Raw genomic sequence first — 288,358 nt, 5'->3', positions numbered from 1 at the left:
GCGTGATCTCCAGTCCCGCATACAAATGCCAAACGAAGGCGTTGCAATGTATGTCGAGGACATGACGCGTCTTTTCCGACGAGCCGACCCCAACATGGCAGAAGAGAAAAAGGTGCGGTACTCATGCGCGGGGTGAAAGAGCAGCTGTTCGGTGGGCTTGTGCGCAGTCCGCCCAAGACTGTGTCAGAATTTCTTTCTGAAGCCGTGACCATCGAGAGCACTCTTCGGCACCGGGCCCCATCATACGAACGACAAGTCAACGCTGCCTCAACTACGGACTGCTTGGGAGCTTTCGGTGGCCACATGGATTTCTTCCGAGAGCTCATACGCTCAGTTATACGCGAAGAACTTCAGAAGCTGTCAGTACCCTCACCGCCCACTATCTCTTCTTTGTCCAGCGTTGTCCGAGATGAAGTCCAGCATGCCCTAAGAGAACCGTCTTTTATGAGAGAACCTCAGCCACCGAGTGACTTCCCCCGGATGTCGTATGCTCAAGCTTTGAGGCAACCGGTCACACCTGCAATGCCGCTTCACACCGCGGCCCCGGTCACACCTGCAATGCCGCTCCACACCGCGGCCCCAGCAATGCTGCAGACAGTCCAAGCGGTCCCGTATTACAACGACCATCGACTGACCCCGCGGAAATCAGACGTATGGCGTGCACCAGATCGACGTCCTCTCTGCTTCCACTGTGGCGAAGCTGGGCATGTATACCGACAGTGCACCTACCGGGAGCTTTGCCTACGCGGATTTTCGGCGAACTCACCGCGACTAGGTTCGGCCAGCGGCCCCCTGAAATCGAAGACTACGTTGCGCAGCAGCGTGGATCCTCGTCATCCCTGCATCAACCTCGCTCCCCATCACCTCGACGGTTTTCCCCTAGTCGCCGTAGCTATTCGAGCGTGGTGCAGGGTCGGTCACCCAGCCCACGCCGGGAAAACTAACCACAGCGACCTTCGGGGGCAAGGCCGCTCAGACTGGATATGCTCAAGGCCCCCCATCGACGCTTACGCGAACCGACGATCCACCGACGACATCACCGACTGATTCCAGAAAGGTTTCCTTGGACATTCCAGTACTGCTCGACGGTCGCCAAGTCAGTGCTTTGGTGGATGCGGGTGCGGACTATTCTATCATTAGCGAAAAACTGGCCGCCCTCCTGAAGAAAGTGACGACGCCTTGGAACCGAAAGCCAATTCGTACTGCTGGCGGTCATATCGTCACACCGCTCGGCGTTTGCACGGCACGAATACAGATTCGCGGTTGTACCTTTGTTAGCTTGAGCATTCTCCGTCAGTGTTCTCGAGACCTAATAATTGGAATGGACTTTCTCAGAGAGCACGGTGCTATCATCGACACTCGACAACGCCTCGTCACATTCTCGACAAAGAGTGCCACAGCAGCGAACGACACTAGCCACCATCGAGTATGTCTGCGTGTAATAGACGACGCTGTCACGATACCACCGCGTGCAAGTGTCGTGGTTAAAGTGGCGTGCGACGGATTAGCACACGGCGAAGTGGTGGCGGAAAGCAATCTTCCCTACTCCTTCCCAAGGTGTCTGCGTAGCACGAAGCCTGGTGACCTCCGTGAAGGCCAACGCGAGGTTTTGTCACAAACTTCAGCTACGCCCACGGCACCTTTTCCCGTTACTGCATCGCCTACGCCGACCCAGTAGCCGATGTCACTGATGTTGCTTCCGAGGCGATCGACACTGCTGAAGCACCTCTCCGCGGAGTCGACATAAGTCCCACTCTTCCTGGCGAAGACAACAAAGACTACGCGACCTGTTGCTGGAGTTCCACACTTGCTTTGCACGTTCGTCGAAGATACGTCAGACATCGATTACGAAACACCGTATCATCACCTACGACGACGCGCACCCTATACGGCAGCAGCCTTACCGAGTTTCACCAACCGAACGACGCGCAATTCAAACGCAGGTGAAGGAAATGCTTCAAGACGGCGTAATACAGCCCTCAAGCAGCCCGTGGTCATCGCCTGTCGTCCTGGTGAAAAAGAAGGATGGCTCCCTTCGGTTTTTGGTCGATTATAGGAAGCTGAATAACGTCACAAAGAAAGACGTGTACCCGTTGCCTCGGGTCGACGATTCTCTAGACAGGCTCAGGCGCGCAAAGTACTTCTCCTCAATCGACCTGAAAAGTGGCTATTGGCAAATAGAGGTCGATGAGCGGGACCGCGAAAAAACTGCTTTGTAACTCCGGACGGCCTTTACGAATTTCGAGTGCTCCCTTTCGGCCTCTGTTCCGCTCCGGCCACATTCCAACGAATGATGGATACCGTTCTCGCTGACCTCAAATGGAAAAGTTGCCTTGTCTACCTGGATGATGTCGTTGTCTTTTCGGAAACGTTTGACGAGCACCTACGTCGCCTTCGGAGTGTTCTCGAAGCCATTCGATCGGCTGACCTCACCCTCAAGCCTGAGAAATGCCATTTCGGCTACGAAGAGCTAAAGTTCCTCGGCCACGTTGTGAGCGCTGCTGGTGTTCGGCCCGATCCCGAGAAGACTGCTGCCGTGGCTGCTTTTCCAGCCCCTACGGACAAGAAAAGTCTTCGACGATTTCTGGGTCTGTGTGCGTATTATCGCCGCTTTATTGAAAATTTCTCTAAGATTGCGGAGCCACTAATCAGACTTACGCGTGACGACGCACCATTTCTATGGGCTGACGAACAATCGACTGCCTTTGCGGAACTGCAACATAGATTGTCTTCTCCTCCTGTACTTGGCCATTTCGATGAGGACGCTGACACAGAGGTACGCACTGACGCCAGCAACATTGGTCTCGGAGCTATCCTGGTGCAAACTCAAGATGGGACCGAAAGAGTTATCGCCTACGCGAGCCGCACTTTGTCACGAGCCGAGATCAACTATTCAACGTCAGAGAAGGAGTGCCTCGCGGTAATATGGGCTATTACGAAGTTTAGACCTTATCTCTACGGGCGCCCATTTAAAGTTGTGACTGATCATCACTCTTTATGCTGGTTGGCTAACCTCCGAGACCCTTCTGGCCGATTAGCAAGATGGAGTCTGCGACTTCAGGAATTCGACGTCACCATCGTATACAAGTCAGGTAGAAAGCATGAAGATGCCGACACCTATCACGAGCCCCTCTCGAATCTGAAAGTGCAGCCGCAGAAGACGACAGCGCCTTCCTGGGGACTCTCAGCGGGGCGGATCTGATCGCTAAACAACGAAGGGACGCTGAGTTAAGGCTCATCATTGATCATTTAGAAGGTGGCACCGCGTCAATCCCTCGTCCTATTTCGCGAACGTTGCCGTCATTTTGCTTACGAGAGGGCATATTATACAAACTGAACACCGGTGTCGGCAGCAGATCTCATCTTCTAGTCGTGCCTCAAGGCCTTCGCGATGACATCCTGTTAGCTTGCCACGACGAGCCGACATCTGGCCATCTGGGCTACTCGAGGACTCTTGATCGGGTGCGACAACAATATTACTGGCCTAAACTGGCTGCTTGCGTCAAGCGCTACGTGAAAGGATGCCGTGAATGTCAGCGTCGCAAGTCGCCACCTTTAAAACCTGCAGGCCTCCTACAACCCATCGATCCACCACGTACGCCGTTTGACCAGGTTGGAATGGACCTCCTTGGGCCGTTTCCTTTGTCCTACTCCGGAAACAAGTGGATCATTGTCGCCACTGATTACTTGACCCGTTACGCTGAGACGAAGGCACTACCCCGCGGGACAGCATCCGAAGTCGCCCAGTTTTTCATGCATCACATTGTGCTTCGTCACGGCGCCCCGTCATTCATCATCACTGACCGAGGGACAGCGTTTACGGCAAAGCTCTTGGACGACATCTTCAAGCTCAGTTACACGAACCACCGGAAGACCACTGCGTACCACCCTCAGACTAATGGTTTGACAGAAAGGCTCAACAAAACGCTGGCGGACATGATCTCTATGTACGTGGATGCGCAGCATAAAACGTGGGACGAAATCCTACCGTACGTAACGTTTGCGTACAACACCGCAACACAGGAAACGACTCGATTCACGCCATTCCGCCTCGTTTATGGTCGAGATGTTCAATCCATGCTAGACGCCATGATTCCTTATGACGACACCTCCCAGCACGAGCAGTTAGCTCCTGACGTCGAAGATTACATTCAGCGCGCAGAGGAAGCGCGTCAACTGGCCCGCTGCACATAAGACGCAGCAGTGTGCAGATGCACGAAGGTACAACATCCACCATCGACAAGTTACCTATGAACCTGGTGACCAAGTTTGGGTTTGGACTCCCATTCGACGACGAGGTCTCAGCGAGAAACTCCTGAGCAAGTACTTCGGACCGTACAAAGTACTAAGGCGTGTGAGCGAAGTTAACTATGAAGTTATCCCAGACGGAGGCTCAGCATCGTCCCAACGCCGTGTACCGCGCACAGAGGTTGTACATGTTGTACGCCTAAAACCATATTTTACGCGGTGATTATTTTGGTGACTATTTTCGTCGTGCAGCAAACTTTCTTTTCCCTTTGCCGTTGTCGGTTAGCTCTCCAAAGAACTGTGAACTGCGTTTTTTGCTTTTATTGCGGACCCCAGACCTCATTTTCTTTCGCGTGCATCTACGCTATGTGTTATAACGTACTTCTTTCACTTTTTTTTCTCTTGTTCATTTTTTTTCGTTATCGGCCTCTTCAGTGTATCTCCTGTGTATCAGCATCGAGTCGATGCTCCGTTGGGAGGGGGAATAATGCCACCTGGTGTTTTGAGCCAGCATGCCGTGGCAAGCCGAAAAGGCGAAGAAGACGAAGGCGAGGAGCGCTAGCCGTTGGACCGTGTCTGTCATTCGCGTCTTGCTGCTCCGGTGTTCTTGCCCTACAACGCCTATAAGTGCGTGACAATATATAATAATAAAGACGTGTATTAGCGGGCACTCGGCGATGATACACGACTGCGACAGTCAAGGCGGGGTGCCGACTCTGAGCGCGAGGAGCGTGCTGTCCGAGAAGAGCGGAATAGGACGACCCACTAGTAAGCGCTCGAGAGGGCGACCCATTACAGGCTTCCAACGCTTCGCTACAATTAGCCCGGGTACAAAAAGGAAGCCGCCTGGCCACCTAACTGCTTGTCACTATGAGCGAGTCATGGTAGGGTTTCAGGCACTCAACGTTGACGATGTCGCGCCCTCGACGGCGCATGTCCGAAGATGGTTCAAGGGGTCCGATCACGTAGTTGAACGGGGACATGCGTTCGACGAAACGGTAGGGGCCGCCGTATTTCGGCAGTAATTTTGAAGAGAGTACAGGTGCAGTGGTAGGGACCGAGAGCCATACGAGTGCTCCAGGGAGGAACGTGGGCGCAGAAGTGGTGGTGTCACCGCGAATGCTCTTCTGCCGCTCTTGGTCATGCGTAGTAAATGTCTTGGCGATCTCCCGACACTCCTCACCAAGTCTTGCTGTGGCAGAAATAGGCGCACACTCAGACGGATCCGGCTTGTATGGAAGGATTGTGTCGATTGTGTGCGACGGGTGCCTGCCGTACAATAAGAAAAAGGGCGAGAAACCAGTAGTGCTCTGAGGGGCGGTATTATAGGCGCAGGTGACGAAAGGCAGAATGGCATCCCAATTTGTGTGATCGGCGGCGACGTACATCGAGAGCATGTCGCCGAGCGTGCGGTTAAAGCGTTCGGTGAGGCCATTCGTCTGCGGGTGGTAAGCAGTCGTTTTCGGGTGAACAACGTTGCACTCTTTGAGAATGGCTTCGACTACTTCGGACAAGAAGACACGACCTCGATCGCTGAGCAGCTCCTGGGGTGGACCGTGGCGCAGCATGAATCGGTGCAGCAGGAAGGAGGCAACATCGCGCGCTGTAGCCGCTGGGAGGGCGGCAGTTTCGGCGTATCGCGTAAGGTGGTCAACAGCCACGATGGCCCAGCGGTTACCAGCCGACGTTAGAGGAAGTGGTCCATACAAATCGATGCCAACGCGCCCAAACGGCCGGTCAGGGCAAGGTAGAGGTTGCAGACCTGCCGGCGACAGGTGCATTGAAGTTTTGCGGCGCTGACAATCGATGCAGGAGCGAACGAACTTCTGCACGTGGCGGTACATCCCTCGCCAAAAGTACCATTGGCGAATGCGGTGGTAGGTTTTTGATACCCCAGAGTGTGCACACTGCGGATCAGAGTGGAACGACTCGCATATGTCAGAACGCAGACTGCGGGGTATTACGAGTAGCCACTGGCGGCCGTCGCCGTAATTGCGTCGGTGGAGGAGGTCGTCGCGAAAGGCGAAATGGTGCGCTTGACGACGCAACGCGCGAGTGGATGGTGTCGCCGATGGATCAGAAAGCAAGGCTATCAGTGAGGCAATGCAGTGATCCTTACGCTGTTCAGTAGCGATGGTGTGAATGTCGATAGAGGAAACGGCATTGTGAAACACTGAGTTGGGAGTATTGTCGTCAGGCAAGGGGGAGCACGAGAGTGCGTCGGCGTCAGCATGCTGGCGTCCGTTGCGGTACATCACGCGGATATCGTAGTCCTGTAGGCGAAGTGATCAGCGGGCGAGGCGGCCTGAGGGATCCTTCAATGACGACAACCAGCATAGTGCATGATGGTCGGTGATGACATCAAATGGGCGACCATACAAATAAGGTCGGAATTTCGTAAGGGCCCAGATGATCGCCAGGCATTCCTTTTCGTTGACGGTGTACGACTTGCATATGCTACGACATATTCAGGAAACCCTGGTTTGCGCTGCGCAAGGACAGCGCCAAGGCCAACGCCGCTAGCGTCTTTGTGCACCTCTGTAGGGGCCGTAGGGTCGTAGTGGCGTAGAATGGGAGTTGCACACCGGCGTCGCACAAACGCGTCAAAACATGCCGTAGGCATTGAAGATGCGTGGAGAAGTCCGGAGCAAACACGACGACGTCGTCGAGGTAGCACAAGCACGTCATTTTAGGTTGCGCAGAACGGTATCCATCATGCGCTCAAAGGTGGCGGGCGCATTACACGGCCCAAACGGCATGACGTTGAATTTGTACAGGCCGTCGGGCGTGACAAAGGCGGTCTTCTGTCGAATGTCATCAGCCATAGGTACTTGCCAGTACCCTGAGTGCAAATTGAGAGATGAAAAGAATTCGGCGCCTTCCAGGCTGTCAATCGCGTCGTCTTTTCGCGGCAGTGGATACACGTTCTTACGAGTGATCTTGTTGAGTCGTCTGTAGTCCACACAGAACCACACAGAACTGTCCTTCTTCGCAACAAGAACGACAGGAAACGCCCAGGGGCTGTTAGAGGGTCAAATGACATCGCGTCGAAGCATGTCGTCGACTTGCTCGATGATTACACTGCGTTCTGCGGGAGATACGCGATATGGACGTTGCCGCAGTGCCAGGTGGTCGCCAGTGTCGATGCCATGCGTAACGGCCGACGTGCGGCCGAGAGAAGTTTGAGATCGAAAGAAGGGGGAAATTCATCCAACAGGTCCAGAGGATGGGAACGCTGGACCTGCATAAGGCTGTCAGCTATGGAGTAACCAAATACGTCAGCGGGTAATGAACCAGACGTCGAAACAGCACTGAGCGTACTGGAACTTCGGCCGTGCGAGTCATCGGGCTCGTCCATAACTTGTGCGTCTTCGAGGGGTTCCACGCTGCCGAGACATTCCCCTCGCACCAACATAGCACTGTACGGGGAGGGGTTGATTACAAAAATAGAGGTGCTGCCCTGAGTGACTTGAACGGTCCCGAAAGGCACCAGCAAGCCTTTCCTTGTGCAAACACGGTCATATAGTGAGAGGGAGTGCAACGGTGTCGGATAGACTGGCGCAGTACACCGCCGTTGACGAGTTTGCAGGCACTTTGATGTCGTCTTTGACGAGTACCTTGCTCGCAGCCGATGGACTGTCTGCCGGCGTCAAATTAGAGAATGGTGAGAGCTCTATTTCGGAGGCTGCGCAATGAATTACGGCGTCGTGGCGGGAGAGAAAATCCCATCCGAGGATGACGTCGTGAGAGCATGCAGGAATTATGATCAATTCGACGGCGTACATAGCGTCCTTAATCATGACGCGGGCTGTGCACACCGCTGTAGGGTGAATACTTTGGGCGCTGGCTGTACGGAGGGAGAGCCCGTAAAGTGGCGTCGTCACTTTTCGCAGTATTCGGCTAAGCTTTGCGTCCATAACGGATACGGCGGTTCCAGTGTCGATAAGGGCAGATGCACGAACACCGTCCACAAACACGTCTATCACGTTCGATAGGCTTCGCGAGGGCTTTCGCAGTTCGATAGCATCGCAGCCCTTGCCTCCTGGACTGCGACGACTAGTTTTCCTGGTCGCGTGGGAGCAGACGTGGCTGCATTGGTGACAGCGAGCGGCGTCGTGGTGACTGTGAACGGCGGGTAGATGGAGCGGGGCGAGACGTCGGCGACAGAGGCGTAGGTGGGTCGTAATATGGGCGGTTCGACAGGCTGGTGGCAGGGCGACGCGACTCTAGGCGGCTGCACACGATTGCAATAGCGCGCCACGTGGCCGGCGTAACCGCATGCGAAGCATATAGGGCGGTTGTCAGGTGTGCGCCATCGGTTCGCTGGGGCAGGGCCCGCGCATGGTGCAGGACGGGATTGACGGGGCGGCAACTGATAGGACTGGATGGTGGGCTGCAGTCGTGGCCTGTGCGTGACATCGGCGCAGGTTACCGGTACATCCGCTTCGAAAGAGTGAGGCCGAGTGGAGGCTTCGGCGTAAATGTGTGGGGCAGCCGTAGGGATTGCTGGGGGCGTTCTTGCGACCACTTGGGCGTAACTGAAGGGTGCAGGAGCCGTATGGTGCTGGTGGTACCCGGGCATGACCTCTGCGATTTCTTGCTCAATTGCTCGACGCAACGGAGGCAGAAGTGTGGTCGAAGGGTGTTGAACGTACTGCGGGCGAGCAAAGTCCAGCAGAGAGAACTGGCGCACGATTTCCTCGCGCACGAATGTCTTCATCTCTGCGAGCAACGCGAAGTGGTCGGATATGGTCGACAAGTCAGCGAGCTCGGCGTCGCGTGATGGAGACCGACGGGTCATCGATCGCTGCCGGCGCAGCTCCTCATAGCATTGGCAGAGCGTTATGACCTCTGCCACTCTGCTGGAGTTCTTGGCTTACGAACGTTCTTGGCTTACGAGCTTACGAACGGCAGGGCGGCCAAACACATTGATAATGGCAGTCTTGAAGTCGGACCACGTCGTAAAATCTGATGCGTGGTTGTTGTACCACAAGCCCGCCACACCCGCGACGTAGAAAACCAGGTTAGTCAGTTTTCCTGCCTCGTCCCATTTATTGAGGACACTCACGCGCTCGTAAATCGCGAGCCACTCCTCTACGTCGGTGCCATCTGCGCCAATGAAGACCGGAGGGTCGCGGATACGATGGACACCTGGACATGAGGCCGGTGTAGGCGGGGGCGTTTGCTGGGAGGCGTCTTGAGGCATCGTAGGCGGCAGGGTACGGGATCGAAGAGCCAGGGGCATCGAATGAGGGCCGAAGTTGTTGTGGAAGCCCAGCACCCTCCACCAAATTATAAAGACGTTTATTAGCGGGCACTCGGCGATGATACACTACTGCGACAGTCAAGGCGGGGTGCCGACTCTGAGCGCGAGGAGCGTGCTATCCGAGAAGAGCGGAATACGACGACCCCCTAGTAAGCGCTCGAGAGGGCGACCCATTACAGGCTTCCAACGCTTCGCTACAATTATATATATATATATATATATATATATATATATGAATAACGAGAACTTATTCTGGCTACCGTAATAAAAATTGTGAAAGACTTCGTACTACAATATAGGAAACAAATATTTATTTTACCCTGACAGTTTCGGCTGGAAGACCAGCCTTCTTCAAAGGATGTAAGTGAAATGAAACGGCCATTGCCGAACCCGCTGCACAAGGGCCGCCCACCCGGTTTGGGGGCCAGACAATACTTTCAAAAAAAAACAGAGAAAAAATAGAAAAAGGAAGCGAGAACTCACGAAGGAAGCAACAGTGACAAAACGAAGGAGGGAAAGAACAGCGGCAGGAGAGGCGGCGGGCTATGCCCGTCTTATCTTCGTACGGTAGATAAGAAGCGGCGTGAGCAAGGGGAAAAGACAAATGTCGCTTCTACACATCACACACGCGGCGTACAAGTTCAGATGGCTCGGCGGTTAGCTCGCGGCGCCGGGCCGCGTACATACATACGACCCGCTCCAGCTTTGGGAAGACTCTGGCCACGATACAAGGCTAAATATATATATTGCCACGGGCGTTTCCTATGATCACTTTTGCTTTATTCGGTTTTCGCCCACAAAGACTGTCAGCAATGCTCAGCGCGAACCGCGCCTCATTGTTCGAGAAGCTTCCCGATCATTGTAGATCGTTTTGTTAAGATTGCGCGCAAGACGCGCACACTCGAGCTCATTCTAGAATTTGCGCGACAGCCAGCGATAACGCTGGAATATTCGACGGCACATGTTTAAATGCCGACGCGCTTGACCGCTTGTCAGTTGATCGACGGACGACGCCCTGTTCGCCGCTATCATTGTACAGCGTGTATTGCCGTAGTTCCAATTCTCAGTTTCTCGGCCACAAGTTCGGCCAAATAAACAGTTTCATCTCGGACGTGCTGACTGTTGTCTTCGTCGACGTCACGACCACGTGACATCTGGTGGAGGTGCTGCTTCTTCCATGATCCGGACGCCCCCGCGAAGCGCTGACCCAAGCCCAAGCCGCGAGGAGCACGACGGCAAAGAAAACCCGGATCGTCGAGCAAGCCGCAGGCAACAAGGTCTACCGCCAGAGCACGGGCTTCTACCTGAAAAGACCCGGCAAACAAAGATCCTGACCTCGACCACAGCGACGATGACAGATGCTGTGCCGCCCGCACCGATCCTTCTCCGGACGCCCAAGGAGCCGCCAACCTTCCGCGGATCGTCGTTCGAAGACCCGGAAAGCTGGCTCGAAGCCTACGACCGAGTCGCCGTTTTTAACGCCTGGACCAGCGAAGACAAGCTACGGCATGTCTATTTCGCTTTGGCAGACGCCGCTCGGACCTGGTTCGAGAACCAAGAGCGAAGCCTGACAACGTGGGATATCTTTCGCACCAGGTTCCTTGCGACATTCACAAGCGTCGTCAGGAAAGAGCGTGCCGAGGCTCTGCTCGAGACCCGCGTGCAGATGCCGAACGAAAACGTGGCGCTCTTCACGGAAGAGATGACAAGGCTGTTCCGTCATGCAGACCCTGTCATGCCCGAGGACAAGAAGGTCCGCTTTCTTATGCGAGGAGTCAAACAGGAGCTCTTCGCCGGGCTGATGCGGAAACCCCCTTTGACAGTGCAAGAATTCGTTTCGGAAGCAACGACCATCGAGAAGACGCTCGAGATGCGCACCCGGCAGTACAATCGCCGCGCATTTCAAGACAGCGCAGCTGTTCATGGCCTCAGCTCCGACGACTTCCGCGAAACGATCCGAGCCATCGTGCGAGAGGAGCTGCGAAAGCTTGCGCCGTTTGCACAGCCGGAAGTTACGGCGATTGCTGACGTTGTACGCGAGGAAATCACAGTCACTGGGTGTTCCTCAGCCGACACCGCCGCAGTTGCAAGCCATGAGCTATGCTGCTGCAGCCCGACGCAACGTCCCCCCTCCTCGTCCACGTCAAGACGCCGCGCCACCCCAGCAGTTCCGCCGCCAGGCACCACCGCCGCCACCACCGACATCATACCGCCCGCCAGCCGGCCAGCGATACACGCCGAGGAAGACCGACGTCTGGCGCGCCCCTGACAACCGCCCGCTCTGCTACCACTGCGGGGAGGCTGGCCACACGTACCGCCGCTGTCAGTACCGACAGATGGGGCTACGAGGATTCGCCGTCAACGCGCCGCGCCCGCAGCCAGGCGAACGGCCTCGCGACATCGATGACTACCTCACCGGAACACAGTGGCAAGAACAACGACCTTCCCGCTCGCCGTCGCCGGGCCGCTACATGTCACAGCACCGCCGGCAGAACACTGGCCCAAGCCGGGGCCGGTCGCCTAGCCCGTATCCGGGAAACTAAGGGCAGCAACCGATGGAGGTGCGGTTGCTGTACGACGAAATGCCGAAGATCCTCCGCGGCCGCCGCCGACGACAACGCGACGAGACCTTCAGAAGACGACGCGAACCAGACAGACCCCTGACGACGAACCTTCGCGGACCGAAGTAGACTTAACGACGCAATGCGGAAGCAGCGGAACAAACCGACGTAGCCGTGACCCGACGCCGCGACGTAACCGCAACGCAAGACGGCGGACTAGCGACCTCGACGTTCAGATCGACGGCCACAACGTCACCGCTCTCGTCGATACTGGAGCCGACTATTCCGTCATCAGTGGGCCGTTCGCAGCAAAGTTGAAGAAAGTTAGGACTGCTTGGGAAGGCCCCGAGATCCGGACCGCTGGAGGCCATCTCATAACGCCGATTGGTGTCTGCACGGCGAGAGTCACCATCAACAACCGGACTTATCCTGCGAGCTTAGTAATCCTACAAAACTGCTCCAGGGATGTGATACTTGGAATCGACTTCCTAAGTGACCACGGCGCCGTCATCGACTTAAGAACCAAGTCGATAACCCTATCGTCGGAGAAAGCGACACCGCCGGATACGAACCCATGCCAATATGCCCTGAATGTGCTCGAGGATCAAGTCACCATTCCACCTAGATCCAGCATCATAATTCCCGTCGGCACCGAAACGGCTGAATGCATCGAAGGTGTCATCGAGAGCGATCAGCGTTTGCTGCTAGACCGTGACATTTGCGTTGCAAGAGGCATTGCTCGGCTGTATGAAGGGAAAGGAAGCGTGATGCTAACGAATTTCAGCCAAGAATACAGACACCTGAGCAGGGGCACCACGATTGCGTACATCGAAGAAATCTTGGCTGTCAGCGATGCGTTTGCCTTTTCAGATTCTGACGAAGCTACACGACAACCGCAATGCCTGAGCCATCCTTCGACGTAAACCCAAGCCTTCCGCCGCCAACAACAACAGCTCCGATGCCTTCTGAAGAAATACAAGGACTGTTTCTCGTCGTCATCACGGGTCCGGCAAACGCCCCTTGCTAAACACCGTATCATAACGGAAGAAAATGCTCGACCATTCCGTCAGAGTCCCTACCGGGTTTCGACGCGAGAAAGGGACGCCGTTAAGAAGCAAGTCGACGAAATGCTACGCGACGACATCATCCAGCCGTCCAAGAGTCCGTGGGCGTCTCCCGTAGTATTAGTGAGGAAGGATGGAACCCTACGTTTCTGTGTCGATTATCGTCGCCTGAACAAAATCACGAAGAAGGACGTGTACCCTCTTCCACGGATAGACGACGCCCTGGATCGACTCCACAACGCGAAGTACTTTTCGTCGATGGACCTCAAGACCGGCTACTGGCAAATCGAAGTCGACGAGAGAGACCGAGAAAAGACGGCCTTTATACACCAGACGGCCTCTTCGAGTTCAAGGTCATGCCCTTCGGTCTTTGTTCGGCACCTGCGACATTCCAACGAGTTATGGACACAGTGCTGGCTGGCTTGAAGTGGCAGACGTGCCTCGTATACTTGGACGACGTCGTTGTGTTTGCCTCAAGCTTCGACGAACACCTCCGGCGCCTTGAAGCCGTACTTGAAGCAATCAAGACCTCCAGCCTCACCTTGAAGCCTGAAAAGTGCCGCTTCGCGTACGAGGAGCTCTTGTTCTTGGGTCACGTTATCAGCATGGATGGTGTTCGCCCAGACCCGCGGAAAACAGCTGCCATCGCTGCCTTCCCGCCCCCGACACCAAAGCCGTGCGCCGTTTTCTAGGCTTGTGCGCTACTACAGGCGCTTCGTCAAGGAATTTTCACGAATCGCCGAGCCGCTAACTCACCTTACGAAGACCGACGTGCAATTCAAGTGGGAAACGGCGCAAGTCGAAGCATTTGAAGAACTGAAACGACGCTTTCAGATGCCTCCGATACTAGCGCATTTCGATGAATACGCCGATACAGAAATCCACACCGACGCAAGCAGCGTAGGACTCGGCGCCGTCCTTGTGCAGAAGACTGCCTGGCAGGAAAGGGTCATCGGTTATGCTAGCCGGTCGCTATCAAAGGCAGAAACGAACTATTCCACAACTGAAAAGGAGTGCCTAGCGATCATCTGGGCTACATCCAAGTTTCGCCCCTACCTCTACGGCAGGCCCTTCAAAGTTGTGAGCGACCACCACGCATTGTGTTGTCTAGCTAACTTGAAGGACCCTTCAGGTCGGCTCGCACGGTGGAGCCTACGACTTCAAGAATTCGACATTACCGTCGTTTACAAGTCCGGAAGAAAACATTCCGACGCTGCTGCCTGTCTCGCGCCCCGTCGACCCACCGCCGCAGGACGACAAGGAGGACGACTGCTTCTTAGGAACCATAAGTGCCGACGACTTCGCCGAACGACAGCGAGTGGACCCAGAACTCAGGGGCCTTGTGGAATACCTCGAGGGCAGGACCACCGTTGTTCCGAAGGTATTCACGCGCGGACTGACGTCGTTTTTCTTGCGCAATGGTGTTCTCCTAATGAAGAACTTCTCACCGCTTCGAGCCGATTGCCTTCTCGTGGTACCCTCGACATTGCGGCCAGAGGTCCTCCAGGCTCTGCACGACGACCCGACGTCTGGACACCTGGGTGTTTCTGGCACGCTAGCAAGAATACAGAGAAGTACTACTGGCCGCGCCTTTCCGCCGACGTCACCCGTTACGTAAAGACCTGCCGGGACTGTCAGCGACGCAAGACACCGCCCACTAGGCCAGCCGGACTTCTGCAGCCTATTGAGCCACCACGGCGGCCGTTCCAGCAAATCGGGATGGACTTACTGGGGCCGTTTCCGACGTCCAATACCGGAAACAAGTGGATCGTCGTGGCAACTGACTACCTCACCCGCTACGCCGAGACAAAGGCCTTGCCCAAAGGCAGTGCCGCCGAGGTAGCCAAGTTCTTCGTGGAGCACATCGTCTTACGTCATGGCGCCCCAGAGGTTCTCATCACCGACAGAGGTACGGCGTTTACGGCTGTCCTAACTCAAGCGATCTTGAAATACAGCACACAAGCCACCGCCGGACCACCGCGTACCACCCACAGACCAACGGCCTGACCGAGCGTCTCAATAAGACCATCGCCGACATGCTGGCTATGTACGTCGACGTCGAACACAACGTGGGACGCCATCCTTCCATATGTGACCTTCGCGTACAACACGGCCGTCCAAGAAACGACGCAGATGACTCCATACAAGTTGGTCTACGGACGGAGCCCGGCAACAACGCTCGACGCCATGTTACCAAACGTGACCGACGAGGAAAATATGGACGTGACCACCTACCTACAGCGCGCCGAAGAAGCACGACAGCTGGCCCGCCTGCGCATCAAAACCCAGCAGCACACCGACAGCCGTCGCTACAATCTCGACGACGCTTCATCGAGTACCAGCCCGGCGACCGTGTCTGGGTCTGGACGCCAATACGACGACGCGGACTGAGCGAGAAGCTTCTTCGCCGATACTTCGGACCGTACAGGGTACTTCGGCGCCTGGGCGCACTCGACTACGATGTTGTCCCTGACGGCATTTCGAACTCTCAGCGGCGCCGTGCACGACCTGAAGTCGTCCATGTCGTGCGCCTCAAACCATATTACGCCCGTTAGCGAATCTGAGGACTGTCATTTTGCTTTAATATTGTACTTTTTGCTTATTCTTTTTATTTATTGTTGCATACATTGGCCTGTTCTGTTTTAAGCATCGGGACGATGCTTTTCAGAGGGGGGCATTGCCACGGGCGTTTCCTATTATCGCTTTTGCTTTATTCGGTTTTCGCCCACAAAGACTGTCAGCAACGCTCAGCGCGAACCGCGCCTCATTTCGAGAAGCTTCCGATCATTGTGGATCGTTTTGTTAAGATTGCGCGCAAGACGCGCACACTCGAGCTCATTCTAGAATTTGCGCGACAGCCAGCGATAACGCTGGAATATTCGACGGCACATGTTTAAATGCCGACGCGCTTCACCGCTTGTCAGTTGATCGACGGACGACGCGTTCGCCGCTATCATTGTACAGCGTGTATTGCTGTAGTTCCAGTTCTCAGTTTCTCGGACACAAGTTCGCCAAATAAACAGTTTCATCTCGGACGTGCTGACTGTTGTCTTCGTCGACGTCACGACCACGTGACAATATATATATATATATATATATATATATAATATATATATATATATATATTATTGTAGCGAAGCGTTGGAAGCCTCTAATGGTCGCCCTCTCGAGCGCTTACTAGTGGGTCGTCCTCTTCCGCTCTTCTGGGACAGCACGCTCCTCGCGCTCAGAGTCGGCACCCCGCCTTGACTGTCGCAGTCGTTTATCGTCGCCGAGTGCCGCTAATAAACGTCTTATAATTTGGTGGACGGTGCTGGGCTTTCACAACTTCGGCCCTCATGATGCCCCTGGCTCTTCGATCCCGTACCCTGCCGCCTACGATGCCTCAAGACGCCTCCCAGCAAACGGCCCCGCCGCTACACCTCCTCCTGCCCAGGTGCCTCGTATCCGCGACCCTCCGGTCTTCACTGGCGCAGATGGCACGACGTGGAGGACTGGCTCGCGATTTACGAGCGCGTGAGTGTCCCCAATATGGGACGAGGCAGGAAAGCTGACTAACCTCGTTTTCTACGTCGCGGGTGTGGCGGGCTTGTGGTACAACAACCACGCATCAGATTTTACAACGTGGTCCTTCAAGACCGCCATTATCAATGTGTTTGGCCGCCCTGCCGTTCGTAAGCTGCAGGCCGAACAGCGCTTACGTCGCGCTCAGCAGGCGGTGAATCATTCACCAGTTACATTGAAGACGTCCTCGATTTCTGTAAGAAAGCCGACGCCACCATGTCCGAATCAGACAAGATCCGGCACATCATCCGCCAAGAACCCCAGCAGTGGCTGAGGTCATAACGCTCTGCCAAAGCTATGAGGAGCTGCGCCGGCAGCGATCGATGACCCGTCGCTCTCCATCACGCGACGCCGAGCTCGCTGGCTTGCCGACCTATCCGACACTCCGCGTTGCTCGCAAGATGAAGACATTCGTGCGCGAGGAAATCCGCGCCAATTCTCTCTGCTGGACTTTGCTCGCCCGCAGTACTCCAACAGCCGTCGACCACCCTTCTGCTCCGCTCCGTCGAGCAATTGAGCAAGAAATCGCAGAGGTCATGCCCGAGTACCACCAGCACCATACGGCTCCTGCACCCTTGAGCTACGCCCAAGTGGTCGCAAGAACGCCCCAGCAATCCCTACGGCTGCCCCACATTTACGCCGAAGCCTCCGCTCGACCTCATTCTTTCGAAGCGGATGTGCCGGTAACCTGCGCCGACGTCACGCACAGGCCACGACTGCAGCCCACCGTCCAGTCCTATCAGTTGCCGCCCCGTCAATCCCGTCCTGCACCATGGGCGGGCCCTGCCCCAGCGAACCGATGGCGCACACCTGACAACCGCCCCATATGCTTCGCATGCGGTTACGCCGGCCACGTGGCGCGGTATTGCAATCGCGTGCAGCCGCCTAGAGTCGCGTCGCCTGCCACCACCCGGCGAACCGCCCATATTACGACCCACCTACGCCACTGTCGCCGACGTCTCGCCCGCTCCTCTACCCGCCGTTCCCCGTCACCACGACGCCGCTCGCTGTCACCGATGCGGCCACGTCTGGTCCCACGAGACCAGGAAACTAGTCGTCGCAGTCCACGAGGCAAGGGCTGCGATGCTGTCGAACTGCGAAAGCCCTCAGCGAAGCCCATCGAACGTGATAGACGTGTTTGGACGGTGTTCGTGCATCTGCCTTATCGACACTGGAGCCGCCGTATCCGTTATGGACGCAAAGCTCAGCCGAATACTGCGAAAAGTGACGACGCCACTTTCCGGGCTCTCCCTCCGTACAGCCAGCGCCCAAAGCATTCAGCCTACAGCGGTATGCCCGCCCCGTCATGATTAAGGACGCTATGTACGCCGTCGAATTGATCATAATTCCTGCATGCTCTCACGACGTCATCCTCGGATGGGTTTTCTCTCCCCCGACGCCGTAATTCATTGCGCACCCCCGAAATAGAGTCTCACCATTCTCTAATTTGACGCCGGCAGACAGTCCATCGGCTGCGAGCAAGATACTCGTCAAAGACGACATAAAAGTGCCTGCAAACTCGTCGTAATATATATATTATATAATATATATATATTATATATATAATTATATATATATATATCGTAGAAGAACTTCTTGTTGGGCGAGTTGGTGCATGACTTATTGCATCGTTTTTTCCTGTGTTCGTCCGAGCTTTGCGCACATACCCTACAATATAGATATCGACTAGATGTTTCGGAGCCAGCTGTGGTCACTCATGCGTCGGTGTTATAGTTTTTATCTAAAGAAATCGCTGAACGTCACTGTGAAACGTTCGCGCGAGATGCGTGCATTGCTTCAAGCCTTCACCATACAAAATCAAAACACTTTAAAACAACTCATTCTCAACTTCAGATATGTTCACGGTTCTCGGCGGTTAGGGTTCGCCCGGTTCAGAGACTTTACAAAAAGATGTGGACGAGTAGTTACATAAAATGCAACTCTTTCCGCGGCAATTGAGTGCGTGTGAACAGAGCACCCGACCGCAATTTCCCGCTTTTTCCTGATGACCCCAATATAGCGTCCACCACAATTTCGTGCTGAAGCTCCGGAGTACTTAAAAGGCGTGTCTGTCATCTTGAATAATATGAGATGACCAGACGGGTAAGCAAGCCTCTTTTGTCCCGCAGACGCGTGTAATCAGCTGCTCTGAACTGAGAATCACGTTTGTTTTCGGGCGATCGCTCGTAATATGAAATGAGGCATATATAATGTTGCACTGTTATCGTTTCATTTAGTTTGGTTTGTCTTGTTTTTTTTACGGCTGAAGCCTTAGATGCCTCATCAAGCACGAAAATTGACCGTCGGCGTCCCGCGTCGTCAACACGAGTGATGCACAAAATCATCACGCGATGACGTCACCATGACGTCACAGATCGACGAAACTTGCGACGTCACTATGACGTCTTTAACGTGACGTCATATGATGGCACCATCAGATGACATGGTCGCTTTACATTGCCTCCATGATCAGGAGCCGATCACGGAGGCAATGTAAAAACATGTGAGGTGCAGAAAGCTTGCAATGCCTTCGATCCTGTGGGCAGTCCGAAACTTATGTGCAGAAAGCTTTCGGAGAGGGGCGAAGGAGGATCAATGCATCGACTGACGAAAAAGATGGCTTTCGTTTTCGAGTCGTCTCAGGCGAATGCATATAAGGGACGGTGCTTTTTTTATGTAATTTTTTGCATACATTTTACCTATGCGGTCAGTTCTTCAAAATGTATGGGTAAGTCTTACATGTTAGCATCGATATTAGAGACCACCACGTTTTTTATCTCCTGACGGAAAGATAACGTCAGACCCCACATCGTCAGAATTATTTCTGGCTAAAGAAAGCGGGTTTGCGTGCCACACACCATATTATTATTGCTAGTCGTTACGCAAATTGCAGGCATGTCAAGTTAGTGATGAGATGACCGATAGGTCGTGTTAGGCATACGTACGTTCGTGACCCTCCGTGCCAATTTTCATGTATACCAAGTGAACGAGACGCAAGTTACGCGAGTAATTTTTTACTTTTGGTACCGCGGCCGCGCCGACTGACACATTCGGCTTCGCATGATGGCTTGAAGGAGCAGAGCGCGGGAGGCAGCCTTGTAAAACAAATCGAATGCACGAAATAAAAGATAGGATATGAACGGTGCAAACGCGTTAGCATGAGCTAGTTACTACGTGCATATCTGCTACGTCCTCCTGGTTATCTCCAGTTTATTCTCTCCTGCAGCAAGTGTACACTCGTCATTCCACACGAAAGCAAATTAAGCGCCTTCTCTCACGATGAAGTGCACGCAGAATGCGGTCCTCAAGCAGCCGCGTAAGTGTAGACCATCGCGGTGACAAACCAGTTGAAAGGAAATATACAAAATTCCCTTTCACAACGCCCAAACGCGTTCTCTGTGCGATGAGTATCTGCAGTATTATGTTGCAGTGACGCACTCTTAAGTATTGCCCAAATTCCCACAATTTTGGCTAATAGCGGCCAATAGGCCAATAGATCAGGCGCGAAGCAAACGCTCGCCACTTTGACGCGGCTTCCGCCGCAGAGAAAGCCCACGGGTCCGGCACGGCAGCGCCGCGGCGCGAAAGTTCACCGCAACAGGCCCTCGCTCGCTCCTCCCATGTATTCGCGCAGCGCTTTGGACACTCCCCCTATTCTAGGTAACTCTATCTGCGCTTTCCAGAGGAGTGACGTCGTAGCCTTGGCAGCGTATTGACGCCGGCGCGCGCGCGGCTATTCGCCTTCGCTGTGCATTCGCCGTCTGACACTGCGCTGGAGCCGCTTGATAGCGCCTCTGACTGGCGTTTGCAGGTGGGTAACGCCATGGAGAAGGAGAGCGCAAATGCTGCTCAACGGCGCAGAAGAGCCAAGAAGCTTATCTCATCGGATCCCGTAGTTGCCTGGCAATTAGCGGTTCAGCGTACCAAGAATGAACAGAAGAAGGCGAATAATCCTAGACAATCTGGAAAGCTAAGAAGAATCAGCTGAACCTTTGCTAACGCTGCGTATATCCTGGCATAGCCGAGCTAAGCCACTGCAAATTTTTTTCACTGAGTCCACGTCGGCGTATCAGCGTCCAGACCCAGACGTGGTCGTCGAGCTGGTGTTACACGTGGCGTCGTCGAAGGTTGTAACGATGGCTGTCGATCTTTTGCTGGCTCTGGATGCGCAGACGGGCGAGTTGTCAGGCTTCTTCGGTACGCTGAAGGTAGATGGTGACGTCGAGGTTTTCTTTGTCGGTGATGTAGGGTGCGAAAACTAGAAGCAGCACGAGAAAAAAAACAGCGACAAAAAAGGAACACACACAAAAGGACTAGCGCTGTGTGTCTATTCTTTTTTTTTTCTCGAAGTTTTTCTCGCGCTGCTTCTAGTTTTCGCATCATTAACCGACTCGCCCAAACCAACAAGTTGTTGCTAACACTGACGTTGGGTAGCATGTCGTCGAGCGTCGTTGCCGGGCTGCTTCCGTAGACCAATTTGTACGGCGTCATCTGCGTCGTTTCTTGCACCGCCGTGTTGTATGTGAAGGTCACGTACGGAGTGATGGCAACCCACGTCTCGTGTTCGACGTCGACGTACATGGCCAGCATGTCGGCGACGGTCTTATTTACACGCTCGCTAAGGCCGTAGCGCACTAGCGCGGGCTACTAGAATCCGGCCAGGAAACGACGACGACGACGATGAAACAAACCTCACGAGACGGTCGCGCGTGTTCTCGTTCGCGTTTGTGTAAATGGTTCCGGACGAAATATATGTGTTGCGGTCTCACAGCATCGACATCTGTCTGCCTGTTTCCTACAAATTGGTGACCCGGACTTCGCCTGATCGCTCTCGCTTCATGATTTGCGCTCGCCTCAGCCGCTTCGCTTGGCCTGCAGCTGCCAGAAACTCGAGCACCGCAGCCCTTCCGAAGCCGACAGTCATGACCTCTGAGCAGATACCGTTATCATAGCCGCAGCCCCGCGAGCCCGAGGTTTCCGCTCTCAAGCTCCCTGAGTTCTGGTCGTCGGACTCGAAACTTTGTAACTGTTGAGGCTTGGGCTAGTTGGTTAATAATCATACTGGCAGGTTTTTGCAGCGCGCGAACATGGGAAAATTGACAGAGTAGACAGAATTAGCGCTCACTTCCAACTGATTTTATTTCGCAAAGTGGCAAAACATATATGAGCGGAAAAGGAACATAAAACGCAAACATACTAGCCTAATCAAAATATCTGTAATCGTGTGGAAATTCTTATGGCGGCTAGACCGCCAGGTGCGTAAAAGACTGCCTGCGAGAGCACCGAAATATATGTGCATAATGCGGTACAAGGGCACCTTGGCATCCATTGGCAGTACTGCGGTTGCACTCCCCTCTTCGATCGATGCGCGATAAAGGCAAGGCACAGGGATCAGTTAACCCGCGAGATCATCGGAGCAGAAAAAATTCCCTCACTAGGTGAAAACTGCGTAAGCTCCCCCATCAGTTGCATTATCACAGTTAGAATGTGAATACTTGGCCGGGCGTTAAGGCAATAGTGGATCCGTCACACGTGCTTTGATTACAGATACTTTTGATTAGGCTAGTATGTTTGCGTTTTATCTTCCTTTTACGGTCATATATCTTTTGCCTCTTTGCGAAATAAAGTCAGTTGGAAGTCAGCGCTCTTTCTGTCTACTCTGTCCAATTTTACTATGTTTACGAGCTGCAAAAACCTGTCGAAACTTTGGTTCATCACCGTGGACTCATTGTTGCGTCCTCATCGGCTCACCTCGCAGTTGACGTAGCGCTTCAGCCTCATACTGCTGCGGTCTTTCGCGGCGTTCTACTCTCTCCTCCAGCCGATCATTCTTACAATCATCTTAAGGGGACCCTCATCAGGCGTACTATCGACAGCGAACAACATCGACTGCAGCAACTCCTTGCATTAGAGGAGCTCGGCGATCGTAAACCTACTGACCTACTGCATCGCATGCAAACCTTGGTGCCCGATCTCCTTGCGTCTCCGAACACCGCCCTTCTTCGGGAAATTTTTCTACAGCGCCTTCCAACACAGATCCCCGTGATTTTGAGCGTCTTCAGCATCCACACTGGAATCTCTAGCTCAGTTGGCTGACAAGATTATGGATGTTGGTTTTCCCTCCGTGGCCACGCTTGGTCACCCTCAAGACCCTTCGCCCAACAGCACAGCTAGTGGCGACAGTTATGCGCCTCTCCTCACGGCTAATGAGGAGCTCACCCGAACAGTAGAACGACTAACAGCTCAAGTCGCCGCCTTCTGCACAAACCAGCCGCGTCCTTCATAACGAACTCACCGCCCAGACCTAATCACTCCGGCCGCCGTTCTACTAGCCCCGATGGCCTTTGCTTGTAGCACCGTCGCTGCGGGACGCGTGCAAACAACTGTCGCCAGCCTTGTTCGTACGTGGGAAGCGACCGGGCCGAACAGTGACGGCGACATGTGTTCCCGGCCCTAGGCACAGTCGCCTCTTCCACGTTACCGACCGTCGCACCAAGGTCCGCTACCTCGTCGATACTGGCGCTGAAATCTGCGTCTTTCCTCCTACATTGACTGAAAGACGCCATCCTCCCGACTCCCCTCCTCTAAACGCGGTCAACGGATCGACTATCAGGGCTTACGGCCAAAAGTCAGTGACTCTTGACATTGGCCTCAGACGTACGTTTCGCTGGCTCTTTGTCATCGCGGACGTGCGCCAACCAATAATCGGAGCCGACTTCCTATGGCATTACAAGCTCATCGTGGACATGCAGCATAGCCGCATCCTGGACTCTGAGACAAGCTTAGCCATCGAAGGCGCTTCCTGTCGCGTTTCACCACTTCGGCTTCTTCAGGCACACACAACCGTTCCCGACCCTTGGTCAAGTGTCATTGCCGAGTTTCCGGATGTCTTCCGACCACCCTCCTTTCAGTCCTCGGCCGCCCACAGCGTGACACATCACATCGTCACGAAGGGCCCTCTTGTGTTTGCCCGGGCTCGTCGGCTCGCACCTGATCGTCTCGCTGTTGCCAATACTGCCATATCTCCCACTGAAGGTAACCATGTGCGGATGCGAAGCAGCCCTGGGTGTTCACTTGTGTTTCCATTGTTTCATTTGTATGCTTCCGTGTATGTTTCATTTGTGTGTGGAGTTATGTATATGTTGTGTACCGCCTGTTACCCCCCCCCCGCTCGATGTTTCCGTTGCGCTTCAGCTTCGCGTTGCCTCGCAGCTTCGAGATTCGCTTGCCGGCATTGCCGTTTACGTTTAGCTTCGCGAGCGTCCATAGCGCCGTTGCGAAGGAGAGTGCAGCGGGAACGAGCACGCGCCGCATTATATGCGAGCGCACAGCTGTGGCGGAGAGAGAGAAACGGGAGAAGAAAAATGAAGCGGAGGCAGCGCTAACGCCACCTCCTACCACCTCCTCGCGCTCACTCGAGGAGAGGGGGGAGAGTTGGCGCATGCGCAGTGGGGAGCGGACGCGCAAGGGCAGGACAGACACAGCACCGAGCAAAAGCTGCTTCGCATCTAAAATGAGTTTGAGCACATGCTTGATCTTGGATTCAGTCGTCCCACCTCCTGTCCTTGGGCCTTACCACTCCACATTTTCCCTAAAAAAACCGGTGATTGGCGCCCATGCGGTGATTACCGTGCTCTTAACAAGGCCACTGTTCCGGATCGGGGCCCGATTCCCCATATTCAGGATTTCACTTCAGCACTGCATTACTGCACCATTTTAGCAAGATCGACCTGGTCAAAGCCTATCACCAAATCCCAGCAGAACCCGCAGACATTCCGAAGACAGCCGCTATAACACCCTATGGCCTGTTCGAATATTTATATACGCATGCCATATGGTCTTCGCAACGCGGAAAAAACCTTTCAACGTTTCGTCGACCAGGTGTTACGTGGCTTGACCTGCTGCTTCGCATATCTCGACGATATACTCGTCTTCAGTACATCTACTGAAGCTCACAAGCGCCGTCTACGTCAAGTGCTTGAGAGACTGAGGAAGTTCGGCCTCGTTGTTAACGGCCCTAAGAGTGAGTGCGGGGTCACGCAGCTGGACTTCCTCGGCCATCGCGCCAATGCACACGACATTCGTCCACTACTGACTCGTGTAACTTGTCAAAATGTACTTTTGGGCTAGTTGGTTCATAATCGTAGTAGAACAGCGCCGTGTTACGTGTCCTTCTCCTCGTCTGGTCTGTTGTTTTCGCCGGCGCTGTTCTACTACGATGACTCGTGTAACTGCCATTCCTGAGTTTCCTCAGCCATCTACCACCAGGCAGCTGTGGGAATTTCTTGGCCTCTCCAACTTTTATCGTCGTTAGGAAAGAATTCAGCCCAAAATGACACAAGGACGAGAAAGGGCGACACAACACGTGCGCTAACTTTCAACAAAATGGTTTATTTGAAACGAAGCACGAATATATACAGTGGTGATGCTCAATCGCTACAGCCAGATGTCATGCGCAGAGAAGTAATTTTTGTCATTCTGATTTTAACAGGAGACGTACAGAGAAGTGATATTTTTTATCATAACCTTTTATACAAGATATGCGCACCAACCACAAAACTAATGCATGTTCAAAAAATACAATTTTTTTCTGACAGGGACCGAAACGGAGTGCTTACACAATCGCTACCCAACTTTGCGATTTTGGCGGCTTATACTGTTAGTCTTGTTATTTCATCACGGTTAGTCAATAACACCTTGGCGTTCTCAAAAACCGGGGAGAACCCACAGGCTCTGCAATGCATCGCGAGCGAGCCATCGTTACCCTTCTTTACAAGGTTGCAGTGCTCTCGTAACCTGTCATTCAGACAGCGCCCCGTCTGTCCTACGTACTGCTTTCCGCAAGAGAGGGGAACCTGATACACCACCGCCTCTCTGCAGTCCACGAACTGCGTCCTATGTCTCATCTTGCAAGGAGAGGCGTTTTGCGGTGCTGGACTACTCAGTCTGCAAAAAGAATTAAGCTTGAGCCGGCAGCTGACCAATCAATATTCCCTCGCATACTCTCTGAAGGCATCAGGTCTGCCAGAACGAGACCCTCGCTATGAATGAAGGAAAATAGACTACTTTTAAGGGCTCGTTTATCTTTGTCAGGCACAATATTAATGAGTGAAGTATGAAGGTCGCAGGTTCGGTCCCTGCCTGCGGCAAGTTATTTTTTCGTCCACTTTCTTCACATTTATATCCTAATTTCTATGATTGTGTAAGTACACCCTCTGTCGCTCTCACTGATAGGGAAAACATCTATTAAGTTTGTCCACGTGATGAATTGTAACGTCATTGTGTTCCGCGCATGGCTGGTGTAACAGTGTGTAACTGTATGAAAGCGAAGGCATTCAAAAGAAATAAACTGTTGGAAGTTCAGCGCTATGTGTCCTCTGCTGTCCCCTCCTGTCGTCTGCGCTGTTTCGCGCTCATAATCATGTTTTACCAACACGCCCAATCCTACAGTCTTCTAAATGACCACCTACACTTTCCATTGCAAAATTGTCTGTTAGTTCTCATTACTATTGTGTCTAACAAAGAAAAACGAGCCGTTAAAAGTCATCTTCTTTCCTTCATTCATAACGAGGGTCTCATTCTGGCAGACTTGATGCCTTCAGGTAGTATGCGAGGAATTATTGGTCAGCTGCCGGCTCGTAAAGAAATCACGTGCTACGTGACGCCATTAGGCAGAAAAAAAGTGTTCCATACTCGCCGCCATGGCTGCGATCAGCGCTGACTAACAGTCCTACGTTTAAAATGCACATATTATACCCTATAAAGTGGGCGAGAGGATGACCGCCGCCGTAGAAGAGTGGTAGAGCATCGGACGCGTTATTCGAAGGTCGCAGGTTCGGTCGCTGCCGGCGGGAAGTTATCGTTTCGTCCACTTTACTTTCTTCACATTTACATCCTAATTGACACATATAACACCCCCTATAGTTTCCTTGGCATTATTGTCTGTTAGTTCTCATTAATTTTGTCCCTATCGTTTGTGATACGTCGACAGGACGTCCTCGTCCCTACGTACCTCTCCCGTTCCGTCGAGCAGTCTTTGATGCCTTGCACTCCTTGGCTCACCCTGTCATCCGTGCCACACAGCGACGTATCACTTCACGTTATGTGTGGCCGAGTAATAACGTGGACGCCCATCGTTGGTCCCGTGCTTGCCTCAGGTGCCAATAGTCTAAAGTGCATCGTCACACTGTCACTCCTCTTGGTACGCTCCCTTCCCTGGACGCTCGCTTCAGCCCCTACGCGTCGACATTGTTGGTCCACTTCCTCGATGCGGGAACCATCGCTACCTGCTAACTTGCATCGACAGATTCACAAGATGGCCTGAAGCGATGCATCTTTAAAACTGCGGAGTCGACAGCCCGAACGCTCGTCGCTCTGTGCATTAGCCGCTACGGTGTCCCTTCCACCATTACGACTGACCATGGTCGACAGTTCGACTCAACATTGTTCGCCAATCTATCTGCTCATCGGTGTCAACCACATCAAGACTACCTCGTACCATGCCATCTCCAATGGAAACATCGAACGTTTTCATCGCCAACTGAAGGCGTCACTCATAGCTTCCACGTTTCCTTCATCATGGATCGAACGCCTTCCTTTCGTTATGCTCGGCGTCCGCACGTCTCTTCGTAGCGGCTCCTCCACAAGCTCCGCCGAGCTGACATTTCGCACCACTCTTCGAGTTCCTGGTGAATTCTTCGGTGACCCGCCCACGGTATCTGCAGACGTTTCCGACCATGCATACCATCTACGCAGCGCTATGCGTACCGTGGGTCCGCTTGCACAACGACGAACATATCGTAGTTTGTATGACGGTCCCGACCTCCAACACTGCACGCAAGTTTTTGTGCGACACGATGCCGTGCGACCTCCTTTGCAGCCCCCGTATGACGGCGCCTTTAAGGTCGTCAACCGCACACCTGAACACTTCCGTGGCTTGCTCCTCAACGGCCGGGAAGATTCTGGTCGACGTCTCAGCCGGACAATTGCAATGGTCGCATCGTTACAACCACGCGTGCGTTTTGCGGCTCAACGGTCCGCCCCTGGCCACCTGCGAAAAACCCGCTACTTCCTCGCCAGAATGGGGGCCCTGTAGCGCACTAGCGCGGGCTACAAGAATCCGACCAGGCAGAGATGACGACGATAAAGCAACCAGCACGAGACGGTCGCACGTGTTCTTGTTCCCATCCGTGTAAATGGTTCCAGACGAAACATCTATTATGTGGTCTCACAGCATCGACATCTGTCTGCCAGTTTGAAAAAGGCTATTGATCTGTGGGTGGTAGGCTGTGGTCCGGCGGTGGCTTGTCTGGCAGTATTTCAAACCCGCATAATATCGATTGCGTTGGGTCTGTCGTGAATGCACTACCCCTGTCGGTGGTAAGGACTTCTGGGGTGTCATGGCGCAGTACGATATTCTTGAGGATCAACTTCGCTGCCTCAGCGGCACTTCCATTAGGCAGAGCCCTGGTTTCGGCGTAGCGCGTGAGGTAGTGCGGAGCTACGACGATCCACTTGTTGGCGGACGTCGACGTCGGATATGGCCCCAGCAAGTCCATCCCGGCCTGCTGGAAGGGTCTGCCACGTGGATCGACTGTCTGAAGAAATCCCGCTGGTCCTGTCGGCGGTGTCTTGCGTCGCTTACAGTCCTGGCATGTCCTGACGTAGCGAGCGTCGTCGGTGGTAAGGCATGCCCAATAGTACTTTTCTTGTATCCTCGAGAGAGTGCGGGAAAAGCCGAGGTGGCCACCTGTCGGGTCGTCGTGCAGGCCTTGCAGAACCTCTGGTCACAGTGCCGATGGTACAATGGCAAAGCAGTTGGCTCGGGCCGGCGAGAAGTTCTTGTTTACGAGGACGTCGTTCCGCAAGAAAAATGACGCTAATCCTCGCCTGAACACATTGGGTGCAATGGCGGTCTTGCCCTCCAAGTACCCTATCAGCTTTCTGAGTTCCGAATCGCTTCGCTGCTGTTCGGCGAAGTCATCGGCACTTATGGGACCCAAGCAGCTGTCCGCCGTGACCGTCAAACGGCGGCGGATCAACAGGTGCATTGGACAAGCAGTCGGCGTAAGAGTGCTTGCGTCCGCACTTTTAAACGATGGTAATGTCGAATTCTTGAAGTCTCAGACTCCACCGTGCGAGTTCCCCGGAAAGGTCCTTGAAGGCTGCCAGCCAACACAAGGCGTGGTGGTCAAGCACGACCTTCAAAGGCCTGCCTTATAGGTAGGGGCAAAACTTTGATGCCGCCCAAATTATGGCAAGTGTAGTGATAGATACGGCGAAGAAGATGGTTGAAAGAAACGACGAAGACGGTTGTTGTAGTTGAAGGTCGTGCTCGCGCTGGCTCCGTTTTCGAAACTGACTGCTGTCTCTTCTATAAAACGGTCACCGTACATAGACCATTAAACGTATACTATGAATGGGTGGAGGTGCGGGGTAGTGTCCGAGATCGAAGTTACAGGGTGAAGATGATGATATGTGGTGTTTAATGGCGCAAGGGCCAATTGATCGCCAAAGAGCGCCAGTTCATGAGACTAAGGATATGAACAATGGTGCGGTAAGTAGCTGTATAGGGGCCTTAAAATTCCTCGCGCTAAAGGCGGGTAAAACATAATATATATATATTAAATCATGAGAGTGATGTGAAATATGTGTAGTGGAATGAATGACAAGTGGTCGCAAGAATAAAACTATGAAGATATGACATCAGCACGAATGCCTCGTCAATGCCCTTGAGTCCAAGGGCCGCGAGGCAAGTGCTGTCTTTAACGTATTCACCGCAGCAGCGACCTCTGTTTAGAGGCCGTGCTACGGATTACCTTGATATGACATGAAAAGGGTACATCGTTTAAAAAAGCAGACAGTGACTGATATGTAAAAAGCGGGTCCCTACCGATGAATATTGAAGGGTGAAGTGGAAATTGCTGTCGGTAGGGTAATGAAAAGTGCTTTTTTCTGATAGCATCGAGTTCCTTGCACTGGATGAGGACGTGAAGGACCGTGAGTGGCTGACCACATCCATCACACAAAGGTGGCTCGCCACCGGACAGAAGGTGTGTGTGTACTGTATGTGTGACCGATCCTAAGTCTGCAGAGTGTAACTTCTGTGTGGCGTGATTTTGATACTGGCGGCCAATTGCCCAGATGCGGTTTGACAACGTGTAGCTTATTTCGTGTATGCATATCCCATGTGGTTTGCCAAAAGACTCTCAGCCTTCTTTTCAGGACGTGTTTTAGGTCTAGTGGGGGAATAGCTAAGGATGTATTGTGACTGTTTTCGTGGGCGGATGCTGCTAGCTGGTCCGCCAACACGTTGCCTTGAATCTCGCGGTGCCCTGGCACCCAGCACACTACGACATGTTGTTCGAGTGCGTAGATCGTGCTTAAAAGAGAATACAGCGAGACAAAGACGGGGTTTTTGTGTCTTTTCAGACTTTTTAAAGCTTTTACCACGCTTAGAGAATCTGTGTAAATAACTGCCTTTTGTAGTTTTACTTTTTGAATGTGTTTAACGGCCGCAAGTATCGCGTAAGCTTCTGCCGTGAAGATATGATTCAGGGTGTAGAGTACCGGAATCTGTAAAGGATGGCCCCACGGCTGCGTAAGACACAGAAGTATTGGACTTTGAGGCGTCCGTAAAGAATTCTGCACAAGTGTATTTGTGTTGTAGTTCAAGGAAGTATGTACGGATATGTGCAATAGGCGCGTGTTTCGTTACTTCCATGAAAGAAAGGTCGCAGTCTATAAGCTGCCACCGCCACGGCGGTAGTTGTGCAGCGGGAGCCAATAGACAGTGTTCGAAAAGTGGCACACCCGTTTCCTCAGCCAAGCCCTCACACGAAGTGAGTAGGGCTGTCGCACCGAAGGACGGTGGTCGAAAAGGGCAGAACTAGATAAATCATTTATTGTGGGGTGTGAGGGGTGTTCTTTGTCTGCGTTCACTTTGAGATAGTATAGAAACGACACGTAGGATCGCTGCAGGTGGAGCGACCACTCGTTCGATTCGACGTAGAGGCTTTGCACGGGGCTGGTGCGAAAAGCACCGTAGAAAGACGAATGCCCGAGTGGTGGACAGGGTCAAGCATCTTCAACGCGCTTGGTGTCGCAGACTGATATATTATCGCCCCATAATCCAGGCGCGTGCGTATGAGGCTTTTATAAAGATTCATCAGACACTACTTGTCACTACCCCACGTAGTGCGTGACAACACCTTTAGAATATTCATGGTTTTTAAGCGTTTGTTCTTTATATTGCTACGTACCAGTGGCATCGTGGTCCACAAGACGAAGAAAAGGACGACAATAGGATAGACTGGCGCGAGCTGTTCCTATCGGCAGCGCTGCTCGGTGAACTACTTGAAAATACATCTGTTGCTAGTCCTTCGAGTCTCTGTTTATATTCCCCGTAACAATATACTTTATGTGTGATATGAAGCTTAGTTTCGTGTCTAGAATTACGCCGAGGAATTTATGCTCCGTTTTCACAGGCAGCCGCTGACCATGCAGATTAATGTCCGGATCGGGATGGAGGCCTCTCTTCTTGAGAATAATACGCAAGTACTTTTTTGCGGGTTAAGGCTGAACCCGTTCTCGTCTGCCCATTTGGTTACCTTGTTTAAACCAAGTTGCACCTGCCGCTCGCACATTGAAAGGTTGCAGGATTTATAACCGATCTGCACGTCGTCGACATATGTGCAATAAAACATATTCCGTGGAATACACAGACGTAGGGAATTCATTTTTATATAAAAAGTGTGCAACTCAGGACACCACCTTGCGGCACTCCAGTTTCCTGGACAAATATTCGGGACAAGGCATTGCCCACTCGAACACGAAATGTTCGATTGGACAAGTAACTCTCTATTATATTTAACATTCTCCCGCGTACACCTAAGTGGGACAGGTCTCTTAATATTCCAAAGCGCCATGTGGTGTCGTAGGCCTTTTCCATATCGAGGAACACCGAAAGGAAGAATTGCTTGTGGACAAAAGCGTCGCGAATTTGTGCCTCGATACGGATAAGGTCGTCAGTGGTAGATCTACCCTCTCGAAAACCGCACTGGTATGGGTCAAGTGATTTGTTTGTTTCGAGGAAATGTATAAGTCGGCGGTTTATCATCTTTTCAAAAAGTTTACACAGGCAGCTCGTTAGTGCAATGGGCCTGTAGCTCGCAACGGAGGATGAGGTCCTTGCCCTGTTTTAGAATAGGAATAATAATGGCTTCTTTCCAGGCCGAGGGGATCTCGCCTGAAAACCAAACAGCATTATACAGGGAAAGGAGGGTTTTTTGTGTTTCAGATGGCAGGTGTTTCAACATTTCATATACAATACGGTCGGAGCCTGGGGCAGAATTATTGCAGCAATTAAGCGATGCTTGTAGCTCAGCTATGCCGAAAGGTTCATTGTATGCTTCGTGTTTTGTGGATTTACGCTCTAGTTTCTCTTTTTCGATTCTTGTTTTGTATCGTTGGAAAGCTTCAGAACAGTGCGACGAGCTCGAGACCTGTTCGAAGTGTGCGCCTGGGAAGTTCGCCTGGTCTTCCAAGCTGTCGCCTTGTGTGTTTACTAGAGGAAGTGAGTGTGCTTGTCGGCCTGCTACCCTACTAACCATGTTCCAGACTTTAGCCTCCTGTGTATATGAGTTAATTCCGGATAAAAATTTCTGCCAACTTTGTCTTCTTGCCTGTCGGCGTGTTCTCCTGCCTTGTGACTTTATGTTTTTAAAACTGTCCAGATTCTCGGCTGTCGGCGAGTCCCGAAGCAGCCTCCATGCTTTATTTTGTTTTTTGCGCGCGTTTCGACACTCAGTGTTCCACCATGGCACTCGTCGTTTGCCGGGCAGTCCAGCTGTTTGTGGGATACACTTCATTGCAGCATCAATCAAAAAAGCTGTAAAGTAGTCTACAGCTTCATCTATGCTTAAAGCACGCATGTTAGTCCAACTTAAGAGAGCCGTTTTACGAAACTGTTCCCAATCGGCTTTGTCAATTTGCCATTTGGCAACCTGTGGAGGACATTCATTAGCTATTGGGGTGCTCAGAACTATAGGAAAATGGTCACTTCCATAGGGATTATTAATGACTTTCCATGTTAGTAGGGGCAGAAGTGATGGAGATGTGATGCTGAGGTCTATGGACGAGTAGGTATTGTTCGCGAGGCTATAGTATGTTGGCTCTTTTTTATTCAAGAGACATGCGCCGGAAGAGAAAAGGAACTGTTCAATGAGACGTCTTCGCGCGTCGCAGCGAGGGTCACCCCTAGACCACTATGTGCATTGAAGTCCCCAAGTACCAGATAAGGATCTGGAAGTTGATCTATTAATGACTGGAATTCATGTTTTTGGAGGTGGTAGTGTGGAGGTATGTAGAGAGAGCAAATGGTGACGAGTTTGTTCGAAAGCACTGCTCGAACAGCCACTGCCTCGAGGGACGTTCGAAGTGGTAGATGTGTGCATGCTACTCCTTGATTAACTACAACAGCTACACCACCGGATGACGCCACAGCGTCATCTCGGTCCTTCCGGAAAATAATGTAGCTGCGTAGAAAGTTGGGTGTTTGGATTTTAAGTGTGTTTCCTGTACACACAGCACCTTTGGTGTATGTTTGTGTAAAAGTTCTTGGACATCGTCGAGATTTCTAAGGAGTCCTCTGACGTTCCATTGTATAATTTGTGCTTCCATATTGGAAGTTAGGTAGTGCTGTGTGTACAAAAAGGAAGTGAGTGTTGTTTAGGTCGAAAGTTAAAGCTCAAGTAGCAGGGCCGTCGTCGGGCCCCATTAGAGGCTTTTTGGTTTTCTTGGCGCGCTCCAGGGAGCTACGCCGCTCTTTCGGTGCCAAGGGCACCGGAGTTGTGTCCATTGCCTCGTGTGAGGCACTGGACGCCCGCGTACGCGAGCTGCTGGCTTGTTTTTCCGGCCTCACCTGGCGAGGCGTGGTCGTGAGACCAGACGACTCTGGAGTCGCCGGGATCTCTGGCTTGGCAGGTGGATACTTCGTCTGGTGTGACGAAGTCTTGGACGCCACCGCGCCGGAGAGCGATGTGCTCTCCTTTGTCTCACTGGTACCGGAGCTTGTAGTGGCCACCGGTGTGGTCAGATTCAAAGTAGGTGGGGCAGCCTTCGCTTCTCCCACCATAGGGGCGGGTGGCGTTTGCCTCGGCACGCTGCGCGTGGTCCGGGCAACCACGATAGGCCGTTGTGGTGCTGCCCCCCGTCGCACCACTTCGGCAAAAGATGTTCTTGGTGGAAATGATGTTGAAACTCGCTGTCGTGCTTCGCGGAACGTTATGTTTTCTTTTACTTTTACGGTGAGTACTTCTTTCTCTTTCTTCCAGGCCGGGCAGGCCCTGGAGTACGCAGGGTGATCACCTTCACAGTACGCGCAGCGAGTCTCATCGCCAGCGCAGTCATCAACAGAATGACCCGTCGTTCCGCATTTTCCACAGGTAAGCTGTCCTCGGCAGCTCTGAGACGCGTGACCAAACCTTTGGCATTTAAAGCATCGCCGCGGGTTTGGAATGAAAGGCCTTACAGGGAGTTTGACGTAGCCGGTTTCAATGTTCTCGGGTAGTGTGTTGCAGGCAAAAGTAAGGATCAAATGCTTGGTCAGTATTTCTGTGTTGTCGCGCCTTATCTTGATTCGTTGGACATGAGTGACACTTGAGTCTTTCCATCCATCTAGTAATTCTTCATCGCTGAGGCCAATCAGGTCCTCATCGGACACTACACCTTTGACAGTGTTCATACTCCGGTGTGCGCTCACAGAGATCGGGAAATTTCCGAAAGCAACAAGGTGTGCCAGTTTGTCGTACTGCTGCTTATCTCGTACTTCTAGGAGTAAATCGCCAGCTGCCATTCTTGTGACTTTGTAACCAGTTCCAATGGTTTCTTTTAGACATTTCGCAACCAGGAATGGCGACAGCCCTCGTGCTGACTTAGTTTCATGTTGACTGTGTATGACATGGTATTTGGGAAATGATTGTTTCTGTTGCTGAGGTAAGGTTAGCGTTTCATCGGTGCGCCACCGTTTGAGGGAGCGATCAGTTGGTGAAGGGACAATATGTGCCATATATGACTTGCAAATTTCGGCAGCGATGGTGGCCACCACCACCGAGCCCAACAAGGGGACGCTACAAGGTTGGATAACGCTTGGAGACGCCAGCCATGCATCGCTGCTATAACCTAATATATCTAACCAAGGTTGGTTATTTACACCAGGTTAACCCTTGCCGCCCAGAAAGATGGAAGTCAAAAGAAGTAAGGAGAAGACAGGACAGATCAAAAGTGAGAGAGAAAGACGAAGATGGGAGGAGGGAGAGAGACAGGAAAAGGCGACTGCCGATTTCCCCTGGGTGGGTCAGCCCAGGGGTGCCGTCTACGTGAAGCTGGGGCCAAAGAGGTGTGTTGCGTCTGCCGGGGGGCCTTAAAGGTCCAATCACCCGGCGTCGGCTCAACCCCCAGGATCCCCTTTTCCCCGGACACGGCAAGGCCACGCACGGCTAGGCGTGGGAGGGGGTCGAAACCTCCCCGTTAGCTCGGGTCCGTGGTGTCGCTACACACCAAACGCCTGCTTCCACAGACGCCCCTGCGGGGTTACAGGGTGAAGAAACCAGCACGCTACACAAATTGATAGTATACGCTTAACGGTCTAGGTCAGTGTTGCGGAATTAGTTCCATTCCAATTTCATTTCGGGGAATTAGAACTTACTACAATTCCATTCCTTTCAATTCGTCGGAATGAAAAAAAGTTAGCCCATTCCCACTCCGGGAATGGCCGGGCAGTTCAATTCCATTCCTATAATTCCTCAACGTAGAAAAGGCATTTTGATTGCTTTATCGAGTTAAGAATGAACACCCCATAAAACTGATGTCATCAGATGCAGTATGAACTGGAAAGTACGCAAAACACGTTACCAAGGTCGACGGATAGTAGCTTGGCAACATATCTCGTGCAGTCCGACACCCCTCCTAATTCCCATAGGGGTAGTTCTCCCGCTACCTATAGTATTTGCAAGGGCAGCATGTTTGAACGAATGGTGATGTTTTAATATTAGATGCGAAGTATCTCTTGCTCGGGGGTATGTAAGGCGGCGTGGTAATCCGCACGCAGCGTTATGTCCGCACTCACACTACGCATGCGCGACTCTCGACCTTCCCTCTCTCCAACAGCTGCGCGTTACTCTCTCCAATTCTCTACCAGCACCTGCTTGCGCTTCCCCTGCGTTCTCGCGTCTGCTCTCACGGCGCATACGCTACTCTCCTCCTCTAGTCTCCTCTCCTTCAAATAGTAGAGCGCTGCGCGCGTTCAGTCCAGCGCTTCCCTCGGTCGGCTCCTCCGAAATGTGGGCTCGACATGCCGAAAGTCTCTCCTGCGCAGCGCCGCGATGAGGTTCAGCGCATGCGCGCCCCCTCCCCCTATCTCTCTCTTCTCCTACGCTGCCTCTCTCTCGCGCGCCTGTCGACGTTCCCCGCACGCCCTGTGAGAATTAACGGCCAGGCTAGAGGGAAGACACGACGCGCGTAGTGTTCCTCTTCGCGTTCCACGACGCGAGGTCAGTAGCATGCCCAGCGAACGCCAACGGAACGCAATCGTGCAAGTGCTCCGGCTTCGCATCGCCTCATGGTCCCCTTTAGCGGGAGATGGTGTATTCTTTTTGTTTAATCTTAAATGTGTTAATGCTAAAATGAGGACATAGCGTACGTTTATGCTGACAAAAGTAGTGTTCAAGAAGACTAATTAGGACTAAGCAGTTTTGCTACGCGCCTGGAGCGGTCGTGAATATGCAGAAAACTAACATTTGGTTAATGGACAGAATTGTAGTAGGCGCGTTGCTTATAAATTCAATTCCATTCCCATTCTATTTCGGGGTTGCAAAAATGTAGAGTGATTCCGTAGTCATTCCAATTCCGGAGTGGCAACTCCGTAACACTGGTCTAGGTACGGTGAGCGTTTTATAGACGGGACAGCAACGGGACAGCAGTCAGTTGCTGTCCTTCTCTCATTCACAGTTTTCACCATCACGAACGCGCCATCTACATCACGAACCCGTTTCCTTCCCCAGCGGCCTCATTTTGCGGCGAACCTTGAGGAAATGGATTCTGTTTACTCCAGTCACCTGCCTGATGGCTCGACAACTCCTCACGTCAACAGCATTACGCGTGCTACCGCTACTATTTTATCTCTCGAGGCATATGCCTTCCATCGATTGATTATGAACTCCCCTTTGCTCTGCGTATCCAACTCCGGGCACTACTCGATCGCTTCAGGACGTCATTCGACCATCACCAATGTTCTTTGGGCCGCACGTCTGCACCCATGCACCTTTGACCGGCACCCATGCACCTTTGCGCCAGCGTCCATATCAAGTCTCTCACAGTGAACGCCGGGTCACCGAGGAGCAGGTGAACGATACGCTTCAACGTGGCGTAACACAACCTTCACACAGCCCTTGGGCCTCCCCGGTTGTACGGGTGCGCAATTTGAGCGCAATTTCGCGACAATAATCGCCCCATTAACACAGCTACTCGCCGACAACCAAGACATCTCGGCGTGGTCTTCCGCTTGCGACAAAGTGTTCGCCTTTTCACGCCATCTTCTGACATCCCCACCTATCCTACGCCACTATGATCCGGACGCTCCAACCAAAATCCACACGGACGCTAGTGGAGTAGGTCTCGGCGCTGTTCTTGCCCAGCGGAAGCCTGGCATCGACGACTATGTCGTTCCTTACGCCAGTCGCACTTTCACTAAAACGGAAAAGAACTACTCAGTCACAGAAAAAGAATGTCTGGCCATCGTTTGGGCAATCACGAAATTTCGACCGTACGTATATGGCCGCCCATTCGACGTCGTGACTGATCACGACGCTTTGTGTTAGTTGTCGTCATTAAAATACACATCTGGTTCCCTAGCTCGTTGGGCGCTATGTCTTCAAGATTATGACATCCGCGCAGTCTATCGGTCAGGCCATAAGCATTCGGATGCGACTCTCTTTCTAGTTCACCGCTCTCCACGAGTATGGTGCTGTGTCTATTTCCAGCTGCGATCGTTCATCTCTTGAACATGCCGGCGTGTCATCTGAGCAACACCAGGGTCCATGGGTAGCCTCTCTCCTAGACTACCTCTCAGGTGTCTCCACGTACAATCAACCGCTCGCTTCGACGTACTGCACACAACTTTAAAATCCGTGACGGCCCTCTGTACCGCTGAAACTATGTATCTGATGGCCGCAAATGGTTGCAGCTAATTCCTCGTCATCTACGTTCGGACATCTGTGCCTCCTTTCACGCCGATCCGCAATGCACCCATGCTGGTGTGGTGAATGTTGGGGGTGTAATGGATGGTCACCAGAGGGTGCCACGTACCCGGAAGTTCGCCGCTGCCGTTTTTCTTTTTTTTATCTCTCTGGGACGTAATAAAGAAATTGCGCTTGCCAGCGTTGTGTCGCGTCCGTGATCTTGTGTGGAAAAATTTATTCAATCAAGACGCAATCAGATGTCTTTTATGCGCCCGATTTGAATGGGAACCTACTGTCAGTTGGAAGAAGAGAAGAGCGGGGTTCCACGTGACGTTTGCTGAGGGCAAAGCCGAAGTCGCAAAGGACACTGGTGAGCATATCCTTACCGCAACTCGAGAAGGACGACTGTATTCTGTCAAAAAATTGGCCACGTACCTGCGTGCTTCGCTGCAAATGTCATCTAAAGACGATAGAAGAGGCGCTGCGTGAGGTATGAACGCCATCTGGTAATACGTCGGGAAACGTGAATGCTGTGTTGCGGGCTCGTAGTCCCGGCGCAGCAGCAGGCGAAGACCGGCGGTGACCAACGCGACCGGCGGGGACGCCAGCCAGCCCGAACACGCAGTTTGGCGCGAAGCGCCGAAGCAGAAGAAACGTCCGCACTCAACGAGTACTCTCCACACACTCATATTCACGTCGCCTGGGTAAAACAGGAATGCCAGAGCGGCGCCCCATGGCATTCGTACAGTGCAATACTGAACCGAAACCGGAACACTACAATGAGCTCGTGCAGAGGGCACGGAGGAAGCCAAGTTTCAGTCGCATTTTCAGCGCAGCTTAAGAAACTAGGGTCTCTTGAATTACGTATTCATGTATTTTCTATTAAAGGAACACACCACCTAATACTTACCTAGTGATGGTGCGCCCAGACATGCGTAATGTTTGCTTTTTGATCAACAATGTACACAAGTATGAACCTAGTCAGCCGTTCACGATGGCTGGCCCTTGGGCAAGTGGTTCAACTTTGGCCGAGTGGTTACCAAAATTTGTGCGTTTAAGTTCACTAAGAAAGACTATCGTCTTTAAAAGCAACAAAGTCGACAATGATGGCACAGACCAAAAACACAGCCTTGTTGCACAGACGACTAGGACACCTTCACTATGATGCTGTTCGTCGCCTCTGTGGAGCCAGTGACAATTCTTTGAAGGACAAGTGTGTCACATGTTGTCTGGGAAAGTTAAGACGAAACATTTTCCCGAAGGGTGAGGCAACACTGGCCAAGGTTCCACTGGAGATTGTCCATTCAGATGTGGTTGGAAAAATCACACCAGCATCCAGAGGGGGCTCCTGTTACTTTGTGATCTTCATAGATGACTGCTCAAGATACACTGTGGTGTATCCCATGAAGGCTAAAAATGAAGTGCTTCAGGACTTTGACAAGTACAGACACATGGTAGAAAATATCTACAAAGCGAAGGTGAAGACGTTGCGCAGTGACAATGGAGGCGAGTACACAAGCAAATTTTTCACCTTGGCATAAACACCAGCTGACCATTCCTGGTACACCTTAGCAAAATGAAGTTGCTGAAAGAATGAACCAAACACTGCTTGACATGACGAGGCGCCTCCTCATCGAATCTGGTGTCAACAAGGAACTTTGGGCTGATGCCATTGTCACTGCAAGCTACAATAGAAACAAGTGCCCGTCAAAGTCAGTAGGAGGAGAGTCGCCAGAAGCTCTGTGGACAGGGGGAGAAGTGAAACTGGACCACTTAAGAGTGTTCGGGTGCAAAGCATGGAGCGTTGGAGCGTGCAAAACAAAATGTGCAAGGGAGACAAGCTTAATAGTATACGTTGCTGGGCTAGTTGATTCATAATCTTCAAAATTGGCCAGCGCGAAATCGACAAGGACTAGGAAGGAACACAGTGCCTGTCCTGTATATCTGTGTTCCTTCGTACTCCTTGTCGATTTGGCGCTAGCCAATTATGAAGGGAGACAAGCTAGACGCGAAAGCGGAGGAGTGCATACTGGTCGGCCACCCAGAGGGAGTGAAGGGTAACAAGTTGTGGAACCAAAAAGAAGATCGTTTTTTTGCAAGTCGGACTGTCGTTCTTGAAGAAGACTGCTTTCCATGCAAACTTGCAAAACCTGCAAGTGGCAACATTGAAGCAGATAACATTAGTAACACAATCTTGTTTCAAGTTGGAGACAGCTTGAGCGGGCAGCATGATGTTTGCGATTCAAATCATGATACCGAGAACAACAATCCTGAAGAAACTGGCTCATCAGCTGATGAAGATGAGAGAGCGACACAGGATGAAAGAGCTGTACAACAGCTGTCCAGCGCTCCAGATCAAGGCGCACAAGCATAAGGCGGTCAGAAAGACGGCCAAATGAGAGACGACCTCAAGTTGACTGTCTAAGCTGCTGTATAGCTAAGCAAACCAACCAGACTGATCCAGAGACGCTGCATGAAGCCTGCACCAGACAAGGTGGAATGGAAGGCAGCTACACAGAGTGAACTGGATAGCCTCGAAGCGTCTAACACGTGGGAATTGGTGCAACGACCGAAAGACAGGAAGGTCAATAAATCCAAGTGGGTGTTTCGCAAGAAGTACGAAAAAATGGTCACCTACAGCGTTACAAGGCTCGGCTGGTTGCATGCGGGTACTCTCAAGTGGAAGGTACCGACTACAAAGAAACCTTCTCTCCTGTGGTGAAATTGAAATCTATCAGAACACTGTTAGCCATAGCGGTTGAGAGAAATTGGAAGATTCACCAGATCGACATCACGGCAGCGTACTTAAACGGTACGCTGAAAGAAACTATTGTCACGTGGTCGTGACGTCGATGAAAGGGTCTGCATGACGGAACAGCCTTGTCATCTCTTCCGTGAAGAGCACCACGTTTTCGTTGGGCATCTGCATGCTGGTCTTGAGCAGAGCCTCAGCCCGCTCTTTCCCGACGGCGCTCGTGAATGTCGCGACGAACCTGGTGCGAAATATGTCCCACGTTGTCAGGGTTCGCTCTTGGTTCTCTAGCAGGTACGAGCGGCGTCTTCCAAGGCAAAGTAGGCATGTCGTAGCTTGTCTTCGCTGGTCCAGCCATTGAAAAGGGCGACTCGGTCGTAGGCTTCGAGCCAACTTTCCGGGTCTTCGAATGAAGACCCGCGGAAGGTGGGCGGCTCCTTGGGCTGCCGGAGAAGGATCGGCGCAGACTGTACGGGATCGGTCATCGTCGCTGCGGTCTTCGTCGCTGTGGCTGTTGGCTTGTCCGGTAGGAGTCCAAATTGAGGGGGAAGTTCTTTTAGTGCGGCTGGCTCTACTGTCGCTGATGGTGTCAGTGTCTTCTTCGCGACATGGGCTGGGTTCACAACTTGACGGCGGCGTCCGGTACATGAAAGAAGCAGCACCTCCACGAGATGTCACGTGGTCGTGACGTCGATGAACACAGCATCCGGCGTGTTCAAGATGGAACTGTTTATTTGGCCGAACTTGTGGCCCGGGAAATGAAAAGTCAAACTTCAGCAATATACGCTGATAGCGGCGAACAGGGCGTCGGCTGTCGATAAACTGCTCATTGCTGGGATGCGCCGTTTTTTATACATCATGCATCAAACTTTTCAGTCTTATCACTGGTTGTCGCGCAAGCACTGGAATAATCTAGACTATTGGCGTCCTGTGCGTAATCTTAACAAAACGATCTACTACAACGGTGAAGCTTCTCAAACACTGCGACGCGGTCAGCTTCGAGCGTTGATAACCGTTCTTGCTTGTTAACCCGAAGACATCAAAATAAAAGAAGAAACGGGCGTGGCACTATATACATGAAACAACCGCAACCTTTTGGTGACTATGACAAGGATGAAGTTTGCCTTCTGAAGAGGAGCCTCTATGGGCTACGGCAGTCTGGAAGAGAGTAGAACTTCACTTTGGACAAATTACTGAAGTCGGAGGGGACGACAAGCGCAAAATCAGACCCCTGCGTTTATATCAGTAAGAAGAAGCTCACTGTAGGCGTCTACGTGGATGACTTGCTGATCATCGCAGAAGATGAAAAGGAGATTGCCAATTTGAAGAACCGCTTGGGGGAAAGGTTTGATGCAAAGAACTTAGGTGAGGCCAGGCACATCCTTTCAATACGACTGAAAAAGGAAAGAGCCGGAAGGCTGACGCTTGACCAGGCGGCCTATCTTGAGGATACACTGAAGACGTTTGGCATAGCAGACGCAAAAACAGCGTCATCTCCTTTGGATCCTGGACGCAAGTACCAGAGAGACAACGATGATAACCCAACAAGAGAGGACCTCCCAAGGAAGTACAGAAAGGCAATCGGTGCATTGCTTTGCCTCGTCGGAGGTACAAGTGCCGACTTGGCCTTTGCCACCACCTATATGAGCCAGTTCAATGAGCGTTCCACAGAAGAACATTGGTGTGGCGTGAAGCACAGTCTCCGCTATATAAAGCAGACGAAGAGTTTCGCACTCACAAAAGAACCGGGAAGCCCGTGGAGGCATACTGCGACGCAGACTGGGCCAGTGACAAAAATGACAGAAAGTCATTCAGCGGGTACGTATTCACACTGGCTGGTGCGGCGATCTCTTGGAGCAGCAAGAAGCAGCAAAGTACCGCGTTGTCGACAAGCAGAGTATATAGCCATGTGACACGCTGCTAAAGAAGCGTTGTGGCTCCAAAATTTCATGAAAGAGTTGCACGCGCAGGAATTTATGCACGAGCCACAGGACTTGTTGGTGGACAACCAGGGTGCCATTGCGCTAGCGAAAAATCAGATGACATCTGATAGAAGCAAGCACATTGATCTCCAATATCATTTCCTTCGAGAAGAAGTTGAGTCGTCAAGCAACTCCGCCGACCTCTTCAGCAAGCCCTTGAGTAGAAAAATGACTTTTAAGCACTGCGAGAGCTTGGCCGTCAAAAAAGTCGACAAAATGACAGTTCATTAAGGGGGGGGTGTTGGGGGTGTAATGGATTATCACCAGATGGTCCCACGTACCCGGAAGTTCGCCGCAGCCGTTTTTCTTTTTTATCTCTCTCTGACGTAATAGAGAAATGGCGCTTGTCAGCGTTGTGTCGCGCCCGTGATCTTGAGTGAAAAAAACTACTCAATCAGCGTTTTTATGAGTTCGGTCGCGCTGCGTTTGCAACAAAAAACGCCAGGCCTGCGCTGAAACCGCAGCACAGTAACAGCGAAAGCTGGAAGAGCGGCGTTTCTAGAGCCCGTTAAGCTCTCTTGGGGTTACAATACAAGCACACTAGAAAGGTACCCACTACGCCATAAATCACAATTTTTGTGAAGTTGGGAAGCACCTACTAAGCCATTATTCGTCGTTCTGCGGAGAAGCGAGGCACCAGCTACAAGTCTGTAAGGAATTATGTGCACTTTGTTGACGCGACGACTGTTGACGATGAAGAATTATGGCTCAGCTCTTTGTAATGGGTTGGAATCTTTAAACGGCCCACCAGTTATGTAATTTGCATTGTGTGACGCCTGGTCGCTATTTCCCTCTCCCGTCATGCTGTATAACACACGATGACGTGGGAGAGAGACGGGGGGGGGGCGAAGAACTTACTGAGACCCCGAGGAAATGGATCATGCGCTTATGGTCTTCCTTGGCAACCATACAAGTGCACTTGCGAGGAAGTTCTCATTTATTATTGCCACTACGCTATAAATCATTGTAATTTTTGAAAAGTAGGGCAGCAGGCACTGTGCCATTTTTCGTCATTCTACGGAGAGCCTTGGTACCTGCTATACGCATGTAAGGCATTATGCGCACTTTGTTGATGCTGTGCCTGATGACGATGAAGAATTATGGCAGATCCTTTGTAATGGGTTAGGAGCATTCAACAACCTACTCGTTGCGCAATTCGCATTGTGTGACGCCTGGTTACAGAATTCGCGTTGTGCGACGCTTGGTGCTTATTTTACTCTTCTACGACGCTATATTGCATATGCTAATGTGGTTCCTTCCCGACATGAAGCCTGTATAGGACCTTTTTGCAAAGCAGTTTCAAGCACCGGCATGGCTCAGAGGTTGAATACTGGGCTCCCACGCAGAGGGCCCAGGTTCGAACCTCGTTCCATCCTGGAATTTTTTTCTTATTTCGAGCGATACTGGTTACGGACACCGGCGGCGGCGGCGGCGGCGGCGGACAACTACGGCGCCAAAAACGGCCGAGAAATGATCCCATAACAGCTTTCGCTGTAAAACCAACAGTGAAGACATATCAACGCCTCCGGGTTCGATACTACTGGCGCGGAATGTACCGCTTTGTTCGGCAGTACGTCCGTTCATGCTCCAAGTACCACGCCTGAAGAGCTCTCTGAACACGTACGTAGGGCCACTCCAGCCACTGATTTGTCCCTCTCGGCCGTTCGACCGCATCGGGATCGATTTGTACGGTCCCCTACCGTAAGCATCAGATGGCAACCGCTGGGTGATCGTCGCTGTGGACCACCTCACGCGCTAGGCTGAAACTTCGGCGCTTCCAGTGGCCACAGCGCGTGAAGTCGGCTTTTCATCTTTCGAAAGCTCGTTTTTCGGCATGGTGCGGCTCGCGAGCTACTCAGTGACCGCGGACGTTCCTTCTTATCGGAAACCGTAGTAGCCCTCCTGCGCGAACGCAACATTGTCCGTCGAAATACTACCGCATATCACCCGCAAACCAACGGGATGACCGAGCGCTTCAATCGCACGCTCGGCGACATGATCTCCATGTATGTTTCCGATGACCACACTAATTGGGGCCTCCTACTGCCATTTGTTACGTATGCTTACAACAACACCATTCAGTCTACTACGGGATTCTCTCTGTTCTTCCTGCTTTATGGTCTCGTTCTTGGACACTATTTTTCTATGTCAGCCGGACCCTTCAGAATCTACGACTCTAGCCGAAGCCGCCACTTAGGCCGAAGAATGTCAGCAGCTCGCACGCTCGCTTAGCACGTACGACCAGGCCCGCCATAAACGCTCTCATGACCGAAGCTTATCTCCTTCGTCATATTGGCACACACGCTCCTTTCTTTCTATGTGTTCTGCTACCGGCCCATTGCACGTGCAGCTGCTGCCTTGCGCAAAGCGCGCCAGAGTGTCTGGGAAGATTCCAGATTGTTGTAGATCATTTTGATAAGATTGCGCACATGACGCGAATAGTCAAGATTATTCCAGAGCTTGCGCGACCACCAGTGATAAGGCTAGGAACCCTCTGGCCTTTGCTGCCCCTTTGGCCCTGGCGACGAGACGTCGTTGTTGGTCCAGGTCCTCTGAGGCGAGCTTGACCTCCCACGTTTCGAGAAGGTCCTCGTTTTCTTGAGCGGCGTTACAGGCATTCGGCGAAGGCGTTGTGGCTGTCTGTATACTGCACGGGCACGCGAGGATCATGTGGGCCAAGGTGTCAGGTACGCCACAAATTGGGCAGAGGTAGTCGTGCAACGTTGGGTACACTCTGTGCATCAGTATACCGTGGGTGTTAGTGCTGCCCTGCAGTCTTCTGAGTATGGTGCTGTACTCTTTGTTGAGCTTTGAATGTGGTGGGGGGTACTCTCTGCGTTTGAGCCTTTGATGTATAAACGTATATTTTTATCCCCGTTGATATAGCTGTCTCTCTATAGATGTCATACGTTCCATTGAGCACTGATATGTTTTATTTATTCACAGAGGGTACATCCAAACAGTGCATCAGAATACGAGCAGTACCCCAAGAGGCCCCGGAAGTGCAGTTCTGGACGCGAGAAAGCAAATGAACGCGAGCGCACCAACCAGCTAGAATCTACATCAAGGCTGGACAATTATTTTGGTTTAGCCAAAAACCGTCCAGGTCAAAAAAAGTTCGATGAGCTTCTGCAGAACTTGATTGTCAAGTCCATGTTCCCTCTGCAGTTTGTGGAGGAAGAGGCTTTTCAGCAGTTCGTCAAAGGTAGGGAAGCAGCATTCTGGCTGGAACAGTTTTTACTCTATTGGTGTGTTAGACGAACAACGCTGAAGCTGAAGCATTCGAAGAGAAACTTTGTAGCATCAGGAGTGAGCTACAAGCGACGACACATGTGTGTACCACTGCGGACGTGCGGTCTACTTCAACAAAAAGCTTCATGGGTGTAGGAGCACCCTGGGTAACTAGGCAATATTAATTATATTGTAGTTGATTAGGGTTATTACGTCTTGTATTTGAAATTGTACGCGGGTGTTTTTGCACTGCACGCGACATCGCACACGAAAGAGAAAGCATAACTTTGCAAAGAGGTTGACTGACGCGTTGACTGATCAGGGTCAATTTCTAGCTCTGAGTGATTTTGCTTGAAAGCCTTGAATTGCACTGATAAAGACAATTACCCCTAACGGCCGTGCTCGGATTGGCAACAAATTCGATGTATTATTTGCCTCAAAGATTACTCGGTGCTTTTCATACCTCAAATTACTCAGTCAGTGGATTCTGTAAATAACCCTGTGCGATTAATTTTGCCCTGCCTTTTCAGATTGGTTTCGACACGCTTGAGCGCAAATCGACAGCTCTAGCATGCAAACGCTTTCTTGGAACGCACTCGTACGACCTTGTAGCAGAGTTGCTTTTGGATGTATACGCAGACTTCAGCCTGGAAACGAAGAAAGTCCGAGGCACAGTGACCGACAACGGAAGTAACTTTGTAAAGGCTTTCAAACAATTTGGAATTGATGACACCACTGACGGTACGCTTGCATGTCTTCATTACAATATTTTTCTCTAAGCTATTTCGTTCTATCCGAGGTGGCAGAATTCGTGTTTGTTTTGGTGACAGAGGGAACGGGAATGTACTTATCCCCGCTTGTTTCTTTGCAGATCGGGAAATGGACTTACGTTTCCCCTTGAACTGGCGGGGTCATCACTTCATCATCATCTGCGGTGCGCATACCATACCAGAGAATATCTACCACTTTAGAGAACGGAAACTGTACCTTGACTGTAGTACGGAAATAAGGGTAGCGGCGGCGTACTGAACTGTAATAGAGCGAGGCGGATGGCGCTGCAAGTACTATCATCATCATTAGACAAACGCGTTTTTGCGGTTGGTTCGCCCTGGTCGCTCTACTGCGCGTTTTGCTCCCTATGGTATTTTGTTCTTTGTCGTTGCTAAATCGCTGCTCGCGTGTGAATATTTATCGCCAGGTGACCAAACTGGCCTCGACTGGCAAAAACAACGTCAATCAAGTAAGGTTTGCATCGTTTATTGTGAGTGCCCAAGCTGGTACAAGCAATGTATACAGGTCAGTCCAAGCAAAACAAGTCACTCATACACGTCGAAAGCTTTCAACCCGTATGTGTGTAATCAGGCTGAAAGCTGACAAATATGTGCATATAACTGAACACCGAGATCGCTAAAAGAACGTTGCTCTCGTTGTGTAGCAGCGTCCGAGTTTTAACAGCATAGCTTTAGGACAAGGGTCTTATCCTTCCTTTAGTTACGGCGCTTGCAGGTGTGTTGATCTTTGGAGTGCATGGGGAGCGGAAACGAACGTGCGCTACGCCGACAGATAGTTGGCGCAGTGAGAGCAATGTAGTTTTGATTAATCTTTTACGTAAACAATCGCGGATGCGTACAGTTCTGCATCTTTCTCGCTCTGCGATGTCACCTTGAATGCGTTACAAATAAGGAATATCGCGTTGTGTCTACAGGGCAGGCACGAATTTCTCGGCCGTGAAGCCATACCATAGGTAGTACGTATTCAGGTAATAGGTGGAAGAAAATATTTCAGGCTCGTTTTGTTCCTCGATATAGTTCAGTTACACAGTTTCTACAGCTAGAATTTCTTGGCGCTAGTAGTAATCGGACTGCTGAGTATGCAGCGTAGATGAATGCTAAAGAAACAGAGATATAAGGCGAGTGCTTACAGATTCTAGAAGCACAATTCTAAGAAAATAAGCTTTAGGCATGCAGTGTACATCTTCGTTGGTGTTCGCACAGAACACTAAACAACTGCTCAGCCGTAAGCACAATCTCTGTATCACATAGACATGTCGATAGAACTTGAGCACTCTGTTGCAAGCAAACACTCACGAAATCAAACTGTGGGGCACGATGTGAACCTGTGCCAATGCTGGATAAATAAAGGTCATATATATATTGCATACTTGTTATTGTGTTATTTACTTTTTCAATATATTTGGGCTTGGGAGCACAAGTATGTATTCCTGCTACTTTTAGAAGCTCCAGCTTGAAATATTGTCACATGCGCTCCTTTCTTTCTATGTTTTATGTTATTGGCCAATTGCACGTGTAGTTGCATTGCACAAACCGTGCCAGAATGTCTGGGAACATTCCAGATTATTTTAGGATCTTCTGTTAGGCTGGAGCGTGCAATTGCAAACAGCTCAGTTTATTGTCGAACTAACGCAGCCACCAGTGATAATGCTCGAATGTTCGATGCCGCAGGTATAAATGCCGACGCGCCTTGCCACAGATCAGTTTATCGACGGCTGACGCCTGTTCGCCGCTATCAGTGTGCAGTGTGTATTGCTGTAGTTTGACTTTTCGTTTCCCGCCACAAGTTCGGCCGAATAAAAAGTTTCATCTTGGACACACCGACTGCTGCTTTCGTCGACGTCACGACCCCTTGACAATACGTAAAATCTTGTAGTGTGGCTGTGGATAAGTCCAAGTTCATGTATGTTTTAAATTACCTCTTCGATTTCCTAGGTTTTTTTTCGTGACAGTAGTTTACAGACTTTCACTTCATAGTGGTAGGTGCTACAACTGCGACATGTTAATTTAATCAAACAGCAGAAGTAGGTGTGTTCAAACAAATTTGGCACGTTTCTCTGCTATGCAAAAAAGAAAACACTACCATACTCACTGAACACAATCTCACTCATCACGACAACGTAAACGTGCTTGGTGAAGCTGTGCTGGAAGAAGTGCTCGTCACACTTATAATTTGTTTATTAGCTGTAAATAATTTGAAGGAGCCCATTGAACATATGTGCAAAGGCTAATGTAATTGAGCACAGCCTTGTAAAGCTTTGTCGTATCTTTTTGTAAACTTCTATGATCTAAACACAGTTAATTAAGGCAAAACAGTTTTGAGCATAGTGTGTAAACTGTCTCATAAGGCACAACTAAACGTTGCATTTACGTTGCGCGGCAGCTGTATTTTCGATGGAGGCGAAAATGTTTGAGGCCCGTGTACTTAGGTTTAGGTGCACGTCAAAGAACCCCAGGTGGTCGAAATTTGCGGAGCCCTCCACTACGGCGTATCGTGATTTTGGGACGTTAAACCCTAGATATTATTAGATGTTGGAAAGACTGTTAATTCCCTCACTGCCGTGATGTTCGTTTTGTAATGTGATTTATAATTTAAAAAAACTGACCCTACGTTTCGAGACCCGTTTGGTCTCTTAGTTTTTTTTAAATTGAAGACTAATGATTAAATGTGGCTGGAGAGCGTTTTTATTCTTATAATCTTGCCCAGCCAGACAGACTTCTATATATTTACCCTTAAATTTATAATTTCTGATGATTCACATGCAAAGCATGATATGATTATGAGTCATACAGTAGTGGGCAACTCTAGATTGATTCTAACTGACTGGAGTTAAACAAACGCAGTTGTAGCCTTGAAGAAGACAAGACTGCTTGTCGAAACATTTGCTCCAGCGACACCTCTTGTTAACAAATGCTTCGTCTCTTCAAGCTTCCGTCTTTCCCTGAACTTCAGACGCACATCTAAGCACACGAGTGTCTTTGCATTTCGCCCCCAATGAAATGTGACCACCGTGGCTGGGTATAAAACCTGCGTCGTTGAGCTCAGCAGTGCCAGGTAACGTAACTAATGCACGGAGCTAGTGCTCAATTTCAACGCTATTGCGGTGTAGATTGCATGACACAGTAGACAGCTAATACTTGTGGACGATTGTAGGCACACCTCCATGAGATGCCTGGTAAACCATTCACAAATACAGCATTGCAAGCGTGAGGTTCAAGATGACCTGTTGTAGCAGACGTTCACATGTTTCGCCGCACTTGCAGAGTGGACATTCGGGGGTAGTCATCCTGTCGTTGCCCGGCAATCCTGGAAAAACAATGACATCACCAGATATTGATAAGCATTATCAGTACATATTAAACTTTGCAAAAATAAACATATAAACATAGTGAACAAAAACAGCGGTTTGTTATACATATATGTAAACGTACCTTATAATGCATGTTGTTTCACTCGGGCTAGCTTCTTTACAGGCGTGTCATGTAACAGGTGCCTTGCTCATTGCACACAGCTGTTTCTTTGTCAGACCAGGAGGCTATGGCAGAAAAAAAAATTCTTATTATAGTGACGGTTTCTTTATCACAATAAAGTGAATGTGCACTCACAATTATGTGAAGGTTTCGTTGCACTAAATGTGTAGTAAAATAACCTAAACTGACAACAGGAGAAATGAGACCTCTAAACCTGGCTTCTCAAATGCGACTGCGGCAAAATATAACTCGTATCTTTTTTGCACTGATATGCGGGCTAGTTACGAAGATACATGCGAGACGTTGGTGATGCAGTTGCCTTTCTTTATTGCAGCGGCCTGGTTAATGTGAACCGAACGATAAACTCAGCAACTTGCTCCCACTTGAAGCCACGCCGCAAGGATCGCACGTTTTCTCATCGACAGAGTTTGACACGTTGAAATATTAATATTGCAGTGCGTCGCCTCCGTGTGACACCCACGGTCATTGGTAAAAAGCTGAAGCAGTGGGTTTTTATACTCACCGGTTCGTATATTCTCGGGCTTGAAACGAGTGTTCATCCGGTGAACGCTTCAACGGTCCCTTCGTTCTCCCGAAGTCTGCTGAATGCGTTTCGCGAAAGCATTTCAACGAGTCAAAACAAACAGAACGAAAGCGAGTGTCTCGGCCGGCAGTGGCTGGAAACTTTTACAGCGAAACGAAAGAGCGCGAGACCCATCCGAATGCACCGTGAACCGTTACCTGCCGTTACGTTGCCTCTGCCGCCGTATATTTTGAAATGAAGATAATGATGCCGATAGGCTGCTGACAACTACGAGTCTGTTGGAGCAAAAACTATTACAAAAGATTGATGACGTGGTAACTGGCAAGGCAAGGCCACTTCGTATAAACAGCAATTTGTTTATTGAAGTGTAACAGTAAGCAAACAACTAAACTTCCTTATTTCAAGAATATTTTAATTTGAAGTTTGGGCCCGACGAGGGCGCCCCTACATAAAAAGTCAAATAGCGCGAATGGCGGCAACCAGAGCCGTATATTCCTTCGGAGAGTTCGGCGGAGGGGCGGAGCCAACAACCATCCAAATTTAGCGGCGGCGCGGCGCTGTCCGCCATTTTGTGCCGCGGCACTGTAAGCTCGCGTTGGCGTGCGCCCGCAACGCTCCGTCTCTGGCGAACCCTTTCTTCAGCGACCGCGCTGCAAGCCCCCATTGCGACGTCCGTGCAGGTCCACGATGTTCCACGCAGCCGACACGTGCACGATCAGCAGCAAAGACACACCAGGTCGGTCACAGAGGAAGCATAAATGCCGACAGCGACGTCACGGGTACAGCATCACGAGAAACCTCGGCACAAAATGGCGTCGGCGGCGTGGAAGCGCGCTGTTGCCAGACTGGCGGCGAGATCAAAAGAGCGCCCGAACTCTCCCAAAGGGAATATACGGCTCTGGCGGCAACCACAACGTCGCCATGTTATCCTAACGCAGAGGTTAGTAGATCCACTCCCTGTGTTTGAAGCTGGAACTCGCCGCGGTCGATTTTTTCGCCCTCTGCGGCGATCGCTGGAACTTGCGACTTTCCGGGGCCTGACCATACTTTAAGCCTCGTAGGCACGGCCGGCGCCTCCTCTATTTTTCTCTGCCTGGGCGAAGGAGCGGAGCGCAATGGGAACCGACCGTCGGCGTTAGTGCGGCGTTTAGCCGCCGGGCGCCGCCACCGTAGTAGACAAGCTGTCGCATCGTCGCTCGCGGAAACGAATGCCGTGGCTGCATTCGAAGCTGCTGTATGGTTCAGTTTTCGGCTGTATTCGCGTTGTTTAAAGTATAATGAAAACTTGTAAACTGGAATCAAGAAAGCACTTGTCGTTCTGGGCAACCAGCCAATTTCGAAGGCATGTGTCTTTCGCGGTTATTTGATCGAGACGCTCGCGCGTCGTCTGCTAGCCAGAAAGCTCATGCCAGTGATGCGCGGAAAATTATTTTTAGATGCGAAGTATCTTAAGGCGGAGCTCAATCCGGTGGTGGTGGTGGTGTGCGGCGTGACCACCCTTACTGCGCATGCGCACACCCTCTCCACACACCTCTCCACTCACCCTCTCCACTTTCCCTCTCCCCTCCACTCTCCCATACCCCTCTCCCGTCCCCCTTTCCACTCTTCCTCTGAAACGCGGGCTAGACCAAAGCTAGGTGGCTTTGGCTAGACATGCCGAAATTCTCTCCTGCGCAACGCCGCGATGTGATCGAGCGTATGCGCGTCCCCTCCTCTTCTCTCTCCTCTCCTACGCTGCCCCCCTCTCGCCCGCCTGCCCTGTGAGAATTAACGGCCAGGCTAGATGGAAGATACGACGCGCGTAGCGTCCCTCTTCGCGTTCCACGACGCGAGGTCGGTAGCATGCCCAACGAACGCCAACGGAACACGATCGTGCAAGTGCTCTGGCTTCGCATCGCCTCATGATCCCCTTTAGCGGGAGATGGTGTAATTTTTCACCGTTACGTTCGCTTGACTGAGAGGCGGTTTTTGACTGTCTGAAAGTCGATTTTCGAAAGCAGCATTTGCCAAGAATACTGAAATCTTGTGCGCTTAAAGTTCTCCGATGCGTGCTACCGTCTACTGGTGTAGCACACTGCACGCAAGCTTGGAGTTCATGCGCTAAATAACATGAAATGTCACTAGACTGCTTCCAGAGATATACGTGATTGCCCGTTCCCTTCGTAAAGCTTTTGAGAATTACGTTTGTTGCCACGACAGGAGAAAGCAACAGCTGGTGCCAGAAAAAGAAGAACTATGTCAACTGATTCCACCAATTCAGAGCTTAAACCAGTTAAATCGAGGTGGTGCGAAAAACAAACAAAAACCGCTACATAAGCCGCGCGCTTCCTGCAACACTGACCGACGTGTGTGAACAGACGCTGTCGTTCAAGTACAAAGTCGTAGTGCCGACTCTCAACTTGAGCCAATATGAAAGGCGTGAAAAATGGGGCGGCCTGTTGTCAGTTGCTTGAGCTCGTCTTGGCATTTGTCGACGGATTGTTGTAGCCACAGTATCTGGCTCCTCAGCTCTCTTTATTTTCTCTTCCATTTGACCTTTTCGGTAGTGAGCAAAGTAGAGGCCCAATGGCTGTCGACCTGGACGCTTTTGTCGCGTGGAGCAGCATGCTCAGCCTCGTGCACTCATTTATTGTGACACTGTACATAATGATTGTCGGTTGTTTCGCCGGTAGCGCATGTGGTGTCCATGGGCTCCGATTCTTCAGCTTCGAACCTAATGTCAGCGCTGCATGCACATGGCGGCGATCGCGAGGCAGTGTTGCTACTGGTCTACATGCATTCGTTGACTGTTTGAACGCAACACTGTCACGTTTAGGGATACTTGCCATGCTTGGTTCAGTTGTTACCCTGGGCTACAAACGTGAATGGTAGACTGCAAAGAGTGACACTACTGCATCCTTCTTAAGCCGCCGCTTCTTATATTCTATGAAATCTTCGAGTCGTAAACGACGGCTGCATATTCTAGTGTAGTTTGAATGTGTATTAGGAGACCAATTATCCCACCTAATTACTTGAAGCCACATCTCCTGAACACCAGCGACAGCTGGAATTTCATGGAACGACAGCCGCATAGTGTATTAGGGCGAAAGCCTTATAGATGCCTCATCAAACGTGAAAATTGGCCGTCGCCGGCGTGAACGCGAGTGATGCAAAAAATAATTACGTGATGACATCATGTGACGTCACAGATAATAAAATTTTGTGATATCATCGTGACGTCACACAACGTGACGTCGTCACATTACATCTTCTCTTGGTCAAAATGGGCCGATCACGGAGGCAGCGCATGCCTCCGCTGATGTGCAGAAATCTTGCGCTGCCTCCTATCCTTGAGGCAGTAAGGAAACCGTGTTAGGCGCAGAAATATCTCGGAGGGAGGCAGGGAATGTTCAATACATTGACTGGAAGAAAAAGAAGATGGCTTTCGCCTTTCAGTCGTCTTAGATGAATGCATAAGGGACCCTGTGAGATTTTTATCAATAAAGGGAAATAAAAAAAGGCAATCGTAATTTCTTTCAGTTCCATTTGCAGAGTAGAACACAACAATATGACATACTAAGACATTGGGGCGGTTGCAATAGCCTGAAATAGAAAATAAAACGCGAATGCTATCAAACTCGAGTGCAAGTATTGAACCGGCAGCATGGCCTGACAGACTGCCTGCGGAATATGTACAGTGGGGATGGAAAGACACGCGAACGTGCGGCATCTGCATTCTTTGCTGTTTCACATCCATTTTCAAGTGGTTATAGCGTGGCTGATTGATGAAAAGTAGACGTCATCCATGAAACAATAAAAGGCCATCTAGCATCTTTTTATTGCCACGACGGTTAGAGCGTGATGAAAACAGCGCGCCGCTATGTTCGCGTTTCTTTCCGTCCCCCTGCACCTGTGAAAGCCTGCAAGAAGCACAAATGCAATTAAATTCGGATGCAAACACGAATTCGTGCGGCCGTTCAGCGCCAGCTTCGCATAGTCTACTTGCACAGCGCCACCACGCGGCAGCGGCGAGCGGACGCGGAGCGGGCTCGCGACGGGCCGAGGAGAGCGTTCGCCCAGGCACTGAAAAATAGAGGAGGCACTGGCACGGCTGACGTCAAGAAAGCGCTCAACAGAAGTCTCACGTGCAGCCGTTTCCACGACAGTGCAATGGCGAAATGCGCTCTGTATTGGGGCTCATCAAATCGGCCAAAGTCTGCAGAGATGGTGACATCAGTTTTCGGAAGACAGTTGCGAACGCCCTGCATCACGCGGTGGAGCTCTCTCTACCACGCACTGGACGTACTTCTCATGAACAAGGAGAAACTCAAGACACTCTCAGAGAAGCTCGACCTACCATATATAAGAGACGCGGAGAGTGACTTTCTGGAGGAATATCGCGGGATTCTCTACCCAATTGCTGCAGGTCAGGTACTTTTTTATATACGTTTTCAAGAGTCGTCTACGTATATTATTTAAAAGTTACATTATATCGCCATCAGTGGAAGAAATCGGGCAGCGTACTTTATAAAACCTTTTTTTTATTTTTTTCAGCAATCGATATCTTGCAGAAAAGCAGCTGCGGCTACTACGGAGAGCTTCTGCCAACGCTTCTCACGTTAGAAAGGAAGCTAATTTCGATGAAGCAAAAAATTCGTCATGGATCTATCATCTTAGAAAGCTGTCGATCCGACCTCCAAAGGCAGTTTTCTGCGCTTTTTAGGATAGAACATGATGAGGTAATACTTGCATCCTGCTCACACCCATACTTAAATATGCGGTGGACCTCAAGCGAAGTGGCTAAATCATCCGACTTTGAGAGCTTGCTCGTGCGAGCTGCTGAGGCGCATGCACCAATCCAAGCAGACACGTGCGACGAGCCGTCATCATCGGTGGTGATTAATCACGGTTTTTATGACTTTGCAGACGGGGAAACTTAGGCATCTGAACGGTGAGAACAGACCCACGTGCGGGCGGAAGTGTTCCGGTATTCAGACGACCCGAGAAGGGATATCGCCATGCTGCAGGACTATCCTGCCATGAAGGCCGTATTTATCCGCTATAACACGTATTTGTGCTCCTCTGCAGCGGTAGAGAGACTTTTCTGGTTCGCGAGTCTTGTGTTGAGGCCGAACCGACGATGTCTAGATGATGGCCTATTTGAGAAGCTCCTGTTGTTTAAGTGTAATTAACACGCCAACCGTTTCAGCAAAAACAGATCTTATGTGAAATGTATACATACATTTTCTCAATTCACTGGTCTTCATTAGTGATTCCAGCGATTTGCTTGAACTATGCTATTTCTAGCATAGCTGATATTGTTGTCACCAAGTATCTTGATTTCGGTGTACAAATCGTGTTACTCTTGCTGTGAAATAGCATTTTTATTGCAACTGATATCTGTAAATATGTGGTTATTAACAATTATGTACAGTGTAACCCTCCTTTGTACTGGCTTAATGGCGCTCAGAGCACTGTGATAAATAAAGAAATTGCAAGTTTCAATGCGCTGCAACATTTACAATATTATGCTGCACTTGATAAAAGTGTTTGCGGAGTATGAACATCCCAGAAATAAAAAAAAATTCAGTATCTGTATTGCTGAATCTATATTTCGGGATACTTTTTTCGTCATATTGCCAAAGTATCGCCGAAATATCCCGCTACGTCAAAGACAAATGAATCTCAATATCTGTATTTCAGGCTTCCAACCCAGGTATTTCGATATCTGTATTCCGGAATATTTTTTTGAGTATCTCTGCCCAGCCCTGATATAGGCACTGGTTCTTGACCTGCAGTGTAGTGCCACTGAGAGATTTCCCTTGTGCGTAGTTGATGATGAAATAAACTTTTATTTTCCGAAACAGTGTTCCCGAGAGCTCGGGGTCACCCTAGGTGGAAGGGTCGCTCAGTCCAGGAATTCTCTGTCCGCGATCGCCTCCCGGGCGCTGGCGACGAGTCCTCGTTGGTCGTGTAGGTCCCGTGCGGAGAGCTTGGCCTTCCACGTCTCGTCGAGGAGGTTGATGCGTGCAGTCGTTGCGGGTTTGTTATCGGCATCGTAGTTGAACAATAAAGATTCGCTGCGTGTACGTTAACTAAAAGCGGACTGCGGGTCTCTGTGTGAGCAAAGTGAGGTCTGTGTGTCTAATCTTCTGTGTCTCGTTGCCGATTAGCAGTGATTTTGCTGTGGGAAACATCGGCGCCCACTGCATGCTTCGCCCCTCCACAGGTTTCACGTTAGTGGAGCTGAAACACCCTGCCCTACATGCTTCGCCCCTCCCCAAATTTTTCCGAAGCAGTTTCAAGCAATAGCGTAGCTCTGTGGTAAAACATCTGCTTGCAACGTAGACGGCCTGGGTTCGATTCTCTGTCGAACCGAAGTTGTTTATTTTTTATTTTATTTGCATGTTTCTCGATTTTTCGGTCACGGACAAGGTGATTTTTCGCTCACAACCAACGACGCCGACGCCGGAAGTTATGCGAAACGAGCTCCATAACGGTATCGCGTTAAAAACAGATTCATACCTTATTGCATGTATAAATATTTCTAAGGGGGCCCTTGAATCCATCCGATATGATACATACACAACGAAAACCAATGAAAGTTTTGCCCTCCTTCTTAGAATTTCTAACCTACCATTGTTACGTGTTGCCTACTCTGATAACCACAATTCAGCGAAACGTCTACACCCCCCCCCCGCCCCTGTTCTTTTTTCAGCGACAGAGGGGCAGTGGCCTCTGTCGATGAACATTTAAAGAAGTCCGTCTTGTAATGCCCGAGCATGGTTGCAGAAAGCAATGGGAAAAAAGTGTCGTAGATATTCCTTACGTTCAGTGCGTATCTCACAGGATAAAGAAAGTGGAAGGTAAATAAGGCGGTAATGTTGTTTGTACGGATGCCGATGGGCTAGGTAAGATATGTGACGTCGTACAGGGATAGAATGAGCGGGTAATACACAAGAAGCAGACGGACATTTCTTTCGTAAAACACGGCAACTAATTCTCTGATTGCCATACGGGTGTTGTGTATAAGGTTCCTTTTAGGTGCGGGCGCTTCTGCGTAAGACAGGCGGGTGATTAATGACCCAGTATGAAGACCCTGAAGATTCCAAGAGATGGTAAACGCGTGAGGGGGAGACAGAAAATTAGATGGGTAGATGAGATTAAGAAGTTTGTAGGTATAACGTGGCAGCAGAAAGCACAGGACCGGGTTGATTGGCGGAACATGGGAGAGGCCTTTGCCCTGCAGTGGGCGTAGACAGGCTGATGATGATGAAGACCCTGAACCCAGTCAACCTAATTTCGCAAAAATAATGGGATTCAAGTAGTCGAACGTTTTGCTGAAATCAACCAAAATACCAAGAGTTAAAATCTGTCTCAAAATTCTTTTATATATATTCTTTTCGAACGAATAGCGCATGCTCCGTAGACCTGTTTTCTGTAAACTCATACTGACACTCAGTTATTATGAAATCTTTGAAGAAAAAGCTGTCGAGAGAAACTCGGATTAGTTGCTGTAAGCCCTTAGAAAAATACGGAAGAATAGACACTGGCCTGTAGTTTCCCAAAATGTTTGCGACTTCTTTTTAAAAAATCATGGTCACACTGTCTATAGCGCGTATCAGCAGTGAATTGAACTGTTGTGAGTGCGGTGTATGCTAGAAATGGCGTAATTATGTAGAGAACATAATTCACTGGCCGACTTTGAACTTCATCAAGACAGCAAGTATGGTTTAACTTTCTGCATATTGCAAAAACTTCCGTTTGATCCATTGGTACAAAAAATAGGGTTGGTATTAGTTTGTCGCCTATAAAACTACAGATGCCAGCATCGAAGTCCCCGTGACTTACCACAGAGATAAAATGATTGAATGAATTAGCAAGACGCCAGCCGGATGTTTCGTTGCCATCAATTAATAAACTTATATTCCTGTCATGCGTGTTTCTATTTAAAGGCATGTTTAGCGCCTCCATTTTTTCTTCGGGTTTCTTGAAATATTTTCATGGAATAAGTTACTGTAATAAACAGTAACTTATTCAGTAAACAGTAACAGCTACCCTAATTTATGTATTCAAGCGGCTACGTAGTGATTTGTGCTTGATAAGCACGTCTGTCTCTCGCCTGTGTGTGCGTGCGTGCGTGCGTGCGTGTTAAATGTGCCGGCGACATCAACTGTTCTCGTAAAACTTGGTCTTGCGACCTGTCCGTGTAGAAAGGCCGATTCGCCGTTTGGAAGCGTCGAGTGGGGTATTCCCGAGCTATTGGCCTGGTGTGCGACCGATGGCGGCGCTGCGAACGGCGCCTGTATGATGTCAGAGCGGGGATTCGCGCGATTTCGTCTGCTACGTAGGCCCAGCGCCGTGTTGAAACCACCGTTGTGGTAAATCTTAACAAAAAAGCAGTTCAATTGGTTATCTTACGTATGGTGGCTACTGACGCTGTTCGAACAACCGTGGGACTGCTTTTAACGTTCATTTAGAACAACAGCTCTTTGTTTCTTAGAACTGCGGCCGCTTGTCTCCGCGGCGAGTGCTGCGCAATGGTGCAGTACTGCTCTGTGCCTCAGTATACTTCGTCCGCTCCTGAAAAAGGCGTTAGCTTTCACAACTACCCAAAGGTCCCGAAGCTGAGGAAAGAGTGGATCGTCAAGCTCAGAATGGGAATGTGCCCCACGCTTTCATCGACCGTGTGCAGCAAGCACTTCGCGGAGAGTGACTTCTGCTACCCACCGTACGCGCCACTCTTAGGTAAGCTTTCGACCGTGTTTGAGCGCCGCGCCAATACTTAAGCCGTTAATTGCACGCAGGCTGAAAGCATAGGCGACTTAACCAGGTGCGGTGCCGTCCCACAACCTGCCGCGAAGGCCCCTAGACAAGGAGCCGACGACGCGGCCTCCGAATTGCCTCGCACGTAAGTGCGCCTCGTGGGCTCAGCTGAGCGGCGCAGGATATCTGAGACTGCGGCTGCATTTGGATGGTGTACATACGTATTTAACTTAGGAAGGCAAGCGCGCGCCTAGCGGACTGCTTTTCACCTGAGGCAGTACAGACATTTTTTTAAAAGCGGAGCTCTAAGCTTTTCGTTAGGCTGCGTGGCGTGAAACTGGACCCAGCTTGCCTTTGCCACGTTAACCTCTTTCAAGGAAAGAATACTGATGCGCACACACATAAAAACACGGACTCAGGAGACTCCGACGAGCGCAAACTTTCAACTAACTTTATTTTTCGTCGTCAACAATATATGCCATCAGTCACATGGTCACACCGCTAATCGCTTTTCACTGTCAGATCACAACAAGCCACGCAAGAATCTCTTTTCACCATGCAATAAGGAAACGGTAGACTGGCTAACACACGAGTTTCCTCTAGTTGAGATAAAATAGGATTCCAAAAGTTCCCTTGCAGTGCTATCTTGGCTTCGGCCCAAAACTCTGATCGCTCGGAAATTCGGTGCGCACATGCAATGTCGGACATGCGCTGGTAAATGCGCGTTCTCTTTATTAATTATGGTCAATTCATGTTCCCTTGCACGAACGTTGATGCACCTTCCGGTCTGCCCGACATAAGACTTTCCACATGAAAGCGGAATCTCATAGACGACACCAACCGCGCAGGCTACATAAGGCATTTTGTGCTTCATGCCACACACTCCAGGACTCTTCTTAGCCAAAGAAATTTTGGGGCAGAGCTTTGCCAGCTTGCACGGGGCTGAAAAAACCATCGGCACATCGTGCCTACCCGCAACCTTCTTCAGATTGTGAGAAGTGCGGTGAATGTAGGGCAACACTACAGGGCGGCTTCTGGATTGCGGCCCTGGTGTCTAACCGGAACGGGGTGCTTTTGACTCTCGCAGGAGAGCCTCTGCGACTGCCGTAACGAGCGTGCAAGGGTATCCGGCTTCCAAGACTCGCCGTACTTGATTTCTAAAGCTGCATAGAATGTGGGCATGACTTTCCAAGCGCAGACCCCAGACAAAGCTTCACTATCGCCCGCTTAACTAGTTTCGACTGCGCTGAATCATATGGCAGCAGACCCTTCTGCGCTCGTGGGCTGTAAGACCTGCACACGTGAGTGCTTAAAATCTAAAAACTGCAACGAGTTATTGCAAGGGATTTCATGGGTAAAGGTCAAACCCTTCACGCACTGCTGAAAACGCGTCAAGGATAGAATCAACAGACTTGTCAATATTAAAATCAATGGGTTTCTTTAAAAGTATTAAAAATCGTCTACATATCTAAAAACTTTGATAACATTCGTTGTCTCTAGGATGTTAGACAAAGAACAATCCACGTCCGCTAAAAATATGTTACACAAAGCAGGTGCCACACAGGACCCGATGCAAATCCCTTGTCGCTGCAGATAAAACCGGTTCTCGTGGGCTAAAAATGTAGAGCGAAGATAAAATTCAAGTAACGACATGAAGTCATTCCCCGACATACCAGCGTTGTTTTGAAAGTCAATGGCCCCACCGGCTTCGATGCACTCACGTACCGCTACAAATAACTGGCCATGTGGAACAGAATAAAATAAGTCTTCAACATCAACAGAGAACATGTAGTCAATACGATGTTCCTCCTGCAAAAAACGCACAACATCGTCTGAGCTCTTGGTAGCAAAAGGGTCGTCGACCGTTAACACATTTAAAATTCTTAGCAGGAATTGGCTTACTAGGTGCTGCCAAGATCTCTTTTCACTTATTATTGTACGAAACGGAACTTCCGGCTTGTGCGTTTCGCAGTGAAAAAAACACTGAGGTGTTGCCTTTGCATGCAATAACGCCTCTGGCCAATTTCTCAAGCTGAAGCTCCTTACACAAATTGGCTGCCCTTGTCTTCACACGAATAGCGCTACTTTTAACCTCCTTAAAATTCTTAGTAATGGCGTTCCTAGCCTTCTCATTGAAACTTACAGCATCTAAAACCACAAACCCACCCTCTTTATCGGCTTGAAGCAGTCGGAGGTCATTGTCCCTAAAATGCTTCACGACGAGATCTGTCGGAGCCCGGCACTGACGGAAGTCCTTCTTGGCTTTGACAGTCCTTGTCAAAGCGTCGACACCCTCAAGGAGGCACCGGTCATGTTGATCCTGAGGCGCCCTACTCGCCACACGCCTATTAAACCCCAACAACTCATGAGGCGGGACGGCTGGTTCAAGACTGAACTTCGGCCCCTTCTTGAGCAGGAAGTTCTTTATCAGGAAGTTCCACGTTCTCTCCTAGCACCAGAACCTGTGACACACCTATTTCCTTGTCCTCTTTCTTGTTCAGCTGGCCAAGAACGTTAGCCAGGTAGGAACCCCACCAAAATTCGACCATGTGGGCAGTAAGGGTCCTTAATGAACGGAGATTCATTTCTGCTTTCCAGGGAGGGTCACTAATGTAGCACAGAACTCGCAAGTAATCCTGCAGAAGCCTAATCTGCCGCCAGAGCTCAGCGCGTAGTATCCGACACACCCGTCTTGCATGTCCCGGAGACGGCCACGCGAAACCGAGCAGCCCAAGAACTTCCGCAGGTACCAGTCCTTTCCGTAAACAAAATCCGAGATACCTTGCACGGCAGGTTGCCATAACAGTGTGGCTCACCAAAAGGTTGATAGTTGACGACGACGGGGAAGGAGAAACATTGAAGAAAGGGCCTGCTGTAGTTGAAATATGGTTCAATAAAAGTTGCTGCTGGGCGAGTTGGTTCATACTTGCAAGGAAAGAATACTGATGCGCACACACATAAAAACTTTTGGAAGCCTATTTTATCTCAACTAGAGGAAACGCGTGTGTTATCCAGTCTACTGTTTCCTTATTGCATGGTGAAAAGAGATTCTTGCGTGGCTTGTTGTGATCTGACAGTGAAAAGCGATTAGCGTTGTGACCACGTGACTGATGGCATATATTGTTGACGACGAAAAATAAAGTTAGTTGAAAGTTTGCGCTCGTCCGAGTCTCCTGAGTCCGTGTTTTTATGTGTGTGCGCATCAGTATTCTTTCCTTGCAAGTATGAACCAACTGGCCCAGCAGCAACTTTTGTTAATATCTTTGGCCCTGTGCGTGGTATAATCATCGTTTAACTATTTGTTATATTCTAATACCCATGCGACGGCCCTGTGCGGTATTAATATGAACTGCCACGTAATATCGTTCTCATTGAGCCAACATTACGGGACAAACTGCGATCATGGTCATCGGCAGGAGGATGTGCAACAAGGCGGCACTTGCGCACTTGTTTGCAGGACGAGAGCTGCGACGGTGATGCGATCTCTGTTGACGGCCTCGACCGCGCATTCAACAACGTGGCCTACGTCGTACACCGCGTCGCCCTCGATGAGGCACTGCGACCTTTCACAAGCTTTATTTGCATACTTGTAGATGCTGGGGAACAGCAAGCTTACTTAAATATCAAAAGAAACACTCAAACTAATTAGTATCGTACGGCGGAAACAAGATAACGAGCGAGAACACTCACACATAGTTTCACTTTCTTAGCAGCAATGCGGTCGGTGGTATCGCCGCACTCGTCGGCCATCCGGGGGATTTCTGGGCCCTGTCGATTGTGCGGCAACTAAAACAAGTTCAAGATTACACTCGAAACGTTCGTTGTAGACGTTAGTTGACCGTCGCAGGCTGTTCGTTCGATAAAGTTCCCGCCTAAAGCAGACGATCCGCATACAGGAGCAGCGGCTGCTGCAGCGCGGTTGAAAGCGGAGTCCCCGCTCTGACGTCACACGCCAGAAGGCGCCACTCCAAGATCTCGAGGCCAATACGACGTCAGTGTCGTGTGCGCACCGACGTTACTGGGGCAACAGCTGTTGGGGAAGCTTCATAGAACATATTCGGTGCATTTCTAAACAAGCTCACGAATGGGAAAGATGCGGATGGCACTCCATTCAGGAACGAGCAGAAGGCGCTCGCGCCGGTGGATGGATCTCTCAATCTGAGTTTGAAGTGCAGCTCTCATTTCTTCTGAACATGACTGTACCCATGCAAGTAGATTGATGAGCACAGCCTTACCGACACGAGGAGCGTCAGGTTGACCTTGAAGAAACCGCAGGCGCTCAAGCACATTTGATCCGAGTCCAGGCAGTCGTGGAGGAAGCGCACCTGGACGGTGATGGACACTTTGTTAATTTCGAATTTGCTGTAGGTGCATAGGCTTCGCGGCATATTATGCATTTTGCTGAGACAATCAGCAGGACTAAAAACAGTAAGAGTAAAAAACAAAAAAGAACGAAAGGCAAAAGGACACTGCAGAACTTCACTGAACTTACCTAATATGCGTTATTGTGCTGCTAGCTCATTGCTATCTTCGATGCTGCTGCTGCTCTGATCTGTTCTTGGCGTCTTCGTTCTTGCTTATTAAAGCGATGTCACGTGCGTGCGCAAATGAGCAAGTGAAATGACGCTTACGAACACTTCTCTGTGAATCTAGCTCCCGTCACCGCCGTCGTCAGCTGCCGTTCAGCGTTCCAGCGTGTGGGAACCACGCCCACCGGCTATCGCGAGATAGCGCCACGTGCTGCGCAGACGCGGTGCGCGTGGCCCATCTGCGCGGCTTAAAAGGGGCAGCCTGCGCGCCGCCCAGGGGAGACGTGCCTGGGACGCCAGGAAGGACGGATGCTGCCACCCGCGCTGGCCGATTGCTGCTGCCGCCGATCATGGTCGTCGCCTCGTCGTCTCGTGTGCCTGGACCGACCCCGCCGTATGCAGCGTAGAGTTAAATAAATTGTTGTTGTTGTTTGTTGCGAGTTGAAGCCTCCGTCTCCCTTGCTTTAACTACGGACGGGACGCAGCAAGCCCAGTACCCACAAGCGTCGCCGCTTTTCAGCGGTCATTCACTGTGGCCGTGAGCGGCTCTCCTCTAGGCGGAACCCCGGATTTGCGGGTACACGCCCCGTTCTTCCACCGCATCACTGCGCACACTGAGCTTTCCTGGCGATCACGTGACCAGGCGCGCTGATCACGTGGGCACCGGCGTCGCTGGTGAAAATGTTTCATACATATTTACTTTTTCTATGTGCGCGTATTTAGCCACACACGTAACACGCGGCCTCGGAGCCGCGTGTTACGTATGGTCGTAGGTTCGAAACTCGCCAACGTCTTCGGTTATTTCTCTTTGTTTGTTTATGGACAGCACTAACGCCGCGCGTAGCGGACACAGAGACAGAAGAACTCTGGCCCAGTCGCATGAGAGCGCCTACGCAATAAAAACAAACAAACAAAAAGCCAGCTTGTCAGGTTCCTGTAAGACAGAATCGTAATAAGTGTGCATGTCTCAGGGTCGTGATTCGGTCGGGAGCTTTGAAACTTATTAGCTTACTGCAATCACCTGAACCTGGGTGACGTGGGTCTTTGGGACTGACACAATTTTCGGATGCTCCAAGGCGGATCTAGTAAGTGCGTTGTTTTAATGAAGTGGTACGCTACCGCTTTTCCCCAAGAATGAAAAGCTTAAGCGCCCTTGAATTTTTCGGGGAGAGGATGGGCCTAATTAGCGATTATTGATGCGAAAATTGTAGCGTCAAGAACGATTTCTTTCCTGAGAATTATATCATGAAAGAAAAAAAAGCAGCATTAGACTTCGAACAACGTATATTTTGAGCTAGCGGAAATGCGGGAAGCGCAGCAAACGCTTTGATCGTTACGTACTAAAAACCACGAAGTTATTTGAAAATGAAGCTAGGGCAGCTAGACGTACCTGCTTCGAAAAGCTGTCAGGCAGCCCGAGGAAGTTCATTGACTGAAGGGTCCATTTCATCTTCGATGTCTGAAAACAGCAAAAAAGTACTTTATTTGGCCACGCGTACTCAGAAATGCGAAAAGCGACAGGACCTTAAAGCGAGCTCTTCGCAGGAAGGACGTCAACTCTCTCATTTGATTTGACCGTCTGTCTCGACTAATTAAAATGGTAATTATATTAATTTATTTATTAACTGTCGTAACTGACGTCACTAGGCGTCTTAATATACACGCCGGTAGAACAAAATTCCCCGACGATTACGATACTGCCTAATGCGAATTCCGAGCCCAGCTTCGTGTTGGGCCATCGCCAACTGCGTTTGAAGTTTTCGCCTTCCGCAGTCGTAGCAATGTAACATTCGTCACGCGTTGCCACAGAAACTGCCAGCGATCGAGTGCTACGCTGTTCACTCTCTTAAGTCCTTGTTCTACCCCACGACGGTGGTCTAGTGGTTATGGAGCTCGACTGCTGACCCGAAGGTCGCGGGATCGAATCCCGGCCGCGGCGGCTGCATTTTTGATGGAGGCCAAAATGTTTGAGGCCCGTGTACTTAGATTTAGGTGCACGTTAAAGAACCCCAGGTGGTCGAAATTTCCGGAGCCCTCCACTACGGCGCCTCTCATAATCATATCGTGCTTTGGGGCGTTACACCTTATATATATATATATTAGTCGTCGTTCGCTCTGTCGGTTACGCCAACGGCGACGCCACTGAATGCAGGAACGGGCACCTAAGAGCTGCGCTCTAAAACGCCAGACCTGCGCGGAACGCGCAGTACAGTCCCATCGAAAGCTGGAACAACAGCCTTTCTAGAGCCCCTTCTAGACTCTCTTGGGGCAGTTAATACGAGTACACATGCAAAGTATCCACTACGCCATAAATCATATTTTGTTGTGAAGTAGGACACCACCTAACACTCCATTATTCGTCTTTCTGCGGGTAAGCGAGGTACCCGCTACACATCTGTAGGGTATTATGTGCTCTTTGTTTATGCTGCATGGGGCTGATGGTTGGTTAGTTGGTTGGTCAAGCTTTATAATACTGTCCTCAGAATGACGATGAAGAATTATGGCTGAGCAGTTTGCAGTGGATGGGAAGCATTAAACCACACATTAGCTGCACACTGTGCATTGTGTGATGACTGGTTGTTACTATACTCTTCTGCCACGCTATACTACATAGGTTATTGCGATTCCTTGCCCGACATGAAGTCTGTATAGGGTCATTTTGCAGTTTCAAACACCAGCGTGACCCTGTGGTAGAATACTCGGCTGCCACGCAGGGGGCCGGGGGTTCAAATCCCATTCGATCCTGGGCATTTTTTTCTCATTTTATTTTTTCATGTCTATCGCGGTTACTTTTTCATGTCTATCGGTTACGCCACCGATGGCAACGGCAGCACCGCTCAACGCAGGAACGGGCGCCTAAGAGCGGCGCTCTAAAAAAAAGAAAGAAAGAAAGAGGTAATTATGAATGCAGCAAGCCTATATTCCATTCCCCTTAGTTTTGAGTTTGTTCCGACACATTTTTTGAAACACCCTGTACATGCGACCTTACATTGGCGACTTGATATAAACCACAAATTAAAGCGAAATAATTCCCAATTAATATAATAATAATCTTCCGCTCCAGGTTACTGTGAAACGATGAGGAATTAGTAGAGCTCTCGCTCTAAAACGACGAGGAGCTATTTCTTTTTTCGTCGTTCTTCAGTGCTTCAGTAACTGTCTTTCTAGCACAATGCAACATGAACTTGCGCCAACAAGCTTCATTCGCTGCTTGGATAAAACCACGCATTGGACGAAATCATCAATGTTTAGCTGCATGTGCGCTGTTCGGTGGAACCTTGCTTAATTCTTATGCCTCAATTTCAGTGTATAGTTATGAAATATGCCGAATGCTCTAGTCCTTGATGGAAACGACCTTGTTGTATCTAATAAAAGCACAAAGCGCGGTGACGTCACTACTGACGCACCGCAACTTGTGTGAATATAGTGCCAAGCAAGATGCTAGGTTATCAGATTAAACTGTTCGCCACGAGACGTGTCACATCTGTCTTCTTGTTCCCGAGCCACAACAGCAAGGTTTCCCATCGTCACTTACTGCTTAAACTTTCATGCCTAAACTTAGACCCCTCCGTGCTCTACTGGATTCGCGAATTCCTAACCCATCGCAGGCAGTTTGTTGTTGCTAACTCCTGCAAATCTCCCCTCTCTCGTGTTCACTCTGGCGTTCCACAAGGTACGGTACCAGGCTCCCTCCTCTTTTCAATTTACATTAACGACTTGCCATGTAACATCAACTCTAACATTAGATTATTCGCTGATGATTGCGTGCCGTATCACCCTGTAACTAATACCTTACATTCTTCCGTTTTACAGACAGATCTTAACACTATACAGAAATGGCGTAAAGACTGATTAATGTCCCTAAATATTAACAAAACTTTTGTAATGACTTTTCATCGACGTAAAGACTACATCGCTAACACATACACTCTACACAATTACCCCGTAGCCGCTGCTAACACTACCAAATACTTAGGTGTTCATATCTCATCTGATTTAACATGGTCACAACACATCATAGGCATTACTAACTCTGCTAATCGAGTTCTCGGATACCTTCAAGCAACCTTGCCTCGGTACCTTCTTCTACTAAACTAATAGCTTATAAAACACTCGTAAGGCCTAAACTTGAGTATGCTGATGCCATTTTTGATCTTCATCAAGCTAACCTTACTACTATGCTCGAATCCATCCAGAACCGTGCTTCCAGATTCATTATCGCGAATTACTCGACTAACATAAGTGTGTCAGCAGTCAAATCTCAACTTAGCCTTTCTCATCTTGCCACTCGCCGTAAAGTTTCACGTTTGTGCCTGTATCATAAGTTATTCCATTCCTGGCCACCAGGCATGCATTCATCAGACCTGCACATCGGACATCGCGCCATTATCTAAAACAAAAACCTTCCAGAAGTCATTTTTCCTGCAGACTGCGCAAGACTGGAACGACCTTCCCGCCTACATCGCCATGTCATCTCAGTTTGCACAATATAAAACTGCAGTAAAAAGCCATATTTTATCCTTGTAAATGTGACCTACTGCTGTTTTTCTATTTTTTGTTGTTATTGTTGCTGCTGTTTTTGCTTTCTTTTTATCCATCGTGTTTTCTTGCCCACCCCTCATGTAATGTCCCTCGGGACCCTTGAGGAACTAATAAACGAATAAACGAAAACGAACTGGCGACGAAGATGCTTAAACGAATCTACGATGGGAAGGGGCGGATCCCGTGAAGGACGGAGGCAGGCCAGAGCACGGCATGGTCAAGATGTGGGAATTCGACACATTCCTGCAGGACGGCGATGAAGACTGCTTCGTACGTGGAAAGATTCGAGCACTACTGCGAAGTAGCCACCGTACAGGAGGAGAAGCTTAAGAAGTCGGCCTTCATAACGGCCATTGGCAAGAACGCGTACAAGACGGTCAGGAATTTGCTTCTACCGGCGACACCTGCGGAGAAAAGTCTCGAAGACCTGGTCAAGGTACTGAGTTACCATTACGAGCCTGCAAGCCGAATCATCGCAGAGCGATTCAGATTCAACAGGCGGTGCCAAGCGGAAGGTGAGACAGTAGCGACGTTTGCAGTTGCACTGAAGCATATGGCCGCTAAATGCAAGTATGGCACATTCCTTGACGACGCACTGCGCGACCGGTTCGTCGCTGGACTGCAAAACCCTGCCATTCAGACGGGTCTACTAAAAAAGTAGGAGCTGTCGTTTGAATCTGCTTGTGACTTTGCCAAAAGCGTTGAAATGGCGGAACAGGAGTCCAGGGGGTTTCGACATGGCAGTGGAACGGAAGCCGACGTCCATGCGATAAGGAATGCTGGTCAAGCCATGCAAGCAATACGAGGCAACCAAGACAAAGTGTCACCGTTGTGGGCAAGAGTGCGACCTTAATTCGTGTCATTATCGGAAAGCAAGGTGCTACAGCTGCAAACGCACGGGTCACTTGTCTCGAGTATGCGGACAACACCCGCCGGGTGCGGGAAAAATTCACGCCGTTGCGAACCAGCAAGAACATAATGAGATGATGCTCTACGCCGTACATCACGCCGGCCTTGCGAAGCAGCCGTATCAGGTAGAACTTGCGCTCGGAAGGAAGCGCGTGCAGATGCAGGTAGACAAAGGAGCCGCTGTTTCTCTGATATCGGAAGACCTATGGAAGCAGCTAGTGAATCCTCCGCCGCTCACACTGTCTACGGTTAAGCTGAAGACTTACGGAGAAGCAACGCTGGAAGTGAAGGGGCAAGCCGAGGTTCCGGTCGAGTACAACGGACAGCGCAATATTGTACCAGTAGTTGTGGTGCCAGGAAACAAGCCAGCGCTACTTGGACGCGATTCCATTGAGAACCTGGACGTCGACTTGAATGGCATTCGCACGGTGCAAGCGGAGCTCACGGTGGACAACATTGTGAAAAGGTTGTCGCATATCTGTACACGTGTGCTTGTGCGATACTCTGTCACGCGGCCCATATCGCAACACCCTCGCCCACGATGTGAATAAAAGCGCTTGGCGCGCGGTGGGGCGGGGGCACTTTTCCTTCGGCACTCTTGGTTATCGCTATGTTGCTGGCATGCGAATAAAGCATGTTTGAATACTGTCGGCGTCTTCATACCCGGAAGCCCTGGAACACGACATAGTTCTTGGCGACGAAGTTCTTGGGACCCTGGTGGACTGCCACAAGAAGACAAGTCAGCGAAACGATGTCGGCGCACTTGGGGCAAGTAGAACCCTTCGATGAATCTTCAGCAGATTGGGCTAGTTATGAAGAACGCCTCCAAGCATTTTTGCGTGCTAACAAAGTCTCGGAGGACCAGAAGGCTGATACCTTGATAAGCCTAGTAGGACCGAAGACATACGCATTGTTGAAGTCGTTAACGTCTCCTGAGACTCCCGCTAAGAAGTCTTTTGAAGAACTTCTAAGCTTACTGCGAAACCACTTTGTTCCTAAACTGTCCATTATCGGCGAAAGAGCCACATTTCATCGCCGCTCACAACTGCCGCAAGAGACTATTACTCAGTATGCCGCAGAGCTGCGTAGACTCGCGCAAACTTGTGAGTTCGGTACTTTTCTTGATCAAGCGTTAAGGGACAGATTTGTTTTGGTTTGCTTCGGGCTGACATACAACGAAGTTTATTTGCAGAAGACATCAGTTAAAGTTTCAGACAGCAGTTGATCGTGCGATAGCCATTGAAGCTGCGATTCAAAGCGCATCTGCTACGCGCTCAACAGCACAGCAGGAATTTCAAGTGCACAAAGTTAAAAGCACTGGGGAAGCTTCTACCTCTTGTTATCGCTGCGGATCGGTGAAACACACCGCCAGCTCTTGTCCGTATGCGAATGCCAAATGTTTTCATTGCAACAAAAAGGGCCACATCAAGAGTGCTTGCCGGAGCAAAGAGCTAAAAGAATCGAAAAGTAAAAATAAACGGCATGTTAGTACCTTGTCACTGCCACGCACCAATTTGAAGAGTGTAAAACCTGCTGCAGACGCAAGACAAAAACCAATCATGGTCGAGGTCGCTATTGACGGCGTACCAGTGAATATGGAACTCGATACAGGGGCTGCTGTATCCGTTATGTCTGTCTCACAGTTCCGTTCTTTTTCCCAGAGCTCATTTGCGCAGGACAAGTCTCACCTTGAGAACCTATACAAATGAACCCGTGAAGCCCTGCGGAGTAGCATTTGTTGCAGTCCAGTACAACGCGCAGCGCCAACAGTTGCCTTTGTACGTGCTCCGCCAGGACGGCCAGCCGCTGCTGGGGCGCAGTTGGCTACAACACCTCAAGCTGGACTGGACGCAAATACAAGGTCTTCACCACATGCAGGTGGGAAACACAAATGGCTCTGAGAGATCGCCTAAACTAGTCCTTGCTAAACCGCTATCAGGACCTGTTCAAGGACGAACTCGGCACAGTAAAGGGAGAAAAGGCTACTCTTTTCTTAAGGGGTGACGCGAAGCCAAGATTTTTCAAAGCAAGAAGCGTGCCTTTCGCTCTAAAAACTGCTGTCGAGCAGGAATTGTCGAAGCTGCAAGAGCTAGGGATTATTACACCCGTGACCACAAGCCCGTACGCAACGCCGGTCGTGCCAGTTGTTAAACGCGATGGTTCAGTCAGACTGTGCGGTGATTACAAAGTCACGCTAAACCCGATACTGGACATCGAAAGGTATCCGCTACCGAAAGCGGACGAGCTATTTGCCGCGCTGGCAGGCGGACAACATTTTTCAAAGATTGACCTAAGTAGAGCGTATCAGCAGGTCGAAATGGACGACGAATCCAAAGAATACCTTACGCTGAATACGCACAAGGGTCTGTTTCTGGTCAACCGCCTACCGTTTGGCATTTCATCGGCTCCCGCAATATTTCAGCGTATTATGGATAATGCGCTGAAAGGACTAAACGGCGTAACTTGTTATCTCGATGACATACTGATCACGGGCCACACAGAAGCAGAACACTTGCTCAACCTGGAAGCTGTGCTGAAGCGGCTATCAGAACGCGGATTTCGCGTCAAACCTTCGAAATGCGATTTTTTTCGCAATGAACTGCAGTACTTGGGTCACGTCATCACAAAAGACGGTGTTCGCCCGACGGATGAAAAGTTGGTCGCAATTGCAAATGCACCAGCTCCAACAGACAAACAGCAGCTGCAGTCAGTGTTAGGACTCATAAATTACTATGGAAAGTTTGTTCCGAATCTCTCATCCATACTCTTTCCTTTGAACAAGCTCTTGAGTAAGGACGAACCTTGGCAATGGAACGCCGCTTGTCAAAGTGCGTTTGCGCAAGTAAAAAACTGCTGTCGTCAAAGCCTATTCTGATTCACTATGATCCCAGTTTGCCATTGCAGTTGTCATGCGATGCTTCTTCCTACGGAATAGGCGCAGTTTTGTCACACGTTTTTCAAGGCCAAGTTCATCCAATAGCCTATGCTTCACGAACGTTAACAAAAGCTGAACAAGGTTACAGTCAATTGGAGAAAGCATTAGCGCTTGTTTTTGGAGTCAAGAAGTTCCATTACTACGTTTACGGACGGAAGTTTGTGTTGCTCACGGATCACAAGCCACTTGAGACGATCTTTGGCCCCAAAACAGGCATTCCTGCCATCGCAGCTGCCAGACTGCAACGCTGGGCAGTCACGCTTTCTGCATATTCTTTTTCTTTGCAGTATCGCCCTTCAGCGCAGAACGTGGGCTGATTGCTTATCGCGCCTTCCAATCCAGCAACCGGGAACAGACGGGCAACAGAAAATTTTCTGGTTTTGCGTTTAGACAGCATGCCCGTCTGCAGTAAACAGATCGCAGAGGAAACTGCACGGGATCCAGTGTTCCGTCAAGTAGTGCAGTACATCTTGTCAGGCTGGCCTGCTAACGTATCTGCGAACCTGAAACCTTTTTTCTGCAGGAAACTAGAGCTTTCTTTATATCAAGGTTGTGTCATGCTGGGAATGCGTGTGGTGGTACCAGAAAAATTCCGTAAATTTGTCCTAGATGAATTACATGAGGGGCATCCGGGAGTGGTGCGCACCAAAGAGCTTGCAAGAAGCTATGTGTGGTGGCCAAATATCGATCAGGACATAGAGAGATGTGTCGGCTCTTGTCACGCATGCGCAGAGACACGCAGTTTGCCAGTGAAAGCGCCGCTCCATCCATGGTCCTGGCCGACGCGTCCTTGGCAACGCCTACACATGGACTTTGCAGGTCCAGTAAAAGGTATATCCTACTTAGTAGTAGTCGACGCCCATTCCAAGTGGCCAGAAGTATGTCCCATGACAACCACTACATCAGAGGCAACCATTGCTTGCATTCATGAACTTTTCTGCAGATTTGGATTTCCAGAAACACTCGTGTCCGACAACGGAAGCCAGTTCATTTCTGCAGAGTTCCAAGCCTACCTCAAGCACAGGGGCATTCGGCACGTAAGAACCGCACCGTATCACCCAAGTAGCAACGGACTGGCTGAACGTTTTGTTCAGACTTTGAAGTCAGCGCTCCGCAAGACCAGTCCGAGGAGCGCCAGTGAGGAGTTAGCCGACTTCCTTCTGACGTATCGTAATACGCCTCATGCTACGACAGGGGAGGCCCCTTCCACTTTGCTCCTGCGAGACGCCTGCGGACCAGACTAGACCTCATACGACCAGCGGTCGAGAACAGAGTGCGCCAGCGCCAGTTCGACCAGACAAGGCGTCACCCGTGTCGTGACAACGTCATCGCTGTTGGTGATGCCGTTCGTGTGCGCAATTTCCGATCGGGACCAAAGTGGCTGTGTGCAACAGTTCTTGCCCGTACGGGACCAGTGTCATATCGGTTAAGTGTAGTGACTCCGCGTGGTGTGTTCCAGTGGGTGCGTCACCAAAATCACATCCGCAACGATAACACCGGCATCGCCACGGAGTTCGAACTACCCTTCAGTGAAAGGCAGCAAGAAGTTCCCGCACAGGTCCCGGCCTGCGACTCATCACATGACGTCGACAGCTCGCCCACCGCACAAAGTGAACCGGCGGACACTTCAAACGCTCCTAGCGAACGTCGCTACCCGCAGAGACAGCGTCGCCCACCTGATCGCTTTGTGCCGTGAACTTTTTGGACAATGCTTGGGGATCCAAATAAGTGTGGGGGGATGTCGCATATCTGTACACGTGTGCTTGTGCGATACTCTGTCACGCGGCCCATATCGCAACACCCTCGCCCACGATGTGAATAAAAGCGCTTGGCGCGCGGTGGGGCGGGGGCACTTTTCCTTCGGCACTCTTGGTTATCGCTATGTTGCTGGCATGCGAATAAAGCATGTTTGAATACTGTCGGCGTCTTCATACCCGGAAGCCCTGGAACACGACAAAGGTATGCCAGCGTTTTCACTCCTGGGTTAGGACTGATAAAGGGCTTTCAAGCGAAACATTCCTTAAAAGAAGGTAGCTTGCCAGTGTTCTGCAAGGCACGTCCAGTACCATATGCCATAAGGGAGCGAGTTAAAGAACAGCTAGATAAGTACTGCAGAATGGGCAAGTTGGTGCATTATGACAACGTATTGGTATAGCGCAGCTCAGTTTGAGCATAAAGAAAAGAGGCTTCAGCGAAGAAGGAAACACAGGCAACAGGATGAGCGCTAAACTTCCAACTTTTTGTTTATTGCATGACCCTACAGCACATTATATGGCTCACCCCACAGCACACGTGACGCCGCTACCTGACCAAAAACCAAACATGTGGCGCAGCACACATGACCAGAAAACGCAGTTTACACAAATATCACATTAAATACACCTCATTGCACACGCTCAAGAAAATCGATCTCTTTTTCAGATAAGGCTATAGATGGCGTACTCACACACAGCTTCACACATTTCGCAATAGAATTGGCCTCGATGATCTCACGTGTCAACTGATTACGACTGCGGCCCAAAACGACACAACGGTCAAACAATGGAGTGCATGCACACGTCTTACAATGCATAGCCAGGAAACTGCCTGAGGAAACCTTGTTTTTTACATTGCAACAATGTTCGCGTAGGCGGTCATTGATACACCTACCCGTCTGTCCTATGTAAACCGCATCGCACGACAGAGGGAACATATACACGACAGCTAGGGAACATTCCACAAACCTAGTCACATGCCTCTTTCCACAGGCGGGTTGCGACTCCTTCATAGGATTCGTCAGCTTGCATAGTCGATTTAGTTTCACTGGGGCAGAGAACACTACGCGGACGTTTTCTCTCAGGGCTATCTTCTTCAAATGGTGTGAAAATTTATGCACATAGGGTATGACACTGGTTTTTCCAGCATCTGGCACACCATTGTTCTGCAGACGTCCCCGCTTACGTGAACCTTGCAACAAGCCCTCAGCCACTGACACCTGCACCAACACTGGATAGCCCGCCAGGGATAATCGCTTGCTTTGTCCTGCAAAACTAGCGGCCATAGTGTGATGACATGACTTCATCAAGGCATTCCTAAAGCATGCTCTGGCAACCCCTCGTTTTATTAGTTTTGAATGCGCTGAATTGTACTGCAGGAGAGGCTTTTCTGAGCGCGGTTCATAGCACCAGCAAGTATGTTCTACTGCACAAAACAGACGAAGGTCTAGAAACCGGATAGTACCTTCTTGCGGTATTTCATACGTTACGTCAAGGGGAACCAGACAATCCTTAATGGTTGGCAGAATTTCTGCAACCTGACGTTCAACGTCACTTGAGGCACACTCAATAAAAAACAAGAAATCTTCAACATAACGAAAAACTTTTCGCACTTTCGTCTTAGTGAGCTTATCGGACAGAATGAAATCGCGTCGGGATAAAAAAAGGTCGCTGAGTATGGGTGCAATGCACGATCCTATACACATCCCCTTCTTCTGTAGATAAACGACATCATCCCATTTAATAAATGTTGACACGAGATAAAAGTTTAAAAGCTCTAAAAAATGGCTACCAGATATCAAGGCTTCATTTTGGAACTTGATGGCCTCATATTCGTCAATAGATTGTTCCACAACTTCTAGCAGGTCTTTGTGAGGACTGGAGTAAAAAAGATCCTTGATGTCAATGGAAAAAGCTTGGTAACCTTTGTCAGCATTAGTTTCTAAAAATTTGATTATTTCACCCGAGTTTCTTATCAAGAAGGGGTCGTTAACTGACAAACACTTAAGCTTGGCTTCTGCCAGGAGTCATATTCTGACACAATCACCCTTAGGGGAACGTCCACCCTATGGGTTTTTGCGCTGAATTGAACCAACAGGTGGTCCCTCTTGCTCCTTGCTAAGGACTTCTGTAATTTCTCAAGGTTGAACTTCTTGCAAAGCTTAACAGCTGAGGACTTTACCTTGCTCAGCGACACATCGTCCCGCCGGTTGAAGACCTTGGCAATGGCATTGCTGGCTTTTTCACAAAACACCCCTGATGAAAACACACAGAAGCCACCTTCCTTCGCAAGGGTGAGCAAGATCCTACGCGAACATTGTTGCAATGTAAAAAACAAGGTTTCCTCAGGCAGTTTCCTGGCTATGCATTGTAAGACGTGTGCATGCACTCCATTGTTTGACCGTTGTGTCGTTTTGGGCCGCAGTCGTAATCAGCTGACACGTGAGATCATCGAGGCGAATTCTATTGCGAAATGTGTGAAGCTGTGTGTGAGTACGCCATCTATAGCCTTATCTGAAAAAGAGATCGATTTTCTTGAGCGTGTGCAGTGAGGTGTAGTTAATGTGATATTTGTGTAAACTGCGTTTTCTGGTCACGTGTGCTGCGCCACATGTTTGGTTTTTGGTCAGGTAGCGGCGTCACGTGTGCTGTGGGGTGAGCCATATAATGTGCTGTAGGGTCATGCAATAAACAAAAAGTTGGAAGTTTAGCGCTCATCCTGTTGCCTGTGTTTCCTTCTTCGCTGAAGCCTCTTTTCTTTATGCTCAAACTGAGCTGCGCTATACCGATACGTTGTCATAAGAGCTAGATAGCCTACAAGCTGATGGGGTACTGGTGGGTGTAACAAAATGCGACTGGGCCACACCGCTGGTGGTAGTCGAAAAACCAGGGAACAAAGTGCGCCTTTGGGGAGACTATAAAGTGACAGTAAATCCCTGCGTTAAAACTGATCACTACCCGCTGCCAACGGTTTGTTTATTTGTTTATTTTGCCCTCAGGGTCAACAGACATTAAAGAGGGGAGTGGTAAAAATAATAACGAACAAGTTTGTAAGTACAAAGAGGCAATACAATGTTCCTGATTATGCAACAGAATATGATAGGCAAAAAAATACAAAAATAGCAAATATCAAAATGGCAAATAGAAAAATAGAAAATAGAAGGATACATTCTGGTGAAAATTATGAGGAATGTTTCTCAATATACAATAATCGCTGTTATAATTCAATACAACAGGTAACAGTGCAATGTTCTTATTTATAGATGTACAAATATGGCATATCAGAGGAAAGCTACTACAAGGTATTAAAAGAATTGGCTAATACAGTCACAAATGTGTCATGATCTGAAATTGTTACAAGCGATGCGGCAAGGCAATTCCAATCATTTGATGTGCGCGGTAAGTACGATTGTCGAAATGATTCAGTTTTAGACCATGGGATGGCAACATTATGAACATGATTCAAACGGTGAGAAACATAATGCGGCGAAAGTATTAGCAAATCACGTAAGTATGAATGGTGGTAAAGTTTGTGAAAAAGGGTTAAGCGGAGCGTTGTACGACGAGAAGCAAGTGAAGGTAATTTAAGGTTAGATTTCTTTAGTGTGATGCTCGCGTTTCGATTGTAATTAGAAGTTATAAAGCGAACAGAGTTATTCTGTACCATTGCTAATGAACGCACGAAGTTATTGTGATATGGATCCCAAACCGATGCGGCATATTCATGTTAGTGCGAATGAGTGTTTTATGCAGTATTAGTTTGACAGAAGAACGTGATTTTGTGAAGTTACGACGAAGATATCCGAGCATGCGATTAGCGTTACAAACAACATAGTTAATATGAGTATGCCATGTTAGGTTGTTACTGATATGAACTCCGAGGTACTTGTATGAGGTGACACTATCTAATCGTGTGTTATCTAAGTTGTTAACAGGTAAACTAGTGATTTTCCTTGACACACGCATGAATTTACATTTTTTTACAGTTTAATTCCATGAGCCATGTGTTACACCAGTTAAGGACAGCAGTAAGGTCAGATTGAAGAAGGGCGACGTCGTTAGGTCCCGTTATTTCACGAAAAATTACACAATCATCGGCAAACAGATGAACATATGAGGAGACGCAAGATGGCAAATCGTTAATATAGATTAGAAAAAGAAGCGAACCAAGGACGGAGCCCTGTGGTAAACCAGAATGTACCGCACATTCTTCGGAATAAGTTCCATTAGCTGAGACAAATTGGGAGCGGTTAGCAAGGAAGCTTCCAATCCAGGTTACAAGGCAGGAATCAAGTTTAAGTAGTCGTAATTTTTAAATGAGCAGTTTGTGACAAACCTTGTCAAAAGCTTTAGAAAAATCGAGGAAAATACAGTCGGCTAAGGAGCTGTTGTCAAGAATGGTGTTTAGTTTATGTACGAAAAGTGTTAATTGAGTTTCGCAAGAGTATGATTTGCGAAATCCACGCTGCGAATGATTGAAAAATGAGTGCGACTCTAAAAAGTTTGCGAGGTGAGAAGCCAAAATGTGTTCTAATATTTTGCGTGGTATACTAGTGAGAGGAACGGGTCTGCAGCTTAAAGGAGAGTGCTTATTACCTGATTTATGGATTGGAACTACCTTCCCGACTTTCCACTAAGACAGGAGAACACCGTCGTTGAGAGACTGTTGAAAAATTTTGGTTTGTATTGACACATTCCATCCCGCTGTGGAACATACACGTTTGGGTGAGAAGAAGAAGAGAACGTTTTGCTACTCTGGTTCCGGGGCAGACGTCGACTCCTGGTTGTCTGTCTTGTTTCGCCCGCGACATTACTGGTGGAGGCGTTGGGTACATGTACCTTGGCTCCTAAGTGTCGGCCGTCACTTCTAGCACCTTGGAGACAGCTACATCTCGCAGAGCAAGAAGCAGCCGCCGCCTGCAAGGATTACCCCCCGAATTGGGTCTCATTTTATCTAGACTCGAAAAGATGACAACTCCGACAACAAGCCAGGCGAATCAAACTAATGATGCCCATTGTTCTCCCCTCGCGCATGTTTTTCGTGCGTTATAGACACCAAGACCATTCCATGGAGACATTTTTGAAGATGTTGATGACTGGCTCGACCACTTTGATCGGGTTGCCAGCATCAACGAATGGGACGACGTTCGCAAGCTGCGGAGAGTCTACTTCGCATTGGAAGATTCTGCGAAAACGTGGTACGAGAACCACGAGGGCTCCTTTGCAACATGGCAAGAGTTTAGTCGACAGCTCCGCGACGCGTACCGCAACGCCGAAAGGAAGGAGAGAGCTGAACAAGCCATCTCGTGCAGGAATCAGCGGCCGAACGAGCGAGTTTCAATGTTTGTCAAGGACATGCTTCGACTCTTCCGGCGCGCAGACCCTGCCATGTCAGCGGAAAAGAAGGTGCGACACTTGATGCGTGGGGTGAAAGAACAGCTTTTCGCTGGACTTGTGCGCAATCCACCGACAACTGTGGCCGAGTTCATCAGTGAGGCAACCACGATGGAGCGTACTCTCCAGCAGCGGTCGTCCCAGTACGAACGCAACGACATCACGGCCACTGCATGCTCCATCGGATCTGACAGCGAAAGGCAGGCCCTCGCAGACTTCATACGAAGTCTGCGGGACGAACTGCGACAACTCCATGCAGTAGGAGCCCAAGCACTTCTGACTGCACTCGCGGACGTAATCAGACAAGAAATAAGGCAGGCAGTCGCACCTCTTGCGCCGCTCGCACCACCCATACCTGAGGCCCCCGTTCTGACATATGCGGCGGCACTGCGATCTTCTGCGCCACCAGCAACAGTTCTCTCTATGCGGACAATGGACCAGGCTACGCACCCATTCCAGGACACCGCTTCAAGTCTGCCTCCCGGTTCAAGGTTTCCGAGCGCACAAACATATCTGCCGTCTGCATCGAGACAAAGCGCTAGCAAGGCAAGTGTGTGGCGCACGTCGGACAATCGTCCGCTCTGCTACCACTGCGGCGAAACGGGTCACGTGTATCGCAACTGTCAGTACCATCAACTAGGTCTCCGCGGCTTCCACCCTGATGCTCGATGCCCACGCTACGGTGAGCGCCCCCGCGAAATCAAGGCGTATCCACGGGCCAGCGAATTCCTGCGACTGTTGAGAGGCGCCAATCGAGATCGCCATCGACTCGCCGGTCTACATCACCTACCTTGCCCTCGTCGTCTTACGCTCCTTTCAGGAGGCGGTCACCGAGTCCTCGCAGGGGAAACTAGGAACCGCGACTTCTGGGGGTGAAGTCGCTGACCGACGAACTTTCAAAGAACCTCCCTCGACGCAGCGACGCGACGACGACCGTTCCGGTTTTTCAATGTTTTCCGACAGTAAAAAAGATCGTTTCTGCCGACATCGCCGTCTTCGTGGACAACCACGCTGTCACCGCCCTTGTTGACACCGGCGCCGACTATTCTGTTATGAGCGCCACACTGGCATCTGAACTGAGGAAAGTTACCACACCGTGGCAAGGACCCCAGTTGCGCACGGCAGGTGGCCATCTGGTGAGGCCGACTGGAATGTGCACGTCACGTATTCGAATACGTGCGCCGACATTTACAGGGTATTTCCTCGTGTTGTCTGTGTGCTCTCGGCCAGTCATCCTGGGAATGGACTTTCTTCGTGCATACGGCTCAGTCGTTGACCTCCGTGGATTACTTGTGCCATTCGAGGAACCTTTTCGTGCCGCCACTGACAGCACCGAATTGCCGAAGACAGCGTTACGTATTGCCGATGATTCTGTGACTCTGCCGTCTCGAAGCAGTCTCTTTGTCACTGTAGAATTGGGACAGGACGTGTCCAACGCTGTAATTGCGGAGGCCAATTTGTCTTTCCTTCTTTCACGACAAATCTGTGTTGCCCGAGGAATAATTCAGCCTAGCAACAGACGAGCTCACCTGCTGGTCACGAACTTCAGCGACGAATATCGTCATCTTGCCCGACGCACCGCCATTGCCTACTTTGAGGAAATTGCAGACGCCCAGAGTTCGTCAACATTGGCTTCACTTTCGTCTGGCGACCATTCTACCGAGGACTTCACGAGCACTCTCGACGCACAACGAGAAAGCCTTATGCGTATACTCGGCTCATTTCAAGACTGCTTCGCTACAACGTCGAAGGTTAAACAGACACCGCTTGCTCAGCATCGTATCATCACCGAACCCAGGAACAAGACGCTGTACGTGACCAAGTTCAGCAGATGCTAAAAGACGACGTCATCCAGCCATCGACCAGTCCCTGGGCTTCACCAATTCTGTTAGTGAAGAAGAAGGATGGTACGTTGCGCTTTTGCGCCGATTATCGGAAATTTAACAATGTCACCAAAAAAGACGTTTATCCTCTACCCCGAATAGATGACTCCTTGGACCGTATACGCAAGGCAGATATTTTTCTTCCATGAATCTTCGCAGTGGCTACTGGCAAATCGCAGTTGACGAGCGTGACCGCGAAAAAACTGCTTTTATTACTCCTGACAGCCTCTACGAGTTTAAGGTCCTGCCTTTCGGTCTATGCTCAGCGCCAGCTACTTTTCAAAGGATGATGGATTCGCTTCTGACATGGCTCAAATGGAAATCATGTCTTCTTTACCTTGACGACGTGGTGGTCTTCGCAGACACGTTTGAAGAACACGTCCAGTGGCTGCAGACAGCCCTTCAGGCAATAAGAAGAGCTGGGCTTTCTCTCAATCCTGAGAAGTGCCATTTTGGATACGAAGAACTGAAATTCCTAGGCCACGTTGTCAGCTATACCGGCATCCGCCCTGACCCCGAGAAAACCAGCGCCGTTACCGCATTTCCCGTGCCCACAAATAAGCGCGACCTACGCCGATTTTTGGGGCTCTGTGCGTACTACAGGCGCTTCGTCAAAATTTTTTCGAAGATTGCTGAACCCCTCAATCAACTTACAAAAGACGGCGTCCCGTTTGTTTGGGGTCAGGATCAGCGCCATGCTTTCGACACCCTCCGAAACCATCTCCAGGCTCCGTCTGTACTGGGTCATTTTCACGAAAACGCTGACACATAGTTACACACAGACGCCAGCAACGCCGGCCTCGGCGCCGTATTAGTTTAGTGGCACAATGGCGTAGATCGCGTGATTGCTTATGCGAGCAGAACCTTATCACCTGCTGAGAAAACCTATTCTGCTACAGAAAAACAATGCCTAGCTGTTGTCTGGGCCATAACAAAGTTTCGGCGATACTTGTACGGCCGCCCATTCAGGGTAGTTAGCAACCTCAACCTGTTGGCAACCTGTTGGCTCGCGAATCTCAAGGATCCCTCAGGACGTCTTGCACGATGGAGCCTTCGGCTACAAGAATTCGACGTCACCATCGTACACACCGATGCTGACTGTCTTTCACGTGCGCCAGTCGGAAATGCCAACACTGACCTTGAAGACGACGACACTTTTCTTTCTGCCGTGACAGCAACCAGCTTGGCTGAGCAACAGCGTGACGTGTCGCAGCTCAGCCCGCTCATTGACTACCTGGAAGGGCGCACACCTCACCCTCCTCGAAGTTTCGCACGCTTGCTAGACTCCTTTTGTTTCAGGGATGGATTTCTTTATAAGAACTTTGAACATACGCAAGCCACATACCTGCTAGTTGTGCCAACCACGCTTCGTGACGACATTTTACGTTCTTGTCACGACGAACCATAGTCCGGACACCTTGGCTATACACGCACGTTCCAACGGATTCGCCGCTCCTACTACTGGCCACGTCTCGCGAAGACTGTGAAGCACTACGTTCGCACGTGTCGCGACTGCCAAAGGCGTAAGACTCCACCTACACGACCAGCGGGACTGCTACAACCAATAGCCACACCGAAGGCGCCTTTTCATCAGATTGGCATGGACTTGCTGGGATCATTGCCCACGTCTTCGTCTGGAAATCGGTGGATTATGGTCGCTACCGATTACTTAACACGGTACTGCGAAACTACCGCAAAAGCTACCGCAGCAGACGTTGCCCATTTTTTTGTTAACAGCGTCGTCCTCCGTCACGGAGCGCCAGCTGTCGTCGTCACTGACCGTGGGACAGCTTTCACTGCAGAGATGCTGCAAGAAGTCTTGATGTTAAGTGGCACAGAACATCGCAAAACAACGGCCTATCACCCGCAAACAAACGGGCTGACTGAACGACTCAACAAGACGATTGCAGACATGCTGTCAATGTATGTAGCCATTGACCACAAGAACTGGGACGATATCCTGCCTTACGTCACTTTTGCGTATAATACTGCAAAAAAAGAATGTACAGGTTTCACCCCTTTTCGCTTAGTCCACGGTCGAGAGGTTACCAGAATGCTCGACGCCACGATCCTCCCCGACAACCTAGGAATGTTTTCCACGGATGCTGCGATGTTCGCTCAACGCGCCGAGGAGGCCCGTCAACTCGCGCGACGCCGTATTCAATGTCGCCAAACTGCAGACGCACGCCGCTACAATCTTCGTCACCGAGAAGTTACTTTCAATCCTGGTGATGAAGTCTGGGTGTGGACCCCCATCAGACAGCGTGGCCGTTCAGAAAAGCTGCTACGCCGCTACTTTGGCCCTTACAAGATTGTACGACGTCTCAGCGACGTTACTTATGAGGTTCTCCCAGAAGGCACCTCGAGACGTTCCCGTCGCCTTCCACAAACTGAATTCATCCATGTTTCTAGGCTGAAACTGTACTTTTCTCGCTGTGACTCGACTGTGGAGTGACATTGACTTCATTGACGACTGAGCGTGTGTCCTCTTGTTTTCTCTTTTTCGTTTTGTTCTTTCGTGTTATTTGAATCATTGTTTGATAGCAGCAGCCTACGTTATTTTGTGTCGCGACACATTTATTTCGCCAGTATGGTATCCTTCTTCATTTTCTCTTTTGCCCTCATATACAGCATCGAAACGATGCTTCTTTGGGAGAGGGGGTAATGACGCATACCATCCCGCTGTGGCACATACACGTTTGGGTGAAAAGAAGAGAACGTTTTGCTTCTCTGGTTCCGGGGCAGACATCGACTCCTGGTTGTCTGTCTTGTTTCGCCCGCGATAGTATTATGGATGAATAACAGACAGTAATTTGGAGGAACTTGACGTTTATTTGATCGCTACCCGGTGCCGAGGACGGTTTTAGTCACTTAATAATGCTTGCGACACCATCGTAACTGAAAATGACAGAAACATATCGTCGTGGTAATAAGGTTGCACATGAGGAGCAGTGGCGGTGGTGGGTAAAGAAAATTTTCTTGAGAAAACATCATTAAGTATGTTGGAGCATTGGTCGGTCGGTACAGCGTCACCGTTAGGATCGTTAAGTACTATTACATCGTTGTCTTGGGGACTGATCACACGCCAAAATCTTTTAGGGTTAGTCTTCAACATCCTAGGTAAGGTATTGCCTAGAAAACTTTCTTTGAAAACTTTTAAGGCCTGCACGTATTCATCACCGTTCTGTTTCTAAGCTGACCGGCGAGCCTTGCTATTACTAAGTTTAGCCGATTTGAAGAGACGCTTCTTTTTGTTAGACAAGCGTTTTAGCTGATGATTATACCACGGATTTTTTAGGTTGGAGGAGATCGCGTAAGCAGGGATGTACTTATCTGTTAATTCCACAACCTTAGCAAGAAAGATACTCCAGTTCGACTGAACGTTGCGATAGTCGAAATCATCAAGAAATACAGCAAGTTCATTGTTGTTGGCAAGGCATTTCAGAAAAGCAAGAAAATGCTCATTCAGGGTTCAAGACATGTTCGCGGTCCTAGCAGGAGGCAAAGTGCTTACCGTTTTGGACTTGTCGTCAGCGTACCAGCAAACGGAGCTGCACCCTGACTCAAGGCCCTTGTTGACTATAAATACACACATGGGCTTATTTCAATATGTTCGAATGCCCTACGGCATTTCCAGTGCACCAGCATTATTCCAAGCAATCATGGACGAGTTGCTGAAGGGACTAAGTGGAGTAGTTTGTTACCTTGACGATGTGCCTATCACAGGTGCCGACTACAACGAATGCCTGGCACGTGTAGAAGCAGTCCTGCAGCGCTTCGCAAAGCATGGCGTCAAAGTAAGTCACGAAAAGTTGAAATTTTTTGTGAAGTGCGTAAGATATCTGGACCACGTCATTGATGAGACAGGCGTGCACCCTTGCCTTGGAAAGGTGGAAACAATTAGAAAGGCTCCAAAGCCTAAAAATTGCACGGAACTAAAGGGCTATCTTGCCACGTTGGCATTTTATTCCCGTTTCATGCGGAACATGTCATCGGAACTAAGGCCAGTATACCAACTTCTTCAAAAAGAGGAACCATGGGCATGGTCGGAGGAGACTGAAAAGGCATTTCAGAAAAGCAAGAAAATGCTCACTCAGGATTCAGTACTAACCTTCTACGACCCTAAAAAACCGCTAGGTCTGGTTTGCGACGCATCCCCTTGTGGGGTTCGAGCAGTTTTATTTCATGTTATTTGCGGCCAAGAGAAGCCGATAGCATACGCGTCGCGCGCGCTAAGCAGCGCCGAGAAAGCCTACGCGCATATCGAGAAGGAGGCGTTGGCCGTGGTGTTTGAGGTAAAGTGCTTTCATAAATGCATTTATGGGCGTGAGTTCACGATTTATTCCGATCACCTTCCTCTAGCTAGCCTATTTGGACAGACAAAGCCAATTCCACAGATGGCTGCCGCGCGCATGCGACGTTCGATGCTGTTACTGGCGCCTTATCAGTAAAAGTGGACCTATAGAAAGACTATCAGATGTTGACATTGCACCCTATTTTGTCCGGCGAAACGAACTGTCTCTACACTCTGGTTGCATCGACATACTACTACGAGAGTAGTTATTCCCGAATCTTTGCAGCCAGAAGTGCTACAGCTTTTGCACGAGCGGCCCCCTGGTACCACTCGCATGAAAATGCTATCAAGAAGTCACGTGTGGTGGCCGAAGTTAAATGAGCTGATCGAAGAAACCAGTTCCCCTTCACATACCGCTGGACCAGTTCCCCTTCACATACCGCAACACGCCATGCTCCACGACTGGTAAGACTCCTGCACAGAGTTTCCTGTCTTGGGCACCGCGCACGCGTCTCAGCATTTTGCACCCTGAATTAGCCAAGCGGTCAGAGCCTACCCCATCTAGAGATCAAGACCAGGGACATAAAAAGAATAGGAGGAAACTTGATGGAAGTGAACGGGTGCGGGTGAGAGGTATCCGACCAGGCGACCCGCACTGGTTAAAAGGAGCGATTGTTCGCCGTGTCAGCGTGACAACTTGCATAGTCAAAGTGGAAGGCCAGAAGCGATTCATGCATGCTGATGACATTGTTAATACAAGTACTCATCTTATTCTACCCAGAACAGTGCGCATCACTGGCACACCTCTAGCGCAGCCTGGTCCAGCGACCCCTGAAGAAACAGAGGAAACTCCTACCGAGGTCCAGGAACCAACGTCGGAAGCTACAGATCCCACTGCCGCTGAATAACAACCTCCTGAACCTCTGCCACGCCGAAGCACAAGGGTTCGGCGACAGCCTGAAAGATATGGATATTAAAGAAAATAAGGGAGAAGGAATGTTGTATCTAATAAAAGGACAAAGCGCGGTGACGTTGCTACTGACGCACCGCAACTTGTGTGTATTTAATGCCAAGCAAGATGCTGGGTTATCAAATTAAACTCTTCGCCACGAAACGTGTCACAGCTCTCTTCTTGTTCCAGAGCCACAACAGACATCACCTGAGTTTACCTAATTGTAGCAGTTTTTATCGGTTCTGTGGCGAAGCAATTGGTACTGTTTAACGGTTGCGCTCTCCAGCGGCTCCTAGTAAGCGTACGACTTGCGTATGCTACGACATATTCGGGGAACCCTGGTTTGCGCTGCGCAAGAACAGCGCCGAGGCCTACACCGCTCGCGTCCGTGTGTACCTCCGTTGGGGCCGTAGGGTCGTAGTGACGTAGTATGGGAGGAGACGTCAACAAACGACGGAGCTTGGCGAATGCGTCGTCGCATTCGGACGACCACGAATGTAGGGGCCCGTTACTCCCAAGGAGCTTCGTCAGCGGCGACATGATGGTGGCGAAGTTGCGTATGAAACGTCGAAAATATGAGCACAGTCCGACGAAACTGCGCAGTTCTTTGACGGACGTGGGTTTGGGAAATTCGGCCACGGCCCGAAGCTTGGCCGGATCGAGAAGGATTCCGTCCTTAGACACGACGTAGCCTAGGATTGTCAGCTGCCGTGCTGCAAATCGGCACTTCTTCAGATTCAGTTGGAGGCCGGCGTTGCTCAAACGCGTCAGAACATGCCGCAGACGCTGAAGATGCGTGGAGAAGTCCGGAGCGAAAACGACGACGTCGTCCAGGTAACATAAGCAGGTGTGCCATTTCAAGTTGCGCAGAACGGTGTCCATCATGCGCTCGAAGGTCGCGGGCGCATTGCACAGACCAAACGGCATGACGTTGAACTCGTACAAGCCGTCGGGCGTGACAAAGGCAGTCTTCGGTCGAGCATCATCAGCCATGGGTACTTGCCAGTACCCCGAGCGCAAATCGAGAGATGAAAAGTATTCTGCTCCTTGGAGGCTGTCAATCGCGTCGTCGATGCGCGGCAGCGGATAAACATCCTTCCGAGTGATCTTGTTGAGCCTTCGGTAGTCCACACAGAACCGCACAGAACCGTCCTTCTTGGACAGAGAACAACAGGAGACGCCCATGGGCTGTCCCAGGGTCGAATAACGTCGCGTCGAAGCATATCGTCGACTTGCTCATTAATTACCCGTCGTTCTGTGGGAGACACGCGATATGGACGTTGCCGCAGTGGTGGTTGGGCGCCACTGTCGATGCGATGCGTAACAGCGGACGTGCGGCCGAGAGAAGTTTGCCCGACATCGAAAGAAGAACGAAATTCTTCCAACAGGCACAGAAGCTGGGAACGCTGGACCGACGTAAGGTTGTCAGCAATCGCGGGACCAAATACATTCGCGGGTGATGAATCAGACGTGGAAACGGCACTGATGGTACGGGAACTGGTGCAGTGCGAGTCATCGGGTGCGTCCAGAACTTGTGCGTCTTCGAGGGGCTCCACTCTGCCGAGACATTCCCCTCGCACCAACGTAACAATGTGCGGGGATGGGTTGGTAACAAAAATAGCGGTGCTACCCTGAGTGACTTGCACGGTCGCGAAAGGTACCAGCAACCCTTTCCTAGTGCAAACGCGGTCAGATGGCGAAAGGAGTTCAACTGTGTCGCAGAGACCAGCGCAGTAAACTGGCACGGCCGCCGACGAGTTTGGGGGAACTTTGGTATCGTCTTTGACGAGGATCTTGGCGCATGCCGATGGACTGTCTGCCGGCGTCAAATGTGAGAACGGTGAGAGTTCGAGGGCGGCTGGTGCGCAGTGAATTATGGCGTCGTGGCGGGAAAGAAAATCCCATCCCAGGATGACGTCGTGGGAGCATGCAGCAATTATGATGAACTCGACGTCGTACAGAGCGTCCTGGATGAAGACGCGAGAAGTGCATACTGCTGTAGGCCTAATACTCTGGGAGCTGGCGGTACGGAGGGACATCCCAGAAAGTGGCGTCGTCACTTTTCGGAGAAAGCGGCTAAGTTTTGCGTCCATAACGGATACGGCGGCTCCAGTGTCGATAAGGGCAGATGCGCGAACACCGTCCACAAACACGTCTATGACATTCGATGGACTTCGCTGAGGGCTTTACAGTTCGATAGCGTCGCAGCCCTTGCCTCGTGGACTGCGACGACTAGTTTTCCTGCTCTCGTGCGACAGAACGTGGTCGCATTGGTGACAGTGAGCGACGTCGTGGAGACGGAGAGCGGCGACTGGATGGAGCTGGGCGTGACGTCGGTGACATAGGCGGGTCGTAGAATGCACGGCTGGACTGGCTGGTGGTGGGTGACGCGACTCGAGGCGGCTGCACGCGACGGCAGTAACGTGCCACGTGACCGGCATAACCGCATGCAAAGCAGATGGGCCGATTGTCGGGTGTGCGCCATCGGTTCGCCGGGGCAGGTCCCGCCCATGTCGCAGGATGCGATTGACGGGGCGGCTGCTGAAACGACTGCATGGTGGGTTGCAGTCGGGGCCTAGGGATGACGGCAGCATACGGAGCCGGCACGCCCGCTTCGAAGGACGGAGGTCTAGCGGCGGCTTCGGCGTAACTCAATGGAGCAGCCGCAGGGATTGCCTGGTGCGTCCTGGCGACTACTTGAGCGTAACTCTGTGGCGCAGGAGTCGGAGGTTGCTGGTGGTACTCAGGCATCACCTCGGCAATTTCCTGCTCAATTGCTCGTCGGAGGGGAGGAAGAAGGGTCGTCGACGACTGCTGAACGTGCGGCGGGTGGGCGAAGGCCAGGAGAGAGAACTGGCGTGCGATTTCCTCGCGCACGAATGCCTTCACTTCTGCCAGCAGCGTGGCCTGGTGAGGTATGGCCGCCAAGCCAGCAAGCTCGTCGTCGCGTGATGGAGAGCGACGGGTCATCGAACGTTGCCGGCGGAGCTCCTCGTAGCTCTGGCACAGTGTTATGACCTCGGCCACGGTGGAAGGGTTTTTGGCGAGCAACATGGTGAAGGCATCGTCGTCAATGCCCTTCATAATGTTCCGGATCTTGTCAGACTCGGACATGGTGCCGTTGGCTTTCTTACACAAGTCCAGGACGTCTTCAATATAACTGGTGAAAGATTCACCGGCCTGCTGAGCTCGTTCGCGTAAGCGCTGTTCTGCTTGCAGCTTACGAACTGCAGGGCGGCCAAAAACGTTGATGACGGCGGTCTTGAAATCCGACCAAGTCGCAAAATCGGACGCGTGGTTGTTGTACCACAAGCTCGCTACTCCCGCGAGGTAGAAGACCAAGTTGCTCAACTTGCCTGCTTCGTCCCATTTGCTGGGTACGCTCACGCGCTCGTAAATTGCGAGCCAGTCCTCCACGTCGGTGCCATCGGCGCCAGTGAAGATAGGTGGATCGCGGATGCGTGGGACACCGGGACATGTGGTCGGTGTGGGAGGCGGAGTTTGCTGAGCGGCGTCTTGAGGCATGGTAGACGGCAGAGTACGGGAACGAAGCTCCAGGGGCATCGAATGGGAGCACAGCACTCTCCACCAAATTGTTAAGCTGTTTATTGGACAGCACTCGGCGACAATGAGCTATGGCGACAGTCAAGGCAAAGGCACGGGCTCCGAGCGCGAGCGGCGTTTAGAAGAGGACGACCCACTAGGAGCCGCTGGAGAGCGCAACCGTTAAACAGTACCAATTGCTTCGCCACAGTTCAAAAGCTTCCTTTGTTAAAGTTTAGGGAATACTTGTTGCAAATAAAGTTTTATGAAATTCTTGAGCTGCTTGGTTGCCTTACTATTTGAAAATATTCTAATAGTATTCGATTCGTACTCGATTCGGTGTCATGCCGATTCGATTCGTATTCGATTTCGTTCTGAAATTAACTATTCGCGTGCTCCTAATGCCAGGGGGTTGTGAAAGCACATCAGGCAAACAGGTGGACTATGCATTTGGCGAACTTGTGCCCAGACGCACTCGGCAATAACAGCGAAATGAGAGCGGCGAGCGAGGTTGTTTATCGCCGGGAACCTAATGCATCGCCGTTTTTTACACGACATATTACATCGCAATTGCAGGTAGTCGTACCAGAATATGCTCCACTTGTCGCATCGTGTGTGCAATCTCGTAAAAACAATTTTAAAAATTCGAGAATGTGTCTATACAATAAGGCGGGTATAGTATAGCGCATGCATGTGAGCGCTTTAGTTGGCGAAAACCCATAGCATGAAAAAACAAAAGCATGCCAACTTGCCAGCCACAATGAGAACATACTTTGACTTAAAGGCCTAGAATGATTGCTCGTAGGAACACAGCCTCGGACAAAAATGTTTTTAGAACAATGAATAATAATAATATCTAGCGTTTTACGGGGTAGAACCACGATATGGTTATAAGACACGACGCAGTGGAGGGCCCCGGAAATTTGACCATCTGGTGTTCTTTAACGTGTAGTCACATCGCACGGGCCCCTAGCATTGCACTTCCGTTGAAATTTTGACGCCTTTATGCAAAAAGTCTTAAAATTTGCCGAATTGACGAGTATGAAAGAGTAAGCTTCTAAATACGCCAGCATATAACATAAGGAGTAGTTTCGCCCCTGAATCAAACGTCTGCTTCCGACCATGTATAGCTACCATACCCATAGCTCAATGCAGAAGCAGTCACTCAAATGGGTTGAGCCGATGCCGAATGGACTAACTTATACGCCCGACATGTGCCTGAACAGAGGAGATACCCTGTAGGGTTTCTTCCTGCCCTTTTTTTTACATTCTTACCTGCAGCTTGAGTGACTCGACGAGGAATCCGACGTCAACCATGTCGAGAGTGATGAGAAACCCGTAGCAGAAGCAGAAGATGCGCAGCGACCATGTTGACGTGGGATCAACGAGGCAGTAGGCGATGCCACACAGCATGACCAGATTTCCGCCGTAGGCCACCATGATGGCGATTCTCAGGATGCGGTTCGTGTATCGGATCATCCCCTGCAGCACAACCCCATTTTCTCTTAACTGCTACAGGCCACAAAAATGCGCGATGGGTTTTGCTTGAGAGGAAGCTCTAATTAGGCCTGCAATGCCGCAGGGCACTGGGTATTGTGCGACATAATGTCAACTTTCAGCGTTCTTGGGATGTGGCGTCAGTTCAAACTAATCAGAGGGTGTCAACGCTGTGCACTTGCACATCATGCTTAGCAGTAAAAGCACGGTTATCAATTTTACCTGTAAAAAAAGAGAAAAAGAAGGCACAAGTTGGTACAACTGCCTAGAATCTTTCTACGGCTACCTGCTAATAGGTCACTGTTAACCCTTTCCCTACCGAAGACGAGACATAGTTTGTACAGCTCCTACCGAAGACGAGCTCGGCTCGTCCACCATGAAACAAGCATTTGGGGGCGCCGCGGTTAAGCTACCCTATTTATTTCGCTGCGTTCTCTTTGGCTTCAACAGATTGTGCTGTAAAAAAGTCAAGAACGCGCTCAGAGCATGAATTTTAGTCGAAAAAGGACTTGATTCATGTAAACAGAATTAGAAAATGATGACATCCGCTGTGTGCGAGCGGTGTGCGCGTGCTGGGGCATCTCCGTTCAGGAAAATAAAAAAAAGCCCCGGTTTTCCGAAGTTTCATGAAATGAAGAATTTCCGTTCTGTCGTGTTTTAGGAATGGTCGATTAAATTTTTTAATCGATTTGCAGTTAATCGTTCGTCGATGAATCTTTTTGATCGATTAATTGCTATCGGTGTGTTGCTTTAATCGATTAATTGGCAGCCGGAATAATAATAATAATAATAATAATAATAGTAATAATAATAATAATAATAATAATAATAATAGTTGGCGTTTAACGTCCAAAACCACGATATGATTATGAGGGACGCTGTAATGAAGGGCTCCGAAAATTTTCGCCTCGATCGAAAAAGCGGCCACCGCTATTCGAGCCCGTGGCCTCCGGGTCAGCAGTCGAGCACCGTAGACAATAGACCACCGTGGAGCCCGAAATGTGAGCGCTGTCTAATGTGTCAGACATGGGAACTTATAGTATTTCGTGATTGTCTTCCCTTCGTGTCACAGCAGAAGACGGGGGCCTCTAGACTGGCTGACATGAGAGTTCAACCATTAGCTGAATGAAAGCTGCATTTCCTCCGAAATAGTCGGCCATACAGTGTTACCAAACGCTACAAGGACATTTCTGGATATTAATGGACGTTATGCTAGACGTTTGGTAAACCGATGCGTAAAGATGCGGATTAAGACAAGGGTCTGGTTGACCCTCCTCATAATCCGCGAGTGCGCTTTCTTGTGTGTGCATATTCGCCCCACTAATGGCGGCACCAGTCGTGTTTCAAGTGGAGACGAGGTCTAGTTGAACGTGCTGGGGTTTTTCTAATATGCGTGTTTATGCTCAGTGAGCTGATTTTCCCCAGTGCAGAGTAGTAGGCCGGAGGCTCAGTACACCCTCTCTGCCTTCTAATATGTTTTCTCTGTTTTTAGTAAACAATACGCTTTTATTTGCTAAGGAGTAACATACTGTCACGTGGTCGTGACGTCGACGGAGACTGCAGTCAGTCACGGTGTGTCATGGACATGAGCTAGCGCGGTGCTCTCCGAAGATGAAGACGACGAGTGAGCGAGAAGCGCTTGCGCGTGGGGTTTCTCAGCCATCTTGTTTGGCTGCCACTTCACTGTTGTAGAGATCCATGAAACCGTCATCTCGCCTCCGTCACATTTGGTGGAGGTGCTGGGTACGACACGCCTCGCAACGGAACTCCGCAGCGGCCGTCGTTTGAAAGGTCACAACAATGGCGGTAGATACGGCGTCTGCATCTGAGCCCGGTCTCTCTGCGGATGAAGAAGATGCGGTGACTGCAGCTGCACCTGCAATAACAACGGTCGTGCTCGAAGACCCACGGGATCCTGGCACTTTAGAGGTTCCGGCGATCCGAATGAAGTGGACGTTGAGGATTCGCTGGCAGAGTACGAACGCGTGAGTGCTCGCCACCGTTGGGGCCCGCCTCTTATGCTGGCCTATTTGATATTTTACCTTAAGGGAACTGCCAAAGTTTGGTATGAGAACCACGAAACTGAACTCGGGAGTCGGGCGACATGCAAAGAGAAAATGTTGGACTTGTTTGGGAAGCCCGTCGGAAGAAAGATGGCCGCGAACAAAATGCTCGCGTCTCGGGCGCAGACTTCCACGGAATCGTACGTCTCGTACATAGAAGATGTGCTAGCACTGTGTCGCAAAGCCAATGCGGAGATGCCGGAGGCCGACAAAGTTGGACACATACTTAAGGGGATCGCGGATGACGCCATCAACCTCCTAATCTGCAACAATTATTCGACAGTGGACGCCATTATAAAGGAGTGCCGGCGCTTTGAGCAAGCTAAGAGCCGGCGCATAGACAGCGTGTTTGCCCGGCTTCCGAATAGGGCTGCAACGTCGTCTTGCGAAGACCGCACAAGAACACAACCACCAGCTCCAGTTTCAGCAGACCAGGTGACTCGCATTTTCCGCCGCGAACATGAAGCCATGGCCCCTGCTCCGGCTCACACTACTGCAAATGACATCACCCCAATCACTGCTCCCATGGTTCAAGTCGTCGTGCGTGAGGAACTCGCCAGCATAGGCATTCACTATGTGTGCACTGTGACCAACCCGCAGCAAACTTCGTGGCGTCCGCCCTCGTCCTATCACGAGCAGCGGTTTCCGGCCCGATCTCGCGACCCTGCAGCTTGGAGAACCACCGACAACCGACCAATTTGTTTTCACTGCCATCATATCGGCCATGTAGCCTGTTACTGCGATACCCGCTGGTCCTCGCTACCTTGGCCATAGTCTGCCCCTTACCACCGACAGGACAGCACCCGCTTCGCACCTCCCACCCAGTCTGCTTCGCCTAACTTCTACAGAAGGTTCAACAGCCGCTCTCCGTCACCGCACGGCCACCAGTAGCGTTCGTCTCCAGGACGTCGCCAGCCGTCTCCCTCGCCGCACACTCGCCGACCGTCCTCCCCATTCAACCCTGCTTCTGCCTATCCGGAAAACTAAACAGTGCAGCGCCCGGAGGTGACGCTGCATTGTCGACTTACTCCATAAATCCTCTCTCGACGCTTTCGACGAGACGAAGCTTACTAGATGTTGACGTTGATGGTGTGACTATTTCCGCGCTTATCGATACCGGAGCGCACATTTCTGTAATGAGCGCAGACCTTCGCCGCCGACTTCACAAAGTACTCACACCTGCCGCTTTCCGTAAACTCCGAGTCGCTGATGGAGGAACTCCTGCCGTTCAAGGGATGTGCACAGCACGTGTGTCTATTGCCGGTCATCCTACATCAGTTCAATTTGCCGTCATTGAGAAGTGCCCTCACGACCTAATCCTTGGCTTGGAGTTTCTGTCACGTCATTCTGCGCTCATTGATTATGCGACTGGTGCTCTTCAGCTCGAGTTGCCGCAGCTTGCTGATTTTTCAGCCGACCTACCTCCACGTTTATGCTCTCGCCATTACGTTCGCTTGCCTCCCCAAGCTGCTACATACGTCACTTTGTCGTCTTCACGCGGTGTGCCCGATGGTGACTACCTCGTGACTCCTATTGTGGACGTACTGATGGTTCGAGACGTCGCCCTTGCTCACACTGTTGTTTCCGGGACTGATAATACAGTGACCATTCCCCTTCTCAACGTCAGTACGTTGACTCTAGTTATTCCGCAAGACATGTCTTTGGCCACCATAGAGTTTCTTCCTATAATACCTAGAGGGAAATCTGGCGCTAGTGTCTGCGCCGGCTCCTTGAGCGGCGCTTCAACCACCATGGGAATGATGGGAAGTACAGGCTTCGGATCTGCTTCGGATGGCTTTTGTTCTTGATTTCGTGACGCTTGTTTGCCGAGTGGAAAACAAAGTCATATAAAATTATTTCCAATTAAATCTTGCTTGATTATTTTGTACGTAGAACTTATTACAAAAAGTTCGCTTGACCGCGAGATGGAAGTGGAACCTTGACAAATTGAACCACCAGGGTATGCATTGCTCTGCAATTGTGTTCCAGATTTGGCATCGCTAAATAATGAATTATTTTTTTACAACACTTGAAAACAAACACATTTGTTTTTACCTCCAAAGTACGGATTATCTATTTATGAAAATAACAGTACTGTATTGAGTGAGAACGTAGCGTCTGCTGCGATGCCAGGTGCGTCTGTCCAAGTGTTCTGCCTTTAACGCATCTCTCAGTTTATTGTGAAGTCAAGTCAGAGGAGCGTGATGGTGCGTCTACTTAGCTTTGCCATCGTTTTGCTGTCGATTTGAAAGAGTTTTGACAAGTAGCGTCCATCGAAAAACGTGAACTCTATGCAGTTTCCTGCACTGGCGTGGGACGCTACATCTATGCGCTGCGGTGAGTGCACGACGCTTTACTAAACTGCCATATACACCCTGTGAAGCTGTAACGAAACAGCAAACCAAGAGATCTAGCGGTTTTCAGCCTCTTTGAAGAACAAAGGCGCTGCTTGAGTACTTTGAAACGCACCCCACTACCCGCGCCTCGCGAAGAACGGAGCTGAAACTGTAGAAAAAGATCCGTAGACGGTTCGCTAGCTAGCGCTGTCCAATCCGAAGCCTGCACTTCCCATCATTCCCATGGTGGTTGAACGATCGCAGCGCCAGTTTACTCTCTAGGTTATTGTATGAAACTCTACGTTGGCCACCATCTCTCCGCTTGACAATTGCACGGTTGCTGGTCTGGGCGCCGATATTACGTCTCCATGTCATGATGCTGATCTCACTTTGCCTCTCGATGACATTAACAAGATGATCGCTCCCGATCTCACCACAGCGCAAGCTACCGGCCTCCTGCGTCTGCTAGCATCCTATCGTGACATTTTCGACTTTGACGACCGCCCTCTGGGCCAAACATCTGTCGCGACTCACCGGAACAACACTGGTGACGCCAGTCCTATACGCCGGCGTCCATATAGTGTATCTCAACAGGAACTTCAAGTCATTCAGAGTGAAGTCGACAAAATGCTTACCAAAGACGTCATAGAACCATCTTCCAGCCCTTGGGCCTCCCCGGTCGTGCTCGTCAAAAAGAAGGATGACAGCTGGCGCTTTTGTGTCGACTGTCGCGATTTACACAAAGTAACTCATAAAGATGTCTACCCTTTGCCTCGAATCGATGACGCCCTCGATTGCCTCCATGGTGCCCAATACGTTTCATCTATGGACCGTCGGTACGGCTAATGGCAAATTTCCGTCGACCCCATGAACCGCTAAAAACCGCTTTTGTTACGTCCGATGGTCTTTGCCAGTTCAAGGCCATGTCGTTCGCACTATGCAATGCCCCGGCAACCTTCGAACGCATGATGGACTCCCTTCTCCGAGGATATAAGTAGTCTGTCTGCTTATGTTACTTAGACGATATCATCGTGTATTCACCTATGTTTGACAGCCATCTCACACGTCTGTCAGCCGTTCTGGACGTCTTTCGAAAAGCCGCTCTCCAGCTGAGTTCTGCAAAATGCCCTTTCGGAAGGCGCCAAATCACTATACTCGGTCACCTTGTGAGTGCTGCCGGTGTTCAACCGGATCCAGACAAGGTGCGAGCAGTACAAGAATTTCCTGTCTTGTGCTCAACCAAGGACGTCCGAAGTTTTGTAGGATTATGTTCCTATTTTCGTCGATTCGGCCGCAACTTCGCCGACATAGCCAGACCGCTTACTGATCTCTTAAAAGAGCACGTTCCCTTAACGTGGGGCGTCGAACAAGCATACTCCTTTCCTACCCTTATCCATCTGCTAACTACGCCACCAATACTGGCCCATTTCGACCCAGCATCGTATACAGAGCTCCGGACCGATGCCAGGGGCCATGTAATTGGGGCGGTCCTCTACCAACTACAGCACGGCAAGGATGGAGTAATTGCTTACGCCTGTCGTCTTCTTTCACCCGCCGAACGGAAGTTCTCCATCACTGAGCGTGAATGCCTAGCTTTATTGCGGGCAGTGACTGAGTTCAGGCTTTACCTGTATGGCCGAACGTTTTCCGTAGTCACAGACCATCACGCTCTCTGCTGGCTCTCATCGTTAAAGGACCCATCCGGTAGTCTCGGTCGCTGGGCCCTACGTCTGCAGGAACACTCGTTCGTGGTCCACTACAAGTCGGGACGACTGCACACACACGCAGACTGTCATGTCATCCGGTTGAAGCGCCCGACGTCAGTGACCTTGAATCAGACCCGTGCGTGCTCTCCATCCGCCCTTTGGTTGATATATCCACCGAACAACGACGGGACCCATCGTTACTTTCCATCATCGACCGTCTAACCTCTGCTTCACGAAACCCTTCCCTGTGCCTGTTCGAGTTGCATGACAGCATTCTGTACCGTTGCAGCTTCAACGCCGATGGCCCGGAACTATTTGTTGTGCTACCCCACCATCTACCTACCAGTGTGCTCGAACAACTCCACGACGTACCAACAGCCGGTGACCTTGGTGTCTCTCGTACCTATGATCACGTGCGACGTCGCTTTTTCTGGCCCGGCCTGTACCATTCTGTGGTCCGCTACGTCGCTGCTTGCGACCGCTGCCAACGCCGCAAGAGCCCCTCTGCGCTACCTTGCGGCCTTCTACAACCCATCGGCATATCTGCGGAACCATTCTTCTGTGTTGGCCTTGACCTGCTGGGCCCTTTTCCTACGTCCAGCTCGGGGAATAAATGGGGTGCAGTTGCCACAGATTACGCCACACGCTTTGCCATTACTCGAGCACTGCCAACGAGTCGCTCCACTGACGTCGCTGAGTTTCTCTTGTATGAAGTCATTGTTCGTCATGGTGCCCCTGGCAGCTGCTCACTGATCGAGGGGGGTACTTCATGTCACGTGTTGTGGATGACGTCCTGCGTTCCTGCTCCACTGAGCACAAGCTTACCACTGCTTATCGTCCACAGGCGAATGGATTGACCAAGCGTCTGAACCGAACGCTGACTCAGATGCTGTCAATGTACGTCTCCCCATATCACCGTGACTGGGATAGAGCACTTCCATTTGACACCTTTGCGTACAACTCTTCACGACATGACACCTCTGGTTATTCACCGTTTTATTTGCTATTTGGCCGACATCCAGCCTCAGGGTCTGTGCATGTCGGCATGCATCGCGCATCGTCGTCTGCTGTCGCGTGTGCCACTTGCTTGAGTGCAAGAGAGGGCGACACCGCCTCAGCGCTCGCCGTGTGGCGAGGGAGAGAGCGAAAGGTGCGCGTTGACTATGGAAACGCTCTTTCTGCGTTGAACGCTGAACTAGCAGCTCGCAAGGAACGAGAACGCGCCCTCGTCCATGAGAGACAACGCCAACGCAGGTAGAGTCTGCTAGCGAGTTTCTTGATTAAAACACTGACTGCTCGCGCAGCACAGCCGTTCACCGGCCACCGCGTATATATAACCACTGGATCTTGAACTTCAGTGTAGTGCGGGTTGGAGATTTCTCTTGTGCGTAGTTGAACAATAAAGATTCGCATCGTGCACGTTAACTAAAAGCGGACTGCGGATCTCAGTGTCTAAGCTTTCTTCTGTCTCTCACTGCCAAAATATGTACAAACGGGTCCACTGTTAAAGGAACACTTGCATGCAGGGCATGTTTCTATTTCGCTCTCTTGCAAAAACATAGTCGCTTAGATTTGCATAAAACTACTGATAGTTACCAGTTCTGCCTCTTTTTTGACAGACTCGTGCAGTGCATGAAGAATGTTTCCCTGTCCACTTGATGTTAGAGGGCCAGCAAAATGAAAGGTGCTTATTCGAGTGTCCCCTTTAACAATGGACCGCACTGTACATAGTAGACCTGTGCGTCGGACCCAAAATCACCGGCGACGGCGCGTGAACGGCGTCGGGTTCATCAGATCGGCGGCGGCGTCGCGCGAGGGAGCGGGGGAGGGGGGTGGATTCGAAAGTTGGTGGGGAGAGATATTCGTCCATCGAATTTCCAAAAAAAGATCTGTTTCAGCGAAAAAGCGAACCTGTGAATGCGATGGCAACATGTCGTAATGTTATACGAACTATGGCTAGCAGCTAACTTTTTTATCCGATCTCGCATAACCCTGCAAAACGCTGGTGTATTGGAATACGTCCGCTTCTGGGAAAGAAGCGGTTTTCGTGCAGTTTGTCGTATCAGTGGTCACAGCACGAAGCGGTGAGATCAGAGCGCGTAGAGTGGTATAGGAGAAGGTTGCTGATGACTGCCGAGATAGCTCGCGCGCCAGCGCTCCCGACCACGCATTTTTAGTGAACGTTCACAATTACTACTCGAACAACACAGCCCCTCTCTTCCCCTGACGTCCCTTAATGCTCCTTCGCCCAGCGAAAGACGGGGCGTTTCCTTTCTGGTTGAGGAGCAAGCGACCGAAGGCCTCGCCAGCTTTTACTCGCGGGTAGAAAAATACGATGCGCGGAGCCATGTTTTCGATTTGGACTTTATACAGAACATGACGGTGACGTTGAAGACCCGTCCAGAGTGTTAATATCATTACTATCGCAATAAAAAATGTAGAAAAGCCGTAGGTGCGGGCTCGCCTTTTTTCTGGAGAGCTGCATTGTCTCTGCTGTAAAGTGTTCGTCCGTTGGAAGAATAAAATAATCCGGCTCCTCTTCCATTGGTTTCGTTCTCACCTTCACTACCCTTCATACAGGCGATATCTCCTCGCCACTTATTTCTTTGAGAAGCACGCGTACAATGTCAGCACTAAGCGGTGAACCTATCAGGATTTCGCGCTTGCCGGCTACACCGTTATCTCCGCTTGCGCAGTCGGAAACGCAATTAGTTGATCGCGCACGATGGTCGTGCGGGACAAGGACGAACGGGTGGGCGACTGCATGGCAAAGCAGGGTGGGCGACAATTAACAAGTGATATTTCTCGCATATGGACCAATCGAGAGTATGTACCCCAATGATGTCATGTCAATCATCGTTCTGGCGTCACTAAGTGCGCCAAAAAGACGAGAGACGCAAAGAGAGAATAGCGCGCTCGTTCTTTAAGAGCGAAACTGTTCTAGCTCGGCGTAAAGTGTCTGAATCTGCCCGAAAACTATCATCATCATCATGAACCACATAATTGGCACAGAATTTGGCAGATGCCTCTGCGGCGTGGCCTGTAATAATCCTGATGGGGAGAACGACTACAGAGAGAGAGAGAGAAACAAACAGGGAGACGGAAAGACAGATATAAAGAGAAAAATTCTTCACGAGGCTGGATTCGAACCCACGTACCCTCGATGGGATGGCCATCATCCTACCACTCGGCTATTCAGGCACGCTACCAGAGCATAGCTTGTATAGTATAATGTAGCAAGGGTGGTGGGAAAAGGAAGTGAGCATGAGAAGCAGAGGTGTGATGGTGAGGAGGAAGGAAACAAGAATAAAGTGTAGCACGGAAATAATGAGAGAGAAAAATAGAGCGAAAGAAATGCAAAACGAAAAAGAAACAGAGAAAGAGAGAACATCAACGAAAGAGAAAAAAAAGCAGAGAGATAAAAAGATAGAAAGAGGAAGGAAGCATAGCGTCGTCTAGCGACGAGATACCGCACCACCTGGCCAAGCCACGCACGCGCAGTAGCTAAGCCACGCCCACCGACAGAAACACCGCGAGCAACCTCTGCTCTATATACAGTGCAAAGCCGGGCTGCGCCTTATCGTGTCCAGAGAGTCACGGGGCGTCCTAAGAAAGCGCGTACTCTCGTGGAGAAAGCCGCGCATCTCTCAAGCTAGACGGGTCGGTGAACGGGGAATACGAGCGGTGACGGACCCGTGCTTCGCTGTTCCTAGCTTTGCGCGACTTAGTGCAAGGTGCCCGCATTTTTTGCATTATCAGAGGCTGTTTTGGGGCCCTTTAAAAAGACAGGACGTGCGAATAAGACGCCATAAGCGCCGCTGATAACTGAAAAATTGTACGGTGGCGGAAAAAGTAGACACATATACTTACCTGCGCATTCCCAGGCAAGAAGCGATACCTCTCAATCAGGTCCGCGTGGCGGTCCACTTGAGAAATAACTGTTCACTCTCTCTCTTGACTTCTATCTTGTGTATGTGTTTGCACATCCTGTCTTTTCTTGCAATAACAATTATATGGACTAAGGGCCGGTTGGTACATGTTTCACGATACGAGGAACAGCGCGGAACACGGGACAGTGAAAGAGACGGACCAAGCGCTGACTTACAACCAAGGTTTTATTCCGTACATGGGGGTATATATTGTTACGGAAAAAGACACCATCTCAGAGGGACACGTATCCCTATATTGTTTACAGCTTAGGCGAGCAGCACAACCGACGCGAACAGCACGCGCCAGTCTGTCTGTTGCGTCTTTCTCTTCGTCTCCTTGGCCGCGATGCCGCTGGTACGTAGCATTACCCCCGGTGGCCGAAGCACCGTCCCGGAGCTTTAGAGGTCGTTTTCGGAAGCGGTGTTGTAGAGCTTGAGCCGTGAAACGTGAACAATATCGCTGGACCGAACAGATGGCGATGGACAGATGGGACCAATCTCATAGGTAACAGGTGTTACTTGACGCAATACACGGTAAGGTCCCGTGTAACGAGACAAAAGTTTTTCGGATAGGCCCACCCGACGATGACGGGACCAGAGTAACACAAGGGCACCGGGAACGAAACGTGCGTCTCGATGAGAAGCATCGTACCGGCGTCGGTGTTTGGTTTGCGACGCCTTCAGCCGAGCGCGGGCGAGCTGTCGGGCTCCGTCGGCTCGCGCGATTGCGTCTCGGGCATACTCGCTGGTGGACAGGTGGAGGTAGGAATGATTGTGTCCAGCGGTAAAGTCGGCTCTCTTCCGTACAGGAGATCAAAAGGGGAAAAGCCTGCCGTGTCGTGACGCGATGAATTGTACGCAAAAGTTGCGTAGGGTAGGGCAACATCCCAGTCTCGGTGGTCCGGCGACACATACATAGCGAGCATGTCCGTAAGCGTGCGATTAAAGCGTTCCGTTAGCCCATTGCATTGAGGGTGGTATGCAGTGGTCAGTTTGTGATGCGTAGGACAGGAACGTAAGATGTCGGCGATAACTAGAGACAGGAATTGACGGCCACGGTATGGGATCAGTTGTCTTGGGGCACCGTGAACCAAGATAACGTCCTGTAGCAGAAAGTCAGCAACGTCGGTTGCACAACTTGTCGGTAGAGCTCGCGTGATCGCATAGCGTGTAGCGTAATCTGTAGCCACTGCGATCCATTTGTTTCCTATGGTTTAGACGGGAAAAGGTCCAAGATCTAATCCAACGCGGTGAAAGGGTTCCGTGGGTATGTCCAGTGGTTGAAGATGGCCAGCTGGTGGCAGCAACGGTGTTTTGCGGCGTTGAAATAACTCGCACGTGGCCACATAGCGGCGTACTGAGCGAGCAAGGCCTGGCCAAACGAAACGGCTGCGTACGCGCTCGTATATGCGAGAGACGCCGAGGTGTCCAGCTGTCGGCGCATCGTGAAGTTCAGCGAGGACACTGCGTCGTAAATGCTTAGGCACGACAATTTGAAGGTCAGGTCCGTCAGGTCGGAAATTTAGATGGTAGAGGACGCCCTCTTTAAGCACAAAGTGGCGAACAGAGGCGTCGTTTGGGGAAGATTCCGTACGGGTGATGAGGTCAGGGAGCAGGGGATCCCGTTTCTGTTCTTCCCCAATGTGAACCAAGTTGGACACTGAGAATATGGAGCACATCGTGTTGGCGTCAGTGTCATCAGGATCGTCGACAGGGTACCGGGAGAGGCAGTCGGCATCCTGGTGCATGCGGCCAGATTTGTACACGACCGAGTAGGAGAACTCTTGGAGGCACAAAGCCCAGCTACCTAGCCGCCCTGAGGGGTCTTTAAAGAGTTCAGCCAGCAGAGCGCGTGGTGGTCGGTAACGACCGAAAACGGGCGCCCGTATAGGTATGGCCTGAACTTGGCGACCGCCCAAACGAGAGCCAAACACTCACGCTCTGTGACTGAATAATTGCGTTGGGGGGCGCATAAGAGGTGGCTGGCGTATGCAATAACGCAGTCGTGGCCACGTTGGCGTTGACCAAGCACGGCGCCGATGCCATGACCACTTGCATCCGTGCGGATCTCAGTAGGGGCAGCAGGGTCAAAGTGGACCAAAATTGGAGGAGTAGTGAGGAGCGCGATGAGATTGGAGAACGCAGAATCCTCTTCTGAGCCCCATGTAAACGGGACGTCTTGCTTGAGGAGCTGCGTAAGAGGTCTTGCTATATCCGCAAAATTTTTCACGAAGCGTCAAAAATACGAACATAGTCCGAGAAATCTGCGGACATCCTTCACAGATCGTGGAACGGGAAAGTTCTTGACTGCGCTGATTTTCGCCGGGTGTGGCTGTACTCCGTTAGCCTCCACTAAATGGCCAAGTACTTGTAATTTGGTCGCGGCCAAAATGACATTTTGATGAGTTCAGCTGCAGACCAGCACGACGGAAGATGGCTAAGACGGCTGAGAGGCGTTCTATATGTGTTTCAAATGTTGGGGAAAAAACAACGACATCGTCCAAGTAGCACAAACAGGTGCACCATTTAAATCCTCGGAGCAAAGAGTCCATCATTCGTTCAAAGGTGGCTGGGGCGTTACAAAGGCCGAAGGGCATGACCTTGAATTGATATAGGCCACCGGGGGTGATAAATGCCGTCTTTTCGCGATCCATATCGTCCACCTCAATCTGCCAGTACCCGGAACGGAGGTCGATGGAAGAAAATCGGCACATCCCACGCATTGTGGGAATCGATGTAATGCGAAGCAGCCAGCAAAGAGCTGCATACATCGCCTTGTTTGTCTTTGAGCCAAATGAAATCATTCATACCATGGCATGTAGTCCACCATATATCGCATGTTTTGCATGCACGCATGCATGCACAATCTAGTGTACACCATGCCAATGAAACGCATATTCGGTATATAAATGCATGACCTGTCGCTTATGTTCATCACGCACACGTGTCATGCCATACCAATTTTGGTATATCACGTTAACAAAACGGCCGGAAGCGCACCATGACAGTGGCATGTAAATCATACCGTACATGACATGCATAACATGATTCGCATGTTAAGACCTCTCATTTATGTTCGTCATACAGTCACCCACATCGCGCAATACAATTTTTTGGTGTATATCAAAGGAGCGAAATGGCCACGAGTGCACAATGAGTAGAGCATGTAAATCATGCCATACATGACATGCATATGATGGTTTTTATGCTACCACCTGTCACTAATGTTCATCATACAGTCACATCGCGCAATACCAGTTTTGGTGTATATCAAGCTATCGAAACGGCCGCCAATGCACCATAAGCGTGGCATGTAAGTCATGACATACATGGCATGCATGTCATAGTTTTCATGTTACCACCTGTTATTCATGTTCTTCATACAGTCACATCGCGCAATACCAATTTTGGTGCATATAAATTTAGCGAAACGGCCAGGAATTCACCATGAGCGCGGCATGTAAATCATGACATACATAACCTGCATGTCATGATTTCCATGTTACCGCCTCTCATTTACGTTCGTCATGCAGTCGCGTCGCGCAATACCAATTTTGGTGTATGTCAAGCAAGCGAAACGGCACGAGTGTGTCAAGAGCATGACATGTAAATCATGTCGTGCATGTCATGCATGTCATGATTTTCATGTTACCACGTCTCATTTACCTTCGTCATACAGTCGCTTAGCGCAATACCAATTTTGGTTACATCAAGCTAGCGAAGCGGCCGCGAATGCATCATGAGCGTGGCAATTAATCATGACATACATGACATGCATGTCATGGTTTTCATCTTACAAAACTGTTATTCATGTTCCATACAGTAACATCGCGCAATACCAATTTTGGTGTATATCGATCTAGTGAAACGGTCGCTAGCGCATCATGAGCGTGGCACGTAAATCAGGTCGTACATGACTTGGATGTCATGATCCGTCGGCGACCGGCTGCGCCACGTTGCTTGTCTTGGCACAAAAACAAATGAAAAAAAAACAACGTCATACCCTCTTGGAAACACGCGTCATTTCCGACAAAAAGAAAATGTAACGAGATACCCGTGTCCTGCATTGTATCGCGATACAAGCGATACATCGTAAAAGTATTTTCACTACTGAGATACAAATACATTTTTCAAATGTATCTCGATACCGAAATACAGATACTGAAAAGTATCTCTTAAATAATATCGCGATACTCTTGTATTGCGATACTGCCCAGCCCTGTTCTTGTTTTTAGCAAATTATCCGCCATGGAATCCACCTTCCGTGATATTTTAGTTGACTAGCTTTAAGTGTGTGAGGTGAAAAAGACATTGTATTTACACACACATCCGCTCCTATAACTACAGGAAATTGACACGTACAGGCTGTTTCACACTTAGGGGAAAATGCGAAGCAGATTGCAATGCGCTCCGGCTTTTCCCCTAAGTGTGAAGCAGCCTGTACATACATCGCGGGGCTTTCCCCTGTCTCCTTGCCCAACCCTTTCAACTTCATGTGCATGTCCTGTAGATGAGGTGGCACCAGCTAACCATGAAAAAAGTTCCATCACATGTTGCATATCAAATTGAATCTGTGCAGGGAAACTGCTACTCTCTAGCGAGCGTGGCCATGTCCACATCAATGAAATTGGTGTACCATTTAAGGTCGTGCAAACCACGGACAAAGGCTGCCTTTTTGGGAGGGACATAAAAGGTGTCCGAGGCTTAAAGATCAGCGAGGTAAGAAAATAAATTCATGAATTATGACAATGGACATGCATATCCTCAGACAATTATGTTTCATTTTAGGTGCAGTTGTCATAGGCATTCTCAATAACCTTCTTTCAACACAAGATTAAAGCATGTTGCAGGCTAAATATGTTGATTGTTCACATATCGGATATGCTTGTTTTTCATTGGCGAAAGAAATATGTGTACTGTATACCTGCTGGAAACCAAAATTGCTTTCTTCCTTATTAAATGCGAAGCATTTCTTAGCGAACCTCTGGCACTTTGAGCGTTTCTATCTACGTATCTATCTATCTATCTATCTATCGAGCCGCCTACGTCTGGGTGCTCTCATGATCGCCTCCTTAACTTGGTGTAGACCAAAACTTGCATGGGAGGGTAAGAGGATTTGACGAATATGATGCCGGGTCATGACATGAATAACGTTAAAATCCTGTTGCGTACGTCATCAAACCCTTTCCACTAGACACGTGTGGCACATACCCGTTTACCACGGGCTGCGGCGTACGGGTATGCGCCACAGGTGATTGACAGTTTATATCTACCCAGGAACGGCAAGAACAGACATTGGTAACCTAAATGCTACAGCGTTAAAGAAAACCAACATCAGCAGCGTTGACTCAACGAATGGAAAGAATGCAAATTAGCATCCCAGCAGGAATCGAACCCAAGCATTCTGCGTGGCAGTCATTCTACCACTGAGCCACGCCAGGTCTATAAACTGGTTTGGAAAAAACGCCTACGCAGGCGTAATCGGTGCAACGTCAATTGTGGTTGTGGTGCTGGCTATCTAATTTTACAAGAAAGCAGTAAACACAACATGATATTCCTACGATGTGCCCTCCTACGATACAGGCGCCATATCAGATTAACGTCTGTAATTCCAGTGTTGGCTCCGCTTTCATAGCAGTCTAATAAATATTACGTTGTATTCCTATGATTCAGCAAGCTATGTTGAAGCATTGCTTGACCCCGGAGGAATACATTAACGAAAGTACATATGTTAGTACTTATGACGAAGTTACAAATTACTTCGTCCACCAGAACGACGCAGTGTCCTCTTCATTTCTTACTCGGCTGGGCGATGGCCTCATGCTGACCGAGGATGATGCCAGATTGATTGACAGCCGCGTTGTAGACTAGGCTACGTAGGCCACATACTTCCAGGTAGTCTACCAATACGACAAACACCATCCACTGATGTTGGTCTACGTAGCACTATCCAGGCCTACCAGCCTCGACGGCCTATACCTCCCCAACGCGAAGGGTGGCTTCAGGTTCCGGCACGTCGCCAGCTCTGTCGACAGACAATTTGTCGACGAAATGACCGAGGCATCCACGAATTCCAACAGCTCTACTATACCACATACTTCACTACACATGGACCCCTCGTCACCAAGATCACGACCGGCCTATAACAAGTCATGACCACACCTGGTGCTCACTGATCACGGTGATGATGCCTTGTCCAAGAACTGCCAAGAACTTCTTGCACACATGCACACGGGTTCGTGAAACGTGCGTGCGTTCTCGGGACACGTATAAGCACTACATATCGGCTTACCGCTTCTGGTGTTGGTAATACCCACGTTGCCATTGGCAGCGTTACCCAATTTATACAAATTTATACAAATCTTTAGCGTCATTTTGTAACGTGTCGCTCAGTAAAAAAAAGTTACGCCACAGTCACCTACCCGCCGCATGCTTCGCATAACATCGACTCCCACGGTACGTGGGATCTGCCGAATTTTTTGATAATATAAATGAAAATTTGCATCGAGCAAGACAATGCACCAAAACAGCTCTAAACCTAAGAAGAATAACAATTATGTGTACAAATACATCCTGGACAATGCCACGAAAGAAATACGCAACCTGTTGAAAGTACTGTGGAGATGCAACATATTAAAGTTAAAAAGTGTTCACTTTGATACAGAGGAAAAGGCAAACATCTGAGCGCATGCTGTAAAACTGCTGTGGAGATTGCAATGTAATCCAAGAAACTTCCTTTCAAGTCAGATTTAATACATGCATTTGTATGATACTCACATTTAACTACAACCTGTGTGTATGACTAAAATACGTGAAAGCAGGTAAGTAAGCCATATTAGACGTAAACGACTAAAGAAGAATCGCTCAGTGTGCTTGAGACGCACAGACACAATCAGGGGTTCACATATGTCGTTAGTGTTTGATGAAATATAATGCCTACAGTGACACTAAGAGGAACAATATACATATACATAGTTTATTGCATTTTCATTGTGCATGTTCTGTAAGCCTGCTTTTTTTTTCTGTGAACCCCTAGCTTAGAACGGGTGAGCTAGTAGGTGAGTATTCATCACGAAAGAGTGGACATGCAGACACAGACACAGCGGAAGAGAACGAGACACCCGCCGTTTTCTCTGTGTCTGTGTGTTTGCATGACCACCCTTTTTTGTAGTGAATCCCTACAATTTGCTATGAAGGTACTCAAAAGAAGTTTCAAATGCGCCCCATGTGTGAAGACTCACTGTGTAAAAGAGGTTAACCGACCTGATGGCCTCTGGTGTTCTCGCAAAGCTTGTATGCACTACTGTTCAGCTGCTCTTTATTTGTGTTAGCTATGTAGTCATCTCGCTTATTATCATTGCTTGCAGTGTGAAACAGACAGCAAGAGCTATTACAAAAATGTTTAAGACCTGCTGTGTCGTTACAGGAGAAAGAAACAGAGTGGTCGGCTGCCACCTTCAAGCAAAAGAAGGTTAAGCTTCAAGGAACCAAGAAAAAGGGGTGCACTGCAATGGTGCACATCAAAGAGATTGAAATTTAACCAGAATTCCAGGTAAGCACAATTGCTTCTCTGGGATGCCGTGTCGATGGAAGGACGCATCCCAACATAAAACATAACGACTGTTTATTAGCGTAGTAGCAGCAGCGGTGCGAGCATAGCGACGCTGCGCTCAGTCGGGTAGCGAAGGAAAATGATGATTTCCGAGCTTGGCAGCTTGGTTTTAAACCCACCGTCGATGACGTAAGCCTCCGGTGACGCTGCGGTGGCGCTGTCCCTTATCGGAGACGTGGTGTAGCATGCAGCCGTGTCACGCTGGGCTAGCGAGTGACGAGGCGGAGGCTGCGCCGGTTTGTGCGCAGTGTGTCTCCACATCACCCCCCCCCCCGCGGAGTGCAGAGCCCTCAGGGTTTGTAGAAATCTGGGAGGCGTTCCAGACGTCCAGAGCGTGTAGTGACTGGAGCGGGCTGCGGCGTCGGCGGCGGCTGTGGATAGATGCTTGTGGAAGGAGATGTACTGCCCGGTTCGTGCGAGGCGATGTATGCGGGATTCAGCCGGTCAATCGAGACGCAGACGTCGTTCCCGTTCAGGCGCAGAGTGAAGTTTTTGTTGTCGCGATGGACGTCCAGGTAGGGTCCGCTGTAAGGTGGCTGGAAAGGCCTGCGGACGGTGTCATCACGGAGGAAAGCGTGCGTACACGATGCTAGCTCCTTGAACACGAAAGGTGTAGGCTTGCAATGGTGGGCTGCAGGTGACGGGCGTAAGGCAGCCATGGTGCGTCGGAGTCGGGCGACGAAGTCGGTGGGATCTGACGTCGCAGCGCTGGATGGCAGTGCAGCGAGGAATTCACCTGGGAGACGGAGTGGTTCCCCGTAGCCGAGCTCTGCTGGTGTAGCGTGGATGTCCGGCTTGAAGGTGGCGCGAAGACCGAGGATGACGGCTGGGATGGCCTCGAGCCAGGTTGAGTCCGGGTGGCACATAATGGCTGCTTTGAACTGTCGGTGGAAACGCTCGATCATTCCGTTGGCGCAGGGGTGGTAACTGGTGGTCCTCAAGCGTTCGAAACCGATGGTCAGCCCGAGTAGCCTGAAAAGGTGCGACTCGAACTGTCGTCCTTGGTCGGTGGTTACGCGGCGGGGGGCGCCGAAACGAGCGATCCAGCCGGTGAAGAAGGCCGAGGCGACGTCTTCCGCAGTGATTCCCTCGAGGGGCAAGGGCCGAGTTCCCTCAGATGAAACTTTGTGGCCGAGGAAGCGGACGACGGAAGCGCCTAGCGTACTTTTTTGGGTATTGACAAGTAGACCGTGGTCGTCGAGGCGTTGAAACAGCAGACGAAGGTGCCTGTGGTGCTCCTCGGCGTCCCGGGAAAATACCAATATGTCGTCAAGGTAAACGAAGCAGAAGTCGAGGCCGCGGACGACTTCGTCGATGAAGCGCTGAAAGGTTTGTCCAGCCTTCCTCAGGCCGAAGCTCATGAACGCAAACTCGAACAAGCCAAAGGGAGTGATGATTGCCGTTTTTGGGACGTCATCCTGATGGACGGGTATCTGTGTGTACGCCTTGACCAAGTCAAGCACGGAGAATACGTGGCAGCCATGAATGCGATGGGCGAAGTCCTGTATGTGGTGGACGGGGTACCTGTCCGGGATGGTGCAGTGCGTTGAGGGCACGGTAGTCCCCACAGGGCCGCCTGCCTTCGGTCTTCTTCGGAACGAGGTGAAGTGGCGAGGCCCATGGACTGTGAGAGCGGCGGGCGATTCCTTCGCGGAGCATGGCCTCGAACTCTGCTTTGGCTGTGCGCATGCGGTGCGGGGCAAGGTGACGGGCGCGGCAGAAAACGGTGGGGCCTGAAGTAGTCCGGATGTAGTGCACGGTGGTGTGCTGCGGATTGCGTGGCAGTCCACTGGGGCGCGTCAGTCCGGGAAATTCGGCGAGGATGGCATGGTACGGCGAATGATTGTCGACACTGAGTACCTTGATGCTTGGCTGTTGGGCGGTTGTTCGCTGGCGAGGTGTGGAATGTCCCGTTGTCGCGTCGATGAGGAGGTCGTTGCGGCAGTCGGGAAGGAGGTTGTAGTGGGCCAGAAAGTCTAAGCCGATGATTGGCTCGGCGACGTCGGCGATGACAAAGTTCCAGTGAAAGTCACGGCGTAAGTTAGCTGGATGTGCAGGCGGAGCGAGCCGTACGTCTTGATTGTTGAGCGGTTTGCCGCACTGAGCTCGAAAGACGTAGGCGGACGAGGACCTTGGAGATGGGATCGCGGGTAGCAGCACATGTCGGAACCGCTGTCTAGAAGGAACCGCTGCTTCGTGATTTGGTCGGTGACGAAGATGCGACGGCCTCCGGGTTGGCAGTTTGCGGCCGTCTCTACGAGCTGCCGTTGGCGTTTTCCGCATGCCCAGCGGAACAGGGTGGTCGACATTGGCGGGCTCTGTCCCCGAAGCGTCGGTGGTAGTAACAAGGGCCGTTGTTATCGGGCTGCCGCGACGAAGTGGTGTTACAGTCGCGGCTTTGCGAGTGGTGGCGCTGATGCATCGGAAGACGTTCACCCAAGCGTTGTTGAATGCAGGTGATCTGTCGATCGATGTCGTCGATACGGCGTGCAAGCTCTCCGGTGTTCAGCGGTGCAGCGACGGCCTTGGTGGTGGGCGACAACTGTGGCAAGGAGACCTCGATGACGCCATCGGCAATCTCCGCAAGTTCGTCGAGAGGTACCCCAACCTGAGCCTGCAGAATTGCCTGTACGTGCGGCGGTACCGTCGGCCAAAGCGCTCGCAAAGAAGGAATCCTGGTCTTGTATGTTGCCCGCGGCGCACGCTGTGGCGCAGAGCTGCGAAGGTTTGCGCTCGGCAAGCTCGGCGGACTGAAGTTGGCGTACCTTCTGTCTTCGGAGAGCGACAGGCGGCGGATAAGGGTATCTTCAGGTGTTTTCGTAGAGGTTGACCGTTGGTGGGTGGCAAGAAAATCCCGGACCTCGTGGCATGAACGTGCGTCCAGGTGGGCGACGGCGTAATTGTAGCGGTCCCGGTCTTGCGTGATGTGCGCCAGGAGAACGAGCCTCGACCTGGGCGAACCAGACCTCGGGCGAGTCCGCCCAAAACGGCGGAAGCCTGACAGCGATACGCCAGGTGTCGCATGAGGCAGCGTGAGGGAGCTCTGTGGGAGCTCTGACGTCTCAGCGGAGCCGGCAGGCCACGGCCTCGGTTGTGGAGGCGTTGCGAGAGTGCGGGGTCGCTGGTCTGCAGTTCCTGTGGAGCTGTTGCACCCGCTGCGCTGATCGGTGAGGCCTCTGGGTCGGCCATGGCGGTGCGGTCTGTTCGGTTTCTGGGTCACCAGATGTGGGTGCCGTGTCGATGGAAGGACGCATCCCAACGTAAAACATAACGACTGTTTATTAGCGTAGTAGCAGCAGCGGTGCGAGCATAGCGACGCTGTTCTCAGTCGGGTAGCGAAGGAAAATGATGACTTCCGAACTTGGCAACTTGGTTTTAAGCCCGCCGTCGATGACGTAAGCCTCCGGTGACGCTGCGGTGGCGCTGTCCCTTATCGGAGACGTGGTGTAGCATGCAGCCGTGTCACGCTGGGCTAGCGAGTGACGAGGCGGAGGCTGCGCCGGTTTGTGCGCAGTGTGTCGCCACACTTCCATAACGGTCAAACAGATTTTTAGCACTCTTGATTATTTCGGCCTTATATGCATTTCGCAAGTTCATGCTTAGATGCCAACATTGTTTAGATGAGGGCTGTAACTGGTTCGCATTCTCCATGTACTACTTATCTTTCGAATGTAGAGAGCCTGAACGAGAACTATTAAAATGTACTGTGCCTGAGTAAAGAAGCAAAATATTTCATTGGACCCATACTTCACTATCTATAGCAAGACATTATTAACTGTCATTTTTGTGGATGCAATGCATCCAGGCGAAAGAAAATCATTTTGAAGTTACAGTAACTGAAACTCAGAGGAACAGTTTATTGTACTAGAGCGTTAATTATTATTTCAAAATTTAACGACAGAATTGACATAACTATATTACGATTGGTCCTGAGTGTCACTCTAATGCGATATCCTTAATACAAATGGAGTAATTGGTGAAATTTCCTTATTTTCACAAATACAGATTAATATTCTTTAAGGGTAGCTTAGATTTCGACCACTTGGCACAGACTGATCTTGTTTCTTCTCCTTATTTGTTAATTTGCATCATGTGGCCACCATATGTAAGGCCGATGGACAGAATGAACTATACATTAGCAACATGTGCTAGTGGTAAATTCCAAAGGCAGCACAGTTGTGTACGCACGGATGAACACAAAGCAGTAATATGAGTGAACAGTGAGAAACATGCATTTGTGTGATCTTTTTGATCTAGAAGAGTTGGATTCATCTTAAAAACACAGCGCTTATTGAAACATGGACAGAAGAAACATCAAACGAGGACGGGCGCTGACTGCCAACAAGGCTTTTATTGTGCGTGCACAAATATACAGCTTATGAAAGAAAGGAAGGGGAGGGGGGGGAGAGATAGAGAGAGGGAGATGGATGCTGATGCACGAGGTACTAAAAACAGGCGTGTAGATAGTTAAGATTGCTGTAGGAAACTGTATTCCTTGTCAGACAGGCTGAGTGACGGGGCGATAACGCACACTGAGCCTTGGCGCATCGTCGTGAAAGTCTCGAAAATTTCTCGAGCGCGATTGTCATTGTACTTGCGTAGTACCTTGGTGTCTTGAAGCAGAGGTGCGCATCCGCATTTGGCACAGTGGATCGCAAGATTACTGCCGTGCTTATTCCTCACGTTGTTCGCATGTTCCCGCAGGCGGTCGTTTAGGCATCGTCCGGTCTGGCCGACATACGTCCCGCCGCAAGTGGTGGGAATTTCATACACTACACCACTTTGGCATTCCACTAGGGGCGACACGTGGTTCTTCCTGCAGGAATCGTGGTCACAGTGGGTTCCGTTCACACGTTTGCACAAAAAAGTTTTTTTTTGTCACTCTTGCATTTGTGCTTTGTACTTCTGTCTTCCCATATCAAGGATATCTACCATCTGACTGATACTTCTGTCACCCCAGAAGCCAGCACCGTACTCTAACATTTTTGGTCTTCATTTCTTTGCTTAGACGAACCTCTCGAACCAATGTTCAAAGTGGGAGCATCAGATTGCAAGAGAAGAGGTAATCTCCAGATTTGAAATGGCACTTCAAGAGGAGACAGAAGTAAAACCTGTTTTACGGATGAGGCGGTTTTATGAAGCATGAGTGATAAAGACAGCCACTGCAACCATGATGTCGATGCATGTTGTGCAGGCTATGCACAGTCTGTCAGTGCAGACTTATCAAAGAAGGTAATCGAGTTAGTGCAGCAAGGAGTCACATCAGTGAAAAGTATGGAAAGTTGCCTAAATTTTTATGTTAAAGAAGTCTTATTTGCAAATAAAGAGAGCCCACCAATCACATGCAGACAATTTTACCCTGCCAAAAGAGACTTGGAAAATCACATTGAAAGTGCAGTTCGTAAGGATCGGGTCAGTACTCTGGACGAAGAAAATTTTGCTCATTACGTGGAACAGTTAAAGAAGAAAATGCAAACAACGAGTATTTTCTTTCGTGCCCATCAGGAAGAGTGTCCAAATTTATCAAAATATAATGAGCAAGAAGACACAGATCTTGACAGTGACATTTTGGAGACAGTGGCAAACGAGTGCAAAACAACGTTGCTTCTCTGCATCCAAACAGATTTTATGAAGAACATCATGCACAAATATGGTGAGACTGTGGTATGCTTAGATGCAACGTACAAAACAACTGACTATGCCCTGCCTCTTTTTTATCGGTAGTCAAAACTCCAAGTGGTTACGTTATAGTTGGTGCTTTTGCTGTTCAATTTGAGACTGCTGACTCGATACAAGAAGCACTATAGGTATTTTCAACGCATGGAATCCAAACCTTAAACCAAAATTTTGGATGGTGGATTATAGCTAAGCAGAAATCAATGCACTGTATGCAGCATTTCTTTCCGGCCGCACTGTATTGTGTGATTTCCACCGCGAGCAAGCTTGGCACAGGTGGCTGTCAAAAAAATAAAACAGTGTCAGTGACAACAGTGCTATCAAGAAAATGTTACGGCAAGTAGCCTACAGCAAGAATGAGGCTGAATTGAAGCTGGTTAGACGAAAATTGGAGCAATCTTCTCATTGGACACAAAACCAGAAGCTGCAAACATATATATCTCAAAAGTGGCTTGCAGTGAAGGAAATGTGGGTTAAAATGTATAGAAATGACCTTCCGTTTCACACTAACAATGGAACGGAGTGAAAAATAAAGAAGTAAAAGCTTGCCTGGCAGGAAATAGTGGTCGTCGCAGTCTCCATGGACTCATTAGAATACTCACTGAGATGTTTTTTCGCGAGAATGAGACACACTTCTTGCGAACAAACATGAGCTTTTTCCCAAGCTACCGGCTCTATCATGACACTGTACCTGATTTTCTCCATGGTAGACCTGCTGTCATAAAGCACATTGTAGAACGACTGGCAAGAGCTGCTGACTACAGTGTGCTTGATGTGAAAGCTGGCACTGTAGAAGGCACATTCTTAGTCCGTTCTCCTAATCATGAAAACGGCTTCCTTGAAGTGAAGTTTAATGCTCCAAGCTGCACCTGTTTAGATTTTTTAAAGTGACAGCTACCATCCAAGCACTTTGCAGCAGTTTTTTTTGCTCATAGATGGCTCGAACTTTTCATGCCTGCCAAATGTATATAAGAATGGTCCACATATGAGAGCTCACACCACCACAAACTGCACGCAACCAGGAACAAGCAGCTGCTCATCACAGTTTGAAGTTTGTGCTGAGGCCACAGAGATTGATGAAAAAGAGGCACCACACCAACGCGGGCGACACATGCTGTCAGAAATAAGATCCCGAGGAGAGCAGATATTTTCTTCACTTTACTATGTGCAGGATGATGCAGTGTTGGAACATGTGTTAAACATATTCAATGAGAGCAAAGCTTTAGTGGACAAAAATATGGCAACATGTAGCGGAATAGCCATCAGAGGTTCACCAACAAAGGGATGCTCGGGAATTAAAAGGTAAGGTCCAAAAAAAGAGCACCGGCAAAAAGAAAACAGGTTGCAAGTGGTCTCGCGAAGCAAGACACTGCAAAAGAGCACTGGGTGTGTCGTGGCCGAGTCGGCCAGAAAGCTGAGACCCTTCGCCAGGCTTATAAGGCACCTGTTTATACGTATAAGGCAGACTTATAAGGCACGTGTTAGACGTATAAGGCACCTTATAAGGCACATGGTCCCAGCATTGCCTCAAAATTAAGAAAGAAAGCATGAATTTGGAGCCTTTGAATAATTATTTAAGCTTTCCAAATACTGGTTTGAAGTAACATTGTTTTAGAAGATGTTTTTATATGTATAATATTTTAATTCACTGCAGCAGCTTGTGTGGAATATTGTGCAAGGTTGACAATGTTTATTTTTTTGTTAAGCATGAACAAAGGACTACAAGACACAAGGTGTTACAAAGGCAGGCTTCCCCGACTTTATTATTTTGAGGTTTGATACTGATATGTCATGTTTGCTGAATGTTGCTATTAGGCTATTATGCATGCTAGGTGTTGCTTTCATGTGTGTTATATTTTATTTCAGCGTGATAGCTTCAGTAATACGTTCTGGCAGGATAGTTGGTTCATTGCAATAAACTTTCTTAAACTGCGCGAGAAACGAGGACACAAGTAAAGAAACATTTAGAATACCACAAGTGACCATTGGGCAAGTAATCACAGTGCCACGTACGTAATCGAACATGATTTTTCTTTTTTAGTTTAAGCAGGAAACACATAAAAATAAATAGGTATACATCAATATAAGTAAAAAACAAAAGAAAAAAGGTGCTTCACAGTAGACCGGGAACCGAACCCATGTAATCACGCCTTGAACCTTCTTCATCAGCCCGCTACGCCAGCCTACTACGCAACCAGCACACTGGTCATGCCTATTCCCTAATTTAAATTCGGATGGAAATTCACGCCTACATGTGCAACCCTGTCCTCGACCTTGATGTAGTGCGTAAGCAACATAACAACAAATACTACGTTGCGGAACGCACTTATTTATCAGCTATTTGGGAGGCAAAGGAATCGTACTGTCACGATGACCTATCAAAAATGGTTGCCAAGCTAGACCAAGCAGCTAGGCCCTGCTGTACTTTTCCCTCGCCCATCGAACCGAAAGAAGGTATATGTTCGATTCCGGCTCGGACCCATGATTTTTATTATTCACATCCATGACGATTTTTGCTCGCCATCAACGACACCAACGCCGACAGCGCAATTGCTTCGACACCTGCTCATTTACGCTATCGCGTTCAAATGGTTGGTGTGTGCGATGAGGTCAGACTCGAAGGCACGGGGACCTAACCGAAGAGCGCAGCTGTAGAGAAATTTCGTGAGTTTGACTCGTTTGAGGCCTTTTTGTGCGAAAAACTCGGCGAAGGGATTACAAGTCAGTGCAATCGTGTGGCAGCAAGACAGTGTTCTTCCGGTTTTAAGAATAACTTCATAAGTGAATGGGACATTTACGTCCCACTCTTAGATGTAAAGGAATCGCTATCTTTTTTATGCAAATTATTTCATACTATCGGTAATGCGTTATTTGGATATTCTGCAAGCATATTTTCTTTTGTGCAAAAAGGGCTACTGTATTGAGAACATCGTTTTGATGAGTGCATACTGGGTTGCACTACGAAAAGAGAAAGTTGTGTGTATCCTGCACGATGCTTGTTGTCTCGTTTCCTCACCCCCAATCTAGCAAAACAATGACTTTTACCTTAAATATGCGTTGGTTATGTTACTTATGTAGTACTACAGTACCATTTTCAAGGAATATAAGTTACGTGCCATAACAGACAGCTGAGCTAGTTGGTATGCATTTATGCTGAAAGGACTGGGCGTGCAAACACGGACACAAGATAGAGGTCGAGGCACCATAAAGGCCGACTATCAACTCAAAAAGGCGCGCAACGGTGAAAAAAAATGTAGACACAAACACTTACCTGCGCATGACGAGCCAAGATGCGATACCTATCAATCTGGCACGCGTGGTGGTCTGTGTAAGAGACGTTTTCAGGCATTTGATATCTTCTTTATGCAAGTTAATTGACGGTTAGCATGCGCTATTGTCGATATGCCAGGCCTTAACCATTAGATACGTTTCTTAATTCCTGTGGCTTTACAAAACTGCGCATTCATCAAATTTCGGCGTGCATTTAGACTCTCGGCAATTGCATAAAGAAGATATCAAATGATTTGAACAATTATTTCTTGCATAGACCACGACGCATGCCGGATTGATAGGTATCGCCTCTAGCTTGGGCATGCGCAGATAAGTTTTTGTGTCTACTTTCTTGTCCTCCGCTGTACGCTGCATTTTTTCAGTTATTGGTCGGCGTTTATGGTGTCTTGACCTCTTTCTTTTGTCCGTGCTTGCACGCCCAGTCTTTTTAAGAGGTTCCTTCTTATCATTCCTGAACAGAAACGGTAGGTAAAAAGTATTATTGAGCGATGTTCACTTAGGTTAAGCAGACGAGAACGGAAATCTGGGCGAGTTTGTAAGAATTCATCATAGAGCAGGTAGCGCAAAAATTACGGCGACACAAGAAAGCAACATAAACACGGAGACGTTATGTTTTGCTTGTATCATTTTTGTTGTAAGAGCCGATCAAGATGTTGTAATACTATTCATTGTGGATTACGATGTACCTTTTGGGTAACGATCTCTGCTGGTTTATAAATAGGCGTGGATTCTGAGAATAAATTTCAGTTTGAAGTAGCGCTCGTCCCCGTGTTTATGTTGCTTTCTTGTGTCCCTGTAATTTTTGCGCTACCTGCTCTATGATGAATTCTTACAAACTCGCCCAGATTTGCGTTCTCGTAAGCCTAATTTCTAGTACACAGGGTTCTTTTTAGGGGCGAAGCTCCTTAAGCCTTGGGTCGTGCGTCCCCGATGGATGTAGTAGCCCCCTCTCATTTATTTCGTGGATTGTCCGCTAGATGGCGGTACTTGTATATGATGAAAACACGGCTCAAGGCCGGCTAGATAACTGAGGACGACGAAGTGGGAACCTCGTGCAGCTACCACGCTTTCTCTGAGGAATACGACGCTCGGGTCTTCGGTTCTTCGGACTTCAACGCCTGATGCTCACCACCTCTTCACGAAGCGGTTCTGCCAGTCCGATCCCGTAACCCGTTCCTGCAGTGGATACTCCTGTCCACCGCTACAGTCGCCGACTGCGAGGCCTTAGTCCCGAGGCCATCCCTCTGGAACTTCTCCAGCCAAGCCCTACATCAGGAGAAATGGCCACCGCCGGCGCTTCACAGGTGACTGTTGAGCAGCCGATGCGAGATGCGAGATGTTATAAAACTATACTTGTAGTATGATGAAATATGATGAAAAGATGTGATGTTATGAAAATATGAATGATGTCATATATCGTCGTACAAGAAAGGTCTCGTCAAGAAACGTAACGTCCACGAGTGGCTCAAACACCTTGAACATTCTCCGTTGTACAAGTACCTCAAAATCATAATTGATTGGAGCCGCCTCACGAACTTGCAAGACTATGGCGACGGCGTGTTTACTTTAGTGGGGTCAATTACTCGTACTCACGGTTTACCGATGATGCCCTCCGGAGCTTCGCCCCACTCATCATCATTCACCCCGTGGATATGCTGTAATTTTTATGTTCTAACTTAGTTATCTTGAATCCCGCCAATCTTTCATCATTGATCGCAATCTACATTTGCCGCGCAAGAACGACATTTTGGTATGCGAAGGCATCGCTATGTCTGCCGGAAGTTCAAGTTTTGTGTGGTATTTTGCGTCCGTCGGCGGGTCACTCAAAAAGATTCTGCCGTCTTTTAAAAGCAGAGTTGTGGCACCAAGTTCGTTTCTTCAAGGAACGCTTGGTTGTTGCCTGCAAACTAGACGACCAGGATAGGAGCTCGCAGAAGAATTATGAAAGTTGGCTCAAGGCGGCACATCAAACTGCTGAGTGGTTGTGGTGCCATGTGCGGCGTGGTCTGCCTTCGAAGAGGAAGCCTGGTGGGACATTGGGTTCCTATCTGAACCTGAGTAACCAACCTCTTCCATCGGATAAGGAAAAGTTGCTGCGTTCCGGCCCCAAGTTCTGCTTGCCATCGCGCCTGCCTCCAGTGAACTTGTTGTCTTTGTCACGGAAGGTCGCGGCTTATGTGCCTGAGGAATCCAAGGGGACATGTGTTGGTGAATGCGTGAGTGTGGTTTCAAGGTTCGGTCTTCAGTCATCGCGCACTGGGAACACAGGTGTCTTAGTGGATTTCCTGGCTGCTTCTGGCCTCACTGCCGTCGTTTCAGACAAAGAGGGTTTCATCGTCATCATGGAAAAGGGTACCTTCTTCGAAAAAGGAGCTTCGGCCGTGGACAAAAACTTCCACAGGGTGCGTGACGAGCAAACCAAGGTGAGAGCTCGTGCTGTGGAACTGCTCAAAAAAAGTCACAGTTTCGCCGCAAGGGCGAAGCAGTGAAAGCGATAGCAAGAAACTAATACTATACGAAGTGAGGCTCGCTAATGAATACTCTCAGTTTGAACAGCGTTCCTGTTGGAAAGGCGGCCGAAGCAGCGAAGGAAACTAGCGTGCTTCAAGTGTCGAGCTCTGACACTTGATAGTTCGCGCTCATCTTCTGTTTGTTCGTTTAGCGGCGTCCCTTGAGCTCGAGTGACTTTCGTACGCTCCGTAAAATGAGCGCGGACATCACGGAAAAAGCTCGAAACATCCCTTTTCCCCTCACCACGAGAAAGCCGCGCGAGCAGACAGCGGAAGGGCAAGGTTCTCCCTGCGCAAATATACGAAGAAGCGAGCGAGCTCGCCGACGACTTTTAAATCCGCCCGTCGCGCTCGTCGCGCCATCTCGCTGGTAATGAAGAAACGCTTATATGCGCCTGCCGTCTCTGAGTCCTGCCAGCGGTAAAGGGTATGTATATAACGCTCACCGTTAGCTACCTGAAGGTTCTGCGTTTTCTGGCGTAGTGGATAGCGTCACGCGCTGCGGAACGAGAGGTCGCTGGTTCGATTCCGCGCTTCGGAAGCATTCTTCTGAATTATTTTTCTTTGGGACTTTGATATATATATACATACTTATACATATACGGTGCATGACGGCGGCGAAGGCGACGGCAAAATCCAGCCGAGACTGTCCATATCATTGCTATCGCAATAAAACTTTCACTTGACAAATTAGCGACTGGTGTGAAACAAAGCAAATGCCTGTTGAAGGAGGTGTTTTTTAGCGCTAAATCGCACAAGCCGGAGGTTCCGTTCCGATCAATAGTCTCAGAGAGGAACACTTGGTTGTTTATGGTGTCGGGGTATCTTCAGACACATTTAGATTCGTTGCATGTTAATGATCCGTTTTTCGTTTCGTGTTCCGCTTCTGTTGTAGATTTCTTGTGCAAAGAAAATCCGGTGGGTTGCGGTGCGTTTAACGTTGATGTCGAGAACATGTATTATTCAAATGCCCCAGGACGCCCTCATGCAGAGTGTAAGAGTGTATTTGTGCAGACAATGACGAGGTCGCCTTTATGACCAGATGTGGTGTTTCGGCTGAGGGTTTCTTAGAGTTGTTAAGTTTTTATTTCCGCTCCGCGATGATTTACTTGGAAGGCGGTGTGTATGCACAACGGTCCGGCGTGTGTATAGGGTGTCGTGTGGCGCCGGTCCTGAGTCACGTATTTTTGGCTAAGGTGGACAGAGCCATTAAGCCAGCTTTGTGTCGTGACCCATAAAATCATGAGGTACGTGGATGACTACCTCATTTTCGTTCATGCGCCAAATTTCGCCCACCAGGTAGTTGAGGTGCTTAAGGTGTTCAACGAGCATGGCCAAGGTTTATGTTTCTGGGTTGAGACACCAAAAGCCAATGTAATTCAGTTCCTGGAATTGCGCATAACGTTGGGGGGCTCGTATGTATGCTGGCAATACATGCTTCGTTCTGCGAAAGCCCTTCTCAGCTTCAATTCCTCCCATTCGAAGCTTATCAAACAAGGTATCGCTTTTTCTTGCATACACTCAGCATTGAAGAAATCCTGTGTACATTTGATAGCACAGAGTGTGAATAGGCAGGTCAGCAAGCTTCGGAAAGCTGGGTACCCAGAAGCTGTCATTACTGCTGCCAGCTTCAAATGTTTAAAGGCCGTAAAAGCAGGAGCAGTGTGTGCACCAAAGGTACGTACGTTAGGCAAAAAAACATTTCGCGGTCATACCGTAGATCCATGGGCTATCTCATCGCGTGAAAAAGGTGGCGTCGCGTCATGATGTTGACATTGTTTTCACCGCTAAAAACGAGGTGGGCGCCATTTGTCCAAGATTGCAGAGGCGCATGTGCAGTAAGCAGGACCCCAAAAGGGCTAGTTGTACCATTACGCACGGTATGCGTTTTGTTTCTTGCACCTGCAATGTTGTTTATTGCGTTCCTTTTTCATGCGGACGTAAATACATTGGCCAGACGGGCAGGTGTTTGAACATTAGGCTCAGAGAGAATTTCAGCTCTCTCAAAGGTTCACCATACTCGCATCTCGCGATGCATTGTCGGCAGTGCGGCTGTCAGCCGCTTTTAAATGACACTACAGTGGTGTACAGAAACCGTAATAAGGTGTCCAGAGAGATCGTGGAAGCGTTTTTGATTAAAAAAAAACAATCTCGACTGTGTCAGCCAGCCTTCCTTGAGCCTACACCCTCGTGAGTCAGTGTTCCTTACAGCTAACCTGGCACCTACCCTTTCCTCGCGATAAAAGTCTCCAGTTTGAGCACGCGTACTCGAATCGCTCGCGTTCAATTTTTAGCTTATCTTGGCTGCGTTACATTTTGCTTGTATCATTTTTGCTGTAAGAGCCGATCAAGATGTTGTGATACTATTCATTGTAGTTTAGGATGTACGTTCTTGGGTGACGATGTGCTGTTTTGATCTCTGCTGGTTTATAAATAGGCGTGGATTCTGAGAATAAATTTCAGTTAGCGCTCGTCTCCGTGTTTATGTCGCTTTCTTGTGTCCCCGTAATTTTTGCGCTACCTGCTCTATGATGAATAGGTTAAGCAGTCAACGTCGCTTAAGCCTTAAGACGCTGTGATTAGCTACCTGTATGTAGTTGACGTCCAGGCGGCAGGCTTCTAGCATGGTGGTGGCCGTAGAGCCGGTGACATGACGTGACGTCTTGAGCGTGTACACAGCCTTCTGGAGGTAGGCAAGGAAGATCTCGACCAGGGCCTTCAGCACGGTGCTGTACGCACCGTCGTAAACCACCAGCAGCACGCTGGCCGATCCGAGCACCAGGTTGAGCACAATCAGAAGCGGTATGCTCCGTATGTCCACCATGTACATCATGTCCATGTTGCGGATAATCACAAACACGAGGATCAGTATTCCTTGCCCCCAGATGCGCAGGGCACCCTTGCTTATAAGCCGCTTCTCTTGTGGCAGAGGCCGGAAGCTGCGCGACGTCTCAAAGTGACGTGCCTTGCCCATGAGCTTTTTGAACTTCTTCGCATTGAGAGAGAGCGAGAGGACGCTTAGGAAAGTCTTGGTTACCACCGTGCAGTGGAGGACAACATAGAGCGTGTTCAAGAACATCTTGCGCATGCCGAAGCTGAAGAGGAGAGTCCAAAAGATGAGGCCGGACTCGATGATGAACAAGGTTGACAGGCATAGGGCTGAGTACCAGGTGTAAGGACGAGTCAGCGTTCTTTTCAAAGGTGCGCGACCGGGGGAGTTCGTTGCATCTTGGATGAACCAAGCGCCGGACCACCGGAGGATGCGTGTCGAGCGTCGAAACCTATTTTCAGCAAAACTCATGGTCGAGAGCTGGCCAACTTCTACGACAGGAACGCTCTAATTGCTACAAACGCGATCGCCAACTGAAGCGCTCAGTTAACTTAGAGTATGGAGTTTTTCACTGCCAGAGATGTATCCTTTCTTTTTTTTTCTGAAGCGCTCGTTCTACTCGGTGCGTCACAAATCAGATTGAGAAATGCAGACAAGTTTATCAACGTGAATAGTGAATATCCAGGCACTAAGAGCGCTAGGCAGCCGGCAGCGGCACTGTGCTTCGAATAGTGACTGGAAGATATTGCCCATCAGCGCAAGGTTGGTTGCTGCCAGTGTGCGTCAAGGCCAACCTCTTCTTTTAATAGTCGCATCTACTATGAACATTGAGGCGAACGGCAACAATAGCTGCGTCAAACACAAGCGCAGATTGAGCTGACGCCGTCATATATATCACTCTTGCAGATACCATCTGGTCGCCTGTGCTTTCTCAGTGTTTGATTTGTTCGTACGCCTAATTCGACCGCAAGCGCAAACGCCCACGGATAGGTACAGAATTATCTTGTGGAGCCGTTGGCCAATGCTGTTTGCCCGTAAGGTGATAAGAGAGCATAATTGCTTTGGCAGGGCATGAGTGTCTTTGTCCCACACGCCAGCGCTAATTAACGACCGCTACTTCCGCTATTACAACTAATGCGGCACTCAGTTTGTAACCTTCGACAATGCACCGATCCGCAAGCGTGCACCGGTGACACGAATTATGCACGCTGGCGGAGCTGATACATCTTGTTTCTGTGCTGACGTACAGGGACAGGCGCATTATCGTGTTGCAGCAAGGATCTCGTGAGTATAATTTCGAGATATAGCGACCGCTGTTTTGTTCGCACAGCATGCATTTACATGTTTACTGCCACGTGAAACCACACGGCGTATAGCCGCGGCGGCAGTATTAAAAACGACAGTCTTTCTTGGGATACTGGAACGCAGAAATTTTGGTCTGTCTGTCTGTCACACGATTCAGCCACCCGGCCAAACTTTAAGCATTTGCTGAACGCCCAGCCATCTTGAACTGGCACACCTCAATAAATCCTACCTACAACATCGTATCCAGAGAGTCGACAGAAACCAGGATCTCTCTAGTCCTCTCGTCGTGTCTACAGTTGTGCCACAAGGCAGCATCTTGGGCCCATTCCTTTTTAATCTCTATATTAATGATATTATCAACATACACTATTAAAAAAAAGAGAGTCAAAAGGGAGTCACGTCTGCTTGACTCTCTTTGTGGCAGCCGATGACCACCTTTTTTTCTAAGGGGAGTCACAATGCTCTGGTTGACGCTCCTGAATGAAATAGATGACTCCCTTGCTCCAAGGGAGTCAGTGATGGTTCTGCATATACAGGGTGGGGTTTTTTTTTTTAAAGAAAGCTTCACTGGCTGCGACCAAGATACAGCTCGCTGCTTTGGCTTGTGGTATACCGAAAAATTTTGGTTAGAATATATAGCATGCAACGTTGCTTGTTGGGCGAGTTGGAACGAGTCAGTCATAGCGTAGTTTAGCGCAAAAAACAGGCAACAGACGAGTGAGAGGCGAGTGTCCTTGTCCTCTCACTCGTCTGTTGCCTGTTTTTTGCGCTAAACTACGCTATATAGCATGCGATCGTAAAATGTGGAATTACGCACGTATTGTGTTATGGCTTCAGTTACGATAATGCTGAAACAGCGCGACGAAAACGTCTACAAGTAAACAGGGTTCTTAAAAAATCTTGCTCCCAAGCGATACATTGAGAGTTATGACAACGTTTGCAAACGGCAGCGCTGACAAATTTGCGAATCTTTGCATGTTTGCAAGCGAGGTTTGTAGATTCCTACGACAGCATGTATGGCAGAAAACATACGCTTATTAGTGAAATGAACGTGCATGGTGTTGAACGCACTGGCGATCGGGAACACATCTAACTCGACGGCCGTAAAAACATGTGCCGCAAAGCTGGCATGATAACAGCGCAGACCGGTTATCAAGGCGACGCTTTACCGCGTCTCCTAAAGAGCGACAATACTACCAGAATTATAGCGCGCGTTGTCATCATTTCTGCCCGCCACAGCTAAACTATATCTGCACGATAATCCGCCCGGGCCACCAAATCGATCAGCAAACGTTGAGCACTAGAACGCACACACGGCCTCACCGCACTCTCCCTAGCCCCTAGAGCAGAGGATGCACGCTCACTTGCGCCCCCTCCCACCCCAGGCAGCACAGCACATTGGTCCAATATTTTTATACGTTGGCAAACGATGGCCCAATGATGGCCCATACAAACCACTATAAAACCAATGTTGGCAAGCCAGCCTACAAGGATGCCAATAATGGTCCATCTTTGCCAGCCAACTACAATATGGTCGTGCTATTCTTTGAGGTTGGCAACAACGGCCCATGGTTCCCGATGTAAACACGATATTGGCAGAACCAGGCCGTATGGATGGCATATTGGGCCAGCTTATCCATTGGTAAAACAATATTGGTTAAGTAATGGCAGTAGATCGGATATGTTTCCAGTCAATCTGACTGTTAAACAATATTGGACGGCCATGCTACGCGCCGGACAATTGTCCCAGAGTTACACGTTTCGCTCCAATGTCTTAAACACTGGCAAGCATATGCATGATTAATCGGCAAGAATGTTTTTTTTCCCCTTTTACCATCACTGAGGGAAGGTTAGCCCGAATCGAGCCACCACCTGCATGCACGCTTATGAAAATCAATTTGTCCGGCATCCAGCGCACCTCAAAGAAGATTTCTGGTTACTTATCACCATAGGCGCGCGCAGGGTTCCCCATTAGGGGGGCAAAGGTTCGTCGCAGCGCCCCCCACCCTACTAAGAGGTTCGTTCGAATTAACCGGGTTGCGGACAGGTATGGCCCAATTAACGAGAGTGATGCCGTTAAACAATAAACATGCTTGCAGGGACCAGAGAACGCGTCCTAATTATCCGACTTTCCGAATTAATAAGTGTGGAATTAACGAGCTTTTACTGTATAAAGATGGCAAAAACAGTCCATCGTTGTCAGCCAGCAAATAAAACTGCAAATTCCAGTCTATATAAAGGGAACAATGGCGCACACAGGGTCTTGATTTTTAGGTTGGCATTTGTGTGGCACAAAATATATGCGAAATAGTTGGACAAAATTCGTTTTACAGATGTTGAGCAATGTAAAATAAGTACCAAGTTCTCAACTGAGTTTTGCGCGCTGTGGGAAATACATCTATGAGAAAGGAAACACAAAACAAAATCTCACTTTGCAATGCTTGTTGAAAGTTAAAGTTAATTGTGTGATACAGCCAGCGTATACATCGCAACTGTATAAAAACAACCAAAAAGCCCTACTTTTACATTGATTGAAGCTGTACATAGCGTTGACGAGTTAATGGAGTAGAATAGAAGTCATCTGCTTCGCAATGGGCCTCTGCGCTGGTGCGCCTTCTGCGCACCGCACACGCACCGAAATTATTCTCACGGCTTTATTAGCGGCAAACAATCAAAACATTTCATGTGACTTCAACCACGCTGTGTATTTTCGTGTTTGCTACACGACTGGTTGGATTACATGATTATAACTTCTTTGTGTGCGCGCTAAGACGTGCTGTCCAGACTACGGTATCGCCCGCGGAATCTTTAAATGATCGATGAGTTATGTTTGCACTTTCACGCTTCACACAACCGACGTGTTCACTTTGAATAAATGTTCTCGGTGATCGGGAGGCCGGAGAAGCAGCGCGGCGCCATGTTTTGCTCCGGAATTGCACGTCCTCTCCTCGCGGCAGTGGGGCAGCGCGGTGGTCGCTGGTCATAAAACACTTGTCACTTGACGGCTGCTCCGCCCACGACGGTTCGCTTTCAATGCCTTTGAAAACGAGGGGGGGGTGGGTGAGGGAGATGGCGGGAGACGACGGCACCTCGGAAGATGCGTACGCGTTTCGGCCCCTTCTGGCCGGCGGCTATTCTTCGTCAGTCAGTGGCGGTTACTTTCCCTCGTTCGGGCTCCCAGCATAGAGTCATCGGGAAAAAACGGAGTCGGATACCGAGACAGGATGCCACGATTCTACGGATACCGAGATTCGACGGCGATGCCACAGTGAGAAGGCAGCTGCCCTGTTCTTCATCGGACCTGACTGTTTTGACTTTTGAAGAGCGATCCGCAGATGAGCGCCGATGTGTTCTGACAACTCGCAAACTTTCCGCCGGATTTTTGTGTTCGTATCGCGTTCAGTAAGTCGTTTTTCTCCTTCGTCGCATGTTACTTTCCGTGTTGTTCGCAAGTGAAATGTGTGCTGCGTTTATTATTGTCTACATTACCGCGTAAGTTTTTTTTAAATTTGCTAGTTTGTGAATACCGATGTGGGGGGCTTTATTGTGCGCTTCGAAGTAAGTTGGTTAAGTTCTCGCCCTCAGCGATGTTGTCAGCATTTGCCTGTGCTATTTTGTTCTTTTCTCGCGTTGTAGTGCGTCAGCTTAACACCCTTTTTTCATTTGCCCTTCGCCGCTGGATTCGCGCAAAGAAATGATGGATTTGTAACACACAAATTTTATTAGTTGTGAAGTTGTCGCAGACTTTCAAGCTCTTGCCGCAGTCACCTTTTAATTAATAAATAGGCGATGAACTTTCTGGTAGTTCAAGATGGTTATAGATCTCGGCTGTATCGAATGTCTGTTCACGTGTACATGTTCATTTATTTCATTTTCTATCACGCTTCGCTTTTCACTGACTTCCTTTTGAACCTTCGGTGAACTGGCAAATTAAATAAGCGCTAACACCTAGGGAGGCTGTGTGTGTTTGTGAGTGGTCCCGTTTCCCCGATTTCTAATATAAGGACGTTATTGAAGGTAATTAGTGTAGGTTCTGTGCAGCTGTTATCTGCCAGCAAGCGGTCAGCAGAACAAAGCGCGAAATGCGAAATTATTTTCAACACTTGCAGTATCTTTGCCATATGTATACATGCAGAATAAACTTGTGTGTACTCTCAGCTTTTGTACGCTGATTATCGTTGCTGCTTGCCTAAAAGCAAAAGCGTGGGCAACATACATTTATTTACGTGCACAAAAATCTACCTCACGTTAAACTACACATTCAGTGGAAAATGTTTTCATTTCCAGCGTTAAACGCTGGAAATAAAAGAACGATGGTGCAGCCAACGATAAAAGCTGGCAAAAAATATTGGAGCTGCCAATATTTATACAATGTTGGCGATACGTACGACGAACAATGTTGGCTACAGCCATCCTTGCCATTATTGGCGATATGTTGGACGGACAATGTTGGCTACAGCCATCCTTGCCATTATTGGAAAATCATTGGCATCCAATATTGGACCAATGCACATTTAGGTGTAGCAAACCCCCAAAAGCCAACGCAGGACCAATATTTCTGCCAATGTTTACCAACATTGTTCCGAGATTGGTCCAATGCCGGCGTGCTGCCTGGGACCGTACAGCCCTTACAGACAACACACACAGGGCCCGCTTCGCCTCCTCCACCCTGATATTATTCAATAGAGCATTAACTATGCACGGATGTGTGTTCTATAGCACAAAAACAAAACCGAAACCATTTAGGCGTACGTGGAGGCTACTTTAATCCAAAGCCGAAGCCATCAATACGAGACAGCCATTTTGGCGTCGTTAGACGGCATTGTTTGTGATCCGTCTCGTTGTGGTCGTTCTTTAGTCTGCCAGAATAATCTGTGTCGTCAGGCGTGATTGCAAGTGATCGTTTTGCGTGACTTTCTTCGTGCTATGCATTCGTGGCGTAGTATCGTATCGTCGGCTCGCTCTTGCCGTGACTGGCTGAAGCAGTGTCACTCAGTGTTTGGGAAGAGCAGCATCCAAACGGAGAAGTCCCTGCAGTAAGCTTCGTTTCGTCGTAAACTTGCCTGAGCAAGATGGCAGCGCATGACGGATCCCAGTGGCACTGACAGACGAAGCCCGTGGACGACGCTCCTACGGTCGTTATAGATTTCAGGTGAGTTCTGCCGGCTTCCTACAACTCTTTTATTCGCTTCACACGTAGCTTTGCCACTTGTCTTTCTGATGTTCCAGTTGCACGGATTTTGCTATCGTGTTTCAATGGCTTGGCAACGACGAAAACCGCACTGGACTATCCAGTAGCGGGTAAAACGGAGTGGTGCGCGCCAATATCGAGTTTCCTTATTCCATACATGCCAGAAAAACATGAAATTGCGAGTTGAAATCTCGGTTGCAAGTCGAGTGTGGTGACACATAGAGCAACGTTGCACCGATATATATTTGAAGGGTAAGTAAGCTCAGCTGATCAAAATCAATCTAATAGCGGGTAAAACGGAGTGGTGCGCGCCAATATCGAGTTTCCTTATTCCATACATGCCAGAAAAACATGAAATTGCGAGTTGAAATCTCGGTTGCAAGTCGAGTGTGGTGACACATAGAGCAACGTTGCACCGATATATATTTGAAGGGTAAGTAAGCTCAGCTGATCAAAATCAATCTAATGCACCCGGCCCCAACATAGCGTGATTTTCAGGAAAGTTTATTTTAGTAGAGAAATGTTTAGGGGTAAAATAGACTTCAAATCTTTCCGAAAAAACTTGTGAAATTAGAGAAAATATACGATTTGGGGCATGTTTGACCGTATTTTTCCTACTGATGCGGTCCAAGTAAAAAACCTCGTCATGCGGCGTTTGATAGAATACTTCATTGTTAAGTAATGAAGAAAGTCTAATCAAATAATTTTTTGTTTTAAGGAAGAAAATAATTTTTGAATTTGGCCCTCCGAACGCGCAGTGCATTTCATTTTGTTGTCACTTCGCCGCAAAGCTCGTGGTCGCCCTTGCAGCTGACACTCGTCACAGGCAGCGGCCAGATGCGAGATGTATGTCAGTGGCTCGTGAGTGGGTCGAAAGTCTTGTCGCGCTGTCAGGGCGACGAGTAATAAATTTGCGTTACAATGTGAACTTGCTAGGCGGGCCCGATGGGAAGTATGGACGCCCGAGAGCAGCCTGTGGAGTCGTTGGCACAATGTGCTAGAGGGACGTCTGCACAACTAGCATACACATACTGAAAGAAATAATGCACACTGTATACACTTGTTTCTCAGGGTATAAGTGTTGTACAGACGGCCCTCTAAGACATTGTGCCAACGATGCCATAGCTGCTCTCGGGCGTCCATACTTCCCTTGGCCGCGCCAAGGAAGCTCACATTGTAACGCGAATTCATTACTCGTCGCCCTGACATCACGTGACAAGACTTTCGACCACTCACGAGCCACTGACATACATCTCGCATCTGGCCGCTGCCTGTGACGAGTGTCAGCTGCAAGGGCGACCACGAGCTTTGCGGCGAAGTGACAACAAAATGAATGCACTGCGCGTTCGGAGGGCCAAATTCAAAAATTATTTTCTTCCTTAAACAAAAAATTATTTGATTAGACTTTCTTCATTACTTCACGAATGAAGTCTTCTATCACACGCCATATGACGAGGATTTTTACTTGGACCGCATCGGTATGAAAAATACGGTCAAACATGCGACAAATCGTACATTTTCTCTAATATCACAATTTTTTTCGGAAAGATTTGAAGTCTTATTTTACCCCTAAACATTTCTGTACTAAAATACAATTTCCTGGAAATCAGGCTATTATTAATATTGGTTAGGGTGAGTTCCAGATAGCTCAAGAAAAATTCACGAACTTTGAAGATTTTTGTAGTTTTTGAAGCTACGTAGCTAGTAGTGAAACACAAAAATTCGGAAATAATGAATGGGACAACTAAACAGAACCTCTGCGATAGCGCAAGCGCGGTTTCGTAGCTCAACACACAAAAATAGATTTTATACACATTTTTCTATTAGGTACAGTTTAATAAATAGAAGCGAATTTCGAGGGGGCGCCATGATTGTCAAAATTTTTTTCGAGCAAAAGTGCTTTGCCACAAAACTCCTTGTGGCACAGGAAAAAGGCACAAATTTTATCAGCAAAATCTGCGATGTGCGAGCGCCACGTCTGGGACACTTGGCATAGAATGACACACACACACACACACGCACGCATATAATATATATATATATATAATATATATATATATATATATATATATATATATATTAATGCTTAACAATGTGGAGACGTGGCTAAGGACTACGCATTATTCTCAGGATGTTGTGCCTATATTAGGTGCTTATTGATCAAACGGAGGTTGTCATTACAATATGAACATGTATGAAATGGCATGAAGTGTTTAAAACCGATCCAGAGAATAATTTTACGAATCACAGAAATTTCAGTTTGTTTATAGGAATTCATTGTAGGATGTAGGCATGCAGACGTGAAAGAGAAAAGACACAGACAAACCAAACGCTAGCGTTTGAGCTGTCCGCATCTCTTCTGTTTCCGTGTTGCATGGCTTACTTTCTTCTAGAATAAACATTTTTTGTTGTTTTACGCGGCGGCAATTGTTCTGAGACTCCTCTATATAAACTTCGAGTAGTATTTTATTTCCCCCAGAGGAATCGAGTGCACCACTGTAAAGTTGCTACAAAAACTTGTTGCGGCTGTCATGCATCCACCACAGTGTTCCTGTTTGAGTAAACCCGGTGGAAGTGCCTTGTTGAGTAACAAGAGGTAGCGGCACCAACTTTCGTCGATTGTCAGATAAAAACCCTAATGGTGTTCGCTCTGATTTGAAGTTCTTTGAAATTCTTGATCAATCTCTATAAAACTTGTTTAGTTTATGTGTATTTGTACGCTGATTTGAAAATGCAAATATTTTTTTACTATTATATGTCGCGTTAAGTATATCAAACATTTCATGTGCCATGTTATGCCTGCACGAGTTACAAACCTGAACGAGTTACAAATTAAGCATATCACAATAATATGAAACGGGAACTGTATGCAACATAACCAGAATGCATGTTCTAAACCCACTTAACAATAGTTATAGTATGCTGAACATTGACCAGTAAGTGTATGTTTAGCTGGTGATTCGCTCACGAGAGTTCAATATTACGTAACTTTTAACTCAAATGGGTTTAAAACGCGGGTTCGTATGTGGGCTAGTGGGTTCATGAACATTATGCCAGAACACCGCAGTAAACCCCTTTAAAACTATTGCATACAGTTTTTATCCCCTAACTATAGCGATATGTCGATTTACTTTGTAACTCTCCAAGTTTGGAAAGGCTTGCTCATCAAGACACATGAAAGTTTTATGTGTTAAAACTGCGTTTTCTTCCAGATAATTGCATATTTGAAATCGCCACATAAGTAAACCTAAACTCAGCAAGTTTCATCAATATCGACCAAGAAGAAAAACAAACGCATTATTTGTTGCAGAGTGTCTGATTGAGTACCACGAAGTGGTCGCACTGACTCTTGCCAGGGGAGTCATGTACACCACTGTCCTTAAGGACAACGGAGTCAAAGGAACGCTCCAGTGGGGGTCAGCGTTACCATGGCAAAGGGGTCACCCTGACTACCTGGAGGTACTAGCGGGAAATAAAAGGTAGTCGCGTAGACTCCTGCGTTGGGAGTAATACATACTCTCTCTCTCTTGTGAAGAAGGGAGTCGTTGGTCTGAAGAACGAAGGGAGTCGTTTGACACCCCAAAAGGTCATCATATGTGTAGCAAGGCGATTACCACCCAAAGGTAGTCAGTACAGACACCCTTTTTTTTAAGAGTGTAAACCTTCAGGCAAAATATATAATTTACGCTGACGATACAAGCACCTTTTTAATAGGGAATTCGGTTGATGAATTAATTGATGAAGCCAACTTAACCTTACAGAAGTTACACGAATGGGTACGTCAAGACAGTTTTAAATTAAATACAAATAAAACAAAAGCTATGTTATTTCGCAGTAAAAATGAAAAGGTTAGTGTTAATAAAGGTATAACACTAAACTCCTCGCCCATTGCCCTTGTATCCAGCTTTAAACCATTAGTCGTCGTCTTTCAGGAAACATTATGCTGGGATACACATGTAGATTGCTTAGCAACAAAGCTGTCTCAGGTGACTGGTATTGTTTACCGCAATCGCCATATACTGCCACAGAATGTTATATGATGCTAATTTTTAACGGTTTGTTTCAGTCCCGACTTAATTACTGTCACTTACTTTGGGGCACCACTACTCAAGGAAATCTACACAAAATACACGTTCTACAAAAAAAGTTCCTACGCGCAATTGAAAATGTCCCAAGTCACTTCCACACACGCGAATATTTCTTAAAATATAGGGTAGTGCCAGCCACAACACTATATGATTACCGTTTGTGTAGGGCATATAAACAAGAGTTAAAAACTAGATCGGATTTTCTTAAGGACCTTTCCAGGTTACAAGAAAACACCACGGCATATGCAACACGTAAAAGGGAATACTGGGAAAATACCAACAGTGCGAACAACATATGGAAAACAAACACTCGGAAATAACTTATCAAGATTATTAAACAGATTAATTTGCGAAGGGCTACAATTATAGAACATGTCCTTTAAAGCTATACGCAGTTTTTTTGAACTCAAGACAGATACTCTTGAAAAACATTCTTCTGATGGCTCTCATTTGTAAATATTTCACATGTGTATGTGTTATCTTTCTTTTTTTTGTGTTCTGCAACAACCAAGGTTACGTGTGAATAATGTTATTATCTTGCGTTTTTTTTCTTTGTCTCTTCAAAGGATTGCAATTTTGTAAAATTAGACATAATTGTACCTTTTCCTATATGTGTCTTGTGTTATATATTGCTCAATTATGTCGATATATTGTTAATATATCGCTGCTGTTTAGACTGCTGCTTTATTTCTATATGTGTCTTGTGTTATATATTGCTATATCATGTTGATATATTGTTAATATATTGCTGCTGTTAGCGCCAATGAGGGGGCCGGCGGCCTCGTCAAGCTGTCTAAACGACAGCTTTTACCGCCCGCCCCTTCGAATCAATTATTGTATTGATGCAAAAAATAAAAGTCATTGTCATAATGAGCACTTATACTAGGGTTATGCAAGTGACAGGCTTCCTTATCACTTTCACAGAATTCCACAGCTGGGGGCCCTAGTCGAAATTCGGCCGCTGGGCGCCGCGAATCGCATCGCATCAAAACTGGTGAAAAACCAGTGCAACAAAACAAACCACACCTTTTTTTCTGCCTGCTGATTAGCCGATGAGGCGCAGGTAGAGTGGCGGCTACATGAATCGCACCGCTCGCCAAGGGCAGGGGCGGAAAGTAGCAGACGAACAGCGACAAACGCCGCCTTGTCGCCTTTACGCGCCGCGTTTACAAATCTCGCCGCCAGTTTGCGCCACGTGGGCCGCCGGCCACGAGATCGCGTGTTCCCACTAACAGTGGACCGCACTGTACATTTACGTAGCATGTTAATAATAATAATATCTGGGGATTAACGTCCCAAAACCACGATATGATTATGAGAGACGCCGTAGTGGAGGGCTCCGGAAATTTCGACCACCTGGGGTTCTTTAACGTGCACCTAAATCTAAGTACGCGGGCCTCAAACATTTTCGCCTCCATCGAAAATGCAGCCGCCGCGGCCTACGTAGCATGTTAAGCATTGCTGGTTTCTCCCTAGCTGTCTAAGAATATCGCAGTATTGTGAGTTGTTTGTTTGCTTTGGCTTTACCATTCTACACTGAACCACAAGATGATATTAAATCCCAATCATTGAAAAGCTGCTGGGCGCCGACACGCATACTCTTGCTCCTGTAAAATTTCTACTGTACAGCGGCAACCAAACTTATGGAGATATATTTCGCTTGGTCGTATTGAATTGATTTGTGCGGTTTTGCGAACCATGATACGCCCATAAGACGCGCTCCAGTGAGGGACTGTGGACTACTTTGAATGCCAGAGGCGTATATAAATTTAGCCCACATCGAGACACGATTTGATTCCGCGACGCCGTGTTTCACAGCGTAACACCATATCCGATACGCCACAACAGCGGGTGGCTGTAATTATATTGTTTCTTCTTACCAGCGTGAATTCGCTCGAAGTGAAAAGAAAATATTCGCATCTTTAGTTGCGCCAGCATTCTGGAACACCGTGCCCCGCTCGTGATCATCAAATTAAAAAAATGAAAGAAATTACACCATCTCCCGCTAAAGGGGACATGAGACGATGCGAAGCGGGAGCACTTGCACGATCGCGTTCCGTTGGCGTTCGTTGGGCATGCTACCGACCTCGGGCATACTACCGACCTCGGATCGTTATTAACGGTGTTATTAACGTTGTATTAACGGTATTGTTAACGTTGTGACGAAGGCGAAACGGTTAACGAAGACCTTTATTGAGCAGCGTGTAGTACTTGACGCTGAAGTGAACCGTGAGGTTCACTTCAGCGGTGCAATCGGTGGATCTTGAAATTCGCGCTGCGCTCTACCCGCTTAGAGGAGGAGAGTAGCGCTTGCGCCGCGAGAGCAGAAGCGAGAACGCAGGGGAAGCGCAAGCAGGGGCTGGTAGAGAAGTGGAGAGAGTAACACGCAGCTGTTTGAGAGAGGGAAGGAGGATAGTTGCGCATGCGTGCCGCACACGCACCCGAACGGCCGCCAGGGCTCTGACCGCCCCGAAGAACGCACCACAGCCAGGCAAAGCCAGGAAGGGTCAGGCGAGCGCCATGACAGCACTCCCCACTACACCTCCTTGATCCCTGTCAGGAAAGTCAACCCAGCAGACAACCGCGGCCATCTCGCCGGCAGCCTCGTCGCAAAGGCACCCAGAGAGCCAGAAACGCTCTCCTCAAAACCCGCTTCTGGAGCCGGAAAGCAGCAGCAACCGGGAGGAATGCTGTACACAGCAGGACAGAAAATTGGCCGCGTATCTGCGTGCTTCGCTACAAATATCGCTCAAAGACGCTAGATTAGCGCTGCGTGAGATATGGGCGCCATCTGGCAATACCTAGGGAAACATGAGTTTGTGCACATGGCCTACGAGATGGCGGGCGCGCGGCGGGTTTCGCGCATAGAGTTAATATTAACTCTAAGGTTTCGCGCCCGCCATCTCGGAGGCTATGTTGTGCAGAGGGCTCGGAAGAGGTTCTTTCCTTTCTCCGTGGCAGAGGGCTTTCGTCGGCGTGCATAGCGTGGCATTTTCAGCGCAGCCGCATTTTCAGCGCAGCTTAAGAAACTAGGGTCTTTAGAATTACGTATCTACGTATTTTCTATTAAAGGAACACACCACCTAATACTTACCTAGTGATGTTGCGCCTCAGATATGCGCAATGTTTGCTCTTTGATCGACAATGTACACAAGTATGAACCTAGCCACCAGTTCAAGATGGCTGGGCGTTCGGAAGGTAGTTCAACTTTGGCCGGGTGGCTGAATCGGGTGACAGACAGACAAAAATTTCTGCGTTTAAGTACTATCTTCTTTAAAACCCGTTCGCACCCCCACAACAGGAGAGTGAGACAACCTGCCGCGGGTCACCCCCGCCTCAGACGCCCCCCCCCCCCTGGAAGCGCACCGCGCCGCCCTCCTGCTCCTCCGCCGACTCTTCTGCGGAGGAAACCAGCTAAACCAGCTCCAGAGGAAACCAGCTAAAAATATATTAAAAAGAATATTTTAGCGCTGCAACGCTGAGGACAAGAAGAAACATTGACAACACAGACGAAGCGCATCTAACAACTGAATTTATTGGACCAAGGAGATCAAAAAAGGAATCGAGGGAGAGACGTAACATACGAAGGAAAGGGCACTGTAGGCAAACCACACATGAGCGAAGCATCGGTGCTATCTGTGCAGTAAAACACGTGCGTTAATCTAATTCAAACTCTACGTTGTTTCCGGCTTCGTATCTGTATCAAGAAGACACTTGTGCTCCGATTACATTTATATTTGTGTCGCTAAACATGCCACTTGTCTTTCTGTGAGTGCTATAGATGGGGGAGCTAACGCATGCGCCAAACATCCCCGACATCATACTGTAAGCTTCTATGATAGTTCTTGTGTTTTTGTCCTTGCTGTGGGCCACAACAGAAGTGTCCCTGAAATTTGGATTACATTTAAAATCAGAACAGTGCTGAGCGAGATTCCCTTCGATCGCAACCCTACTACACAAATTCTTGTGTTCCTGAAGCTTTTTGTTCAGGCACCTGCCCGTCTGCCCAATGTAAGATGCCCCGCAGGTCAAAGGAACCCTGTATACTACTCCTACCTTGCACTCAACAAATTTTTTCACGTGTCTGGCACCACATTCTGCGTCTCGGGCGTTGCCTTTACTACTCTGGGAGTTGACTTTCCTACACAAGCTTACCAGCTTTTTGGACGCCGAGAATACCACTTGCACACCATGCCGGGAAGCCGCTTTTTTAATCTATGCGCGACGGTCTGCACGTACGGCAACACTACCACCGGATTCTTATTTCTTTCCTTTTCCTTCCCGCGGCTATTATTCTCTTTTAGGAAGCATTCTGCCACTGCCGACAGGACCCCGTTGGGATAACCACCCTTCTTCAAGCGCTCTATTTGCAAGCTCATGCTTTCACTCTTTCTGTGCTGACATCATTGTTTAGTTGCCTGCATCACGCACGATTTTGCAATGCCTCTTTTTATAAGTTTCGTGTGATTAGACTCAAATGGCAAGATAGGTTTACCACTGCGTGTCGTGTACATCCAACACGTGTGCTCCGACCCGGCACTGATTTCCAAATCCTGGAACTGCAGCCGGTTGTCCAACGTGACATCAAGGCCATCGTGTGCCGATTGGAAAGCAGAACAAATGTTCTGTATAGGCCTGACTGGCTGCCCAGGCGGCGCTGCGAAAACGGTGCTAAAAAGCGCCCCCTACGACAAGTTCTTTGGTTTCGAGTAGTCAGACTGGCGGCCGCATGCAGCACTAAGCTCAGATGCGCAATGGAGCCGCCGCTGTCGGTTGTGCTGCGCTTTGGATCTCGGCCAGTTTCTGGCGTGGCTGAGTTCTTCAGGTCAAGCAATCTGCGTAACCGCAAGAAGCTCGTCATCGTCAAGTATGTTTACGACGTGCAGGAGATTGAAGGAACCATTTCGGCGCGCTGCAACTCGCAAGTGCAGCGAATCTCATACGACGTTGAACTCGAGTTAAGTTTTACGAGGGATGCTCGCGCGATTAACGCCAGTGCATAAACGAAAAGATTGCTGTTAAGAAAGCCGACATGATTTGCATTACACGACGAAACGGAATCAAGAAAGGTCCAGTGACGAAGGCTAGCCGTCGGCGGCCCGAATGAGCGCATTCGCGTCGTGTGCCGTTTTCTGCCGCATTCAGTCGCAAACACACTTTTTCCCCATGCACGGTCGTAATTTTCAACATTTGCTTCTAGGGAATTCGTCAAATTCTGTCAGCGTGCGGTGGCGATCGAGAAGCGACGGCGCGCAATGTTTACAGCCGGCCGTTGGAAGCAGCCGGCTGTAAGCTGCCGGAAAAATCGTAGGCACATACGCAGGGTGACTCATGGCATCGTTTTTCTCGTTTCGCACGAAATGCCGGCTATCCTCGTGATCGCCGTCGGCAGACACGGCGTGCCGTCTGGACTGCACACAGGGAATATATACATATATAAACGCGTGCACGCGCGTACGAAAAGTAATCAGCACGTTACGTTGCAAACCACGTTTTGCTCGCGTACTCACTTCACGCGTCGGACGGCACGTATCCAGCGGTTCCGTCGCTCCACTTCGTACGGCTTTCAGGGGAACCAGTAAAACCGCACATTAGGATCCTTACCCCCATGTTCGAGGCAATTAACCACGCAACAATAACGGCGGCGACCGCGCTTCGGGACCGCGCGCTGCTCAGAGCCGTCGCCCAGACCACCTTTCGGCACGGTTTGTTGAAGCAGGGATCGCTCGTCAAACATGTCAGACTCTGCAGGCATAGCGGACAAGTTCCTGCGTACGTTTTAAGCGCTTTTTGAGCCTGAAAACGAGGCGCAAAATTAAGTAAAATGCTTAAAGCAACTGAGACCTGCGTAACTCGCCGGTCGGCGTCCATTTTTGACTACCCAAGCAACTTCGGCGCACGCCACCAGGCTCCGCCACAGTAGTCAAAACTCCAGCGCGTCAGCCCTATAACAGTATCTGTGCAAGTGTCGACAGGGATGCACACAAGGTACTCACGATAAACGGCAGCGCACACCGGGTTAAGACAGCTACACAAAACACGCAAAAAGGACGACACAAGCGCTGAACTTCAACTGATCTTTATTGACCTCCACAGTTGCTCAAATAGCATATTGTTGCGCATGCGTGTAGCATCTGGCAGAGCAAGTTCAATAGATAATCCCAAGAGCAACAAAACTCGGAAGCCGCGATCAAATGAAAAAGCAAAAGCGAAAGAATACACGATAAAAAACCCGAAAAACCAACACCAAAAACCAAACTTCCGCTCTTTTGAAGATAGAGCAACCGATGCGCATCTAATGGAGTCTTCCCTCCTTTCCAAAATTTCTGCCGCTTCTAAAATTTCACGTGGAATTTTGCCCTTTTCCCTACACACCACCCTCGTGTTGCCCAACATGGGTGCGCAGCCGCAGTCCCTGCAGTGTATGGCAAGGTGGCCTGCATCTTTCTGGGAGCAGTGATAACTGTGCTCTGTGAGCCTCGTGTTGAGGCATCTACCCGTTTGCCCAACGTACACCTTCTCACGCGTCAGCGGTATAGAATACACGACACATTCGGTGCAGGTGACGTAAGGGTTCCCGTGCTTTATCCAGCATGCTTCCCTCTGTTTGCTCTGCGAAGTGGCTTCTTTGCAAACGGCTGACAGCCGCACAGGCGCAGAGAACAACGCATCCAAACCAACCTTTCGGCCAAGTTTCCGTAGGTTGTGTGACACAGTGTGGACATAGGGAATTACAAGAACCTTTTCTGGGCGGAAGCGCGCGTCCCACAGCCGAGACCACCGTCCAGACCCACCGCATTCGTGAGTCAGGGTACCCGATGGCCCTTCTGGCGTCAGTGGCGGAAGCACTGCTTAAAGGCAGCAGGAGCGGTTCCGCCGTAGACTCTGGCGGCAACGACGCCACCAGCTCAACCAGCGCAACCAGTCTGACGCAACCAGCGTCAACATCGATAGACTGTCTGATGCAACCAGCGACAACACCAGCTGATGCAACGAGGCGGGAGTCTTACGCCATCCCCGGCAACTCCGGCGATGCGTCTGACGCAACCGACGGAAATTTCTCACGCAACGTGCGGCAAGCCCTCTCATCCGCGGATCCGATTCAAGCCAGCGACCAACGGCGGTTCCTGATTGGAGGCTTCGAAATACTGGCTGATGCAAGCGATCACCCACGGCTATAAAAAAACCAAGCTGCACGGAGAGGGAGACAGCGAACAAAGAAATCCCGGGTCGTCGTCGCACCTCTGTGCGAGCCCATAAGCTGTAGGCCCCAGTGCCGAATATGCAACGCCTCTGTTTATATGTATATAAATTTGCCTTAACTCACCGTCGCCTTGTCCGCTCCGTCTATCAGCTATGCGCAGAAGCAGCCGCAAGCTGAGACACCTGATACCCAACAACACTCTGATTACAGCGAAGTCAAGGATAGCCCAATTGAAAGCGCTATCATTGCCAAGACTAGAGCTAATGGGTGCGTTAACAGGAAGCAGACTGCTAAAATATACAGCGAAAACATGCGGCGATCTCATGCCAAGAGCGCAATGTTTTCTTTGGACTGACTCAACCATAGTGCTTGGCAGGTTACAGCGAGAGACTTCGACTTTAGACGTATTCGTCAAGAACCGAGCCAAGGAAATTCTGGATAATACGTCGGAACGCACCCGGAGCCATTGTCCAGGACAAACAAATCCTGCGGATATGATGACCCGAGGTGTATCTTAGACGCATTGGCTACCAACGTAGTCTGGTGGCAAGGACCAGCTTGGCTCAGTAAAGACTCGGCAAAGTGGCCAGCTGTGAAGCAGCCACCGCCCCAGATAAACGACATGCTAGGCATAACAGTGACAAAGCCAACGACGCTGTACTCAGCAGGCAGCGCAGTGCATTTAGCCCCACTGCTGGATGCGACGAAGTTCAGCTCACTGCACGAGCTCCTTCGGATCACAGCATGGGTGCAGCGTTTTGTGTCCAAGGTTAAGTTCAAGACTAAGGAAGATGGAGCCATATCTGCTGAAGAAATCTTGGCAGCCGAGAGATACTGGATCCGCCAAGGTCAAACTGAATCGTTTCCCGACGAGCGGAGGTGGCTAGAAGAAAGACAAGGTTCGTTGGGTTCGTACAAAGATTACGATCGAGCCAAGTGTCAGTCAACAAAGAACAAGGTTTCTTTATTTTCCCAGCTATTTATACGTTCGGTAGGATAGGGAACACAATCACGATATTCTTTTGACGCGTGTTTGTTGTTAGTGGGCATGCGCAAAACTTGTAAGCATGTTAACAGAACCGGCGCTTGTCTTTATCAAGAACCATAGATGCGATACATCTTCCTTTCTGTACAATGAATAAAAGTGAAAATATTGCCACAAGTTACGAACATTGCTGAAAATTGCCTCCATAATACAGGCGCTGTGGCGGTCTTTTTTGGCGTGTCGATCTCCTCAAACACGGACTTGCTTCATTTGAAATTCCCGGTGCGCGCTCGGTCGAAGACGCCTGTTGGCCTACACTGCCGTCGCTGTCGCTTTCGTCGTCGCTTTCATCTTCGGTGGATGACTCCCTGCTGAGCGGTTCGCTGTCGCAAGAAGGTGCTGCCGGTTTCAACGCAGCATTTTGCCGTCTTCTGTCTCCACTCGGTAATATCTTGGTTTCTCCGCTCGCATCACTCTGGCTTTGATCTCCCATCGGTCTCCGCGCACACGCACGGCTTGCCCTTGCTGCAATGGAGCCAGGGGTCGTCTTGGTTGTTCCGCCTGTCGATGCTTCCGCACAAGCGTGCTGGGAACCTCCGCGAAATCCGGCAATGGCGTTCGCAGCCGTCGGCCAAACAGCAGTTCACCTGGCGATCGGCCGTCTTCCAGGGGACAGGACCTGTAACCGAGCAATCCAAGCCAGAAGTCGTCTGTACCCTCGGTTGTTTTTTTGAGGGTTCTTTTAACCACCTGGACTCCTTTTTCGGCCAAACCATTTGAGCGTGGAAACCGCGGGCTAGAAGTGACATGCTCAAAATCGTATCTTTTTGAAAAGAGCAGGAACTCACGACTGGAGATTTGCGGTCCGTTGTCAGTGCACACTTGCACAGGTACGCCGTATCTTGCAAATATTGCACTAAGCTTGTCAATGACACCGGCTGCTGACGTGTCCTGCAGTTGCTCTACCTCTCGAAAATTAGATAAGGCATCATACGCGCAAAGATATCACTTGCCTGCATTCTGGAAGATGTCTACACCTACCCTACACCATGCGTGCGCAGGTACTGGGCGAATAAGAAGCGGTTCGCTATGTTGCTTGCATGCGTGCTTCTGGCACACTGAGCATTTTTTACCAGGTTTTCAATATCAGTGTTCATACCAGGCCAGAAAACCAAACAGCGCGCGCGTTCCTTGTTCTTATTCAGTTCCATATGGCCACCATGGATTCTTCGCAACATTTCTTGGCGCATACTGGGTGGCAACACGACTTTGCACCCTTTTAGTAGCACACCGCTCACAGTCGACAATTCACTTTCGAAATGCTTAAACTGCCCCTGCACAGGTTGGTTGTTCTGGGGGCAAGTGACGACTCTCTGCAAGAGGCTGTCATTTCGAGTTTCTTTTGATAGGCGTTCTTTATGGGCGGTAACAGCGCACACACTCACGGGACGGATAGAAGGGAACACAAACAAGCGCTGACTCTCAACTGAAGGTTTATTGCAACAAACAAATAATTTGAACACTTGCGATAAACATATAGAACATGCGCAGAGGGGCCAGCGAGGGACCGTGTCGACGTCATTAACAGACTTAAGGCTCCGAGTGACTGCGCAGGCGCGACAAAAAAATTTGCAATCAACCTTCATTGTTTGGGAAGGGAAAACGATGGTCCAAAAAGCGGGGGTCTGTATTGGGTCTAGGGTGGCACCAGTTCTCAGCGGCATTTTTCTCGGGAAAGTTGATTCCCTACTAGAAAAGAAGTTGGAGGGGAATGTGGTTCGCGTCGCCCGTTACGTGGACGATTGCCTAATAGTTGTATCCAAAAATGAAGAGCTCATGAGTGTTGAAAAGGCCCTGCAGGTTTTTCAAGAAACGGGGATGGGGCTAAAATTCACGAGCGAAATGCCTTCACAGCATGCCTTACAGTTCTTAGACATAAAGATAACTTTTGCCAACCACCATCGTTGTTGGGCGTATAACCCTAGATCAGTTAAGCCATTGCATAGTTACAAATCTGGTCATTCAAAAATAGTGAAGAAGGGCATCGCTACGTCTACCCTCGGGGCGGTGATTCAGAAATCGTGCAGGCACCAAGTGGAACAAAGCTTCTCTGAACAGGTGTGTCGCCTTCAGGCAGCCGGCTTCCCGACACATGTCATCACTTCTGTTTGCGAAGGTCTGATACGTCAGATCAAGAAGGGAGAAAAAAGTGTTGAAAAACAAGAGAGGTCAAAGAAATGTGCCACCATGCCCTACAAGCATAGATTAGCCCATGGACTAAAAAATGTGGCATCACGGTACGACGTACAGGTACTATTCTAAGCAGGAAACAAATGAGGAAAATTGTGCCCTATGGTGAACAAAAACATGATAGAAAAAGCTCTAGCCAAAATAAGTGCGGTGTGAGACACAGGGGCGCTTCAATACCCTGTGCACTAGGGGTAGTGTACAGAATTCCCTTAACATGTAAAAAAGCGTATATCGGGCAAACGGGGCGCTGTCTCTATACACGGTTAAAAGAACACTCCGGGATCTTCAAGTCCGCACGTACGCGAATCTGCCTTCGCACTGCAACACGTGTGGGTGTACGCCTTTGTACAATGAAACGACAGTGCTCTTCAAACAGAGTGATCAGATGACAAGAGAACTGGTGGAAGCCTTCTATATGAAAAAAGAAGGGGAGTCCTGCGTTAGTCAAACATCGGTATCATTGCATGAAAAAGAAGAAATATTATTCAGTAGCATGTTTGTTTGACAAACATTTTTGTCGCGCCTGCGCAGTCACTCGCAGCCTTAAGTCTGTTAATGACGTCGACACGGTCCCTCGCTGGCCCCTCTGCGCATGTTCTATATGTTTATCGCAAGTGTTCAAATTATTTGTTTGTTGCAATAAACCTTCAGTTGAGAGTCAGCGCTTGTTTGTGTTCCCTTCTATCCGTCCCGTGAGTGTGCGCGCTGTTACCGCCCATAATGTATCACCAACTAGCCCAACTTTCAGTCTTCCTTCAGTTGATAGGCGTTCTAACGTAGCGCCGCTTACAAGTGACGACACAACACTTACGGCGTGAACTTCAACGTCTTCGTCTATTTCTTCCTTTTTCGGTTTTTGACAGTATCACGTGACAGCAGGTCAGGCAACACGAACTGCTTTCCTGGAACAAAATGCAGTTTGAAATCGTATTTTAGCAAACGTAAAAAGAAACGTTGCAGTCTCGGTGGCATGTCAGCGATTGCCTTTTTTGAAATATTGATCAGGGGGTGGTGGTCTGTTTCGAGTATTACCCTGCGCCCATACACGAAATGGTGAAATTTCTCGCCAGTGCCTCCTTCTCAATCTGGGAATAGGGTTTCTGGGTGTCAGAGAGTACTCGTGAAGCATACGCGACAGGTTTCCAAGCATCGCGACGTGAACAGCGCGTGTAACACGCAAGGACGAAGAACCGACGAGGACGAGCGCAGTTGTAACACACAATGACGAGGAACCGACGAGGACGAGCGCTGTCCTTGTGTGTTACACGCGCTGTTCACGTCGCTAATGAATACCAACTAGCCCGGTCACACACATTGTTCCAAGCATCCCCGTAACGCTGTAGCAACGCTGAGCCAATGCCGTTTTGCGATGCATCTGAAGAGATTTCAGTGTCCCGCATTGGGTCGAAGATAGCCAGAACAGGCTGGCTACTTAAAGTGGCACAGATATGGTTCCATTCGCTGGCATAGTTATCCGTCCAGTCAAAAATACTGTCTTTCCTGATCAGGTCTCGAAGCAACTTAGTTTTTTCTGCAAGTGCTGGTACAAACTTTGCGAAATAGTTGACGCACCTAGCATTCAGTGAACTCCTTTCTTGTCGTTCGGCGGCGGCAGATGTAAAACTGATTCGACAGCATCAGGACTTGGCCGTATGCCTTTTTCGGAAATGGCATCGCCGAGAAAAGAAATTTCTGTGGCACCAATTTTGCATTTTGGAGCATTGAATGTTAATGCCGCCTTACGCGCGGACTGAAGGACTGCTCTGAGCCTTTCGTCGTGCTCTTTTCTTGAAGAGCCCCACACTAGGATGTCGTCGACATACACACTTACGCCAGGAATCCCATCAAAGATTTCGTTCATGTATCTTTGAAACACTTCGGATGCTCAGGAGATGCCGAAAGGAAGCCTGAGGAAGCAATAACGGCCAAACGGGGTCGCAAACGTACATATTCTGGACGTTTCTTCGTGCAACGGCATTTGATGAAATCCGGATTTGGCGTCTAGTCGTGAAAAGTACCGCGCTCCCGCCAGCTCGGCTTCTATATCATCGCGACGAGGCATCTGTAGGTGCTCCCGCGTCAGGCTTTCATTGATTTTTCTAGGATCCATGCATATCTGTAGTTGACCGTCCTTCTTCTTGACGATAACTAATGGACTTACTGTCGCATATCTGTACACGTGTGCTTGTGCGATACTCTGTCACGCGGCCCATATCGCAACACCCTCGCCCACGATGTGAATAAAAGCGCTTGGCGCGCGGTGGGGCGGGGGCACTTTTCCTTCGGCACTCTTGGTTATCGCTATGTTGCTGGCATGCGAATAAAGCATGTTTGAATACTGTCGGCGTCTTCATACCCGGAAGCCCTGGAACACGACATAGTTCTTGGCGACGAAGTTCTTGGGACCCTGGTGGACTGCGACAAGAAGACAAGTCAGCGAAACGATGTCGGCGCACTTGGGGCAAGTAGAACCCTTCGATGAATCTTCAGCAGATTGGGCTAGTTATGAAGAACGCCTCCAAGCATTTTTGCGTGCTAACAAAGTCTCGGAGGACCAGAAGGCTGATACCTTGATAAGCCTAGTAGGACCGAAGACATACGCATTGTTGAAGTCGTTAACGTCTCCTGAGACTCCCGCTAAGAAGTCTTTTGAAGAACTTCTAAGCTTACTGCGAAACCACTTTGTTCCTAAACTGTCCATTATCGGCGAAAGAGCCACATTTCATCGCCGCTCACAACTGCCGCAAGAGACTGTTACTCAGTATGCCGCAGAGCTGCGTAGACTCGCGCAAACTTGTGGGTTCGGTACTTTTCTTGATCAAGCGTTAAGGGACAGATTTGTTTGTGGTTTGCTTCGGGCTGACATACAACGAAGTTTATTTGCAGAAGACCATCAGTTAAAGTTTCACACAGCAGTTGATCGTGCGATAGCCATTGAAGCTGCGATTCAAAGCGCATCTGCTACGCGCTCAACAGCACATCAGGAATTTCAAGTGCACAAAGTTAAAAGCACTGGGGAAGCTTCTACCTCTTCTCAAAATGTACTTTTGGGCTAGTTGGTTCATAATCGTAGTAGAACAGCGCCGGCGAAAACAACAGACCAGACGAGGAGAAGGACACGTAACACAAGGCGCACTAACAACTGAAAGTTTATTCGGTATCTGCAGAGAATAAATACTGCCTTCACATGAATAAACAGAAGAAAGAAGGTTACAAAAGCTATGACACTGTATCACGTGGTCACTCCTACTGTGCGTGCAAAACGGTTCCTGAAAGAAATCTGACATCCTTCTCCGAAAGCAAAACAGAAGGCATGCTGACACAAGATTCCCCGAGCTTTTTAATCTCTAGGGCTTCAACAACCTCCCTTGTTAACCTGTCAGCTGACTTGTACATGACGCCAGTGCTTTCAAATCGAGGTGCGCAACCGCAGTCTCTGCAATGGATACCTAGATGCCCCGATACCACTTTCGTTGTGTTGTACTTGTGCTCTTTTAATCTATCATTTAGGCATCTTCCTGTTTGGCCTATGTATGACGCACCGCAAGACAAAGGGATTGTGTAAACCACATTATCGGTGCACTGTACAAACCTGTCGCGATGCTTCTTAGTGCACACAGGTGTCTTACTTTCTGCGTTAACCGCCCGACACAATTTTGCCAGCTTGTCGGGTGCGGTAAACACCACCTTTACTCCCGCCCTTTCCGCCACTTTCTTCAAGTTGTGCGAAACGGAATGTACGTAAGGAATAGCGGAGACATTTTTGTACCGCACAATTGTGCTGCTGCACGGTTGGCGTTAGCGCCTTGGTTCTTCACTTTTAGCATCTTTTCTGCAACGCTAGACAGAATTGCTCGCGGGTACTCCGCGTCTGTTAGACGACGAACCTGGTCGTCGAAACTACTTCGCAGGCGGTGAATGCATGATTTCTTTAGGGCATTGTCAAAGGATGAATAAACGATGCTACGCTTGACTAGCTTAGAATGCGAAGAATGAAACAACAAAACAGGTTTCTTAGCTCTTGGCTGGAAAGCCCAGCAGACGTGACGAGGTGAAAAATGAAGCCCTAAATCGAGGAAACGTAAAAAACTATCAACCGGAAGCTCGTGAGTCAAAACTAAAGGTGCCAAGCACTGACGAAAAAGTGCAAGTATATCAGAAGATTGCTTTTGCAAGTCTTCCTCGTCACAATCTAGAACAATTAAAAAGTCGTCCACGAATCTAAAAACCCGTAACACATGAGTGGGTGTCAGGCGCTGCTGCAACAGTCTGTCTAATTTCGCTAAAAAGATGTCACTTAGTATCGCAGCTATGCATGAACCTATGCACACACCATCTTTTTGTAAACAGATGTCCCCTTTCCATTCTACATAAGTAGAACCAAGGTAGGTTCTTAGCAGCTCCAGGAACGAGCCTACTGCTATACCGGAAGCATTTTGGAATGAAACCGCCCCGTAGCTGTCAATGCATTCCGCTACGCTAGTAAGAAGAGCATCTTGTGGTATCGCGTAGTACAGGTCTTTTATGTCAATTGAAAAAGCATTCAGTTGTCTTCAAGTTGTGCGAAACGGAATGTACGTAAGGAATAGCGGAGACATTCTTTGTACCGCACAATTGTGCTGCTGCACGGTTGGCGTTAGCGCCTTGGTTCTTCACTTTTAGCATCTTTTCTGCAACGCTAGACAGAATTGCTCGCGGGTACCCCGCGTCTGTTAGACTTGTGTCCTTCGTGTGTCCTTCTCCTCGTCTGGTCTGTTGTTTTCGCCGGCGCTGTTCTACTACGATTATGAACCAACTAGCCCAAAAGTACATTTTGACAAGTTACATCTCTCGTTCTCTGGGCCCTTTCCCTACATGTGCTTTTTTCAACCCGGCCTATTTCGCTTCACTGGTCGCGGTTGCCTACTGCCGTGGAAGACAGATGGGCTTTTGCATGAGACACAAGGTTCTTCCTCCTGAAGTCATGGCTCTTTTTGGCCCCGTCCCGCCTTCCACCGGACATGGAAGCAGAGTCTGCAGGATTCTGCGATCGGAATGGATGCGACAAGCTCGCCTCTACAAGGACCACCTTCAAGCATCTATTCGGTTGACTTCATCAAAGGATCGTGCTGGAAGCCTGTGCATGGATTGGATGAGTGTTGTAAACACAGCCACTGAAGTGCTGTGGCAGCAAGTACTGCCTACGCTTCGAGGTCTGCTGCCAAGGAAAGTCCCTGTAAGCGGAAGCCCCGTTCACGTCATCGGCAATGCGACGGTCCCGGAGTCGGTGCAGCAAGTGTTAAGCTGTGGGCCGAAGTTCGCCGTCGAGCCCAAGAAGAAGCCTCCGGAGCTCCTTGCAATGGTGAAGAAACTGTCGAGACGTGCGCCCGAAGCCGAGCAAGAAAGATGTGCAGCCGAAGGTGTTGATGTGCTAATCCGTTGTGATTCTTCCGAAAGGAACTTTCCGGTGCGTAAGACTGTCTCCTACCTGAAAGAACATGCGCTTTCACTGCTACCTGCGGACAAGGAAGGCGGTTTTGCCGTGATGCCTAAGTCCGTGTACCATTCGAAGGCGTCCGAAGCGTTCGCTTCAACATTTAAGCAGGTCAGTGAAGTTAGCCTGAGTAAGATAAGAACAAAAGCCTCACAATTATGTAGAAAACTAAATCTCGCAAAGCTGTCAACTGCCATTGAGTCAAACAAGACGCTAAGTCTTGATGTGTTTTTGCAGCGAAGACCCATAAACCGGAGTGTCCCCTTCGTGTAATTGTGTCAGAAAACAGAGCATGGCAGAAATGTTTGTCCTTGTACCTGCAGCAGAACTTAGACCAATTGATGGTTGATGATCCCTTCAAAGTAAAGAATTCTGAGCAGGTTGTGTGCTTTCTAGCAGAAAATGAGACTAGACAACTGAATGCTTTTTCAATTGACATCAAAGACCTGTACTACGCGATACCACAAGATGCTCTTCTTACTAGCGTAGCGGAATGCATTGACAGCTACGGGGCGGTTTCATTCCAAAATGCTTCCGGTATAGCAGTAGGCTCGTTCCTGGAGCTGCTAAGAACCTACCTTGATTTACTTATGTAGAATGGAAAGGGGACATCTGTTTACAAAAAGGGGGTGTGCATAGGTTCATGCATAGCTCCGATACTAAGTGACATCTTTTTAGCGAAATTAGACAGACTGTTGCAGCAGCGCCTGACACCCACTCATGTGTTACGTGTTTTTAGATTCGTGGACGACTTTTTAATTGTTCTAGATTGTGACGAGGAAGACTTGCAAAAGCAATCTTCTGATATACTTGCACTTTTTCGTCAGTGCTTGGCACCTTTAGTTTTGACTCACGAGCTGCCGGTTGATAGTTTTTACGTTTCCTCGATTTAGGGCTTCATTTTTCACCTCGTCACGTCTGCTGGGCTTTCCAGCCAAGAGCTAAGAAACCTGTTTTGTTGTTTCATTCTTCGCATTCTAAGCTAGTCAAGCGTAGCATCGTTTATTCATCCTTTGACAATGCCCTAAAGAAATCATGCATTCACCGGCTGCGAAGTAGTTTCGACGACCAGGTTCGTCGTCTAACAGACGCGGAGTACCCGCGAGCAATTCTGTCTAGCGTTGCAGAAAAGATGCTAAAAGTGAAGAACCAAGGCGCTAACGCCAACCGTGCAGCAGCACAATTGTGCGGTACAAAGAATGTCTCCGCTATTCCTTACGTACATTCCGTTTCGCACAACTTGAAGAAAGTGGCGGAAAGGGCGGGAGTAAAGGTGGTGTTTACCGCACCCGACAAGCTGGCAAAATTGTGTCGGGCGGTTAACGCAGAAAGTAAGACACCTGTGTGCACTAAGAAGCATCGCGACAGGTTTGTACAGTGCACCGATAATGTGGTTTACACAATCCCTTTGTCTTGCGGTGCGTCATACATAGGCCAAACAGGAAGATGCCTAAATGATAGATTAAAAGAGCACAAGTACAACACAACGAAAGTGGTATCGGGGCATCTAGGTATCCATTGCAGAGACTGCGGTTGCGCACCTCGATTTGAAAGCACTGGCGTCATGTACAAGTCAGCTGACAGGTTAACAAGGGAGGTTGTTGAAGCCCTAGAGATTAAAAAGCTCGGGGAATCTTGTGTCAGCATGCCTTCTGTTTTGCTTTCGGAGAAGGATGTCAGATTTCTTTCAGGAACCGTTTTGCACGCACAGTAGGAGTGACCACGTGATACAGTGTCATAGCTTTTGTAACCTTTTTTCTTCTGTTTATTCATGTGAAGGCAGTATTTATTCTCTGCAGATACCGAATAAACTTTCAGTTGTTAGTGCGCCTTGTGTTACGTGTCCTTCTCCTCGTCTGGTCTGTTGTTTTCGCCGGCGCTGTTCTACTACGATTCTATCTCTTGTTATCGCTGCGGATCGGTGAAACACACCGCCAGCTCTTGTCCGTATGCGAATGCCAAATGTTTTCATTGCAACAAAAAGGGCCACATCAAGAGTGCTTGCCGGAGCAAAGAGCTAAAAGAATCGAAAAGTAAAAATAAACGGCATGTTAGTACCTTGTCACTGCCACGCACCAATTTGAGGAGTGTAAAACCTGCTGCAGACGCAAGACAAAAACCAATCATGGTCGAGGTCGCTATTGACGGCGTACCAGTGAATATGGAACTCGATACAGGGGCTGCTGTATCCGTTATGTCTGTCGCACAGTTCCGTTCTCTTTTTCCCAGATCTCATTTGCGCAGGACAAGTCTCACCTTGAGAACCTATACAAATGAACCCGTGAAGCCCTGCGGAGTAGCATTTGTTGCAGTCCAGTACAACGCGCAGCGACAACAGTTGCCTTTGTACGTCCTCCGCCAGGACGGCCAGCCGCTGCTGGGGCGCAGTTGGCTACAACACCTCAAGCTGGACTGGACGCAAATACAAGGTCTTCACCACATGCAGGTGGGAAACACAAATGGTTCTGAGAGATCGCCTAAACTAGAGTCCTTGCTAAACCGCTATCAGGACCTGTTCAAGGACGAACTCGGCACAGTAAAGGGAGAAAAGGCTACTCTTTTCTTAAGGGGTGACGCGAAGCCAAGATTTTTCAAAGCAAGAAGCGTGCCTTTCGCTCTAAAAACTGCTGTCGAGCAGGAATTGTCGAAGCTGCAAGAGCTAGGGATTATTACACCCGTGACCACAAGCCCGTACGCAACGCCGGTCGTACCAGTTGTTAAACGCGATGGTTCAGTCAGACTGTGCGGTGATTACAAAGTCACGCTAAACCCGATACTGGACATCGAAAGGTATCCGCTACCGAAAGCGGACGAGCTATTTGCCGCGCTGGCAGGCGGACAACATTTTTCAAAGATTGACCTAAGTAGAGCGTATCAGCAGGTCGAAATGGACGACGAATCCAAAGAATACCTTACGCTGAATACCCACAAGGGTCTGTTTCTGGTCAACCGCCTACCGTTTGGCATTTCATCGGCTCCCGCAATATTTCAGCGTATTATGGATAATGCGCTGAAAGGACTAAACGGCGTAACTTGTTATCTCGATGACATACTGATCACGGGCCACACAGAAGCAGAACACTTGCTCAACCTGGAAGCTGTGCTGAAGCGGCTATCAGAACGCGGATTTCGCGTCAAACCTTCGAAATGCGATTTTTTTCGCAATGAACTGCAGTACTTGGGTCACGTCATCACAAAAGACGGTGTTCGCCCGATGGATGAAAAGTTGGTCGCAATTGCAAATGCACCAGCTCCAACAGACAAACAGCAGCTGCAGTCAGTGTTAGGACTCATAAATTACTATGGAAAGTTTGTTCCGAATCTCATCCATACTCTTTCCTTTGAACAAGCTCTTGAGTAAGGACGAACCTTGGCAATGGAACGCCGCGTGTCAAAGTGCGTTTGCGCAAGTAAAAAAACTGCTGTCGTCAAAGCCTATTCTGATTCACTATGATCCCAGTTTGCCATTGCAGTTGTCATGCGATCTTCCTACGGAATAGGCGCAGTTTTGTCACACGTTTTCAAGGCCAAGTTCATCCAATAGCCTATGCTTCACGAACGTTAACAAAAGCTGAACAAGGTTACAGTCAATTGGAGAAAGAAGCATTAGCGCTTGTTTTTGGAGTCAAGAAGTTCCATTACTACGTTTACGGACGGAAGTTTGTGTTGCTCACGGATCACAAGCCACTTGAGATGATCTTTGGCCCCAAAACAGGCATTCCTGCCATCGCAGCTGCCAGACTGCAACGCTGGGCAGTCACGCTTTCTGCATATTCTTTTTCTTTGCAGTATCGCCCTTCAGCGCAGAACGTGGACGCTGATTGCTTATCGCACCTTCCAATCCAGCAACCGGGAACAGACGGGGCAACAGAAAATTTTCTGGTTTTGCGTTTAGACAGCATGCCCGTCTGCAGTAAACAGATCGCAGAGGAAACTGCACGGGATCCAGTGTTCCGTCAAGTAGTGCAGTACATCTTGTCAGGCTGGCCTGCTAACGTATCTGCGAACCTGAAACCTTTTTTCTGCAGGAAACTAGAGCTTTCTTTATATCAAGGTTGTGTCATGCTGGGAATGCGTGTGGTGGTACCAGAAAAATTCCGCAAATTTGTCCTAGATGAATTACATGAGGGGCATCCGGGAGTGGTGCGCACCAAAGAGCTTGCAAGAAGCTATGTGTGGTGGCCAAATATCGATCAGGACATAGAGAGATGTGTCGGCTCTTGTCACGCATGCGCAGAGACACGCAGTTTGCCAGTGAAAGCGCCGCTCCATCCATGGTCCTGGCCGACGCGTCCTTGGCAACGCCTACACATGGACTTTGCAGGTCCAATAAAAGGTATATCCTACTTAGTAGTAGTCGACGCCCATTCCAAGTGGCCAGAAGTATGTCCCATGACAACCACTACATCAGAGGCAACCATTGCTTGCATTCATGAACTTTTCTGCAGATTTGGATTTCCAGAAACACTCGTGTCCGACAACGGAAGCCAGTTCATTTCTGCAGAGTTCCAAGCCTACCTCAAGCACAGGGGCATTCGTCACGTAAGAACCGCACCGTATCACCCAAGTAGCAACGGACTGGCTGAACGTTTTGTTCAGACTTTGAAGTCAGCGCTCCGCAAGACCAGTCCGAGGAGCGCCAGTGAGGAGTTAGCCGACTTCCTTCTGACGTATCGTAATACGCCTCATGCTACGACAGGGGAGGCCCCTTCCACTTTGCTCCTGGGGAGACGCCTGCGGACCAGACTAGACCTCATACGACCAGCGGTCGAGAACAGAGTGCACCAGCGCCAGTTCGACCAGACAAGGCGTCACTCGTGTCGTGACAACGTCATCGCTGTTGGTGATGCCGTTCGTGTGCGCAATTTCCGATCGGGACCAAAGTGGCTGTGTGCAACAGTTCTTGCCCGTACGGGACCAGTGTCATATCGGTTAAGTGTAGTGACTCCGCGTGGTGTGTTCCAGTGGGTGCGTCACCAAAATCACATCCGCAACGATAACACCGGCATCGCCACGGAGTTCGAACTACCCTTCAGTGAAAGGCAGCAAGAAGTTCCCGCACAGGTCCCGGCCTGCGACTCATCACATGATGTCGACAGCTCGCCCACCGCACAAAGTGAACCGGCGGACACTTCAAACGCTCCTAGCGAACGTCGCTACCCGCAGAGACAGCGTCGCCCACCTGATCGCTTTGTGCCGTGAACTTTTTGGACAATGCTTGGGGATCCAAATAAGTGTGGGGGGATGTCGCATATCTGTACACGTGTGCTTGTGCGATACTCTGTCACGCGGCCCATATCGCAACACCCTCGCCCACGATGTGAATAAAAGCGCTTGGCGCGCGGTGGGGCGGGGGCACTTTTCCTTCGGCACTCTTGGTTATCGCTATGTCGCTGGCATGCGAATAAAGCATGTTTGAATAATGTCGGCGTCTTCATACCCGGAAGCCCTGGAACACGACACTTACCCAGTCCGTAGGGTCTTCCGGTCAAGTTCTGCTCGCAGTGGTTTGAGCAGGGCCAGGGGTACTCGTCTAGCCATCTGGACAGTAGGTGCGGCGTCTTGTCGCAACATCATCTTTTTCATCCGCTGAAGGCATCCGGTGCCGGTGAAGACGTCCTTGTATTCCTGCATGAATTCTGGAGGTCCCGTTGTTATTGCATTGACTGACCTGACGAAAAGTCCCAGGCGTTCGCTTGCTTCAAGACCGATAATGGCGCGTCCTTTCTTTACCAGGAAGAAGTCGACTTCAATCGCCGTCTTGCCAACGGTGACCTTCAGGCTAGCTACTCCAAAATGCTTGATGATTCCTCCCCCATATTAGCGTAGCACTGAGCTGCTTTGTGTTATTTGCGCTGCCGGCTGTAGTGTGCGGTACACACTATGCGGCAAAAGGTTGGCTTGGGCACCGGTATCCACTTTGAGCTTCATGCGCTTCCCGCCCACTTGTGCTTCCACTACCCAGTCACGATGGCATGCAACAGCATCTACAGATACGTCCAGATTCGTGAAGTCTTCATCAGTACTGACCTCATCCACTTGTCTCTTGCTCTTGCAACGCACAGCAAAGTGGTTCTTGCCTCCGTACCGCCTACAGTTGCGTCCAAACGCGGGGCAATTTGTCGAGCCGTGCTGCCGGCCATACCAACTGCATTCAAATACTGCGGACGCACCAGTTTTCTTTGGCCGGTTCTGGACCCGGTCAATTTGGCGCTGCTCGCGTGCCCAAATTTGATTTTGTGCCCCTGACAACTCGGCGGCTTTGCATACCTGCTCAGCTTTCACAAGTGTCAAGTCCTTGTCCCGTAGTAGCTTCTGGCGCACTTTGTAGTCGCTCGTTTCGAATACAATTTGGTCGCGGATCATCGAACTTTCCATAGCGCCGAAGTTGCATGATTTGGCCAGGGGCCTAAGGTCCCTTGCGAACGGTTCAAAGGGCTCACCTTCTGCTTGCACTCGTCGTCGAAATAGGTACCGCTCATGTACTTCATTCACCTGCAATAAGGTACGCATTTGGGCTGGTTGGTTCATGATTAACTGTAGAAACAGCGCTAAAAGACGGGACGAACGAGGAAAGGACACAAACAACGGCGCTGACTAACAACCAAATGTGTTTTATACTTCCAGTCTGCATTTATATACTCCGCCACAATCTCAACAAAGCAAAAGGCAAAGAAACATAGAAAAAGATGATTAGCCTGCGCAGAGGCCAAAAAATCTTCAAACAGACAGAAACGTTAACTCCTTCGGAAGGAGGGAGATCGAGGGGAGGCTGACACATGCCTCTCCGCCATTATAGATATGATACGCTTCAGAAATGACACGCGCCCGTTCATCATGGTACTTCGACAGGAAAATGGAATCTTTAAAAGATGGCTGGCAACCACATTCATTACAGTGAAGCGACAATTGACTATCTCTGGCTTGTATGGACGTTGTTTGCATGCTCGCGCATGCGGTCATTAGCGCACCGCCCCGTTTGGCCGACATAGTAACGGCCGCAAGAAAGAGGTATCTTATACACAACACTATCACAACATTCAACATACTTCTGGCGATGCTTTTTGCTGCATCTTTTCGTCTTGGTCTCTCGATTTACTTGCTGACACAGGCTACCAAGCTTATTTTTGGCAGAAAACAACAGTCTAACGCCTGCCCTGCTGACCACTTTCTTCAGATTATGTGCCCTTGTGCACATAAGGAATAACCACTACTTTCTTCTGCGGGTGTGTCACTGATTGAACAGCAGGTGAGCACTTGCTTTTAAAACCAGCACGAGGCTTTCTGCGATACTGGTCAAAAGCGTTCCTGGAAAACCTGCAAGCTTCAGGCGTGCTACTTGAGAACAAAAGATCGCTTCGACTTGGTGGTCACAGGACCTCTCAAGCGCCGCCTTCATGCAAGCCCTTGCAATACCGCGCTTGACAATTTTTGAATGCGCAGAAGAAAAAAAGGACAGATGCAAGGACAGATGAAGTTGACCGGTGTATTAGGGAAGGAGTTGACTGCCTGCCTCAGAAGGTTAAAAAAGGCAACACTGTAAAGCTCCGCTCAGCGGTTGCTGTCCTTCGAGACGCCGACCTGAAGCTGCTCCTGTCTGACAAAGAAGGAGGATTCGTGGTGGTGCCTCGTGGTCTGTACAAAGAAAAAGCTGACGCGGCCATTGAGGGCAACTTCAACGAAGTGAAAGGAGTAGTTCTTACGAAGGTGAAAACAAGGGCTGTTCAGCTATGCGAAAAAGCAGGACTTGCAAAATTGGCATCATCCGTGAAGGCGTGCAAAGGAACCAGCCTTTCAGCCTTCTTCAGCGCCAAGACTCACAAGGAACTTTGCCCGTTCCGGGCGATCGTTTCTGAGCGCGGAACGTGGCAACGAGAAGTTGGTGTGTTCCTGCAAAGGTTTTTGTGCCTCCTTGACATCGACGACCCTTTCCTCATAAGGACACCAGGTACCGTTTCTGCCTTTCTCCGGGATGACTGTCCAGTGGGTGCTTGTGCTTTTTCGGTCGATGTCAAGGACTTATATTATTCGTTACCTCAGAATGATGTGTGTGCTGAAGTTGGTAATTGCATTGACAGATACGGTGTTGTTAAGTTTCAGAACGCGTGTGGAATCACTGTAGACAAGTTTTTAGAGTTTTTAAAGTTTTACATGCAATCGACCTTCATCAGCTTCGACGATAAGCTTTTTATTCAACGGAAAGGAGTCTGCATAGGCGCATGCATCGCCCCTGTTCTCAGTGACATTCTACTAGCCAGCTATGACCGTAACCTCGAGAGCAAGCTCAGACAGACTAGCACGGTAAAGGTGATGCGATACGTGGACGACTTTTTAATTTTTTATAGCACTAACTCTCATGACGTGCAGCCTGCTGCGAAAATTTTTGACGTGTTCCTCGCGGAATTAAGTCCATTTGAATTGACAACTGAGCATCCCTCAGACAATAGGCTACGCTTCTTGGACTTGGAACTTTCGTTCTCAAACAGCCATGTATGTTGGTGTTATGCGCCTAGGTCTCAAAAGAGCCTTCTTCCCTTTTCTTCTGCGCATTCAAAAATTGTCAAGCGCGGTATTGCAAGGGCTTGCATGAAGGCGGCGCTTGAGAGGTCCTGTGACCACCAAGTCGAAGCGAGCTTTTGTTCTCAAGTAGCACGCCTGAAGCTTGCAGGTTTTCCAGGAACGCTTTTGACCAGTATCGCAGAAAGCCTCGTGTCTGGTTTTAAAAGCAAGTGCTCACCTGCTGTTCAATCAGTGACACACCCGCAGAAGAAAGTAGTGGTTATTCCTTATGTGCACAAGGTGGCACATAATCTGAAGAAAGTGGTCAGCAGGGCAGGCGTTAGACTGTTGTTTTCTGCCAAAAATAAGCTTGGTAGCCTGTGTCAGCAAGTAAATCGAGAGACGAAGACGAAAAGATGCAGCAAAAAGCATCGCCAGAAGTATGTTGAATGTTGTGATAGTGTTGTGTATAAGATACCTCTTTCTTGCGGCCGTTACTATGTCGGCCAAACGGGGCGGTGCGCTAATGACCGCATGCGCGAGCATGCAAACAACGTCCGTAAACACGCCAGAGATAGTCAATTGTCGCTTCACTGTAATGAATGTGGTTGCCAGCCATCTTTTAAAGATTCCATTTTCCTGTCGAAGTACCATGATGAACGGGCGCGTGTCATTTCTGAAGCGTATCATATCTATAATGGCGGAGAGGCATGTGTCAGCCTCCCCTCGATCTCCCTCCTTCCGAAGGAGTTAACGTTTCTGTCTGTTTGAAGATTTTTTGGCCTCTGCGCAGGCTAATCATCTTTTTCTATGTTTCTTTGCCTTTTGCTTTGTTGAGATTGTGGCGGAGTATATAAATGCAGACTGGAAGAATAAAACACATTTGGTTGTTAGTCAGCGCCGTTGTTTGTGTCCTTTCCTCGTTCGTCCCGTCTTTTAGCGCTGTTTCTACAGTCATTCACCTGCGCCGCGCAATACTCGTCAAACTTCTTGATAACGGTCGCATAGTCCTGTCTTTCAGCGTCTTCATTGAAAGTAAGGTTGTTGTAGATTTCCAGTACATCGTCGCCACCCAAACTGAGCAGCAAGGCCGTCTTCGTGCTCTCATCCCGAGGCTTTTCTGTTGCTGCCGAGGCTGTTAGGAAAAGCGCAAATTTTTGCTTAAACATCTTCCATTGTTTGGCAATGTCGCCACTTAGACGTAATGGCTCAGGGGGCTTAAGAATTCCATCACATTTGCATGTGGGTGAGCCGCACTTCTGACACCATGTTTCGTTGGGTTCGTGCAAAGAACACGATCGAGCCAAGTGTCAGTCAACAAAGAACAAGGTTGCTTTATTTTCCCAGCTATTTATACGTTCGGTAGGATAGGGAACACAATCACGATAATCTTCTGACGCCTGTTTGTTGTTAGTGGGCATGCGCAAAACTTGTAAGCATGTAACAGAACCAGCGCTTGTCTTTATCAAGAACCATACATACGATACACCAGTAACTCATGGGTACCACAACTACACCCATTTATCGACGAAAGCGGGCTTCTACGCGTCGGCGGAAGGCTAGAAAATCTCAGACAGCTAGGACGTGAAGCATCCATTCCTGCTTCCAAGTCGACACCGTTTCACCGAGCTGGTATTTGCCGATACCCATTGGCGAGTCATGCACGCAGGAGTAACGGCGACAGTACACAACGTACGCGAATGCTTCTGGATCCCGAGAGCGCGACAAGCGGCAAAAAAAGGGAATCAACCGATGCCTGATATGCGTGCGCTTTCGCACGAGAACCACCGTGCCGCCCGTACCCGCCGCTTCCAGGTTGCCGTGTCGAAAAGACGAAACCTTTCGACACTACAGGAATTGATTTCGACGGACCATTGTATGCGAAGTCATCCGAGAGCTCCGATTCCATAATGTATATCGTTCTTTTCACGTGTTCAGTGACAAGAGCCTTGCACTTGGAACTGGTCTCTGATATATCGTCACCTGCTTTCATGTTGGCATTCCGCCGTTTTAGTGCAAGAAAGGGACTGCCAAGTACCATTCATTCCGACAGTGCCCTTACCTTCAAGAGGACGTCTCGGGAGCTACAAAAAATATGGAAGGTTATTCGAAAAGACGACTTCCAGGCTTATATTGCAAGCCAAAGGATACAGTGGAAGTTCATAGTCGGAGCGGCCCAATGGTGGGCAGGCTGGTGGGAACAATTGGTCGGGACTGTGAAGACGGCACTCCGAAAAGTTTTAGGCCGAAGCTGTCTGTGCGCAGAACTATCAGCCATCTTGACTGAGGTTGAAGCGGTGCTCAATTCGCGGCCACTAACGTATTGTCGTGATCAGGCCAGCGAACCTTCAGCCCTCACGCCAGCGCATTTCCTAGTCGGCCAGCAACTGACGACGTTTACCAGAAGGAAAGACATTGTCAAAACAAGTAACAAGCCACGGGGCCAAAGACTACCAGCGCCGTTTTCAACATCGACAAAAAATGGTGGAAGACTTCTGGAAGCGATGGAAACTTGAATATTTGCTGCAACTTTCATCGCTCACCCGCGCACCACTCAAGAAACTTAAAGGTCGACGGCATCGTGATTGTGGACATTCCTAACACACCCAAGTTATTCTGGCCACTAGCCAGGGTTCAAGAGTGTACCCAGAAAACGACGGAGTGGTGCGCGCCTGTTTAGTGCGATTACAGGGAGGCAAAGTAGTCAAGAGGCCAGTGCAGAAGCGACAGAGTCTAGAGCTAGATGTCACCACATTTGAGGCCCGGAGGATGTCGGAGATCAGCAGACGACAAAGAAGAGGAATTGATAGTGGGCTGCTGTCACCGCAGATAGCGGCAAGAAGTCCCTGCACTACTATCATCATGTAGTTTTTTGTGTTCGATTGTCGCCATTAAAGGCATTTCGTTGCAGTCTCATGGATCCGTCTTTCTGGCGGCGCTACGAATAGAAGGCCGACGTTCCGCAACCAAGGGTCACGTGATGAAGCTTTCGTAAGGCGGGGGATCCGGAGAGTGCACTGAAAAGAAGGTCACACGATGAAGCTTATGATAGCCGGGCGATTCAGTTAGTATACGCTGAAAGAGGGTCACATGATGAAGCTTTCGTAAGGCGGGGGATCCGGAGAGTGCACTCAAAGGAAGGTCACGCGATGAAGCTTAGGATAGGCGGGCGATTCATTTAGTATACGCTGAAAGAGGGTCCCATGATGAAGCTTTCGTAAGGCGGGTGATCCGAAGAGTGCACTGAAAGGAAGGCCACGCGATAAAGCTTATATAAAGAGGTTTATTAGCGGCGACGATACTCGGCGATACAGCGACAGTCAAGGCGGGGCCGACTCTCAGCGCGAGCTGCGTTCACTTCTAAAAGAACCGAAGAGGGCGACCCACTAGAAGGTGCTCGAGAGGACGACCCATTACCAAGTTCGAACGCTTCGCTACAATTACCTCGGGTACGAAAAGGGAGCAGCCTGGCCACCTAGCAACTTGTCACTATGAGGGGGTCGTTGTAGGGCTGCAGGCGCTCCACGTTGAAAATGTCGCGCCCTCGACGGCGCATGTCCGAAGATGGTTCCATGGGTTCAATCAGGTAGTTGACCGGGTATATGCGTTCGACGACACGGTAGGGGCCTTCGTATTTGGGCAGTAGTTTGGAAGGGAGGCCAGTTGCAGTGGTAGGGACAGAGAGCCAAACTAGCGCTCCAGGGAGGATCGTGGGCGCAGAAGGGGTGGTGTCACCGCGAATGCTCTTCTGCCGCTCATGGTTATGCGTACAGAAGGTCTTGGAGAGCTCACGACACTCCTAGCAAGTCTGGCTGTGGCAGAAATAGGCGCACATTCAGAGCGATCCGGCTTTTAGGGAAGGATTGTGTCGATCGTGTGCGACGGGTGCCTGCCATACAATAAGAAAAAGGGAGAGAAGCCAGTAATGCTCTGAGGGGCGGTATTGTTGGCGTACATGACAAAGGGCAGAATGGCATCCCAATTTCTGTGGTCGGCGGCGACGTACATAGAGAGCATGTCGCTGAGCGCGCGGTTAAAGCGTTCGGGGAGGCGATTCGTCTGCGGGTGGCAAACAGTAGTTTTGCGGTGAAGAACGTTGCACTCTTTGAGAATGACTTCGACGACTTCCGACAAGAAGACATAGCCTCGATTACTGAGCAGCTCCTGCGGTGGACCGTGACGCAGCATGAATCGGTGGAGCAAGAAGGAGGCCACATGGTGCGCTGTAGCCGCAGGGAGGGCGGCCGTTTCAGTGTATCGCGTGGAAGTGGCCCGTACAAATCGACGCCAACGCGCCCAAACGGTCGGTCAGGGCGCAGACCTGCCGCCGACAGGTGCGTTGAAGTTTTGCGGCGGTGACAATCGCTGCAGGAGCGAACGAACTTCTGCACGTAGCGGTACATTCCTCGCCAAAAGTAACGTTGGCGAATGCGGCGGTAGGTATTCGATACCCCAGAGTGTGCACACTGCGGATCAGAGTGGAACGACTCGCATATGTGAGAACGCAGACTGCGGGGTATCACTAGTAGCCACTGGCGATCGTCGCCTTCGTAATTGCGTCGGTGGAGGAGGTCGTCGCGAACAGCGAAATGGTGGGCTTGACGACGCAATGCGCAAGAGGATGGTGTGGCCGATGGATCAATCAGCAAGTCTATCAGTGAGGCAATTCATTGACCCTTGCGCTGTTCGGTAGCGATGGTGTGAATGTCGAGGTAAGAAACGGTAAGGTGAGACACTGAGCTGTGGGCATTGTCGTCAGGCAAGGGAGAGCGCGACAGGGCGTCGGCGTCAGCATGCTGGCGTCCGTTGCGGTACAGCACGCGGATGTCGTAGTCTTGCAGGCGAAGTGCCCACCGGGCGAGACGGCCTGAGGAATCCTTCAAGGACGACAACCAGCACAGTGCATGATGGTCGGTGACGACATCAAATGGGCGACCATACAAATAAGGTCGGAACTTCGTAAGGGCCCAGATGATTGCCAGGCATTCTTTCTCCGTAACGGTATAGTTGGTCTCAGCTTTAGTAAGCGTACGACTTGCATATGCCACGACGTATTCCGGGAACCCAGGTTTGCGCTGCGCAAGGACAGCGCCGAGGCCAACACTGCTGGCGTCCGTGTGTACCTCTGTAGGGGCCGTAGCATCGTAGTGGCGTAGTATCGGAGGAGACGTCAATAAACTACGGAGCTTTGCGAAAGCGTCATCGCACTGTGACGACCATGAATTGAGGGGCCCGATGCTGCCAAGGAGCTTCGTCAGCGGCGATATGATAGTCGCGACGTTGCGGATGAAGCGCGGAAAGTAGGAGCATAGTCCTACGAAACTGCGCAGTTCTTTGACCGATGTAGGTTTGGGGAACTCTGACACGGCCCGAATCTTGGCTGGATCGGGGAGAATTCCGTCCTTGGACACGACGTAGCCCAGTATTGTCAGCTGCCGTGCGGCAAATCGGCATTTCTGTAGATTCAGTTGTAGTCCGGCGTCTCTCAAACGCGTCAACACATGCCGTAGGCGTTGAAGATGAGTGGAGAAGTCCGCGGCGAAAAGGACCACGTCGTCGAGGTAACACAGGCACGTGTGCCATTTCAACTTGCGCAGAATGGTATCCATCATGCGCTCATGGGTCGCGGGCGCATTACACAGCCCAAACGGCACGCCGTTGAATTCGTACAACTCATCCGGCGTGACAAAAACTGTCTTCGGTCGAGCTTCATCAGACATGGGGACTTGCCAGTACGCTGAGCGCAAATCGAGCGATGAAAAGAATTCTGCTCCGTGCAGGCTGTCAATGGCGTCGTCTATTCGAGGTAGGGGATAAACGTCCTTACGGGTGATCTTATTTAGTCGTCGGTAGTCCACACTGTTAAAAATTTTGCCCCTTGTTTACGTAAAAAGCTGAAGGTAAAAAGTTGCCGATCACTTTTCCGATTCCCAAATAGGGCGATTTCCGCAAACGGAGTCTCCCTAGAAATGTTGTACGTATTGTCTCCTAGACACATTGTACGTAATGTCTTTTTAGGAATGTTGTACGTATTGTCATTGTCTACTAGAAACATTGTACGCAATGTCCTCTTAGGAATGTCGTACGTTATGTCTCGAAGAAACGTACGTTGTACGTGATGTCACCTTAGGATTGTCATACGTAATGTGTCCTGGAAATATACGTAATGTCTCTGAAAATGTTGCATGTAATGACTTGGAAATTTCGCACTACTGAGGAATATGAAATGTGCCAAATAGCGCACTTTGTTGCTTTACAGTCACCAAAATGCACAACTTGACACCACACTGTACCTAAAAAGTTGTAATAATGGGTGCCGTGTGGTGAAGAAAGTTTCGGTGCTTTACGTGCATTTACCGCAATGGTTATCAACTGATGCAAGTGGCAGCTGCTACTTTGCTGCGATGAAGTTGTTAGAGAAAGGAAAAACGCATTATGCAGTGATGGAGACGAAAATTTCCACTGGATGTTGAACACAACAGTAACAAAGAGATGCATGTACATATTGCCCCTGTTGAAACAAATGCCAGGCTACAAGTGTGCTACTTCACTGAAAATTGAAGTGTTCTGGCACCACATACAAATTAATCGTACATAGTTTGGCTGTTTGAAGTCTAGGGTCTGACAACAGCTCGCCTGGTCGGGATGAAACTTTGGTGAAAACGTTGTTGGACGCCAATCACAAAAAGTCTGGCAATCCCAAGAACAGATATTGCTGTTCAACTTGAACAAGTAATTTGGCAGGGCAAATATAATGGCACTTGTAGCCTAATATATGTTACAATAGGGGCAACATGTGCATGCATGTCTTTCTCATGACTGCTGCATATACATCCTGTGGAAATTTTTTGTCATTATTACTGCTTAACCTGTGTATCCTCTCTATAACAACTTCTTCGCAGCAAAGTGGAAGCTGCCACTGGCATCAGTCAATAATCACTGCGGTAGCTGCATATAAAGCACCATAATTTTCTTCACCACAGAACACCCATTATTACAACTTTTTAAGTACAGTGTGGGGTCAACTTCTGTGCATTGGTGACTGGAAAGCAACAAAATGCACTATTTGGAACATATATTTCTCAGCAAATGCAGAATTCAGTGTTTCCCACAAAGTGTGGGACAGCACATAGCTGTGGCAGGAAGCATGCGTACATACTACTTCTTGCCAAGTAAACAGTGAACATCCACCTGCTCTGAACGCATAAAGATGGGGTTTATTCTGCCAAACTGTACGAGTATACTGTTCGCATTCCGGCTCATCTGAAAAGAGAAGAAAAAAAACACATGAGGACACTTGAACCAAAAAAGAAGGCAATCTGTGCCGAAACTGAATTTTGCATCTACCTTGCAAAAACAAATGAGCCACACAGCAGCAGGTTTTTAATTTTGATGCATCCACAGCCCGCCCAAACTCATAAAAAAAGAAAAGGGCATGTGTACCCTAAACCCCTGCATGATTGAATAAATGTTGTGTTCACAGTAAAAAATCCAAATAACTTCTGTGCAGACGACATTAAAGACATGAGGGGAGACGTTAAGTTCAGTTGAAATGGGATTACCTTGTTGAGATAAGACATGTGTAACTGTTCAAGCAAAGGGCGCTCTTGAAAGCAAGAAAACAAAGCAAAAGTGAAAATCAGATTTTCCGCACTAGCTGTCGGACACGTGCAATGGCCGTGAACAGATTCGAACTGAGGCCGGCTGTGAAGGAGTGTCGGTTTTTGTCAAAAATGCCAAATTAAAAGAGCTAAAGAGGAGATAAAAACACGTTTTGTGATATTTAGCCTTTCTGCGTAAAACGAGGCACATGCAACATGAAATAAGCAAATCAATCAGTTACCGCTCTCACATCACGCCAAGTAGTTTCAGGTGGACAGTGTTGCGAATTGTCCTATTGTCCTTGGCTGTGGTGTTTTCACAAGTTAACTCGAAATGTAAAATGAGTGAGTGTCATAGGCAGCATCAACAGCCCAAGGCATTCGCTCAAAGGCAGGCACATCGATGCTGCCCAACTTTCTCTCACAGCTTAATGTGTTACACAATATTAAACACTTTCCATTTGGAGTTCATAAGTAACGCACGTCCCTGCTCGTCGGGATCCAGAAACTCAACACCTGACAATGGAATCAAGGTCGCAGATGCTCCTGTTTATCATAATGGGGACGTAGCTTTGCTCTCTACTTGCTTATTCCTTGCATTGTTGCAGTATGCAGCAAAGCTAGCTACACAACCTCTCAGGAGCATTTTGCATTTTGTGGCACTGACGTTGACATTCTGTCCTGCTTCCAAGCAACAGTTTGTCTCATTCAGAGTAACTTGATCAAACCGAGCACTCGATCGAAACGACCGCTAACAAATAAACTACACCTCCAGCTTGTTCTCGCTCTCGGCTTTTTTCTGTTCCTGGCGACCCCGAGCTCGGATGCTTAGTAATGCAGCAAACGTGGCAAAGCACCTAGCACCGAGAATGAGGCAGCCTCTTACACTGCGGAAAGTATGCTGTTGCAGCAATGAGAGAAATTAATGAAGAGTGATTTGGTCAACTTAAGCAATTTTCTTTGCTAATACTGTCTGCCCTCTTGTATATTGTCTGGTTACATAGCCACAGCAAATAGCACCCTGATGTCAATATGACAACCTGCAGTCTGCTGACATACACAGAGTCATTGATGAAAGAGGGTATGTGAGAGTGTGGCCGACGCTCAGTGACAGCTGACTAGAATGCACAGTTTGCTGCATGAGAAAGCACATCTGCTCAAGCTGTCGGCTACTGGGGGTCAAAATAAGCAGGCATGGCCAGGAGGCGAATGCATGCCAGACCACCGCCTACAGCTGGTAGAACAGTCTCTAGCTAACATAGGGCTCTTATGTTCCTTTTCACAAAGCAAAGCATCCCCTCATTATGAACAATAGACGGGGTGGCACTGGTGCCCCTTGTTTATACAAAGAGATACGAGGAAGCATGCAAGCGAAAAAGAATTAGGAATAAGGAATGTAAATTTGACAACACAATTCTGCAAATATTGTTAGTATATCTGAAAATTGCTTTCACTTATCATAAAGGTTGTCTTGTTCTGTGTGAAAACAAGTGCTTCAACATTCCTTCAATAAAAATGTTTATGATGGATCTCCTCAGACTGACCATTTCAGGCTTGTTAACCTATATATTCAGCACACCTTATTGAATATCAGGCCCTACACACGCAACCAAAATATAGCAGGGATTACAAGCTCATCAGCAAGTAACACCAGCAAAAAAGTTAACTTACATCTTCAGTGATTCAGTGCAATCGCTGTATCAGTTTCATTATCTTGCTGTCTGCAGCTGTCCTTGACTTGCGTCCATTTCCACATTTGCTGCCTCGCATCGGGTTGATATTGAACATCTCCCTGGAAGGCACAAAAATATGTCGTCTGGATATTGTTTGTTCCATAATACAATTATGAAGTCATTATCACATTTGTTCCTGCTTTCGAAACATCACAAGGATGTTTTATTTATAAGGAACTTTTAATCCTCTTAAGCTGTGATTAATACAGAGCCAATTGCCATGTGGCTTCAATGTTTTTTGGTTGACCCACCAGAATTCTTGAATAAAGTAAAAGTAAACAATATGAATATTACGTCAAGGAATTCACCACGCAATTTTAAAATACAACAGTTCACTTGTGTGTACCTTTAACCTAGCTCTCATGTCTGTAGCTTTTCCAACATTTACCCTTTGCAGTTGTCGTCACTGCCATCAGCATGCACAGTGTGGTAACATATAAACATGAAAATTCAAAGATAGCACAAAGTTTATTTCACATCAGGATTAGTAAATGCAGTCACGAGAGATATTTTTCTCTTTTAGTAATCTTGCAATTTTAATACTATTCAATGAATTGCCCTTGATATCACAGTACTGAACACTGTTCATTTCCAGGCATTGATCTATCCATCTCATGCCTTTGTCTTACATGAACATAATATTTCTATGTCCCTTGTCTTGCTCTAAACAATTACATGTTACTTAATGTGCAACATAATCCGTTCATTCATGCCTGTGCAGAGACATATACGATGTTCACATATGTACAAACATCTAACTGCCATGTGGGCATAAGTCAGAATGCACTTTACATTCTGTGGTACCTTTGAAGTACTTCTGAAACCAAATGACTCATTAAAATGTGACTGAAAAACAAAAAGGAAAGCACAGAACAAATGTCCAAGTAAAACAAGAAATGTAGTGTCATGCTAACCCTAGCTATGATACAAAATGAAGGCCTGAATGCTGTCATTACACAGTAACACTCAGGCTTCTAGGAATAATGTTTTGCAGTATGCTAATGAAGACAATGGTGCTTAATGAATGCAAACCCTGGTTTCCCTGACATCTTAAAAAAGCACACAAAATCATTTGTCAAATCTGAAGCACTACTTATGTGAGGCCCTTCAAAATAAAATTGACACCTCAGAGCAGAGAAAACTGAAGATGATCTCTTTTGCATTCACCCTTGACACTTCTACGTCTTGCATATGCAGAAAAGATCACACAGTGCATAGAGGCCCTTGGCAATAAGATCTGATGATACGGAGTATTTATGTTTCACTGAATCTTATCACTAATGTTAGCTTTTCAATTAATGTAGTTCATAATTACAACTAAAGTGAGGCTTTACTTGGCCACCTACAAAGCAAAGGACTCTCCAGAAAATTAACCTTTAACCCTTTGACACGCTATGTACACAATTGTGTGCACCACTTATTTTTGCCATTGGTAACGACTAGGACTAATAGAGAGCAAGATACCTTAGAAGTAAGCAGCGCGAAAAGCAAGACAACGCACACAGGGAGGAATGACAAGAAGCGCTGATCAAGATACGTTGAACAAGATACGTTGAGCTTTGGATCAAATGAACCTGCTGCATAATAAATTTGTGTTCATTTAACTTCATTTTGCAGTGTACTGTTGTATTATCAGTTTGCTGAAGGCACTACACTGTTCAACGAGTCGTTCGAAGTGCTCCTTCCTGCGAGCCATGCCAAAAGTATAATTTTTCTTCACTCCAAATGAACATACACAAAAACAAATTTGCACTATTTTTGGCGTAAGATTTCATTCTATTAATGTAAGAACGTAGCATGAATGACTTTACAATAAACAGATATTTATTACAATTGAATTATAATTACTATAACACACATAAATTAATGCATTATGACATTATTTTTGTTGCAATAGAATATCGAGTGCCTTGAAATGATGTATCAATTTGACGCATTTACAGACAGTTTTTCATTGGTGGCGTCTGAAAGGTTTAGAGAACATGGAAATATTTCACCCTGTTTCTGTACAACACAACAATACGAATAGAACCAATGCAGTGATAAAGTTGGCTAATGAACAAAAGTTATTTGCAGTCAAAATGTTATGAACAGCACATATTTAAGACTTGGCAACTACTGAAGCTTGCAATTATGCACTACCAAGAACAAAAATCCACAGAAGTTCACATGCCCTTTTGCTTTAAACACTGTGCTTCACAGAAGGAGGGAGCTTGCATTATGTATAGTTCAGTAGAAAAGTTTTTGAAGTGCTTTATAAAGAATAGAACTGCACGCTGAAAAGAAGTTAGTTGGACGGCTTGATGGGAAAAAACATTTTAACTTGTTTCATTCGTTCTGAGCATCTTACTTCACCAAGGAAGGTGTGAAAAATATGATAAAAAAGTAAGCGAAAACGGCATCTCAATGACAGACAGTGACACAAGAAATCAGATTCTATTGAGACATTTTTTGCCCATCTTTGAGTGCCTGTTCCTCATGAAAGTGAGGTCGGCTGCAGCCATTAGCGAGACATAGCTTCAGGTATGCTTTTTCCCATTTCTCTTTACTAATGCAGCTATTGATATCATATATCCTTAGAAAAAATTGAAATGCACTATCAGCAACGTTGCTGTGTTCACGAGCTCATCAGAAGAGAAGCTGGTGTCATTCAAAGATGACAAGAGAGTGACAGGAATGGTTCAAGTGATCACAGGAGCAACTTGTAAGCAGCACAAAGCATGTGACTGGAAGTCTGAGATTTCCATTGTAGAGGCTGTAACGAAGCATAAAAGCCTTGGCTCTTTATTTGAGCTTAAGGTATCAATGGTGAGTGTCCTTCAGACGATATTTTTTGGGTACATGTCACATCACGCTGATCCAACTGTGACCCAGAACAGCAGGGTGAAGTGTGCCCAACTGCACGACTGTTTGCAAAGAGCTGTGAAGGTGCAAGCTATGCTGCAGGCAAGTTGCAACATTGTGTGTTTGAACAATATCACAAGCACTTGCTATTACATACTCTTTCCTGTCTTGGTGTTCCTCACATATAGTGTCATAAGTTTCTCAGTTGGATGAGTAAAATAGCGCACACTTAGACAGGGACAGAGTAAGCAACATGACACAAGCGCTAACAACAATTGTTTATTTGAAATAGCAGAGGAAGTCTTATGTAAAAAACAGGTGAAGTGAGTGCACGTGTCACGCAGGCATGACTGCAAGCCATCTGAAATCGGTACAAAGGAATACAAGTTCCTTTTCGGGCAAACTAATATAAGGCGTTCTAACACATCGTGTGCCTAACCACTGAGTCATTTCGGCTTCAATCATCTCACAGACTAACTTTTTACTTTTGACAATCACATGAACTTTATCGAATTCCTGCTGACATCCACATGTCGCACTGCATAGCTAGAAGACCGTCTTTGTGCTTTTCTTGATTGCCACGGTGCTCTCTGAAATTATCATTAAGGTAGAATATCTCACTTGAAAAGGATCATTACACTGCAGCAGATTTAGTTTTTCTAGCAAGGAGCTAGAAATAGATTTTTGCTATGCTGCTTTCTCAGATATATTAACACGCAGAGGGCATTCACTTTTGTGTTTTTGCGCTGAAGAACAGGTCGCTTACTGGAAGCTGGTTATCCGAGAATCAACAGGTAGCAGTGGTCGAAATTTTACTTCACGAATTATCTGCCCGCACCATCGAGTGCATTGTTGTGTAGCGCTTTACATGCATGATATTGTGCATAATCTCAAGAAGATTGCTGGTCGCGTTGATGTATCTGTTGTGTTTAGTGCCCCTCAAAAACCTTTCAGCCTTTGCAATAGTAGTGTTCCTAGGAAGGAGCTACTAGCGACATGCTCAAAGAAACATAGATGTACGTTTGTTAGATGCATTGATCATGCTGCGTATCGGATCCCACTGCATTACGGAAAGTTCTACATTAGCCAGTCCGCTAGATGCCTCAACGATCGTTTGAGAGAACACCGTTGCAATGTACAAAAGCACAAAAACGGTCACCTAGCTATGCAACTGTAGCACGTGTGAATGTCAGCCTGAATTTGATGGAGTTGACGTGATTGTGAACAGTAAAGAAAATGCAGTCCGTGAGATAATAGAAGCCAAAATGATTGAGAAGTTAGGCACACGGTGTGTTAGCATGCCTTTTGTTAGCTTGCCCGTAAAGGACTACCGATCCTTTGTGCCGATTTCAGATCGTTTGCAGTCATGCCTGTGTGACTTGCACACTCACCTGACACATTTCTGTACACAAGTCTTTCTCTGCTATTTCAAATATTCATCTGTTGATAGCGCTTGTGTCATGCTGCTTACTCTAAGTGTGCGCTATTTTACTCGCATTAGTACCAACAAGCCCAAGCTACTCTTCTCGAACTGCCCATTTGTAGAGAAGGAAACCAATGCCTACCACTTAATATGGGCTTGTCCAGACCAGAGGAAGAATGCTCCCATCTTTCACAGCAAGCTGTCCCCTGCTTCAGTTCCTTGAACAGTCAGTCGTCTATGCTGGGTACATGCATTACAGATGCCACAAAACATTCCACAACCTGCACACAATAGAGGCCTTACAGTACACAAGTAGTACATATAAAACATGATGGCTTAACACAAGTATCTGTTGATACACCAAAACTGTCCATGAATGATGAGCTTAGGATGCATTAAAGGGGCCCTGCAACACCTTTCTTAGTTATATTGGAATAGTCTCATTATTGACGTATGACTCTTCACGAGTCATATGCCGCAAAAATTTTTCGAATCCGTCAAGTCTAAGTGGTGTTACCAAATTATAGAAATCACGTTCCGCAGCTTTCTCCCTCAACTCAAAGCCGCCAGCGCGCGGAAAGCTAAGCAGGAGCGGAGGGAGGGAGCGAGGAGGTGCGAGGCCGCCCAGGCCGGCGGAATTTTTTTTCTTGGGCGAAACCACGTGGTCTGTGGCGCCATTCCGGTCGGCTTGCGTGGTTCTCGTCGAGCGGAGCTATCGCCCTATCGCACCGTGTATCGCGCGTGCTTGAAAACTGCGAGTCGGTTATCATCGCTCTACCAACCATGGACGCAAACCTACGTGCGCGTTTGCAACGAATGACAGCCGAGATGGGTTTCGACCCATACTCCGATACACCGCCTCGTAAGACGGCACTGGCAGACGACGACTCCGAACCGCCGCCGTCACCGGACGCGGAATCGACGGTATGCAATGGTAAGTGTGATAGCTGCTCGTTCTCTTGATGGATACGCGTACTGGCCATCACGATCAAAGTCATAGTCTCAATTTGAAGTTGAACGGCAGCTGAAATGACACTGCCGACCTAGTGCTTGACGGAAAGATTCCTGTCAATCGCGGCTCGGCAACATAGAATGATACGCGCAGTCGAGCCCGGCCGTGAATCATAGAATGTAGTGCGAACGATGCAACGAGTGCTGCAGCAGCCATCGGGAGAAACCATAAATATTTAGAACTGTCGGAGTGTCGTGGTAAGCCACATCGTCGCGCTGCACTTACATAAGTGTGAAAATATAGGCCGTGCGCGTCTCCCTTTCGTGTTGATTAATATGTGTTACGTTTGGTACCGAGCTGTTGTTTGGTCGCCGGAAGAGATATGTTCCCGTACACATTTGTTTTTTCCTGCAGGTGCCTTTGTGGGCTTTGTGTGCGCAGCGCAAGAGCTGTGGAAAATGTGTGCTGTCGAGTGATTGCGCAAGTCGTTGCTAAAGGCACCGACGATTGCATAACACGGCACGCACATTTCCACAGCCTGTGTCTAAATCCCGCCGTGCTAGAAGCCATGTATGGGAACTTGAGGACCATGGCGTACCTACTCCATCCGACCTGACAAGTAATTAGGTTGCTTTCCCATTTTCCCGAAAAAAAAGGGGTGTATGGGGGGAGGAGGTAGTGTGCCAGTCTAATTGTGCATTGTGGCTAAGGCATAGGAGGCGCACGGCGGAGGGGGTGGGGGGGAGGGGAGGTAAGCCGCCCCCTAAACTACCAAGTTGGGTGTGCAAAATCTGCCCAATACTCAGTCGCACTTGTCCAGTCATTGTTTTAAGTGCAGGGTTATGGCCACGCAGGTTTTGATGATACTGGCGGCCGAAGGCCCCTGATGTTGCATTCCAAGAGCTGTTTACTTCCAATCTTTACTCCCGGAAAGTCGGAAACCATAAGTAAGACATTGTGGGAACCACGTCATCGCATCATATTCATTTTTTTCATTCAGTGTAAAGCATGTCTTTTGGACTTGGCCAACCGAGGTAGGGGGCTTTGACCCCCATGCCCCCTAATGGGCCGTGTTGCACGCCTATGGCTGTAGGAGCCAGGTCCAAGGGTTGGTGTGATTTTCTCGTAACTGGTGTCACGGACATCAGCGAAATAGCGTTGACATTTGCATCATAAAAATATGTCTTTGTGCAGGAAGTACCGCTTCACGGCTTATCGTTTATTTACACGCTGGTGCTGGGGCCGACTGGGACGACGAAACCGTGTGGTGCTGCCAGCATGTGTTGTAGGCCGTATCCGCAATGAATTTCCATCGGCCACCTATGTCGGCTTTCACTATCCAGCACTTTGATGAAAAGGTGAATCGATGGCATTGGTAAGCAGAGAGAACTGTTCACACATTCATTCACCGCATCAATATCACATGCCTTTTATTTCACCTGCAGGGTGAAAGGGCCCTACAAAAGTGGGTAGCAAAAATACAGAGGTGGCTATGGCAATACAGAAAATACTAGATGCAATGAATATCAGTGGTTAGCAATATGCAACAGGAATTCATAAATTGACAAAAGTAGAACATGACTGGAACAGAATTCTGCAGTTCTATAGTGGGGACATAAAACTGTATTTAAATGCATCAGTGCTGTAATCAAAAGGAGATGTTCAACTCGTGGGTGGTGGAGGGTTAGAGTACAGAGAAACTTCAAAGATTCGGTGTCACAACAGGAGCACGGAATTTAGCTTGTGCCACTGCTCCCTGGCCTTCTATATGGCTAGTTATGCTCATGGTATTCCACCAACCTGCTCTTTCCTCTTGCCACCTTAGTGGACAGGGCGCTGCTTCTCGGGCCACATGTGCACATTATTCTGTCCCCTCTTGAAGAGAGCGGCCATGTGCTGTTTGTCTTTGAAGTGCCGCCGAAGGAGCGTCCTTTTCCCACATATGTCCCGATTGGGGGGTCCCTTCTTATCTCCAAACCCTTCTTCCTTTGTTACCCACTTTAAACGGGCGACACGTGCGACCATCAGAGTGCAGTTCGGCGTCGTCTTTGTCGGCTCATGGAGGGAGAGAAAACGCCGCCGACAAACGAAGAAATGCAAGGTAGCGGCAGTCTCACCCCACCAGCCCGAGCAACAGCACCGCTTTTTTACGGGGACTTACCGAGTGCTTGTGAATGTTTTAAATGAAATGTAACCACCATTCCTGCTAATTAAAGTTAGTTTTGTTTAAATGTTCACAAGTGTTCGACCGTTAACTGGCTGGATAGCGGGCGCTTTGACCCGTCAAATGCGAGCTGCGACACCAGCAAAGTAAAAAAGCGAGACAACTGCCATCAGCCGCCAACTCAACGTCCGCCGGCAATGGGATACGTCGCCACGGCAAGACCCCCGGTTTGGCCCAGACATTCACCCACTGCAAGGATTACATCGCCCAGGAGTTGAGCAGCTGAAAGCACAAGGGCAGCAACAAGGTGGGCTCGTTTCATCTTTCACGCGCAGCTTAGCACCATTTGCTTCACATACGTCCGCTTCGAGACAAAACGTGAAACACGCAAGAATGGATCGGGACAGCTGATGCACGAGTGTCGAAATGTCACATCGGAGGATGAAGCTTCCACATCAAACATTCGACCGCAAAGAACAGCAACACTTTCGATGAAGGCTAAAGAAATTTATGAAACATGCCGCGAAGAGCACTGCTGCAAACTAGACGCTGTTTGGAAGAATGTGGAGATCGCTCTTCAAAGGCTGTCATGAGCCAAGGAAAGACAGTTCACCAGTGCAGCAAAGCAGCTTCGTGCAAGTTATGAGCGCTACGAGCATGTCACCGCAAGATACACTTCCTTTCTCAACAAGGCAAACACGTCTGAAGCCAGGCAGGAATTGCAGCTCCAAAAGGCAATGATGCAGACCGTGAGGCCATTGTCAACGAAAAGTTACGTGAGGCTATGCAACAAGAACACGACAACACACAGGAAACAGCGTCGCACTTCTCTCTATCGGCCCACTCAGAGCTTACTCGCGATCACGGCGATCGGGCTCCTCCACGATTAGCCTAGTCGCTGTGCAGGCACGCGCGCAAGCCGAGGCCATCAAAGCCAGAGCTGAGTTTGGTCGTAAAGAGGCCACGATGCGCCTAGAGAAGGTAAGAATTGAGTTCGAACTTGAAGTCTTACAGCATGAGAAAGAAGCAGCTGCAGCAGACGCACAGGCAAGTGCACTCGAGGCAGCCGTAGAACAGGATGGCAGGGAGTGTGTGCGCATGCCCTACCTATAGACCAAGCACAACGGGTTTCGAGCTACATCACTGAGCAAGCAACCATACGTGATGCCGAGCTTGCGTCTCTTCGGGCGACTGTTGTGCACGCAAGAGGCCAGAGCTTGGAGCATGCCGAAGCAACAAACATCCACACAGACTTGCGTGATTATCAGCAGCCGCCTGCGTACACGCCGCCACCCAACAGTTCAAGCTCGGAGCTTGTCGGCGTCCTTAAGTTCCTGTGCCGCAAGGACCTTGTCTCTACTGGACTGACGAAGTTTGATGATCGACCTGAGAACTTTCGTGCTTGGAAGTTATCTTTCAAGGGCATCATCAGAGATGTAGATCTTTCTGCGCAGGAAGAGCTCGACCTTCTTATCAAATGGCTTGGTTCTGAATCATCACGTCAGGTTCGAAGGTTGAAATCTGTGCATGTCGATGACTTTTCGAAGGGCTTAAACGTCGTGTGGAAACGGCTTGACGACACCTTCGGACGTCCCGAGGCAATTGAAGATGCGTTGCTGAAGAGGTTGGAGGACTTTCCAAAAATACCGTACCGGGATAACGTGAAGTTGCAAGAGCTCGGCGACCTCCTGCTGGAACTCGAGGCTGCAAAGACTGATCGTACCTCGCAGGCCTTAGCTATTTGGATACTGCAAGAGGTGTAAACAAAATTGTTGAAGTTACCATCCGGGCTTCAAGAGAATTGGATGTCAGTGGAAACAAAATACAAACAACAACACACACTGCATTCCCACCTTTTGTGGTTTTCTCCAAATTTGTTCAAGATCAGGCAAGCATGAGGAATGATCCTAGTTTCATCTTGCAACCGCAAAATGTGTCGTCTTCGTTCACACAACAAAAAGAAGAAATTACGACCAAGACCCCGCGGCAAAAATCATCGTATCAGCAAGGAAAACAAATGTGGATCCCGCCTTCGAACACTTTCCAGAAACCACTCCAAAGGAGCTGCCTGTGCCGAAGAGCTTTGAAAAATGGTGCCCGCATCACAAGAGACCCCACCCCCTTGAAAGGTGTCGCGCTTTTTGAGAAATAGCATTGGAAGAGTGGATAACCTTCCTCAGAGTGCAGGGTATCTGCCTGCGATGTTGTTTATCCACAAACCACACGCAGTGGCATGCAAGGTGGTCGTGAAGTGCCATGTATGCAGCAGTGGTGACCATGCTACAGCACTTCACCCATCATCTCCGTGCTCAGAGTCGCCGAAGCCTGTTGAACGTAATGACAACTCGGCACATCACTCAGAAGAAGAGTCACATCTACGCGTACCGAGGTAGCAAATGCTAACGATAGCTACAGATCATGTGCTAAAATCTGCCTCATGGATGTGATTCATCAGTCTCAGCCTGAAATGACACCCAGAGCATACGCTATACCCGATGAGCAGAGCAACCGTTCGTTAATTAGGCCAGAACTTCTCGACAAGTTCAGTGTCGAGGGGACACCCACCAGGTACGCACTACGTACTTGTTCCGGCAGCGCTGAAGTTGTTGGAAGGATCGCTCACGGCTTCTTCGTACGGAGCGTATCGGGTGATGTCAAGCTTTCCCTCCCGCCTCTTCTCGAGTGCGATGAGATTCTTGACAACAGGGAAGAAATTCCAACACCAGATGTGGCACGGAACTACCCTCATTTGTCAGCCATTGCAACTCACATTCCGCCTCTTGAGGAGGCAAGAATACTGCTTCTCCTTGGCCGAGATGTACTCAGAGTTCACAAAGTTCGCCAGACCATAAACGGGCCGCTTGACGCTCCTTACGCACAGAGGCTCGATCTCGGATGGGTCATTGTCGGAGACGTTTACGTGGGTGTACACGCAAAACAGGCACTATAAATGTGTTTAAGACACACGTTCTCAACAACGGACGACCATTTCTCTTCAGCCCATGCACAAAACATTTCATCGTGAAGGAAGCGCCGGTTCTCTGCGCTACGGATAGACATCGGGCCCCGAATGATTTCTCATCAGTAACACTATCAGATGACACCCTAGCACCTAATCTGTTCGAGACAACGCGTGAATACAATGAGCATGCCCTCTCCATAGAAGACAGGGCATTCCTCAAGATAATACATAGGGAAATAAATCTAGACAAGTCAAACAACTGGGTCGCCCCTTTGCCTTTCCGCTCGCCGAGAGGTCAGCTTCCATACAACAGAGACCAAGCTCTTTCTCGACTGTACTCGCTGCGACGCACGTTGCGAAAGAACCCGGAGACAAGAGAACGCTTCGTCAACTTCATGAAAGAGCTGTTCGTCAAGGGTCATGCAGAGGAAGCTCCACCACTTAATATGAAGAAACGCAAGAAGAAAGGATGCGCATCCACAACAACTGGAGGAATAGACACGGCCAATCTCTACAAACAACACTGGCATCAAGTGCAGAACATGGCTGATCAATTTTGGAAACGCTGGCGCACAACGCACCTCGCTACTTTGCAACAACGCTGAAAATAACAAGGAATGGCACAATCAAGACATTCTGCCGACCGATATCAGAAGTGGTGCACTTGTTTTCACCTTTATTCAACAGTGGCGTTTAACAACCGCAGACACCAGGCAGGGAGTGTTCTGTCCCCTCTTGAAGAGAGCGGCCATGTTCTGTGTGTCTTTGAAGTGCCGAAGGAGCGTCCTTTCCCACATATTCCGATTGGGGGTCCCTTCTTATCTCCAAACCCTTCTTCCTTTGTTACCCACTTTAAACGGGCGACACGTGCGACCATCAGAGTGCAATTCGGCGTTGTCTTTGTCGGCTCATGGAGAGAGAGAAAACGTCACCGACGAAAGAAGAAATGCAAGGTAGCGGCAGTCTCACCCCACCAGCCCGAGCGACAGCACCGCTTTTTTTACGGGGACTAACTGAGTGCTTGTGAATGTTTTAAGTGAAATGTAACCACCATTCCTGCTAATTAAAGTTAGCTTTGTTTAAATGTTCATAAGTGTTCGACCGTTAACTGGCTGGATAGCGGACGCTTTGACCCGTCAAATGCGAGCTGCGAGACCAGCATACACGTGTTGCTTGATTGATATGGATTGTAAAATTTTTATGCAGACAATGACTCCATTGTCTTATTGCTACATTCTTGGGTGCTCTTCTCCTTCCCCTCTCTTCAGACCGCTGCCAAGGTAAATTGCTACACTTTCCCAGCCAGCCATGATGTTCCTTTCGCTGGTACAGTGGAATATGTTTTCATTTTGTATGATGCCAACATTACCCAAATATTTAGCTAGCTTAACTGTGTGATGTTTTAGTGAACTTGGATTGTACTTTTTTCATGCAGTACATTTTTTCCCAGTTTTTTTTTTCAAGAATGCATGAAGGAGGTTGCGCTGCAGTATGATATCAAATTTCCAATTAGATGTCTTATTTTGTACTGACATATCCAACACAGAACTAGAATGAACACAAAACGGCTATTGTAAAGGCATGAGTGGTTTGATGGTATGAGTAAATGAGGATGTGACAAGACAGACACTCTCAAGAGGTTGTCATTGGAAAGTTCACGAAAGGATTTACTCATGCATGTTCGTTTAAACAAATTGTGAGTAGTAGTTATCTGAGATAGCAGGTCTGAAGGTAAAGGTTATCACTAAAAACGGTTACACCAACCGTTCATAAAGCCTATTTATCAGTGAGCGGTACCGAGTGGACGTTGACGCACATGGTCAAGTTTGCGCTCGTCTGCCCAGTTTCGGTAATCTCCCTTGCCAGTCAGCCTTTGGACATGCTCATGACAGCTGAACTACAAAACAGAGATGCCATGGTGGTACAGTAATTACGGTGCTCGACTGGTAACTCAAAAGTTGTAGTTTCAACCCTGGCAGCTGCAGTCTCATTTCAATGTAGGTGAAATGCTAGCAGCCCGTGTACTTAAATTTCGGTGCACGTTAAAGAACCCCAGGTAGTAAATTTTCCAGAGCCCTCCAGCACGGCGTGCCTCATAATTATATTGTGGTTTTAGCACATAAAAGCCCTGACATTATTTATTAAGTAGTACTACAAATTTGTCCTTCTTACATTTTTAAAAGCATCCCCCCCTGCCCAATTATCATATTGGCTCAGAAACCTAAGCTGGCCAAGCAGCTCACTTGGATGCTGAGTCTGTGCTTGATCCTGTATGCATTACACTTCCCTTACAAAGAATGTCATTTTGTATTCATACCACCAAACCACTTACACTTTCACAATATGTTGTAGCTACTGGACGAGCAAACGACTATCTTGAAAAAAAAAAACAGCTAGTTCTGTGTTCGATATCGGTGCCGTTGGGTCATCAGGAGCTCTTCTTTTGAAGGCCTGTCGACATAGGCATCAGTCATGTGATGGCCTTGTGAGCTGCTCTGTTGGCTAATACTTTGTCTCACTGAGACATTGCAGCGTTCCGTGACATCCTGGAGGAGGAGTCGGACATAGGCTGCAATAAGAAAAGGGCATTGTCATGGTTAGAAAACCTGCTAGTTTTGCTCTTGTTTAGGATATTACACAGGGCATCTGAATGTGAACAGAAATTTCTACTTAGTACCAACGTGCAACCAGTGACAATTTGAAATTATAGAGAAAATACCCTAAAGAAGGAACCTGACGTCCAGTTTAATTGATCTCTCATTTTTCATCGCAACACCAGGTGCCCACCTTTATTGGGCTTTGAATGCTATTCTGGTGAAAAGGTACGACTATAACTTAGCCTGTGTTTATGAGCCATTTGCCAGCTTCCTAGTGCTTAATTTATGCTATCAGACCATTGAAAAGACTGGGCAGGGATAACGGGAGAGCAGAAAACACTTGGTACACTTCTCATTTTTGGCGAGCAGTATGGGCTATATATTTATCTTCTAATTTATTTATTTATTTACAGGATACCTGCGTTGCCTCAAAGGCGTTATTGCAGGGGAGACATCTATCTGTAGGATCATATGTTACATGTTTTATAGTGAAAAGCAACACAAATATATGAAACAAGGTTAACATCAAGAAAGAAAATGAAAGGACAATAGGTTAGCATGTTAAAAGGTAACAGAAAGTTGAGACAAAAAATCTAGCACAATTATACATTATTGTAAACACAATCGGGAATAAAAATTATGATTATCAGGTACAGAAACGTACTATTCCGGTAACAGGTTCCAATCTCGTACAGTTTGTGGAAAAAAAAGACCTGGAAAAATGATTTGTGTTGCAACTTTATGCGTGTACTTTCTTGGAGTGGTCGTGCCTAGTTGAGACGTAGGATGTTGGTGACAATAATAGATGTTGGTGACATTAGTCAACATTCCCAGGATTTGGGGACATTTTTGCGTGGCGCCATCTCTTGGCGGTAGCAATGGCATCCTGCCATAACTGAATGGGAAATGGGCAAAAAAAGAAAAATCATATCTCTTTAAAAAAGCAAGCAATCAAAAACGACTCGAGGTTTTAGTAGAGACCTACTGGAACGTTTTGGTAAAATTGCAGTAGTTGTACTGCAAAGCGTGTGGATTCCCAGGAGAATTGAACACTGCCCATTATAACACATGGGGCCCTATTGTCAAATTTTAAACACTCCGGAAAGCCACGCGGTTTGTGATGTGACACTGTAATTATAACAAAATGTTCAAATAAGTCTCTGCAGTATAGAACTGGTAGTCGTTTTTACAACAAATTTTTTTCGTGAGATTATTTCCCATTCAGTTACGGCAGGCCGTCACAGTCACGGACGAGAAAAGGTGGTACGTGCATATGTCCCCAAATCCTGTTCATGCTAGAAAAGAACTTAATACCATGCGTACCAAAGGTGGGTGCGTTTTGACTGGAAAAGCAGCGAAGTGACCCTTCCTTGCCTTCGACATTTTCACTTTCCACCTTTTTGTCTCCTCGTGTTCTTGCTTGCTCCCTTGAGGCATTTTCATTAAAATGGAGTACAGCCAGCTGTGTCCTTGAAAATGGGATGTGCATTGAAAACATTTTTTTAGCTGCACTTGGGTTGATTGATTCACTGTTGATGGTTGCAGTGGGTGATCAATATGTACATACATTTTGCATTATCATAATAAAGGGCAATTGTGGTCCTTTTAGTACTTCACAACTTTGCAACATCATGCATTCTTCATGCATGCGCTGAAATAACAGTGATACGCATGCAAATTGAACATCACATCATTACCAATGACAGGCCTAAAAGGTCAGTGACAAGAGAGTTCTGGAGATGAAAAAAAACCATTGGCATGTGATCATTTCACATTTACTTGTTGGATAGGCAAGAAGCTAAATTTGATAGTGTTCTTGAAACCCAGAGTGCCTGAGCAATGTGGTTGTTAAAACGAATTGACGCTGTGTGTTCGATGCATCAGGACAGAGGAGAAAGGGGCAGTGCATATACTCTCATATCGGTCGTGCAGACGTACAATTAAAAAAAAAAACATTGTGTCTTTTGATGACAATTTATTACTAATTTGAAGATATGCAATTAATTAGTAACGTATCTAAAGTAGATTGTGCTCACTAGTTACATGGACGAATGTCGTTAGTGCAGCTGAAAGATGGCTGCAAAATTTATTTAGCAAAATAACTCGTGCATTTCACAATTTGCCTACACTTATTAAACTCGTACATGCCAAAAGATATTGCATTAATTTTTGCAGCTGACCGTGCTTGCATTCCGTCTTCAGAATATGCCACCGATTTCGGAGCAAACCGATGAGGATGTTGTTAAAGGACTCCAGCGATGACGTTTGGGCTCTGGGAGACAAGTGGCGAAGGTCAGCCAGAAGCCTAGGGTTCTCCAGGATGCCCCGCAATTTCCTGAAGGCCTGCGAGTCTTTTAACATGAAAGCAGTACAACCGTGGTAAGTGTGCAACGCACTGTGTAAGAGAGCTCACAAATATTTAAAAGGATAAACATTACTGCCCGTGCTCAAAGCACAATATAAATTTTTTGTTAGTCTATGGAAAAATGTTCCATTGAGTTTGCTGCACCAACAGCTTGTGTTGTACAAGTAGTTGCACCATACAACTGTTAGCTAAGGATCTTCGTGGCTCCTTTCACCGTAATAACAATATGCGACTAAAGCTGGAGTTTTAACATCAATTTCGCTTTGCAGTTCAGCTCTGGAGATTTGCTGGTTACAAGTGGCAGGATAGAATGCAAAAAAATGAGTAAACAGTGCAATATGAAGAAGTGGTTATATATAAAAGGACACACCTCTTGACATCCAGTCTCTGTCTTCAAGTGGTCCGTGGAGACATTCTGTATAGGGGCCTTCATGGCCATGGTGAATGTTGCAGATGTGGTTCAACAAGCTCCTCCACATGCTCAGTGTGAGCTCTTCATCACCCTGGCCCTTGCAGCTACCCAATACAGATGATTGGATGCTCTGAATCCAGGGCTTTATGGACTCGCATCCTTTACTTTTCGCTGCCGCTTTGAGCTTCTTTTTCACTCCTAAAAGAGGTTTAATCATTGTAATACATTCAGGTAAATGAACGCTAAAGGCAGTGTGAGCTATGGCATTACTGGACACTCTTACCAAAAAGTCCTCTAGCTCTCAGTATTCTCCTTATATTGTTTAAGATTTAGGAAATATATATCACACTTGATGCTGTAAGGAGAAGGGATATGTGTTCTGAAGGAGCGTGCGGTGGGGGGCTAGTTGGTAAGACATGGTAAAAAACGTAAAATTATGCTTGGGAACAAGACACAGGAAAGAAATGGACAGGACGAGCGAGACTATAACCGATTCATTAGAGTGACACCTCTTTTTTACAACAGCACCGCGCATGCGCAACAGCATTCATAGTCGTATATTCTAAGATATTTTTCAGCAGCCAAGAAAGTCAAGTTTATTTTTGTGCTGGCCTTGTTAACACACTTATCCCCATATCTTATCGTATGCGAGGCGTCAATGATTTCACTGGCTTTTTGCCTTTTTCATGGTTGATAATCTTGCCATGCCTGAAAAGTGGCATGCTTTTTCCCTTATTTTTCGTTTCACACAATTGGCAATGTCTTAGCAAGTGCATTGCACTGTGGTAACTCAGAGTTACTGTGCTCTTGAAAGAAGATTTATTATTGCACCATTCATATGCCAAAAAAATTAAACCACGGCTGAGTGGAACCTCACACAATATCGGTTTTACAGGGTGCATACTTAGTTCTGTGAGCGATTCCACAGTCTGCTTTCTTTCAATTCGAAAATCTTTGTTGTGTTTGTTAGTGAGCAAAGATGGGACAACTTACATCGCACAGAAAAGTGATCATTTAAAATTTCATTCCCACTTTCTTAGGCTGTGCGAGTACTTGTGCACACAAGGAAGAATCTTAAACTTCCACCTCTCGCTTTCCACGAGCTCTTGTTTTTTTTGCATTGATGCTAAGGGCCCTCAACGATTCCATGACAGCCATGAGAAGAGCGAGAGGAAACATGGCAAAGCGAAGCCTGTCTAGTTGACTGATAAAACTAAACTGCACCATATACCTACGGAGTTGAGAAGGGAGGATCTCACACACAAGGATGCGACTCCTCACTTGACAAGCTTAGAGTGGCATGAAAAGGGCTGCAAAAGGGCCTGTTGCAACTTCCAAGAAAGAAGTTGCTGCATTCTCGAGCGGGGCCACTCCTTGAGACATGTTCGCCTTACCTGTTTGACCAGCAGGTCAATTAGTTTTCTACCTCATTAAAGTCTTCGAGTTCTGTACCGAAGGCGTTTGTCTCTTCAGAGCCTTTTCTGATCGAAAAACAATTGCAGCTCTAAAAACTGTAAACAGGAGCTTTCAGGTGTTCATAGGTAAAATTCAAATTGGACCTTGGACCCTGTCGACTTGAAAGACTAGAAAACTTCACTGGTAACCACTTCTAGGTTATCTCATCTGGGTTAATATTTAAAATGATAGAAAAGTAATCAACTTACCCAAACGCAAGTATAATTCGGTCATCAGTAAGGATACGTAAGAGCAACACGTCAACTTCGGCTAAACAGATCTCAGTGAGAACAGGTGCGATGCTCGAACGTATACATGTGCCACATTGTTCGACACAGACCTTTACCTGAAAGCCTACATGTGACCCATCTCTGCTAACTAACGAACAACCAAAACTAAAACATAAGAAGAAGCGAGCGAGCTCGCCGACGCGCTCCTCGCACCATCTCGCTGGTAATGAAGAAACGCTTATAAGCGCCTGCCGTCTCTGAGTCGCTAAGGGTTTGTACATAACGCTCGCCGTTAGCTACGTGGAGGATCTGCGTTTCAATGCGTAGTTCATCTAATACAGGCAATAAAGAAAAAAAAACGTTTCATTGCGTATGGCTAGCGCCACTCGCTGCGGAGCCAGAGGTCCCTGGTTCGATTCCGCTCTTCGGAAGCATTTTTCTGAATCATTTTTCTTTGGGGCTTTTATATATATATATATACATATTACATATACGGCGCATGACAGCGGCGACGGCGACGGCAAAATTCAGCCGAGACTGTCCATATAATTGCTATCGCAATAAAACAAAGCATATGCCGTGGAATCCTTCACAGAATTGAGTATGTGCCTTGTGAAATGGATGTTGTCTATGAGATTTCGCTCAGCCGCAGTTTAGCATATGTTGGGCAGCCAGGACGCTGAATTATTAAGTCTTCAAGAGCACTGTAACTCTTTCAGTCCCCACAGTGCAATGCACTTGCCTAGACATTGCCAGTTGTGTGAAATAAAAGAAAATGAAAAATGCAAGCCGCTTTTCAGGCACACCAAAATTATATCGACTGTGCAAAAGGCAAAAAGCCGCATGAAATCATGTATGTCTTGCATATAATAAGAGATGGGCCTGATAAGTGTGTTTGTTTGGCATCTTTACAGCTATCTGTACAAAAAAGAACTTGACTTTCTTGGTTGTTACAATGTTATCTTAGGATGTACGGCTATGAACGACTGTTTCGCATGCGATTTGCTGTTGTGAAAAAGAAGTGTCGCTCAAATAAATCGGTTGTTAGTTAGTCTGCACTCGTCCTTTCCACTTCTTTCCTGTGTCCTGTTCCTAGGCGTAGTTTTATGTTCTTGATCAGGATGTCAGTTTTTATGCAAAAATTTTATGGTTTTACCTCAATTCTATGCACATGCTGTCTAGGAAATGTCAGGTTTGTATGAGTCATTTTGCTTAGGCTTTCTGGTGCTGAGCATGATATCATGATGAAATATGAAAGCACACAAAAACAAGGACTGCACTCATTAGTAATGTGTGCCATCTTTACTTGAGACATCTGCTGCCTTATTCCATTATAAATGGAATAAGGCAGTAGTTGTTGGAATGAAGTATGTTAGCCCATCAGTATGCCTAATCAAGGTGCAATTGAGTTTCTGCAGCAGAGCCCACGCAACAAGAAGCCATTGCATGATATCCTCTGTGAAAAAAGTGAAACAGTCAGCGTTAAAGATTCGTTTAACCAGCAAACAAAGCCCATGTAAATATGTTGTCACCTATGAAAGAGAAAATTGGCATACAGCCATTTGTAGCACAAAGCTGCCGGGTGATCCCTACAAATTTATGAGAAAGAAAAGCTTCCGGGTTTATGAATAATTCCTCCTGTTCTGGGGTTCAAACAAAGGTCCACACCTTTAAGAACGGCAGTTGATGTACCGAATGAGAAACTGTAAGGCTTGTAGTTGGAAGCAAGATCGTGAATTGACAACTGAATAGAAAAAATCAGTTCCATGAAACCCCACACAATGTGGGAGGGGTTTCAAAGAGAAATTGCTATCCAGCAACTACAAAGCATTGCTCCCTAGTAGTGTGTGTGAATTTCCTTGAACTTCTGTGGTAGCATTTGGTGGATGCCAGTGTTGTCACCTATTTCTTGGGGTTATTCAAGAAAGCATATTTCTGCTATTTCAACAACTCAATGTGGCTGCGAATGAGGGGTCATGTTTAGTTGCAGTGGCATTAGTAAGATAGTCATGTTGTCATTGCTGTGACGCAATACATATAGACAGTTGAATATCAAAAGCCTGCACAACTGTTTCTAAGAGGAGTGTAGCCAGAAATTTTTTCGAGCGTAGGGATGGGGAGCCTATGCTTTATGTATGGTCATGCATGTGTTTTGTGTGTATTTATGCACATGAAAAATTGAAAAACTTTTAGGGGGTGGGCGAGTTGAACCCCCCTCTGGTTGTGCCAATGGTTCCTAAGGAAGAAGCGCTTTACACACCTTTATTTATGTGCCAGACATCAAAGTAATGTGGCATGCCAGGCTTCTTTATGCGGCAGTAAGTCCGGATGGCTGGGTGGCGGTCTGTTGAAAATACGTACAGAAGTGTAAAAGTTTAAAGTGAGCGATTCGTTGGGCAAGTTGGTGATCCATAATGTTATTAACAGCGCAAAAAAGGACGAGGGACCAGGAAGAATCACAGACAAAGTGAACATGAATTCAGATACATAAATACTCTGAAAAAACCGTAAGGCCAAATAATACATGTGCCACACGGACAGCTTTAACTCCTTTAACTGCAGTTTACAGGATTAACCACTGTTAACCTGGATGCGTTTTGTCGTGGTTACACAGGCTCAGTTAGCTCAGTTGAGCAAGACAGTGAAACCACGAGCTGATCATATGCTCGGCAAGAAGTGTGGGTACACTTTTGGAGAGTTTTGTGGTACAACACAGCCATTCCACACCTCTGCGACTGTGTATTGAATCGTTCCACCTAACGACTACATATTCAGTGCTTGTGGCTCTATGATGTGGCTAGACATGAACAACGCGAAAAGTAATTCCCCTCAAGAAAAGTGTTGCGGTAGGGCTGCACTCTCTCGCTAAGCCCACGAGGGTGGAATAATCATTTCTGCTGGCCGTTCTACGATGAACCTTGCTTTCCACAAGTTGTGCTTGACTGTTCGCCAACTCGAGTTGCGTTCCATGAAAATCCTCAGACAATGCGAACATGCCAATTAACTTCCGGTTCATGGCTTGTGCGCAGCATGTTTGCCATCTTGTTAGCTTCTCGGTTTGTGAGAGCGCACCATACTTGCCTAGCTCGGTTTGCGACAACCATGGTTAAGATACTAACTGCGATTACGCCTGCCGTGTAACTACCCTAACTGTGGTTAGCCGTAACCTTAGTCAGCTAAACCGCGGTTAAGGCTGTCCGTGTGACAGGGGGTATAAGTGAAACAACATGGCGGTTGTGGGAACCACCAGTGCATGTTTATGGCATGTGGTTATGAAAGAAGCTAAGCAAAGTTACTATCACTGTCCAGAGAAAACTATTACTTCCTGCAGAAAATTTTAACCCACCTGTTGTTAGGGACCGCACAGTAACGCCATAATGTTCCAGCTTTTCGAGGCACCGTGCCAGGCCTTCCTTTTCCATTGCGGAGCTGCTTGGTACCGCTGATGACTGCATGAAATTAATTATAGTTACAGTGGGGTATATCTAGCTTCTTTTACTTGCTCACCTCTCCTACCCTTATTTGCTCATAATGCAGGATTTGGCCAACCTCCGTCGCCAGGACAGTATACGTGCAATACTTTGCACTGTACCCTGGCGAGTCGCACCGGCCATCTCCTGCAATCTCTACACCATCCTCAGGCAGGTCCTTCAGCAGCTGGTCTTGGCGCGTCTGGAAAAGCTGGACACAGGAGTAAATGCATTAGTGTGAGACCATGAATAATCATAGACCTCGTAGGAGATGGCATGGAAGCTACCTATACAAGTAACAGTCAATATTGTACTGCATCATCATGATTATATTTTACGTTATTTTACGTCTGACAGTTCTATCAGACTTCAGAAATTTTTAATTGCTGATGCTATAACCACACATTTTTTTTAGATTCAATTACTGAGATCTCTTGTTGTACTTATTTACAGCGCGTAATCTTTATTGTTTCCCACTTTATGGTGGAGGGTGCTTAAATGGAATGTGGTCGATGCCCACATTCCATTTGGGCAGTATTGTTATGTTTTATAAAAAGTTGGTATGTAGAAAAAACACAAGAGCAAATACAGAGAGAAATTTAAGCTGCTCTGCTTGAGGCATTTGTGATATTACAGCTTTGTAAACATTTTAATATACCAGAAGGCTGATGCACAGTTTATTTTTTGTAGAACACCTCTTCTCCTGAGGTCAAGTTCATCATTAGTGTGACATCACATATGTTTTATGGTGTACCTTGCTTCCTTAGTCTGTATAAGAGATTATGTTATTGGTTGATAACCTGTGTGTCTGCAAATTTGTCGAAATTGTGCTGTAATTAAAGTTCTTTATTACCACAGTCTGTGTCACTGCAGGACATATTTTGCTTGTGTATTTACTCATTACCTCATCTTCTGTGACATTGTGACTAGGTGAGCTAGTTGGCACATCATTTGGAAGCAAACAGCACTAGAACATGACTCAGCTTGAAAACGCAAGACTGCTTAAACAACTTTCTATGACACCTTGATTATTGCTACTGGCTTATTAACGAAAGGGCCCTATGACATGATTTTACTGCAAGCCAATTTGCTTCAATGGATTGTTTTTATGGTCTTAAAATTACTATAAAATTTATAATTGGTGTGGGTAAAATCATTCACTCTCAAAATTTCTAAGAAAAGGAGAAGAGTGACATTGCACTTGCCGTCCCTGCGGTTCACTTGCTCAGTGATGCAACACATTGAATTTTAAAGAACATTTAATGTGTGCTGTTACATCGACGTGAGCTCACTGCTTGAAACACTTTGTTTCACACATATAAGTGTTTCTGAATGCTAATCTCTCAAGGTTAAGTTAAGCTGCACGCTCAAGTTATAGTTTGGGGTAGTTGGTTCGTATTGAAGTCAAACGGAGCATCAGTCCACAGGATGGGGAAGTAAAAATGCCTCGTCGTTTTTGTTTTTCCATTTCATGGTGCCGGTATTGAAAGCATTTTATCAGATTATTAGTGATATTATAGTATTTGTCATTGTTGTGATTATTAACAGAGTGTGAGTGGTTTAAGTTTGATGGGCTATAAGAATGCACCTTTTTGATGGCTGGCAGGAAGTAGCCTCTCTGGTAGTTGAAGAAGGTCCTCTCATGGACTGTCTGCACGTTGATGGACTTCAGTGCTCGCAGAAACGTAGCCACAGTGCAGCCAGAGAACAATATGGCAGCAGCCAGTAGCACATTCCCAGCTGGCTTGTTGCCGACTAGTGGCTGGCTCTGCCATGTCTCAGTGTGGTGGGGGCAGCTACTGGTGACATGCAGCATCGACCCCACCACCTTGAATTCGTTGCGGCAACGCTTGTGGCACACTCGGCAAAAAGCAAGCAGCTCCCTCAGGTTGCTTTCAAACACGAGGAACTTGCGCTCCTCGTGTGGAGCCTCTTCTGCTTGCTCACTGCGTAGTGCAAGCACCATAACATATGAAAAGTGCAACATTGTAATCAGATATCAAAATTCTGCCTCACTGATATCGCATTTTCAAACTGTTGACATGAGGCTTCGCACAATGTTTGCTCTTCATGCCCAAAAAAGGGTAGTCTTGCAATACATTCTCTTCATGAGCCATAACAGATGAGGCAGTTTTCTATTCTGTGAAAATTATAACACAGAGCAATGCAGATGTTTTGCTTGTGATGACTGCATATAGTAGTAACTGATAATGCTGTAGTCGAAGGACTCATGGTAGCTGCTGTCGCTTGGACGTTCTGGTGCATCCTCCTCATCACAAGCATTTCTTCGTCGGATGGCACAGGTGTTGATGATGAGGAGGCCGGAAGTCAGTCGGAAGTTGGGGTGGAGGTGGCTCTGTTTGTGTTGCTTTGGCAACGTGAAGCTTGATGTCTAGGTGAGCCTGTACGCCTGTAAATAAATATTATTCTGCCTGATGGTACTGGTCACAATTATAACAATGTTCTGCCTGCCTGGGATTATCACATAATCTTGGCATGTTAGCCATAATTTGAATTTTCTGGCAGAGGGCAGCATTATTAAGCAAAATAAATGGATGCTCACCAATATCCCTTGCTGCTTCCATGCCACGTGAGCACTGTGTAGCCACAGACACTCTTGCAGGATGGTGGCAGCTGCACTGGCACACTGTGGTCTGTAAATAGGGAGCATTTGAATTTACTAAAAGGATTTACGAAAATGTGTATTTCATCTGCTCAATGAACAATACTTCAGGGCTGATATTTTCCCTGCAAATAGTGAGCTAGCAATTGGAATCAATTATCATGTGTCTGGCATACTTACAAGTAGTGCTTGCAACACCTTTGTAATGCTTAGAAAAGGGGGAACTTTCATGCATACATCCTTTTCTTTGTAATGACCACTGCTCTCTGCCACATTGTCATTATTCCTGATCTTTGGCTCAATGCAAGGCATGCCAGCTCCATGTGCTTGAGATTCCACATTGGAAAACTTGCTTAATCATGTTTTGTGCTCAGCACAAGTGATGTTATACATTCTCATATGTATAACGACCCTGAAATGCAGTGCAGTACATGAAAAAAAAAAGCTTTTAGGGGGAGAGGGGGCACAGCAAAAGCTTTTTTAAATAAATAACTACACTTTCTGTTAATACTTTTGCTCTTTCTTCCGTCCTTTGTCATCACTACAATGTGAAAATGGAAGAAAGGTGCCGACAACATTTGACTCCTTTTTTGCTACCGATGAGCGACGACTGCGATGAATAACACAGAAGTATAACTTACTGGAGGAACATCCACGGAGGTGCTGCTTGATGCAGCTGATGTTGCAGCCCCCGGTGATGACTGAACATCCATGGCATGTGGCTGTAGTAAAATCAAATCCGTGTCACATCTTTATGTGACAAATGCCAAGCGTAGTCACATTATTTCAGTAACATGCAACCTCTAGGTTGATGCACACTTGACTGTTGCCCGAGGATTGTGTGAAGAAGAGATGTTTGGTAAATCAACAAGGGGTGAATGAAAGCTGCCTTCGTTTTTGTCGAAAGTAACTAGTAAAATGCCCCATAACCACATTTTTTAGGGCAGGTTGTACTGACCTCTTATGCACTCAACTCGGACGGTAGATGTCTGTACCAATCATTTTAACTTATATTTTGTGAAGCATAGTGGTGCAGTAGTTGAAAGTTCAATTATAGCAATTGCACCATGATAAACAGTGCATAGGCATACTCCATCCATAGCCAGTCCTTTTTGCAGCTGATATTTGTTAATTGACAAGGAAGTTCATAGCAACGTGTGCAATGCTTCAGAAGAGCAGCTGCCAGGTGCTACTGACACAGCTGCTTGGGTTAGCAGTGAGTGGCTTGGTGCATACTTGAAATGACATTTGCTGTGAGGTGTGACTGTTAGGAATATTATTGGCGACGCCGCCAGGTTTATCACATGTAATTGTGCAGAGGAACGCTAATTTTGAAGTGTATGTTTAACTTCTTCTTTTATGCTTGTGTGCTTTATACCCTTAGGTTTTTTCTCAATAGCTCTGTGATAATTTCTATACATATAGATCATGCAAGGAGCCATTCACTACATGAACAAATATAGTTGTGGCCACTTCTTATGCAGACACGCGCCCCAATCTAACGAATAATATGCACTTCTGGAGGTACCTAATCATTTAGGAACTTTAAAGCTTGACCACATTTATCTAAATATGAGCCTTCATTTCTCAGCCTGCCTAGGTAACCAAGTTGAATTACATCCAAGTGTACTTGCACCTCCTGTGAGTTTTAGAAATCTGCACATCCTCAACAGCTTAGGGAAAGAATCCTGCTACATATGTTCAAATGAGAGAGTTGAAGTGCAGCTGCTCTATTTACTTTGGGCAAGTTTTAAAAATCAGCACAAATACACAGTAAAGAAACAGAAGAACCGTACTAGTAATAAAGCTGAAGCAGTACAACTGTGCCATATTCCTTGGGTGAACTTCTAAGAAGGCATAACACAAAAAGATATAAATAAAAAGCAATACAGCTGCTACATTATAGTGTGATATGAGAAAAAAACTGTTGCATTGAAGTCAGTATATTCATGCATCACGAACTTTGACAATCTAATGGTAATTGATAGGTGGCTCAATCAAATAGGTTGAGGGAAAAGGAATTTGAAAGGTATTGCATTTAGAATGGGCATATTACTCTACCTATAGCAATCCCGCTGCTTTTAAAAAGAAATATGACTTATTGGAGGAACATCCATGAAACTGCTACTTGATGCAGCTGATGTTGCAGCCCCCTGTGATGACGTAGCATCCGTGGCATGTGGCTGAAGCAGTAAAATCAAATCTACACTTAAAGATTTGATGAATGCCAAACAAAGTCAAGCACTGTTTTGGTTAACATGCAACCTCTAGGTGACACACACGTGACTGTTGCCTGAAGATTGCGTGAAGACAAGATTGCAGGTAAATTAAGAAGGGTTGAATGAAAGTGCTTTTGTTTGTGTCGCAAGTAATAAGTGAAATGCACCATAACCACATTTTTAGGACAGGTTATACTGGCCTCTTATGCACTCAACTCGGACGTTAAATAGGAGCTGTATGTCTGTGTGGATAATCTTAACTTATATTTTGTGAAGTGCACAGGTACAGCAGCTTAATATTACATTATAGCAGTTATGTGCTCTGCATGTCACGTCGAAAACTCCAGTGGATGTGCTTTATCTGTCATACTTCACACCCAAACATTTTAATTGGGTATGTACTATAACAGGCGAATCGCATCCATCGCAGTATTCTGTATGAAATGCATCACCGTTTGATCAGAGAAAGCAACAGCACCTGCTGTACGTATGGAGTGGTCCACTACATCATGTACACTTACCGGAATGGTTGGCAGAAATAAGCTCGGTACTGCATCCGGGTTCAGACGTGCGCGTCCGGCTTGAAACGCCATGGCTTGCATCACGGCCGGGTTCCGAGTATAATCCTCGGCAGAAAAATGCCGTCCACATACGATTAAACGTGCGCGCTTTTCTGAAGCTGGCAAACCAATGCGCCGTAACCACGTTTGCCGACGCTCGGCATCTTCAGGAACCCGATGCATTTCACTACTGTCACCTTCGCAGCCAGCAACATCACATCGTTTGCGTTTCTTCCCTGACATGTTTAACGCAGTAAAGGCGTTTGCGATCGAACGAGGCAGCAGCGACGGGGCGACTGCCGTAACTTGGGCGCGGCCGCTGTTTCCAACGCACGTGCTTGGAGCGTAAACAGAGAGATCGGCTAAGGTCAGGGATGCGCTGGCTGTAACTCATGTCAGCGCTGCTCGAGTTCACCGGCCGCATTCTGCGCCAGCACAGTAAACACTACTCGATGTGAATGTGGACTCGAGCCTTGAGCACGCTCGCTCGGCGCTGTTGCTATAAACTAAAGACTAGAAGAAAGGATCGTGGGGCATCGGGCCGGCGCGGACCCATCCCCCGGCTGTCTGCAGCTACCATGAAAATGCGAGTCTGCTTGGTCGCTGTGTCGCGGTTTCTCGGGAACGAGACTACGAGGAGGAGACGCCAAGTTACGGCTCGATGACATACTGAACAAAAAGTAAACGGGACTCTCGCCATACAGCGAACACAGATATCCTAAACTAGCCGGCGCCAGCATTGTTATCGGAGAAATGCTGCGCCCCTGTCTCGGTCGGTCGTGAGAACGTGCCGACGATGCAGTTTCCAGCTGACGAGGCAACACTCGAACGACTGCCACTCTCAACGGCAACCGGCGATGGTCAAAAGCACAGAAATATTCACGATTTCGGCACTGCGCATGGTGAAGAAAACGCACCCACGCAACTACGAGCAGACGAGCTGTCGGTGAGACCGGAAGTGCTAATATTAATGTTTGTTCGGTGTTTTTAACGGCATAACACAATATAAACATACATATTATCTACTTATTGAACTCAAAATTAACAACTAAAGTAATAATGAGGGTGTTATTGTGATTATAACATCAGCCAATGGTGGAGCTGTCGACAATCGCGTCATATTTTGCCGACTAATACATCATTTGTCGAGAGAAGAGGGAGCGATTTTCAGCTGACTTTGAGAATTTATTGTAAATTCCAGGCCGTGCGCATCGCTATAATATTTGGCTCGCGTGTTCTCGGGAGCCTCGACTACCGATCGGCAGCGCTTTTTGGGCATGCTCGAAAAGTGTTGCAGGGCCCCTTTAAAGGAGTACTGACACGAATTTTTAAAAATTTCGGATTGTTGCTCTAAATAAAAATACTGGTATCGAGAAACCTAAAACGCCTATTGTGGGGCCTGGGAATGCATGGTATATATTTTAATTAGCGCCACCTTAAAAAGACATTTTCGGTTTAGTAGATATCGAGGGGGTGGCTTCTCAGTGTCGTTTCTAGTAGTGTGACGCCACGGAGATTCAGAAACTCGCGACGTACTAGCAGCAAATTCGTCATCTGCTCGTGGTGCACATAAATAACGATGAGTGAATTGTCGTCCAGTGACCCTGACAGCGATTTCTGCATATTTAGGCTGCATGCAGGACGCAGAACTCGCATACTCGGGGGAACTGTCTTGACTCGTCGGCATAATGTCCTTTCAGTGGACCTGGCTTGCAGATGCTCAGCGACGAAAACTTCAAAGTCAAATTAGAATATTTTATACATGTTCTCCGACTCCAGTGTGTGGACAGCGTTGACACTGCATACGAACGAAGCAAAATATGCCCCTTTTGCAATGTCTCAAAATCGTGTCAGTACTCCTTTAATTATTGCAAAGAAGCCAAAATTTCGCAGAGTTGCCGACCTATAGCATATACGCTTTGAAGGAACGTTTAACGCCCGAAAGATCAGTGAATGCCAGTAAGACGGGCTACTTGTGCTACGCGTGCTTTTGCTACCACTGCAATGAAAGATCTTCACGGAACGCACAGTTTAACGATGACATTCTTATGCCCCCTAAAAAAGAAATCGACGTAATTAACCAGATCACTGCGACTACCGGTGCACGTGCGTTCAAGTCACCCGAGAGGTGCTGCTGTTTTGAACTCAATCGGTCTGAGGACGCGAAAACGAGCTCTCACTGCGCCGTCTCTTACAACGAGCATCTCGGGTGCGCTCGCGCCTGCTCGGTTGCCCCGCGCTCGTGGCCGCTGCAGTGACGAAATAATTTCAAAATTAACGTGTTCAGTGCCGGCGACACCTTTTTCGGTACCTGCTGGCCTTTTGATAAGAAATTCAATCCTGTCTGCACTTTATACACTTGCTGGGCAAGAAGTCGGAATTGCCAATCCTTGCCAAGGGTCTCATTGGAGGGGTCGTAACTATTAGTGCAACGACATTATGCAACATGTTTTCAATGATTATGAAAGCTGATGTGGAGGAGAATAAGTGGACAAAGTTTAAGAAATATAAAAAAAGGGTTTTTTTTTTAAATGCCGTCAGAAGTTTCTGTTGTCCGGTGTTTTCCTTAACTTAGCCCGATCATATCTCTTTACTGAAACGTTACATAAATGTAAGATTCCGCAGTGTGGTAGATAAGCATGCGAAGAACGCAATGCGCAATTTTTGTCGCTCTGCTACAAAGATTTCTTGAGATAAAGACCTTCAAAGTAAAGAAAACAACGTTCCCTGGGCCAATTTTGAGGTTTTTTATAATAACATCTACACTACACATCAAAACTAAAGATAGCTGAGCAGAAGCAAAAACATGCATATATTTAGTTAAAGAAATTCAGCTACCTAACTTTAATACATTTTGTGCAATTCACAACGAAAGTTGGCCAAAACAGCAGAGCGGATGAACGCTTCACTCCACCTCTTCGTCATTACTGATTTCCTGTGCTTCAAAAAAAATGTTTGGCGGCAAAACAAATTGCGGATCTCTTCTTTCCACTCATCAGGCAATAATATATAAAATTTTGAAATAAATTTGAGAGGTCGACCAGCCATCGATTGTTCGATCTTACGTGGAATCACCCAGCTATATTACGCAGCACTGAGGGTGCTTACACAAATCGGCATGCACTTGGCGCATAAATAAACATCGCATACATCAAATACGGAATAAGCATTATACTTGAAATGCAGAAGTTACCTCCAAATGAAGAGAATCAGAGCTGAGGGAATCAGCATCCCTAGATCGGCGCTGATGAATCCAAGACATCGCACAGTGCCGTAATAAAACCGCTCGAACGTGCTGGTCTTGTCGCGTAACAGTTTTCACAGATTAAACACACCAAAAACAACTATTTCACACAGATTCCTCTCGGAAACTCGCTGCATTCTGCGAACACACAGAACACGCACATGCAGTAATGGCACCAAGCCTAGGCACCATGTGCTGTACGAAACTGCGACCACAAAGTGTCATAATAATTTATACTGTGTAATTGGACAGTTGCCTGTGATGCTGTTAACTGTAAATAAAAACTACAATCTTTTTTATTTAACATTTATAAAATTTCTATTCTAAAGTAGGTTATTTAACATTAGAGCCAGCAAACATCAAAAATAAAAGCTACGAGACTATCGCTACTGAGATGCAATCAAAGAGGGCGGCAATGTGGCGTTCTTCATGGCGGCGTCATAGAAAACAGAGAGAGCAACAGGGGCGTAGCCAAGGAGGGGGGGGTTGGAGGTTCAACCCCCCCCCCGAAATTTTTCAATTTTGCTTGCGTATATATGCATGCATAGCGCGCACACAGGGGGGGGCAGGGGGTCCCCCCCCTATTCACCTATGAGGGGGGCGCAAAGTCAGCCTCACACATTGACATAATAGGGAGGGGGGCGCTGCGACTCGGGGGGGGGCACCATGTCAGCGCCATATAGTGACAATTGGGAGGGGGGCGCTGCGACGAACCTTCGCCCCCCCCCTGAAGGGGAACCCTGCGCACGCCTATGTATGCATGCACACACACAAACGCACACACGAACATACATAAAGTATGGTTGAACCCCCCCCCCCTGAAAAAAGTTCTGGCTACGCCCCTGGAGAGCAAGCTATAGCAGAGTCACTGTTTTCCCATCGTGTCATACAACAGCGAATGTTGAAAGCAAAGGCACTTTTTTACAGGGAAGTAACTGTCGTGCTTTAAACACGAGTTATTTGTCCAACGGCTTAGTATGACCAAACTGAGCAAGCACCTCGGTGGAAAGTCGACGCCGTGTCGATCGGGCGCGATATACTACAAAAATCGAATGAATGTGTGTGTTTTCAGCCATATTTTGGAGTAATGGTCAATTGCAACGTGGTCAGTGATATCCCTTTTAAGTACACATGGTTTGTTTACGTGTCGCGATAGATCGCAATTAATACATTTTTGGAAATATGCACCGGCTATCTCGATCCTTTGGCCGCGGATTAAATTCTGTTCTCGCGTAGGCATATTTAACGCCTGTAAGTGAATGAACATCCTCAAATATTTTATCGACGCCCAGTATTTGATATTTAAGTACAGCCGCTTTCACCTATATCTACTGAAGTGAAAATCCGATCACTCATAGTGCTGCACTTTTCCCAAATAAGTATCTTCAACTGCAGCCAGCACAATTCCAATTCCAACCAGTAGCCTTGCAGTCCCAACTGGAACCAGTTCCTACTGGGACCAGTTCAAGACAAGTGGCCTCATATTGGAACCAGTTTGATCCCAGTTCAAGACCAGTAGCATTCTACTGGAACCAGTGCAGTACCAGTTCAAGACCAGCAACTTCCTGTTGGGACCATTAGAAACCAGTAGCCGACCAGTTTAGTACCAACTGGGGCCAGATGAAACCAATAGAAACCAGTAGAAACCAGCAGAAACATTTTCACCTGGGTTTGCAGGCTTTCTGTTTCTTTAGCGCGCTCAGGGGCTTCCGCGTTGTAGCGGTGCCGCTGACTTGTTGATCTTTTGCGCGCGCTTTTCACGCCACAACAAAGGCAGGGATAAAGAAGTATGGCTCCGTGAACAAAGGAGAGCACTTTGAAGATTTCCAGCAGTGCTCCTTTAGGATGGGGCGGAAATGTGTCGCGCCGAACTGCAACAGTGGGTACGCATCCTGCAAGCAGTGGGTACGCAACCTTCAATGATCCTAGAACCCGGTGAGGTTGGAAGCGTGGGCTCGTGCCCATACCAAGGAAAGATCGAGAGCTCACACCCAGGCAGCACGCCGGCATTGGACCGATCTCGGCCCAACGTCGGCAAATGACGGCAGCAATATTGGTCCCACGTCGGCAAATCACGCTCGCGCTACTTTCACCCTCATCGGCCCGATGTCGGCTAGCCGGCGTTGGGTCGATGCGGGCTTGCCGACTTTGGGCCGATATGGGCCAGCCAGCGTCGGTCCGAGACGGACCTGCCGTTATTCAGCCGATGACGGCAAGCCGTCATTGGACCTATGTGAGCTAGCCGATGCTGGCGTGGTGTCGGCCCCGCCGACGTCGGGTTACCGCCGGCATGACCGTTTGCACCCGTCTTTATGGTGTTTTAGCAGTGGTTTGCCGTGCGTTAAAGGAGCACTGACATCAAATTTACGCATGTCAAGATTTTTGCATCCACGAGTAGTTATCTACCCCCTAGTAGCGATTCGCGACCGAAAGTGCAACTCAGCCCTATTGAAAATTTATCCACCATGTGGGATGGTGGATTCCACCATCCACCATTATGGTGGATTATGGTGCTGGAAGATGGTGGCACATGGTGTATGCTGGATGCTGGCGTATGATGGATGCTGGGAATAGCGGAGCGTAAAACGGCTCTACAGCGTCGGGACCATCGTGATTAGCTGTTACACATAAATAATTGTATAGAAGGCGATGTAGAAAGCATTAGTACAAAAAAAAAGAGAAAAAAAGCCGTATGAAAAAAAAAAAACTGCCGCCACCGGGAGTCGAACGTGCGACCTTCGGATCTCGAGCCGAGTACTTTACCACTACGCCACGCTGACAGTTGCTTTGAGTTCTGCAAAAGACTTGTCAACATACGAATACACCGTTTGACTTCTTTGTATGTCTCATACTGGACACAGACGCGATCTTCACATCGTACTAAATTTGCATAGTTATTAAACGCGAACAAACTGCTGCCGGTAACGAATGGCACGTCGATAATGGCAACAGCGCTAACTTTTGTAGAATTCACAACGTAACTCCAAAAAAAGTGTCAAGTGGACCGAGGAGCGGGTATAGTGAACCGAATGTTACAGCTAAGTTTAATTGCCGTTTCTCGCTTTTCCAAAGGGCGACATGTGCAGAGGCTTTATGTCGACTCAAATCTCATTCGATGAATACGCGCGTACAGTTGATTGAGTATTGTGATGCTTTTTTCGCGCAACCTACAGCGCAGCCGTGCCAGCGCACTGATCTGACGCTGTATCATTAGCTACAACTGCAGAACAGCTCGGCCAAACGCAAGTGCAGTGCGCGGGAAAAATATGCCATCATATTGGTTCAGTAAGGCGTTCGAATGACAAGTCTATGTTCTCGCATACGTGTCAGAGAAGCGCCGGCGAGTGCGACGGCGGCGGTTGGTGAGCGGAGGCGTTTGCTGGAAGCGCGTCGATCTATGCTGATCGCTTCTTGTGCGGACACCGTACACAAGAAAAAAACGCTTCATTTAGGTTAGCCGATGCCACAGCTGTGCTGTAAAGTCATTCGCACTCATCGGAATCGTGTATCCTGAAACCCAGAAGTGCCGATAACACGTAGACGGACTCGGTCGGTAAGCTATGCCTAACCTTTGGTGGCAATCATGGGTAGAATATGATGGTGGAAGTGATACTTGGTCGGACTTATCTCGACGCAGGCCGAAGGTAAAAGTTTGTGCATTTTAGCTTCGCACGCATTTCCTGTTACCTTAAAGTGCCGCTGAGGTAAGTGAGTGTGCAAGAATTGCCAGAGTTGCGTTTCTAGCGTGACGGTATCAAGCGGCGGCTGTTCTGGTCTACCCGCTGGAAGGGCTCACTTCTCGGCAACTGCGCGCGATGTAACAAGATACTGTCGCTGTTCACACCGACACTTCTAGACTTCTAAACATCACAATAGAGCAGCACATCGTGGATGTAAACCTGATAAGTACGTGCGTAAAATGTAAACATTCACGGCTGCTGTGCTCCACAAATCTTGAGGCGGTTACGCCGCATGAATAAAAAAAAAAGCGTGCTGAAAAGCTTAATGATCGGCGTTGGCTTCTTTGAACTGTAAACATATTTTCTACATATTGAACAGCAAAACATTAGAAGTGACAGTGATTTCCATAATGTCACGTGCTCTTCCATCATGCCACCGTCATCCAGCTTGTTCACCAAGCCATCCACCGAAACACGTTTTGCTCGCCACCATCAGCCAGCATTTTCCACTTAACACCAAAAAAAGCTCGCCACCACCACCACCATCTGCCACCATTTTCCACTCTCGCCACCATCACCCTATCGGAAAAACTACCATGGTGGATACTGGAAAAGGTGGTAGATATAGTGGAAATAATGCTGGGTATGCTGGAAATCATGGTGTCATAGTGGACAGTGGTGGGTGGCATGGTGTACGTTAGCTGGGTAAGGTGGATAGGATGGTGGACGATGGTGGAGAGTAGCAGCAAAATACTGGGTAGGGGTAGGAGACAGCGCCCACTATGGCGCGAATGGTGGAAAGCAGCGAGGGAATGGTGGGTGAGGAAAATGATGGTGTACCATGCTGCACTATGCTGGAGAAGCTGCACCAAACACCGTCATTATACTCGAAAGCAGTGGCAACTATGATGAGTATAATGTGAAATATCATTGCAGTGCAAAGGAACAGCATTTTGAGCGAGTTGGTAATGCCTATGGAGCAATGTAAAACTCAATAGACAGGATATCGAACTTGTTTTGTATTTGTAATACACCCTTGTGAGCATGCCTTTTTTTATTTTTTATTGACTGACATGAAATAAATCTATTTTGTGGTGAGTGGTCGAGCCCCTTGAGCTTTCGTTTTCAATGCACATTTGTTTGCAGTGCCTATTGTATTGATCGCGAAAAAATGCTCAAGAGTGTATTGCCTGATTATTCGTAAATTTTAATACGATTTTCTTGGCTGAGAATATATTGATTCGAGCAAGAAGAAAAAGCAAAATTAGTGATCACTGGATAGCAGTTAATTTTTGGACTTCCGCCGTGGGATGTACCTACCCGAGACTACGCCTGTTCCGCTTTAACATTCGCGCTGAATTTGCTGCTCGCTCACATTATGATCAGACTGGAAGTAAACATCAACATCATGTGCGCTACGGATGTAAATGTTGAGAAAAAGGTCCGTAAAATGCTGCTGCAACCGAATCACCTCGCGTAAACAGATTGACAATGTACTGTATTGCAAAAACAATTTGCGGCTTGCGCCGAGAACCTCATTTAGACGGGGCAAGGTGCAAAGCACAGCCGTATACTTAGATTTTGGCGCACGTAAAGAGCCCCAAGTGGTCGAAATTCCGGAGCCTCCACACTACGGCGCTCTAAAATCATATCGTGCTTTTGGGACGTCGTCAAACCCCAGCAGTTATTATTATCTGAGCCGAGCAGCTGCTTCCCAGCTCCTTCCTCGCTGCGCTGGTAGCGGCTTACAACCTAGCCTCCGAGATTAATGTCTACTGCCCGTCTCTGAGGCCGTGTTCGCCATAGGCGCTGTCTCAATGGCGGCGGTGACGTCCGTCCGACAGGTCGGAAGTGAATTCGTTTAGGCCGTGGCCACTGGCGTCGCCGCTGTCGTCCTCCCAGATTTTTCTTCCTGACATGGCGGCGCGCGGCTTACAACGTGGTCATGGCGTGGTGATTGTGTTTGTGCTGATGGGGTTGATTTTCGTGCACGTGCTTGTGTTTTATTGCGGTCATTGTAGGCGGAACATCTGAATCAGTATGATGCGCGGTACACGGCACGCTAAGTGAGCGGCAGGCGCCAGCTTCCCAAGTACGATTCCTTTGTTGGTGATCATCAGGGGCGTAGCCAAGGGGGGGGGGTTGGGGGGGTTCAAAGCCTCCCCCCCCGAAATTTTTCAGTTTTGCTTGCGTATATATACGCGCACACATACAAACGCACGCACGAACATACATAAAGTATGGTTGAACCCCCCGAAAAAATTTCTGGCTACGCCCTGGTGATCATCATCGATGAAGAGTGCCGGAATAGTTTTCGCAACGCGCGCTGTGGCATGGAGAATCGACGTGACAGTTCGTGCACATGGGAACTCACCATATTGCCTCTAGACCGACGGATGCCTGCAAACGGGGTGGTCAGCCAACGCCGACTCGTTACATCACCTGAAGACGGCGGACGTCGCAACGTGTACGCTGCCAGCTGTTCTCTGCGAAAGGTAGGTGGCTGTGAGTGCTACTGTGTGCACGTTATGCATATTATTGCTGTATGCGTATTGCCAAGGGATATTGAATACGGTGGTGCTGATGTCTTTGCAGTTGTTGAAGCTGCTCCCGCCCGACGTTTGTGAACAGCTTAATCGCTACTGTTACAAAGTGCTTGGATATGTGAGACGGGCGCACTACCCGCCGTAAAAGTGAAAGCATAGATCAAATTTTCTACAGAAAGGCTCTCGTCTTACCAGGTATTTAACAATCGTCACTGCACTTGTAATAACCAAACTAAAAAAATTATTGCTACTGCCACCGGGTTGTGCTGTGACTGGGAATCGGTGAGGCGCGATAAGTTCATTTGGCGATGCAATAAACAACACTGATTATGCTAGCACCCTGTGCACTCATAAGTTTTCGGTCGGAAATAACGGGAATTTGTTCAGAATCCGCCCCTGAAGGACGATATAATGTTGTAGGTGGGCTTCTGGGGAAGGCGGAATGGGTGGGGGTTCGGCACTGCAGCGCTAGCGTCAACTGGCCGGCTGTGTATCCCCGTTGGCTGGCCGCCGGCATCGTCCAATGTGGATTTCTTTTGCCGCTGCAACATTGAGAGTTTACGCTGTGGTTTCGGTGTGTTTTTTTTTCTCTTGCTCAACGCGGGCTAGCGAATCGCGCGTTCATTTTGCGAGGGGTAGGTTAATTGCCGCGAGAACTGACCTACTTGTGGTTTTAATAAGATTTATTTCAAGGGCTACAATCAAGTGAACGCTGCCGACCTGTTGCGAGGGCAAGTAATTGTCCCCGCACGGAATGCCGGCACTATTTCGCTTACGGCAACTCGCGAAAATAATATTAACAGCCGGTAGTACCTCACCAGCTGTAGTGATTTGTAGTGCAATTTTACTGTTAATTCAAAAGTCATTAGTCGTAAGTTCAGCAGACACGTAAAACTGCGCGAAGACGAGCGAAGTGCAGAGAACACACACCGTGCGCTTCGTGTGTGTCTGTTTATTTCTGTCTTCTAACGTGTTGTCTTCGCCCAGTTTAAAGTGTCTGCTGTATCTATGAACCAACTAGCCCAACAACATGCCATACTTGCAACAAGGACTCACTATAGTACTATTATTTGATTGAAAGGAGCAGTGTAAGACGCATCAATATATTGTACTAAACAAATCATTTATATTTTTTAATGATGCTTTTTAAATATTTTTCAGGTTGCTTGGAGAAAGCATCTCTTTGTAGCCGCTTCAATTATAGCCACCGAGGAACTACCGTGATGTCGTGGTGAGGGTTTTCTACAAGGTTTTCTGCAGAAGCTGCTCGTCGAGGCAAAGGAGTAAGCATATCGCCAAGAAAGTAGAAAAGGGAATAAACTTATTCACTGAGCCAGTGTGTCTTTTGCTTAGTGCAAACATGGTATTATTGTGCCTGTTTTGCCTGAAAGCACATTTGGAACCAAAGCTGAGAGTCACCAATTGGTTTTCTGTGTTAACCTGTATGCCTTGGGTAACAGGCAAATATGTTTTGAAGTATAACTGAAATAGCATTGAAAGGGAAATAGTTCATTGACAAATATGCCCGCCATTTCCGTACCTGCCGCGTACCTTGTACACAGCATAATTTCTAGCCACCAAGGCTACCGTCCACCATCTGCCCACCTAAATTACTGTCCACTATCCACCCACCTTGTCCACCATCCACACCGCCACACCATCCACCACCGTCCACCATCCACCACCGTCCACTATCCACCCACCATCCACCACCGTCCACATCCACCACCTTCCACTATCCACCCACCATCCACCCACTACATTAATCCACTATAATGGTGGACGGTGGTTTCCACCATGTCCACCATTTGACTTTTTCCAATAGGGCAGCCAGCATTTTCCACTTAACACCAAAAGAAGCTCGCCACCACCACCACCATCTGCCACCATTTTTTCCACTCTCGCCATCATCAGCCATATGACCACCACAGTTTCCACCACATCCACTATTGTTTCCACCTTGTCCACCAAGAATTCCAGCATCCACCAACCCACGATTTTCAATAGGGAGGGACGAATAACTATCTGTTTTATTGATTTTTATCACCGGTATCTAGCACGATTCAAAGCGGCCTGCAAGCCCGCCATTTCTTAGCGCTGGCAGCCCTCCCTCGCGGTCAATTCCAGACCGCGCCCCAGTTTACCACTTGTCCACAGAAAGTATTGGAAAAAGTCAAATGGTGGACATGGTGGCAACCACCATCCACCATTATAGTGGATTAATGTAGTGGGTGGATGGTGGACGGTGGTGGATGGTGGGTGGATAGTGGACGGTGGTGGATGGTGGACAAGGTGGGTGGATAGTGGACAGTAATTTAGGTGGGCAGATGGTGGACGGTAGCCTTGGTGGGTAGAAATTATGCTGTGTACAAGGTACGTGGCAGGTACGGAGATGGCGGGCATATTTGTCAGTGAACTATCTCCCTTTCAATGCTATTTCAGTTATATTTCAAAACATATTTGCCTGTTACACAAGGCATACAGGTTAACCACAGAAAACCAAATGGTAACTCTCAGCTTTGGTTCCAAATGTGTTATCATGCAAAACAGGCACAATAATGCCATGATTGCACTAAGCAAAAAGCAGACTGGCTCAGTGAATAAGTTTATTCCCTTTTCTACATTGCTTGGCGTTATGCTTACTCCTTTGCCTCGACGAGCAGCTTCTGCAGAAAACCCTCGTAGAAAACCCTCACCACGACATCACGGTAGTTCCTCGGTGGCTATAATTGAAGCGGCTACAAAGAGATGCATTTCTCCAAGCAACCTGAAAAATATTTAAAAAGCATCATTAAAAAATATAAATGATTTGTTTAGAAATCAATATATTGATGCGTCTTACACTGCTCCTTTCAATCAAATAAATAGATACTATAGTGAGTCCTTGTTGCAAGTATGACATGTTGTTGGGCTAGTTGGTTCATAGGTACAGCAGACACCTTTAAAATGGGCGAAGACAACACGTTAGAAGACAGAAATAAACAGACACACACGAAGCGCACGGTGTGTGTGTTCCCTGCGCTTCGCTCGTCTTCGCGCAGTTTATACGTGTGTGCTGAACTTACGACTAAGTGACTTTTGAATTAATACAGTAAAATTGCACTACAAATCACTACAGCTGGTGAGGTACTACCGGCTGTTATGTTATTTTTTCGCGAGTTGCCGTAAGCGAAATAGTGCCGGCATTCCGTGCGGGGACAATTACTTGCCCTCGCAACAGGTCGGCAGCGTTCACTTGATTGTAGCCCTTGAAATAAATCTTATTAAAACCACAAGTTGGTCAGTTCTCGCGGCAATTAACCTACCCCTCGCAAAATGAACGCGCGATTCGCTAGCCCACGTTGAGCAAGAGAAAAAAACACCGAAACCACAGCCTAAACTTTCAAACGTTGCAGCGGCAAAAGAAATCCACATTGGACGATGCCGGCGCCCAGCCAACGGGGATACACACCCGGCCAGTTGACGCTAGCGCTGCAGTGCCGAACCCCACACCCATTCCGCCTCCAAGCCCACTACCACATTATATCGTCCTTCAGGGGCGGATTCTGAACAAATTCCCGTTATTTCCGACGTAAAAACTTATGAGTACACAAGGGTGCTAGCATGATCAGTGTTGTTTATTGCATCACCAAATGAAACTTATCGCGCCTCACCGATTCCCAGTCACAGCACAACCCGGTGGCAGTAGCAACAATTTTTTTAGTTTGTTTATTACAAGTGCAGTACCGATTGTTAAATACCTGTGTAAGACGAGAGCCTTTCTGTCGAAAATTTGAACTATGCTTTCAGTTTTACGGCGGGTAGTGCGCCCGTCTCACATATCCAAGCACTTTGTAACAGTATCGATTACGCTGTTCAGAAACGTCGGGCGGGAGCAGCTTCAACACAACTGCAAAGACATTCAGCACCACCGTATTCAATATCCCTTGTCAATACGCATAGAGCAATAATAATGCATAACGTGCACAGAGTAGCACTCACAGCCACCTACCTTTCGCAAGAGAACATGCTGGCAGCGTACACGTTGCGACGTCCGCCGGTCTTCAGGTGATGTAACGAGTCGGCGTTGGCTGACCACCCCGTTTGTAGGCATCCGTCGGTCTAGAGGCAATATGGTGAGTTCATATGTGCACGAACTGTCACGTCGATTCTCCATGCCACAGCGCGCGTTGCGAGAAACTATTCCGGCACTCTTCATCGATGATCACCAACAAAGGAATCGTACTTGGGAAGCTGGCGCCTGCAGCTCGCTTAGTGCGCCGTGTACCGCGCATCACACTGATTCAAGATGTTCCGCCTAAGTCAATGACCGCAACATAAAACACAAAGCACGGGCACGCACGAAAATCAACCGCATCAGCACAAACACAATCACCACGCCATTACCACGTTGTAAGCAGCGCGCCGCCATGTCAGGAAAGAAAATCTGGGAGGACGACAGCGGCGACGCCAGTGGCCACGGCCTAAACGAATTTCATTTCCGATGCTGTCGGACGTGACGTCATCGCCGCCATTGAGACAGCGCTTATGGCGAACACGGCCTCAGAGACGGGCAGTAGACATTAATCTCGGAGGCTAGGTTGTAAGGCGCTACCAGCGCAGCGAGGAGGAGGGAGCTGGGAAGCAGCTGCTCGGCTCAGATAATAATAACTGCTGGGGTTTGACGACGTCCCAAAAGCACGATATGATTTTGAGAGACGCCGTAGTGTGGGGGCTCGGGAATTTCGACCACTTGGAGCTCTTTACATGCGCCAATATCTAAGTATACGGCTGTGCTTTGCACCTTGCCCCCGTCTAAATGAGGTTCTCTGCTCAAGCCGCAAATTGTTTTTGCGATACAGTACATTGTCAATCTGTTTACGCGAGGTGATTCGGTTGCAGCTTGCATTTCACGGGCCTTTTTCTCAACTTTTACATCCGTAGCGCACATGATGTTGATGTTTACTTCCAGCCTTATCATAAATGTGAGCGAGCAGCAAATGTTAAAGCGCAACAGGCGTGGTCTCGGGTAGTTACATCCCACGGAAGTCCGAAAATTAACTGCTATCCAGTGATCACTAATTTTGCTTTTTCTTCGTGCTCGAATCAATATTCTCAGCCAAGAAAATCGTATTAAAATTTACTAATAATCAGGCAATACACTTTTGAGCATTTTTTCGCGATCAGTACAATAGGTACTGCAAACAAATGTAGCATTGAAAACGAAAGCTCAAGGGGCTCGAATTTTGGCGTGCAGCTGCATGAATGCGCAGTGTTGTACCGTCATAGAAATGAAGAAACGCGCCTGATGATTGAAGCATGGCATATCGAGAATAGTGGTAGCGCATGCGTGAGCCAACCGTCGATTAACTTGCATAAAGATGAAATCAAATGCCTTAACAGTTATCTTCAACGTAGACCGCCACGCGTGCCGGATTGATAGGTTCGCCTGTTGCATGGGCATGCGCAGATAAGTTTTCGTGCCTTCTTTCCTTTTCAGCCGTTGTGCGTCTCTTCAGTTGTTAGACGGCGTTTGTGGTGTCCTGACTTCTTTCTTGTGTCCTTGTTTGCACGCCCTGTCTTTTTAGAATGAATACTTACCAACTAGCTCAGCTCTCTGTTATTCTAAGCTACATACGTGTTACTAGTTAGCGATGATATTTATCTATAGGCTGCTCCACTTCGATAGCTTGTGGTCGTGTTGGCGTGTACCGTACGTATAATGAAACGCCACGCACTTTCCGCTTTTTCCGCGCCTCGACGAGCCGGTCCGTACTACGCAGTGGTTCCCCGACATGCTGGCACGTAGTCGCTCTGATTGATCGCACTCGCGCTGAGGATCACACGACAAATCAGTCGATACGACACGATGAATCGCAGGCACGGATCGGGACAGCGAGGAGAGCCACTGGCTGGGAGTGAGAGCCGGTGAGAGCGTCGCCTGGCGTCGGCGGCACAATAAATACACTCAGATCGTCGACGTCATTGTTACTAGCGTATCGTCACTCAGGATGGTATGGTCGGAATGTATCACACCTGTTACGTAGCTCTAGTGTCGATGTCGCAGCGTGACCAATCTCACGCTGTTTGCCCTCGAAATAAAATTACTTCCCCGCGACGGACGCCATTCAAATTCGGCCAAGAAGACCTATGCATACCGAGCAATCGAATGAAGGGCACATCTCGACTTTGAAATTTGATGTCAGTGCTCCTTTAAATACGGTAGTAGTGTACCGTCATGGTCTGTACGTAGCTAGTTCATATGGGGACACTGGCGGCAGTTGCTCCATGCGTATAGTAACTTGATCAGAAAGGCTCATACACGTGTTATAAAGTAAGACGGCTGCGTGTTGACCACGGTAGTTCAGTATTGCTGTAGTTACTTTACTGTAAGTCAGCAGTGCTAAAATAGTATATTCGCGGCTCAACGGCACTGACCTACTACCATTGGCACCGTATTCAATAAATGCATTTTAATTACAACGACTGCTCCACTGGGGTCTTAGTGTGTCATTGACAACCAGAATTCTGTGGAACCGTGCGAGGACGAGAAGGAAAGTCAATGTTGTATCCAACACAACTAAAAGGATGAAAGGCCTGCTCCCCAACTACGCATGCGTCCGGGTAATGAAGGAGCAACACATTTGCAAGGCGATAAACACAAATTTATTCACAAATATGAACACACTCCAGCAGTTCCGGAATAATTACGCAATAAAGGAATACCTAAACATTTGTAGATACCATAGCCAACATCTAAAACAATACCACAGCGACCGTATTCCTCAAGAAAAGCAGGAAAATGCTGATCGAGAATAGGGTGAGGCGAAAGAGTTACAATCTCTTCAATGTTGTTCACGGCACATTCACTATAAATATTTAAAGAACTAGAACGGGAAAAAATAGGAATAAGGATTAACGAAGAATATCCTAGCTACGTGCGTTCTGCGGACGATATCGCGCTTTTCAGCGATGAGGGTGACGAATCGACAAAAAAATTCTGGAGATGTAAAGGAAACGAGCGTTAAAGTAGGATTAAAGACGGACCCGAAGAAACCAAAGATAATGTTAGGCGGCCCGGCGAAAAACCAAGAATAAGAGTGGCAACCAGACTAGAGGAGTATGTGTACGCGTGAGCTAATTACTAGCAGAGAAGGACCCCCCCTCCTTCTGATGTTCATCAAATTCACCAAAGAATAAGGTTAATTTGGTTCGCAAACGTTAGGCATTCGCAACACATGACTGGCAATTAAATTACAGCTATCCTTTTAGCGAACATACAATTTTTTCAGTGATAACTTATAGACCAAAAACATGAATAAACTGCTGCATGCGACGCAAAAAACGTTGCGAGCGGTCCCACAAGATCCCATGAACTCTACATCTAAACAAGGTAGACACGCACGCACGCACTGCTAATCTCAAGGTAAGATTGTAACGGAAAGGAATCGTGCATGAAAACCACTTACGTGTGCTCGTTGGATCGCTAAAAACACGAGCGAACAAAAAATGCAAGCGCACCATGTAACAGAATACGCAAAAAACAAAGGTCAATAGCAAACGCGTGATAAGAAGAGGACGAAAATCTGATGACACGTAACAGCAGTCAACACGTGGGTTTTTTTGAGGCGTGCGAGTCCAATATGGAAGGCCACGGGGCCACTGGTGCTCGCTGTGGTCATCTCTGCTAAAAACAGTGCCGGAATCCTGCAGCGTATCCATCTCGCGCACGATTTTGACTTTCCGCCACACATGTTGTTATGATCGGACTTCACGGCTTCGCGCCGCTAGACCGTTGGAATGGTATGGCGGCATATGCCCTGCTTTCTTCGCCCTCAACGTTCCCCGAACGCACAGAATCAGATGCGGCGACAACCCTGCCGTAGTGTCCTGGACCTTCAAAGCGTCAAGTCCCTCGTCAATCGCCTTGGACAAGCTGGCTGAGTGACGCTTTTATGGCCTGAAGATGAACTATTTGCAGTCCAGGCTACCGAGGCAAGGAACGACTGCACCTGACAGCACACCTGACGTCACGGCCAATTTTCAGGAATGTGCATCAATTTTTTGTGGTATTGTGTCTTGTTCGCCTCCCGGGACCGTCCGTCGGTCCAGGTGCAACCGCTTCTCTCTTTCCTGGAGTGCGAAGGAGGCGGTGCTTACTTTTCGTTTAGTGGGCGGAGATGAAGACAACGTGTTTGATTGGACTGTCCTGGACTTGATTGTTTCCCCCAGCAGGGAATTCTGGGAAGGTCCAGGCTTTATAACGCGAGCGCCGAGACTCTCCAAGCATGCTACGACAGGCTACTAGAAGCGACCACGAGGCTTCGACATGCCACGTCGAGGCTACGTCGACGCGACGCAGCGTCGCGAGACGACGCTACGACACGCTACCAACTTATCTTGTAAATAAACGTTCCTGTTATCAGCTCGCGCTCTACTGATGATTCTCCCTGAGGCCTGGCTGCTCCCCAGTCCTATGGGCAGACCCCCGATCACATCAATGTCCACACACCGACACTTCTTGAAGAATTCTGCTGGCCGGAGCGAAAAAACCTGCTCCCGCAGCAACAATTATCCCTCCGTCGGGACAGCTACCCTACCCTGCCTGGTCAAGCGAGTTTCGTGACAATGACGCTACTAGGGGAAGCGGGGGGGAGGTAGAGGTTAAAGAAAAAAAAAAAAGCAAATTCTTCTTCTTGAAAGCACGGCTCAGCCTCCAACGAATGGTGTGCGTTTCCCCCCCCCCCCCCCCCCCCCCACAGCATGTCCTCTCTGGGCATACCTTGAACATGAAACACCTCGAATTTTCCATGCATCGCTTGTTGCAACGTGTCCCTACATGAAATCTTTGCGTGCACCACGTTGGAGCCGCATTTTTAATCATATTTCACGTGCAATAATAATTTTAATGCGACTGTGTCTAAAAGCACGTAGGAAGCAATCGTTTAGCGAGATTTTAACTTAAGAAAGATAGGTATGGCACAAAAAGGACGGCGACGAAGTGCAAATACGAACTGACAAACACGTGTTTGTCATTTCGTTAAAGATGGTCAGTGGGCTAGTTAGTTGGTTTGGAAGCATTCAAACGAAAAAACGTGTCTTCACTTCGCCCGGTCTTTTTTGCGCCATACCTTTTTGCGCCTTTTTTTTCAGGTAATGAACCAACTAGCTCAGCAACGCGCCTTGTTGAGCTTTTTACTACTTTCACAAAGTAAAATTATGTGACATCACTGACGCCAATATTCTTGCTACGCTTGACCACAACACGCGCGTGTGCAAATAAGTGTACACAGGCGTCCACTGTTAAAGGGAACATCGGAGCGTGTGGCCGCAGCTCGGCGCCACCGCCGGCAAGCGGCTGCAACGAGTTACGCGCAGGCGCAGTGCGCGCTGTGAGTCGTACTCTTTCGTCGTCTGCTGCCGTCTGCTTCCGCGCTGCGAATCGTCGCGAAGCGAACCGTTGACGCCACGAAAGAGCACCGAGCATGGTGCTCGCTGCGTCTGCGCGAATCTCGTTGCAGCCGGCGGTGGCGCCGAGCTGCCGCCACACGCTCCGATGTTCCCATTAACAGTGGACCCCTGTGTACACACACAGATAGCAGACTCTCCGTGTAGTTTATGAGCACTCGCGCCACAGAGTCAGCCGCTAAAAGGGTGTAAAGGATATAGCGCTAAAATATGATGTCAGGTTCGATTTGTGCACAGAATTAGCATTCACATAAAACTTCTTCCGCTAAAAGCATTCGTGCGGGAATGTTTGGGTGAATTCTGATGCTGCATACATTAGTGAAGTCGGCCGACCAGTGGCAAAAACATTTACGACAGAGAAGTACTTTGAATTCGGCCAATGAAGTTAATAGTATGTGTTATAAAGTTTCAACATTTTGATAGCGTTGAATAACTGGTCAACGAAGTGGCCATATAATGCGAATCAGTCATCCTTCTGAAGGCCAACTTTTGGGTAGAAAAGTGACCGTGCTACTGATAACTGTTAGTCATTGTCATAGCAGAAACTAACAAGAGAATGCCAGCTATTCAGTCGGCGATACTTCGCGCCCCGAATCGTACATGCGGCATTAACACGATACGATACATGCACTTTCTTATTTGTGCTAGTACACCGATTCATGTAGCGGCTTTCTGCAGATAAGGCGACAAACATTCAAGCGCCTGATGCACTATTGCATTAAAATTGTATCCTGTGTTTAGGGAAAAAAAGCACATAAACAAAATTACTCAGAAGCGCGCACGCGTGATGTTCCGTCAATGAAACGCGTACGTAACGCGCTCGACGTTTGATTGATACATAGAATAAATTAATGTGTGTTCGGTAATGCTTATCTCTATCAGATCTTAATTATAAGGTCGAGCGCAAACGGGCGGAAAAAAAGGGTCGACTATTCCCGAGAAAGACAGTCCCTGAGCTCTGCACTCTCTTAAAGACATCAAATTGGGCCCAATATTAGCCGCTGAAAGCGAACGTCGGCTGAATAACGGCAAAAGTGGCCCAATATTAACTGGTGAAAGCCAGCGGCTCAGCCGACACATGCTGAAGACCGGCAAAACTGGCCATATGTTTGCCGATGAAAGCCATGGCTCGGCCGATCTTGGTGGGAACGGCGGCAAACCAGGCCCATACTGCCGGTGAAAGCCCAATATTCGATGAAGGGTGGCAAAACCGGCCCCGCATTGCCGGCCATATTGAACGGCTCAGCCAATAATGGCACGATGCCGGCAACACTGGGCCGCGATTGGGCCTCGCATAGCCGCTGTAAAACCAATATCGGCCCTACGTTGTGTGCTCCTGGGCCCCTCGTTTGCGAGAAGCACTCCTCGGAGAGTAAGTCCTATCATTCGTTGAAAAAACTCACATATGGCCCCTTATGCATTAGACTAAGACGACTCGAAGGCGAAAACCATCTTCTTTGATTCAGTCGATGCGTCTGTCATGCCCCACCCCCGTGCAAATGCTTTCTGCGCCTAACGTGGTTTTGCACGGCCTCCAGCATCGGACGTGTTATAAGCTTTCTGCACCTCACCGGGTGTTGCATTGCCTCCGTGACCGGTGGTCCGATCACGGAGGCAACGTAAAGCGGCTATGTCATGTGACGACGTCACAAATTTTGGCGATCTGTGAGGTCATGATAACGTCATGTGGTGACGTCATCACGTGATGATTGTTTGCGTCACTCATGTTGACGTCGCCCCGATGCGGGACGCCGACGGTAAATTTTTGCGTTTGACGAGGCATCTAAGGCATTCGCCTCAAACATTATACTTAACCTATTGAGTTCACGTCGCCAAAAATTATAGATTTTGCGTTCTCCAATATATCTCGCTCAGGTAATTTTCCTCTATGTGACGCCATTTTGTTCGTTAATTTACCGAAAAATATGGAGCCGGCGAGAACGCACGAGCAACACACCCACTTGGGCGTAAAGCGCGAAAGGCGAATCGGCACCGAACGGCCTTGAACCGGCGAGCTTCGTCGGAGAGCGCGACGCGCGTGTCTTCCCCCCTCCGCTAGCAGAATCTCACGACAGAGGGCGCGTCAGTGATGTGCCCGATAAAGTCCCTCTTAGTGCCCGATTCCGTGACTTTATATCTTTATACTAGACGATTTTCCGCAGCAGCGCACGGGCGCTGCCATGTTCGATCACGTGATTGTAACTGGCCTTCCCCCAGCCAGTTGCCCCAGCCAACGCAATCAGGCCCCGGAAAGTCTCAAGTTCCAGCGATCGCCGCAGAGGGCGAACAAAATCAACCGCGGCGAGTTCCAGCTTCAAACACCGGGAGTGGATCTACTAACCTCTGCGTTAGGCTCGCATGGCGGCCATTGTGGTCATAGAGTTTCCTAAAGTTAACTAGAGGGTACTCTGGCGCTGCGATCGTTCAGCCACCATGGGAATGATGGGTAGTACACGGATTTGCCCACTCTTCGTACTTGCGGGCTTCGAACGCACTTGTGGCATTGTTTATTGCTGTTTTGGTTTTATTTCGGATAAACGAATGGATCGTTGAGAACTTCGTGATTTAAGTTTGTGAGCCTAAAAAGCATAAAGTGGAACTGCTCACCTTTGCTGAACTTCGTCGTGCTACAACGCAGAGGCAGGCGACGCGTAGCCAAATGGAGCCGAAAGAACGAAGTTGAGACAAATCCGTGTACTACCCATCATTCCCATGCTGGCTGAAGCGCTATGCGTTGCAGCTCCCATAGACACGATTAGGGTGTCTTGATGCCCGCGCGCTCCGCTGAGGGTGAGGACAGGCGCGTCGTCTGCTACGACGGCCGCCATTGCGAATCCCGCCGCAGCTCGGCAGCATGCGAAACGCGCTACACAAAGCGCTTGCGGTGCGCGGATACGTCCGGAAATAAGTGCACGCTAGTGAGCTTTCTCTTTTTCTTATCTTTTTTGAAGCTTGGGCAGCTTTTATTGCTGTTCTTGCCTAAATGTTTACTAAGGAAGCATGTATTTCATGTTAGCTGACGGCCTATGCATGTGTAATGCGCTATATAGGTAGACGTAGACTCTGTTATGTTGAAAACGAATCCTCTTCCTTACGCCGGAAACGACAAAGTGTAAAGCCTTGCTTAATTTCCTGGTAAGCTCTGCATTCCAAATACACAAATAATTGTTTAAAGTATTTGTATACATATTAGCAGCAGCAGTATATGTATCTGAACACACCCAATTTAGTGTTGCGAAGCTACCTAAGCGCTATTAAGGTGGCTCATTTTGCTAAGTTTGCAAACAATTTACTCGTTTATTATAAATGGCATCATACATATTGAACACAGAATAAAAGGCCGAGGGGCAGTATGGTGCGAATATACTGATAAAATGAAACGAAAAATTCTTTATCATTATTATTGCTGACATTTCTTGCTCCCAATCTGCAGCTGATACTGCATCGGCACTCGAGTTGCACCTTGAGTCCTTATCAAAACGATGAATACGTTGTTGAGTAGTATGCCGTAAAACTTTGCATGCGCGCATTATCAGTGCGTTTTTCCTTCTTTTTGTATCTACAGTTTCTTTTTCTGTATCTGCAGGTTTTCTCGCATGCCCAAATTATTGAGTGTTTCCAATACTGTTTTACACTTTGTGCGGCAGATGCACGGCGTCGTTTACTTGTCTCTTTTATTAATAATAATATCTGGGGTTTTACTTGCCAGAACCATGATATGATTATGAGGCACGCCGTAATGGAGGGCTCCATGAACTTTGACCATCTTGTCAGGGGCGTAGCCAGAAATTTTTTCGGGGGGGAGGGGGGTTCAACCATACTTTTTGTATGGTCGTGCGTGCGTTTGTATGTATGCGTGTATATATACGCAAGCAAAATTGAAAATTTTCGGGGGGAGTTTGAACCCTCACCCCCACCCCCCTTGGCTACGCCCCTGCATCTGGTGTTATTTAACCTGCACTGACATCGCACAGTACACGGGCCTCTAGCAATTCTCCTCCACCTAAAATCGACCGCCGCGGCCGGGATCGAACCCGTGACTTTCGGGTCAGCAGCCGAGCTCCGTCTATACCACCGTGGCGGACGTATTTTTTAAGGCGAAAGCCTTAAATGCCTCATCAAACGCGAAATTTGACCGTCGGCGTCCCGCGCCTACGGCGTCAGCGTACCACGACGTTGGGGACGAGGGACGCAAAAAATCGTCACGTGATGACGTCACCATATGACGTCATCATGTCTTCACAAATGTTGACGTGACGTCATATGATGCCGCTATCACATGACATCGTAGCTTGGTCAAAAGTGGGCAGATCACGGAGGCAGTGTAAAACCAGGTAAGGTGCCTCCGATCTTGGAGGCAATGCAAAACCGCGCTCTGTGCGCAAGAAACTGAGAAGATGGCTTTCGCTTTCCAGCCGTCTTAAGCGAACGCATAAGGGAGCCTGTGAGTTTTTAATTTATTAACTGGTTTTCCATGACGTACTCATTGTACAACTTGACTTTGTTTCTTGTATTTTTTACTGACACAGCGTGTCTACTGTACACAATGCTTCCCGGTCTTCTTCTTGTTTTTATGCGTCTTCTTTGTATAGACGCTTCGCGAGAACTGTTTGTATGCGCATTCCTGTAGGAGCGTTCAGGGCTTACATTATTAATGAATAAATTATTCTTGCTCAAAGAAATAAAATACTGAATGTGTGTGTGTGCGTGTGTGTGTGGGTTTGTGTGTGTGTGTGTGTGTGTGTGTGTGTGTGTGCGTGCGTGTGTGTGTGTGTGTGTGTGTGTGCGTGCGTGCGTGCTGCGTGCGTGCGCGCGCGCGCGCGCGCGCGTTAATATCCAGTGTACAGGCTATTTATTTGTGCGCATTAATGCTGCGCTGACAGAAGCAAGTACACAAATAAAACGCAAATTACACAATAAAACACAACTGCCACTAGTCGATTCACAGCGATCGTAAATGATTTAAAAAACAGGAACTGCGTAAATATTTAAGACTGGACGAAAATGTAACCATGAAACACAGAAACAGGGAAGGATAAAAAACATTTAACTGCACACATACATACATGGGCATCAGACCAGCACAGAAGGCGTACTTAAAACATGGAAAGGAATATAAAAAACAAGAACCCGGCGTGGTTTTGGTTATGGTGCTTGACTGGTGACCCGAAGGTTGCGGGATAGAATCCCGGCCGCAGCGGCCCCATTTCGATGGAGGTGGAATGACAGAGGCCCGCGTACTTAGATTTAGGTGTACGTTAAAGAACAACAGATGGTCAAATTTTCGGGAGCCTTCCACTATATACGGCGCCTCTCATAGTCATATCGGGATTCTTGGGACGTAAATTCTCACAAATAATTATTACTAGGAAAAAAGAAGGATCTGATCTGCAGACAAACACGCATAATATATTCATGATACATTTCAAATCACAAAAAGCGAAAGCAAAAATCAATGCAGATACAGGACCAACCTAGTGCAGTAAAGAAGTGTTTGCGAAGAAAAATGCAGGATTCATGCACGTGAACCAAAGCATTTTAAGCATGTAGCTAATATCAGTGTGTCGATTTATTACGCAAGGTTAACACCGACAGGAACTATCCTTGCATGTGCATTCGAAATACCGGCCGGAAACTTACGCTGCAAGTGCATAATGTGTTCTTTGGATGCCGCTTGTCACGTTTGATTTTTACTGTCCATAGAAACCTCGTATCTTCTAAAACGATACAGCTCCCAGCGTTCCTAGAATGATTGGTGCACTGCGGCACGCAACACCGGCCATGGTGACGGTAGCGAGCGCATAAAACTGGAGGGAAACGAGCACCGACCTAAAAACAGCACGCGCGCCACGCACAAGTGACCGGGCGAGGGATTAAAAATGGCGGCCACGCTGCCGCCCATGCCGAGAAGGCGGCACCTGCCCTTTCAAAAGCTGACAGCACTCTAAGCGGGGGCGCGCGCATGGAGGCACTCTACACACGATAGCGCCAGAGTTCCCTCTAGTATGTATTGTAGGAAACTCTGTGATTTGTGGTGGCCATTCGCGCTATTGCACTCTTCATGTAGTGGCGCCCTAGTCGGGGCCAAACTTCAAATCAAAATAATCTTGAAATAATGGAGTTTAGTAGTTTGTATAGTGTTACAATTCAATAAAACAAATTGCTGTTTATGCGAGGTGGCCTTGCCTTGCCCGGCACCGCGTCATCAATCTTTTGTAATAGTTTTTGCTCCAGCTGGCTTGTAGTTGTCAGCAGCCTATCAACATCATTATCTTCATTTCAAAATATACGGCGGCAGAGGCGGCGCAACGGCAGTTAACGGTTCGCGGTGCATTCGGATGGGTCTCGCGCTGTTTCGTTTCGCTTTAAATGTTTCGAGCCACTGCCGGCCGACACACTCGCCTTCGTTCTCTTTAATTGCGATAGCAATTATATGGACACTCTCGGCTGGAAAATGTCCGTCCCCGTCGCCGTCATTCATCGTATATGTATAAGTATGTATATATATATAGAAAAGCCGCAAGGAAAAATAATTCACGAATTCTTTCCGACGCGCGGAATCGAACGGGCGACCTCTCGATTTGCAGCCCGCCGCGTTAGACGTTAGGCCAGGCCCGAGGCATGATGGCAGTTTGGCGTCCGAGCCATGGGGCGTCGCTACCGTCGAAACGATTGCAGCGAACCTGGGTCGGCGGGGATTGAAGGCCTCAGTAAGCTTTAAAATAAAATAACGCGGCCACGGTAGTACACCAGTAGTATAAAACGTGCTTCTGCATTAAACTATAACCAGCTACGAGTATTACAAGGCAAAGTTTTAAGGAAGTTTTGTAAACATGACTGTGCTGGCTCCGCTAGGGCACCGCCGCTCACGCCTGCGCAGCGCACAAGCAGACGACGCGCAGCACGAGAGCGCATAGAACGCAAACTTTACCACCGCACGAGGAGCAGCGATGTCGCACCTTTATTGCGGCCGTGAGTGGTGCGATCCTCGGGGAATGAAGGCGAAACACTTCTTCAGAATCCCTGCTGACCACAGGTATTTATACTTTCACTATATATTTCCCAAGATGTTCGCAAAGTTTTGATTTGACTGTCGTTGACCGTTATGATTTGAAACTGCTGAATGAACAGCGAATTTTCTTGCTGCCATTCGTTGCTGCAGCTATCTGTTTGAGAAATGGTTACGATAATAAGTTAAAATTAGTGGGCGGGCTGCAGTTTGTGGCTCGACGCGCGTCACCTCTCAAAAGCGGAGCTGTTCGCTAGTTATGGTTGCTCACGTTAGTATATATGTGCGTGCCTCACTGCCTGACGTTACCTCTACTATCTCATGAAATCTAACCAATTCGGATTACCGTGTCATGCAACCGTGTCTTCAGGGTGTTTTGTTACGTGTTACTTTAACTTATGCGTGCTAGTAACATTAACGGAGTGGGATAGTTGTTGTGCTCGCTGCAGCTGTTTTTTTAAGCGCTTTAATGCGTGCGTATACATCATGTCCGTGTAGTTTATGGGTGGTGCTCGCAGCCGACGAAAGTATCGCTCGCAAAGTTATTGCGGAGGCCCCAGTAGCGAACTCGGGACACTGCCCTCAGATTCGAATGTGTGCTGCGGTGTTGCACAAGTGAAAACCACCGCGTTCCTCATCTGTGTGTCTGTTTACACACCGACCGCCTGCTCGGATTTTTGTCGCCGTAAATTGTCCGCATTCCTTCCCTTCGGCGTACCTTGCCGCGCTGCTCGACGGGGGACCTTGAACCAAGCGTGATACCCACCTGCCCCTTTTCGCTCTCGGGAAGCTACCGGAAACAGTTTCGCTTATCTCTTCATTACTCCCTCGTGATGCTTCCAACGGGCGAAGGCATGGCCAAGCTCGGTTTTGGATGTTCATGAAACAGGCCGCGCTTATCGCGCGGGGCCACTTTTTTTTTCCCTCTCTAATCTGGACCCATCCCCACCGCCACCCTTTCACTTTTCTGTATTTTTTTTTCAATGCGCTGTTTGCGCTTAGCGTTTACACACCATAATTCCTTATAAGCTTTCAATATCGTTTCGACTCGCAAAAGCAGTGGAAAAACAAGAACTCGATCGAGTTGTGTTTCATATATCAAGTTTTAATTCAGAGAATATTGTCGGGATATATGTAATTATCTGTAATTATAATTTAGTGGAGATTAAAAGCAAGCACATTTATTAAGCTTAGTGCCATGCCTTTAAAAGCTTGCAAGTGTATTTACTCTACCAGCTGTTTTTTCACCGTAGGTGACTAAGTTCGAGTACTTTAATTGCAGACAACCAGTTTACTGCAAGCGAGTTGCCGTCCCTGCTGCTGAGACTGCCCCCCTAGTGTGGAAGGTAGGTGTACCGAACAAGGATCTGTTTCACCTTTCTGCTTGGAATGAAAGGGTACAGAATATTTGGTTGGTGGTGCCACTGTAATACTGCACGAATAGCTTGCAAAAAATAAAAACAAAGAGCGGTACTATTTTGTATTCTACACCTGCACACTCGAGCAGATTGTTCTCTGAAATTAGAACAGTAGGTAGAAATGCCACAGCTGTTTTTCAATTACCAGTGCTATGAGAACAATTGCTGTACGTAAACCTTAAATGCAGGAAATGTACTCTAGGGGAAAAAAATGTTGTTTGCTTGCACTCATAGAGAAGCATTTTGCATGCTTTCCAGTAAAATGTCTGAGTGCACTGTTTACATGGTATGGATGAACTGATAGCATGCTGCACAAACGCAAAATGAAGAAACAGGGAGATAGAGCAGCGAAAATGGCTTTTGGCATCTCACAGTATAAATAGTTTGTACTCTGTCCTGTTTCCGTCCTTACTCCTCTAGTGTTTGTGGAGCTCGGTATGAGTTCACAACAAACCAACCTCCCTGCAAGAAAACTTTGTTGCGTGGTATAGATATCTTTTCTTTTTCTACATCAATGCATAGACTCAGTGCTTTCTTTGTTGAGCTCATTCCATAGAGATGAAAACACTGAGTAGTTTTCCTCAGGCACATGTGAAAATTGCTCCATAAGTCTGTTGCTCAGTATTCACACGTGCAATGCAAAGTGAGGGTATTAAAATACCTGCTTGCCAGCCTTTTATAGCATATTTATTTCTTTTTCAACAGCCGCTTCGCCAAGCACAACCACAAGAAGGCCCACACCACCGTCACAGGTTTCACCAAGTGATGGTAAGTGCAAAAAGTGAGAGAGAGAATTATTGCAAAGTACACATCCTGCATCTGCATAAGGAAGTATGGACCAGTAGTCTTGATGTTTTCCTAGTAGATATGGACACCTAAGCCTGTGTAATATTGTCACAACCTATAATGTTGACAAAACCATACATATAGTTCAGGGCCTGCAACCCGTGATTTAGTTCACGCAATTATTTATATTTCAAATATAAGGTGGGTGCAGTTGGACCTACATAGTTCACACTGAAAATTGTGCTGTCCGATTTGTTGTGATGAGGTAGCTCTGCGAGATAGGCCAGCGGAATATGATGCACAATCAAGGTGTGCATTCATGTAAATGTGGCTTATGCAGCCCAGATAGCTATTTATGAGATGAATAATTCAAAATCCTCCACTTTGTAAATGTCATTGCCTCTGTTCAGCATTTCATGAAATGTTCATTTTTGCAATGCTTTGTGATATTTCCTTAATCATGGATGATTCTTTGAAGATAAAATGCTTGGAATGTATAAATCAATTATGATTCCTGTCTCAGTCGCAGAATACACATTGCTTCCAATGAAAAATGGCATGGCAGCACATAGTGGTCCGTATATTAGTAGCCCTGTGATTGCGCCCTGATAGCTTAATCGTGATTTTTTTTTCTCTACAATGATGAAAGCCTATACCTTCGCATTCTTCCATGTCTTTTTTTTTCAGCTGAGCCTAGTCCGAGCGGCCTCCAATTTTCCAAGGAGGGCAGCAGCGCGGAGCAGATGCAAGAAACGCCAAAAAGTGGGCGAAGAAAACGCAGCTCTGTGCACACCCTTCGCACCAAAAAGAAGCTGCTAACACTTCACTCACGAAGTGAAAGGTACCGCAAGGCAGTCGGTCAGATGAAAAAAAGGGACGAGGCGAGGCGAGTAACGCAGCAGGAGGTTTTAAACAAGCTTGAACCGGATTTGTCAAAGGACCTTTTTTGAACTGCTTAAAGCACGAATCAGGCTTGGTACATTCCCCCCCAAAAAAAAAAATTGGTCCAAATGGATGAAACAATTCACTCTCAATTCACGCTTCCTCAGAGAAATGCTTCACTTGCCACATGTGCGGACACTCAGGTGCTGGCTGGCAGACATCCCAATGACACCTGGTATCATTCCAGGTGCCATGGATGCAATAGAATCAATCATTAAAGCTTGGCCTCTGCAAGACAAAGCATGCTGTCTTTTATTCGATTAAATAGCCTTGAAAAGACATTTGATGTACGATCAATCAAAAGATATAGTGATTGGCTACACATATGATGGAAACACAAGGACTTCTCGTGTGGCAAATGCAGCCATTCTAATGGCTGTGTCTGGCATATCGAGAATTTGGATGCAGCCAGTAGCCTTTGCAGTGTCCCGCAATGCAACGTCAGCTCTTGCAATGCACAAGCTGCTATTAGATGTAATTATGCAGCTTGAAAAAAAAAGGTCTTTTGGTAAAAGTGGTCATCTATGATCAAGGGTCAAACAATGTCAGCCTGTCAAGAATGCTGATCCATTCTCTTCATGAACCATGTTTTACTGTCAACAACTGCAAACTATACTTCATGTTTGACATCCCACACCTGATAAAATGCACGCGGAATAATTTGAGAAAACACAAGCTCACGATTGGCTCCGAGGTTGTTGACTGGGCGTACATTGAAACCTTTTACAAAAATACTCGCAAATCACGCCTCTAACACACCAACTGAACATCTAAAAAAAAGAGATTGCTAAGGAAGCTCAAAGAGCAACATATCTACAAGATGCCCTTTGCTGACACACGGCCGCTGGATAAAAAGTGCGCTTTTTCATCCAGCGGCCGTGGCTGACATAAGAGTGAAGTATGCCACACAAGTATTCAGTGAATCTGTCTCTGTGGCACTCCCCACTCTCATTGCCATTCAAGAGCTTCCTCTTGATGCTAAATTTACAGCTCTGTTCACAGAAAGAATGGATAAGATTTTTGACAGCCAGAACAGTTCGACCCCAAAAAATCAGGATGATAAGTTGCGGTATGCAATGATTGATGGGTCGGAACACCGTGCTTCCCTTGAGTCATGCATCAGTTGGATTGCCCAATGGCACTTTGGTAGTCCTCGGGACAAGCAGCCGCGCACTGTTAAAGGTTGGCAGATTAGAATCAAAGCCTTGTTGTTGCTGTGGACTGGTTTAAAAGAGGACTTTGATTTCACTCATCTTTTCACACGTTGATTGCAGCAAGATCCCCTAGAAAACTTTTTTGGAATCATTTGTCAAAAACATGGCTGCAATGAGACACCAAATGTGTACCAATTCGTGGCGGCTCTAAAACATATTTGGATTGGCAAGCTCTTCAAGCTTTCTCAAGGAAACTGTGAGGTGACAACAATTGCTTTCCTCAACAACTTGGAGAGTGCATCTGCATTGTTGTCAACTATAGCAGCACACCAACCACAAGCCACAGCACGCAGCAGGCCTCTGATTCATCTGATGTGCAGGCATCTTCACAAGATGCGACCGACATGGTGTATGAAAATGTTGTGTACCATGTCGCTGGTACTCTTGTGAACAGCTTTCTTGAACTGAGGACTAGTGAGTGCATATGTGAGAGAACACTCCTTGAAGTGGATGGAGGCTCTCTCCATGGACGACACCAATTCTTTGCACTACTCAAGGAAAGTGGTGTACCCGAGAAACTCCTCGGTTCCATTGCAGTAACCTCTGAATCATGTCTGAATTACATAAAGGAATTAGATTCGGCCTTCAGACATGAAATCAACTATTGTGCACATTTTTCCAATGTGTGCAAAAATCTGGTGGAAAGGATGCCAATCCGGCAAGCTATTTTCTGTTCAGTTGGCTGCACTGAGAAATTTCTTAATATTCTGCCGCACAAGGCTACATTGGCACATTACATTTGTAAACAAAAACACACGAGAAACAAAGTCAAGGCACAGTGCTTCTGCCAGCAATAACGTAAAGTAGCAGGCTAAATTTATCCTGTGCCTTTCTAGAACATGATTATGTAAATTGGATTTCTAGTGCAGCCTTCTGCACCCATTTCCTATCCATTTTTTAGATGTGTTGCACTATTTCTTTTTTATGTGTATATGTACGTATTTTTATGTATATATGTATATTTTATGTAGGTATATATTTATATATGTGTATTTATAATTCTGCTGTGGTTGTATGTAATGCATTGACTACTTTTGCTCCTGCTGCGTTACTTTTGTATTATACAAGTTTAACCGACTAACTTTTTTTTTGAAGCCTTGTGTGCCCCTATCAGCATGAGTATTACAACCAGAGGTTCTGGATTGCTTTAGTATTGGGAAATGCCAACACTTCCCAAAATGCACTGGAAAACCCTGCTCGTTCTGCTTTCTTTCTGTTTGCTTGACATGGTTTGGAAGGCAATCAAACATCCAGCCTCCCAAAAAATGCCAAAATTTATATAATACTGACGACTCGTTTTACACTGAAGCAGTCTTTACAAACAGTAACAGTGTGATTAATTCACAATGAACGTTGCAAAAATAGGTTGATTAATAAAAAATGTGGAGGTTTTATGTCCAAAAACCATGATACGAATATGAGGCATGCAGTAGTGGAGCACTTCAGATATTTTGAGCACCTGGCGTTTTTTTAACGTGCACCTAAATCTAGGCAGATGGGCCTCAAGCATATTGCATCCATTGATATGCAGCCGGGATTCAATCCCACTACGTTCGGGCCAGCAGTTGAGCACCGTAACCACTAGACCACTGCGACGGGCCACGAAGGTTGCATGCATGAATTCAGGTGCTCACCAAGTCCAAAAGATTTTCAGCACCCAGGGGCTCTGTCACTTTTCAATTACAAACCTCTGGTCATGACTGTTGTGCCACTGCAAAGAACTGATGGTGTCAGCTATTCACAGGCATAAAAGATACATTGATGAAGTGCTCAGCTCTGTGAGGATTCCAGAGGGGTTTGTGCAGAAGCTGCGACTCGGTTGACATGCATGTTAGTTTGAAATAGAAGCATGCATCCATACTCACTGAAACTATTCACAACGTACTGTTTGTGTAGAGCAACTGTGTTTCTTGTTTAACTAAACTCTGCAAACTCCGACATTCCACTTCCTGAACCAACGAATGACAAGCGATGCAGTTCTAGTTAGTGACACATTATGATGAAACTGTGCAGCGTTCCCCATCTGCAATTTAAGTACTGCTCAGAAAATCTTCTGACATTGTGATGGATCCAACATGATACCTGGTAGAAAAATAATAGGGAAGCTGCGTTCAACTTTGCACTTTACTCTACTTATTTCTTTGATAAGATGCTTATCTTCGTGTATATTTCATGTTACCTTGAGTATTTCGCACACTTCGAACTTGACTAATGACCTGTGATCATTCCTGTTATCACCAGTCACAACCACAATGTTTCCACAAATTTCAAAGGTCACCTCTGCAACTGAGTCTAGACCACTCTTTGTTGCGTTTTTCTCCCTTTATTACTTGAAAATTAAAGCATGCGTGTCTGTTCACATCACGTGAGCTTGCCTACAACACATTTACCTGGAGGAAAACATGATCAGGGATAGCTGAGCCAAATGGTAGATTTGTCTCACTGCTTTTACAAAATATATGCTGTAGCACTGCAGCATATTATGACATTGATCTACTTATGCTCCATGGGTTCGTCTACATGAGCCAAAGGCTATGACTGTTAGGTGCACTTTCTGTGTACATATATGCAAAAGTATGTGTGTGTGTGTATGTGCAAAAGGGAGTGACACAACGCAGGGCAATAAAAAAAAAGTACAGGAAAGGGTGTTTTTCCTATACCCCTTGTTTTCTTCGGCTTGCGTTGCGTCATTATCTTTTGCACAGTATGCACCAACCATTCGAACAACTTGTTTTGTTATGATATATTTCAATGCGCGGGATTGTTTCGCTTCATGCTGCTAGTCATAATCTGTACAACTCGTATGTGTACACTTATTTACGCTGATGTAGCACTTTATATGCTTACCCTGCTTATGTGATTGTATTATGCTGTATTATGCGTTTTCGTATCCTATTTATATTGTACGCGTGCTCGATGTACGCATTCCTGTATTCAGGTTTTACCACAGCAGTATTTCGAATCTTTTTCGTTTTCTTTTGTTATTGTTACCGATATTATAGCCCAAATATTGCCTAAACGTGCAGCAATTTACGTTTCCTTCAATAAAATGTCATGTGAAGAAAGTTATATGCGCTTTTTGCTTCTCGAGCGAGCGCCGAAAGCGGCTGCTATGCAGCTGCGACGGCGCCGCTCGCCACCATTCGCCATGCTACCACAGAGGCTACAACGAAGCAGAAAAACAACTACACACATTACGTACGTACATCGGCAATAAAGAGAGAAGACAGTGCAGTAGCAATTAGTGCGCAAACGCTCGAACCGACGTCGCGGCCGCGGGGCCGGCGGCACCACGAGCGAGGAAGCGACCGCAAACGGGCGCGGCCATATTGGATTTTTTCCTTTCGGATTGGCTCGCCTCCAGCAGAAATCCAAAATCCAGTCAACTACCGCCCAGCCCAGGAACCGCCACCGTCGCCGGAAGCGGAAAAACGTCCCCATTGGCCCTATGGGTATGTCACTCCACTGGTTAGGCCACGACAGCACCGTCTTTCAGCCTGCTAACGGCGCGCTATTTATATACACCATGTAATTCAGCATGCTTTCTTAGTGGCTACATAGATGGCGTGACGTGCGCGCGCCGCTCCTGCTATCGCCGTTGCTCTTCGCTCTACAGGGCGTGGTCGCTTTCGTGCGCTTATCTCCAGGAAAGAAGGGGCGGCCGGTGGGGTGCTTCGCTTCGCTCGCTGCAGCGGCCGCGTTTGCGAAAGAGCGCGCTGTTCAAATAGAAATAAGTAACAACTGTGAGAATTAGTTCGCGCTCGTCTTGTGCGTACCTGTTCGTTCGTTTCGTGCGTCCTGCTTTATGTTTGAGCAGTGCGCTTCAAGTGTCGAGCTGTGACGCGTTAGTTCGCGCTCGTCCCGTGTGCGTTCTTTTCGTGCGTCCTTTGGGCTCGAGCGACGCGCTGGCAATTTCAAGCTGCTTTCCGTTCTTCGCGTTACATTACAATTTATTGCTATCGCATTCATTGCTTCGCCGTTGCGGCGAAACTGTGACTTTTTGTTTTGACTCGTTAAAATGCTTTCGCGAAGTGCATTCAGCTGACTTCGGTGGAACAAAGGGACCGTTGAAGCTTTCACCAGATGACATTCGTTTCAGGCCCGAGAATATACGGACCGGTGAGTAAAACCCCATTGCTTGAGTTTTTTTACCAATGACTTTGTGTGGGTGTCACACGGAGGGGACGCACTGTAATATTCAATTTTTCAACATGTCATACGCTGTCGATAAGAAAACGTGCGTTCCTTGATGCGTCGCTTCACGTGGGAGCGAGTTGCCGAGTTTATCGTTTTGGTAACCCAAACCAGGCCGCTGCAATGTAAAAAAGGCAACTACATCACTAACGCTTCGCATGTATCTTCCTAACTTGCCCGTATATCAGTCCAAAAAACATACGAATTATAGTTTGCCCCAGTCGCATATGAGAAGCGAGGTTTAGAGGGCTCAGTTCTCCTGTTGTCAGTGTAGGTTATTTTTACTACGCATTTAGTGCAACAAAAGCTTCACATAATTATGATGTACTTTCACTTATTGTGATAAAGAAACCGTTACTATAATCAGAAATATTGTTTTTCTGCCACAGCCTCTTGGCCTGACAAGGAAACGGCTGTGTGCAATGGGAAAGGCACCTGTTACATAACACGCCTTATAAAGAATCTAGACCGAGTGATACAACATGCATTATAAGGTACGTTTGCATATATGTATAACAACCTGCTGTTTACTTGTTGACTGATTATGTTTACTTTTGCAAAATTTCATATTCATTGATTATGCTTATTAATATCTGACGTCATTGCTTGTTTTTCCAGGATGGCCAGGCAATGACAGGATGACTACCCCCGAATGTCCACTCGGCAAGTGCGGTGAAACATGTGAACGTCTGCTACAACAGGTCATCTTGAATTTCACGCTTGCAATGCTGCATTTGTGAATGGTGTACCAGACATCTCATGGAGAGGTGCTTACAATCGTCCACAAGCATTAGCTGTCTGCTGTGTCATGCAGTCTACACTGAAACACTATTGAAATTGAACACTAGCTCCGTACATTAGTTCGATTACGTGGCACTGCTGAGCTCAACGACGCAGGTTTTATTCCCAGCCACGGTGGTCACAATTCAATGGGGCGAAATGCAAGGACACTCGTGTGCTCAGATTTGCGTCTGAAGTTCAGGGAAAGACGGAAGCTTGAAGACACGAAACATTTGTGAACATGAGGGTCGCTGGAGCAAATGTTTCGACAAGCAGTCTTGTCTTCTTCAAGGCTACAAAGTTGCCCACTACTCTATGACTCATAATCATATTGTGGTGGTGGATTTGACTTAACAATATCATGGTTTGCATGTGAATCATTAGAAATTTTCAATTTGAAGGTGAACATATTCGATAGAAATCTGTCTGGCTGGGTAATATAAGAATAAAAAGACTCCCCAGCCACGTTTAGTCATTAGTTTTTTAATTAAAAAAAAAACAGACCGAACGGGTCTCGAAAAGTAGGTCAGTTTTTTTAAATTATACATTACATTGCAAAACGAACATCACGACAGTGAGGGGAATTAACAGTCTTTCTGACATTTAGTTGTGCCTTGTGAGACAGTTTACGAACTACGCTCAAAACTGTTTTGCCTTAATTCATAGAAGTTTACGAAAATATACGCCAAAGCTTTACAAGGCTGTGCTCAATTACATTAGCCTTTGCACATACGTCCAATGGGCTCCTTCACATTATTTACAGCTAATAAACAAATTGTAAATGTGACGAGCACATCCTGCACCACAGCTTCACCAAGCACATTTACGTTGTCTGTGCTCATTGAATATGGCAGTGTCTTTTTTGTTTTGTTTTTCATATAGCAGAGAAACGTCCCAAATTTATTTGAGCACACCTACTTCTGCTGTTTGATTAAATTAACATGTCACAGTTATAGTGCCTACCACCATGAAGTGAATATCTGTGAACTACCGTCACAAAAGAACCTAGGAAATCGAAGAGGTAATTGAAAACATACATGATCTATCCGCAGCCACACAGCAATATATTACGTATTTCAAGCCGGAGCTTCTAAAAGTAGCAGGGAGAATACATACTTCAGCTTCCAAGCACAGATGCATTGAAAAAAATAAATAACACAATAACAAGTATGCAAATATATATGACCTTTATTTATCCAGCATTGGCACAGGTTCACATCATGCCCCACCAGTTGATTTCGTTAGTGTTTGCTTGCAAGAGAGTGCTCAAGTTCTAGCGACATAGCTATGTGATACAGGGATTGTGCTCATGGCTGAGCAGTTGTTTAGCGTTCTGTGCGAGCACCAGCAAAGATGCACAATGCATGCCTCAAGCTTACTTTCTTAGAATTGTGCTTCTTGAATCTGTAAGCACTCTCCTATATCTGTTTCTTTAGCATTCATCTTCGCTGCATACTCAACAGCCCGATTACTACTAGCGCCAAGAAATTCTACCTGTAGAGACTGTGTAACTGAACTATAACGAGGAACAAGACGAGCCTGAAATATTTTCTTCCACCTATTATCTGAATACAAAATACCTATGGTATGGCCTCACAGCCGAGAATTTCGCCGAGAAATTCGTGCCTACCCTGTAGACACAACGCGATATTGCTTATATGTAACGCATTCAAGGTGACATCGCAGAGCGAGAAAGATGCAGAACTGTACGCATTCGCGATTGTTTACGTAACAAAATTATCAAAACTACATTGCTCTCACTGCGCCAGCTATCTGTCGATGTAGCGCACGTTTCGTTTCCGATTCCACACCATGCACTCTCTTTCAAGATCAACACAACCTGGCAAGCGCCGCATAGCTAACGACAGGATAAGACCCTCGTCCTAACGCAATGAGAGCAATGTCCTTCCAGCGATCTCGGTGTTCAGTTATTGGGGGCGAGGAGTTAAGGCCCAACCACTGGCAAGAGCCGGCACGCGCTCCACGCGCCTACACGTCAAATGCGTCGCGTCGCGCCCCGTGCAGGAGAAGGGCGCGCAACCACTGGCAAGCGTCGACCGCGTCGACGCTCGCTTTTGGCAGAAGCATAGTGTTGCTTGATCTTTTAGGGGCGAAGCTCCTTAAGGCGGCACCCGTTCGTCCCTCGTAGTCGTAATCGTAGTCGTAGTGCGTAACCAGTCTTACGCTTTGACCTCCAAGGTGGTGCCGGTGGGAGATTTTTCCTGTGCGTTGTTGAACAATAAAAATTCGCAGCGGTAGCTAAAAGCCGACTTCTTCCGTCTCTCAATACCCATTAGCAGCCATTCTTACCTCCAAGTAGTGCCTGGTGAGATTTCTCCTGTGCGTGATTAAACAATAAAAATTTTGTTCAAACGCCGTTGATTGATGAAATAAACCAACGAAAGACGCCAGATGTTTTGTAAAAGCAAAACGGAAGAACGCCAGATGTTTCTAAAGCAAAATGAAAAGACGCCAGCTGCTTAACGAAAGACGCCAGATGTTTCCTAAAGCAATGGTTTTCTAAACAATGAAAATTCACAGCGTACATGCCAAATTAAAGTGAGCTGCAAGTCGTCATAACTCATCGAACCTTTAGTATAAACGCGCCCGATCTGACGTCGCTGATGATGTACTGGGCAGAATTCACGGAAGATTCACGGTTTACCGATGAACCTCCGCAGCTTCGCCCACTCATCATTCACTCCGTGGATATGCTGTTCGTTTAAAACTGTCCATGTAGAGCCTAGAACGGTGCGTTATCAATCGAAGCGAATTAGAATATCGTTGAAATATTGATTGTGCTTCACCCACCACTGTTTTGACTATTTAAGAAGTAATTAACATCGCAATGACCAAAGTAACAACACGGTATGCACAAGTAATCGACATCGGTGCGTGCGCTGCTCCCCGAACGTAAGTTCGCGTCTGCATCACGGGACACAGCCAATGATGTTTGCGAGATCGCCAACGCTTGTGCGATCGCCTTGTTGACGCCTGTTCACGGCAATGCTATTAGTGCCCAACAGGAATATAATCATCCTGTTCATGAAAATGGTTCTGCTCCTGTTGCTGCTAAAAAGAAGCGGACGGGAGCGGCGTCGCCCGAACCGTCGGTGGGCTTGACGTCTTTTCTTGGCGCGTACTTTAGTCACGAAAAAAAAGAGAAAGAAATAGACGTTTGCTGCATTGTCCAATTGAGGTGCCCCAAAAGTTCGCCGCATAACAACTAATACTTTTCACATTAACAAAAGACGGCTTTCCCGCGTACCACGGGTGTCACTATGACTAGTATTCTAGCTACCTAATATGAGTTACAGTTTATTACATGGGCCAACATGGAGAAGTTCGAATCCTGGAGCAAGCATACACACTAAAATTTTTTCCATAGCATGGAAACAAGAAACCAACATTACTGAAAACTCACAGTTACTTATGTCCCCTCTAGCAACAAAATGCAGGTAAACTGTAGCACTGCAAGTATGCCTTACTTTCTAATAAATGAATATGCACTGTTCACCACAAAATACGCATCGAATTCATAATTAAGCAGTCTATCCCCACGCCTTATACACTTCCAGGTAGTGCAGAAAACATACTCATATACCTGCTTATTGTTTACTTGCACAGCGTGATGTTTTAAGAAAGGCATTCAGGTCTATAAAACAAAACATAATTGACCTATAATTGACTTATACAGCATTTGGTTCATGTAGGGGATGTGCAAGAGATCTTTTCTCTGAATTTCAGTGAAATGAAATGAGTGGTAGATGGTGTCTGTACATTGATTGCATAATTGTTGCTAGGAATTGCTCAGAAAGTAAATTTGCGAGCAGCGCTTTTCGTGAAGCTATCATAGGGCCCGTCCTGTTCCTGAAGCTTTTAACACCAAGAAAACTTTATAAAGGCTCTAAAAAGCAAAAAATGAAGTAGCATGAAGGTTTATAAACCACCAGGCTCATATACCTACACAACAAAATTCATTAAAATTATCATGAGTATGCTGGTGCATCCAGTGCATGTTTACACTTCATATTTTACAGCATTTATTGAAGTAATAAACCCCACCTGAAGCTTCATGATGTGATAGATATCGGTCATAAGATTGCAACCAAACACTGTGCAGAAGGCCATACGATTGCAGCTGAGCACTGTGTAGAAGGCTTTCGCACGTTCTTGGTGATCTAAATATCCGCTAACGCAACGAACCACACCTAACACTTCATGGTGCAACAGATATCGGTCATAACATTTACTTATTTATTTTCAAATACTGCAGCCCAATGCAGGGCTACTGCAGGAGTGGTGTACACAAATGCAAAACGAAAGAATGTAGACAGTAATATCGCAATAAGTGCTTCAACAAAAGCAGATATCGCCACCTGTTGAGTGCAACTGGGTAAAAAATGAGAGAAATACATTAATCGTACAAGTGCCCTCCAAAAATCAGATTCATTTCACGAACCGAACCAGGTAGATCATTCCAGTGTTCGGAAATCCCAGAAAAAGTTGTATTTGAACATGTTGGTGTGCACAAAAAATGGCTTATGTTAAGATTGTGATTGCAGCTGTGCACTGTGTAGAAGGCTTTTGGACGTTGTCTGTAGTCTAAATATCCTCTAGCGCAACCCACACCTGACACTTCATGATGCGACAGATATCGGTCATAAGGTTGGAACCGAACACTGATTTTCGCATGTTGTGTGTAGTCAAAATATGCTCTAGCCCAATAAAGCACACCTGGCACTTCATGCTGGGACGAATATCAGTCATAAGATCAAACCATGCACTCTGTAGAAGGCTTTCGCACATTCTTGGTAGTCTAAATATCTTCTAAGGCAACAAACCACACGTGACACTTCATGATGCGACAGATATTGGTCATAGGATTGCGACCAAGCACTGTGTAGAAGGCCTTTGGACGTTATCTGTAGTCAGAATATCCTCTGACGCAACAAACCACACCTGACACGTCATGATGTGACAGATATCGGTCATAAGATTTGAACCGAGTACTGGTTTTCGCACGTTGTCTGTAGTCTAAATATCCTCTAACGCAACAACCCACACCTGACACGTCATGATGTGACAGATATCGGTCATAAGATTGCAACCGAGTACTGGTTTTTGCACGTTGTCTGTAGTCTAAATATCCTCTAGCCATAGGCGTGCGCAGGGTTGCCCATCAGGGGGGGGGGGCAAAGGCTCCTCGCAGCGCCCCCCCACCCTACTAAGTCAATGTATGGGGAGATTTTGCGCCCCCCCCCCCTGTTAGGTGGCTAGAAGGGTCAATGTACGGGGCAGATTTTGCGCCCCCCCCTCTCAGGTGATTAGGGGGAGGGCGGCCGCCCCACCTGCCCTCCCTGTGCGCACGCCTATGCCTCTAGCGCAACAAACCACACCTGGCACTTCGTGATGCGATAGATATCGGTCATGAGATTGGAACCAAGCACTGTGCAGGAGGCCTTTGCACGTCGTCAGCAGTCAAAATACCCTCTAAAATAATAAATCGTGCCTGAAACTTCATGATGCGACATATATCGGTCATAGGATTGCACCAGAGTACTGTATAGAAGTATTTGGCAAGTTGTCTAACGTAGCTAAACTGAATGTCTTCATATTTCAATTATGCTTAAGTGCATGCATAGTCTAAGTTAGTGCATATACAAAGAACTGAACAGAAATGAAATAGTCCTTGCAATACATCAAAGGATTTGTCAGTTGAAACCATCAAATAATTATTTCAGCTGGAATCAGCCTGGAGGAAGAGATAAATATGTGCGCAATTTAGAATGGTCACACAAGTGTCTGAGGTTGCAGATGAGGCGCCGTTTGAATTCTTTCTAAACAAAGAGCAGCACAGTAATATTGCACTTTCATTCCTTCTGCACATACGTGTGGTGACATGCTCGTCTCTTCTTACTATCGTTTCATTGTGCACCTCAGATTTCAATGGAGGTGCTTGTCACGAGCTTTTTAGCAAATTAGCTGTCCAGCTGTAGCAAAACATGTGTATATTTAAGTAAACTGTAAAACGATGGAGAAGCGCGATTGTTCGCATTCTCCCGTCTATGAGTATCAGAGTAGACTAGGGAGAATGCGTGTCAAAATAGACAACCTGCAAAACAAGGTATGTGCAACTGGGCATATGCTAAGGTGTAGTTGCACAGCAGAGACGCAGACCAAGAGTCAAGAAGTGAAATAGCAGGAATTAAATAGTCAACTTCGCGCCAAAATCACATTCACACAGAAGAAGAAACAAGACAGGACTTTCTTCTTCTGTGTGAATGTGATTTTGGCGCGAAGTTGACTATTTAATTCAGACATGTACCAACTAGCCCGACAGCGAGTTCTACTTGAAATAGCAGGCAACACAAGCAGCACTTAATCATGCAACTTTCTTTTTTTTCGATCACCACACTCGCGCACGTTCGAGCTTTAATGTAAATGAGACCTCTGACAGCTGAATGTGTCGGCGTCGCTGGTACCCGGCACGAAATCACGTCACACTGCTACCAACAAGCGCACGCTTGTTGTTAGCTTGGCAACAGACGCAAACGATTTGCGCCGAAGCGAACCAATGTTTCAGCGTCGTAAAATACGCAATCCTCCTCATGTACGTTGTCACATCACCGAAATGCGTTGGCAAGTGCGATGTTCGCTTTCGGCAATGATGAGGCGAATGCCGATGTTGAAAACAACACACTGCGGATAAAAACTCCTGCGTAAGCGCCACGCCATGTCTCTGGCGTCATATATAGTGGCTATGTATGAACGGAAACAACTACCGTCAATTTCTTCAACTAAAGTTCCTCACATGAGCTGGTTCACACGAACTCGACGGTAGAGGCCTACGCTGAATGCAGACGACACCGCTCTGAATTGACTTCGCGGTAGGCGAGGGCTCACGCTCAGCACTTCAAACCTCCGAAGCATGTTTACACCCGTTCCGAGCGCAGATACACACAGATCAGAGCACAGGAGCAGCGACATGCTGCAGTAGTTGGTACGGTGTTTTCACTCGGTCGACGATCGCACTCAAAACCGGCGCAAGGGCAGCAGGCAGGCATTCACTGGATTGGTCGGCGTCGCTCGAACTCGGCACCAAACCGCGTCCCGCTGGTAGCACTCGTGGTCGTTCGCCGTGTCGTCGTCGTACTGGAGACGACGCCATCACTCAGGAGCGTTTGCGAACGTAGTTTCTGTGCTTGCCCAGCACTCGGAGGTGCCTTCGAAGCGACGGCCATTAGGCATAGCAGTCAGAGGTATCGCGGCCTCTGATTGGTTGGCGCCGCCGTACGCGTGTGACGTAGGCAAAAATATCAGTATTTTTTTCTGGCTGTCTGTTCTTTCTATTTTTTGTCTTTTTTTTCTCTCTGTCTCTCCTCTGTAAATTTTTTTGGAAGGTTCTCTCTTCCTCTTTCTTTCTGGCTGTCTGTTCTCTTTTTTGTCTTTCTTTCTCTCTGTTTCTCTCTTTTCTCCTATGTAAAATTTTTTGTAAGGGTTCTCTATTTCTCTTTTTTTCTGGCTGTCCTTTCTCTTTCTTGTCCTTCTTTCTCTCTGTTTTTCTCTTTCTCTCCTCTGCAAAATTTTTTGTAAGGGTTCTCTCTTTCTCGTTCTTTCTGGCTGTCCTTTTTCTTTTTGTCTTTCTTTCTCTCTGTTTCTTTTTCTCTCCTCTGTAAAATTTTTTGTAAGTGTTCTGGCTTTCTCTGTCTTTCTGGCTGTCCTTTCTCTTTTTTGTCTTTCTTTTGTCTGTTTCTCTCTTTCCTCTCTCCTCTGTAAATTTTTTTGTAAGGGTTCTCTCGCTTTCTCTTTCTTTCTGGCTGTCCTTTCTCTTTTTTTGTCTTTCTTTTTGTCTGTTTCTTTCTTTCTCCTCTGTAAAATTTTTATAAGGGTTCTCCTTTCTCCTTCGGGCTGTCCCTTCTCTTTTTGTCTTTCTTTCTCTCGTTTCTCTCTTTCCTCTCTCCTCTGTAAAACTTTTTGTAAGGGTTCTTTTCTCTTTCTTTCTGGCTGTCTGTTCCTTCTCTTTTTTGTCTTTCTTTCTCTCTGTTTATCTCTTTCTCTACTCTGTAAAGCATTTTGTAAGGGTTCTCTCTTTCATTCTGGCTATCCTTTCTCTTTTTTGTCTTTCTTTTTGTCTGGTTCTCTCTTCTCCTCTCTGTAAAATTTTTTGTAAGGGTTCTCTCTTTCTCTTTCTGGCTGTCCTTTCTCTTTTTATCTTTCTGTGTGTTTCTCTCTTTCTCTCCTCTGTAAAACTTTTTGTAAGGGTTCTCTGTCTTTCTTTCTGGCTGTCCTTTCTCTTTTTGGTCTTTCTTTTGTCTGTTTCTCTCTTTCCTCTCTCCTCTGTAAAATTTTTGTAAGGGTTCTCTCTTTCTCTTTCTTTCTAGCTGTCCTTTTCTTTTTTGTCTTTCTTTCTTCCCGTTTCTCTCTTTCCGCTCTCCTCTGTAAAATTTTTTTGTAAGGGTTCTCTGTCTTTCTTTCTGGCTGTGCTTTCTCTTTTTTGTCTTTCTTTCTGTGTGTTTCTCTTTCTCTCCTCTGTAAAGTTTTTTAAGGGTTCTCTGTCTTTCTTTCTGGCTGTGCTTTCTCTTTTTGGTCTTTCTTTTTGTCTGTTTCTCTCTTTCCTCTCTCCTCTGTAAATTTTTTGTAAGGGTTCTCTCTTTCTCTTCTGGCTGCCCTTTCTCTTTTTTGTCTTTCTGTGCGTTTCTCTCTTTCCTCCTCCCTCCTCTGCCAAATTTTTTGTAAGGGTTCTCTCTTTCCCTTTCTTTCTAGCTGTCCTTTCTCTTTTTTTGTCTTTCTTCTTCCCGTTTCTCTCTTTCCGCTCTCCTCTGTAAAATTTTTTGTAAGGGTTCTCTGTCTTTCTTTCTGGCTGTGCTTTCTCTTTTTTGTCTTTCTTTCTGTGTGTTCTCTTTCTCTCCTCTGTAAAGTTTTTGTAAGGGTTCTCTGTCTTTCTTTCTGGCTGTCCTTTCTCTTTTTGGTCTTTCTTTTTGTCTGTTTCTCTCTTTCCTCTCTCCTCTGTAAAATTTTTTGTAAGGGTTCTCTCTTTCTCTTTCTGGCTGCCCTTTCTCTTTTTTGTCTTTCTGTGCGTTTCTCTCTTTCCTCCCTCCTGCCAAATTTTTTGTAAGGGTTCTCTCTTCCCTTTCTTTCTAGCTGTCCTTTCTCTTTTTTGTCTTTCTTTCTTCCCGTTTCTCTCTTTCCGCTCTCCTCTGTAAAATTTTTTTGTAAGGGTTCTCTGTCTTTCTTTCTGGCTGTGCTTTCTCTTTTTTGTCTTTCTTTCTGTGTGTTTCTCTTTCTCTCCTCTGTAAGTTTTTTGTAAGGGTTCTCTGTCTTTCTTTCTGGCTGTGCTTCTCTTTTTGGTCTTTCGTCTGTTTCTCTCTTTCCTCTCTCCTCTGTAAAATTTTTGTAAGGGTTCTCTCTTTCTCTGGCTGCCCTTTCTCTTTTTTGTCTTTTTGTGTGTTTCTCTCTTTCTCTCCTCTGTAAAATTTTTTGTAAGGGTTCTTTCTTTTTCTTTCTGGCTGTCCTTTCTCTTTTTTGTTTTTATTTTTGTTTGTTTCTCTCTTTCTCTCCTCAGTAAAATTTTTTGTAAGGATTCTCTTTCTTTTCTGATCTTTTTTGTTTTTCTTTCTCTCTGTTTTTTTCTTCTCTGTACTCATTCTGTCGCCCATCCGAGTTATTGCATCCCACGCCAGGCAATTTGCGCACGTGTTCTGGAAGCAAGGGAGAAGGTGAAGAAGAGGACTTGCTGAAGAAGAGCGCTTGCCGTCCGAGTTATGCGTTCATGATTATGATAGTTTTTTTCGTGCCTAACGGACTTTCTACGAGCATAAACAGGTCCGCTAATAAAATTTCTGGCTACTCCACTGCTAGGAGCTGCTTGGCACATACAAGCTTCAATGGCGCATACCCACCCGATTTTTTGCGTCCCGCGCCGGAGTTGGCCCATCGTAAACAGGTCCGCTGTTAAAAAGCCAAACTCGCTTCTGTTTAAGTTTTCTCGGTTACTGTGACGTTAGATTGATAGCCTTCCGTACCTTTAGGCACAGCTCCTCCCAACCAGCGCACCCCGACTTGTGTGCAAAAGGTAATATCCATGACTATCCCATCCCTCCACAGCGGCAATAAGCACGACGCATGCTTACAAACTCTGCTGGCAGACACCGCTCAAGATTCGGGTTGTTTGCGAGGGGTCCCCTGTCTGTCTCTGACAGCCGCATTCGCAAACGTCCACGGGTTGTTCGTCTCGATTCCCGTACGTGCCTGCTTCGAGAACACTGCAAATGCAAGAACTGAAAAAAATTTGGAAATTGCATCGCCCTGAAGTGGCACAGGCAGCAGAGTGAATGAAGCGGCCGAGTAAACGAAAGGCAAAAATTGGCGTCCCTTGACGCCGATGAAAAAGAAACACGGGCGCTTTTAAATATGCCTCGACGCTCCTTTCAGGGAGTACCCGCTCTTCGATCAGCAAGATCGCGTATCTAAAAACGGGCGTTGCGGATAAATCGATGGGCACCGTTCTCAAGGTTCATTCGCCGTGTACCTTACTCGTCGGCCTGTTTGCTTACACTGACGGGCGCCTGACAGATATGGCAGGATCTTCAGTGAGTGAGTGTAACTTAGGCTGAAAGTTTCGACGTATTGCCGACTGGGGTGCAGTCGCAATCGCGTGGCAGGTGCCCGTAGTTCAATTTGGGAGACTTTGTGTGCACCTCCTTCTATCGCGTTTGCTCATTTCGAGTGCGCTCGCAGTTTCGCGATGCGTGTAAGAATTGGAAGAGACGCATTTGCAGTTCGTCACATGAAAATGCAAGACAAAACCCAGATGTAAATCGCACCTGTGACGTACGTACTGACTAGATTGCATATGTTCTATAAAATGAGAATGTTTAATAAAATAGCGAGCTCTACTTATTTTTTTTCTAGGTATTAATATAACAGAGGTAATGCAGAACGTGCGCTACATATATGAAACCAGCCTGCTTCCGAGGGTAGCATCATCACGATGACAGTGGTACATTTATTTACAGTGATGGTTCAATGTGCGCGTGATTTCAAGTAGTTCTTGCAGGTTCAATAGAACGTGTTTTGGTAGTTGGCCCTGCATAACAGGTAGCGCAAGTTCGACGTCAGAAAAACAGCGCTGTCTATCCCTGAGGTGGGAGAACGCTAGGGCGTATTGGTTGTTCATCGTTTCTTCTCCAACCATAGCGCAATGCAGAACACGGGACAAGCGCTCAATATCAACAAAAGGTTTTTTTGCAGAAATAGAGCATATATAAGCACCCTTTGAAGCTGCAGCTCTGAAATGAAAGAAGGTGAGAGACACGTGTCTATGCCAAGAATTCATGCTCTTTCACAGATAAAAGGACAGACGGAATGCTGACACACCTGTTTCTGTCTCTGACGCCTCTATTATTTCTCTAGTCGTTTTGTCACGGTGCCGATACAGAACAAACTGTCTGATTGAACAGTGGAACGCACTGTGATTCGCGTCCCACTTCTCAAAATGGGCGGCAAGGTGTCCGTCATGCGTTCCTGATTTTGTTGTTATGCTCGAGCAGGCGAACGTTGAGGCATCTGCCATCTGGCCTACGTAAAGCCTTCCACATGAAAGAGGAACTTTGTAAACAACGCGTCTTGCGCAAGACACGTAAGCGTTTTTGTGTCTGATGAGGCAAACAGGTTTCCGCTTCCTTGTCGGACAACTCAACTTACACACCAACTCAAAAGCTTGTTAGGTGCCGAAAACACAACCTTTACTCCAGAGTGAAGAGCAGAGATCTGAGTGAAGAGCATAGAGCGGACCTGAGAGAACCGCAAAAGAAAATCGAGCAAAAGAAAAGTTGGCTGTAATTCCCGTACCTTCAACAATTGTCTCAAAACTTAAAGAGGTTGGGCAGCGTTCTGGAGTAAAGGTTGTGTTTTAAGCACCTAACAACGTTTTGAGTTTGTCTAAGTTGATTGTTCGACAAGGAAGCCGACACCTGTTTGCTCCATCAGACACAAAAACGCTTACGTCCTCTTGCACAGAGGCGTTGCGTACACAAATTTCCTCTTTCCACGTGGAAGGCTTTACGTAGGCCATACTCTTTTCTTGTCCCGTGTTCTTTATGCGCTATGGTTGCTGAAGAACGTCTATCTCTGAAACGGCTTGTATATCACTTATAATCATATTCGTAACGCAAAAACAAGACGCAGACACAAGAAAGGACACAAACACAGGACGGGACGACCGTCCTGTGTATTGTTTCCTTACTTGTGTCCTGCGTCTTGTTTTTTGCGCTACGAATATTATAAGTGATTCAAACCAACTAGCCCGCATCACCGCCTTGACGCTTGTATATATTACCATGAGATGTTTTCATTGCCGGGGTCCACCAACACTTTTACTGACGTCATTTCCGTCACGGAAATGGTGTGAATAAAATGAACACGAACAGATGCCAGAGAAAAATTCCGCCGAGTGAATTGAGCCCACAACCACTTGGACTGCCACTATAGGTGCTCTATGCACTGCGCACACACTGACGGAGCTCCACAACCGCGTCTTATATCGCCTGCTCCCTCTCACTGCGCGCTTTGTTGGCAGGAGTGGTGCCGCCATCCAGGAGAGGTGAATCATTTATGACCATGGCTTACGAGATTTGGAGCGCGAAATCGCTGAGGTCATGTGATCAGACCAAGCAGCGACGCCAGAAGAGTGTTCGGTATAGAGCACTGCACGGGCCCCAGCCGTCGGAAGCGTTTTCCGGCGGCCTGGGCTTGAGGCTGCGGGCCGGGCCGGACTCGGGCCCGCTCATTAAAAGGCCTAAGTCGGGCCTTCGAGCACACGCGAACGTTATGCATTGCATGGTCGAAGGCATTCTGTGTCAAGCTGAAGTGGCACGTGCAAAGAGCTGGCTCTTAGTAAAGCTTCGCAAAGAAAATAGAAAAACAGTTGAAGTTCTGTTTTTTCCACCGGTATAGATATATCAATACTGGCGCGTTTATTTGATGCTGTAAGCTCATGAATTCAGCTGTGTGTATGTATATATATATATATATATATATATATATATATATATATATATATATATATATATATATATATTATATATATATATATTGGCGCCGTAGTTGTCCGCCGCCGCCGGTGTCCGTAACCATTATCGCTCGAAATAAGAAAAATATCCGGGATGGAACGAGGTTCGAACTTGGTTCCTTTGCGTGGGAGGCCAGTGTGCTACCTCAGAGCCATGCCGGTGCTTGAAAATGCTTCGCAAAAAGATCCTTTACAGGCTTGATGTCGGGAAGCACCACATTAACATGTAATATTGAGTGGTAGAAGAGTAAAAATACACCCAGGAGTCACACTACGCGAATTTTGTAACCAGGCGTCACACAACGCGAATTGCGCAACGAGAGGGTTGTTGAATGCTTCCAGCCCATTACAAAGGGATCTGTCATTAATTATTCATCGTCATCAGCCACAGCATCAACAAAGTGAACATAATGTATTACAGATATTTAGCGGGTACCACGGTTCTCCGCAGAATGACGAAAAATTGCATAGTGGCTGCTTCCCTTCTTCACAAAAATTATGATGATTTATAGCGTAGTGGGTTCCTCGCATTGCACTTCTATTGGTTGTCAAGGAAGCCCATAAGGCTCCCATGACCCATTTCCTCAGGGTCTCAATAAAGTTAATTCGCTCTCTCTCTCTCTTTCTCACCTAATGTTGTATTTGTCGAAGATTGTGAAGCGGCCACCCACTTCGGAGCAGCTTGGAAGGCCCCGCGGCGAAAGGGAGGAGGACGGGCAGCTCGGGGGGGACGCGTTTCGGCGTTGCGGCAGCAGCGGCCCGCTATCTGGAGGCGACAATGGGTACCGGAAAAGCGGAAAACGTCTACAGGTGACATCGTCGTTTTACGACATACGCGCCCAGCCCGTGAAAGAACACTGAAGCACATGGACCGTCTGCTTTCAAATCAGTTGCACGTGCGGGGTGCAGAGGAAACTCTTTTGACTGTGCCTGTGTTTTTGTGTTCTATTTTCCTTTTTTTTCCCTCTCTACGAGAGTCCTGTAAATAGTGGAAGAATAAACCAGTCTTCGTGATGCGTTCGAACCGAGCGGACGTCTTGATCCTCCGTCGTCGTCCACGCACTAAAGAAAGTTTGCCTCCCTGCTATTCCGCCACAATATTTTCTGGTGCCGAAACCCGGGAATATAGGGACCCAAAGATGGACATCGACAGGATCAAGCGCAAAAGGGCCGTGGTGCGGACGTCAACGACAAAGCTTCTCAACGACATAGCCACCATGGAGGACGACGCATCACTCGGTGAGCTCGAAGAAAAGATCAACCTTCTCTCACTTAAGGAAGATTCACTGAAAGAGCTAGATCGGGAAATTGAGAGTGGCGTAGAAGATTTAGAAGAGGAAATTGCATGCTCCGAGACCTACAAAGAAAGAATCAGCGTAGCAAAAACCAAAGTACAGCGCATGCTACGTGAGCGTAACTGCACTAACACCTCATCAGTGACCGCTTCGCTAGATCGCACCTCAAGCTCCTCAGATCAAAGAGAATCAGCAACATAACATACCGCAAGTAACCCCCACAGTAAAGCTGCCAAAACTAGAAATAGCAAAGTTCAACGGTGAGCTTCGACAGTGGCAAGGCTTTTGGAGCCAATTCGACTCAACAATAAACGCGAACCACCACCTGTCAAACGTGGACAAATTCAAATACCTGAACAGTTACCTCACAGGAAAAGCAGCGGCTGCTGTTGCAGGGCTTGATTTGTCTGAAGGAAACTACGAAGTTGCTCTCTCGCTGTTAAAGGAAAGGTTCGGCCGAAAAGAAGTCATTATCGAGGACCACATGTCCAGATTGCTCAATATCAGGTCAGTGCGTGACTCGCGGAACCTCAGCCAACTTCGAGGCCTTGTTGACGAAGTAGAAGGGGTGTACGAAGCCTCACTTCTCTGGGCGTAGGTGTCAGCACGTACGGAGCTTTGCTACTGACAGTTGTAAAGAAAGCGGTGCCTGCGGACCTTCATCTCGAATATGCCGAAGAAAAGACGCTACGACAGGAGGCAGTGAATTGGAGGCATTTGTGCATTTTTTGAGAAAAGAGGTTGAAGCACGGGAGATCATCAGCGGGCCGAAGCACCCAGAGGCATGAGTGTAGAGTCGTCGACAGAAAACCGCAAGAGCACCTTTAAAGCGGTGAGAATGTCTTCGGCTGCGGCATTACATACAATGACCAAGGAAAAAACAGGGTGTCTGTTTTGTTCGTCAGAGTGCCACGAAACCGGTAACTGCGACGCAGAGATGTCGGCAGCTGATAAAAGGGAAATGCTGAAGCGTGAGAACAGATGTTTCCGTTGCACAGTAAAGGGGCACACGTCAAGAGAGTGCCGTAAGGCCAAATGGCTCAGGTGTGCCAACTGTAGCGGTAAACACGCCACGGCTATGTGTGATCCTGATTTCAGAGGATACCGCGGCACTGCTGAACAGAATCCATCCTCTCGACCAGTGACTGAAGAAGCCGCAGTGCTAAAGTCTTCTCTAGGCTCAGAAGAGAAATTTATGTGCACGGAGGGGCATCAGTTGCTTCTTCAAACAGCGCGAGCTTGGACAGAGGGACCGCACAAAAGTACACTTGTCAGGCTTCTCCTAGATGGCGGCAGTCAAAGGACATTCATCCATCGCAACTTATCTGAAAGACTGCAGTTAAAGGTGCTTGGGGAAGAGGAGCTTAGAATATATGCCTTCGGCGACAAGTCGGCAGTAAACCGCACTAAAGCGCGTCGGGTCGAGCTGTGGCTCCGAAGCCAGTACGACGGGAAAAGGATACGAGTCGAAGCGCTGGAAGTTCCCTGCATCTGCGCGGATCATGTCTACACCATCAAAGTCAGTTCTGCTTGAACTTTCGAAATTTGACTTACCCGTTGCAGACGTCGCGCAGGGTGACGATGTGAAAACATTGACCTTCTAATCGGAGCTGATCACTATTGGGAAATAGTCACGGGATCCACGAAGCGCCTAACCTCCAAACTGATGGCAGTGGAGACAGTATTCGGGTGGACAGTCCAGGGTCAGGTCGGCACAAGAAGGTCAACAGGAGTCTGTTCCTCTGCTGCTGGCGTAATGCGAGTGGGAGTGAGCGAAAAAACAGACAAGGAAATATCCGCACAGTTGAGGTCCTTCTGGGAGCTCGAGCACATTGGTATCAAAGAAAATGAACCAGCTCGTCACCAAGACGCAGTCCTACAGCACTACAAAGAAACCGTCAAGTTTGAGCATGGTCGGTACAAAGTGTCATTTCCCTGGAGGCCAATGGTCAATGAGCTCGACGACAACTACGAGTGCGCCGCGAAGCGTCTTAGAGCCCAAACAACGCGCCTTTTGAAAGAAGATTCCTTGATCAGGGAATATGACGCCTGCATCCGAGAATACATCGAAAAGGGCTACGCAGAGCCAGCCAACGAGCGTTGCAGCACTTCGGAAGGTCCAGTATATTATATGCCACATCAAGCAGTTGTTCGTCAAGAAAGCCAGACAACAAAAATGAGGGTAGTATTCGATGCATCATCCAGTGCCAAAATCGCCTCTCACTGAATGATGTTTTGGAAAGTGGTCCGAAGCTTAATCCAGAGCTGATCGATTTGCTGATCAACTTCCGCACTTACAACATCGGCCTCATTGCGGATATTGAAAAGGCATTTCTTCAAATATCCTTGTCAGACGACGACCGGAACGCTGTGCGTTTTCTCTGGTATGCTACTACGCCGAAGAAAGGTGAAGAACTACCAGCGGTGGCGGCCTATCGAATGACACGCGTGCCGTTCGGTGTCACATCCAGCCCTTTCCTATTGGCCGCAACATTACAACACCATCTTGAAGGACTCCCGCAGTATGCTGAGACGGCGAGCATCCTACGCAACCATCTCTATGTTGACGACCTAGTGACTGGGGTCGACAGCCTTGAACAGGGTAAAGTGTTATGCCAGGAATCAAGCGATATATTATCACAAGCAGGAATGCGACTCCACAAGTGGATGTCTAACGACCACGATTTAGTCAACTTCATAGAGGATGGGAATGTGACAAGAAGTAATGCGAATGCTGAACCTCCTGCAGCCACCAAGGTATTGGGAGTGGCCTGGAATGCTCAGACGGATAATTTTGAGTACAATATGACCTCACTTCTTGATTTCCTCAACACAAGAGCTGACAGCAAGAGATTCGTACTGCAAGTCTCAGCCAGAATTTTCGACCCCTTTGGGTTTATTGCTCCCACAACACTGTACGTAAAGATATTGTTCCAAAGATTGTGGGAGTTGGGTGCTGGTTGGGACGATCCCTTGCCAGAAGAAATGCGGGCGGAGTGGGACTGCTGGTGTGAAGAGCTTCAATGCATCAAGGGAGTGTCCATTCCGAGAGTCATATCAAGGGATTTCCGACATGAAGAGACAGAGAAAGTGTTGCACATTTTCTGCGATGCCAGCCCGAAGGCCTACGGTGCTGTCGCATACGTTGCATGCAAGTCTCCTCTGGGAATAATCACTATAAGCCTAATTATGGCCAAATCAAGAGTAGCTCCTTTGAAGCGCCTCTCGTTACCCCGACTGGAGCTGATGGGGGCCCTCATTGGCGCTCGACTGTGCCGCTACGTTGTCAAGGCCTTGGACCTCCAGAATGCTGCTACTATTCTTTGGACTGATTCCACAGTGGCTATGCACTGGATTAAAGGAAACGCTGCCAGATGGAAGCCCTTCGTGGCAAACCGGGTGTCAGAGCTACAGGCGCTGACTGATCCTAAAGATTGGAGACACTGCCCAGGACCAGACAACCCCGCTGATCTAATCACTCGCGGTATCCTCCCGTCGGCCTTGTTGGAGAGCGAGTTGTGGTGGAAAGGACCCCATTGGCTTCACGGCGATGAGACGCATTGGCCAACGACAGGCGAGCCGAGCCCAGGGGTTGCAGAATGTCACGTAGAAGAGAGAAAAGTGACGGTGATGCCCATTGTCTCATCATCATCCGAGGCAGTGCTGAAAGTGGAAGAGTTCAGCTCATTCAGCAGAGTCGTTCGCGTAACTGCGTGGATCCACCGCTTTGTCAACAATTGCCGCAACGGGAAGGAAAGAAAAAGTGGCCCACTACGAGCTGAAGAAGTGATCGATGCTGAGAGGTACTGGTTGGCTGCAACTCAAGGAGAAGCATTCAGCGACGACATTTCCAACCTGAAAGCCCAAAGACCGCTGCGCAAAGGCTCTCCTGTTTTGCCATTCAACCCGTACCTTGACAGGGAAGGTCTCATGCGAGTTGGTGGACGCCTGCAATTCACTGACAACCACGAAGAGACCAAACATCCTATCGTTCTCCCTGGCACTCACCCCTTCACGCTGCTGCTCATAAGGAAAGAGCACGTGAGAATGCTGCACTCAGGGGTACGCGACACCCTGGCGCAGTTGCGAGAGTCGTATTGGATCATCCGAGGGCGCCAGGCCGTAAAAAAGGTTATCAAGCGGTGCCTCATTTGTCGCAAACAAAGTTGCCCTCCCGCCACGGAACCAGTAGCACCACTTCCAGCTGACAGAGTGACAAAAGGAAATCCGTTCGACACCGTTGGCATCGATTTCGCAGGACCTTTGATTTGTCAACAGTCGCGCGACGTCCGGAAATGTTACATCGCAATTTTCACCTGCGCTGTGACACGTGCCGTGCATCTTGAGCTCGTCAGCGACATGTCGACTACAGCCTTTCTCCTGGCATTCAAGCGCTTCGTGGCTCGCAGGGGAATCTGCTCGACTATTTATTCGGACAACGCGCTAACTTTCAAGAGAGCAGCAAAAGACCTGAAAGCGATGTTCGCGCTACTAAAATCACAGGAAATGCAGTCTTACTTCGCCGGAAACCAAATCAGGTGGAAGTTTATTGTTGAAAGGGCAGCTTGGTGGGGCGGATTCTGGGAGCGGTTGGTGCGATCGGTGAAGGTAGCGTTGCGCAAGGTGTTAGGTCGGAGCAGTTTAAACTTTGAAGAACTCACAACGGTCTTGTACGAAGTGGAGGCCGTGATAAACTCACGCCCATTGACTTTCACCTACGAAGATGCCCGAGAGCCAGAACCACTGTCGCCGGCGCACTTCCTCGTCGGAAGAAAGCTGACAACCCTTCCTCCACACCACCTGCCAGCCGAAATTCCGGGCGGTGACGCGCATCTCTCACGGCGCTGGAAGTACCGGTCAGCCATGGCTGAAGGATTTTGGAGACGATGGCGGAAAGAGTATTTATTGGAGCTTAGATCAGCCCATTTGTCTCACCCAACGACATCGAGTGACCTAAAGATAGGCGATTTGGTGCTTTTAAAAGAAGACCATTTGAAACGCCACATGTGGAAGATCGCCAGAATCAAAGAAACGTTCAAGGGCAGAGACGGCAGGGTGCGGGCCTGCCGGCTGGCACTAAGCGGGGGAACGGAGCTGAAACGACCAATACAGCTGCTTTATCCTCTAGAAGTCGACGAACAATGAGCTAAAGAGTTCGCTCATCCGGGGGAGGTTGTTGTATTTGTCGAAGATTGTGAAGCGGCCACCCACTTCGGAGCAGCTTGGAAGGCCCCGCGGCGAAAGGGAGGAGGACGGGCAGCTCGGGGGGGACGCGTTTCGGCGTTGCGGCAGCGCGGCCCGCTATCTGGAGGCGACAATGGGTACCGGAAAAGCGGAAAACGTCTACAGGTGACATCGTCGTTTTACGACATACGCGCCCAGCCCGTGAAAGAACACTGAAGCACATGGACCGTCTGCTTTCAAATCAGTTGCACGTGCGGGGTGCAGAGGAAACTCTTTTGACTGTGCCTGTGTTTTTGTGTTCTATTTTCCTTTTTTTTCCCTCTCTACGAGAGTCCTGTAAATAGTGGAAGAATAAACCAGTCTTCGTGATGCGTTCGAACCGAGCGGACGTCTTGATCCTCCGTCGTCGTCCACGCACTAAAGAAAGTTTGCCTCCCTGCTATTCCGCCACAATACCTAAACTATGTTATAAAGCGTGGCAGGAGAATTCAATAACGACCGGGCGTCCCACAATGCGAATTACGTAACTAGTGGGTCTATTAAAGCTTCCAACCCATTACAAAGGGCTCAGTCATAATTCTTCATCGTCATCAACCGTCGCATAAACAAAGTGCACATGATGCGTTACAGATGGTAGGTACCTCGCTTCTCTGCAGAATGACGAATAATGTCGTGGTGGGTGCTTCCCAACTTCCCAAAAATTATTATTTGTGGCGTAGTGGGTATGTTGCTAGTGTACTTGTATTAGTAGCCACAAGAGAGTTTATAACGGGCTCTAGAAATGCCACTCTTCCAGCTTTCGCTGTGACTGTGCTGCGCTATCCGCGCAGGCCTGGCATTTTTTTTAACGATGTAGATGTGACAACCGACCATGCCGCATGGGCGTTGTCATCGACGTTAGTCGCCGGGATGGAGATGTGCCACCAGGCACCAACGTGGGTGCATGCATCTCAAACGGTGCAATACCGACCCATAGAAATGTGCAAGCTTGTCCTTCTAGATGTACAATAAACATTTGGCTGCTTCTTGTAGGCACATTTCACTTTCGTATCATACCAGTTCCTATGATTGAGAGATCAACATTTTTTTACCGTCAATCCTAAACATGATTTACAGATGGATGCTCCAACTATCCACTATCTTAAGCCATTTCCAAAAGATGTGCTCAGAAACGGTGTGTGACGTATTCAAAATGGCTGGCATTTGGCATTGAATTCGTGAGAAAAGCGACAGTAACTTATGAGGGTTATTGACCAACATGACGCACAAAGCAGCGCGAAGCATCGGAGTGAGTAAAGACTAAATGTATAATTAGGGAAATTAACTCGGGCCCTGTGCTGGTACTAATTCTTCTAAACAATACTTTGATATTTTTTCGACATGAAATTAGAATAACTTCCCAACAGCATTAGGCCAGTAGAGTGTGTAGGAAATGTGTAAACTGACGCGAAAATAGGCGCCTGTCCTCGATTTCCTTCCTCGTGAAGCTGTTTTTGTCTTAAGACGACGAAAATGTTTGCACATACGTGTCAGCAAATGCATGAGGAAGTAGAGATGTTAATAATCAGATAGAGATAAAGAAATAACAGTTTCGCCGCAACGGCGAAGCAATGAATGCGATATCAAGAAATTGGAATGTAAAGCAAAGAACGGAAAGCAGCTCGAAATTTCCAGAGCGTCGCTCAAGCGCGAAGGACGCACTAAAAGGACGAGCGCGAACAATCAAGTGTCGCAGCTCACACTTAAAGCTCGCTGCTCAAACACAAAGGAGGAGGCACGAAACGAACGCACAGGTACACTCTAAGCACGGTAACGTTTACTAAAGGTGCACATTTTCACAAATTTGTGTACTTATAAAATAGAAGTTATCTAGTAACCTTTAGTACCCGTTCATAGTATCGAGCATTCTCACGTAAAAATAGAGGTTACGTTGTACAGTACATGGTATACTGTTTACACAAAACGGCTTGCAGGAGATTTTATACAGCCACATCACGTAAAAATAGAGGTTACGTTGTACAGTACACGGTATACTGTTTACACAAAACGGCTTGCAGGAGATTTTATACGGCCACCGCTCTGCGCCTCTTCTTTCCTTCGCTCTTCTTTCTTCGACGCATTCCAGGAGGTTACGCTCATCACATGCTTGGATCAGCCAGTCGTGCCACAGCAACGCAAGCACAGCCTTCCACTCTTTCGCACTTCGTGCTGCGCATGCCTCGTGTTTTTTCCGCGCTTCCTTGTGCGGTTTTAATACACCGTCTATATACGTACGCTAAGAAATGCGAACCTTTGCGGAAGGTGTCACATGGAAGGTGCTTCTCGGAAACACGCGATGGCGCATTGTAATAAATCAAGTGCATGACTGCTTATAGAACGTGACAATTGCGGTGACCGAGGCCAAACGCGTCGCCTTCGCTCATTAGAAGAGGCAGCTAACAAAACATTCGCATATTCGAGGCGACTTGGAGTTAGCATGCACTACAGTAATGATCAGCCGCGATTATTATTAAAATGTGGTCAGTCCGTCAATATCAGTGAGGACCGGAGATTTTATAACAGTACCATGATATAAGTGTCAGGCAATCCTCTCTTGGTCCAACTTCTATGCAGTTTAAGCAGGTTGGCCTGATTATAAACATCAATTATTTTTTCCTGTCCGTGCAATTTCATTGACTGTATGATTCGTGCTTATCAAACTATGTGTTATCTGATAATAAATACCAGCCGTGTCTTTGTTATAGGGCTATTTGCCATTTTGTTCACCTTCAAATATGGGATCAGCATTGGAAACGTGGATACTGACAAAATGGGAAGTTGACAAAGCAGGGAAGCTGCTGAAGGCGGTAAAGAAGTGAGCGGAGAATTAACACTGCTCCTCACGGCGTAGAGTATATTCAAAATTGATATACAGACCACTCGCCATACGCCACGTTAAGTCAGTTTTACGTACTTCTCGCAAAACCCAAATAAATGTCTGAAATCATCGCGTAATAAGTAGCTGGCTGGTACGTTTGTGCATATTATACGAATGCTGAATGATATTATCAGAAAAAACACGCAGTAAATGTAAATGTATGCATACGCAAAACATACAATAATACCAAGAGCGCATATCAAGAGCCGGAACGCGGTTTTCTCGAGAGATGCAAATTGTAATGCTTAAGCATCTGCGTAAATGGATCAAGAGAGGATACTTGTCTGATACACATGGCACGACTCATGATTAAGAATATCTGTCAATCACCTGCTCTTCTTAATTATCGTTTTAGTGGCAGACCGCATTTGAACGACGCGATGCTTGTGGGCGAAGGTGTGACGTTATGATGCATGCAAGCTCTAAGCCAACTCCAAGGGAAATTGTTTTGTGTTTTTCTTACGATTAGGGAAGCGCACATGTCTTGCCACGGACACCGAAATTGTCGTGCTCTAAGCAGACATGCATGTACCAGAATTATTGCAAAGCTCCAGCGTTTGTATTCAGGAAAGGGCAGGCCATATGACACCTCCGTGAAAGTTCTCATCACTCTGTGTACATATTTGTACGCTGCATGATAAAGCCGCAGAAAGAAGTACGAAAGATTAGGCATGCACAGAAAGAAGCATTAACGGAAGAGCCACGCTTCTCTTGCTAGACGACACTTGGCTGGGCCGATCATGCGCGTAGCGAGTAGTCCGAAATGAGTCGCAGAAAGAAGATCGAAAGAAAAAAGAGGCACATACCCTTTGTTAGGCGACACCTGGGTCGGTGGACCACGGGTAGAGCGGTCATACTGAGTGGATCCCCCTGCAAATAATACGTGATTAGCGTCGTGCTACTTCTTAAGTACACTAATGTGTGCGGCATACCATAACTGCTGGCACTTTGCACATAAGCAGGACAGATGAAACCCAGAGGGCAGCCAAAAAGAGAGGGATTGTCAGCCCTTTACTTTTCGCTCGGGTTTTGCGAGCTCACAAGAAATTTTCTGAAGAAAAAAAAAAACATGCACTAATCGAAAAGAATCCACATTTCATTGCTTTATACCTCCAAAGCAGAATACGTCAAAGTTAGCGTGACAGTCATCAATACACATAAGTTTATTGATTTATAGCTTCAGGGACTTGTCTAGCTGATAGAAGGCCGCCGGTATTCAAACGTTTCTCCTTGTTTTCGACTGTGGTTAGTACAAATTTACAGAAGCAGGTGGTCGGGATCTGCAGTCAAACCCTCTCGTGCTGCACGCACCATCATGTTTCATCAGTCAGTATGTCAGTTGCTGATTCTGCAACCTCCTTGCTGGACAGTGGGTCCTAAAAGGAGAGGACCGTTATTTCACACTATTCCAAGGGTTACTGCCACTTTGTACACAACTGCCGATAGCATGTAAAGTGAGACACATACTACACGCCCCCCCCCCCCCAAAAAAAAGGGTGTCCCTTTACCAATCCATAGGCGTTCCTCAAATCTAGTATCCTGTGCAAGACGTTTATCGGAAAACCAAAACCTTATTTGAAAACGCACGTTTATCCCAAGTGTAATTTACTTCTGTTTAGCACAAGAGTCAGCAGTACAAAAATGTACGTGACAGTTTAGTAGCAGAAACACGACAGCAGGTGATTAGAAACAGAAATATTACAATTTACATTTTTCAGTGACCATACTTGGCATTTCACGTGGAGCTTGAAAATACCCGTACCTAATTGTTTTCCTCAAGGGGCATATTCCACACTCACAGATGTAGAGGGAGTATTGCGAGGGTAGAGCGACTGTATTACTCTCGCCAGAGTTCTTTTACGCCGTGGGGGAGTAGTGGAGAGTTAGCCGCGGAACTTACTCTTTCCTTGAAGGCAGAGTAAAAGAGACCGCGAACTCTCTGCTACTCAGATAGAGGTCCCAGTCCACGGAACTCCCGCCACGACGTAGCGTGAACAGGGTCGGGAACTCCCTCCTAAGCAGGCGGAGTACAAACTAGCGCGAGCTTCTGGCCGACGCCGCACAGCGGTATATAACTGTCTTTAACCATAATCCTCCGAGCGTAAACGCCACAGGTGTCACTTTAATGTGCAAGTTAATAGGATAGTTTTCAGTAATAACAAAAGAAAGTGTTTGTGATCGTAAACATTTGGTTTCTGAAACGCCAACAGAGGCATGCTTCGAAGCCTCGAACATCGGCAACTTCTAACGCATCGCCAACAGTTTACGACACAGACTAATTGCCACTGGAATAAGGTGGACACCAAAGCATTATTGCAATAAAAAAAAGAGCCGTGAGAAAAAAGACGTCCGGCAGAAGGAATCCAACCGGCCACCATCAGATTCTCAGCCGAGGTCTCTACCACTACGCCACGCCCCAACGCAGCATTCTTGCCGTAAAAATACTAGTCAAAACAGAGCTCGCCGCTCGACTTCATCACGGGTCGAATACTGAAGACAGACGCGATCTTCCTTTTCAAATAAAATTCGCGTCTTCATAACACACAAAACAGCTGACGACCACAAATGACATTGAACAACGTGTACTTTCTCGCGCTATCGACGATACACTCGCACAGCGCCCGTGTCAGTGTACTGATTTGCATCTGAATCGATAGGTGCAACTACATACATAACCGATCGCCAAACACCAAATTGAACGTGCAAGAAAGTGTGCCATCATGTTAGTTCAACAAGGCGTACTAATTGACCAGTCTGTGTCTGCGAAGTGCCGGCGAGAGCGCCCGGCGGCTTTCGGTGGCTGCCGGGGTGCATTGGCTGAAAGCGGCGTCGTAACGATGCCCATCGCTTCTTGTACAAACACCGTACGCAAGAAAAAATCGTTCATTCAGGTTAACCGATACTAAAGCTCTACTGTACACTCATTTTTACACGTCGGAATTGCGTATCCTTAAACCCAGAAGCGCCGACATCATGTATCCACGGACTCAGCAGGTGCGCTAGGCGTATACCTTCGCTGGGAGTCGTACGGGTCATATTGAGTGCGACCGATCTCGGCGCAAGTGGCTGACGAAGGTTGAAGAATGCGCATTTTATCGTCGAAAGCTTTGCACTGTTACATTAAATGCAACCGAGGTTGTGCGAGAATCGCCAGAGATGCGCTTGCATTGTGGTTATGTTGACCGGCGTTGCTTCTCTGGCGTACGTGCCGCGCCTGCCGCGGCACCGCATGTCCGATCGGACGCCAGATCGTAACGTCATAAAGTATTCATCAGCCAGCCCTGGTAAAAGATCGCCGTAAGTGTATTCTAAGCGCGTGGCTACAACTCTCAGACTTGGGCATGAGCGGCTGTACGGCATTGAGCCGATATCATAGAGTCCCAGCTGATATTTGGAATTTACGAATGAAAACAGTGTTGAATATTATGCTGTTTTACAGTAAAAGGTCGATGTGCCAACAGTATCCCAATAGATCATTAGATATTTACACGTGTTCCGTGTATATTTGCTGTGTAAATACGCACAGCAGAGCTGTTGCCACTGGCACTGGATGGGGGGCAAAACATCATGGATATTATACCGGTTACCGGGTGTATGGTTGTGTGCAGCACCAGTAGTGCATATGTTCAGTGTTGCTGTGTTGTGTATGAATGAGTGTGCAGATGTGAGTTCTGTGTATGCGTGAGGTAAGCTTCAGGCATTTCAGCCAGGTTCACTGCTACATTGTAGAAAACGTACGAAGGATTTCTTTTTTTTCCTTTTTTTTTAAACGTTAGTGCTAGCAGCAAGAGTGATTCTACTCTTGGAGGGAGTTCATGCACTCTAGCCCAACCACCATTGTAAAGCTCTGCGAGGGAGTAGCGCGATTCCAGCCTAGAGTGTATGACTCCATTTCAAAAGCGTGACTTTACTCTGGCGAGGGAGCTTGTTCACTCTCGTTCAGCCAGAGTACCAGAACTCTGTCGAGAGAGTGTGGCTACTCTGTGCAGCAGAGAGTTCCCAGCACTCCTCAAAAGGGAGTGAAATATGGGACAAGCGTTTACTCTCGCAAAGAGAGTTGCTAGCACTCTCTTGCCGCTGTGAGTGCACTTGAAAGTTCATAACCTCGGCTGCACCAAACGTAAGGCATATCGGCGTCTGGAAGTTTCCAAGCTGCCTGATAGGAGATCCTCCCAGCATGCCTTGGGCGGGATGTATGCTGTAAACAGTTCCAACGCAACACATTGAATATGGCGGAAAAAAAAAACAAAAATTTGTGCTGTCTACGTACCTTTCAACATTCCGGCTTTGACAGTTATATCACATGCATACTGATTCTCTTTTTAACCACAATGACACGTTGCTTTCACCCTAGAACAGAACGAGAACAAAAAAAAGTTATCTTAGTGTCAGAGAACAAACTCTTATCGCCAAAGAACTAAGAACATCCAAAAGACATACCAACCACACCAATCATGTCCCCCTTTGGACTCCTACTTTGCATGATTGCTGGCATTCGTGCTATCTGAAAAATCGTTAAGCCACAGCGTATCGTTTATTGCGTAACATATCATTCACAGCTGCCCCGTTTCGATAGCGACGCAGTTAGACGTAATCGAGCGACGCAGAGCAAATACTGCCGGTAACAATGCGTAAAAACATGACGTAATTTATTTTTCTGACTCGACCCAACTCTTACAGTAGCGTAGGCATGAGCATGAATTATCTGAATTTTGATTATCGTACATTGTGATCTGTATGAGTGCAACTATGGAACGAAGATGACTTCAGCATATATTTGGTAAGGTTTAAAGTTAGATCAAGACGCAGAAGTTTGAACTCTGACGGATGCCCGCCTGGTTGGGATGATACATGGTGACGTTAGAAAACCCGAGGCACTGAGCCGACTAAAGCAAAAATCATACAAACACACACGCGCACGTACGCACGCACACATGCACACACGCACGCGCACACATACACACACGCGAGCAAACACACACACACGCACGCGCGAGTGCATACGCGAGCACACACACACACACACACGCGCGCGCACACACACACGTGCACGAGCACACAAGCGAGCAAACACACACATGCACACGCGAGCACACACACGCGCACGAGCACACACGCACGCGCCAGCACACACACACGCGCACATGCACTCACACACACAGGCTTACGTAAGAACGCACACACATACACGCGCACACACGCACGCACAAGAACGCGCCGGCTCCCACACGGGAGCCTTGTTCACAAGTAAAATGAAAACATGTGTCCGAGCAGTTCGCTTTAAATACGCTTCGACTCGAGATAAAGACGTCGTGACAGTCATTTTTCTCTAGCGGGAGCACGTGCCTTCCCCCAGCCGATTTCGTGTCCCCTGAAACGTGCTCAGCCAAAGCACTGGATTAAACAATTCATTTTTTCGCCTCATAAACGTCCTTTAGTGCGTGTGTATTAATTGTTTACTTCGGTAGGCGCAGTGCCTCGGGTTTTCTGCATTCAGTTACACACGGAAGGATGCTGTGATTCCCTTTAAGACACTTAAAACGCACTCTTAAGGCCATTTCATTGTCTTTCGTGCACTTAAACCCTCCATTCATTTCGGTAGAGCAAAAAAAAAAAAAAATTAGACACAGACACAAGAGACAGGACGGGCGCTAGACATCAACTGACTTTACTGCAAGGAAACATACCAAAACCCGTTGCACAGGCGCGCACGCGCTAGATCACTCTACGAGGGCTTTTTTATTATTGGGACTTTAATTTCCTTTGCGCTACCGAAGTGAATGCCAATGATCACAACCTACTAGCCCGCATTACCGACTTAAACCCTCACCCGTCCACTTAAAGCTACCGCAGCAGAGATTTAAGCATGGCGAAAAGTTGAATTAGCCGACACACTGCGTATAGACGCCACGAATTATCATACCGGTGACAAGGACATGACAAACAGCCCAGACTGCCATAGACAGGAGCGAGTTACTGCGCACGCAGAGCTCGTCTGGGCAAGGCTGATCTGGGGCACTTTGCTTATGCCGCCTACAGTATTTCACACCGTGATTGCAGCCTCCATCGAGCGTGTTGAAGGTACCAAGACGGCGACAGCAAGAAGGGTTAAACTTCTTTCCTTCATCGCTTCTCACATAAACGTGTATGATAACAAATGATCTTAGTCGGATGTTTGATAATATACGTTCAAATACCATCTTGTAAACTCAAACGCAGAGCAAATACTGCCAATAACAATGCACTGCATAAAAGCATGACACGATTTATTTTTCTGACACGACCCATCTCGTACAGTAGCGTAAGCATGAGCATGAATTCAGGTAAACACGTGACATAAACACATATACACAAGCAAATAACGTACTGAAGAGAGAATATTCCTTACCTGCAGATCACTTTTACTGCTGTCTTCGGCCAACGTAACAACGGATGCAACCCGCTCGACAATTGCCAGTCTCAGGCAAACGAAGAAAGCAATGCAGCTCGTTGAAACGGCCGCGTAGCCCACTGAACGTGCCCGTTGCAATGCCTCGTGGCTTATTTGCGGCTGATCGCGCACGTTGATGACTGTCCTTGCTTACTGTATCACCAGTTACACGCCACTCACGTACACAACACGATTAGACCACGCACGCCACCAAAGCGCGGAGCGTAAATCTGGTTAAATCGATAAAACAAAGAGCAGCACAAACACGACTTCAACAACCGTACCAACCGCCTCGCATTCGAATGCGCTTCCCGACATACACCTCAAGCTGTGCAAAGCCTAGGAGAGATGACGCCGTTCTGGTTCGATAAACTGAAGCGGCGCCCCGAGGACGCCACATTTGTGCCTCACCGCGAGCTCACACATCTGTCTATGCGGCTTCACTGGAGCGGCCGTCGTACGCTGTTTTGTGAACTCAGCGGCATCTTTTTCTCCCGTGTTGGAGAATTGATGAAGCTTAAGCGTGCTGAGTGCTACGTTGTCCCGTGACGTTTGCTGTAGTTTACGGTCAGTTAATTTTAACGCGAAAAAAAAAAAAAAAAACTAGACAAGACAACAGGGAAATTCGAATTATTGTATTGCGAGTCTTGGAAAATATTTTTCACGCCACGGGATGGTTCTTCGACCGCATCGTTAGTGTAATTTTGTCGTTTTTTGCGTGCTCACAGTACTTTATCGTGTCGCCATATGCGAAGCTTCCCGGGGGCAAATCAACTATTTCTGCGGCTTAAAATCAAAATAGATATAAGAGTAACATAGGAAGTTATTTAGCACAAACATTTAACCAACATACGATGGTTTTTCGTTCTTGTGCTTTTGCCGATGTCTGTGCAGATTATGTCACTTCTTAAATTAGGGGTTTTGGAAGCGGGCTTACCTTATAGAACTCCAGTTTTAATTCATACCTTATAGGGGTTACTCTGTAACGAACAGATCCGCGCGTGCGAAACTGTCCGTCTTTGGATCACACCGCGCACTAGAGGAGTGTAGTTACTCGCTACTAGTGCTACGCAGCAGCCCTAGCAGTCAGAGCTGTGACCCTATCCCGCGGTTCGCGTAAGTTGCGACCGCGGCGGGTTTCAGGCCAGTGGGGACAGAGACAAGTCTTTCAAATGAAGGTGTTTATTCACCCCAGATGCCAATTGCAACAATAAGTAGCAAGCAACAAGTTAACACTCAGAGGCGGAGCGTTCCGCACTACTGGGGGAAACAATCGTTAACAAATAGCAAGCACACGTCGAGGGAATGATAAAGGCTCATCTCACCTCGCGTGGCTGCTTTTGCACTCCGGTCCGGGGCGGTAGTTCGCACTCCATGGCCGGAGCGCTGCAGGGGTTGATGGCGGCGGTGGTGCTCACGGCTTGGGTCCGATGTGGTCAGTCACACCGCCCAAAACCGAAGACCCAGAGGCACCCAAGAAAGCTACGCGCATTCCTCGGGGTCTGGAGAGGAGTCTCTCCAGAAAAGGGCAAGGAGGGAAAACGGAACATCTCGACTTCGGCCAGGGAACAGGGCGAGAAGGCTGCGGGAGCGGCACAGTGCCCTCTCCCACGCAACCCCTCTCGCCACTGCGCGTACAAACGTAGCGCGAAGCCGAGGTGCCGCCGCGTTGAAGACAATGGGTTGCGTGTGCAACCCCACATCCCCCCCCTCCTTAATTGAACCCTTTAGCCAGAAAAAAAGAGGATCGCCATCACCTGGGGCTTAAGAGGGGGCTAGCGGCTCCACCAGGAACACGGCGAAGTTCGTGTCGATGAAGGAGCCGCACGGAGACGCAGATCACCGTTATCGCTGAAGGGGCAGTCACCTGGCGAGCCGGAAGAAGGTGTCGGTGAGTGATAATGCAAGGCAGCTTGACAGTTGAAGACAGTTGTCAGGGCAGCCGTCAGGACGGTCGTCGGGACAGTCAGGAACCCAGGCCCAGGCAGCTCGGTCGGAGTCAGCTCGGCTTGCTTCTGGCGTCGCTCGCTCGCTCGGGTTTTGCGGCCCATGGTGTTGGAAGGGGGCAACCTGGAGGGATTTCAGCGCCAGACTGCAGGCCACCTTGATATGCGTTGGTCGCATCGCCAGGAGAGCGTCATGGCGAGCAGGAGAGTTGGCTTGGGCGCTCATCAGTCGTTGCCCTCTGGTGGGGTAGATCGTTCCCCTCCTTTTCTCGTTTCTCCTAGTCTTTGCTGCTCCTCCCGCTCTTGGTTCTTTCTTTCTCTTTTTCTTCTAAGGTGTTTGGAGTCGAAATTCTGCCGACGCCTGCGGCTGGCCGGCTGCAACCCCCGTTCTACGCAGCGGGATACCACGCTCGTACCGCGGGTGCCCTCCGTAGTTCGGTCGCCGGGTCTGCAACTCTTCGCCGGGCTGTGCAGTGGTTACGCGAATTCTTCTCTGGGTCCACCGAGGCCACTCGGGACCGGAAGCTGTTTGCTGTTTTCTTTCGCCTTGACTCTGGCTGCTGCTGTAGGCTTTGGTAGAACGCTGTAACTTTGGTGTCGCCGCTCCCTGCTCTGGAATGCGTGCGTTGAAAGTACAGTTGAAAGTAACGGCTTTTGGGGCGACTGCCGGCTGTTGAAATGCTGCCGATGGGTGATCTGCGACTCGAACAACAAGTTAGCCCCTCTCTTACTCTCCGTAAAAGCAAGCGCGTGCTCGCTCTCGAAGGCTGCATGCTAGATATCAGAGGAGCGTCCCGTCCGATATCACGCACAATAAAGCCCTATACGAACCGGACAGAGTTAGTTCTGCCGATATCGCAAGTTGTAACGCTGCACTGAGCTCGTACGTCGAGCCGTGCCTTCGGATGCCACTGCCTGCGGGCGCGGGGGAGCGTTTCCCTCGGGCCACTCGTTCCCTCTGTCATAGCAGGGTTTGAGATCACAGACATGCACCGGTCAGCCGATCGGTCTTAGCGTTAAGTCCGTCAGCTTGTACACGAGTGAAGAGGCAGTCTCTCCTACCCGGTACGATCCTATCCACTGCGGTGCCAGAGAAGCTGAGAGCTTCTTGCTGGCATCGCTTAGGACATGATTGCGCTTCAACACCAGATCGCCCACTTTTTACTGACGTCCTGATGAGAGCGGTCATACTGCGCTTTCTGCTCCGCACGAGCAGTGCTCAGGTTTCGTCGTGCTTTGCACAAAGCCTTCGTCACCTTCGCGCGCAGCCCAGCTGCATAATCAGCGCGTGCTGACGAAGCAACCAGTGCCATGCTGCATACCTGTAGAGTATGTTCTACGGCATTAGGCAGCTCCCTTCAAAGATTGAGGGTGGCGGGGTAAAGCCATTCGAGCGTGTTCACAGTAGCCCTGCGAGCAATTGTGCGTCCCCGCAATTTCAACGAGCATGTGCTTGATGTTGCGGTTCCCACGTTCAATGAGATTTGCCTGGGCACATTACGTGGTCGTTCTCCTGCGCTTAATGCCAAAGGCTACGCAGGAGTGTACGAAGATTTCGACAGAGAATCAGGACGAATTGTCCGTTATAAACTGCTTGGATATTCGAATCACGTGAACACCTCGATGAGCTTATGCAAGGAAATCACCGCTTTGAAGGACTCATGTGTATCCTTCTCCGGGGATTTATCTTAGCAAGGAGTGGTCAGTCCTCAGCGGGCAGGAATCGAAAGTAGGAGGAAACGCGCTCGCAGCGTTACTAGCTGCTTCAGAGCGCCGCGCACTAACAGCAATACCAGCTGCGTCAACATGCGCCGCGGCCGCGCCGCCGGGCTCCCGGAGCCCATCAAAGACTGACAAAAGTATTTACAAAAGAGATCCTGCCGCTGTGCCTCTGACAACTCCCTTCGGCTAAGCAAGCTTTCCACTAAACTGACGCTAGTCTTAGTGGTTAGCGTTCTCGTCCTGCGAAGGGGGTCGTCCGCCCTTCGTTTCGGACCGTCGCCGTCGAGCATTGTAACAGTTACTATATGCTCTCAGGCTGAGTTTCAAATTATCAGAATGAGTAGTAATGTTACCCCTCCTGACAACATTGAGCGTCGCAGCAGTTACGTCGCTCTCAGGCTCGGCGTCGGGCAAGGTGAGTTGAATAGTAATGTTACTCTTCTCACAGACAACGAGCGTACGCATAAGTGCGTCGCTACACGCTGTTCGTTCTCCCTCTGCAGCGAACAGTAAGTCGTATCGCTGCAGGAGGGGTGCCCATCGCGCCAGCCAGCCGCTCATACCCCTGCTCTGTGCTACTTCTACTTCCTTTGGCTAAAGTTCGCCGCAGGAATCGAAGGGTGCAGTAGCCGTTACCGCATCTTCGAACTGTTGCTTATTGGCAGCATCCGTGACAGCAATTGCAACAGCTGTAAGTCAGCCCCGTGTGCTGCCATGGTTGTTCGTGTAGTGGCAATCACTCACACAAACTGACTCGCTCTGTCGTACCACTGGCCCCACGTTGGGCGCCAAATATGGGGGTTACTCTGTAACGAACAGATCCGCGCGTGCGAAACTGTCCCGTCTTTTGATCACACCGCGCACTAGAGGAGTGTAGTTACTCGCTACTAGTGCTACGCAGCAGCCCTAACAGTCAGAGCTGTGACCCCTATCCCGCGGTTCGCGTAAGTTGCGACCGCGGCGGGTTTCAGGCCAGTGGGGACAGAGACAAGTCTTTCAACTGAAGGTGTTTATTCACCCCAGATGCCAATTGCAACAATAAGTAGCAAGCACAACAAGTTAACACCTCAGAGGCGGAGCGTTCCGCACTACTGGGGGAAACAATCGTTAACAAATAGCAAGCACACGTCGAGGGAATGATAAAGGCTCATCTCACCTCGCGTGGCTGCTTTGCACTCCGGTCCGGGGCGGTAGTTCGCACTCCATGGCCGGAGCGCTGCAGGGGTTGATGGCGGCGGTGGTGCTCACGGCTTGGGTCCGATGTGGTCAGTCACACCGCCCAAAACCGAAGACCCAGAGGCACCCAAGAAAGCTACGCGCATTCCTCGGGGTCTGGAGAGGAGTCTCTCCAGAAAAGGGCAAGGAGGGAAAACGGAACATCTCGACTTCGGCCAGGGAACAGGGCGAGAAGGCTGCGGGAGCGGCACAGTGCCCTCTCCCACGCAACCCCTCTCGCCACTGCGCGTACAAACGTAGCGCGAAGCCGAGGTGCCGCCGCGTTGAAGACAATGGGTTGCGTGTGCAACCCCACAACCTCACCATCGCTTGCCTCAGTTTGCCGCAATGTAAAATCGCTGCTTCTGTGATTTGCTTTTCTGCTGTCAAGACCCGTTCTGTGTGTACATCATCCGCTGTTCAGTTGATAAAGGCAGCCTTGAACAAGACGGATCGCGATGTGACACATTGATCAATAAACTTCCACTCCATAGTGTAGGTCCCCTGACGGATGAGTCATTGCGCTTTTATAAGTTACGATCCAAAGGTTACAATGCTCATCGCGAAGCTTTAGCTTTTAAAATGGCACGCTACTGTCGATGTAACCTCTATGGGAGAGGGAAAGCAAGAAAACACAAAGATAAAATTGCTGTAACAGCCATGTAACTTATAAATTATAATGTCCTAAATGTTACCGTGATTAGAGTGCACACACGGGACGAGCGCGAACTGTCACACTTGTTCACTTGTTACTTCTTTCTGTTTGAACAGCGCGCTCCTTTTGCAAACGCGGTCACTCTGTAACTTCAGCACGGACATCGCGGTGAAATTGCAAGACATGCAAACCGCCCCCGTCACGGGATGAGTGCGCGCGCAGGCGACCACGCCCTGTAGGGCAAAGTGCACTTTGCGTGGCAGGAGGCGCGCGCGCATCGAACGAGCGGAGCGACGATCTTTAAAGCGCGCCCCTCGCGCCACCTCGCCGGTGACTAAGAAAGCACGCTACTGTAAATGGTGTATATTGTGACGGAGGCGAGATGACGATTTAATTGATATTTACACAAGTGAAGTGGCAGCCAAACAAGATGGCTGGAAACCCCACGCGCAAGCGCTTCTCGCTCACTCGTCGTCTTCATCTTCGGAGAGCACCGCGCTAGCTCATGTCCATGACGCACCGTGAGATCACTCTCCCGCGGCCGAAGCGCCGTCACGGCGCTTGGTATGGCAGCGAGGGACTAGGAGGGCACTACGGTTTCAGTCTGGAAACGTGCACAACATTCGTCTGGTGCAGAGTGTCGGAACGGAACGAAAACCGAGAACGAGAAACGAAAAAAACGATATTTTGACCGGAACGAAAACGTAACGGAAACTTTATTTATTATTTCGTTCCGGAGTGAAACCGAAATTTTTTCAATCGTTTTCGGTTCACGAGAAAATTTCGCAATCCGGAACAACTGAGCTCATGCAATGTGAGAATATCTCAGGGTATAGTATTAGCGCGTACCTCAGACAGGAATTCCAGAGCAAAGATATGTTGAAATTGTGCGAAAGACGAAAACAGTGGCAACCAGAGATGTTTATATTAACGCAAGTGGACTTTTGCGCGCCTGTCAAGCAGGCCAAAGTGGAGAGGGCATTGTCGGCGCTGAAGTTTGTTACAGGGAAAGCTGTTATGAGATCACAACAGCCGATTTTGGCTCCATAGTTGTCCGCGGCAGCCGGTGTACGTGACCGCTATCGCGTGATAGAAGAAAAAATTAAATGAGAAACAAATTTCTAGGATCCGCGCCCTCTGCGTGGCAGTCGGGTCTTCCACCACAGTGTCACGCTGGTGCTTATAACTCCATCGCAAAATACTCTACACAGGCGTCATGTCGGGCAAGGAATCGCGTTAACATATGTAATATAGGGGTGGCAGAAGAGTAAAATAACAACCAGTCATCACACAAAGCTAATAGCGCAAAGAGTGTGTGGTTTAATGCTTCCCACCAGTGTTGCGGAGTTGCCACTTCTGAATTGGAATGACTCCGGAATCATTCCACATTTTCGCGACCCCAGAATGGAATGGGGACCACGCTTGGAGGAATGGAATGGGAATGGAATTAAGGGCCTTTTTCTCCGAATGGAATGGGAATGGAATTACGTCTTTTTCCGAAAATAGAGGACGTTTTCGTCTACGTGCTCTTTTTCAAACTTCAAACGTTAGTAAGTCAGAGCCTCGTAAAATTAACACTAAAGCAGTATTTTTAAAATGGCTTGGCTGATTACAAGCATGGTACATTTATAAGCAACGCGCCTACTACAAACAGAGACATAAGTTAGCGTACAAACAAATGCATTATCCTAGCAGATACCGAAGCATGGGCGTAGGCAGGGGGGTGCAAAAGGGGCACTTGGCCCCCTCAAGCCACACCGGCACTTGCCCCACCCAAGCTATGCCAGCTCTCTCTCTCTCTCCCCCCCCTCCCCCAGCCGCGATGTAACATGGGTTTGCACCCCCAAGGCAAAATCCTGCCGACGCTCATTTACCGAAGGGAGAAACAAATTACCCTGCGCGTTGGTTTCCATTGATACCCCCACCCGAAAGTGGCGAATACTCTGTGCACAGCCTGATCTTTATTTCACGAGCAGTTTAGTACCTGAAACACGTAACCTTTGCGACAAGGAAGACATTCCATACCTGCGCACAGGCGAACACAGAAAGTTCTTCTCACCCCATCCATGCTTGCGAGGCGCGCTTGACAAGCGTGAGTACTGACGGGCAGTGCGGCCCAGTGTTCCGTATTCGATGCAAAGGTGCTTTTGCAGCAAAAATACGCTATGTCGTCATTTTAGCATTAACAGATTTAAGCATAAACAATATAGAAATACCACCATTCGTTCAAACATGTTGACCACGCAAATACTATCGGTAGGGGGAGAACTGCCCCTATGGGAATTAGTAGGGTGGTTGTACTGCACGAGATATGTCACCAAGCTACTATTCCTCGACCTTGGCAACGTGTTTTGCGTACTTTTGCAGTTATTAGTGTATCTGATGACATCAGCATTATGGGGCGTTCATTCTTAACTCGATAAAACTATCAAGATGCCTTTCCTATGTTGAGGAATTACATGAATGGAATCGAACCGCCAGGCCATTCCCAGAGTGCGAATGGGCTAAGTTTTTTTTTCATTCCGAGGAATTGAAAGGAATGGAATTGGAATGGAATGGAGGCACCCATTCCGCTACACTCCTGCCCACCAACTGTAGTGTGCTCAGCCATAATTCTTTATCATCAGCCACAGCACAAAGTGCAGATAATGCCTTACAGATGTGTAGCGGGTACCGTGATTCTCCGAAGAATGCCGAAAAATGGCATAGTGCGAACTTCGCTACTTCAGAAAAAATACGACGATTTATGACGTAGTGGGTGCCTTGCATGTTTACTTGTATTAGTTGCCCCAAGAGATAACAACGGGCTCTACAAAGTCCGCTCTTCTAGCTTTTGCTGTGATTGTGCTGCGTGTTTCACGCAGACCTGGCAATCTTTTTATTAGAACAGCGGTCTCGCACATCAGAGAGTGTACTCAATGGCGTGCTGCTTCTGCGATCGTGCTCACTCCCTTGACTCAAAGCATTAAGCCAACTAAAAAAATTCGTATTGGTCTTGTGAGAAAATAAATGAATGAATACTGGTTTGTGCTAGTTGGTAGGAATACGTGGTACAGTTACTTCCGCTCCTCTGAAGAACGTGTTTTACCCTTGTATCACTTTCTTAAGAGGAGGGCAAGTAACTACATCACAAATCCAATGTTTTTTTATGATTGCTTTACTTTTTTCATACTTTTTTTCATACAAAAGAAAAAAAACCGTTACGAACCGTTACGGAACATTTCTTTTTTCGTTCCGGAACAGAAACGAAACGGAACATTTTGCGGTGGAACGAAACTAAAACCGAAACGAAAAACATTTCGTTCCGACACCCTGGTCTGTGTGAGGATGTCGAAGAGGCAGTGTCCAGGGGTGTGACCTCATAATTCACGTCACTGAGTTGTCGTAACACTTCATAGGGGCCATGGTAACGGGGGAGAAGCTTTTCTGATAAGCCGACCTGGCGGTGTGGTGTCTAGAGGAGGACCAGAGATCCCGGCGGGAAGTGAACATTTCGGTGGCGACTGTCATAACGGTCTTTTTAGTGTGCTTGCGACAAGGATAGTCGGTCATGGGCAAGCTGACCAGCTGCATGGGCTCGAGCAACGATATCGCTGGCGTACTCTGTAGACAAGGGTGCAGCTGAAGGAAGGAGCGCGTCCAAAGGTAACGCTGTATGTCGGCCAAATAGCAAATAAAACGGTGAATAAGCAGCGGTGTCATGTCGTGAAGAGTTGTACGCAAAAGTGACAAATGGGAGTGCTCTGTCCCAGTCGCGGCGATCAGGGGAGACGTGCATTGACAGCATCTGAGTCAGCGTTCGGTTCAGACGCTCGGCCAATCTATTCGTCTGTGGATGATAAGCGGTGGTAAGCTTGTGCTCAGTGGAGCAGGCACGCAGGATATCATCCACAACACGTGACAGGAAGTAGTTCCCTCGATCGGTAAGCAGCTGCGGGGGGCACCATGACGAAGAATGACTTCATACAAGAGAAAGTCAGCGACGTCAGTGGAGCAACTTGTTGGCAGTGCTCGTGTGATGGCAAAGCGTGTGGCGTAATCTGTGGCAACTGCAACCCATTTATTTCCCGAAGTGGATGTAGGAAAAGGGCCCAGCAGGTCAAGGCCATAGAGTTTCCTACAATACTTACTAGAGGGAACTCTGGCGCTAGTGTCTATGGGAGCCGCAACGCATGACGCTTCAGCCAGCATGGGAATGATGGGTAGTACACAAATTTGTCTAAACTTCGTTCTTTCGGCTCCGTTTGGCTCCGCGTCGGCTGCATCCGCTTTGTCGCAAAGCTAAATTCAGCAAAAGTCAGCAGTTCTACTTCACCACTTTAACTTTTTTAGGCTAACCAAATCAAACCTGGTCACTAAGTTCACAACGGTCTATTCTTTTATCCGAAACGAACGCCAAAACACGGCAATAACAAAGCCACAAGTATGTTTGAAGCCGCAAGCACGAAGACTAGGCAAATTTGTGTACTACCCATCATTCCCATGGTAGCTGAACGATCGCAGCGCCAGAGTCCCCTCTAGTTAATTTTAGGAAACTCTATGGTCAAGGCCAACATGGAAGAATGGTTCCGCAGGTATGTCGATGGGTTGTAGAAGACCGCAAGGCAGCGCAGAGGGGCGCTTGCGGCGTTGGCAGCGGTCGCAAGCAGCGACGTAGCGGACCACAGAACGGTATAGGCCGGGCCAGAAAAAGCGATGTCGCACGCGATCGTAGGTACGAGGGACACCAAGGTGACCGGCTGTCGGTACGTCGTGGAGTTGTTCGAGAACAGTGGTACGTAGATGGTGGGGTAGCACAAGAAGTAGTTCCGGGCCATCGGCGTTGAAGCTGCGACGGTACAGAATGTTGTCATGCAGAACAGGCGCACGGAAGGGTCTCGTGAAGCGGCGGTTAGACGGTCGATGATGGAAAGTAACGATGGGTCCCGTCGTTGTTCGGTGGAGATATCAACCAAAGCACGGATGGAGAGCACGCAGGAGTCTGATTCAAGGTCAGTGACGTCGGGCACTTCAACCGGATGACTTGACAAACAGTCTGCGTCTGTGTGTAGTCGTCCCGACTAGTAGTGGACCACGAATGAGTATTCCTGCAGACGTAGGGCCCAGCGACCGAGACGTCCAGATGGGTCCTTTAGCGATGAGAGCCAGCAGAGAGCGTGATGGTCTGTGACTACGGAAAAAGTTCGGCCATACAGGTAGGGCCTGAACTTGGTCACTGCCCAGTGCCCACACTAAAGCTAGGCATTCACGCTCTGTGATGGAGAACTTCCGTTCGGTGGGCGAAAGAAGACGACTGGCGTAAGCAATTACTCGATCCGTGCCGTGCTGTCGTTGGCCGAGGACCGCCCCAATTCCATGGCCACTGGCATCGGTCCGGAGCTCTGTATGCGATGCTGGGTCGAAATGGGCCAGTATTGGTGGCGTAGTTAGCAGATGAATAAGGGCAGAAAAGGAGTCTGCTTGCTCGACGCCCCACGTGAATGGAACGTCCTTTTTTTAAGGGATCAGTAAGCGGTCGGGCGATGTCGGCCAAGTTGCGGACGAATGGACGAAAATAGGAACATAATCCTACAAAACTTCGGACGTCCTTGGTTGAGCACGGGACAGGAAATTCTTGTACTGCCCGCACCTTATCTGGATCCGGTTGAACACCGGCAGCACTCGCAAGGTGACCGAGTATAGTGATTTGGCGCCGTCAGAATCGGCATTTTGCAGAATTCAGCTGGACAGCGGCTTTTCGAAAGACATCCAGAACGGCCGACAGACGCGTGAGATGGCTGTCAAACGTAGGTGAATAGACGATGACATCGTCTAAGTAACGTAAGCAGACAGACCACTTATATCCTCGGAGAAAGGAGTCCATCATGCGTTCGAAAGTTCCCGGGGCATTACGTAAACCGAACAGCATGACCTTGAACTGGTAAGGACCATCAGGCGTAACTAAAGCGGTTTTTCGCGGTCCATGTGGTCGACGGAAATTTGCCAATAGCCGGACCGAAGGTCGATAGATGAAAAGTATTGGGCACCATGGAGGCAATCGAGGGCGTCATCGATTCGAGGCAAAGGGTAGACATCTTTATGAGTTACTTTGTTTAAATTGCGATAGTCGACACAAAAGCGCCAGCTGCCATCCTTCTTTTTGACGAGCACCACCGGGGAAGCCCAAGGGCTGGAAGATGGTTCTATGACGGCTTTGGTAAGCATTTTGTCGACTTCACTCTGAATGACTTGACGTTCCTGTTGAGATACACGATATGGACGCCGGCATATAGGACTGGCGTCACCAGTGTTGATCCGGTGAGTCACGACAGATGTTTGGCCCAGAGGGCGGTCGTCAAAGTCGAAGATGTCACGATAGGATGCGAGCAGACGACGGAGGCCGGTAGCTTGCGCTGTGGTGAGATCGGGAGCGATCATCTTGTTAATGTCGTCGAGAGGAAAAGTGAGATCAGCATCATGACATGGAGACGTAACATCGGCGTCCATATCGGCAACCTTGCAATTGTCAAGCGGAGAGATGGTGGCCAAAGACATATCTTGCGGAAGAACTTGAGTCAACATACTGACGTTGAGGAGGGGAATGGTCACTGTATTATCAGTCACGGAAACAACAGTGCGAGCAAGAGCGACGTCTCGGGCCATCAGTACGTCAACTGTAGGAGTCACGAGGTAGTCACCATCGGGCACACCGCGTGAAGACGACAAAGTGACGTATGTCGCAGCTTGTGGAGGCAAGCGAACGTAATGGCGAGAGCATAAACGTGGAGGTAGGTCGGCTGGAAAATCAGCAAGCTGCGGCAACTCGAGCTGAAGAGCACCAGTCGCACAATCAATGAGCGCAGAATGACGTGACAGAAAATCCAAGCCAAGGATTAGGTCTTGAGGGCACTTCTCAATGACGGCAAATTGAACTGATGTAGGATGACCAGCAATAGAAACACGGGCGGTGCACATCCCTTGAACGGCAGGAACGGCAGGAACGGCACGAGTTCCTCCATCAGCGACTCGGAGTGTACGGGAAGCGGGAGGCGTGAGTACTTTGTGCAGTCGGCGGCGAAGGTCTGCGCTCATTACAGAAATATGCGCTCCGGTATCGATAAGCGCGGAAATAGTCATACCATCAACGTCAACGTCTAATAAGCTTCGTCTCGTCGAAAGCGTCAAAAAGGATTTATGGAGGAAGTCGACAATGCAGCGTCACCTCCGGGCGCTGCACTGTTTAGTTTTACGGATAGGCAGAAGCAGGGTTGAATGGGGAGGACGGTCGGCGAGTGTGCGGCGAGCGAGACGACTGGCGACGTCCTGGAGGCGAACGCGACTGGTGGCCGTGCGGCGACGGAGAGCGGCTGTTGAACCTTCTGTTCAAGTTCGGCGAAGCAGACTGGTGGGAGTTGCGAAGCGGGTACTGTCCTGTCGGTGGTAAGGGGCAGACGATGGCCGAGGTGGCGAGGACCAGCGGGTATCGCAGTAACGGGCTACATGGCCGATACGATGGCAGTGAAAACAAATTGGTCGATTGTCAGTGGTTCTCCAAGCAGCGGGGTCGCGAGATCGGGCCGGAAACCGCTGCTCGTGATAGGACGAGGGCGGACGCCACGAAGTTTGCTGTGGGCTGGTCACAGTGCACACAGAGTGAATGCCTATGCTGGCGAGTTCCTGACGCACGATGGCTTGAATCATGGGAGCAGTGATGGGGCTCGTGTCACTTGCAGTAGTGTGAGCCGGAGCAGGGGCCATGGCTTCAATTTCGCGGCGGACAATGCGAGTCACCTGGTCTGATGAAACTGGAGCTGGTGGTTGTGTTCTTGTACGGTCTTCGCAAGATGTTGCAGCCATATTCGGAAGCTGGGCAAACATGCTGTCTATGCGCCGGCTCTTAGCTTACTCAAAGCGCCGGCACTCCTTTGTAATGGCGTCCACTGTCGAATAATTTTTGCATATTAAGAGGTTGAAGGCGTCATCCGCGATACCCTTAAGAATATGTCCAACCTTGTCGGCCTCGGGCATCTCGGCACTGGGTTTGCGACACAGTGCTAGCACATCTTCTATGTACGAGACGTACGATTCCGTGGAAGTCTTCGCCCGAGATGCGAGCATTTTGTTCGCAGCCATCTTTCGTCCGACGGGCTTCCCAAACAAGTCCAACATTTTCTCTTTGCACGTCGCCCAACTCCCGAGTTCAGTTTCGTGGTTCTCATACCATACTTTGGCAGTTCCCTTGAGGTAAAATATCAGATAGGCCAGCACAAGAGGCGGGCCCCAACGGTTGCGAGCACTCACGCGTTCGTACTCTGCCAGCCAATCCTCAACGTCCACTTCATTAGGATCGCCGGAACCGCTAAACTTGCCAGGATCCCGTGGGTGTTCGAGCACGACCGTTGTTGTCGCAGGTGCAGCTGCAGTCGCCGCATCTTCTTCATCCGCGGGGAGACCGGGCGCAGATGCAGACGCCGTATCTTCCGCCATTGTTGTCGAGAGACCTTTCAAACGACGGTCGCTGCGGAGTTCCGTTGCGAGGCGTGTCGTACCCAGCAGCTCCACCAAACCTGACGGAGGCGAGATGACGGTTTAATGGATATTTACACAAGTGAAGTGGCAGCCAAACAAGATGGCTGAAAAACCCCACGCGCAAGCGCTTCTCTCTCACTCGTCGTCTTCATCTTCGGAGAGCACCGCGCTAGCTCATGTCCATGACGCACCGTGACAATATAAATAGCTCGCCGTTAGCATGCTGAAAGATGTACGCCTCGTGGCCTAGCCGTCTAACGCCGCGCGCTGCGGAGCGAGAGGTTGCCAGTTCGATTCGGAGCTTCTGAAAAAAAATTTCTGAATTCTTTTTATTGGTGGTGTATATATATATAATACATATATATCAACCACCAATAAAATGAATTCAGAATTTTTTTTTCAGATATATATATATATATATATATATATATATATATATATATATATATATATATATATATATATATAATAATATATATCTTTGAAGTTATGAAACATCTTATTTCTATTACCTTTCACACCTTGCTATTATAATTGACTTCACGAAGTCTACAACCCACGATGTGTTTGTCTTCAAACCGTAATCTTCTACCCAGCTGCAGGCGTCTTGTTCATCAGTGATGTTCACCCGAACCACGTATACGTCAGGCGATGAACTGTCATTGTCTTCAACGCATTCGATCGCGCGGCGCGCCGATGTCTCACATGCGCTGTTTTCCGTGGTCATAGCCGTACAACACCGGCGTTGCAGGGATGCGAAATGCATTGGCAAGAACAGCCACGAAAGAAAAATAAAAAAAAAACACAACGCACACTCGAACCCACGGCGATCACGTCTTGCGACAACGCGAGATCACAAAATACACTGGCGACAACACATATATTCACGTGAAAGCGTGTTCAGCGTCAAAAAAATAAACAAAAGCAATCAGTCCAACACAACAACGATTATGTATTGCGACAACGCGAGGGCTCAAAAGACACAGCAGACAGCACAGATATTCAAGGACAAGCGTGTTCACTGTTAAAAAAAGAAAAAAGAAACGCACAGGTAGAACACAACGGCCGATCGCGTCTTGCGGCAGCGCCAAGGCACAAAAGACAGTGGCGACAACACAAATGTTCATGGGCGAACGTGCTCCCGTTATAACAAAACAAAATACACAAAGCACAGTCGAACCCTGCGGCGACGGACGGCGTCTTCGGTCAACGCGAGAGCAGTAGCAGTTCACAAGCACAGGCGGCGATGAAAATTCCACGGGTGCCCGGCGGCCGTGTTTCACCGTTTAAAATTCCCGCGAAAGGCACCCCGAGAAGGAGAGCGCGTCGTCTCGTCATGGCGGCCGTTGCTAGGCGGAAGTGCGCAGCGGCGTCCCCGTGTACGCGCAGCCAATCCGCGATGCCCAGCGCCTATAGGGGCGCCACTGAAAGCCGCGTAGCGGCGGCCGTTGGAACCGCATGCGGGTCGCGTAGCGGACGCCTCCTTTCACTGCAAGCATGACGGAAGTGCGCGCGTGCGATTTGCCGCTTGTGCGCGTCCCTGATAATTACTTTCGGCGATAGTGTGCGCAAAGGGGCCGCGCTTTATAATAGTGGACATGTGTCCGATGTAACAGCTGTGTGGGACGACAATGTCACTATACGCGCCAAGTGTTTACCACAGACAAGCGTCAACAAGCTTCCTTACGAAGTGGAGCTCATCGTAAGTACACCGCTTTCATTACAACGTCCCGATCACTAATGCCTGCATGCGTTGACGCATGAACCAACGTTTTTTCTCGACACAGTAGCTTCGTTTACGTGCCATGTGTTTATAGTAGATTTTGAGGGAGCGCTGTCGCGCCGGCGCATGGATTTCACGGGTGCGGCCACGCGAAGGGTCAGCGTTGATAAAAATTTCAAACCAGCACGATAAACTTGCGAAAAAATATCTCGGCAGCTTGCGCTAGTGGCGCGGGACTGAGTCACTGCGGAGCTGGTGGTCACCTAGCTTGTCATAGCAGCTTGGCTACGTATTTGCTGGGTGTCTTCAGAGAAGAACGTCGGTGCATGTCCGTCGACCCCCTGTAATTTCGCTGAAAAAATATATTTTGTTGTCTTCACGAATACGTTTAGCTCTTCGACAGCAATTTGCTCGGGAAAAAAATTTTCGTCAGAATGAGATGCATCCAGAGACTCTACGGCGATCTGTTTGAAGCGGTTGAAACAGTTCTGGCACAAAATGTCGGTTTCTCTGATGGATAGGCTTCTTCTGGCATGCGCCTTCAGAGGAGTGGCGTCTTAGCCGCGCCAGACAGACTGGCGCCGGCGCGCGCGCAGACTCCGCCACTGTCGCGCGCTGCTCGCCGCTGCTGGTCTGCACGTTCGGGAGGAGTGGCGTCTAGCCTCGCCAGACACACTGGCGCCGGCGCGCGCGCAGCTCTTCGCCTTCTCACACTGCGCTGAAGCCGCTCGATAGCACCTCTGACTGGCGTTTGCAGGTGGGTAACGCCATGGAGAGCTGGGGCATAAGCTGGACTTCTCGGATCATTTGATCTTTCGCCGTTGATAAAATGCTGACTGCAGATCCTGGAGTTCTTTGTGGGTTCCCAGGGGCTCCCATCCTCTCTGAAATGTTCATAAGTTTACAGAAAAGTGGAAGAAGCAAGGAATTAATTAAAAGAATACATATTTGCAATATTCACAGTTTGAAAGCAAATGCTAAAAGTGGTCATATATATTGCTTGAAAACCAAGTGCTTTACTGAAGTCCATGCAATTTCACACAAACACAACAAAAAGCAACCAGTAGCTAGCACCACTAGCAAGAATAAAAAAAAAACACGAAACTTTGAGGATCGACCCCACGCATTGGGCATGCAAAATTTTTTTCAGGTGTGATATTCTTACGGATGTGATGGGTTTATTTACAATGCGAAGTAGAAGCTGGAGAAAAAACAGGAGACGGTCGCAAACCGCCGGTCAGCAATCCCTCGTGCCAGTCCTCTTCTTCCTCCTCTTTCAGCGCCGCGTTACATTTCCCTCCGGGCAAGACGAAGCTCACCGAGCGAGTCAGAGTGATCGGTTGTTGTAGGCTTCAATCGTGCAATATGCACAACCTGCGTGTTGCGCGAACGGCGGTTCTCAGCTGTCTTTCACGACGTAAGTGACGTCACTCAAGCACTGGGTAATGACAAAGGGACCGAGTACTTGGAAAGGAGCTTCTGGCAGAGTCCCTTCTTTCGAACAGTCCATAGCCAGACAAAATCACCTTTGGCGAAGGTGACTGGCAGGTGTCTTGCGTCGTAACGGTCTTTAGCACGAGCATGGGAGGAGAGAGTTCTAAGTCGCGCAAGTCGACGCGCCTCTTCGGCGCGACACAAAGTCTGCGCAACACTGGCATTCTCGTTTGTCGAGAAAGGAAGTATGGTGTCGAGAAAGGTTTGAGGATGACGAGCATAGAGAAGGAAAAAAGGCGTATATCCTGTGACCTCGTGTTTTGCGGTATTAAGGCGTATGTAACGAAAGGTAATACAGCATCCCAGTTCTTATGGTCCGCTGAGACATACATTGAAGCATATTGATGATGGTACGATTGGTGCGCTCTGTTAGGCCGTTGGTCTGTGGATGATAAGGTGAGGAATGCCGATAGTGACACCCACAGAGCCGTAACAACTCTTCAACAACATCAGCGGTGAACTGCCGGCCGCGATCACTGATCACCACACGAGGGGCTCCGTGACGGAGGATAATCGAGTGCAGCAGAAACCACGACACATCTGATGAGGTGGCTGAAGCAACTGCCATCGTTTCAGTATACCGCGTTAGGTAATCTACGCACACGATAATCCAGCGGCGGCCGGTGGCAGACTTAGGGAAGGGGCCGAGTAAGTCTATGCCGACTTTCTCAAAAGGTGAAGTCGGTGGTTTAACAGGTTGCAGTGTGCCTGCCGGATGAGTAGTAGGTTGTTTGTGGCGCTGGCAGACATCACAACTCGCGACGTAGTGCTTGGTCGTCTTCCACAGTCGAGGCCAGTAGAAACGTTGTCGGATACGGTGAAGTTCCGGGCAAATCCAAGGTGCCCAGACGTAATGTCGTCATGCATTGCGCGGAAGACCGCAAGGCGCAGACATTCGGGGACGACGAGTAGCAGTGGGGCGCCATCGCTGGAGTAATTCTTGCGATATAGAAGGCCATCATGAACTACAAATGGCGTTGCGCGTTCAGAGCTGCGGGTCGCATCGATAATTTGTCTCACTGAAGGGTCGCGCTGTTGCTCGTGACCGAAGGCGTCCAAACTAGGGAAGTTGGAGGAAATCGCAACGAGGTAGTTGTCGAAATCGTCGTCGTCAGTAGTGTCCACATTCTGAGATGGAAGACGAGATAAGCAGTCGGCGTCTGCGTGGCAGCGACCACTCTTGTAAGCAACAGAAAAGTTGTATCTTGAAGCCGCAATGCCCAACGAGCTAATCGACCAGCTGGGTCGCGTAGTCCGACAAGCCAACACAGTGAATGGTGATCTGTGACGATCTTGAAATGTCGGCCGTACAAATAAGGTCTGAATTTTTGGACGGCGAAAACAACCGCGAGGCATTCAAGTTCCGTTACTGTATAATTGCTCTCAGCCTTCGTCAAAGTACGACTTGCGTACGCAACGACGTGTTGACGTCCGTCATGAAGCTGAACGAGCACAGCGCCAACGCCGACACCACTAGCATCTGTGTGCAGTTCCGTGAGTGCCTCCGGGTCGAAATGACGTAAAAGTGACCCGGAAGTGAGCAAAAACTGCTGCTCAGCTGCTCGAAGGCAGTCTCACATTGAACGGTCCACTGGTATGGGGTATCCTTCCGGAGCAAGTTTGTCAGTGGATGAGCAAGCTGGGCGAAGTCCTTAATAAACCTGCGAAAATAAGAACACAGGCCCAGGAAGCTACGAAGATCCTTCACCGTCGTCGGCTGCTTAAAGTTGCGGACTGCAGTAATCTTGTGGGATCTGGTCGTATGCCGTCCTTGTCGACGAGATATCCGAGAACCAGGGCTTGGCGCTCACCAAAATGGCACTTCTTTGCGTTTAAAATGAGCCCAGCTTGTTTGACGCAATCCAGAACAACGCTGAGCCGCTGATTGTGCTCGTGGAATGTCCGTCCGAATATAATCACATCATCCAGATAACACATACAAGTCTCCCATTTGAGACCGCGAAGGATGGAATCCATAAATCTCTCGAAGGTTGCTGGGGCATTACATAAGCCGAACGGCATAACGTTAAATTCAAATAACCCATCGGGCGTAACGAAAGCAGTCTTCTCTTGTCAGACGGATGCATTGGTATCTGCCAGTACCCAGACCTTAGGTCGACCGATGAAAAGTAGCGGCGGAGTGCAGGCAATCAACAGCATCGTCGATGCGTGGTAGAGGGTACACATCTTTCTTTGTGACGGCGTTAAGGCGGCGGTAGTCAACACAAAACCTCCACGAGTTGTCTTTCTTTTTCACGAGTATAACAGGAGCTGCCCAGGGGCTGCATGACTCCTGAATAACGCCCTTCTGCAGCATGTCGTTGACCTGTTCGGCGATCACTTTCCTTTCAGAAGGGGATACGCGATAGGGTTTCTGGCGTATCGGCGTAGCATCTCCCGTGTTGATTCGGTGGTGCATACGGGATTTCGGCAACGTGAGACAACGCTCGTCTTGAGCAAAATCAAAGACTGCCACATAGCGTGCAAGGACTTCTTCGAGAACATGCTGCTCGGAAGAAGGCAGCGACTTGTTAATCATGCGTCGCAATTCGGCCGAGTAGTTGGGCGTTGTCCGACTGATGCCTGAGGACTCTGCAACCGTTCTGATGTCAATTGCGGTCTGCTCTTCAAATGTTCCAGTTTAAGTCCGGCTGGGAGAGCAACAGGCTCTGGGGAGGCGTTGACCGTCCACAAAAAAGCATGTCCGTCGATGGCTCGAATACACACCGCGGAACCAACATTCTTCTTAATAGCGTTGGTGCGATCAGGCTCTACAAGTCCGGTGCAGGGTCCCAACTGGGCGCGAGAAGAGCATACGGGAACAAACACTGCTGTCCGACCAGGGATCGACACATCTTTAGAAATTGAAAGCACGTCAGCTGGGTGAGTCGGAAAGTCATCAATGGCGGCAGTTGGCAACGTGCTTTGTAGAAGAATTTCTCCGTTCCACAGTCAAGCGTTGCACCGCATTCACGAAGGAGGTCTATACCTAAAATGACGTCATGAGTTGCGTGAGCTAACACAGTGAATTCGGCTCTGAAACTTTGTCCTCCAATAGAAAGAAGAACGGAAAAATACCGACAGGGCGCAATTTCACCTCCAACTCCACGAAAAGTTTCTTGGCGGTCCCACGCGAACATAACTTTATGGCCTAAAAAACAATCTTTGAAACGAAGGCTCATTACCGAAATAGCAGCACCAGTGTCTACAAGGGCGATAGTATTTACACCGTCTATACGCACACTCACTTTGTTCTTTAGCATCACAACAGCAGGAGGAATTGGCGAATGACCGTCCCGCGACCGCACCTCCATCGGTCGCACAGCTAGTTTCCCAGCTGAGGCGGGGAAGGCGACCGACGACGCGGGACGGCGAGCGGCGTGATCGTGTCGGAGGCGGCGTAAGGCTTCGCTCGGAGGCGGGGGACTCGTTGCGGAATCTGCTAGGCCACTGCTGTCGTAGAGGGTGATGACAGGTGTAGAGGTCGAGGTTTCGTGCACACGAGCAGGGTACGTCGAAAAGCGTGGTGCTCGCGGCTGGCGGCGGCAGAAGCGCGAAATTGCCCTCGGAGGCCGCATGCGTAGCAAACAGGTAGTTCCGGCTTACATTAGTGGGAGCAGAGGTACGCGAAGTTGGGTAGTGCTCGGCAGAAGCACGTCGTGACGCCTGGTAGTAATCTTCAGGAATACGCCTTGTTGGTGCTGACTGGTATTCGCAGCAACCCGCCGGGATGGTGATGGACGGCGGCGACTGTGATCTGCAGGTAGAGACTGGAGGCTCGTGTTGAAATATGCCTCTTACCGCGCGGTCTGCACTCGACGCGACGCTCTCGCATCCAGTATGATGGTGGTTCGGGGCAATCGTCGAACGAGCATTGGTAGTGGGCATCCGCCGCTTGAAGCCGTCCTAGCTCCTCTCGAACTACCCGACGGATGATCAAGGGAATGTCTTCGCAGGAGGCGACGTCCATACTTGCAACGCTGGGAACGTTGTCCAAGCGCCCGAACTTGGGTATAATTCTTCGGGTCTTCAGAGCCTCGAATGCGCGACACTGCTGCCTAAATTCGGAAGGAGTGCTCAGGTTTTCCTTCGTGATCAGGAAATTGTACACTCGGCGATGCCTTTTAACAAATGTCCAACTTTGTCTTCGTCAGGCATGTTCGCGTTTACAATCCCGCAAAGCTTCAATACCTCTTCGATGTATGTCGTGCACGTTTCGCCGGGCAACTGAGCTCTACGCGAGAGCGTTTGCTCAGCTTTCTTTTTCTTCGAGCTCGTGTCCCCAAAGCAGGTCTTCAATTCCTGGACAAAGATTTCCCAAGTGGTGAGCACGTGTTCGTGATTCTCGAACCAAAGCAGAGCGGTGCCAGCGAGAAAAAATGCTACGTTCACGAGTTTCGCCGGCGTACTCCACTCGTGATAGCGGCTCACTCTTTCGTAGTGTTTCAGCCAATCATCCACGTCTTCATCTGTTTTACCTGAGAATGTGCGTGGTTCAGGCGCCCAGCAGTTAGGTTGTCTTGGTCTGCGGCCAGCTTGTTCCAAGGCCGTGGCACTGGTTGATGCAGCGGCGTTGCCCGTCGGCATGCCTGCTTCGGCGTCGGTCATGTCGGTATTTCCGGGGGTAGACCGGCTAGACGTCTGCTTCTTCGAAAGTCTTCTGCGAGTGGGTTGTCCAGGGCGTCGGATTACCCAGCACTCTCCACCAAAGCTGTTACGGATGTGATGGGTTTATTTACAATGCGAAGTAGAAGCTGGAGAAAAACAGGAGACGGTCGCTTTGGTTGGTTGGTTCCTGAAGGGAATAGCTCAACCCACTACGGGGGATCGGCCAGGAAGCGTGCGGCAGTAGACTTTGCGAAAAAATAAAAGGAATATGCGAAAAGATAATTTATAGTAAAAAAATAAAAAAAATTTAAAAAAATGTTGGGGCAATATTGATTTTTTTCCTTTTTATAAATGGAATGTTAATTAAACGAGTGTTAAATAATAGAATTAAATAAATAAGTAATTACAGAAATTTAAGTAAGGGAATGAAATGATATATCTAATTATAATATTAACATGGCAGTCTCTTTGTTTCTTTAATATAAATGAATATGGCATCATATATGCCCCTGTTGCATTGCCCTAGTGCCGACGCCCCCAGGGAGAGTAATGCCGATGTGGAAAGCTCAAGGCCAAGTTTTTGAAAAGGAGGTTTTAGAATTCTTTGCCTTATGTTTTGGTATCTTCGACATTCTGTGAAGTAGTGCTCTGTTGTTTCTGCTTGATTACATAATTACAGTTAGGGGAAGGAACGAAACCAGGCCTGTGTAAATAAAATTTAGTGACGGTATTCTGCATCGCAGTCTAGTTAACGTTACTTCAAATTGCCTTGTACTACACCATGTGCTATTCCACGAAAACCTAAGGTGCTGAAAATCTGTATTGTTTAGGACAGAAGAATTAGTACGTTCTTCTGGCATACAAAAATTTCGGAATCGTGCGATCGTGTTATTAGAAGACGGCCTCAGAATATTTACGACTGGTCCTTTGAGGGATGCTGCCGCCAGAGTGTCCGCCGCTTCATTTAATATCAGTCCAGTGTGGCCTGGTACCCAAACCACCGGACGTGCCGTACGTGATTGGGCATATATGGAAAAGTTCTGTTAGGCACCTCGACAGCTGTGGCACTGCTAATGCCGTACACACAGACAAGGAATCCGTTTATAACTGCTGAAGAGATATGTACTGGGAGTTTCCGCAAAGCAAGAATAATTGCGATTAATTCTGCCTGGAATATTGGTGTGAAGTCGGGCAAACGAAGGGAAAATGACCATTTAGTGCTGCTGAATAAATTCCCACCCCTGCCTTCTCATCAGTAACAGAAGCATCTGTGGCTATTACTGAATTTATCCGTACGTTTTTAAGGTGGTCTTCCAACAACCCATTTAAATATCTAATGGGCAATAACTTAGCATTTTTTGGAAATATGTCATCATATTCTATTACTGCTGTGTGTTTGAGTGCGTTTGGCTATATTATATCACTAAATGTCACTTGTAGTGGCTCCAGGAGCTTTTGCACGAAAATTATTTGAGGGCGATGCAGTCGAGACCATTCACTTTCAAAAAATGTAGACGGCTCCCTAAGAATACATATTGGGAGCGTCTGTGTTGGGAGGCATATATGTTTAGAAATGTTTGAACTGTTAAATTCTAAACCTAGTTTGAAGACATGGCAGGTTTGTTTCATGGTAAAGTATATTATTAGCTACAAATTTCGGAAGTCCGAGACATAAACGTAACGCCTCACGTTCTATAGTTAGAAGAGGGCGTAATTTATAAGCAGGTCCCCCACAGAACAAATGCATCCAAACTCTAATATTGGACGTACATACATGCAATAGATCATTAACATGTTTTTCTACGCATTCCAAAACGAGTGCTGCTGATTCGTCTTAATAATCCAATTGCACGTAAACCTTTAGCTGCAATGTACTCAATGTGCGAGCTCCAATTAAATTAGGCGTGTATATTATACCCAAATATTTTAATGAATCGACCTGTGGAATAAAGGCCTGGCCGTACATAAGTGCGATATGCACGGGAAAAGTCAATGGAATAGCAAGAAGAGCACTTTTGTTAACACTCAGAGACAAATTCAGGTCATTAAGCCACATTTCGATCTCATTCAAATATGACTGTAGAATGTTGTACAGCGAATGTATATCACTGGAGGATGCAAAGAATGCGTTATCATCCGCGTATACATACACTTGCACGTCGTCACGCGACGGAATCGAACTTAGTAATAGGTCGCAAACCGCCGGTCAACAATCCCTCTTCTTCCTCCTTCTTTCAGCGCCGCGTTACAATATAACTACAATGAAGCAGCACCAACATATACTCACCAATTACATGCTAAGAAAACAGCAACCAGTAGCTAGCACCACCAGTAAGAATAAAGAAAAGAAAACACGTAAGTTCCATAATCGGCTCCACTCAGGCGTGCGCAGGGTTCCCCATCAAAGGGGGGGGGGCAAGGATCATCCCAGCGCCCCCAGGCCCCACTAAGTTAATGCAAGGGGCAGATTTTGCCCCCCCCCCTCTTAGGCAAATAGGAAAGCCCCCACGCCCCGTGAGCACGCCTATGGCCCCACTCATAACACAGCTTGTGTAAAGCGAATGAGTATTAGTGGGATACATCAAGGGTGTTTTTATTAGCATGAAGTCATGTTACGAAGCATTCAAAGGGAGGTTGAATCGGTTGAATGTCCTGTCAAAAGCCTTCAGTGCGAACAGGTGCCATGTTTTACAGCCAATATGCATACAGTTGAGGCGAGCGCGCAGCGAACATTCTGCACCGGTGATCGCATTCCAGTGCCATCATTAGGTAGAATGCAGCCCATTTCGTGCAGCACACGTGTGATTCCACGGCGCTTTTGTAAAGGAGCCGCCACCTGCCCCACATTCTCTGGCATAGCGCTTCGCGCCATTCGTTTTTCAAGAGAGCCTAGGCATCGCGTTTTATCAGTGATAACAACCTCATGTGCATTGTAGCATATACAATGCAGGCGAGGCGACCAAATGTAAACGTAGTAGCGTTCGCTGAAGATAGCGACATAAATGGAGAAATAAAAACATGGTAATCGTTCTAACACTGCCTAAACAAAGCGCGATTGCTTACCTTTTGCGTCGGACAGCCGCAATCCACCGTCGCCGTCGCTCTCGCTCATGAAATAGCACCGGAAACTTGTAAAAGTGCGTTCGTGGCGAGTTTTTGTATGTGTTTGAGCAGCCGACAACGCAGCAGTTATTTTTCGACATCGCTGAAGCCCGAGAGAGTCGTTAAATCACGTTGAAAAATCCATCCGTGCTCTCGCGTAGACGCTCGCTGAAACACTGTTCGCCGGCCCCGCAGCGCTTCCGAGCCATGGCGGCAGATGGCGTGGTCGGCGCTTTGCGCATCGCATCTAGCGGCCGCCATGCGCATTTCCACCATGTTGAAGGCTATAAGCGCGCTCCGCATGTGCACACACGGAGCGCACGTATCGACGTGTGGCGCTTGATAGGAACGGCAATGCCGACATAATTTCGTGTGCCGTGTTGCTCATATTGAGGAAATTGGGGTGCTGAAAACAGGTTCACAGGAAACTAACCTGCATGTTATTAGATTTCCTCGCGGCCGACGAGCCGGCAGATCGTTCCGTTGCTCCGGCTACTGCTCACGACTAACGCCGTGTTTACGTTCACCGTTCTTAATAGATGCGGTATGTGACAGCATCGACACTCATCAGAGAGACTTTTTCGTGTCATGCCAGAACCAGATACTAGTTTTTGCGCCGTGCGCTTGCAGGCACAGACAAACCACGGCTTCGTGTACGAGCTTCAAAGCTGCATCGCGGCTACTCGCGCGTGACTGCGCTGCTGTTGACATTACTTTGTTTTTACATTGCCATAACAATTACGTGTTAGACAGGTCGGTCGAGTGCGTCATCGATTCTCAGCGAACGGACCGATTGTGCTGGAGCGTGTTGTTTGTAGTTGGTTTTCGATTGTGAAGTTTAACAAGGTAAAATTTGGTGGGATGCTTTGCGCGCGTATTGCTTCACTATGCGTACTTTTCAAGCATTTCATGTGCTATCACTACCAAATTCAAAGGGTGGCCCGGATGGCCTGACTGCCCTCCCTCAGCTTTTTTTTTAAATTTATACGTACCCCAAGAAGAGCGCATATATCAAGTTCTCTCAGAAGCTGACCCCCTTCGGAAAAATCCTGTATCCACCTTGTGTGCTATGGAATGTTAACAGATGCTTGTGTGTGGCACTTTTCGTATGAAAGTGAAAAAAAAAAATGCTGTTCCGGCAATGTGTTGCACTCGACCGTGGGTGCGTTACCATTGGTTACGCGCTGAGGTAGGTTCGCAAGCGTTCAGTGGGCGACGCAAACTGCCTTTCGGAAACGGGTTGAAATTGAAAGGCGCCAGTAGGCCCCTAAAGTGACTATTCCCGGATTTGGAGACATCTCTACGTAGCGCCATCTCTCGGCAGCAGCAACGGCGTCCTGCCATAACTGAATGAGAAATAGGCGAAAAAAATCATATCTCTTGAAAAAAGCTAGTTATCAAAACGACTCCGGGTTCTATACAGCAGACCTACTGGGACATTTTGGCAAAATTGCAGTAGCGCACTATAAGACGTGTGGCTTCCCAGGACAATTGAACACCGCCCATTGGAAACACATGGGCCCCATTGTTAATATTAAACGCTCTGGGAAGCCACGCGGTTTGTATTGTGATACTGTAACTTTCTAGAATATTCAAAACGTCTCGGCTGTATAGAACCGAGAGTTGTTTTTGATAACTAGCTTCTTTCGTCAGATATGATTTTTTCGCCTATTGCCCATTCAGTTACGGCAGGCCACGGCTGTCATCGACCAGATGGCGCTACGTGCACATGTCCCCAAATCCTGGTCATGCGATGTGAACTCGAATATTGTTAGCGTATCGTGTTCTTTACAGCACATGTCCACTTTGAAATGGAATGGGTCAGCAGTGATGTAATCGGGGTTCTGCCCAGAGGACCGGAGCCAGCCAGAGACCCGGGGAGATGTCGAGGAGAGGAGCCCGGAGCTGTTAACAGTAACGTTTATTTACAGGTAGCGTGTTGCTACATGATGGGGTTAGCATCATGGAAGCTCTCGGAGCTCGTGAGAGCTTGAGAGAACTTGTGAGAGCTCGTCGGGAGCGCATCGGCGCTCGCATTTTATGCGCTGGCCTTCCCAGGGTTCCCTGTAGGAAAAACAATGGAGGCCAGGACAGTCCAATGAAAATTTCCATCTTCACCTCCGCCCCCAAAAGGGGAAGGTGAAACGCCGCCTCCTTCCCAACCCACGAAAGGAGAAAGAGGCACGTCCAGTTCGTCTCATGGCGAGGGAAAAACACTGCCCACCGCGCACACACGGCACAGCACGAAGACGTTGAGTCTTACGTGGAAGTCAATTTCGTAGTCTGTTGCAATGATGGTTATGCGCGAGGCAGACCACGAATTATGGAAACAGCGGCAACAAGGCGCCACGGAGAACGTGGGAAATGCATCCGCAGACGGTTCCCAGACGCTGGGTCCTTTGTCCGGGGCACCTTGACGACAAAGCAAGCCGCCTCGACGGCCAACAACTCTTCCTAATCCGTCAGTCGGTCAGGCGTGCCCAAAGGGTTTTACGAGGGGCGCAGACAACCTGAGATAATGAGACGAACGACTTTCGTGTTGTCGCCGCTCTTGGGGCATCTCTGGAACTGCTGACCCGGAAGAAATCAGGGTAGTCTTAGCCGCAACGTCTCACGCGTCAAAGCGGCGCCAAGCCAGGCAGGCCGATCATAACAGCCCGTCCACCGTCACAGGAGGTCTCGAAGGGGTTGCAGCACCAAGGCACTCCGCAGAGACCGTAGATCTGCTCCCTTGTAGACGTTGACGCAGGCTGCGCCAATCTCTGGACCTGAGCCATGGCCAGCAAACGCCAGAAACGAACCACGCAAGACCCGAGGCACAACAAACATAGAGCACTCAACTGACCTCGAGAAAGGCCAGGTTACAGTTTTGGTAAAACTCCCTAGAAATTTACAATTGGTCCGCTCACTCGTGAAAATCAAGAATCAGATAACGAAGCCATAACAAACTCAGACTACTACGTGCGAAGCAAATCAACAGCCTAACGTTTTGTATCATTTCCCAGAGAGAGCCACATCCTCTAAGGCACGCAGGTGCTACGGGCGATACAATAACGAAAGGGAGTGATTTACACAATACACTAATTACATGTCACGAACTCAAAATACAAATAAAATGTGTCTGAAGCTTTGGTGTTAAACTGGAAAGGCACGGCCGGGTCAACCGCGTTACTGACACTTGCCCAACATCGTGGTCCAAACAACAAACCTCAGCTTTTGCGACGACAATTCTTACAAATAACCAAGCGACTCACGCTTCCCTATTCGCTCCTACACAGAACGCACGCGGAAAGAACAATAAACAAACAAAAATAATTTTCGCGCGGCTCTGCAAAAACTGGGACAAAGCCTAGCTTGGTCTATCCCTCTCGCAAGCTTCCAGCTTAACTCCTATGGTTCCGCTATCCAACACGTGGGACACCCTGACTTACACGCATGACAAGGAACGGAAACGCCAGAAACTCTCTTTGAAGTCAGCTGTCATAATCCTATTCAGGGCACCCATCTCTTAAGCCCTTAACTCGCTCTGATGCGTGTCACTAACCTTTGGATAGCTGACTGCAGAATGCATATCGATTAACAACAACAAAAAAAAAACCATAGAGCGCCAAAGAAAACAAAGTTCTATACTAGCTGAACTAAAGCGTCAAGAGTCGCGGACACTACAAGGAAAACTAGTTCCTAACTAAAATCAACAAACAAAAATAATCTTTTCAACTAATCCTTAGCCGACATTCCATGAAAACTAACAGCTGTCCTCAACAACTTTTCAAGCGCACTCGCGGTGGTCGCGCCCAAAAGGCTTTTCTCGTCAAGCGGGGCGTACGATACGCATGAAAGTTAATCAGCCCCTCGTCGAACCTCACTACATTCCTCGAAGCGGACATGTCTTTGTCGCCTCCTGCCACCTCGCGAAGGTCACCGACCTCGGGGTGTCGCACCTGTTTCAACGTTCTGCGAAAGGAAGAATGGAAAGCTCCTTTGCCCTCCGACCCTTTCTGCGAACCATGCGCTTCTCTTTTCTTTTTCTTTCGACGGCTCGGACGCATGCGGTAGAAACCTGTCAATGATGACAATCGCACCTTTCTCGCCTTTTTGCGCCCACGACTGAAGCCCTTTCTCGAACGCGTCGCGTTCTTCGCTGCATTTCTGCCTTTCGGACGCTTTCTCCTTTTTGCCCGCTTCTTGGTGCAAACTCTGGAGCCTTTCGTCCGACTGCGATGCTCATCAGCATCAACCTGCACGTCAGCTGTCTCGCGCTTACTGTCTCGATGATTGCGCATCAATTCATCCTTCGACCGATTCCGCGTACAATGCGCTGCGCTGTTCCTTTCAGGAGCGGACTTACGAGCCGTCGGACGCGTCAAAGCTGTCACCGTGTGGTCAACAAAACAAAGGCCCTTGCTCAAAAGCCTCTCTGAGTGACTCGAAGTCAAATAGAGATAATGCTTGGGCAGGTTTTGTGACCCGGCAGCTTCAGTCACGGGTAGCTCGAATGGTCCCGCAATCTCCACGCGGCTATCAACCTGTGGATTAGCAGCGTTTAACACTTGCGGAGTCGCGCCACGTGTCATCTCAGGAGCGAACTTACATACTGTCGCACGCGTCAGAGCTTCTACCGACTGGTCACCAAAACAAAGGCCCTTACTGAAAAGCATCTCCGAGTGACTCGAAGTCAAATAGGGACAATGCTTAGGCAGGTTTTGTGACGCGGAAGCCTTCGTTTCGAGCAGTCCGAACGCTCCTTCAACCTCCACGCGGGCTACCGGAAAACGCACACTTTCCTCTTCAACTATCGTTTCTTTCTCGCCACTCGCGCGTTGTTTGTCGCTTTCAACCCGTGGATCAGCAGCATTTACGGCTTCCTGAACCTCGCTGCTCTTCATCTCCGGAGCGGACTTACAAGCTGTGGGACTCGTCGGAGATTCAGCCGTATGGTCACCAAAACAAAGGCCCTTTCTCAGAAGCATATCCGAGTCATT

The 288,358-nt window shown here is 48.3% G+C and overlaps 4 protein-coding genes and 2 long non-coding RNA genes across 6 annotated transcripts; 3 read left to right on the top strand and 3 right to left on the bottom strand.

The window, feature by feature from the left end:
* Positions 1 to 49,876: 49,876 nt before the first annotated feature.
* Positions 49,877 to 50,880, bottom strand: LOC125756503 (uncharacterized). The gene is made up of 3 exons (XR_007414554.1): positions 50,690 to 50,880; positions 50,128 to 50,231; positions 49,877 to 50,002 (listed from the first exon to the last, which is right to left on the bottom strand). It is a non-coding gene; the product is annotated as an uncharacterized LOC125756503 (long non-coding RNA).
* A 10,959-nt stretch (positions 50,881 to 61,839) lies between these two features.
* On the bottom strand, positions 61,840 to 124,130 carry LOC119376048 (uncharacterized). The gene is made up of 5 exons (XM_037646032.2): positions 123,398 to 124,130; positions 91,466 to 91,672; positions 65,375 to 65,443; positions 63,691 to 63,780; positions 61,840 to 61,956 (listed from the first exon to the last, which is right to left on the bottom strand). The coding sequence occupies exons 1-5, from the start codon at positions 124,109 to 124,111 to the stop codon at positions 61,840 to 61,842; spliced, it is 1,197 nt and encodes a 398-aa protein (XP_037501960.2). The 5' UTR covers positions 124,112 to 124,130.
* On the top strand, positions 70,642 to 155,520 carry LOC119376037 (uncharacterized protein K02A2.6-like). Its single transcript, XM_037646029.2, has 3 exons — positions 70,642 to 72,431; positions 153,717 to 154,472; positions 154,585 to 155,520. Exons 2-3 carry the CDS (start codon positions 154,345 to 154,347, stop codon positions 155,336 to 155,338), a joined length of 882 nt encoding a protein of 293 aa, XP_037501957.1. The 5' UTR covers positions 70,642 to 72,431; positions 153,717 to 154,344; the 3' UTR covers positions 155,339 to 155,520.
* LOC125756502 (uncharacterized protein K02A2.6-like) lies at positions 72,726 to 74,245 on the top strand. The gene is made up of 2 exons (XM_049411355.1): positions 72,726 to 73,201; positions 73,314 to 74,245. The coding sequence occupies exons 1-2, from the start codon at positions 73,074 to 73,076 to the stop codon at positions 73,612 to 73,614; spliced, it is 429 nt and encodes a 142-aa protein (XP_049267312.1). The 5' UTR covers positions 72,726 to 73,073; the 3' UTR covers positions 73,615 to 74,245.
* A 10,308-nt stretch (positions 155,521 to 165,828) lies between the features above and the next one.
* Positions 165,829 to 172,481, bottom strand: LOC119376040 (uncharacterized). The gene is made up of 3 exons (XR_005180491.2): positions 172,379 to 172,481; positions 167,908 to 168,028; positions 165,829 to 165,898 (listed from the first exon to the last, which is right to left on the bottom strand). It is a non-coding gene; the product is annotated as an uncharacterized LOC119376040 (long non-coding RNA).
* Positions 172,482 to 243,716: 71,235 nt separating this feature from the next.
* LOC119376047 (uncharacterized) lies at positions 243,717 to 249,017 on the top strand. Its single transcript, XM_037646031.1, has 2 exons — positions 243,717 to 243,816; positions 246,622 to 249,017. The coding sequence occupies exons 1-2, from the start codon at positions 243,717 to 243,719 to the stop codon at positions 249,015 to 249,017; spliced, it is 2,496 nt and encodes an 831-aa protein (XP_037501959.1).
* The last annotated feature ends 39,341 nt before the right edge of the window (positions 249,018 to 288,358 follow it).

Source organism: Rhipicephalus sanguineus, unplaced genomic scaffold, assembly GCF_013339695.2.
Source record: "Rhipicephalus sanguineus isolate Rsan-2018 unplaced genomic scaffold, BIME_Rsan_1.4 Seq1073, whole genome shotgun sequence".
In the NCBI taxonomy this organism is placed as follows: Eukaryota; Metazoa; Arthropoda; class Arachnida; order Ixodida; family Ixodidae; genus Rhipicephalus; species Rhipicephalus sanguineus.
The sequence above is the reverse complement of the archived record's forward strand: the minus strand, read 5'-3'. Positions and strand labels throughout refer to the sequence as shown.

Coding starts and splice junctions, on each gene's coding strand:
- LOC125756502 (XM_049411355.1), top strand. CDS start 73,074: ATGTGTCGGCTCTTGTCACGCATGCGCAGAGACACGCAGTTTGCCAGT. Junction 73,202..73,313: donor CTTTGCAGGTCCAGTAAAAG/GTATATCCTACT, acceptor ACTTTTCTGCAG/ATTTGGATTTCCAGAAACAC.
- LOC119376048 (XM_037646032.2), bottom strand. CDS start 124,111: ATGAGTTTTGCTGAAAATAGGTTTCGACGCTCGACACGCATCCTCCGG. Junction 63,781..65,374: donor CTGACAGCTTTTCGAAGCAG/GTACGTCTAGCT, acceptor ATCACCGTCCAG/GTGCGCTTCCTCCACGACTG. Junction 61,957..63,690: donor ACCTGACGCTCCTCGTGTCG/GTAAGGCTGTGC, acceptor GTTCTTGGCCAG/CTGAACAAGAAAGAGGACAA.
- LOC119376037 (XM_037646029.2), top strand. CDS start 154,345: ATGTGTCGGCTCTTGTCACGCATGCGCAGAGACACGCAGTTTGCCAGT. Junction 154,473..154,584: donor CTTTGCAGGTCCAATAAAAG/GTATATCCTACT, acceptor ACTTTTCTGCAG/ATTTGGATTTCCAGAAACAC.
- LOC119376047 (XM_037646031.1), top strand. CDS start 243,717: ATGGACATCGACAGGATCAAGCGCAAAAGGGCCGTGGTGCGGACGTCA. Junction 243,817..246,621: donor GGAGGACGACGCATCACTCG/GTGAGCTCGAAG, acceptor AACCTCCTGCAG/CCACCAAGGTATTGGGAGTG.